Genomic DNA, 285,849 nt, shown 5'->3' on the forward strand with positions numbered 1-285,849 from the left:
TATATTAGCGGGCATAGGGGCTGAGCCGGCTAATCTCTGCAAAGTCTCAGCACAGCGCCCTGCACTCGGCACAGTGCCCGGCACACAGTGGGCACTCAACAAATGAAGGCTACAGAGGGCACGTCACAAAAGGAAAACCCAGGGTCCCGCGCAACCTCTTTCAGCTCCACGCCACGATGGTTAACAGGCTCCAGAAATTCAATGACTCACACTGGGCAGTGTGGGAGGAGGGGCTCAGCCTTGTGAACCTAAATTTATTTATTAGGGGGGTTGGACATTCTTGGCCTGTGAAGCATTTTCTCAAGCTCCCCCAGGGGACCTGTACAGATCACGTGGTATGTAAATGAGGCCCAAGACCTGCTCTGGCATTGCGCATTCTGCTGCCTGGGCTCCCCACCTGGCATTGATGGCATTTGAAAAAACTATATAAACAGAACAAAATAAACACAAACTTTTCTAACACACAAGTTAACTACAAAGTAACTTGTAGTTACTTTGTAACTACAAAGTAGTTACATTTACAGTTACATTTGTAGCGATTTCTACAAACGTACCAGTTCTTCACGTGTCCTGAGTGCCGTCCTGCCCATGAGTCACCCTGGGAAGCCAGGCCTAAGATTTGGAACGTTCTGACTGTGCATATGTCAGTTACAAAACAGAAGCGCGGGCCTGACCGGCCCAGTCTCAGTATGTGGCAGGCTGTGCGCCTCTCTTCTAACGGGCTTTGGGGACAAACACAACAGGTAAGATGACAAGAGTCCCTGTCCCTGTTAGTGCCTTCAGGTGCCCTCAAGGCTGTCCTGGGGCTGCTGTTGGTGGCAGCTGACACGCTTCCCAGAGGCAATGTGCAGGCAGACCCACCTGGTGGTGGGCTGACCACCACACGTGCCCCTGCTCATGGCGCCACCACTGGCTCCGTCCTTCGCGCCCCTGGCACGTGTGATAGCACGAAGTGCAAGGCTGAGCACATGGCTGCCCCGTCTGCAGGCCCAGAAGGGGTCCTTCCAGGATGCAGTCCCTGGAGGCGCCCCGGGCCCGCACATGCAGTCTCCTGCGCCCTCTACTGGTCTGTGGAGGCAGCGGCCTCACATCCGGCAGCTCTGAACTGAGGCCCAAGGCTCAGGCACGAACTGCTCCACTTCGCCCATGCTGGATCCCATGCTGTCCTGTGCTTCTTTAACTGAGGTAAAACTGTATCTCAGTGTCTGAGCAGTGGTCTAATTGTTTTTACCGTCCTCCCTCTGAGCAGGACGCTGTGCTCACTGAGGTGGCTTGGAGTAGACTCAGTTCTCCAGAATTCTAGATGATTCCCTTTACAATCGCATTTGTGTAAACTCACACGTGTGCTTACACACGCACAGACCATGCTGTAGTTGGGCGTACAGCAGACACACTGCAACTGTGTTTTCATGACAACCAAAATCTAGTCATTACTGATCAAGGGAGTTCTTTGAGCCTAGATATACAGACAGACAGACAGACAGACAGACAGACACACACAGACAGACAGACAGACAGACAGACAGACAGACACACACACACACACACACACACACACACACACAGAGTCATGGGCCTGCGAGAAGCTAGATTTTCTAGGACACTTCAGGGATACCTGGGCTGTGACTGGACTTCCCTCACCCCCAAGGAGGAGGATGTGGCTTTGCTGACCCTGAGTCTGGTTTACAAATCTGAAGGGCTGGTGCCTGTAAAGACTGCCTTAAATGGAAGTGCACAGTTCCCTGGCACATTCTTCTGGAAAGGCAATGTAAGTGTAAGGGGATCGCGGTGGAGCGAGAATTCAGCTCCCCTCTCAATTCTGGTGCCACTGAGGGAACCAAGAGGCCGGAGAAGAGGTGAAAAGATGCGCTAAGATGCGCTGAGCTCCTGCTCGTGAAGCCACCTGGAGGCTTCCATGCTTGGCTGAAGGCCCCGGGAACTCAGGAGGCGTAAGGGTGTGCGTGTGTGTCTTCCCACCAACCTGCAGCCCCCCAGCCCACATTGCCACTGAGCTTGGTGTCCCTGCCTGGTCTTCTCCCGTCTCACCCCAATTTCCTCCATTTGTGAAATGCAAAGGACCTCCCGAGGGACAGGCGGACGGGCACAGTGCTAGTTGTCACAGGAGACTGGTGACCTCCTCCTCGGCCAATTGCAGAACACAAAGGAAAAGGTCACTGTCACCCCGGCAGCCACATACTGGTGCTTTTTACGTGTCAGGGACAACCCGGACCATTTGTGTGTGCTGGCTCATCAACTCCTGCCTCAACGTGGGCTCATTTTACAGATGAGAAGACTGAGGCTCAAAGGCTGAGTGACTAAGCGATAGGGCTGGAATTTGAAACAAGATCTGTGTGACGTTGCTGTCGTGACATCAAACTACGTTATACCTCGGCCCAAGAGCAAGGGATTGGAGATAAAAACATTGAGTCCCAGCAGGGCAGGGAGGGATGTGTGGGGAAACATTAAAAGGATCTCATGCTTCAAAAGAGAAAGGCCAAATGCTTTTGGATACAGGAGGGTTCTTGGAAAAACTATTACTGAAAGAATCGAATCCAACTATATAACATCGTGGAGAAGGCAAAACTACGGAGATAGTAAGAAGATCAGTGGCTGCCAGGAGTTCAGGAGGAGAGGGGAGGAAAAGGTCAATCAGAGAGGATTTTAGGATGGTGAAACTCTTCTGTGTGAGACGGTAATGGTGGATACGTGTCATTATCCACTTGTCCAAACCCACTCGCTGACGGCACCTCCCCTAGAAGGCCGGCCCAGAGCTTCAGGGTTTTTGCTCCTCGATGTTGGGTCCTGGACTCCCGGCAGTGGCATCATCTGGAAGCTTGTTAGAAATGCAGAATCTTGGACCCTTCTCGGACCCACTGTATCATAATCTGCTTTTTAACAATATCCCAGGTCATACTCATGTTTGAAAGTGCTGATTTAGAAAACTTTCAAAATAAGGGAATATGGTAATGACGGAAGTACTGTGCATTCCAGCTATGCGTTATTTCACTAATACTGAAATACTATTCAATGAACTGTCTATGAGGATATGTGGACCATTAAAAATTCAAATAAAAAATTCAAACGAGGTACCCCAAATATTGACAGTAGTTTGTTTCTATGCTAAGATTATTGCTACTTGGTTGTTTTTTATAATGTTTTTAAAGGGCATTCTCTGTAAGATGAGAAATAAAAGGATGAAACTCCAAGTGTGAGGCGAGCAGCAGAAGCCCCAGAAGAAAGCATGTAGGTCTGCAGCCCGATCCGCTCTCTCCCCAGGGTCTGAACGACTGGGGGGCACCCAGCAGAGGACCTGAGGCGACGGGGAGCAGAAAGCTCTTCACTCCGCCAAGCCAAGCGGTGCAGAGGCGGGGGGGCACCCCAAGGCCCCGGGCCACTTTCCCTTCCCTCTCCTTTGGGAGATGGTGAAATTCTAGGGTGGACAGTTGACTGAAGCATAGAGTGTGGAGGGAGGGGAAGAGGGTGTGTGCTGGGCTTGGGGGTGGCAGGAGAGCTTGGGAAGAATTATATTCCCTGAATAACTGAAAGCAGTCTCTCCAAGTCCACCCACCATTCGGAAAAGGCCTTCAGGCTTCGGAGGAAGCTGTCCCAGGAGGCACTATGGACCTCTTAGCTGAAACTTCTTCCTCAGACTCTCTTCAAAACAACAGGTGTGAAGGAAGGAAGGAAGGAAGGAAGGGGTCGGGGAGGGGTCAGGAAGAATCCCCACTGGAGCTTCCTAAACCCTGCAATGACATCAGCCCAGGACCTGGCAAAACCAGGAGGCCGGGTCCAGGGGACGTGGGCCCAGCAGCCTTGAGGAATTTCTATATGACGCCGTACTATGCGGACAGTGGACGGAGGGAGAAGACCCTACAAGAGGACCTCTCCCCCACCACACACTTCCCAGGCTTAACCACAGGGCTTCAGGGCCCGGCTGTACATCACCTGGAATGCAGGCTCCCTGGAATGCAGGTGGGGTGGTCTTGGGGATTCTCGCCACCCGTGTGGCCACAGCTGGAGGAACTGGGTGATTCTTTTCTGTATCCTTACAGCTACTACAGTTGCTGAGACACGGTCGGGGCTCAGGATGTTGGCCTAAGTTCCACTGCCTGAAGCTGAAGCTCAGGAGGGAGGGAGCCTGGAGCCTGCCCATCACCCTGGGGTGCCCAGAAGCTCCAGCCCTAAGCTCACACCAGAAGACCACACCCTCACTCCCACAGCTGCCGTGGGTCTCTGGGGGAGGGAGGGGCAAGCAGTGAAAGCTAGGGGCCCCTAAATGGTCAGACAAGTACCCTCTTGACTGGGCAATCAGTGGGAGAGCTTTTGAAAACAAAAACAAAAAAAGTACAATTCATTGCTTCCCTGGAGCCCTTGTAAGCGGCCCCCGGTCACCCAGTGCCATGGATAGTCTTACTTTGGTAATATCCCCCCAACCATCTGCAGCCGTCATCTGTGGCTCTGCCTGCCCAGCATCTTTTTCCTTTGCCTCTGGTCAGTGAAGCTGGCTTTTCCTTTGAGTGACCACCCCAGCCCCAGCTCCACGGGCAGCCAGCCTATTCTCACCCCCACCCCCATCCCTTTCCTGCCACAGGGACTGGCTGGAGGGTGGGCATCTCTACTTTGCCTGGTCTAGAGAGAGTCGAACCTGGACTTCCAAACTCTGAGAAAGAGAGATGCCACCTCTTTCCGTCACTTATTACCAGGGAGGGATGTAGTTCACTCTGGCCAGATCTAGATGTTTCAAGAGAACCAGAAATCTGGATGTTCCTGTAAAATCTTCTGAGTTTTAAATAACAGCATCTGATTCAGCATTTAAAAAAAAAAAAACAAAAACACTTTGAGGGCCAGACCAATCAAGCTAGTGAGCCAGATGTGGCCCACAGGCCACCAGGGGCGACCCTGGCTCCGGAATAATGCCATCCAGGCCCCTTCCAATTGGGCGGCAGTCGGCCTTCCCAGCTGGCTGTCCTCTCACCGCTTGCTCGGCCCTTCACCGTGGCCATCCAGCCACAAGGGACCGCTCCCCTTTCTCCAACTACAAAGTGGCCTCCGAGGCCCAGAGGTCGCTCCGCATCCCACGCATCTCCTGCCCCTCTTCCTCTGGCAAGCCCTGCTCCAGGCACACAGGCCCTGATGTTCTGTGCGCACACGCGTGCGGCCCTGACCTCAGGGCCTTTGCAAAGGATGTCTGCTCCACTGGATCGCGCTTCCGAAGAGCGGCCTGGTTCGGTCCTTACTCCCTCCAGGTCTTCGCTCAGCTGTCAGCTTCTCAGCGAGGCCTTCCCGAGCCCACCCTTTAAAAAAGGAAACCCTCCCCAGCCCTGTGCCCGGCACTCCCACCCCCGCTCCTGATTTCTTTTTCTCCACGGCACTTATTATCTAAAGCAGGGATCAGCGAACGGGTGGCCCACGAGCCAAACCTGCTGCCCGCTGCCTGTTTTCGTAAATGAAGTTTTACCTGCACGCGGCCACGCCCATTTGTTTAGATACTTTCTATGGCTGCTCTCGTGCTACACGACAGGTGAGTATTGCAACAGAGACCAATGCCCTGCAAAGCCTCAAACGTGTACCACCTCGTCCTTTAGAGAACAAGTTTGTGGATGCCCAATCTAAAATACTAGCATGCAGGCTCCACAAAGGCAGGGATTCCGTCAGCTCTGTTCACTGCCACATCCTCACCACCAAGTAACAGCCCTGGCCTCAAAGGGACTCTGAACACGTGTCTGCTGAAGGAACGCACAAACCAGTCAGGCACAGAACAGCTCATGTCTGTGTTTGCTGTGCTCTCGGCCCTGCCTTCTTCTCCCATCCTTCACGGCTCTGCTCAGAGGGTCCCTCTACCGTGACACATTCCCCATCCCCTTTACTCCCCCACCCCAACCCCGGGGACAAGGAGCTCATCTTAGTTGCGCCAGAATCATGTACCCCTGGCACGCCGTAGGGCTCACAGATGGATGGATGAATCCATGAATGAGGGAGGGCATCAACTTCCCAAGATTCCGAGAAAAACCTGGTGTTTGGGGTCACACATCCCACTGCCTAAAGGTGGTGAAGAGAGACAGGAGGCTCAGAGGACCAAGGGAGTCACATCTGAAGTGCTCTGAACCCCTGAGATCTCTAGAAAGAATCAAGACACCCCCTTACTGGCTTCCTGGCGGCCCCCAAGACGTCTCCAGCTACCCTGTGGCCCCAAGCATCCCCACACCAGTTGCCCCGTGGCCATCCCCTGCCGAAACATACCTCATACTCTATGGCGAGGTCTGTGTGGTCGTCAATATCCACCTTGGCCATCACCACCTTTCCATGCTGCTTGGCCACCACCTTCTCTAACCTTGGCCCCAGGATCTTGCAGGGACCACACCACCTCGGAAGGGGAAGGAGAAGCATCCCGTCACAAAAGCGCTCGCCAGTCAGTCTACGGTTTCCCAGGACCTTCCCTTGACCCACATCTTTCCGAGGGACTGTCTGGCCTCATCACCTCTGCTTACAGTGTTTGGATATTAACCTGTAATGCTGACATGCCAGGTAACTCCAGGAGACTCTGCAATTGGGAAATTTTTACAGGTCCTGGATTTCTAAAACACGGGCCTCATCCTAAGACTCTTAGAAAGGTCATTTCACGTATTTCACTATATCTAAAAGAAATACACTGTCATATAGATGAAAGCGGGATTTGAAGTTAAAAGGTTTAGGTTCAAAGACAGGCTCCTGCCAACCAGCTGATTGTTCTGAAGCTTCAGTTTCCTCATTTGAAAGCGAGACTCTGGATCTAGAAGCTATGATGAGAAATCAATTAAGACAACGTGGATAAACATGCTTTGTAAGCTGCAGAGTTACTTCAAACACCTCACGGACTCGGAACTAAGGGAACTGAAACCAGTAGCTAGGGAGTATCTACGACTGCCAGCCACTGTGCCAGGACCTTCTCAGCTTTTACTACACAGAACCCTCAACCCTGCAAAGGAAAAGAAAACGTCTTCCTAAGAAACTGAGGCCCAAACAAGTTACGAGACTTGTGCAAGGTCTGGGACTGCATCCAAGGTTGTGTTCCAAGTGTCTTCTTTTAGCCCCAGGTTACCCTGTGATCCCCCAGGCCCTCTGTCAACTGCCGTCACTGCACTAACACAGGTGTTCCCCTCTAGATGGTAAGCCTAGACTGTCATCTCTAAGTACGTGCCACTAAGGGCAGTGCCTGGCACTGAATGAACAAACTCACCCCCTGCCTCCTTTATGGGGAAGAAGATAAGGCATCACCCCACTTTTCATCCATTTTAGAAGCCTTCTCCGGTATGCTCATCAGATCAGGAGGGCAGGACAGCTCTGCCTTTCATGAACCCCCGACTGGTGACTCCTATTTTATTCTCAGCCTTTAAACCCTTTGCATTCAGAGATTTTAATGAACTCACAACACCTAAAAACCCAGTCTGCAAGACCTTATCTCCTATCAAAGTGAAGAGAGGGAGGCAGAAGGACACCACATGGCCCGCCCAAGGCAACACAGTGAGTCAGAGAAAGAATGGGAAAGAAAGCAAAAGAATCTGTCAGTGGTTTGGTTTGCGCAAAAGGCCTTCCAACTTCTAACTCTGGCTTCTTTCAGGATGCCCCATTCTGAGGGGTTTGTCCAGTAGTTTTGGAGTCAGGCGTCTAGCCAGGCCTCAAAGGTCTGGATTTGAAGAAGGCCAGGCCAACAATCAGAAGGCCACAGACATTTAAATATCCCTAAAACAAACTCACACAGCACTGGAAAGAAACTCCTGCCCATCCCCTGCATGCTTGGGCACCACTGCGGTGGCACTGATAACTTTTTGCCAGCCCTTCCCAGGTTAGGTGGCAAGATGTTAAAATAAAATCAACTCTCTAATGGGCCAGGAACTGGGATACACCACAAGTCAGATGATGCTGGAGTCATATTTTTCCTGCTTTGGTCCAAGCTGAAGATGACCGGGGCCATTCGGGCAGTGAGATACACAACATAAGTGTTTCGCAGCACCGATCACAGTGAGTTCTGAAGATTGTTTACTAGTTTGTCTCCTGCCAAACTATACTTAATCTTTGAGAGAAGGGATTGGGTCTCATCAATCTTTGGAATGAGAAGAATCCAATGTAGCACTGAGACATAGCAGGCTCTCAATAAACAAATACCTGAACGAGTGATACCCCAGTCTTCTGCCAACTCCCAGGACTCACTGTGCATGGAAATCCACAACCACTGGTGTCTCACTGTTGACAACTCGGTCTTGAAAGTCTGGTCCATCCTGGATGTTAAAGGTCGTCGTACAGACTCTGGTGGTGTATATTGACCGGGCTTGGCTGGGTGTTACTGTCAGGTTACTGGGACTGCACTGTGCGGTCTGCAGGGCCCTGGACGCACGGGGTGCCCACCGACTCTGAGAGGGCTCCCTGCAGATGACGGAGGCCAGGAACCTCCTCAGGAGAAGCCGCTGAGCCATCTGTGAGGGGAAGAGGCAGGAAGAGTAGGGGCAGTCAATACACCATTAAAAGAGAGGTATACGGGAAACTCCGAGGCTCAGGTAAATCGTGACATGTCCAAAATAACCCAATTATTAAATGAGAATCAACGCTGGAACCCACGGCGGTCTGAGAAGTCCTTACTCTATCGATTACTTTTTTTCAAAGTGTTTTAATGGGAAATTTAGGACAAAGGGGGTGGCTGTCAAAGGATCAGGAAAGAGGAACCGCAACAATTCAAGGAGGAACGAAGAGGCACGGGGTAGGAGGGGGGAACTAAAAAAGGAGGAACGTGTGTGTGGAAGGAACGGGACGCCACCGGGGACCCCGGCTCCCCGGATAGCAAGTTCCCCCAGCCCAAGGTCTCTGTCCGCTCGGCCGCCGGCCCGCACAGGATCGCGCCAGCAGAGTGCCTCAGCCGCCTTGACACCACCTCGCGCCACCCCCACAGGCCTCCTACCTCCCTGCAGCGAGAGCGGAGGCATGCACAGCGCGGCCCTCCCCACCGGTCAAGGGCACTCCTGTTGTCACTTCCTCAGGGGAGGGCCTTAAGCGTCACTTCCGGGCACAGGCTACCTAGAGCAAGCCTTTCTGCAACGTGACGGGAGGCGGGGTCGAAGCCTCAGTTAGGAATCGGAAGAGAAGGGCTGTTGGAGGGAGAGACCGGAAGAGGGGCGGGCCCTTAGGGAAGGGACCGGCGAGAGGGGCGGGTCCTCAGGGGGAGGGACCGGAAGAGGCAGTCGGGCTCCAGAGGAGGGTCCGGAAGAGGAGGTGAAGGAGGAGGGAGCGACAGGGAGGTACTAGTTGGAGAAGAAGGGCGGGAGGGAGGGCTGCTTCTGGAGTTTGCAAACTCTTGTTGCGGTATATGTCAGCCAGCATCGCACCCCTTTGTCTCATTGTCTCAGTGCGGCTTCGGAGCAACAAGAGGACGCTTTGTGGCCATTGTCTGTCACTTGCGACTGTATCACCTCGTGGTTTCGGGCAAGTCACCATGCCCTTGGGGGCTTCTGTTTCCCAATACGTGACATAAATGGCTGGGCTTGTCCTCCACCCAGGCTCCTCAAGCTTGTCTCTTTGGAGTGCTGGGGAACTGGGCCCGGACAAGATGTCAGATGGTGGTAGTACTTGTAGGGCCTGCCTTTGAGGCCCCACAGAAAGTGTGGTGACCTGTGAACCTGCTTGGGCCTGGGCCTTGCTTTCACACCCATTGTCACTGCCATGGACAACAGGGGTCCAGGCACCTGTGTGTCCCAGGCTGGTGTCACAGTCACCCCTTGTCTCCCCTGCACCCTGTACCTTACCTTACAACCATTCCTGACCTGTTCTATGAATACATCAATGCCTTTTCCTTCCTCCTTGCCTTTGCTTAATTTGAAATGCTTTTTTCTCTGTCCACTTGGTAGAGCACTTACTCATCACCTCTTCTTTGAGCAGCGTTAATTGCCTCCTTCTCTCCGGTGCTTTGTTCATGGTTCTTAGTAACACAGTGCATAGTGTCTGTCTCTTCCACGAGACCATGTGCTTCCTGTGAGTAGGGATTTGTAGCTTTGACACATCTCCATATGCCCAGCACCAACCTGATACAGTGCCTGGCTCACAGAGGATGTTCCATAGATGCTAATTAAACCAAGTATCTTTTGATATCCCAGGGAGCAGTTTATAGTCTGAGAGGTTCCAGGACTTGTCCAGGGTCATGAGGCAGGTAAACTGGCAGAGCCCTATCTCACACCTCCACTCCAGCCAGTGGGAATCACAGAACCATAGTTCACCTAAATGTCTCTCCCATCCCTGTGCTTTGCACTTGCTACTCCCTACAACTGGAAGGCTTTTCCCTCTACTGTCCATCTGAGAAAATGCTACCAGGTACCAGATGAGGCATCGTCTCTGGAGACACAAACCTGATCCTCCTCGAGCAGGGGTAGAGTCCGTCCACTGAGCTTCCACAGCCCCTGTGTGTCTATCAATCACCAGACTCAGTACCCTGGATTGTTACAGTTTCTTTATTCCTCACTCACTATAAGCACCTGGGGGTCTGTGTCTCTCCATTGCTTACTTGGGAGGCAGCTATGCTTACCACTCTGTCACCAGTGCGTCAATGCTTACTTTGGGGCTTGGAGCATCGTAATAGGTGCTCAGTGATTATTTGTTCCGTGAACAAAGAGCAGGGACCCAAATCACATCTTTGACTCCAAATCCTACTTCCCCCACCACATTGCATGGGCCCATTGTGCCCTTCCAAAATCATTGCCATGTTTTTCTCCAGCTCATCTTGGCCACATCGTGCTGTTATTTGTCCTCTGTCCAACTGGCAGGTTCACTGCCTCACTCCCCAGGCAGGCAGGGCCACAGCCACAGCTGTGCAGGGACCTCCCTCTGGAATGGGGTGATGGACTCCTTGGAACAGGTTCACATCCCCTGCTCAGCCTTCCGCTAAATAGAGTTCCTCATCCATCACAGACAGGAGACCAGGGGAGGGCGTGGGCAGGCATGGTCTCCTCCACCTTGTCTGACCTCTTCCTTTTGCCAATGCCCCGGCCGAGGACTGGAGCCAACAGTGGTGATCCACAGTGGGACACCGGTGCCCCTGCCTCTCCTGAGGTCAGTGTTCTTTGGTGCAGCTGTTCCTGCTAATGCCAGATGCCATGTGGCAGGGGCACTCCCACCCTGCCTCTTTCCATTTCGGTTTTCCTGTGTCTCCAGTGCTTTCTCTTTCAGAGCCTCCGATTAACCCTGTTTAGCATTTTCACAGCATTTTCTGGAAGGCCGATTTCCCTGATTAATTCACATTCCAAATTCCAGAGGAGGACCAGTCCTGTTTATCCATAGTCCATAGTCACTTCACCTCCGCTGACCTCAGGCTTCTCAGCTGAGAAATGGGAAGAATGACGCCTTCCTCATAGAGGGCTGTGAGGTTGCAGGAAGGATGGAGCACAGGGCCTGCCATGTTGTTAGTGCCTGGTGAGAGTGAAGGCATATCCTTCCCACCTGCAGGGCGAGAACCTGCGAGAAGGCTGCACAGTAGGCCGCAGAGGGTCTCCTCAGCTCTATGGTGGCTCATCTGCCCAGCCAGAGCTGACCTGGCCTGGCTCCGGCTCAGTTACAAGGAAGGCTCAGGGCACAGGTGCAAGGGGAGGGAAGGAAGCCAGGACTGGCAGCCTGAGCTAGGGTAAAGCTTCTGCTACCTCTTACTTACTTATTTATTGCAGTGTTTTTCAGCCTGCGTGACGTGAGCCACCAGTGGGTTTGAGAAATCAATTTACTGAGTTATGATCAGCTTTTAAAAAAATAATCAGAATTGTCAGAGTATGTTGCATGTTATAAGTATTATTTTGTGAAATATTTGTTAGTGTTATGTATATATATATAGCTGTGTGTCCTAGGTTGTGATAAAGAATGTATTTCTTACTGTGGATCTTGGTCAAAGGGTTTGAAAGCTACTGATCTACTGAAGAGTTACCAGACATCTGACACTGTTCCAAACACCCGATGTATTAGCTCATTTAATCCTACAACGCTGTGAGGTTGTTACTGTTACAGCCCCCATCTTATGGATAGAGAAACTGAGACACATAGAGGATAAGTAGCTTGTCCAGGGTCACCCAGATAGTAGGAGGTGGAAGCTTAAAGTTGTACTTTAGATCCCCGAGCAAGGATCTGATTTGACCCTAGGCTGCTGCCGTTTTCCCACCAACCTCTAGGGCCAGCCAGCCGATCTAGGCCACCAGAGGGCAATGTGGGGCTCATACCCTTGCAGCTGGTGGCGGGGCAGGCAGCAGCGATTTTCAGCTGTGGCTGTAAGCGGAGGTGCCCACATGGTGGCAGTGTGGTCTCACAGCCTCCTCCAGGGCAAGCCAGGCCACTAGCTGGGCACAGTCCTGGGATCCCAGCTCCCTCAAGTCTGCAGGGGACAGGGCTGTGGGATGGGTACATTTCAGTGACCATGTGTCTGAGGATTTCACGGCTGGAGGAAGGCACCTTCAAAAAACCCAGAGGGGGGCTTCCCTGGTGGCACAGTGGTTAAGAATCCACCTGCCAATGCAGGGGACATGGCTTCGAGCCCTGGTCTGGGAAGAGCCCACATGCTGTGGAGCAACTAAGCCCGTGTGCCACAACTACTGAGCCTGCGCTGTAGAGCCCGTGAGCCACAACTACTGAGCCCACGTGCCACAACTACTGAGCCCGTGCACCTAGAGCCCGTGCTCTGCAACAAGAGAAGCCACTGCAGTGAGAAACCCGCACACCACAACGAGAGTAGCCCCCCAGCCCCCGCTCTCCACAACTAGAGAAAGCCCGTGTGCAGCAACGAAGACCCAACGCAGCCAAAAATAGGTAAATTCATTTAAAATTTTATTTTAAAAAATGTAATTGAGAGTAAATATAAACATGAAAAATTAAAAAACAACAACAACAACACAGAATTCCCTGGTGGTCCAGTGGTTAAGACTCTGTGCTTTCACTGCTGAGGGCCCGGGTTTGATCCCTGGTCAGTAAACTAAGATCCCACTAAGCCATGTGGGGCGGCCATTAAAAAACAAAAACAAGAGAGAGAGAGATGGTGGGCCACGTGTAAGCTGACAGTGAGTTTCTCTTCAAGAGGTAATGCTCCTAGAGCAGGGGGCCTGTTAGGGACGGGGCCGCACAGCAGGAGGTGAGCGGTGGGCAAGGAGCGAAGCTTCACCTGCCGCTCCCCATCTCCCCCTTCTCCCCACCCCCACCCCCACCCCCACCCCCGCCCGTGGAAAAACTGTCCTCCACGAAACCGGTCCCTGGTGCCAAAAAGGTTGGAGAGCGCTGTCCCGGAGTATCTTTGTTTTCAGTTCCCATCTTGATAGCAATTGCTGCTTTTTGTGGTTTGTTTTGAAACACTGTTGCAGGACAATTGGAACCATGATTTACGTTGTGCAATTCAAGAAGCTGTTTTCCTGTGTTTCATGTTCCGCCGTGTTTCCAGCAATTGCACAATGTGTTCGCCGTGTTTCCAGCAATTACACAATGTCCCCTCACCCCTTTCTGAACATAAAGACTTGGCACTGGAACAGTGACGTGACCCTCGACTCCTAGATTGGCAGCTGCTCCCTCCTGGGACGGTAGATCCGAGTGTCGTGGCTGTGATGTAGGGGGGCATATGCTGTCATCTCCCTGGCCCCCGCCAGTGCTCTCAGTAGACACATGCGGGCCGGGGCACCAGGGCACCGGGGCTCATTCCGGGTCCCGCCCCCTGTTGGGGTGAGGCTCCTCACGTGTTCCCACCTGGTTGGGTCCTGGTGGCTCAGATTCTGCTGGGCAAAGCCTCGCAGCTGCGAGAGGCTGGCGGAGGTACCCACAGAAGGACCTTTCCTCTTGGCCAAATGCCTTTGCCTCCCTCACCCTTCGGAGCTCTCCTGCTCCCATCCTTGAATAGGGGCAGATATGGGGTAGAAAAATGAGCCCTGGTCCAGAACTGGAACTATATACTTCCTCACTAGCTCTGCCCCTAACCCACTGAGTGCCCTTGAGCACATCTGTCCACCCTTCTTGCATTGTTCCTTAGCTGTATGAGGCTCCAACAGTGCTTACTCTGCAGAAGGATTAAGAACTTTCGTAATAATGAAATCACGGCCAGCACAGCTGTGGTCCTGAACACATGCCTCCCGAATGTTCTAGCACTTTTCACATTTCAACTCATCGTATCCTCACAGTAAGCAAAATACTGTCATTAGTCACATTTTACAGCAAAATCCTGTTACACTTGCATTTTACATTTTACCTGAGAGAAACTGAGGTCATGAAAGGATAAATAACTTACCCTAGATCATGAATCAAGCAGGTGGCAGGGCCGAGACTCACCCAGGCAGACTGGCCCCAGGAGGTGTATGTATGCTTAACAACTTAGCTCTACTATGTCTTTCATATTATCTTGAGATAAAAATTAATGTGTAAATACTCTTTGAAAAGGTTACCCTTTAATGTAAATATTTGGTCTTTTTTTTTTTTTGGCCACACCATGCAGCCTGCGGGATCTTAGTTCTCCGACCAGGGATCAAACCTGGACCCCAGGCAGTCCAGGCAGAGAATGCCGAGTCCTAACCACTGGACCGCCAGGGAATTCCCTGTAAATATTTGGTCTTATTATAGGCTTCACCTGGTGGTGCAAATCTCAGACTTGTGCTGGGAAGACATGTCTCAGGTGTGTTGGCATTAGATTGGTGGAGCCCAGATTGGTGAACACATGGGCTTTGGAGTCAGATGGACCTGGATCGGAATCTTGGCTCCGCCACTCACATGCAGTATGATGTAACCCATCGAAGGCTTGGTTTTCTCATCTGTAAAATGGGGCTTGCAGTATGTACCTCAGATGTCGTTTATAAATGTGCAAATCAAGTTTTAGAAAAGTGACTTACCAAGGGCACATGGCTAGTTAGAGGCAAGGGCAGGCCCATCTCAGATCATTTGACCACAGGTCCTAAGTTTTTCCCACTGACCTACAAGGATGTGGTGGGGCTAGGTCTGATGTTAAGTGTATTTGTCTTTAGTTTGTGAAAGTGTCACTGCCAAAAGTTACAGTGAAGTCCAGTGAATAAAAGTGACTTCGTTTCCTGAGCCTTTGCTTCTTTATGTATTATTGGACTTATAATAATACTTACCAATATCCTAGGGTTATTGTGAAGAATTAAATGGGGTAGTGCAAGTAAAGAGCTCATAGTAAGCGCTCTTAGATTTCAGTCTTGAAATGTATTGAGGCTTGCTTTATGGCCCACCCTGTGGTGTGTCTGTGAATGTACCATGGGCACTTGAAAAGAATATCTATTCTATAGTTGCTCTGTGGCATGTTCTCTAAATGTCAGTGAGGTCAAGGTGGTTGACAGATGTTGTTTAGATTCTCTGTGTCTTTATTGATTTTTCAGTCTAGCTATCCTATCAGTTGTTGAGAGAGGGCTGTTAAAATCAAGTATGATTGTGAATTTATTTCTCCCTTTAAGTCTGTCTGCTTTTAACTTTCCTTTTAAGTCTGTCCATTTTTGCTTCATCTATTTTGAAGCTTTGTTATTAGGCGCCTACACCTTCATGATAGTTTATCTTCCTAATGTATTGACCGTGTTTTCATCTTGAAATGTCTCTCTTTAACTCTGGCAATACTCTTTTGTCTTGAAGTTTACTTTATCTGCTATTTATAGAACCATTCCAACCTTCTTGTGATTGCTGTTTGTCTGCTATATCTTTTTCAATCTTTCTACTGTCAGCCTACCTGTGATTATATATATAAGTGCATCTCTTATAGACAGCATATAGTTGGGTCTGGCGTTTTTACACATCTTGACAATCTCCACCTTTTAAATGGAATGTTTAGTTTGCTTACAATTAACATAATGATTGATATGTTTTGATTTAGGTCAACTCTTAGTTTTCAAGTATTTGCGTTTTCTGTTTGTTCTGTGTGTCTTTTGTTCTTCTGGTCTTCCTTTGCACAGTTTGTTTGCGTTAATTGAATATGTATTTTTAGAATTACATTTTAATTTATCCATTTTTTTTTTAGCTATACCTCTTTGCATTATATTTAGCAGCTACTCTAGGGATTATAGTGTACATCCTTAATTTTCCATAGTTAATATTGTACACATAAAATAATGTAAGAACCTTGCAACTAGATTGGCCCATTTACCATCCTTTCCTGTCTTTTATGCTGTTTTCTCATATGTGCTACATCTACAGGCTAAGAACCCTATAATATAATATTGATGTTTCTGCTTTAAACTGTCATATATATATTTTAAAGAAATTATGATGAAAATACAATCTTTAATATTTACCCATATATTTGCCCTTTCCGGTGCTCTTCAGTTCTTGAAGAGACCCAGGTTTTCATCTGATATCATTTCCTTTCAGCCTGAATAACTTATTTTAGCCTTTGTTATAGTTTATATATGCTGGAAATCAGTTCTCTGCATTTTAGTTGATCTAAAAATGTCTTTATTTGCTTTAATTCTTGAAGAATAATTAATTAGATATGGCATTATGAGTGATAGGGTTTTTTTTTTCCATTTGTGTTAGCAATTTAAAGGCATCCTTTCACTGTCTTCTGGTTTCCATTGTTTCCAATGAGATGTATGCAGTTATCTGTTTTGTCGTTACATGTGTGCAAAGTGTTGTTTTTCTCTAAGTTACTTTCAAGATTTTTTTTTTCCCTATCTGTGGTTTTCAGATTTTATATGATGTGCTAGGGTGTGCTTCTCTTTGTATTGATCTTGCTTGGGGATCACTGAGACTCTGGACTCTAAATTTATGTCTTTGACCACATTTGGGAAAATTCAAAAATTTTTTTCCTGTTCCATTACTCTTATCTCTTCTTTTGAAACTCCAATTACACATATATTAGAGCTCTTCATATTGTCTCATAGATCACTTAGGCTCTTTGATTTTCCAATTCTTTTATTCTGTGTTCTTCAGACTGAATGCTTTCTACTGAGCTCTCTTGAAATTCATTGATACCTTCCTGTGTCATCTCCAATATGCTGTTAAACCCACCTAGTGAAATTTTTTTTCCCATTTAGTGAACTTTTAATTTCAGATATTGCACTTTTTCAGTTCTAGAATTTCCATTTGGTTCTTTTTAATAGTTTCTATTTCTCTATTGAGATTTTCTATTCATTTATTCATTATGTGCATATCCTCCTTTATGCCCTTTTGTATATTTATAATAGCTGCTTTAAAATTTGGTCCCTGGGTGGTAGTTTGCCTGCCTCTGCCTTAAAAGGTTGGAGAATACCATCCCTTTCCCTCTAGCTGGAATGTAGATGTGTTGGCTGGAACTGGAGTAACTATTTTGGATCACAGAGTTGAAAATGGCAGAGGAATAAGGTAGAAGTTTGAGTCCCCGACCCTGTGGAGCCGCATACCCGCCCCAGACCCCTCGTGCCCAGACTGGCCATGGGAGAGGACTAAACATATCTCGTATAAGTCACTAGTATTTTGGGCATTGTCACAGCAGCCATATTAATAGCTTAACTGTCTTATTTCACAGAACCTACAAGACCATCAAATACAAGTTGCACTGTTATTTTACGTGTCACTAAGAAATAAAAACACTGCTGTGCTAGTTATTGAGCTCTTGTTTCTCAGCCCCAGGTCCACTCTTCTATATTCCGCTTTACGATAACAGGGCTAGAAATCTGTGAACTGCACTTGGCCTCTGCCTGCTGGCTAGGTTCTGCCAATAAGGGTCATTCGAAGGAGACCAGTAGGCAGAAGGGAGGAGAAGGGCCTTGCTCCTTCCTATTTGCTTCCTATTTGTTCTTACGACTGTCCAGAAGCAAGGGCTCCTCACCCGGGCAGCAGCTGTTGATTCCACCCTCCAGAACCAGATTCATCGTACCCCTCAAGAGGTACCAGCACCAGCAAAGCAATGCCTCCTCTGCAAAGTCTGGGTCCCAGCCACTCTCAACATTCCGCACCATCCTAGGGGTGCTGCTGGATTTTGCATTTATTATCTCTGAGTTATCTCAGCATCCCCTGTGCCTTTTAAGTCCTCCAATACCTGTATAACAAATTCTTTACGTTAAATTTCCTCGTTTGAAATATGTTGTGTGGCTTCTGTTTTTCTGATGGAACTTAGGATAACAAAAACTGTCAATGATTACACAATTTTTTTATCACAATTTTTATTTTATGCTTATTGAAAGAGCTTTTTAAATTTATTTAGTAAAATTTAATAGCTATGCCTTGTGCATATATAAACAAGAAGATACAAGTGAATTCATCTATGTGTTCATCTTCCAGGTTGGTGAATGCGTGGAAATGCTGGGAGATTGGGGTGCTCAGAGGGAGCATGGAAGCTCCACACCCTCCCCACATACCTTGTCCTTTGTTTCTCTCCATCTGTCTGTTCATCTGTATCCTTTATCACATCCTTTAAAAACCGGTAAATGGGGCTTCCCTGGTGGCGCAGTGGTTGGGAGAGTCTGCCTGCTAATGCAGGGGACACAGGTTTGAGCCCTGGTCTGGGAGGATCCCACATGCCGCGGAGCAACTGGGACCGTGAGCCACAGCTACTGAGCCTGCGCGTCTGGAGCCTGTGCTCCACAACAAGAGAGGCCGCGATAGTGGGAGGCCCACGCACCGCGATGAAGAGTGGCCCCCGGTTGCCACAACTAGAGGGGGCCCTCGCGCAGAAACGAAGACCCAACACACAGCAAAAATAAATTAAAAAACAAACGAACAAAAAAAACCCTGGTAAGTGTAAGTCACAGTTTTCCTGAGATCTGTGAGCCACTCTAGCAAATTAATCAAATCTGAGGAGAAGTCCTGGGGACTCTGATCGACAGCCAATTGGTCAGAAGCACAGGTGATAGCCTGGCCTTGTGCTTGGCCTCTACAGTGGGGCGGGAGCAGTCTTGCGGGACTGAGCCCTCAACCCGTGGGATCTGACGCCGTCTCCAGGCAGACAGTGTCAGAATTGGGTTAAATTGTAGGACACCACCTGGGGTCGTGGAGGATTGCTTGGTGGGGTGAAGGGTTCGGTGTGAGTAGTAAAGAAGACACACAGGAGGAAAAGAAATTGGCTTTTTTTTTGTTGTTCTTAATACAGACACCTTTATCACTCTTCTCTCTTAGGAAATTCCCAGGGTTTTGGGTACTCTGTGCTAGAAACAGGGATGAAGACCAATATATATATTTTTTTATTATAAATCACAACCTCACAGGTGGGAATAGAGGGGAGTGGACCAGGATATGATCCCTCAACACTTCTCCTTTCTATGTCCTGAGGACTTATTGCTTGTCTAATGTCTATCTTCTCTGCTGGACTGGAAGCTCCAGGAGGAAAGAGATTCTGATTCTCTTATTCTCCATTTTGACCTCCAGATGCCCAGCACAGACGCTTTACTGTTACTGTTCTGTACACAGAAACTGGTGTGACATCACTTCCACCATGTTCTTTTGCTCAAAGCAGTCCCAGAGGCCACGCTAATTCAAGGGGAGGTGACACAGACCTCACTTTTTTCTTTTTCTTTTGGCCGCATCGCATGTCTTGTGGGGTCTTACTTCCCCGACCAGGGATTGAACTGGGGTGCAGCAGTGAAAGCGCCAAGTTCTAACCAATGGACCGCCAGTCCCCCAGACCTCATATCTTGATAGGAGTTTTGTAGAATTTTTGGTCGTCTTTATTCTACCACAGTGTCTCACAGCGGAGGCTCCTGGGCACCTCTTCTCCTGATAGACTGACTTATTTAAAACTTAAACATGGCTGGTGTTAAGGGGCTCATCTCATACATTTTTGTAGTTGCTTTATTTCTAAACTACAGTGGTGGATTATAACACACTGAATATTTTGATACTGCATTGCCATTTTTTTTTTTTTCTGTTGGTGGGACTCTTTGCATCCAATTAATTTACATGATTTGGAATGCCTTGAGAGACTGGTCTGAGATGGAATATCTCAAAAAGAATGAAAAAGCATGTGACAGACTTTTGAAAGATTTTGTAGTTGGCCTCTAAGCTTGAGGCTTTCTCCAGAAGGGCGGGCAAATCTGTCTTATTCATGCAGAATTGAGAGAGGAGTGAGACAGTCTGTTGGTCCTTTCTTCCCCGCTTAAATACATCTGTTGCATGCTATTTTTTATTTCAGGGTTGATGGATCAGTTTTATGATGTCCTTGGATTAAATACTTGGGCGAAAGCACCTCATATATTTGTCCATCAACTTCACTTTGTAGCAGATTTACATTCCGTCTGGGATGCCGGATTGACTTCTTTAAAGCCTACAGCCTAACAAAAATCTTTCCCCAGTCAGCATTTTTACCGTATTTAAAAATATAAGTGTTTGCAGTGAAATGATGCAGGCTTTGGTTGCTTTTCTAGGGAAGAATCTAACTTGACTTTTGGGGATGATGTAATTGGTCAGAGAACTGAGGATCCTGATTGAGGCTGAAGCCTCATCAGGGCTGGCACTCTAGACTCCAGAGCTTTCCTCTTCTCATCTTGAGTCATCCCACCCTACCTGTATCACAAGACATCTGGTTTGGTGGAGTGGATTAATACTCTTTTTGAGGGTACCTTTTGTGGAATCAGCATCTCAACGCTTCTCTGCCTTCCTGTGGGAACCACACACTTTCTTAGGTTTGGCAATTGCTTGGTCTCTTAATTTCTTGTAACCCAGTGTTCACATGAAGGAAATTCATAGGGATGGTGGTGAGGAGATGGTTGTTTTAATGGTGTAATATTTAGAGGATGGCTCAGAGGAGGTGGATTTTCAAAACACCACACCACTGACTTGCTGTGTCATCGTTTTCAGCCTCAGGTTCCTCATCTGTAAAATGGGGAGAGTAATATCTAGTACCTCTTAGGGTTGTGGTGATAATTAATGTAGGCAAGGTATTTCATGCATGTATTAGTTATCTATTGCTGTGTAACAAATAACCCCCCAAATTCAGCTGCTCAAAACAACAAATTTATCTCGAAGTTTCTGTGGATCATGAATCAGGGAGCTGCTTTGCTGGGTGGCTCTGGCTCAGGGTCTCTCATGAGGCTGTGTGTGAGGTGGTGACCAGAGCTGCAGTTATTCAAAGGCTGGACTGGAATACAATCTGCTTCCAGGCTCACTCCCGTGGCTGGTGGCAGGGCTTAGTTCCTTGCCATGTGGGCCTCTCCATACTGGATGTCCTTTCAAATTCAACATGACAGGTGGCCTCCCCCAGAGTGAGGGACTCCAGAGAGAGAGAGAGGGAAAGCACAGCCTCTTGATAGATGAATGCCACAGTCTTTTTTATACCCTAATCTTGAAAATGACATCCTGTCACTTCTGCCGTATTTTATTTGCTAGAAGTGAATCACTAAGTCCAACCCACACCTAACAGGAGGGGGATTAAGCTCCACCTCTTTGCGGGAGAAGTATCCAAGAATTTGTGGACATATCTTTAAAACCACCACAGCACAGTTCTGGGCACGTAGTAGATAATCAATGATTAGATGTTACGATGAGCTTAGCAGACAAATTCACATCTTGGTGAGTTGATTTCCAGGCAGACTTTAGGGACACCCCACTTTTATCAAGCAAGAGGAATTTGGGGCTCATATTAACCCTGAGATGACATTCATTTTCTTGTCACTTGGGAGGGAAAACTCTTCCGGAGATCTCTGTTGTACTGGGTGTGTCAGTCCAAAGAGTCTAGGAGAGGAACACACACTACTTAAAACATTTACTTCTCAGGATCAAGCACATTTTCTCCCCTGACACTCAATGCAGTGTCTCCCCAGCTGGGGCCAACGGACGATGCCACGGGGACCACCTGGACCAAGGGGGCAGAGCGTACCCTCTGGGAAGGGCTCCCAGGCCCTCCTGCCCCCAGTGACTTTACATTCCAAAAACAGATGATTTTTAAAAATAAAGGAATTTATTTCACCATAGAGCATAAACCCAAATTTAGGCAAAAGAGGAAAAAGGAAAAAAAAAAAGACCTCTACAAACCTAATACTACCACATTTTATGATATTCTCTTTTCAGTTTCCCTTGTATATGATTTTCCATTTTTATATAGTTATAGGCAGTTGCAACTACAATTTTATATCCTGACTGTTTTCACTTAACTGTCACTCATGTATTTGTATTATACAGCCCTTTACCACTTTTTAGAGTTCTTGAGGGCTGTATAATATTCACTGGCTGAATGTACCATAGTTTACTTAACTATTCTCCATTTTTCTCATTTATTTCAATCAGTTCTTAATATAATAGATATTTGCTTATTTATTATTTTTATGTGTGTTGTATTCTGCCAAAATTATTTTACCTTTTAATTTTTACCATTTTCTTTAAAATAGACACATTAGTCATTAATTTGGTACAGGCTAGATGGTGTACCTAGAAATATTAAAACTTTTCTCCTGGGGAATTACTCTGTTGCTTCTAAACTTGGAAAGCCCTTTCGTTTTTTTTTTTTATAACACCCCCTCTTCACCTCCAGTTTCTATATAGCTTTGAAAAATTCACCTGGAATTAATGTTGAAGTATAGTATGAAATAGGGTCTAAAATGAGATTTATTTTCTTTCCCACAATTACTAACCCATTGGTCCAACATCACTTATTGCACGGTCCTGTACAATCTTTCCCACTGGTTTGTGATTCCCTTTTTTAAACTTTAAAATTTTTTTACATCATTCTTTTTTTTAAAAATTAATTTATTTATGCATTTATTTTTGGCTGTGTTGGATCTTCGTTGCTGCGTGCGGGCTTTCTCTAGTTGCGGTGAGTGGGGGCTACTCTTTGTTGCAGTGCACGGGCTTCTCATTGCGGTGGCTTCTCTTGTTGCGGAGCACGAGCTCTAGGCACGCAGGCTTTGGTAGCTGTGGGACGTGGGCTCAGTAGTCGTGGCTCCCAGGCTGTAGAGCACAGGCTCAGTAGTTGTGGTGCACAGGCTTAGTTGCTCCACGGCACGTGGGATCTTCCTGGACCAGGGCTCAAACCCGCGTCTCCTGCACTGGCAGGCAATTCTTAACCACTGCGCCACCAGGGCAGTCCTGTGATTCCCTTTTAAAATCACCTCCATCTTACTTAGAATAGGTTCTACTTCTGGCCTATTGTTTCACTGATTTGTCTGTTTTGCATGAGTAGCTTTATAATATTGAAAAAAGAAGGAATGAATGAAGTCAAGCCTTGGCTAGAAGAACTTGTTCTGGCTGCAAACAGCTAGATCTGCTAGAAGGCTGTCCTGACTTGACAAGAAAAGGAACTGAGGCAATGAAGTAGGAAATGTGAGTTTATACAACACAGTGGGGAGACAGCAGACACCAAAGATGGCATGTGTAAGGCCACCGCAGGGGCCAGGATTTACGAAAGAGGCCGGGGGTGGGGCAGTTGCTAGAAGGGAAGCTCTAGACAGGACAGGACTCCAGCAAATGCAGCAACGGTCTTCACAGGAAAAAGTAGTTCTTTGTTTGAAGCCAACTATTCATTGGCAGGAAGAATACCAGGGAATGTGTATCTCTCATCAGCTGGGCAAGAGCTGAGTCATGTCTTATTAAGCACAATAAGACTGGTGATATGTTGATGGAAGTAACAATCTGGCACATGACGGGGAAAGCAGCAGATGTCACGTGGTTAGGCGTCAGTAAACTCGAAAGTTTATTGGAACCAGGGGGTCAGCCAGCCTTCAGTAACTGGGTAGGTGAGATGTGTGTAACAGGGTTTGATATTATGGGTATGGTTCTAATTAAGAGATTTATTTATTTATTTTTAAAATTTTATTTATTTTAATTTTGGCTGTGTTGGGTGCTCGTTGCTGCACGCGGGCTTTCTCTGAGCCGACGAGCCACAAGTACTGAAGCCCGTGCGCCTGGAGCCCGTGCTCCGCAACAAGAGAAGCCACTGCAATGAGAAGCCTGCACACCGCAACAAAAAGTAGCCCGAACTCGCCGCAACTAGAGAAATGCCCGCGCAGCAATGAAGACCCAACACACAGTCAAAAAAAAAAAGGACCAGTGAGAAAGCAACCACCTGTGATCCTGGGCTTTGAAAAACCACCATGATTATTTTATGTACAACTGCTTTCCCATGGCTTACTCATCAGTGGGACTAAAATGTCTGATGGGAGAGTAAGAAGGGACAGATTGCTGGTGAGGAAGGACAATAAAAGAGCCAGAACAACTCAGGGAACCAGAAACTAAATTCATCACTGTTATCTTACAACTGCATTTATAAATGGTTCCTTATACATGCTGAGCCGGGCTCCGTACGGAACAGTGGCGTGAATCACCTCCGAAAGAATCCCCCACTGAAAGACAGCACGGTGACAATTTTACAAAACTTGATCGGGCAGGGCAGAGGCGAGGCGCTGTGCAGGACGCCAGAGGAAAGGGGAGTAGGATGAAAGAGAAGAGAACACAGAGGTGGAAGGCAAGTGAGGGAGGGCAGTCCTGGGGAGACAGCAGCTTGCGAGAGACCTGATTAGATAAGACAGCCCTGCAGGGAGCTGTCCTATCTCGGCCTGACAACAGCCCGAGGGCCTAGGACAACCCGGCTGCCTCACTGGGATTCTGAAAGCAGAGATGGGGGCGGGGAGAGGCAGTGTGGTGAAGCCGGACAGGCTTTAGGGCTACCCGGATGGGGACTCCTGGCTGGGACCCTTGTAGCAGCAAAAATAGAAATGAGAGTTTTCTTTTCTGATAAACAGAGAAAACAAGGGAACAATGAACAGGCTAGGGAAGCAACTTAAACAGGCCTGAAAGAGTTAAGCAATCTTGGTTATTTTTTAGCTGTTAGACTAAGAAACACTTGTAGCTAGACTTGTCCTTCGCAAAGCTAATTACTCCGTATGAATTACACTCCACGCCCGGCATTCTTGTCCCTCTACTCTCCCTTGTAACATTCTTCATTTCAGAAAGGTCACGGGCAGATAACCTCAGGGACACCAGACCCGGTTGCTGAGCCGCCTGACGCCAGCTTTGGCTGTAAATTTGCAGAAAAAAAGAAAGAAATGCAAAACCTTAATTACTTTGAGCCTTATCACCTGCCTCAGACCACGAGTCCCAGCGCTACAGCCTTGCCCTATTCCCCAGAGAAGGGGGACACAGTTCTGGAGGCACTAGCCTGCTGTGTTTTCCCCTTTGCCTGGCAAAGAATTAAAGCGATCTTTCTTTTTCTTCCATAAACTCTGTCTCTGTGTTTCTGTTCGGCACTGGTGCAGAGAGCCAAGGTGGTTTTTTCTGGCAACAAAATTTGGGGGCTCATCCAGGATATGCCCGCGGGCAGGCAGCCCCGCAGGGCCCCTTGGCTTGATTAGATGCTCGGGGATCTCTGTCCATGCCAGCCTGCCAGCCTCCTTCAGGAGAGCAGACGGCTGGGGGTTTCTCTGAGGCCAGATCACCAGGGACTCCCTGCTGCAGGGCCATGTCCCACCTCACCCGATCCGCCGTCAAGGCTGCAGATCTCCAAAGCTGTGGCGGAGAACAGGGGGGACGTTGCCCTAGCAGCTGCAGAGGCTTTTTTTTTTTTTTTTTTTTTTTGCCTTAAGGACACCTTCTCTTCCCTTCCCCGCACCAGCCAGCCCGGACTTCTACTCCGAGAAGACTTTGATCCTCTCGGAGGATCAGGAAGATTCTCGCAATTACATTTGTTACGTCGCGACACACCCGCCAGCATTTTGGTAAGTGCCCCAGGGCGCACAACTGAGGCCTTTTGACTCTGTCCATTTGGGGAACTTTGGTTCCAATTTGGGGAATTCTCGCTGTGAAGGGAAATTCTGTTTGTAAGGCACCGTTTTGGACAAACGTCACGTGGAAGTCACGTTTGGGGCATTTTGCCGTTTGGCTTTTGATTTCTGGGCATCTCTTTGCCATCCTTTTGGGGTGCCCCTTTGCTCTTTGTTTTACTTTGTGACTTCCCGCTGGCGAGGTTTTGGTTTGGTTTGTTTACTTTGGTTTGAGCGCACAGACATCTGTTACTAACTTTTTGAGCTAAAATGGGAAGCGCTTCCTCTAAGGTTCCACACCCACCTGGGAACACCTGGAGAAAAGTTTAAATCACTGGTCGACCTATAGCTATGATCCAATGGGGAAAAAAAAATGGGTCTCTTATAATTAGATCTTTATTGCCACAGGATGGGGAAAATGGACCGAGGTTCCCTTATGTTCAGGACTTTTTCCCTTTATTATAATCCTGCTGTAGGTGGCTCAACAATCAAAAGCCTGAGGGATCAAAAAAAATCTCTCCTAACATTCTAAATGATCCCCTTCCAACTTCAACCAGCTCTCAGGAGGGAACGAAGCTTCCCCAGCTCCTGCAAGTTCCCTCACTCCTCCAGAATCTTCTCATCAAACTAAGACCCCACCTCCCCAGAGAGACAAGCCCTGCTAGGACATTTAATCAGCCAGTCTGCCCCTGTTATTAGGGTCAATTTGAGCACTATTTGGTCTATATTTTAGCTATGAAACTATGACTACAGAAAAAGAAAGATGATTTCTAACAGTTTGGCCACAATATTCTTTAGACTCCAGAGAAAATTGGTTAAAATAAACTTTTTTAGAAATTGCAAAACCAGTTCTTTTTGCATGTGCAATGAGAAGAAGCTAGCTTGTTGAAATATTTTTTTTTTTCAGAATCCTGACCCTGAGAGAACACAAATATGCCTAGGAGAAAGCTTGAAGTGAATTCTTATCATGTCCTTGAGATACAAACACAGCCCAGTTTGCCTGAGACTTCAGCTTTGGGTTAATTAGTAGAACTTCAAGCGAGGGGAAAGAAAGGGGCAGAGACATTTTAAGCCCCAAGTGGAAAACTATGAGATCTGTGTTTGTCTTGATACATGTGTATATCTCAGTATGTGTCTTTGTCTTTGGATAATACTGCTGACGTTAATTTGTAAATGAGCTCGATTTCATTGACTTAAAAGAAAAGTAAGTGCTTACAAATCAAACAATTCTAAATACAAGAGAAATTAAGCTAACCGAATTCTAGGTTCTCGTGAACTGGGAAATATTCAGTATTAAATTAATACCTGGTGTTAATGTTTCTTGATCCAATTAATATAGACATGTCTTTAGAGTCATCAAGTATAATAGTTTTATTGTGCCTAGGTTTAATATGAACTAAATAAGATCCTATTATATCTGTTGCAAATTTGTCAGCAATGAAAGTAACTTGATGTGAAGAAATTTTTAAGACAAGAAAATACAAATGAGATAAGAGCTCTGGGTAAACTTTTTAGATATAAGTATGTTTTAGGAATGTCAACTTAAGAATAATCCTTCCAGATGCTCGACAACTTGAAAATTTAGAGTTGTGCTAAATTAAGTTAAATGATGGAAGTTTATTGAATAACTAGGCCATTTCCAAATAAAATAAGATACTAAAACATCCCAAGGAGAGATATTAAACTAATTAGGTTCATTGGGTATGTTAAATTACACGGGAAGTATTGTCAAATGAGTAATAAATCTTCTTAGGTTATATTGTACGGTAAATGTTACTAATATAGATACTCTAGAAATTATATGGGATTCCTAAAGTTCTGATATGTCCTGGTAAAATGTTATCAGTCATAAATCCAGTTATTATCTTAAGGTGTTGTATGTCACAGCAGTAGCGAAGTTACTTTGTCAAATTACATTACATTGTAATCAGATTTTAAATGTGTCTTCTTAAGTCTTTTATCATTATAGACAGTTATGGTTTTATTCTGATGCCTTTGCAAAAACACTTCCTCTTCAAGAAGATTTATAGAAAGGACTTTTGATAAATACAAGTTTCTGACTTGTACTGAACTGGGTAAGAAATTGAAGAATTCTAGAAAAAACCTGATGGCTTCATAAAAAGTTAACAAAAGAACAAAATGAACTGGTGAATATGGTTATAATTTTATGGTTTCTATCTGAAAAATTACTGGTTTGAATCTATGTTTTCCAGGTGTGAGGAAAACCTTCCCATCAAGCAAATTATGGCTTACAGTAATTTGGTAAATTATACTTTTGTAAGCAGAATTGAAACATTTATCTTTTCTCTCTGCCTGCTCCCTCCAGAGATTGGAAACTCTTAGGTTCCCAACAGCTTTATCAGATAAATTAGGAAGGCTACATCACTAACAGGTACAGAAATCTCAAGTTATTTTGGGGACCTTGAAAAGGAAGGAATTCACCTACATCTGGTAAGCGAAATCTGTGACAAGCCCTTGGTGTGACTTTCCTGGTCCTGAGAGGTCTTTTAAAAGTTCAGTCTGAGACTCCTTATAAAAATTTCAGTGAGCAAAAAGACTGTATGATCGATTACAATTATATAAACCATCAGGCCATGTTAATTGAGAGTAGACTGAAATTTGATTCTCTCTCTCTGTTAAGAGAACAAAATTTTCTTGGAATGCTGCTTTTAATAACAGACTATGTAAATTTCTTTGCCTTTAAGTGATTTGTATTTGCTTTTAAAATCTTTTGTTACTTTGGTAAAGTAAATATTATTTCACAATGATCTATGAAGATTTTGGCACATGTAGATAAAGTTCATCCTGCTTCTACAAAAATTAACCCCCCATTGTCAGACTTTTGCTATCCTGATGTCTTTGTAACATGGCGATGGTCTACTCCTTAGTCAGAGAATTTAAAAGGAGTTAAAAATTGCTGTAATCAGAGTCAGGGCTATGGAAAATCCAAGACGGCTGCTTGGCTTTTTCCAGCTCCATGACAAACCTCATTTTTATGTGATGGGTTAAAGCCTTCCCTGGCTGCAGGGTTAATGCCCTCACAATGGAAACAAAAAAATTATGCTTCAATGAATATTAAATTCTAGTTTTGTTAATTAAGGTCTGTGTTTACCAAGACTCACTTTCTGATAGTTCCTTGCTGTTACGTTATACTGCTAAAAAGGGTAATAGAATTATTAAAGGACACTCTTAAGTTTGTTTCTAAAGCTTATCTCAGTAATCTATCTTTGGGTGAAAATCAGATGCCCCAGACCTATAACCAGGGGATTATGCATATTGGAAAAGACATAATTTTTTTTTTTTTTTTTTGCGGTATGTGGGCCTGTCACTGTTGTGGCCTCTCCCGTTGCGGAGCACAGGCTCCGGACGCGCAGGCCCAGTGGCCATGGCTCACGGGCTCAGACGCTCCGCGGCATGCGGGATCCTCCTGGACGGGGGCACAAACCCGTGTCCCCTGCATCGGCAGGCGGACTCTCAACCACTGCGCCACCAGGGAAGCCCTGGAAAAGACATAATTTAAAGGACTATCTCCAACCTGGATGGAAGGACCCTTATCAGGTAGTCTTAACTAGCTCATTCACAGTGTAACTAAAGGGAATTAACTCTTGGATTAATTTTCACTCACAAAGTACCCCTGTACTGGACTGACCTTTAGAGAGGATGCCTGATCTCAAAATCACCTTAAAACAATGCTCAAACGAGGAAACTGTACTCACACCAGGATGAAAAGATGACAATCAGAGTAGACAGACCAGGGCTTCCCTGGTGGCGCAGTGGTTGAGAGTCCGCCTGCCGATGCAGGGGACGTGGGTTCGTGCCCCGGTCCGGGAGGATCCCACATGCGCGCGGAGAGGCTGGGCCCGTGAGCCGTGGCCGCTGAGCCTGTGCGTCCAGAGCCTGTGCTCCACAACGGGAGAGGCCGCAACAGTGAAAGGCCCGCGTACCGCAAAAAACAAAACAAAACAGAAAAACGATGATATATAGTTCCATATGAGATCAATGATTGAAATAGTGTAACTCTAGATATGGGAAGAAGCTACAAGAGGGAATATTGTCCTGGACCATAAGAGACTATGAAGACAGGTGGTCCAGAGACTTTGGGATGCTAGTAAAGGCCTAGTCCCGTGATAGCACATCGAGTGGCCTATCAGAAAAATCTTTGCCAGACCTGGGAATGAGCATTCCTAGCACCGTGGGATGAAATGGTCATGAAATGCTGCCCCAAAACCATGGTCAAATTTATTACCATGAAGGGGCCCTGCTGACTAGAAACTAGCACTTGCCACCTACCTCTACAAAGATTAAATCATGGCCACTGCAGCTGGTGACCTTCAACACCCCCTGAAAGCAGTTCAGGGTGGAGATCAGGAATGAGGCCCTCTGTGCTCTGGGAAAAACTGGCAGAGCGGGCCTTCAGATAGATATTTTCAGAAAAATTTTCATGAGCCCAAATTCTTGCATCTTCTCATACCTAGAAAAACACTAAAATTGTTAACGGTGACAACTGCTTTGGTTTATGTGTTAATACCACATCAAAGGTTAAAACCTAGTTGGATAAACCTAGACAACTGGCTACCTGGCTTAAGTGATCTGTATTTTTTAATCTTTTTGTGACTTTGGTTAAATGAGTAAGTACTGATTCACAGTGACCTGTGATCCTGTTGTGTTTTAAAACAGTTTTGATATTTTTAACAAACTTCCCCAATATTAAAATCCAACCAAAGCTCTTTTAGCCTGCAGCTGACTCTGGGATGCTTTGAAGGAACATCCTGAGACATCTCAGAGATGAATGTTAAACTAAGTTTATCGGGTATGTTTAATTACTTCAGAGACATTGTCAAGTGATTGGAGATGAACCTTAGCTTACAGTGTATGGATAAATGTCATTAATATAGATATTCCAAAATTTATATGGAATCCCTAACATCTGATATGCCCTGATATAATGTTATCAGTCGTAATTCTAGTTATTATCCTAAAATGTTATGTCACAGAAATGTCCAAGTTTCCTGCCCATTGCATTGTACTCAGATCTTTAACCATGCTATTTTAAGTTTTGTCCTGATGCTTTTACAAAATGAAGATTTTTAAGAAGACTCATAAAAAACAAATACAAGTTTCTTTTTTTTTAAAAATTAATTTATTTTTGGCTGCATTGGGTCTTCGTTGCTGCACGTGGGTTTCTCTAGTTATGGCGAGCAGGGGCTACTCTTCGTTGCGGTGCGCAGGCTTCTCATTGCAGTGGCTTCTCTTGTTGCAGAGCATGGGCTCTAGGTGCACAGGCTTCAGTAGTTGGTGGCACGTAGGCTCAGTAGTTGTGGCTCGCGGGCTCTAGAGCACAGGCTCAGTAGTTGTGGTGCATGGGCTTAGCTGCTCTGCAGCATGTGGGACCTTCCTGGACCAGGGTTCGAACCCATGTCCCCGGCATTGGCAGGCATATTCTTAACCACTGTGCCACCAGGGAGGGAAGTCCCCAAATATAAGTTTCTGATTGCCTTTAGATAATACCACTGAACTCTGTAACAAATGACAAAACTCAAAACCTGATTACTTCATCCAGATCAACAGGAATCAATTACATGGGACTGAAGGAACTGATGAATATGATTTATAACTTTATGACTTTGGGAAATATACTAGCTTTAATCTTTGTTTTTCAAAAAACAACCTTTTCTCTTATGCTATGATGTACAACAAGTTGATAAGGTATACCTTTGTAAACAAAGATGAAACATTTATCTTTTTCTCTCTACCTGTTCCTGCCAAAATTTGGCCTCTCCAGCTGGCCCTCCTGTGGACTTGATGGTTTATTGCAACTGGATTACAACTAGTTATACTAATAATTGTTTTAATTTGTTCTTTGTTTCCAAATTGTTTGTACTTCGTGTCTCCCTGCTGCACTAAGACTTTGTCAATATTACTAGCTGCATTACTTATATCCTGTCTATTTTATAAGATTGTCGTCTCTTACAGTACCCAGTGCGTAACCAGGCCTCCAACAAAATTGATGATGGCTAAACATCTTGAGGAAACAGATCACATTTATGACTCTTACAGAATAACTGTAACAGTGTGATTCTAGGTACGGGAAGGAGCAAAAAGGGAAAACATTTCCTGGATCATAGTAGACTAGTAAGACAGACGATCCAGAGAATTTAGTTATCAACAGGGTCTAATCTGGAAACTAGCACCTGGAGTGACACATCAACAAAAATGTTCACCCGATCTGGGATGCGCCTCCCAGTGCCGTGGGACAAAATTTGGTCATGAAATTTCTCCCAAATATTGGTCAAATTTCCAACCAAGAGGAGGATCTGAGAAATGCAGTATTTCCCGCTACATCAGTAAACAAAGGATGCCACACTCATCAGTGATGGCAGCCACCACTGATGTGAGCTGGTGAGCCCTGAGGGAGCTCAGGAAGGAAAGAATACCTGCCTTTGAGCAGCCATCAGACTGCAGCCACTCCCCACGGTGAGCCCTGAGGAAACTCAGGATGTGAAAACATAGGATATTGGCCCCAGACAGCTGAGGTGCATAGCAAAGGAAAGATTTCAGTGAGCCCAGACTCTTGCATCTTCCCATACACAGAAAGGCACTAAGTTCCTAAACTTGGGATATCTGGTTTTCTTTAATTAACAATAATCTTTTGATGTTCAGACCACCTGCCCTTGGTTGCAAAACTTCTGGATAACCTGGCTCCCCGCTCACCTCGTCGGAGCAGTTCTTTCAGGGTTATTTGAGATGCTGCCTCCTGGGTTTGAAGTCTTAAGAATTCCCGCTGAATAAAACATAACTCTCAACTTTTAGGTTGTGAATATTTTTTAAGTCGACAACTGGAAGGAAAAGGAACCACTGGGCACTTGATGGGGACAGAAGTGAGGCCAGCCTGGTGCTCCGTGACAGCTCATTTGCAGACAAGTCTGGTGTGAAAGGCAGCTCCCTTCCATCTGGCAGAAGATGCTTTCTCTGGTCCCCACTTCCCAGGCACCTCTGAACCGAACAGGAGGGGAGACCACCGAGTGGCCGCCCTTCAGCCCTTCCGTGCCCTCCGTGTGGCTTTGGTGTGGTCACTGCGATGATCTGAGGTGTCTCTGGCAATCACGTCGGTGGGAGCACTGAACCGTGGGGAAAGGGCAGGGCCGACTGTGGGCCTGGGCGGGAGAAGCCTGGCCATCAGAGCTCCTCTTTGTTGCTGTCGAAGGGCGAGACCGGAGGCCCTGGAGCCAGAGGGTGCTGTCCTGGCCCGTGGTCGCCAGGTTGCTGGCCGCTGACCCCCCGGCCCACAGTGGCATAGTCCCACAGGAGCCCGCTCTCCACGCCGTGCTGGCGGAGGCTCTCAGTTCCCACGAGCCCCTGTGTTCTCAGGTACCCCTGCTGGCAAAAGGGTGGCAGCTTCTGGCGTGTTAGGGCGAATAGGAAACAGGACTCTGCACAAAAGCAAGAGGAGACCGGGCTGAGAGGTGTGGGGAGAGGTGCAAGGGGAGGGGGTGCCAGTGCCCCAGGGGCCTCACCCGGTTCCCTCCATCCCCTGAGCCTGGGAGCTGACTTTTCTGGGTATCTCACGTCTGACCTGGGTAGCCGTGGATCTCATCCCTCCCTGAGGTTCCAAGACTGGGAGGCTGCCTCAACATTTTGGAAAAACAAGGCTCCAAAGGAAAGGAAAGCAAACCAAAGAGACGGCTCAGCTCCCAGAGGTGGGAGGCCCGCATGCTGCTGTGCGTGGCGCTAGCAGGGTGGGAGCTCGGCCACCCAGGAGCAGCCCCTCAGCCTTCTCTTCCAGGAGCCACCCCGGGGGGCTGGGAAGTTGGTGGTCAGTTCCATTTTGAGCTCAGAGTTCCCTGCAAAGATTTATCCCCTCAACAATGTCTGAGCTGCAGATACTGTTTGTAAAGCACGATTCTAAGCACTATGGGGGACGTAAAGATAAAACTGCTAGACCCTCGTCTGCGCCACAGCAGAAAGTTGGTGTGTAGGTCAAATCTGATCAATGAAGAAAGAGCTGTGGATACGTGTTATTTAGAAATATTAAGAGACAACCAGAAGAGCTAGAAGTCATTCCTTCTGGGGAATGGGAACGGAAGTGGGTGAAAAAGCCTTTTAGCCAAGCACTTATATAACTTTGACCTAAAGAACAGAAAGGATGAAACAGAGGTGGGCTCAATCTTCTAAGGGATTTAGACAGGATGGGAAGATGATGGAGTGAGTGTCAGAAAACCAACTTGAGTCTCTCGCCTCAGTGAATAGGCACATTACCAAAGGACGCTGTAAGGCTCACACGAGTGATCAGGCTGTGAGGTGCTACAGGAAAACTATTTCCTACCTTACCTCTGACTTGTAGTACAGAGGGCCCCTGCCAGAATGGTCCATGACCATCCTCTCTGAGCAGGGACGGCGGCAGACGTGGGAGAGGATGGAGAGGGGCAGTGAGGTGGCCTTTCGGCAAGCACCTCCTCCTATGACATACGTCACCCCTTCTGCAGGGGCCGGGGGTGGAGAAGCCCAGCAGATCTGGGTCCAGAACTAGCGGCTGCACATCCACTAACCGGGTGGAGGGAAAGCCCACCCTCTGCCAGCTGGCCCTTTGTGGGGAGGATTCCTTCAAGTTCGAGGCAGTGACACTCGGTGGCCTGTACTGTTGAGTCTATCTAGGGAGTAGGAGCCAGGAGGCTGCAGGGCCTGTGACGACGGGTCGGCAGGAGCCGTAACTCAGGGTAGGAATACACTCCCTAACAGGCACTGGCATCTCCGTGTACTCCTGAAACCTCGAGAAACAGACAGAGGTTTTGCAGCTGAGGTCTCCAGATCTATAGTGGGTAATTTCATGTGTAAGTGTATGGTGAGAGTTTATGTCTGCAGAATGCTAGTACTTCAAAGCTGCTTAGCTCTGCTCTATGAACTACCCCTGTTTGAGCATCTACACGCATTTAGACTATTAACTTGAAGTATTGTTTTAAGCCATCCCCCTTAATATATACATTTTTATTTCAAGGTAGACTGAGGGATGAAAGAAGGACACTTGCTCTCTGACCCATAGGCCGAGAACTGACCGTCTCTAACCTGGTTTGATATGAATAGTGTGTGAAATACAATCACTGTTCAACAGAGGTTTGCTGGACAGAAAAAAGGAGTGGGTATCCTGGTAATTCAGGGGGTTAAAAAAAAAAGACAAAAACTTGGCTTGTTTTGGTCAGTTCTTCCTGGGGATCGTGAGACTTCTCTCTCCCCAAGTCCCTCTCTGCGTTTGACTGTCAGAGCTATCTTCCATCCAGTTCACCAATTTTCCCTTCATCTCTGTCTAATGTGCTACTAACCCTGACACTGAGTTTCCAATTACAAATTTATATTTTCATTTCCAGAAGTTCTATTGGACCTTTCTCAAATCTGCCCAGTCAATTCTGGTAGTCCTGCCCTTTCATTCTATTTTCAGTAATCTCTCTTTTATTTACTTACAGATTTTGGACATACTTTACATCCTCTCTCTGACCATTCCATTTCCCACAGTCTTTGTAGGTTTCATCCTACAGTGTGTTGCTTCTGCTGACACTCCCTCATGGTAGTTTGTATCCTTATGTGTGAAGTGATTTCTGCTTGGGAGTTCATGTTCCTGGGAACTTTATCTGGGGGAATTCTTTGAGGCCTAGTTTTAAGGTATGTGTCCTCACAGAAGACTCACATTGACTTCTGTGATTTCTGCACCACAACGATAGTGTGAACTTTGGCCCCAAACTCACACGAGTGAGGCCTAGTGGATGGAAATTCTCAGGGGAGATTTTGCCCCACTCTACCCAGAGCCAAAAAGCGCACATCTCCTCTCTCTCTCTCTCGGGAGTGCTTTCTGCCTTCTCCTTTACCTACTGAGATCCCAGCTCTATTTAAAGGTCTCTGTACAGACATCCTACCCTGCTCCAGCCTCGTCTTCCCAGCTCCAAGTGCTGGTCAGTTACCCGGGCTCTAGGCCACTGACAACCAGCAGGTATCTCTCATCCAGGGGTGGGTTTGTGCTTTTCTTGGTGTTTAGCCTCTGGGGAGTTCCCTTATTTTCCCGCCGGTTTTTTAAAAAAGACATTTTATTCAGTGTTTGCAGGTGTGCTGTACTGGGAGGGGGTTTCTGCGAACACCGAGTTCTCCCGTCGTAGGAGATGGAAGTCTTGGGTCTGGGTTTCTAGACGCACATCCTGAAGTTCCACAGGGCACGGATCTACCTGGTCGTCTTCACCCTCCAGCTCAGCCCCTTTGTCCTTCGGGAAACTTAAGTTACCTGCATAGAAGCTCCGGAGATCGGTGTCTAAGCAGTTCTCCAGGAAGCGCCTCAGGGGCAGAATGTGCCCCACCGGGGCCGTCCAGTCCGTCAGGAAATCTTCCACGATGTGGTGGATGGCCGTGGGCCGCGGCAGAGGCCAGCCTGCAGGGCGGAACCTCACCTCCTGCTCTGTGGGGAGGACGAAGGGCGCCATGTCAGAGCCGAGCGCGGGGCTTCCATTCCCAGGGCCACATCCCAGGTGCCTGCCCCCCAGCCCCTCGCGCTCGGCCTTCCTGAGGCACCTCTGCGTGGGCCATGGTCAGCCTGTTCAGCTGTCCTTCCAAATGTCTGGAGGGTGGGCGTGAGGGAGAGGGACTGGACTAGACTCATCCCCTGCACTGTCAGCGGGCAGAACTAGGACCAGTCACTTGAACTTGGTTTGCTTCTAAGACTTACGTGAGCTGAGGTCTATTGTGGCTGCTTTGAAACTGGCCTTTCTGTGAGGAGACTCGGCGTCCTGCATCCAAGGGGTCTTAGGGCCCCTCTAGTCCAGTTTCCTACCTGGTGGGTGCCCTTCTGTGTGTCCCTGCCACAGGGCACCAAGCCACGGCCATCCCTGCATCGGGAGACTCTGGGAGGTGGCCCATCCCCCCCCGGCAGCCTTCACGATGCGCTGCTCCTTTAGAGTGAACGTCAACCTGCGCTCCTGTCATTTGCACCTGTTGACGCTACCTCCGCCCTTTGGAACGACCTCTAGTTTTAGGTCATCCTCTTCCAGGGGACATCCCTTCAAGTTTGGAAGCAGGAGTCGTGTTCCCCAGGTTGGTCATCATTCGGTAGCTACTCCGTGCTGGGCGCCATGCTGGCGTTGTGCTGTATCATCTCATTAACCCTCATCCTACAAGGAGGGTACCATGGCCACCCCCATTTCACATCCGAGCAAGCGGAGGCTCCGCGGGGTTAAGTAATGGTCCAAGGTCCCACAGCGAGGAAAGGACAGCCCTGGGAACACTGCCCAGCTCTCCCACTCCCCTCCTGTGCTAACCAGTTCCCCTTCCCTTTCCTGTTCCTTCTAAGAGTCAGTCCCCAGATCCCCGCTCCCCACTCCACGGTCAGCCTCCTTTGGAGACGGCAACAACAGTGTCCCTCTGACGACGTGGTGCCTGGAGGTGATCAGGCCGCTCCACACGTGGCCTACCCAGGTCGATGTGTGGGCCAGGATCTGGGAATAGCATTTATCGTTCTTGGACCATCTGCCCCATTTAGGCTCTAGGCAGAGCCCCTAGAGGCCCCCCTTCTGTCAGCTGAGGGTGCTGCGTGACAGCTTAATGGCGCTGGGGTCCGAGGAGTGCCCTCGCTCGGGGGAGAGCGGAGACCCAGCTCACCGGTGGGGAGGTGCCTATAGTAGTAGATGACAGGATGGAGGAAGTTAGACAGCCAGGCGTCTTCCGTGTGCCCCACAGAGCGGTCATAAAAGAAGACGTCCTTGTCGGGCCCAGAGAAATTCCGGCCGTACTCCATATTGATGACGAAGAGCCCGTGCCTTGCCCTTCTTCCCGTGATTGCCTCCAGCTGGGCCAGCGCCTGCATGGGGAACTCCTCCAGGTACTCAAAAGCAGTGGCATTCCTGGGGACAGGGGCAACACGGCGTGGGTAAGACCCTCAGTGCTGCGGCAGAGGTGCCAGACGTGGGCGTGCGTGCGTGTGGTGTGTGCGTGCGCGTGCCTCCCCTGCCTAGAAGCGCCCGTCAAACAGCGCACAGACGCTGATCAGGCCTGCGCGTCTCCCTTGAATATTACTGTTACAGCGGGGCCCTGACTTACACTGGGGAGGAAGACAGAAGACGCTGAGTAACCTGAGTGGGTATCTAGGGAGAGGGTGAGCCAGGCTGAGAGACCAGTGATGGAGAAGCCCTAGGAGTGAGTGAACACCTTGGCATGTTCAAGGGACAGGAAGAAGGCTAGTGTGGCTGGAGTGGAGCAAGGGGGAGGGGAGGGGAAGTCGGCGGGGGCAGGTCGAGGAGGACCATGTGTGCCACGATGGGAATGTCGGGTGTCATCTGGGCTGGGAAGGGAAGCTGCGGGCCTTGGGAAGATAGTGAACAGAACTGAATTCTAGTGATTCAAGTTTTAAAAGAATCACTCTGGATCTTCCCTGGTGGCGCAGTGGTTAAGAATCCGCCTGCCAATGCAGGGGACACGGGTTCGAGCCCTGGTCCAGGGAGACTCCACATGCCACGGAGCAACTAAGCCCATGAGCCACAACTACCGAGCCTGTGCTCTAGAGCCCACGAGCCACAACTACTGAGCCTGCGTGCCGCAAGTACTGAAGCCTGCAAGCCGAGAGCCCGTGCTCTGCAACAAAGAGTAGCCCCAACTCGCCGCAACTAGAAAAAGCCCGCATGCACCAGCAGCCAAAAAAAAAAAAAACAATCACTCCGGCCACCATGTTGAGAGCAGACCATGAGGTCAAAGGTGAGAGGCTGCTGTATTAGCGCAGGTGAGAGATGCTCGTGGACCAGACCAAGGTGGCAGTGGGGGGCTAGTGAGAGGCAGATTCTAGACACAGTTTGAAGGTAGAGCTGATGGGACCTACGGATGCTGTGAATGGGTATGAAAGAGAGAGGAGTCAAGGGTGATGGGGGTTTTGCTCTGAGCACCGCTGAGTTTCCTGCAGGTCCCTGAACTCGATGCGCTGCTGCACTCACTGGCTTTGGAGCAGACTGTTCCCTCTGAGGCGTCTCACCTGCCCCGTGTCCTTTCAGAACCAGCCCCACTGCTCACCGCCCCCAGCTCTTCTCCCTTCCCTGCTCTGCGTGGTTTCTTCCTCAGGGAGCGTCCTCTGTGATCTGCTGCTCATCACTTGATTGACAAGGAGCCGACATGGTCTGGCCCAAGGAGCTCTTAAATCCACGCAGGTGGTGATCCGTCATCACTGCAGTTCACTGCTCATCTGTTTGGTACCAGATGCTTTTCTACCAGTTACCTTTACTCCTTCCTACAGTCCTGCGAGGTAGGTATCATTAGCTCTATATTGCAGATGAGAGAAAGGCTCAGAGAGGCTAAGTAACTTGCCCCAGATCACACTGGTGGAAAGTGGCAAAGCTGCAGTCACACTCGTCTTGTCTGTCTGTCAGCAGAGCTTGTGGTGTTGATGTCACTGGTTTCCCCAGAATAGACTGATCCCCAGCCTCCCTGCCCACCCCACCAGCCATCTTCATCTCAGGAAAGAACCACTGGGCTCTTCCACACATGCAACAGGCAGAGAAGAGCACGACGGCGTGGGAGGGGGAGGGGCAGTGGGAAGGCGAGGGCTGACTACTCACTCCTCCAACAGGACCACGTCGGCCAGCACGCTGAACATCTGGTAGAGCCCAGAAGCCTCGTTGACGCGCCGGATGATGGCACTGGCCAGCTGTGTGATGGGGTGCTTGGTGGAGGGCCACGTGACGCCGTGATGACGCTGCTCCAGCAGCCGGTGGACGGCACGCACTGAAATGGCCAGAGGGAGGAATGGCACGCTGCCCTTAAGGTGTTATCTTTCACCTCCGGGGCGGGGCCGGGGGTGGGGGGGGAGGGACGCAGAGCCCCAGCAGCTCTGCACTCAGGACACGCTTGTATTGCGCGGCTCCAAGAAGGTGCCTTTAGAGCAGGGTCCTCACGTGTGTTCTGAAAGGGGCTGCATGGGAAGTGTTTCTGGCTTTGCAGCCCAGACGGTCTCTCTCACTTGACTCAATTCTGCCTCTGGTGGCAGAGCAGTCATAGAGGACCGCGAAATGAACGGGCACGGCTGGATTTGGTCCCCAGGCCCGAGAATGCCCACTTCTGCTTTAGGCCATCTGCATATGGAAGTCCTGCCACTGTCACCTCACATGTGACGCGTCCAAACCAGACCCAGAGCCTTCCTCTGCAATCTCTCCCCACCCCACAGTCCCCATGTCTATGGGAGACTCCCAAATGGAAACCCTCTGACTGCTCTCTCTTGTTCACAGCCGAAACCCACATCTGTTACCGAGTTCTACTTTGAGATGCTCTGTATATTTCTGGAAGGATAGAAAAGCAACAGCTACCTCAAACAACAGGGGGACATCTTCTGTGTGCCTGGGGCTGCCCTTACACAGCGGTGACACTGGGGCACCACACGCAGGTGCCTGCTCCTCGAAATGAACCAACACAACACTCAAATCCAGTACCAGCGAGGACACAGACAGTTCACGTGATGGGAGGCTGGGTCGACCAACGGTCACAGGAAGAGACAGACAGACAGACATCTGGTTCTCTGGAGGAAACAAGGTTATGCTGCGTTTTGTGAAAGGATGAGGAATTACACAGCTCGGGAAGGGTGGGAAGGGGGCCTGACAAAAGAAGCATCGGTGCAAAGACATAAAACCTCGAGAAACTGGCACATTCTGTAAAGGAGGCGAGGGCAGGCGAGCTGGTGCCGGCTGCACGAAACTCTGGATACCATGCCGAGGACCTGGCTGGGGAGCCCCTGGAGGTTTTCCTGTTTAAAGAACAGTGTTCTGGTAGGTACCGGAGTGGCTGGATGGGAAGCCAGAGGGACCAATGGCAGGAAGACCAGTCAGGAGAGACCAAGAGGTCCCAAGTCAGGCAAGTGAGGCTGGGATGGACTGGAGAGAGACAGGAGGGGGAGGGGCAGGGTTCCCAGCAGGCCCTACCTTCTGAGGTTACCATCTTTCATCTTGCTTTCCTCTGCCTTGCTGTTTTCCACTTGTCTTGTCTACACAGGATGTACTGTGCACAGCCACACTGCCCCTCCCTCTAGTGGGGTCCCCAGCTAGTAGGAGTGATCACAGCCCTTGGTGGCCTGTCCATCCAGGATTGTTTCCCATTTGCCTGAAGCTTAGTGGTCAGCTGGGAGCCTCAAAGTCAGACAGGTGTGGATTCAAATGCCACCTCTGCCATCCACTGGCTGGGTGACTTTGGGTAAGTGACTTAACTTCTCTGTGCCCCAGTTTCCTTCTACGAAAAATGGAGTTGAAACAACAAGATGTCTCTTATGGGGCTGTTGGGAGAATTAAGAATGTGAGCTGGGGAAAGATGAGAGGACAGAGGGAAGCAAGAGGGATGGGGCAGTACCTGTCAGGACAGCAGGTGCAGGAAGGGTGACATGCACGGGAACGTGAGGAGGGTTTCTTGCTGGGGACACAGCTAGAGAGACAGACTCTTCCCATTCTGTGTACGTGTGTGTGTTCCATTTGCAAATATTTTGGTAAACAGACAGCTAACATTCTCGGTTTCCTTCCCTGACAACATGCAAATGGTATAAAATATATCGCCCGGAAATCAACAGCAAAGCATGACTATATTTCCCTGTCAAACTGGAAGGAGAGTGAGATGCAAAAAGTAGCATTAAGGCAAGTGAGGCATCACATTAAATATAGAAACATCAGGATGAAGGATCCTTATAGTGGTTTTTTTTTTTTTTTTGCGGTACGCGGGCCTCTCACTGCTGTGGCCTCTCCCGCGGCGGAGCACAGGCTCCGGACGCGCAGGCTCAGCGACCATGGCTCACGGGCCCAGCCGCTCCGCGGCATGTGGGATCTTCCCGGACCGGGGCACGAACCCGTGTCCCCTGCATCGGCAGGCGGACTCTCAACCACTGTGCCACCAGGGAAGCCCCCTTATGGTGTTTTTATGGTCAAATTAACTGGCCCATGTAACACTCGTCATGCAATAAAGCACCCATCCAGTGGGCTACCCAGAGCGCAGAAAATTGGTGCCCTTAGTACTGAGAGTTTTGAAAAAGAGCTGATATAATCTAGTTGCAACTTTTATTGAAATTTGTTGGTACCCAAAGAGTCTATGTGTACGTAATACTTCACAGCTCCACGGTCTCCAGATATTACCTTATTTAGTCCTTACAACAGCTCTATGGGTGAAGAATTCACCTCATTTACAACTCTGACATCTGGGAGGGCCAACAGAGGCTTAGGGAGGTTATGAAGCCGCACCCCTGAGACCACGCAGCTGCTTCCCCAGGTTAGCAGTCCTTGCCAATCATGGAGATGCGGGTAACACGCCACCCCCAGATGTACTTGCTTTTACACCTTAACTGGTACTTCTCTAGATGTGTCCTCAGACCACGAAAACCCACTGCTGCCTGCCCCGCAGGGAATTTATGACGATCAACTGCTGTTAAGGCTGCTTTAAGGGAATCAGGCGTCTCTTTACAGACCCTGGGGACAGCGGCCCTCTCTCCCCGGCTCACCTGTGTATCGGAATCCATGGATGAAGCCCCCAGCAGATTTCCGGTAATCCACGGAGTGGCTGGCAGTCCCCAGGACAAAGAGGCCCCGGCTCCCTTTGGACTCATAGCTGGCTTTCACCAGGGGGTACTTCTTGCTGAGCTCACCCCCTGCAGAGAGTCGGAGGGACCTGTGAATGGAAAGGGCTGTGAATAAAAATCGCTGCTATGTATGAAACACTTTTTACAGGCTTGGCACTGAGCTAAGTGCTTACATTCCTGCTCAAATTTAAACCACACCGTGACCCTAGGAGGCAGGTATGATGATGTCCATTTAACAGACAGAGTAGCTGAGGTTCACGTTAAAGATGTGGTGGGTCAGGGACAGAGCCAGGATTCAAGCCGCACTGGAGGCTGGGCTCTGGGTCCCTGTGTGACCTGATGGCACAGGAGGATCTGTTCAAGCCCTCTGGCGTCTCCTTGTCCACCTGGGCCTTGACCAGAGGGCTCTGCTGAGAGATCCAGCTCCTCCCCTCTGTTCGGACTCACTTGCTGAAAATGGAGAAGTCGAAGTTCCAGCCCAGGCAGCGGATGACCCGGTCGTAGCCCACACGCAAGGCGAAGTTGTCGTTATCGTCCTGGGGGAGGGGGACGGCGTCGGCACTCCGGTTGCCTTCCTCCAGGAGGAACTTCAGGGTGACGTGGAATTTGCCCTCGAGGTCCTTCACAACGGCCAAATCCGTCAGGTCAGACTCGAGCAGCCCGTCCAGGGACTTCAGCTGGTAGGTGTCCAGCAGGCCATTGTTGATGGCCCTGGGGCCCAAGGGGAATGTCAGGAGAGAGAAAGAAGTCGGTGCCGGGGAAGGAAGCCTCAGGGGCCAGGGTGGTTAGTGGGGCGGGGGGCAGGGGCTGGCAGCACAGCGCACACAGTGCCTGCCCAGCATACCTGAGGTCGCCGACGTAGTGGGTGGCCCAGGAGAGCCGGACCCGGGAGCGGCTCAGCATGTGGATGAAGTTGGTGACACCCAAGATGTTCTCCGCCGTCTCAAAGGCCGAGTTCCCCCGGCCCAGGATCAGCACATTCTGACCCACGAAGTCCTCGGGATCCACGGACACGGACTCATAGCCATCCAGGTATTCGGAGCCAGGGAAGTCCACCTGGTTGGGCACTGACAAGCCAGTGGCCACGAGAAGGACGCTGCAGGTGGGGGACAGAGGGAGGATGGCTTAGCCTCTTAGCTATGAGACCACGAAGTGAAAAATCCCTCTTTGCACCTGCCGCCTGGCTCGCCCGCCTCACCCAGACTGCTGGCTCCTAAAAGAAAGCAGGTTGTTCATTTATTCAGTGCATCTGAGACCTTACCCTGGCCTCTCACTGAGTGATCCAGTGGGTGCAGTTTCCTTTACACCTTCCTGGGATTATACCAAACGTGAGAATTAGTTCTACTTTCTGACTTTGGAGAGGGTGACACCATGAGAAATGGATTAATTCACTTAGTTTTGAACATGGCAGCCTCACCAAGTACCACCCTAGTCATGAAAAAGAAACTAGACATCTGCTTCCCCCTTTCTTACTTGCGTGGCAGATGCGGAATCTGCTGAGTGGTGATTCTGTGCGAGGCCCTGTACTAAGTGCTTTCTGCCTCATCTTACTGCTCAAAGCAGCTCTGCATTGGTGTTATTCCGCCTGCTCTACAGGTGAGGAGATGCAGGCTCCACGTGGGCCCACGACCTCCAGAGCTCCTTAGACGGCAGAGGCAGAATCTGACCACAGGTCAGCCTAATTCCAGAGTCCTGCTCTTTCCACTGGTGGGGATTACAATCCCGTGGTGGACAGGCTGGGAGCCGGACCCTGCCGGCCTGCAGAGGAATGGTTTGATCACAAGGTAGTTTAGAAAACAGGACCGGGTGGCCTGGAGAAGGGGCCTGGGCAGCCTCTGTGGCCCCTTGCTTTTTGGCCTGTCCATTTGCTCACATCTGAATCCCCTACACTGTAGCACTGCTGCCTAAGATGCGAGGGTCCAAATTGGCCCAACCCTTCTCTCCTTGGGCTGTAACAAGCAAGGAGCAAGGCTGAGCCTCTGGGAAAAGGCATGAGAAAATGAACCGTGATCGAGCACCTGCCTGGAGCCAGGTGCTAGGCTGACGGCCGGGAACGGAGAGGCAGTCGGGCACAGCGTTAAGAACACAGGCTTCGGAGTCAGGAAGATGTGAGCTCAAGTGGCAGCTGCACCCCTTATTAGCCGTGTGACACGGCACCGGTTACTTAACTTCTCTGAGCCTCAGTTCTTCATCCGTAAAATGGGCATCAGTGAACCTCCCTCAAAGGATCCTTGTGAGGATTAGACAAGCACGGTATATCATATAACTCTGAATTTGGGTTCTCTAGACTGTGCTGAGCTTTCTCCCAAGTCAAAGCGAGTTAAAACTGAATCCTGGCAGCACTGCCTATTGGCCCTCCCTCTCATTCAGTTCAGAAATCCTACTGAGCCTGTCTAACACTTGCTGGACACTTGCCAGTATTTCTCAGACTGTATTTTGGGGAACACAAGTTCTAGGAGATGCTCTACAAAAAGAGTTTTGTGGGTGCATAAGCTCAGACAATGCTCAACACCCAATGCTGGAGTCCTTCAGTGAATGTGAAGATACTGAAGTCTGAAAAATCCTGGAGGAAAGAAATGGTCAGAATTTTCAAGTATCTTTGAGTACATACATTTCTAGGAAACACTTGGGAAATGATGGCTGAACTGAACCTCTTAGCACTGGATTTCAGTGGGAGCAAGGATGGGCAGAAATGCCTCTTTTCTCCCACATCTACGGGCCAACCAAGGGGTTTCCTTCTTCCAGGGAAGGCACTGGCTTCAGCAGGTGAGCCCTGGAGCCCGGTTCCTTACCTACACTGGTATGCCTGGCCCTTCTGGTCGGTCAGGATGAAGTAATGGCCATTCCAGGCCCGTTGGTCCTTGTTCAGAGTGACGTGGGCAATGGTTGTGTTGTACAGCACGTGAAGCCCCAGCCGGTCTGCGAAGTCGCCCAGGTAGCGCACCATGTCGCCGGCATCGGGGAAGTAGGCGTTGGAGTAGTGTCTGAAGAGCAGCCGGGGGTCGTGGCTGAGCAGAGAGTTCCAGTCATGGCGGAGGTTGAACTCGGCGTTGGCCTTGCCTGTGTACCGCTTGTTGATGCTGATGAGCTTGCGGTGCCGCGGGTAGCGCGTGAAGAAGCTGCCCGGTCTCGGGGCGCGTTCGAACACGGCGTAGTCCCTGCCGGCCCGCTGCAGGAAGTAGGCCATCTGCAGCCCCGCGGGCCCGGCACCCAGGACACAGTAGTCCCGGTGCGCGGGCACGGAGGCCTGGGCGGGGCACGGGGAGAGAGCCGGGTGCAGGGCGATGGTCAGGAGAAGCCCTGGGAGGCCCCACAGCAGGGCCGCGGCGGAGAGACCCATCCTACGGCAGACCAGAGAGGTGAGGCCTCGGACCACGAAGGCCCCTTGACGCCCGCGGAGGTGAGCCAGGAACTGGGGGCCCAGAAAGGCAGGGGCTTGCCGGAGCGCTCACTGCGACTAGGGGTGCAGCCAGGACCAGAACCCAAGGACCTCTGAACTCATTTGCCCCGACTCCATCGTTTCAAGCTCGGATCTGGGCTCCTCCTAGGAGTCCCGAGCCCCTCCATCTCCCTCAGGACCTTAGTTCCCAAGGGCGCCAGACTCCTTATTGCCATGGTAATAAGAGGCTGGGTGTTTTCTCCACTTTCCCCTAATTCCAGGGATGCCCAACACCCCCCTAGGGCCTTCCAAGGCCAGACCCTCGCGGGTCACGTCTTTTTGGCCACGCCCCCGCGCTCCGGCCTCCAGCCTGAAGGAGGTGTGGTCTGCAGGCCCCCGTCCCACACCCGGGTCTCTTCGGCCACGTGACAGGGAAGCCCCAGCACACCTGCCCGCGGAGCAGCGCGAGGCCGCCCTCCTTCGGGCGCGCTGAATACGGGAGCCGCTCCCCACGCGTGCTTGGTGCCCACGGCCGCAGCTCCCGCCTCCCCGGCCCGCCAGTCCACCCCCCCGCACAGAGCTCGAACCTCCCAGCCGCTCCGTAGACAGCCCGCAGCCAAGTCAGCCCGCGCTCGGCCTGCCCGCGCCACCGCGGCGGCCCCGCCCATGGCAGGGGGCGGGGTCACGTGGCGGCGCGCGTCATGAGGGGCTGGGCTGTCGGGTTCTGGGCTCCGGGTCGCTCGCGAGAGCCGCGCACGTGCTGCTCCGCCGGCCGGCGCGTGCCGGCGCGTGGTGGCCCGACTGAAGGTCAAATCTGGCAAGTGGCTTGGGGCTCTTTAAAGCTGTGTCTTTCCACGTGTAAGGGAGGCACGGGAGCAGACGACTTTTGGAGATAATCGCAGCTGTTCCACTCCATTACTGTAGCCAAAGACTAGTTGGGTACTCAGTACTCTGGGACCGGAAACCAGGTTGATGAAGCCAGGACGGAAAAACAAATTAACTGGTGTGTTCGCTACAAATTCAGTCTGTTGTTTACTAAGAAACAGGACTGACTGGACCTTCCACCAGAAGAGGAAGGCCAGGGATTGTTTCCAATATAATGTAAATAGCTGACTGGCCAAATGGAATTTAGGGGTGATTTGCTTAAGGTCACACTTAAGAAGTGGAGTGTGACATTAAAACCCCCCATTATACTCCAAATTATGAGCTCTTCCAGAAAGCTCGAGGACTGTAACGAAGCTGTAGGGGAGGCCAGCATAGCTGTGATTTTGATGAAGGGGATGTGCAGTCAAGCACACATCTTGGTAGAAGGAATTAACAGCTTAGTTAATGGTTTTAGTTCTTCTCTAAGTATGGGAAAACGCAAGAAACTGGGTTCAGAAGACTTTCTCTTGAAAATACGTCTGAAGGCTGGTTCTGCCACTTTTAGAGCAAAAAGCACCTCCTCATCCTCAGTTCCTTCAGGGTATATTGTAGGTCAGCAACTGCAGTGGCTAATGACTTGATTCTTGTAGGACTGGGCGGTAGGTTACATTCTTTATTTGACAATTGCTTCCCTTTCAGTCTTAATTTCGACCAAGGTTTGGGAGGCATTCTGTGACTGATTTGTCACCTGGTGCTAGGAATGCTCATTCCCAGGCCAGGCAAAATTTACTGATAGGGCACTCCATGTGCTGCTGTGGACCAGGCCCTGTTAACAGTAGCCAAAAGCCTCCGGACCACCTGTCTTACTAGTCTGTTATGGTTCAGGAAATGGTTCCCGCCTGTTGTTTCTTCCCATATCTAGAGTTAGACTATTACAATCATTGATCTTATAGAATTGTACGTTTGTAATTGTTTCAAGTCGCCTAGTCATCATTATTTTTATTGGAGGCTCTGTCACACATTTGGTAGTGCAAGAAACAATACTCTTACAAAACAGGCAGAATATGTGTAATATAGCTAGCAACATGAACACGGTCATAAGTAAGTATTTAAGCTAAGAACTTTCACTAGGTGCAGGCAGTTATCTCCCCAGGTCACCTGACCAGTCTGTTCTGCCCCCATCACTGCCTTTAAGAGAAACAGCATATTGGCATTGTACATAAAGTTCACCAAAGATGTCTGCGAGCACAGGGCGAGTGGAGGGTCACTGTGACCCCTTACAGGATTGAGAAATGAATGTTTTCTTCCAAGGAGTTGCTGGCACCAGAAGAAAACTTGATCTTACGGTTGAGCAGGCATTTCTGCCGTAGGGGAGATGTGGTCAATGCATAATGTGGGTGCACAATCACACTAGAGGGGAGCAGGAGGTTGAAAGACAGAGAAAAGGTTTTATGTTGAAATTTTTCTTGTCTTGCCTTAAAATGTGAATTTTTATTTCATCATCGGTAATGTAAACAAAGTGGCCTACGACAGTTCAGTGTAAAGACACTGAAACACAAATCCACTGCCCATGCCCAGCAACGGTGGCCAAAGTGGAGGCAACATGGAGGATGACAGGATGACCCTGAACTGCCATTCAAGTGAACTGCATGACCAGGGCTGGCTTTCCAGAGGTGGGATGTGGATCCTGCATGAGATTTACGTGGGTAGAACACAGCGCAAGTACAGGAAACCTCAAGCGGGTGTTAAAGTAGTCCTGTGAGATGGGGCTGAGGGTTCTGGTGGGAAGGCAGCCGTGCCTAGTGTGGAAAAACCCTGTGATCTTCCAGCTTTGCATGGCTGGAGCTTCTTCTCATTCAAAGTCATCACTGGGACTTCTCTAGAAAAGTCTTCCTTGAGCTCTCAGACCTAAGTACCCCCTAAGGAATGCCATTTATCTATTTTTTTCCTAGCCTATATCAGCATCAGAGAAAAGCTCCATTAGAGCAGAAATGATCTTATTCACTATAGTGACCTCACAGCTTCCATCAGCATCTGACATACAGGAGGCCCTTAATAATCTGTTGAATAAACACTGAAACCAGACAGACCAAAAATGAAAGTTAGGGAGGTCTACTTAATAGTTGTGAAGATTATGAGAATGGGTGTGGGCAATTAATTAAGTACTTAAAACAGCTGCTGGTTGTATTTTGTATTGGGAAATTAGGACTGATAAAATACGGCAGGGCCTTCAGACTAGGCTGAGCCTGGATTGTAGGCCACAGGATGCGATTGAAAGTTTAGAGTCAGGACTATTTACAGCAGTCAACTTGGTGGCCCCAAGTAAGACCAGATGGAAGTAGGGGATAGATGAAAGACATGAGGCATGTGGAGGCTGATATAAGATGTTTTGAGAGAATGAGACTGAAATTAACTTCCACCTGCCCACTTGCTCCAGCCAATCCTGCTGGGTTGCATCATGGGTCTGCAGGAGGCAGCTCGGGGAGTACCAGCCCGAACTTGAAACCCCATGACACTTGTCACACTACTTTAAAGTGAATTTTGTAACGCTCCACCTACAATGAAAGGTCCCGAAGAAGCACATCTTATGCTCTATTTTCCTAGTAACTCGATAACACAGTCCAGCAAGGTTTTGCTTGCTTTCTGAGGCTCAATTATTTTGATTGAAATTGTTAACTTTAGGACTGTTACCCAAAAGCTGAGCCAGTTTTCTCTTTCTCATCTGTATAATGGTATGACTTCCACCAGCATTACAGTTCTGTGTCAGGGTCTGATGAGATATTTATAGAACATGCAGTATAACATGTGGCACGGTATATTACTTCATAGTGTTCTGTACATCGGACAGAACACTGTCCGCTTATAAAAAGTTTACAAGTACTAAACATCTGTAGCTCTGCTCTGATTTGTTCATGACACAGTTCTTTGAGGGTGCCAGCTTGAGATCCCGTCACCAGCACAAGGCAAGCTTGAAAACAATTTACGAACCGTTACGATCGCCACAGCCTCCCGCACCTGCAGCCATCCCACCTCAACCTTCAAAGGCTGCCCTGCTTCATGTTTCACCAGTGATGTGTCTCTCTGAAGGCAGCAGCTGGGCCTGGCACGCAGCCAGCAGACACTCGTGCTTGTGGAAATGGACTTCCTACGGGGACCTCACAATGGACAACACTCCCCAGGAAAGGATAATTTCAAGGGGTTTCAAGAACAAAAAAATTCAGGGCATTCACCTCCTAACAGGAATGTAAAACTACTAATGCTCAAGAACAAAGGATGGAACCCAGATTATGAACTCCGGAGAGACTCTGCTGTATCTCACCCTCCCTCTCCCAAGGGCTACTCGGAGAAGGGCTGTCAATCATAACATAGGCACGCGATGAAGGTAAGAGACTAGACAGACTTATACTTTACTCCAGCTGTCAAGCTGCAGAGAGCAACAATCAGACAAACATTCCACCAGGTATCCAAGGCGCTCCTAGGCTCGGCAGAATCACAGAGTCCAGCCCCACATCACTGTCTGGTTTAGGCTTCTTCCTCTGAAAGATACAAAAGCCACATCAAACTGGTGAATTGCTTATGATTTTCATCACCTTCACTCACAAGTGAACCCTTTCAGATGCTCACATTTCCTTCAGTCACCTCCTGGTGAAGCAGGTGAGAGAGCTTAAAGCCCATGTAGCCCACCTGGAGCATCTTTCCTCCCTCAGACCACTGGCTAACATCAGGGGCTTCCGGCGCCTTCCTCTAGATGCTTCTTCCTTGCCCTAGCCTCTAAAAGACCACTCTCCTCCCTGACCCTGTCTTGTGATCTAAAGGCTCTGGAAGCAGCTTCTGGAGCCAGACTGACTGCTACTCCAAGTGACATCTCAGGGAATTCCCAGAGGTTTCCATCGAGGTTGACTGTGCGTACAGAGCTTGGGCCCCAGCCGGCACATGCTCACGCCAGACTTCGGAGGGAGGCTTGCTACAAACCTTCTTCCTCCTCCTCTTCCTCCTCCTCCTCCTCGTCGTCCTCGTCCGAGCTGAAGGTGCCGTCGGGCAGGCTATAGACGCGGATGACCTGCTTGTTGGGGTCCTTGAGGATGAGGTACTTGCCCTCCTCCAGCTTCATGCAGATGTCGATGACGCAGCGCAGGATGCCCCAGGCGTTCTCCACGCTCAGGTTGATCTGGCTGGCAAACTCATTGGGCTTGAACTGCTGGGTGCCCAGGATGACGTGGCGTGAGGAGTCTTTCACGTGGTACCGGGACACGTAACTATTGAGGGGAAGAGGAGTATTATGGGGGCGGGCAGGCGGGCACAGAGACACAGCGACGCCTGGGGTCGAGTATCAGTTAAATGTTGACACCTGGCCTGATGCTTGTCCCAAGAAAAAGGAGAAAAGGCCAGCCCTCGTCTCCCAACCTGCAGAACCCCCCTCCCGAAGATGAGCTCCCGGACAGGAATCTCACCCAAGCTTGAGGTACTCGGATCCGGCCAGCAAAGCACAGCAGGTCCAGCGGGCCAACTTGTAGCTGTTGTTCTTCAGCTCGGTGGCAATGACGGCCCCTCGCTGAGAATCCAGCTTCTGACGCCAGTCAACGCCATTACAGTGCTGCAGGAGGGGAGCCCCGGTTACAGGGGCCAAGGCGGGCTCCCACTGCCCACGGCCTGCTGCCACTTCTGGCAGAGAAGCAACTCCTTAGTGGGCCTGACCGGGGAGGGGCGAGCCCACAGGTAAAGCAGAGGTCAGGCTTATCTTTTAAGAGACAGGGCCTCGGTCCCTCCCTTGTGCAGCAGGTGCTCCACAGAGCGCAACTCCTCCCTTCACAAGAGCTCATCCAGACCAGGACACGCACGCACACAAGTTAAAACAACAAGCGCCACACAAGTGGTGAGGGCACGTGTTTATCACATGCTGCGCGGAGAGAAAGGGTTTTGCATGGGAGCCTCGCAGCTCCCCCATGGAGGATATTGGCAGAAGCTGGAGGTGGAGTGATCTGAGAGGGATGCGGGGAGAGACAGGCCGGTTTAGCCCCGGTGGGCGTGGAGGCCCGCAGAGAGCGAGGTCAGGGTCTGGTGCTGTGCTCACACACAGAGACAGACAAAAAGCAGAGAGACCCCGGACACCACCTTCTCCAACCACCTCTTCTGCAGATGTGGGAACCTGGCCTCAGAGTGAAGTGACGGCTGAAGGGCACACGGCAGAGACTCCTAAACTTTCTTGGTTCCTGGCAACCCTAGGCCAGAAGAAATACCAAAGAGTTCCTTTTATTAAGTAGTTAGGTCCAAACCACTTAGGGGCAGTATTCTGACAGATGTCTCTGGGCTTTCTTCAAAAATTAAAACTATCCTGCAGCAGCCTTGTGAGTTTGCTGTGGCATTTTAAGGGCCTTTCCTCAAATCTGTGCTTCCTGAAGGAAGCAGTGTTTCGGACAATTAACTGGCAGAGATACTGAAGGGAGGGAGGAGTGAGTCAGGGAGGTCAGCTAACAATAGGCATCATGGAGAGGAGGGCCCTAAACTAGGGGGATGATGTCAGTGAGACCCAGAGCTGAGCAAGAAGACAGACTGCACCTGACAGCAGAATTCAGGAGTGCAAAGGAGGAGACGTTTGAGGCTCTGAGCCGAAGAGAGCAGGAGAGACAAAGCTGACGGACGGCCAAGCCAGAGGGAGCGACAAACAAGGACGTTGGAAGGACAAGGTATTTTAGAAAAAAGAAAAAAACCAACAATGGAATGGGAGTCAGAATAGATTTCGGGAATCATTTTTAGAGTTCAAGGATGAGGCTCGGGGTAGGCAGAATTCTAAGATGACCCCCGGTGACCCTGCTCTTGCAGAATCTGCTACCATGGAGTCTGGATAGAACGTGTGAGTATGATAAAATACCCGCGATCACGCTATCTCATGTCAAAAGGGATTCTGCAGATGGAGTTAAGGTCCCTTAAGACAGGAAGACCATCTGGGTGGGCCTCACCTAATCATGCGAGTCTCTTAAATCTGGGTGTAGAGGTCGGACACAGAGGAAGCCAGAGATTTCAAGCACGAAAAGAATCTTATGTTGCTGGTCTGAAGGTGGAGGGGACCACATGGAAAGAAATGTGGGTGGCCTCTAGGAGCTGAGCGGCCCCAGCTGACATCTGGCAAGAGAACGGGGGACCTCAATCTGACAACTGCAAGGAACTGAATTCTGCCAACTAAAATGAGCTTGGAAGTGGATTTTCTTCCAGAAACTCTAGCTGAGAACTCAGTTCTGCTGAAACCTTAACTTTAGTTCTTGGATATTCTGAGCAGAGAACCAAGCCACACGATGCTAGACTTCTGACCTACCAAACTATGAGCTAATGGATGTCATTTTAAGCCTCCAAGTTTCCGTTACTTTGTTATGGAGCCAAAGAAGATGAATACATGCTATATAAAGAAGTGATTATGGCAAAATGACTTGCAAAGGGGACTGACCCTAAGAGAAGGCTCCACTGGGGGTCAAAAAGGAGGGGAACCAGCAAAGGAAACACGTGAAGGAAGTTGAGAAACGTGTAAGACTAGATTAAGGTACTAACACAGAGGGAACAGCCATACAAATACAACAACACCATATGCTACAGGGAGGGCATGGTGGAAAGTCTATGAAAAGGCCACTGGCCCAGAGCTAAGTTCACAGCAAACCTTCCGGTGTGCTCTCAGCAGGTGATGGAGGCTGAGGAGCATCTGGGGGTGAGACTCAGCAGCCTGGAATGCTAATCCCTTGGCGCTAATGAAAGCAGAGCACAACGGCCCCCAAACTCCATCTCACTGGACCCTCGTTGAACACAGGCCCGGCCTTCCTGTCCTTGCACCAAGAATCCTTTATTCTACACAGCAGCACCGAGGAGCTCTGCCACCCATTTCAAGTTCAGGCACGTAGCCCAGGTACTTTCAGAAAGGATGACAACCCAATAATCATAGTGCACCAGCCTGAGAGAGAACAGAAAGAGGAGGAAAAGCGAAGGACACGTGATTCTTTCAAGATGCCCCCTGAAGAGCGAAATCTGGGCTTATCTGAGAATCTCTGACTTCAGGAAGTGAAGGAGTTGGAAAAAGGGCGTCCGAAGGTTGAAGACCAGGTAGGGGCTGCAGTAAGCGAAAGAACAGGTCAAAAAGAAGAGCTGCACGGCATACAGGAAACCTGCCAGCCCGGCTCATAAGGAAAGATCAAAATCACGCTTGCAAAGAGCAGAAATCAACAGGAAGTGGGACTGGAACAGAGGGACAGAAAGCACTGGAAGAAGGTAATTACCTCAAACACACGATCTCTTTCTCAGTAAGTAGGGGAAAAACTCAGAAGACAAAATCTCGGTAGCCCTCTAAGTGAGGCGAGGGGCAGACAGACATAGGATGGTACTCACCCTGGAGTCCCACTCGTTGAGGGTCTTGATGTTGATGAACGACACCTCCCCGTTGGCGCCAGTCATGACGCCGTCGTGCTCACAGCGGACGATGAGGTCAATGTCGTCTCCGAGCTTCCACCTGCGGTAACTGCAAGGAAGGAGGAGCTCCTTCGGTCAGCTGAGACCCTGGATTTCAGACGCACCACCCACACAGGGCACGGGCACCAGGGAGGTGACATACCGGTAGGCCACAGAGGCAATCTCATTCTTATCCATGTCATCCTCCACAAACGGGTTTGGGTTGGGGAAGTTGTATCTTTCCTTCCCCTGCAAGGATGACAGAGGTGTCACGAGACGGCAGCAACTTGTCACCAAGGCCATCAGCCAGACCCTGCACCTCTGCTCTGTCACAGCCCTGACTAGGTCCCTAGCTCCTGAGGGGGCTCTGGGATCACTAAGTGCTGTGCATCCCTTTATCCCTTCCGAGCGCAAGCAAGCAGCCCACGGACCACAACAGATGTAACAGCTCGCGTTCAGCCCGCGCTTATGTTTGTCGCCCACGCGCTTTAGGTGTCTCATTTAAATAGCAATCTCGTCCCTCCTGTTTTGTTTTTCTCCATGGCACACACAGCCACTTGTCACAACATATGTGTACCCAGGGTTTACTGTCTTTCCTCCTCTGTTGTAACAAAGCTTCTGAAGGGTTGCAGCTTTGGCTGGTTGCTGTACCCCCAGCTGGGAAACAGTGAGTGCACTTGTACACAGATATTTGAAGAAAAGGTCACAATGTAGCTAAGTGAAACAAGTATTATTGGTATTCTAATTTTACAGAGAAGAAACATGCCCAACACCACAAAGCTAGAAACAGGTGGATCTAGGGTTCAAAGTCAGGCTGTCTGATCTTAAAGCCCAAGCTCGGATCTCCTCTGTGACAGGCAGGGACCCCGTCTATCCTCACCAATCCCACAACCCCGGGGCTGATGACCCGGCAGATGCTCAGTCGACAGCAGCTGGAGTCGACAAGCTAGAAATGGGCGCCCAGGTGCTCCCAGGGCCTCACCATCCTCAAGCACTGCTGGGAGAAGTTGTGGTTGATGTAGGTCGCTTCCATGGCCAGGTTGCGGGGTGAGTTGAAGGAGTTGCCTTCATCTTGCGGGGGCTCGTTGGCTGTCTCACTCACCGTCAGGAGGTCTGCAAGAGCGTGACACAGCCAACCACTCACGAAACAGAGTCACCGAAGAGGTGCATGGCCCTCTGGGGAGCAGTGGCGATCCAGACACACACCCTTCCTCCAAAGAACCGCCACCTGCTAACGTGGGTCCCCTGAGTGTGGGACACACTGGGGAGGAGCAGGTGCGCTTCTGGATAACTTGAGACACTAACGTTAAATTCAGTCACGATCACATGGAAGAAAGCCATACCTTTTCCTTCTTTTTGGATTCCTCAAGAGAATGTTTGATTTTATTAGTTTTTCAACAAAGAGAAGCAACATAATCACGTCTGGCTTCACTCTATTTCTGAGTGGTTTTCATTCATCGTGTGTGTGCACACACACACACGTATGGTGTAAGATACATGCGTACGTATTTTTTCCTTTGTAAATATGCTGAAGTAAAAAAGGCATCAATCTAAAGAAAAACATTAAGTATGTACTAAAGGTGGTACAGAGAGATGACAGAAGTCAGGAAAGTGCTATTCCAATGAGTAAAAACTAGAAGCACGGTATTTGGGCACCATGAGGCCTCCGAAGGCTGACGCCCCAAGAGGGACTGCGGTGACAGTCCCTTCCCCTGTCGCTGAGGAGGCTGAGTGGGATTCTGACATGGCTGTTGACCTGTTGACGCCTGTGAGGAGACAGACCCTCTTCTACCCATTCTCTAGACCAGGGAATGGCTCTGAACCAACAAGGACACTCAGCACCTCTGTGTTGTTCCCAAACAGGCTTCTTACCAAAGTCAGAGTTGTCCCTCTTGTCAAAGAAGAGCTTGGACCCGACTCTCTGGACGACGATGTCCCAGGAATATACGGAGCGGGTGCAGCTCATCAGTGTGGCCAGAATGGCATCGGTGGCAAACACGTTCCCCTGAGTTTTTGCCAGCTGCAGAGGACAGAAGAGAGATGAGGCTACTTCAGGGTTGAACTGGCCATTCACAGCAGGGGAAGGACTCCTCTGTAAGGCGCGTTCACACCCACACCCTTGTCTGAGCAAGGCCGCAGCAAGCCAGCCAGCAAACTTGTGTCCTGGGGTCCAAGGAACTGCAGCTCCCTGAGCACCTGCTGTATCCCAGGAGAGCACTGCCCGATGCTGCCCTCCTCACCCCAGCGGCCCGTGGTAAGTACATTTACCCCGATTTACAGGTAAGAAAGCTAAGGCCTCAGAGAGGTGAAGCCAGGAAGCGCGGCAGAGCTGGGACCCGGGCCCAGCTTCACCTAACATCAACACTTATGGTCTGGCCAGCAAAGTGCTCTTATTTTCATCTAATCCTAAGTCGATTCAGAAGAGTCTTATCTACAGGGGCTTCCGAGGCCCAACCGATTCACACGCATCCCCTCATCTCTGTCCTGAGGCCTCAACGCTCCCCGTGGGCGGGCAGGTGCGGGGCAGGGGGCGCCCACCTTCCGGATGACGGGGTCGTCCGTGGTGGTGACAGTGTGGAAGATGCGCTTGATGCTCCGCAGCGGCTTCTCGCTCCTCGTGGTGATGCGGTCGAAGGCTTTGTCATAGTACTCCAGGGCCCCGCAGCACTCGCTGAGGGGAGAGCAGGCAACACGCGCTAAGTGAAGGGGAAGAAGACCACCTACTTCTTTTCTGTTAAGCCATGGATCCAAAGTCTAGAGTATGAGAGATGAAAACATTCTCTGACTCGGCTCAGTGCCTGCTCCGGGCCCTGCCCCCTCAGCTCCTGATGTGGCTCCACAGAACAGTGAGGACACAACTGATTCTGCTCTGCCTCCCCATTTTAAAGACAGGGAGGCTGAGGCCAAGACAGGGAGAGCGGCAGTTACAGAGCCCACGGCAGGCACACTGACTCCGTCTGGTGCCCCAGGTCCCCGCTAAGTTATTTCCATCTACTGGCCCTTTGAGATGAGGAGCTCTTTGAAATGTAAGCAAAAGCTTCATGACTCTTGAAGAACTGCTATCTTTCTCTTTCTGCCCTCAGAGCTATAGAACTTAATTTTTCCTTTTGCTCAGGATTTCAGGAAGTGGAAAGAAATCTGGAGTTTAACAGCAAATTTCTTTCTGCCAACAAGAGTTCTGTAACTTAATTCTTCTTTTTATAAATTTATTTATTTATGGCCGTGTTGGGTCTTCGTTTCTGTGCGAGGGCTTTCTCTAGTTGCGGTGAGCGGGGGCCACTCTTCATCGCGGTGCACGGGCCTCTCACTATCGCGGCCTCTCCTGCTGCGGAGCACAGGCTCCAGATGCGCAGGCTCAGTAGTTGTGGCTCACGGGCCCAGTTGCTCCGCGGCAAGTGGGACCTTCCCAGACCAGGGTTCGAACCCGTGCCCCCTGCATTGGCAGGCAGATTCTCAACCACTGCGCCACCAGGGAAGCCCACTTAATTCTTCTTTTGCTCACAATGCCAGGAAGTTCAAAGACAGCTGAAGTTTTTTCTTCTTTTTGGCCGTGCCGTACAGCCTGTGGGATTCTAGTCCCCCGACTAGGGATTGAACCCGTGCCCTTGGCAGTCAAAGTGCGGAGTCCTAACCACTGGGCCGCCAGGGAGTTCCCGAGGAGGTGAGGGTTTCGTGTCAGTCAGCTCCCTTCTGCTCCCCCCTGGCATTGCTTTTTAAAACCTGTCTGTCAATCTTACGCAACACCTTTGGACATACTAGGGCTTAGGCCGACAGTCGTCACCAGCTGGTGCACACATGAGTGTGGTGGACAGTAGTAAAAGACATCACCTACATGTCCTGGGGCTCTGACACTTCCAAGTAGCGCATCTTCATTAACTGAGGAAAGTCCATCTCCTCCTTCACCTCCCAGTCACTGCGGACTTCCACCGAGGAGTCTCGGGGCTTCTGTTGGGGGAAACCATTGGAGGGGAAAAATGACAGCCAGTGCAAAACGTACGCAAAAGGCAGGTTAACGGTACGAAGGCTTTTACTCAATAAATATATCCAGAACATTTACTACGTGCTGGCTGTTTTCCAGCAGCGTCCCTGACTCCTAGGAGCTTACAATCTAGAAGAGGACCGAAGGGACAAGAGCTCAGAAACAAATGGGAATTCTACTCCTCAGTAACGATGCCACCCTGGGAACATCAGCTCTTCTATATTCCTACATTTTATACAGGAGCTGTAACAGCTCCTTTATATTTCTCTCAGGGTATCAGCTATTTATTCTTGCTGTTACAGCAAGCACCATGTCCAGCAAAATGTAACTTCCACAGTTGTACCTTCACGCTTGCTTACATGTCTTCTACTCTCACCACGCCCACACAAACACTTGTACAGGAATGCCCACAGGGGCATCATTCCTAATATGCCCCAGAGTAAAACCACGCCAGTGCCCATCAGTGGTGAACGGATAAACAAAATGTGGTCTAGCCATCTGACGGAACGTGGCGATAAAAAGGAATGAAGTGCTGACATGCGCCACATCATGGATTAGCCTTGAAAACATGATGCTTGGTGAAAGGAGCCCGTCACAAAGGATCATTCCGCTGTGATTCGTTTATATGAAATGTCTGGGCAGGCAAACCTGGAGACAGAAAATAGATAAGGGGCAGCCTAGGGCTGGGGAGGAGAGGGGCTGACTGGCACAGGGTACCGGGCTTCTCTTCAGAGTGATGAAAACCTTCTGACATGGACTGTAATAACGGTGGCAGCACTCTGTCAATACACTACAAATCACCAAAATGTACACTTTAAATGGGTGACGTGCATAGTGTGTGCACTATACCTCACTAAAGCTGTTATAAAACCAACCAAACAAACAAACAAAATCAAATTCCTGGACAGAATTCTGATATGGATATACTACCTGTGATTTTTGGTCCCATTTCTGCCTCACTCCAAATTGTTTCTGGAATTTTTTCTGCAGTCGTATGCGTTCTCTGGAAAGACAGGAAAACTGTGCTTTCAGTGCCGATTTTTAAGGAAAACAGGGGCTTAAAAAAAAGAACAGACCAACAGGGCGCACACTAGACATGCTAGAGAGGCATACTGCCCCCGCTACTGACCAGTATTATGCATATATTTTATTCCATCTATCCACCTGTCCACTGGCAGCCCCAGCTTGGGCAGGGCTACTATCCTACACAGCTCCAGGGACTCACAGGCCCCAGCGTGAATGGGGCTCCCCGGAGTTGTGCCACAGCAGACCCAAGCCTAGGTAAGCTCCAAAGTTGCCTCCTAACTGCCTTTGCTTCCCTTCAGTAGTCACATCCTCTGCAAGTTTCCTGCCCATGCTCTCTGCTGTTAACAGCTCTTCGAGAATGACCCCAGGGCTGAGACAGTGGCTTCACTGGCCCTGGGAAGACTTTCTGGTTTTCCTGCAACGGTGGGGAAGACGACTATTCTGCTCTGGCCTCCTGCCGTCAGAGTGCAGTCGGTCCTGGAAGAATATCTTGTTCTGGCAGGATGGGCACCTCACCTCTCCTTCTGCTTGGCGCTCTTAGGCAAGGTCTGCAGGTTGAACTGCAACATGTTCCGTCGATCCTTGTCTCTGCGGAGGTTCCGCTGGGAAGCAGGAAAAAACATCCATGTTAAAATCTTGGAGATCTGGCTTACAACTGGCAGTGCCTAATGGGAGGCCATTAGAGTTAGTTTAGGATGCAAACCCAAATCGCACATTTTACTCTGCTTTTATAGAATCAACATCCGGGGGGTTACAAGTATGCACAGACATACCTCAGAGATATTCTGGGTTTGGTTCCAGACCTCCACAATAAAGTATCACAACAAAGCGGGTCACACAAATCTTTTGCTTTACCAGTGCACATAAAAGTTATTTTATACGTATAGTTTACACTACACTGCAGACTATTAGTGTGCGATACCACTATTTCTAAAAAAACCAATGTATACACCTTAATTAAAAAAACACTTTATTGCTAACAAACGTTAACCACCATCTGAGCCTTCAGTGAGTAGTAACATTAGCCATCACGGATCATAGATCACCATAACAAATGTAATAGTAACGAAAAAGTTTGAAATATCGTGAGAATTACTTAAATGTGACACAGAGACATGAAGTGAGCCAAATGCTGTTGGAAAAAAAGGCGCCAAAAGACTTGCTCGATTCAGGGTTGCCACAAACCTTCCATTTGTTGAAAAAAAAAAAAAAAAAATCTGCGAAGCCCAATAAAATGACGTATGTTTGTACTTGGAATTAGATTTATATCCACATGCAGTTTTTACTGAAGTAGGTTTACTGGCTCTTATTAGAGTTGTTGAGTTTGCCTCTTTATGTAAGAAGATGCAGCCCAACTGGACGATCTACTTAATAAATCCTGGACATAGTAATGAAGTGAGGCAACAGAAAGATCACCTTGTTAATCCAGCGCTAACATCCATCCTTAGCACAGATGTCCTTGCTACTGGTCAACAGAAAGCTAAACTATTTAAATGCATCCCTGGACTTAGTACCCATTTATTTTAGCACAACTGTCACTGAATAGCTACTTGGAATTCACTAGAAGACCCACAATAACATGCTCTCCTCTCAGCAGCACTGCACGGTAGCATTTTTAGCAGCAGGTGACAGCCCCAAGACGGTCAGATTGCTGGCTCTTGGCCTACCTGTGCAAATCGCATCCGATTCCGCTGGTAGGCGGTCTTCTGTGTGCGTGCGGTATCCACCAGCTGGAAACTAGTTTCATCCTCCTCATGGAAGTAAGCGTACTGACTCCCACCTCCAAACTGAGAGGAGTACTTATCTGGAGGCAAAGGTGACAGCGTGTAACAACACTGCCTACAGATTTTACAAATACATGGTGGTCTAAAGGCCTGCTACTTAAAGTGTGGTCCCAGGACCTGCCCCATCGGCTGGGATCATCTTAGATGTACAGACTCACAGCCTCACCCCAGACCCACGGAATCAGAATCAGCATTTTAATAAGATCCCCAGCTGATTCATACGCACATTCAAGTTTGAAAAGCTCTGGTCCAAAGAACTTTCTAAGTCAAGACAGAGTCTGAGGAACTTAAGTCAAGCGCATTTCACTCTCTGCCTTAGTCTGTAAGAATATGAGTTAAAATCTACTCTCAGGAGAGGCAAGTATGCGGTCTAAGTACCGTCACTGTCATCATCAGGTGCCCAAGGCAGACGTGGCTAATGGGCTATGACTGACTTTCTTGCTGACCTCAGACTCAGATAATCTTAACTCGGTATTCCAGGGAGCCACTTCCAGCTCTCTCAACTGGCACAGAGGGAAGAAACCAATTTACTGTACCAGGATCTTAAAACCTGGAGTTTTAAAACTGGGATCCATTGACTGGCCTGCCTCGTAGGTTCAATAAATTGCAGTGAAATGAAAAATGGGAACATGTTCACCAGATTTGTAAAAGGGGCCGTGGCCCCCCAAAAGTGTGGGGGGAACCCACTATAATAGGCCGAACCTCTTTAATGAACAGTCTAAGTTGAGGATATTTCCAAAAAGAATGTGGATTGTTTCCACAGTCCAGAATATCCCTGAAATACTATGAATTATTATCAGCCTTTCGTTCCCATCCTAGAAGCTTTCAGGTGGAGGTTACTAGAAAAACTAACAATCCCCCAAGGCCCTGATCCGGGCAGTCAGGCGGAGAACACTTACTTGTGTACCTCTTATCTTGGTACGTGGCCCCCGTCCAGTCTGCAACCTAGTGAGAGCAACAAGGGAAGACGACATGGAGCACAGGTCAGCCAGGTGGGTTTCTGTTCACTCAGAAACCCCCCAAAGTGAGGACACGGTGTGCAGAAGTGTCAGGACTGGCTCAGGATGGCTTTTTAAGAGCCCATCTCTCCTATGACCACTGGAAGTATCCAGATGGATACTATCTATACTATATAATGGATACTTACAACCCTGATGCTTTTGAGAGCATAAAATTGAAACGAACTTGGAGGAGCAGCCACAGGTTAAAAGATTCAGACCCCTGCTGACAGGAAAGTACCTTTCCTAGCCGATCTCCTTTGCTGAATGGCTGGTAGGGCATATCCCGAAACTGCTCGGGAACCGCACAGGGACCCCAGCCTGAGGGGTTGTCCTGGATCACGGGTGTCATGAACTTTGCCATCTTCTAAAACCTTAAAAATACAAATAATATAAGCAGCTCCATGAAGAAAAGCCTCAAACTAAAAAAAAAGCCTTCCATTTGAGGTAAGCTAAGACATGAATGACAAAATTAAAAATGCAAAACAGAACCCTCAACTGTTGAGCTACTCCCCATTCAATGTCTTCTTGTAAATAATGTTGTGAATACTTAAAACTCAGAAGACTGCTAACAAAATTGAGGTATCATATTTCATTGATTTTTTTTCTTCACTGTACCACCTCTGAAGTGAGTCTGCACCTTCTACTTGATGGGGTGTCATATCGTAATTGGCAGTTTTTCTTTCTTGGTGTTACATGAAATAATTGTGCTTCTTAAAATGAGTGGTACCGCACATATTTGACGAAACGTAGTAACTTTTTTTCAAGTGTAATAAGTATGTTGTAGTTCTCATTCTCACCTTCACCAGGCATACAATATTTAATCCCTAAGCCTCAGTCTCTTCATCTGTCAAATATATAAGATCCTTGTTTTATTTCTATCAGAGAATCATTGTGAAAGCCGTATGCATTAATTAACGTATTTGGAAATGATTCCATTGTAAAACGCTGCACAATTACTCCTGAGTCTTGCAAAAATACATTTACACACAGTGCTGAGAAGAAAACAAGGGTCCGTGAATATATCCTGAAATGTAACTTTCCTTTGTTGTTCTTCTGATTTTCTGTCAATGAAAATCCTTATGCAGAGCAAGTAGACACAGGGTCAGGTAAAAGGCCCGCCAGAAGGCTGAGGAAGCCACCAGAAACCTTAGTTCATAAAAGTGGCCATACAGCCAATGTTCATAAACATTATGAGTACCAGGCATGTTCTTAGTGCTTACCACACATAAATTCATTAACTCCTCCCAACAATCCCAAGGTAGGGCCAGCATTAGCCCCACTTTCCAGATAAAAAAACTGAGAAATCAAGAGATTTCTTGAGAAATCAAGAAATTGCCTGAAGTCACAACACTAATGGACGAAAAATCTGAACCCAGGCAAAATGGCTCCAGACAGATGTTCGCCCGACAGGTCCTATCAAAAACGTACGCATTTATCATCCACTGTAATCCCCTGCAAATGCTCAGAAGCTCAGTTCCCAGGGGAAAATTCATTACACAAACATTTCTGGAGTCTGGACAGCAATCAAAGAGTGCAGGGTACTAAATTTAGGAAACTCTCTTAATTGTTCAACGATAGGGAGATTAAGGCTTCCTACAGAGGGGACACTTGGGTGACAGCAACAGGGAATGACCTGGGAGCTCCATCCTGCAGCTTGAACTTAAGTTACACTACAGGAAGCGGACTGAGGGAAGCGGTGGTGGTCTCAAAACAATTCACATTAAATATTTATCAGGCTCCTACACGTGTCAGATGCGACACCACTAACCCTCCCACTCCGCCCCCATTTTAGAGATAAAAATGTGCAGTTCAGCCAGATCAAGCAGTTGACTTGCCCATCATTTCAAAACAGATTTGCTTTCCAGGGTCGTCTGCCCTAAGTCCAACACTCTTCCTATTATAAGCTGGGCAGCGGCCTGAAAAGATCTGGGGTTTCAGCCCCTACTGACAACACAGTAAGATATCTCCAAACACACTTAAAAAAATCGACTTGTTTTATCAGAGTTGGAGGCAAACGGGCTCAAGGCTTGACATGCATTTCTTTGGGGGGGGGGGGCGGGAGGAAGTCACCTGGTTTCAACGCAGGTGAAATAAGAGTGAGCACAATGGAACCAACAGGAGAAACTAAACCTTTCAGTTAAAACGGAGTGACAGCTGTACTAGCTACGGGGCAGGATGAGGAGGCACCAACAGGGCAGTCAGAAGGGGCCTTCCGGCTGGCAGGCCACGGTACTGGCTATGTTACGGCAGCCACTGCAGGTCGTTCCCCATCAATTCCTGGGGGGTAGAGTTTCAGATCAGAGATCAATCAACTCCATCCTGGCCTCCCATTTCACAGAAAAGGGAAGGAAACACTTGGACCGTGAACTCCTCAGAGAGGGCCGAACACCGCTCAGCTTGGAACCCCCAATACCTCTCTCATAGCAGTTCAGGGAGCCGTGGGCCCCTTTAAAAAGACCCTGAGACCCAGCTGGGTTAAGTGACATGATCACATTCGCCCAGCCCGTGGCCGCTAAACGGAGTCTAGGGCCAGAGACCTCAGCCACAAGGCTCTGCCCCGCACTGGGTCGGACCTGGGACCCCGAAGGCAGAGTCCTGCCCGCCCAGCGGAGGGACAGCGGCGGCAGGTGGGGGTGTACGGACGTGTCTTCCGGTAGGCCCCCAAAGGCCAGGAGCCGCCCAACTCGGCTCCGGAGGTCCGCGAAACGCTACGAAACACACTGCTCACCTGCAACGGCCTTAGACGGGCCGGATGGCGACAGATTGTCCAGGCCGGAGACCGCACCACCTCCTGTGGACCGAAGACCTGGGAAAACAGGAAAAACGCGCGCGCAGCGGCCGGCGCCGTAAACACAACCGGCGCTGTCGTAAACTGCTCCCCAGCTTCCTTCCGGTTCGGCGGCAGAACGCACGAGTCGTAAAGCAAAGGCAACCCGGAAGTTCGTCACTGTTCTTTTCGAGCTGTTCCGATTAGCCTGCAAGACGTCGGAGGATATTTACAGTTACGTCATGGGACACCCGGCGACGCTCCGAGAGGGTTTTCAAGTTTCTTGAAACGAGGCGGCTCTGCAGTCGAAGCTGGAGGCCGAGAGTGGCTAACAGCCCCCCTGTGTCCCACAATGCCTTGCGGGCCGCTTCGGCACCTCTGTATCCCACAGTGCCCCGCGGCTCCTGCCTTCTTTAAGCGATCGTGTTGTTCGATTCTCACTGCTAGGGGAAGGTTTGAGTGTTTCAGGCGTATATCGTCGCGACGCGCTGTTTTTCGGAAACTGAGGCCAGGAGGTGCAAAGTGACCTGCGTAGATCAGACTACTAGTGTAGTGGGTGGTTGCCAGGGTTCAAACCATACCTCCACAGTTCTCAAACTTTATTATTTGACAGATTTTTGGAGCGCTAATTTGAAAAATGCAGATTCCGGGTCTCCTTTCCATAGATTGTTATACCAGCATGTCTTAGCTGGAGCCCAGAATCTGCATTTTAATGAGCAGCTGTGATTCTGAAGTGGCGACCAGGAAGCACTTTCCTACGATGGCAACTGTGCTGTCCTTTTCGAAACCCAGCCTACGGAGTTTGTCCTGGAGTCTTACTGGGGAATTTCAAAACATCGAAAGAGAATCTGAGCGCGCGATTTTTGTTCAAACCTCAGATTCTTTTCTACCTGGCTTCTTAGGTTTCCTTATCAGCCTCCCAGCGTGTCTCCTTTATTGGGAAATATATTTGCTGTTAGATCAGATATCTATTCTTGGCTCTGCCACTTTCTGGCTGTGTAGCCTTCACCTCCCTGGACCTCAGTTTCCTTATCTGTAAATTGGAGAAGATAAAAAGGGGGTGCCGTGAGGGTAAAGATAAATGTATGTGAAAATACTCAGGAATCCCACTTACCAGTTGGGCAAACTTAGGTTATTCGATCTCTCTGAAACCTTATTCATTTGTAAAATGAAAATGTTAACAGCAGCATCTGTTTCCATAAGTACTCTCCTAATCCGCTCATCTTCCAGTTTTCCTACTTTTTGTTCATGCTATCCAGTGAATGGTGCTCATTGCAAAACCCTGTAGTCATTATTGGTAGCTCCTTTTCCACCACATTCAATCCTTCAGTAACTCCTCTTTATTCTTCTTTCAAAAGACGTCTTGAGGGCTTCCCTGGTGGCGCAGTGGTTGAGAGTCCGCTTGCCGATGCAGGGAACACGGGTTCGTGCCTCAGTCCGGGAAGATCCTACATGCCGCGGAGCGGCTAGGCCCGTGAGCTATGGCCACTGGGCCTGTGCGTCCGGAGCCTGTGCTCCGCAACGGGAGAGGCCACAACAGGGAGAGGCCCGCGTACCGCAAAAACAACAACAACAACAACAAGACGTCTTGAGGAAATTCCCTGGTTGTCCAGTGGTTAGGACTCTGTGCTTTCAGTTCACTACAGGGGGCAAGGGTTTGATCCCTGGTCGGGGAACTAAGATCCCACAAGCCTCAAGGCGTCCCCCCCCCCCAAAAAAAAACCCATCGTGAATGCCACCACTTTTCCCCCACCATCTTCAGCCTCATGCTTGGACTCCCAGTGTCCACTTTTGTCCTTCTAGGGTTCCTTCTCTGCATGATGATCAAAGTAATCTGTTCACAACCTTCTAGCAGCTTCCCATTACGTACTGGAGTAAAATACAAATGTCTTCCTGTGGACTGTGTGGTCTTGGCTACCTATCATCTTTATATCCTGCCATTTTATACTCACTCTCCGCTAGCTATCATGCTTATTTTTGGCCGCACTGCATGGCTTGCAGGATAGTTCTCTGAACAGGGATCAAGTTTGGGCCCCGGAAGTGAAAGTGCTGTGTCCTAACCGCTGGACCACCAGGGAGTTCCCAATCATGCTTTTCTTTTTATGCCACAGGGCTGTGGTGAGAATTAAATGAGTTAATGTAAGTTCTTGGAATGGTACCAGGCACATGGTGAGCAAGAGTGAATGAGGACAGGGCAAGGCTACTCAGAGGGGTGGTTGGTTGAGGACACAGGCTAATGAAGATCTAGGGGAGATGTATTCCCGGCACCAGCGAACAGCAGGTGACAAGGTCTCAAGGCAGGAAGGAGCCTGGGTATGACCCAGAAAGAGGAAGTGGACACGTAGAAATGTGCAGGCCACGGAGCAGAGTATGGGATTTTATCCTCAGGATGAAGGTAAGCTACTGAAGGATTTGAAGTGGGGAGGGAGGGAGGTCATGCCCTAATGTAAAGGAGGGTCATCCTGTGGAGACTGGATAGGCAGAAAGAGGCAGCAGAGGCGTCTATTGAGAAAGGAATGGAGGAAAGATCTTCCACCCAAGCCCAGGGGCCCGTAATTGAGAATGAGACATACACTCCAAATCCTTCTCCATCTGGGGTGGGCAGAGACGTCACAGCCAAAATGGAAAAGACGATGAAACTTTGACACAAGAGAGAGACTGCAGCAGATGGCCTGTGGGCCCACAGCAAAAAAAAAAACAAAAAACAAAAAACACACCAAAAAACAAAAGACATGATCCGAGCAATTCAGCAAAAGTACATCTCCCCCTATATTTTAGCACATATTACAACTTACTATTGATATTGAATACATTATCATTAATTGAGTCCCTATTTATGTGCCCAGGGTAATGTGCTATATTCATTTTCTCATTTAATTCTCACAAAACCCCATCCATTCATTCATCAATTCCCCAAATATGTGTCACCAGGCACTGTTCTAGGTGACACAGCAAAGCCTCTTCCTCACAGAGCTGACACTAGAAGCAGAGATGGAGCCTAAACAAGGAAACAAAAATATTTCAGAGCACGAGGAGAACGATGAAGAAATGAAGCAGAGTCGGAGGGCGAGGAGGGGTGGAGAGAGAAGCAGCTGTTTTAGGAGTGGTGGTCGAAGATCTCATTGAGGAGATAACTCTTGAGCAGACACAGGGATGATGGGACCAGGCCAGCCGTGAGTAAATCTGGGTTCATGTATGTTTCTTCTATCACATGGAGCACCTCGAGGGGGTGGGGGTAGGGCCTGTGTTCTCAGTTGCTAGAACAGTGTCTGACATAGAGCAGGTGACCAGTAAGCATTTGTTGACTAAATCAATGAATAAAGGGATCAAAATTGGTGTGAGATCATTTACTCAGCTTGCATTATAAGAGCCACCACTTTTGCAGCAGGACCCTGTATATATAATGATCAATAGTGAGAGTCTTGCCTTCAAAGAGCTGTTCTAGCCAAGGGAGTGACTGCAAAAGCATTTTCTAAACTAAAAAGGGGAGACCGATAGGTGCCCGCCAGGCCCTCCATATTCATACCCTTATGTTGTGTCTAGAAGCAAGAGGCACCATTATTGCTGTTTTCTGATCAGCCCTTTGTGCTGTTCTGTTCTGTCCTGTCCCTTCCAGATAAAACAAATGCATTTTCTAATAGGAACCTCCAATGTTTTAAAAAGGGAACTAGCATTTATTGAGTGCGTACTATATGCCAGGTGCTGTGCTAGTGCTTTACATAAATCGTCATCTCTTCAATTCTTTCTGAGAGTTCTCTGAGACATTCATGCAGGAGGGAGGAACAGGCTCAGCGTGGTTGGGTACTTGGCCCAGTGAGTAAGTGGCTGCACTAGGATATGAGAGCAGTTTTGTGCCCTTAAAAGCTCCCATCCCGGGCTTCCCTGGTGGCACCGTGGTTGAGAGTCCGCCTGCCGATGCAGGGGACGTGGGTTCGTGCCCCGGTCTGGGAAGATCCCACGTGCCGCGGAGCGGCTGGGCCTGTGAGCCATGGCCGCTGAGCCTGCGTGTCCGGAGCCTGTGCTCTGTAACGGGAGAGGCCACAACAGTGAGAGGCCCCTGTACCGCAGAAAAAAAAAAAAAAAAAAAAAAAAGCTCCCATCCACGGTGGTGGAGAAGGGCTTTCCTGAGGTTTGGGTTTTCTTTTTCTCGCCACTCTTCTGTCTCTTGCCTCTGCTCTCTGATTTACTCAAACCCTTCTTATCCTGGATATCAGTGGCAGCTCCAGAATTTCCCCATGGGAAGGGCATAGTGAGAGCAATCTGGTGGAAAGGGGGAGCCCCGGGCTTGTCCTGAAGCTGTGTTTGCATAGCAGATGTCCTGCTTTCACTGGGGTTGTATGTTTATTTGGGGAAGGCGCTCTGGAGATTGTGAGGGGGCTGAGCCTGCTCCTTAAGCCGTCTCCTGGCAGAACTGCTGAGCATCCAGACAGGACAGAACTGGGAGAAGGGGAAGGGATGAGAGAACAGCACCGATCTCTCGAAGGCTTTCTATGTGTGTGGCATCTCATGTATTTTGATATTCTAGACTGTGAGGCGGAAGGTTGTTGCCAGCATCTGTAGTGTGCTCTGAGAACTTGGCCAAATTCAGGGTGACCATATAATTTACCATCCAAATTGGGGCACTTTTTGGGAGAGAAGGGGTCAGTATCAATAATTATGCCAGACAAAATGTGTAAATGGGGACTGTTCCTCGCAAATTGGGAGGTATGGTCACCCTAGGCAGAAAGGAAATAAAATTGGCCTCTGTTCTGGTCATCTGTTGCTGTGTAACATCTCTCCAGAACTTGGTGGTTTACAACAATCTGTTTATTCCCTCTCTTGGTTTCTGTGGGTCAGGAATTTGGGAAGGGCTTGGCTGGGTGGTTCTGGCCTGGGGTCTCTCAGCCAATGGTAGTTAGATGTCGGGGGAGCTGGAGTAGCTGGGGCTGGCCAGACCATTCTCTCTTTCTCTCTCTCCATTTCGTCTCAGGGTCTCTCTATGTGGTGAGTCCACATGGAGAGTTTGGGCTTCCTCACCACGTGGTGGTCTCAGGACAGTCAGACTACTTATACGGGGGCTGAAGACTTCCAGAGGAAGTGTTCTGACTAGTGATCTGGGAGCTACGTGGCCTTCTACGATCTGGCCTCAGAGGTAACACAGCATCAATTCCGCCCCTTCCCTGGGTTACCAGCGAGTCACAAGCCTGCCCATAGTCAAGGCACAAGGTTCTAGAAGAGAACGTGGAGTGGGAGATGCTATCGTGGCCTTGGTAGGAGCAGAGAATCTGCCGCGGATGTAAACTGGCCTTTTGTAAGAGTCACCAGCTGGTTGTCTGCAAGCGTGTGGCTGCAGAGGTGGGGACACATCAAATGCCAGGGTTTCTGAGCGAGTCTGGCTGGAAGGAGTCCTGGAATGGTTTATCAAGGGAACCTGATCACAGGGAGGGAGGAGGGACTGGAGATGCAGAAGGGGGAGGGTCCTGGAGCCAGAGCGGGCCCTGTCGAGGGGGCTGGAGTGTCACCCCCATTTCCTGGGCAAGAAGGTCCCCTCCAGCTCCCTCTGCTGATGAATGCTTCTCCAGAATAACACTGCCACTTGTTCTGCTCCCTCCTATCACGACCGTGAATCCTCACAGAGCTTTTACTGAAGGGGGGTATGTGCTGGGCAGGCCAACAAAAGCGCCGGGTCCTGCTGGCGGCTGTATTTCTTATGCTCTCTATTAATAGATGGAGCATCTGTTTATGCGTCAGCCTTGCAAGCCCCTGCTTTGTGTGCAGACTTACCCCAAACTGCAATGGACTCACCAAGGCCTCCTCTGGGGACTTGTCAGTGTGGCCACCCCCTTCCAGTGCAGCAACCTTGTGCGCCTTCTAGGAACCAACACAGGGATTACCACTCCATTTCATAGATTTGAAAACAGAGGCGCAGTCAAGAGGAAGGTCTTGCTCAAGGTCAGCCAGCTGCTAAAGGTGCAATTGGAATGGAAACCCAGGTGTGTCTGAAAGCAAAGCTGGCACTCATATGCAATTCCAAGGTCCGAGAAAGCTCTGAAAACCGAAAGCTTTCTCATGAGGCTGGGGCAAGCATTTGATGACAAACCCGATGTGAATTGGACGTGAGGTTATTTATAGTCTTTCTTTTATCCCACTTAGCATGAATATGTATACATTTTGCTGTATAGGAATATTGAGGAGTTTACACTGTGTATGAAAGGGTTTATGGAGCACTGCCCCAGAGATTGCTGGGCACGTTGTGTAATATACAGTAGGCCCACCGTAAAACCTTCCTGAAATCCAAAGAATTCCGTTAGCAAACACACTGAGCCCCAAGTGTTTCAGATAAGGAATCGTGGACTTGTACCAAACTTGTCTGTCTCAGCGATGCAAAGGGCACTACCTCCATTTTACAGTCGAGAAAGACTGACTATGGGGGAAGTGGTGCCCAGGCCAACTCTGTGCAACCGCAGCATTTTATCATCCTGTAGGAGGGTGCGCCGGGAGGAAGGGAAGCCTTTGAATCACCAGCCCACTCCAGCCTCCTAAGAGCCTTGTTGCCCCAGCAAAATTTTAAAAATAGAAAACCTGGAAGGATTAAAGCATCCCAAAGGATGCTTTAAGTCCCCTGGAAGAAAGGGAGGCTTGCTGTAGGTTCCGATGTTTGGCATTCAAATTTATTTTTTATCTCAGCTGATGTACACTCACCCATCACAGGATCAGTTCTCAGAATAGGGAGGTACCTGTTGAATCATCCACCCCACTTCCTGTCTGGTGCGGGCATCTCTCCAAGTGCTGAGCCATCCACTTCTCTGCTGTGGCCTGAGATATATCAGGATTTGCAGCCCTGGTGACAGGAGACAAAATAGACTCCCATTTCCTTCGGAACCATTTAGCTAGTTTAGAGAGTGCTTGACTGTTTCAATGGGTTGAGCGAGAACCAGGCTTCTCCTGGCCCCTCCTCTCTGCCCTATACATTTTCCTTTGTTAGAAGCTGGGGTTTGTTGCTCTGGGGTAAACGGTAAACACTGACTTTGGCTTGATCTAGCTGTATAGTCTTGGACTAGTACATACCCCTCTCTGAACCTCAGGTCCACTTTCTGCAGTGCGTGCGTTGTTCTCTGTTTCTGCCACATGCCCTGGCTCCCACTGTCCTTAAGACTGGAAACCGTACCTGGCAGCTTCCCAGAGAGCTTTATCGGGGCTAAGTGACGGCAGGTGATATTTAAGGGGGGGGGCGTCTCATGGGGCAGTATGGTATCACAGCAATGCAAGCAGAAATTTGTGGAGACAGACTGCCTGAATTTGCGTCCTAGGTTATCACTAGCCACGTGACCTTGGGCAAGTTGTGCAACTGAGCCTCGGCATCCTCATCTGTAAAATGGACAGAATCATAGTAGGTAGGTAATGGGAATTAAGTCAGATAATATGTAAAGTGCTTAAACAGTGTTTGGTGTGCAGTAAACCCTTAATCCGTGCCAGCTAGATTGGCATGGTCACCAGAAACCTGTAGGGTTTTGACTGGGGCAAGATATTGCAGCATTTCAAAAGCAATCTCTTGTCGCTTGTAGGGAACCAGTTCGTGGGCTGCTCACTCAGAGTTCAGAGAGAGAGACCCAGTTGTGCTCTCAGGTAGCCCAAAGTCTAGTGGGAAAGTAGGTGTGACTAATCCAGGGGCTGCAATACCTATGAAGTACCTAATGAAATAGATTTTGAACTACCTTTAAAAAGCAGATGTCACATAAAAATCCAGAATTTTGGCTTCTCTTAAGATTGAACAACACTGGGTTGGCTTTTCTGCCTGAGGATAAGAAGCTGGCACTGCATACGGGCTGCCCACAGACCAGGGGCTCTCTACCACAGTCCCCACTATTCCTTATTGCATCGTATCTGACCCACTTCATGTTCATGAATGTGTGCTGCCTGGCCCCCTGGGAATTTGCAGATAAATTACAATGCAACGCTGTGAGTGCTGTGGGAACAGGATGAGGGATAATAATTCAGCCTTGGGCAGTCAGGAAGAGCTCCTCAAGGGAGGCGAAGTCACAGCTGCTTCTCTCTAAAACCTGCAGAAGCCGCTGAACACCCTCATCTTTATGGCTCAAGGACACTAATAGAGGACACAAAGGCTGAGCTGGCAGGGATCTCTGACATAACCAAAGCTAAGTGGCCTGGCTGAGGACGGCACGGCTAGGGCTAGAACCAGGACTGTCAACCAGAAATAGCTGGGGGCCTTGGGTGTCAGGAGAATTTGTACTCTGGAATCTTTTTTTTTTTTTTTTACATTTGTTTATAGTAGGCCCTGAACTGATACAGTAGTTAATAGAAAAATTTAAACAACTGTGTGTTTTCAGGTTGTTTCTGTTCTTTGGTTCTTATGAAAAATGCTACTATGAACATTCACGTACAGGCTTTTGTGTGGACATACGGTTTCTTAGTTATATGCCTAGGAATGGAATTGCTGGGTCGTATGGTAACTCTATGTTTAAGTTTTTGAGAAACTGCCGACGTTTTCCAAAGTGGCTGCATTATTTAAAAAATCTCCCTACCAGTGTAGAAGTTTCACCCTTCTCTCATGCCTTGCCAGCGTTTTGATATTGTCCATTATGTACTCTGGAGTCTTGAATTTGAGGCCTGTCTCTGCCACTTACTTGCAGCATGACCTTGGATAAGTTGTTTTACCTCCTGAAACCTCGTTTTCTTCATCTGTAAAAAGCTCTAAGGAGGGCTTCCCTGGTGGCCCAGCGGTTGGGAGTCTGCCTGCTGATGCAGGGGACATGGGTTCGTGCCCCGGTCTGGGAAGATCCCACATACCGCGGAGCGGCTGGGCCCGTGAGCCATGGCCGCTGAGCCTGCGCGTCCGGAGCCTGTGCTCCGCAATGGGAGAGGCCCCAACAGTGAGAGGCCCGCATACCGCAAAAAAAAAAAAAAAGCTCTAAGGATTCTGACCTCAAAGGAGCATCCTGAGGGCCAAATAATGAGAAAATGGATAGGGGGACACTCATAAACTCAAGAGGGCTCTCGACACGTGAGGGTCATTATAATTGTTGCAAATTAGCCACCTTCCCCTGACAGATTTGTCACCATCTCTTCGACAGAGACCTTGAAGGGGACCTGCCCCCAATCTGCCTTTGCCAGTGCCTTGTGGCAGCAGGCATGGCCTTTTTCCCGGTGTGGACCCAGGAAGGGGATGTTTTGGGATTCTCTTACCTTGGCTGTGAGCAGGACTCTGGGTGCAGAGCCCAAGGGCTCCCCTCCTTCAAGGTCAAAAGAGGTGCTGAGCTAGAGATGGGAAGGAAGCAGAATTTCCTGGGAAAAAGAGGAGAAATATAAATAATTCCTTAATTTTCTTCAAGACCCCACCCCTGCATCTCAGGGGCTACCTTGAAACCCCTTGTCAGTGGCTGAAACTATTGAGGTAGTATAGCGTTGTGGTTGACTATCTCGATTTGGGGGTCACCTTGTCCTGAGGTCAAATCTTGGCTTTCCTCCTTACTAGTTGAGTGTGTGTTTTGGCAAAATTGTAAACATGTCTAAACCTCAGTGTTCTCACCTGCAAAATGGGATTCTTTTTATTTATTTTTATTGAAGTATAGTTGATTTATAATGTGTTGATTTCTAGTGTACAGCAAAGTGATTCAGTTATACATATATATACATTCTTTTTAAAATATCCTTTTCCATTATGGTTTATCGTAGGATATTGAATATTGTTCCCTGTGCTATACAGTAGGACCTTGTTGTTTATCCATTCTCTGTATAAAAGCTTACATCTGCTAACCCCAGCCTCCCACTCCAGCCCTCCCCCAACCCCCTCCACCTTAGCAACCACCAGTCTGTTCTCTGTCTGTGAGTCTTTCTCTTTCGTAGATAGATTCATTTGTGTCATATTTTAGATTCCACATATAAGTGATATCATATGGTATTTGTCTTTCTCTTCCTGACTTACTTCACTTAGTATGATAATCTCTCGTTGCATCCCAAAATGGGATTTGTAAAAGTACCTATCTTACAGAGTTTTGTGGAATTAAATGAGATTATACCATAAAGGGTTAAGCACAGTGAGAAGTTCAATAAGTGCCAATATTATCGGAAATAATAATAACTATCATGTTTGTACATGATTTTACCATTTATGAACTAGTTGTGCTTTTCTTATCCCATTTGATCTTCACAAGAACTCTTTGAGGTGGCCAGTGTAGGGATTATGACCTCACTGCACAGATGAGAAAACTGGAGCCCAGAGAGGGCAGCAGTCTGCTCAAGGTCACACAGCTTATGAGTGACAGAGCCAAGTTCAAGTCTTCTCAGATGAAGGAATGACAGTGTTGTTCACAGCGCCAGGCCAGTCCACCTGCAAAGGTGGCCGGGCTGCTCCTTGGGCACACCAATTTTCCCAATGACCTCTTCACAGGGAAATAATCCAGTGTTGCTTCAGACCCTCGTTGCCCCTGTTTATACTCTGAGCCTGTACCACTTCTGAGGGTGAAGAAATTTCTCCTTGTTCTGTGTTGTCAGACTGATTTTTCCTTGCATTTGTCCTAAAACGACCTCCATGGGTTCCCAGCCATCCCTACCCAGCCTGATCCCTGTTGACCACCGGGAGGTCCATGTGTTCTGAGTTCTGGCCACACGATGGCGCTGCTCCCCAAGGCATGAAGAGTCCTAACCAGCGCATGGACTGCATTTCAATGCCTTGACTATCAATTAAACACCTACTATGTGCAAATCACTGTGGCTGCTGAGGAGAGGGCTTCAGTTATTTATTAATGTCATCATAAGCTATATAAATAACAACGACAGTAATAATAACATTGGTACAGATTTTCATTGTTCATTGAGCAATTCTCATACGTTCCTTTTGCCAAATAATCCTGATATTTTAGGTGAGATAGGTCTCCTCACCCCCACTTGGGGAGGAGACTGAGGCACAGAGAGGTGACAGGCCTTGCATAAAGGCACAGAGTGACACTGGCAGGCACTCGATGAATCATAGGTGGTGGATTGAATGGGGTGGACCCGGCAACCATCTTTTCCATGCCATTATTTGTCTGGGCGGGCAGGGACTGTCTTATCTGCCTTTCGGCCCCAATCCTAGGCCGGTGCCTGGTCGAGGGCTTCAGAAGAACTCTGCAGCAGGGAGAGGGGAAGCAGGGGGCTCCCTGCAGGTTGCTCAGTCTCCCTGAAGCCGCAGTGCTGAACAGTCAGCCAACTGCAGCTCCCAGGCCAGGCCTGGAAGGCTCTCTGGGTGCGCTCAGGCTGAGAGATGCAGCCTCTGGCTTGGAGCTGGTGGAAGACACTGCAAAGAGAGGTCACTGCTTTCACCACAAGGCATGGGCAGGGCATGAGTGACTCACCATAATTTGACCCCTGACGGCTGCCAGGTGGCCGAGGGGACAGGAATTGCTCATTCGTTCATTCACTCATTTATTCATTCAACAAACATTTCCTAAGACCCTGCTAAACACGAGGGATACAGAAAATGTATCCATACATTTGAAGTGCAAAACACAGCCCCTGTCCTCTTGGAGCTTTCAGAGCAGCAGGGGAGACAGAGGGTAAATAGTGAACAATACAGATTGATAGGTGTTGCTCAGAGGTCTGTTCTAAGTGCCATGGGGGTGACTGAGTCCACCAGGGGCAGGAGGACAGGCTACACAGAGGAGGGCACTTTTGCAAGGTCCTGAAGGATGAGATGAGTTTGCAGATTACCAGGCAAAGGGAGTGCAAAGGTGGAGGGAAGGAAAGAGTCAGGGGTGATGGCAAGTGCACGGAAACAAGCGCTGTCAAAGGCCATCGGGCATTTGAGGATGGGTAAGAGGTGCAGCCGAAAGACAGGGGGGCAGCCAGAGAGGGGCCATGAAAGCCATCCTCAGGACAGTGAACTGTGTCTCGTCAACGTCAGGGAATGTTTCAAGAGTTTTAATCATCATGCCAGGAGCTGTGCTAAACGCTGGGATCCAAAGTGGAACATTGTGGTTCTCACCGTCTCCCTGGTCGGGGAACTAAGATCCCACAAGCTGCGCTGTGCAGCCAGAAAAAAAAGGAGCTCAGCGTTTCATGGAGAAGGTGGACAAAGAGAAAACCATCACTCATGTTTCCCGAGCCCTGACTGTTTGCCATGCATGGCGCTAAGTGCCTCCTGAGCACTGGTTTATCACCTACCTTGCAAGATAGATACTGTGATCACCCCCATTTTACAGATGAGTAAACTGAGGCTTGGAGTACTTAAGTACAGTTGTCCAAGGTCAGAGAACTAGTCATGGTGGAGTCAAGGCTTGTCATTTTGGCCTTTGAATGGTCACCTTTACTAAAGTTAATTCATTCATGTTATATAGATTTTTTTTTTTTTTTTTTTTTTGCGTTATGCAGGCCTCTCACTGTTGTGGCCTCTCCCGCTGCGGAGCGCAGGCTCAGCGGCCATGGCTCACGGGCCCAGCCGCTCCGCAGCATGTGGGATCTTCCCGGACCGGGGCACGAACCCGTGTCCCCTGCATTGGCAGGCGGACTCTCAACCACTGCGCCACCAGGGAAGCCCTATATAGATTTTTTTATGTATATGGTTCCAAATTCAAAAGGTGCCCAGTGAAGTTGCTTTTGCTTACATCCCTGCTTCCGGCTGTCCCTCCGCAGAGGTGACCACTCTTACTAGTTTCTGGTGTTTCCTTCTAGAGATGTTCTATCCAGACTCAAGCACAAAAGGTAAGAAAAGACAAGTGCATGTGAGTCACAAGCGTGGGCTTTGGGAACAGCCTGCAGGGGGCTGAATCCTGACTTTCTTGTCTGAGCTTTAAGAGTGTTATCATTATTTGAGCAGGGGGACAGGAGGGCTTGGAGGGTGGACAGGGGGTGGCAGGGTGTGTGTGTGTGACGGTGCCGGGCTGGACTTGGGGGGACGGTGTGGTGATGGGATGGAGATGAGGGAGGGAGGACCGTGGGACCTGGAGAGAGACTGAATGGGGGCCCAGCAGGGAACAGAGGCTGCAGAGGGGTTGTCATGCCAGGCAGGTGTCTGGCAGGGCTGGAGGTACGCTAAGAGGGACAGAGATGGCGCCTGGGGCCGGGACAGTCCGTGTCTGAGGCCTCATGTGAACTCCTGGAACAGTTCCAGCTCATCAGGCCACGCACCAGAGCTGAGATGCTGGCAGTGGACTGACAGGGAGGCCGTGGGCTCTGGAGCCTGGAGGTCTGGCCCAAGTGGCCCACGGGGGAATCTGGGCAAATCCTTTCCCTCCCCAGGAGTCAGTGCCAGTGAGCGCTTCACAGAAGTTTATCTCCCCTACTGTTTTTCACTATGGAGGGAAAGGTGGGCTCGGGGATGGGGAGTAGAAGAGTTTGGGAGAGGCTCAGCCTGGGATAGGCTGTGGGCTCAGGATCCTGTTCTGGAAGTTTCCAGGCTGCATCTGAATGAGTGTCCACAGTGCCTAGAGCTCTCCTAGGCAGGGTAGGAAGCCTACCTACAGATAGAATATTACATGTTATGCTAATGTGATTTAATATGTTAATAACGTGTAATGCGCGTGGATTTTGTTTTGTTTGATCATCACCTCTCCTCTTCTGGAGCCCCATCTAGTTGGATACTGAGCCTTGTGACCCAGCCCTCAGGAGTCTCTGGTAACTCGCTGGCTTTCTGGAAGAACAAGATGTTCCCGACTCATCTTGTGCTTTCCCTTCCCCAGTCCTGGAATCAGCCTTTTCTCCAAGGAGCCCTGGTTCCCTCCCGTGAGGAGTACTCTTTGGGGGCAACGGCCCCGGGGGGAGAGACGGAGGGAAGTGGCAAGTTCTGGGGAGAAGAGCCTCTGATCTGGGCAGCCCCTTAGCTCTGAACAAGTCCCTCCCGCTCCCCCTGGGGTGGGGGATTAGAAGACCAGTTAAGTCCTTTCCCAGACTCGACTGAGGCCGAGAACAAGACGTGGGAAATATTCACACTGTGTGCCTTTGGGCGGCAGTGGCACTGTGGAAGCCCACGGACCTAGATTCAAGCCCTAGCTCTGCTGCCATGTGTCTGAGTGACTCTGCATGCATTACTTAACTTCTCTGAGCCTCGGGGTCCTCGTCTGTGACGTGGGGATAATAGCACCTACCTCGCAGGACGTCCAGGGGGATTACATGGGACGACACGTGTAGATGTCTGACTTATCTCGCCTAGAGCACGTGCTCAGTGGATGCAGATTCCCTTCCTCAATCACGTGACTTCAGCAGCCCAGGAAATGAGGACTGGATTACTGGACGGTCTGGGAGAGGGGAAGAGGGGAGGCTAGGGAAGAGGAGGAGATGGGAAATAGAAGTCCATGGACAAATAAAGAGGAGGGAAGGTTAGCTCAGAATAGGGAAGATGATTCATTGTCAAATCTGTCCAACAAAGAAGGCTCTCATTGCTTGGGGGAGGTGGAGAGCCTCCTGTCACCAGAGGTGTGCAAATAGAGGCTGAGCGACCGTGCGCCATAGAGATATTTCTGTGAGGACTCCTGCATTGGCCAGGAGGTTGATTCATCCACTCAGCAAACTTCTGGAGAGGGCTGTCCTTGTCCGGCCCTATAATGGGACAGGGGATGCCAAGGTGAATGGGACATCAGCCCTGGCCCAAGGAGTGCCCAGTCCAGGGAATGAGCTGGACTTGAGGGTCCCTCCTACTCTGCAGTTCAGTCCTTTAAAGCATCCATGCCTTGGAGGGAGCTGGCTGAGGATTTTCAATACGTGCCTTTTGGTATTGATCCACTGGGGCTGAAGCTGGCCGGGGAGCGGCAGGAGAACGCCGCAGTGTTATTAGTGCGGAGGACACGCTGTAATCTGTCAGTGTCACCCTGGTCGCAGCTGGCTGGGGAGCCATCCTGCTGTTAACTCCTCCTTTCCCAGCAGCCACCAAGCACGCAACCTGCACAGCACCCTCGTCAGTGCCTCCATCTGTCCCTGTAGGAGGCGGAATGTGGGTGTTTACTCTTTTTCTATTTTCTCTGGCATGAGCCCTCTGCCCCAGTCACAATGATTTATTCAGTGTTTTCCAAACATACCTGGGACATTCCTACCTCTGAACCTTCAGTTACCAGCTTTCCCTACCAGCTATGGTCACTGAGTTTACTTTCCATCCATCCATCCATCCATCATTTTAATATCTAAAAAAATCTATCCATTTTTCCACTTCTCAAACCAGCTCTCCATCATCCAACAATCCATTCAATCATCCATCTTTCCACCTATGCACGAATCCATCCATCCATCCAGCCAGCTATCCACCCACCACCCACCCTCCATCCATTCAACCTTGCAATTTAGTTCAGTCCAGTTCAGTTCAACTCAGCTCAGTTCAATTCGGCTCACCTTTATTCAGTTCATAGGATTCCTAGGTCTTGCCATGTGCCAAGCAAGTGAAAAGTGAGTCATGTCTCTGCTGTCAAGGAGCCCAGGGCAGAGGCCTCCTCATCCGTCATGGCCAGCTTTGTGTCTCACTTCTGTTAACACTTTGCCAGTCCCCTAAGCGGAAGCAATTGACTCTAAAGGGCTGTTCTGTGGAAGAAAGTTTAGTCTGGTTTTCACAAACTCCACGGGACAGAGCTAAGGCAAGGAGAGAGGCAAAGTGTGGGAAGGAGGTGAGAGTGAGGTGAGCCAGTGGGGCAGGGATTTTGGCTCCGTGGAGGGAGGAGCTTCCATTCAGTGGTGAACAATCTAGCAGACAGAGTGGTTGTGTACTGGGGGATGGAGGTAAAGAGAAGGGGGCGAGGAGATCACTATTGGAGAAGTAAGTTCATGTAGGGGTGAAGACATGAGCTCTGGAGTCGACGGACTGCTGGGCTTACTGTCTAGACTCTACCGTATTATTGCAGTGTGTCCTAGGGCACATATCTTAATCTCTCTGAGCTTCAATGTCCTCATTTATAAAATGGAGATAATAAAAGGATCTAGCTTATCATGTGGCTGTTATGGTTATCATGGAAAATGCTTAAATTAAGCCTGGCACAAAGGGAAAGCTCAACAGATTCTAGCTATGATTATTATCACTTTGTTGAGTACCAGCTACATCAGGGCACTGTGCTAGGAGCTTTCACATTCAGTGCCTCCTCCGAGCATCCCAGCCAGTAATCCTGCATAGAAATCATTGAACCCATTTTTCAGATGAGGAAATGAAGGTTCAGGGAGGCTGTTTATTTTTAATTTTTTTAATTTTATTTTTTTTATTTTTTGGTTGTGCTGCTCGGCATGGGGGATCTTAGTTCCCCGACCAGGGATCGAACGTGCATCCCCTGCGTTGGAAGCGCGGAGTCTTAACCACTGGACAGCCAGGGAAGTCCAAGGCTGTTTCTTGTTCACGTCACACAGCTGGTTAAGGATGGAGCTGGCCTTCAAATATAGGCTTTTCTAACTCTACTAACGCTCTCCTGCTGGCCCTTTTCTGCTGCCTTTCAAGGGGTGCGTGCTCTCAGATGCCAGGATTCAAAGACTTTCATCTCAGTTTCTGTTTGGGACACTCTTTTGGCCTTCTGTACTTTTAGCCTTGATTGTTAATTATTGTTTCATGTGTGTTTTCTCTCTTTTCCAGAGAGTGTGAGATCAAGAAAAAATTTTTCCTTTCTACAGCAACTGAAGTGTTGACTTTGACCATGAAAGCTGCGGAATTTATTATGTTTCTCTTTTTGCCTTGCTTGCCAGGAAGCTTGTACTGTTGTCACATTGCTTCCTTCTCCTTTCCATGGTTTGGCTTTCTACTTTTAACATCCTTTTTCTTTACGTGTCTTTTGCTGTAAGCTCTTTCACCCTTGGGAGGAGCTTTTCTTAAATAGACATTAATTGAATGGAAGAGGGCAGATTACAAATCACAAGTAAATAACTCAAACAAAACGATGAACTTCAGGAAAGGGATGTGTTTTACTTATATCTGTCCCTCCCACTGTGTCTAGCCACGGCTCTGGCTTGGTGAATTTTGCATGGAAACCTCAGTGGTGATTTTTCATGTCATTTCTGGGTCAGGGGCTGTCTTTGTACTTGGAATAAAATTCAAAGGCCTGCCCCATGAGGACCAACCCCTGCCCACTTCTTGCACCTCCTTCTGTGTCACTTGTCCCTTGCTCACCTAGGATAAAGATTGGATCATCTTTTAGATCTACTCACAGGCCAAGTTCTTTCCTGCCTTAAGAAACGAGTATTTGCACATGCTGTTCCCTCTGCCTGGAACCTCCCGCTCTCTTCCATCCCGTTTTCCTGGTCCTCCCTCTTTACCCTTCAAATTTCAGCTGAAAGCCAGTGTCTCAGAGAGATTTGTGATTATATAATTATTTGATTCTTAACTTGCTAATTTTTCCTCTTCCCTGCTTGAACATGAGTTGCAGGAGGCTGGGACCGTGCCTTTCTTTTTTTTTTTTGCGGTACGCGGGCCTCTCACCGCCGCGGCCTCTCCCATTGCGGAGCACAGGCTCCGGACGCGCAGGCTCAGCGGCCATGGCTCACGGGCCCAGCCGCTCCGCGGCATGTGGGATCCTCCCGGACCGGGCGGACTCCCAACCACTGTGCCACCAGGGAAGCCGTGTTCTAATGCTTTTTATTCATTAACTTCCTAACATAGCTTAACCTTAACATAATTTAACCTTATGTGTTAGGTGTTATTATTGTTTCCCTTTTGCAAATGAGGAAACTGAGGCATAGATACCTTGCCCAAGGTTGTGCTGCTAGTAAGTGGCTAGAGCCTGGTTTGAGCCTGGGCAATGTGACTCCAGCGCCCACCCTCTTAACCCCCAGAACTTTCCGCCTCTCCGAGCCTCAGTTTCCACATCTGTGAAGGGGGTGACAATACTTGCTTGCTAACCTATTATAGTATGTGGCTTGGTAGTGCCTATAGCACATTGTAGGCTCCCCCAAATTCCAGTTTGCTGTGGCAAGACGGATAACCAGGGGTCTGGCCAGGGAGGGCATTAAAGCCTTTACTGTGAGGGCACTGGGGAGCCACTGAAGGTTTTCGAGTGACGGAGTGACATAAAGAAGCAGTGGTTTAGCTCAAGTCCTACCCTTTCCCTCCCCTGGCTTCCTCCCTCCTCTCCCCCAGGAATCACCCTCTGACAGCTAACTACATCCTGCCTGGCGTTGCTGTCTGAATTTCACATCCTTATGTCTTATCACCCCCATGAGATCTTAAACTGTTTAAGGGCCATGACAGGTCATCCCAGACTTCCTGACTTGCATTGGATGGGAAGGGCTACTCCCCTCCCTCTCATGACAGACATTCTTGCTCCTGTTGGGCTCATCTCAGAGGGCTGCCTCAGAGAGCACATCTGTGGGCCTCTTTCCTTCTCCTCTTTGAGTAGTAGAGGCGGAGAGAGGTGCCTGGGGGTGATCTTACCATTTGCTTCTTATTCCCTTGGGATCCTTTGCATAACAGTGTGGGTGAGGTGAGACAGACGGGTAACTCAGTGGGAGAGGAAGGAGGGAGAGAAAGCAAGGGAGACTTGGGGAAGGAGAGCCAGAGCAAGAGAGAGAGGGAGGCTGAAAGAGAGAGGAGGAGGAAGGCTGGGCTTATTGCTTCAGGGCTGGGTACTCCTGGTGACAAAAATGAGCCATCTCACCTAGTGTGGCGTTCCTTTGTTCTGACCGATGTTTTGAGCACGTATAGACACACGAACATACACACATGCTACATGTGTCCATATAGATGCGAGTGCTTACCTGTGCCTGTGAATGCACAGACGGGTCTACAGGTGCACGTAGATTAAGTACGTAGAGAACTACGTGCGGCGCGCAGCACGTCATGCTGAAGCACCGCCTGCTCTCTGTGCCCGCCCATGGCAGTTCACCCTTCTCGCCACGCCTTTGTGCAGCTTGTCACATTTCTCAGCAAGCCTCTGTTTCCCTGTCCATGGTCCTGTCTCTACTGAGTGCTTCCTGCAGGAAAGTCTGTGTCCTTGTCACGTCTGTACACTTGGGACCAAGATCAAGACCTGGTGGAGGGGACGTGGTCAAGAAAATGTGACAGACTGAATGGATGTGTTTGTGTGAGTGGATCTAATTCCGTAAGTGCGTGTTCGTGCACACTGGCACACACAGGCATGCAGGCACGTAAGAATATGTACGTGCACACATGCCCACAGGCACACCCACTTTAGGGGCTGTGCATGTGCCTCAGAGGTGTGCATGAGTCAACATGTAAGCACACACCATAGCTACAGCCTTCTGCAGCGATATGTTGGTGTTTGACAATCAGCTCTCTATTAAAAAAGAATCGCCTGATTTGCAGCATTTGCCCATTTCTGTGGTGTAAACACTCCCATCACAGCCAATTTCAGGGTGCCAGTGTGTTGTCACTGAACTCAGAGTGGAGAAGAGATGCACGTGGTGGGTTCGTGTGAGCCTGTAAGAGGCAGCCCTTGCACACGCTGGATTTCTGTCTGTGACAGAGTGGCGGAGAGGGCAGGCAGGGCCAAGTTCCTCTGGCCTGGCCTGGGGGAAGCTGCAAGCTGGCCCACAGACAGTTCTTTCCAGAGCCTGTGCACCAGGGGAGCGGGGCAGTCGTTGGCTACCAGCCAGCTTTCTCAGCATCGGCTTGGAAGCCGGTCCAAACTGATGCTCCTTGTTAGGCAGGTCTAGACACTCAACAAAACAGCAGCCTTCTCTCACCCCCGGCAGACACGCTCAGAGCTTTTGGAGTTTGGTGAGGTCAGCACTCCTGCGAGGAGCTCGGAGCATGAACGGAGGAGGGGGAAGGAAAGCTTCAAACCTTCATCAGACGGGGTGGCTGGGGATGCTGGAGGTCAGGTTCTGGGACCAGCAGCCTGCTTGAAGCCAATTCATTTTGCAAGTCTGGTTTGCAAGTTGCTTGACTTTTCTGGGCTCTAAATAGTACCTTTTTCCCATGAAGGGATAGGTCTTCCGAGCTCTACATCCCCTTATCTGACCCTCCGGGAGGAGAAGCCCTTGGATTGTACCCTGAGATCTATATTCAAAAGCCAGAGAGAGGATAAGCTGCCCCCAGACGTGGACGAGAGGGGCCCTGGGCATTAGGGGACCTTGCTCTGGCCCTCCTCCCACCATGCCCCTCCCTGTGGGGGGAAGAGCCCACAGGCCAACGCGACGTGCTCACCCTGAGCCCACACCTCTCTTGTAGCCCTTTCTCTCTGGCGCCTGCTTTTCAGAATTTCTGCCCAAAGTCTCCTGAGCCAGCTTCCAGGGCTGGCCACCATCTGTCTTGAGGTTGGACTGGCCTGAACAGTGGCTGAGGAGTCGCTGTTTCAGGCGGCTGTAGCTGGAACTTGGATGTGCAGGCTGGGATGGGCATCCCCTTTGCAGGAGAGGCCCCGCATGTGCTGGGTGGAACTGGAGATGGGAAGGGAAGGGGGCTGGGCGGTGGGCTCCAAGCCAGGGTGGGCTTGCCCTGTGCCACTTTTGGGAACAGAATTCAGAGGGGGGTGAGAATTCTAAATTCAAACTTTGTATTTTAGGTCATAAGGAGATAGATTTGTCAGGATAGAACATATTTTAAAGTCAGTTAGTTTGATTTGTAGCTGTTAAATATTTAGATTGATGGTATGGGGGGCCCCATTTGACTCTTGCCCTTGGACCAGCAAATTAAAAAAAATATTTATTTATTTATTTATTTATTTATTTATGGCCTCTCCATGTGGCATGCGGGATCCTAGTTCCATGACCAGGGATCGAACCCACACCTCCTGCATTGGAAGCATAGAGTCTTAATCACTGGACTGCCAGGGAAGTCCTGGGACCAGCAAATGTTAGGGGTGAGCTTGGAGGAAGAGATGCTTGAGATTGATGGGAAGCTTGGCAGTGTGGCCCAAAGGCTGAATTGAGCAGGGAGTTGTGAATGTTGGCCAGTTCTAGAGGGGAGTCTTCTGGGGGCTCCGGGGTGTAGGGCTGGCCTTCTCTTAGGTCTGTGTCACTCAGGTCCGCTCTGTGTGCCATCTCTTCTACGGCCTTCCTTCAAATAACTGACCCTGGCAGTTTGCCCAGAACAGGGCCGGATATTGGTGGGTTCGTCCTTTAGCTGCCTTCAAATGGGGCCTTTCTCTCATGTCAAGGGTCAGATCCTCCTGAGAGGTTAGCCGCCTTTAAAGGCTGAATGTTTGGGTCCCCCCAAAATACATATATTGAAACCCTAACCCACAATGTGATGGTATTTGGAGGCAGGGCTCTGGGGAGGTACTTAAGTTTCAGATGAGGTCATGAGGGTGGGGCTTCCACGGTGGGATTAGTGTCTTTATAATAAAAGAAGAAAGACCAGAGCTCGCTCCCTGCCATGTGAGGAGAACACAGTGAGAAAGTGGCCGTCTGCAAGCAGGAAGATTGTTTTCACCAGGAATGGAATCTGCCGACACCTTGATCTTAGACTTTGCAGTCTAAGAAAGTCTAAGAAATAAATGAGAAGTAAGTGTCTGTTGTTTAAACCACCCAGTCTGTGGTACTTTGTTACAGCAGCTTGAGCAGACTAAGACACGTTTCATCTTGCCTTTCACATGAGGAGAGTCCCAAGGCCCCCTGCTAGACCCTCCCCATTCGTCTCCCAATCCACAGTCCCCTCCGAGGAGCACCTCTGTACGGGGGCCCTCTAAGTACAGCGGCAGGGTCATGTCCATTACAGGCTGCACACTTTCACGGGGAAAACTGAAACCCTGGAGTGTCACCGGAATGTTGATGGGGGCTGATTTATTCTAAAACTGAAAACTCAAGGATGTCATGCTCATGGCTTTCAAATATCGGAGGGACTGTTGTGCTAAAAAGGGAAGGGATTCGTTCATTGTTGCTGGAGTCAAAGGAAGAGGTGGATTGAAATTCATTGTGGGGAGGAGACTTTTACCAATGAGCACTACCCTGCACGGGCTGGGGCTGCCTAAGGAGGGAGTGAGCCCCCTGTCACTGGAGGTGTGCAAATATCAGTAAGGGATATTTAAGAGGAAACTCATGATCTGGGGACTAGGGTTATTCTACTGCCTGGCTTCTAAGCCTCCCATCCCTCAACTGAAATCTGAGAATGTGAGTTCTCAGATTTCGGCTTTAGGATGGTTCTAAATGAGATGTCAGAAGTTGGGAAAGCAATGAAAGAAATCCACCAAAGTGAGGACCAAGCTATAAAAAAAATCTTTATTTCATGTACCAGGATTTTTTTCTTTTTTTTTTTCTTTTTTTAGTTTTCAGCTTTTTAAAATTTTTTCTGTTAACAGTTTGAAAAAAAAAGGACCCACCAACAAAATAAAATGGAGGTTGGTTTCTTGGACTGGTTTGAGCTGGACATGAGCAATCGTCCACCCTGGAAAACGGCGCCTTTGCAGTCCTGAACACAGCTCCTTCCCTCCAGGCCCCCTAGCCCTTTCACCCCACACCTGGTTGGCCCTCTTCAAGGGTACCCAGGCCCCGGGTCTCATGGCCTGGGAAGAAGCGCTGATTGCCATCCCAGACACTCTGCCGGAACTCAGAGAACTGGGACCAATTTTCCTCTTTGGACCATGCCCGTGCGTTTGCTGTTTTCCTTCTTTCTCCCTTCTCTCTAGTCCTTGATCCTTTCAGGTTTGGGATCTGATGGGGGCAGTGGGCAAGGTTGAAGTGGGGAGGGAGAGATTGTGATTTCTGCCCAGACTGAGAAATACTGGGTAGCCACCACACCTGGCATTGGCCGCCATGGCTCTGTCCTGGGGCTCCCGGGGCCCCCGTGCACTTCTGGGCTGGCAGACAGATGTTTTGTCTTGTGGCTCAGGCTGGATTTAGGGTCCCAGCTGCTACTGACCTGAGAAAAGAGCTTTCCTTTCCCAGACAAGAGATGGAAAGGGCAGCTGAGAGTGGGCAAGCCCCCAAAACTTTTCCAGCCACTCCCCCCAACTCCCCAGACCTCAACCTAAGAAGCTTCAGGACAGGCCAGTGTTAAGAAAGAGACCAACCAAGCCGTGCTGTTGGGGACAGCAGGGGCCCCACCTTCGGCAGAGTGACCAGCAGGCTGGGCTGAAACCTGAGCTTGGGAAAGTGATTGGCTTTCTTTCATTCTGAAGTGGCCTTGCTGCTCTGGGAAGAAAGGGGAGCAACATGGGCTGCCCCCAAACTTGAGTCCGTGGTCTAAGTTTAACTTTGGGGGTTGGTCCTCATGCTGGGACCAAACTTTGTGAATCTCTGCTCTCCATCCCTCAGCCTTCACCCCTCCCAGCAAACCTTGGAGGATCCTCCTTTTCCCTGACCTCTAAAGACAGTGGGGGAAGCCTGATGGCTCATCTTCTCCCAAGGAAGTCCCCTCTGCTCCCTGTGACCGGGTTATGGCATTCAAGGAAGGGGACACAAAGTCAAGAGTGGCTTTGGGGACTTCTGGTACCTTTCCCTCTCTGAATGGCAGAAGACGTTTGCTCACATGTGTGTATTTTTGCTTTGACACTGGATGCGGGGGTAGAGGGTTGGGAGCACAGTGAGGAGGCATATGGTATGTGTATGTGTGAGTGTGTGTGGTGTGTGTGTGTGGTGTGTTTGTGGTGTGTGTGTGGTATGTGTGTGTGGTGTGCGTGGTGTGTGTGTGTGTGTTGTGTGTGGTGTGTTTGTAGTGTGTGTGGTGTGTGTGTGTGGTGTGTGTGGTATGTGTGTGTGGTGTGCGTGTTGTGTGTGTTGTGTGTGGTGTGTTTGTAGTGTGTGTGTTGTGTGTGTTTGTGTGGTGTGTTTGTAGTGTGTGTGTTGTGTGTGTGTGTTTGTAGTGTGCATGGTGTGTGTGTGGTGTGTGTGCGTGGTGTGTGTGTGTGGTGTGTGTGGTGTGTGGTGTGTGTGGTGTGTGTGTGTGGTGTGTGTGTGTTGTGTGTGGTGTGTTTGTAGTGTGTGTGGTGTGTGTGGTGTGTTTGTAGTGTGTGTGGTGTGTGTGTAGTGGTGTGTGTGTGTGGTGTGTGTGTGTGGTGTGTGTGTGTGTTGTGTGTTTGTAGTGTGTGTGTGCGTGGTGTGTGTGTGGTGTGTTTGTAGTGTGTGTGGTGTGTGTGGTATGTGTGTGTGGTGTGTGTGGTATGTGTGTGTGTTGTGCGTGGTGTGTGTGTGTGTTGTGCGTGGTGTGTGTGTGTGTTGTGTGTGTTGTGTGTGTGGTGTGTTTGTAGTGTGTGTTTGTGGTGTGTGTGTGTGTGTTGTGTGTTTGTAGTGTGTGTGGTGTGTGTGTGTGTGTGTGTGTGTGTGTGTCTGAGTGGCTGACTGATGTTTTGGGAATGTTCTCAATGTCTGGGGGCTGGATGGCAGCCATTTTGGTCATCCCTTGGCATCTTCCTCTGGGCAGGTGGCAGATCTTAAGAGTCATCGACACCAAGAAGAAGAATGGGCCTTTGGAGTTTCATCTGGGTCAATCCACATGCTTACACGGGGGGAAACTGAGGCCCAGGGAAGCCACACAGCCAGGGATTCCAGAATCCAGAGCTGGATTCTAGACTGGTGCCCTTTCCTTGCATGCGAGCGGTGTGTGTGTGTTTGTGCGCGCGCGCGTGCGCACGTGTGCATGTGTGACCGTGGTGTGGTGGGAGTGCGCACGTAAGCATAAAGGCCAATATAGAGCTTTGTTGTCAATGGCTTTGGTGGGCATGAGTCAGTCTTCTCTGAATCCTGCCTCTGGTTGGGGAAGGGGATGGAAGGATATGGACTGAGTGTGTGTCCCCATGAGTGATTCCAGCGCTGGGCTTCGAGGACTGTGCATGCGTGTGTGTGCGTGTGCGTGTGTGTGTGTGTGTGTGTGTGTGTGAGAGAGTGGGGTGTGCGATCTCACTTGTGTAGACCGATTCTCTCTCTTTCACTTTAGTAGCACTTTCCTGGAGTAAGGAGGAGATCTTTTCTATCAGCCCCATGCAGCTCCCTGGGGCCTTTCTCCCCTCCCTCCTGCTTGAAGCCCAGCTCTCATCTCTCACAGCAGCTTGTTTGTTTCTTAAAATGGATTTGTATATTTGTTTTCTGTTTTCTCTTTACAAGTTCCCTGCTAAATTTTAAGTCCCCCACCCCACCCCATTTTTTTTGTTTGTTTTCACAGTTTAAAGCTGGAAAAGAATGAAAAGAAAAATACTATCTGATTTTCTTGCAAGTAAATCCACTTATTATATATTTACATTTATTTATAGTCTGTGGTTTTTTTATTAAAAAAAATCACCACTTGTTTTTCCTTTTTCTTTTGTAAAAAGAAACCTTTTTGCAGTGTCATTGTTGGACCCGCTGGGCCCTGAGGGGGCTTCAGTGAGTCCAAGGACCCCCAAAGGGTCTGTGAACCCCCCTCCCAAGGGGCTGGGGGCTTATGAGTCTGGGGGTCCACCATCGCCCCAGGGTCATCGCATGGCCCTGAGGTGAGGGGTGAGGAGGGAGAGATGCTTTATATCCCCCGGGGGGTGGGCATCTCCTGCCCCCAAGACAGGAGCTTGGGGCAGTGACCCCAAGAGGCTCACCCTGAGGATTCCGGGGTTTTCCAGGCATCTCTGCAAGCCACCAGCAGCCATCTCCTCTCCTTCCCTTCCCTCAAGGCCTAGGAAGTCATCACAGTGGGTTAAGGACCATTAAGGACTGGGAACCCTGGGGCCGGAGAAGCCCCAGGTGCACCCCCCTCCAGGCACCTTTCGGACAGGAGGGACCAGGGACTCTTGGGTCACCTGGAGGCTTACAATTGCCCCATCAATGCTGGGTGGAGCCGGCTTGCAAGCCACCTAGCGTTCCTAGGGCACCCATGCAGAAGCTCCAGGGACCTGGCAGTGACCGGGAGGCTCACCTGGCCCCGGGGCCCCTGAGTCTCCACCCCCCCACTCACCCAGGGAGGCAGAGCCAGCTTGGGGTTAAAGGGAACAGAAAAGTAACTCTTCCGCATGAAAAAAAAAAAGTAACATAAACCCCTGATAAATGCAAAGAACATTTCCCTTCCTTTCTGTTCCTTCTCCTTTTTTTTGCTTTAATATTATCTTGGTTCCCTTGTATGTTTTCATTTAAATTGGTTTTTATTAAACGTTAAAATAATGGTACATGGGAAATCATGCATTTTCTTTTAGATTTATTTTCTATTTTTAATTTTTATCCTCTCTTGCTTTTTTAAAGTTTGTTTTTCCTTCCCTCGTTTATAGTTTTGCACATTTTCTATTGTTTTGCTTCTTTGTTCCTCTTATATGTTGTTCTTTTTTTTTTTAATTTACTTATGTTTTTCTCTTTTTTTGTTGTTTTTGCTTTTGGAAGGTTTGTCCCCCGTGGATGGTTTCGCTTCCTCCCCCTCACCCCCCCACCCCATGGCCCACCCCGCAGGCCGCGCCCCGCCTCCCGGCTCTGTCCGGGACCCTGGCGGCGGCGGCGGCGACGGCGACGGCGACGGCGGCGGCGGCGGCGGCGGCGGCGCAGGCGAGGCCCGCGGGAGCTTCATACGGGGGTGGTCCGGCGGTTGGCTGCGTTGGAGTGGAGAGAGTCTTTGTTCTCCTTCTGGATACAGTTGTGAACTTGGAGGAAGCTGTTATCCCTGTCGGAGTTGTAGGTGGCGGTGGGCGTGGTGGCGGCCTTCAGGGGGTCCCTGCTGAGGGTGTACATGGAGATCTCCGTGGACGGCAGGGTGTTGAAGCCCTTGATGCCCGCGGGGGAGGCGTCCCTGGAGTGAGAGGGCTCGCTGGAGCGGGAGCTGGAGCGGCTGCGGCGCTGGTAGCGGTAGCGGTAACTGGGGATGCGGGTGATGGCGGAGGCCTGGAGGTAGTCCGTGGCGCGGGCCGTGGCCCGCAGCTGTTTGTGCCGGTCGATAAACATGTGCACGGCCAGCACCCCGACCATCTCGGCGATGATGAAGGACAGGGCTCCGAAATAGAAGGACCAGCCGTACGAGTAGCTATTCTTTTTGGAGTCGCTCTTGGAAGGGTCTCCGGCATTGGCAGATATGTACACTATGATGCCAATGATGTTACTCAGACCTGCGGGCAGAGGGTGGGCGCGGGCGGAGAGGGAAGCAGAGGGAAGGATCGTTAGTTTCCAAGGAGGATGCCAGGCCCCGGGCAGGATGAGGGGACGGGGAATTGCTGGAGGGTCTTTTCCTGGTCCAGCGTTTTCATGGCGAACGGATGCGCCGGTCTAGAAGGGTGTTGCAAGCATCACCTTACTATCCTATTATTCCATTTGGAGAGAGCTGCAAAGGGAAGAGCTAATGGAAACAGAGCTATGGGAAGAAGGGAAAGAAGCAAGGGGCATCCTACAATGTATTGAGTAGTAATAATAATAGTAATAATAATAATATAGTTTATTGAGCATTTACTACCTGCCTTCACTGCTGAGTGCTTTTCAAGGGGTTTGCAGATGAGAAAACAGATTGCAGAGAGGTTAAGTAACTTGCTCAAGGCTGCACAGGGATTTGAAGCTGGTGTAGCAGGGGGTTAAGACTGGCTCCTAGAGCCAGACTGCCTGGATGCAAAGCCTCTGGCAAAGGAACCGGGGTCTGAGTTTCCATATCTGTACTGACGAACCTAGTTGCAGGGCAGGAATAAAGAGGTAGACATAGAGAATGGACTTGAGGACACGGGTTGGGAGGGCGAAGCTGGGGCGAGGTGAGAGTAGCATCGACATATATACACTACCGAATGTAGAATAGTTGGCTGGTGGGAAGCAGCAGCATAGCACAGAGAAATCGGCTCGGTGCTTTGCGATGACCTAGAGGGGTGGGAGAGGGAGGATGGCAGGGAGGCTCAAGAGGGAGGGGATATGGGGACATGTGTGTGCATATGACTGATTCGCTTTGTTGTGCAATAGAAATTAATGCAGTACTGTGAAGCAATTATACTCCAATAAAGATCTATTAAAAAAATAATAGGACTTACTCCTGTCGGGTCACGGGGAGGATTAATACATGTGAATACATGTGAGTTGATGCATGTGAGTTAATAGACATGAAAGCTGTTAAGTCTGCACGTGGTAGGTGCTGCTTAAACGTTAGTCGTTCTTATTAAATGACTCATACTACAGCCCATGTTCTTTTTCTGGCATCTGAAGCCAATGTGACTTGTCACATAACTGGGTTGAGAAATGTGGTTTTGGGTGCCTGCCTGCTCCCACCTGGGTAGGACAGTGAGGGGAGAGGGCAAGTGAGGATAGGCCTAGTGTCCTGAGAGGATCCTGGGATTGGGGCCTTTTTCCAGGAGGTGGGAGAAAGATGCATCGTTGGGCTAAAGGACAGAGTCTGCGGATGGTCCTGGAGGACTCAGTGGCGGGGCTCGGGCATTGCGTTGGGGCGGGAGCCCCAGCACAACCTGTCTTCCTTGCGACTCAGCCTGTTGCAAGGCCTGGAAATTCCTCTCTGCTCTCCCCTCCTCTCTCTGCCAGGTCCTCCCAGCCACTGGGCACCCAACCTCAACCTTCTCCCCACTGGTGGGCCTGGACTCTGGCCCACCTGGCTCAGCAGCTGTTACCTGCAGACACAAAGAAGATGCCGGCACTCAGGATGATGTTGTGTCGAGTCTTGTAGAACTCGCTGGCTGCGATGCAGAGTCCACCCATGAAGAGCAGAATCACACTCAGGATGGGGAAGATGCTCGAGGCCCTCACAGCCCCTGGAGAACACGGAGGGTGGGGGAGAGAGAACGGCAAGGCTATGACACAGGGGTTGGGGGGGAGGACACAGGAGGGAGGAGAGAGAGCAGTCTACAGGAGCCGGCTGGGGGGTGGGTTATGGACACAGGACCAGAGTGGAGGTTGTTTCGCAGTCCTAGAGAGGGAGGGAGAGGGAGCAATACACTGTCTAGCTCACAGCCCTTCAGGGATGCTCCACTTCCTCAAGGATCAAACCCCAGCGCTTCGTGAGCCCCACAGGGCCCCGTGGGACTTGGTCTCTGCCCATCCCCACATTCCCTCTCATCCAGCCATGGCAAACTTCCCATGACTCATTAATGCACGTTTCTTACTTTTGACATACTGAGCTTTCTTCCTAGAATGTCTTTCCTGCTCTTTTTCACTCAGCAAACTTCTATTCATCCATCAAAACCCAGCTCAAAAGTACCCCCCCACACACAAAGCATTTTCTGACTTCCTTAGGCAAAGTTATTAGCTCTCTCCTCTGCACGTTGGGGCACTTGGGGCACATGGAAAGGCAGTGTGTTTTAGTGGTTGGATGCTGGCTTTAGTGTTTATTAGCTGGATAAGTTTGGGTAAGTCATCTCACCTTTGTGCCTTAATTTCCTCACCTGTAAAATAGGGATGGTGATAGTGCCTGCCTCCTAAGATTGCTGTGAGGATTAAAGGAGTTAATTCTGATAAAGTACTTAGATAAGTCTCTGAAGGAACATAGTAAACATTTGATAAATGATAGTTATTATAGTAAATATTTGCTTATATATATATGTGTCCACCATAGGTCGTGGGTTCCCATGAGAGCCAGGATGTAGCTGTTTTTTCAGTTCTCTCTCTTCATTTGTTCTGTCCCCACCACCTAGTTCAAAGCCAAAGACACAGTAAGCCTCTGATACAAGCTCGCCTTGTGAATAAACACGGAGAGGTGGTCCAGGAAGAGGAAGAAGCTGACACATTGCAAAGAAAAAAGAAAAGCAAAAGCAAAAGCAAATTAAAAAACCCTTCAGGATAAGTTAAGAAGGAAGGGCTAACAGGCAGGAGAAGAAAATATTTTAATGAATATTTTACTCCTGCGTGTGGGAGGATGAGAGTGCAGAGGGGCACAGACGGCTGAGGGCAAAGGGAAGGCGGCAGGGGGTGTATAGTGGGGGGATAGTGTCTGAAAGGGGACCCAGAGGGGTGGAGTCCTCTACAAAGTGTGTTTGGAAAGTAAAATATTTTTTTCTATCCAGATTCAAATAGGCAGAGAGTGATCTCAGGGCTCCTGACTCCCTGTCCTAGGAGCTATGGACAGGCAGGAGACAGAGGTGTCTGGAGGCTAGTGTAAGGAAAGGGATGCTTTCTTGACATGTTTGGGTGGCTTGAATGGTAACCTAGGAAGTTGAGTCCTTTTAGACAGGGGCCCTTTGGCTCGGCCCAGAGGTTGGCTGAGGGTCTGTGTTTTGGAGGGGAAGTGCCCCTCCCAGTGCCCCACCCCTGTTCCTTTTGGTGGCAGTGTGGCCACGAAGGATATGTGAAGAAGAGAATTTTTCTATATAGCACTTGAAGAATTTTTCTAAGAGTTTCAGGCAGTTTGTGGTGACGTGTGATGTAAGACCCTTCTCTCCCCCCTGGATCTTCTTCAGTAAGGCTACCCTGCAAGTGATGCTCCTGGATGAGTGGATTGCTTTGGGGGGCCTTGCAGAAGGGTGGAGTTCTGTATCCGGCAGGGGGGACCTGAGCTGCCCATATAGAAGCAGTGGCGAGAGGGTGGAGGACAGCTGTGTTACTCGGCAATCTAGTACCCCTCTCCCACTGCAGGCGAGGACGGTGCTGCCTCCTTCCCAGACCCGAGTGGATGTTCTCTTCCTGCAAGTCATTTCTGAGATAACAAGCTGTATCCCCAACCTGATCCCCCAGCCCACACACCCCCGCACAGACACGCATGCTCAGATGTGCACACTCATAGCTACCTGGATGTCATAAGCACGCGGAGACGGTAAGAACGTATTGAAGACCCAGAGCACAAGAGATAGTATTGGTGAAGCACCCACACCATGTTGGGTCTGATGTGCACGTTATAATTTAATCCTTGTAACACCCCTGCAGGGTGTATTTTTTGCCACAATTTACAGATGAGAAAACCGAGTTTCAGAGAGGTGAAGTAACTTGCTCAAAGCCACCCAGCTAGTAAGTCAGGATTCAAGCCCAGATCAGCCCAACTCTTGGACTACCCTGGACTCTCCCTCTGGGGCTTTCAAAGAGCCTGGGAAGCATGCAGGGTCCAGAAACTGGGGTTCTGGTCTCAGCTCTGCCACTCACTTGCTGTGTGGCTGAGATAAGTACCTTGCCCTCTCTGGTTTCCCCATGTGTAAAATGGGTGTGGACTGTTAGCCGATTTCTAATGCTTTTGCCCTCTCCACGTGGATATGATTTCTGACTGAATTGGAAAGGGGGACGACAGCATAAAGAAAGAAAGAGAGACTGGTGTGACTTCCAAGGGGCAGTGGTGGCCGCTCAGATGAGCGAGGCAGATGAAATTCTCTGACCTTCTCCCTCCAAGAAAGCAGGTTCTTCCTGCCCACAGTATGCTGCATTTGGCAGACTGGGACTGCGTCCTCAGAGCTCATGCCTCACAGCAGCCCTGGGCCTGACGTTTCCAGTTCAGTCTGGTCTGCTGTGGGAGCCTGGATGTCCCAACTCAGCCTTCCTGCTGGCAGAGAAAGGGAGCGCCAGCTGTGGAGGGAGATGAGAAACTGTGTGTGTGTGTGTGTGTGTGTGTGTGTGTGTGTGTGTGTGTGTGTGTGTGTGTGTGTGTGTGTGTGTGTGTGTGTGTGTGTGTGTGATAAAGAGCGGGGAGACTGGAGGGAGAGGTCTGTTGTATTTCAGCCAGCAGAGAGCAATGTGGAGAAAACAGGACCACTAGCCTCCCTTGGAAGAGGCCTCTTTGCCCAGAAAAAAGGTGACAGGGGAAGCCGGTAAACAGCACCAAGCCTAGGAAGGCCGAAGTCCGCAGGACCCAGATTCAGGCTGGCAGGAAGCTGGTTTGGAGCAGGCAGGGACCCCTCCACTGAAACAATCTCTCAAAAGAGGTCTTTCTGCCTGGGCAATGTCACAGACAGAATGGGGATTTTGGAGTTAAGTCACACCTAACTTGAGATCCTGGCTTTGCCACTAACTAACTGTGTGACCTTGGTCAAGAAATTAACACAACGTTGTAAATCAACTATACTTCAATACAATTGAAAAAAGAAGAATCTGCATTTTAACAAGATCCTGGTAACAAGACTTGTATGTGTCTGAAAGTTTGAGATGCACTATTGTAAGGATTAAATTGGATAATTTCTGTATTGTTTCTGATGCTAGGCGGGCAGTAAAAGGTAGCAAGTTTTGTTATTTCTAATGTGCTTTCCCCTTCATACCAGACACAACTTCGCCACGAATTGTCCTGACTTCCCGCTAAGGCTGGGGTGGTCTTACCGCTAAAAATCTATCGTGAGGGGCAGAAAATAGCTCATTTATTCAATGCACAAATATTTATCGATCCCCTATGAGCAAGCGTATGGAACCACGTAACACCTACTGACATTTCTGGGGCTTCCTATGTGCCAGGCCCTGTGCTAAGTGCCTTCCGTGGATGAACCCACTTAAACCCCCTACCAGCCCCATGAGCCATGGGCCTTGGCTCAAAGGACATTACAAATACCTAAAGCAGGCACTGGTAAACTTTTTCCGTAAAGGGACACATCGTCGATGTTTCTGGCTTTGCCGGCCATATGGTCTCTGTTGCAATTCCTCAACTCTGCCCTTATAGCCTGAGAACAGCCGTGGGCAATATGTGAACAAATGAGCGTGGATGTGTTCCAATAAAGCTTTATTTATAGAAGCAGTTGGTAGGCCAGAGTTGGCCTAACCATTGCAATTTGGCCACCCCGGGCCGAAAGCATCATACACTGTCCTGGGGAAAAGCTGTGCGGTTCAGAGTGGGGAGAAGCTTTGCTCTTGACTGAGTGGCCGTCACCATGCCTTGCTCCAGGCTGGGCACAGGAGGCATAGGGGTGCAAAACCAGGCCTGGCCCATATGCCTTTATAGGGCTTACATTCTCATGAAGGAGTTACAGCACAGATGAACACGTAATTACCAGCCAGGATGAAGTGCTGAGGAAGAAAGGGACCCATTTGGCACTGTGCAGGCAAGTGACAGGCTAATGTCACCTGTCGATGGCCGATGTTGCCTGAGGCATCAGAGTGTGGCGGGACTGTGTACATATAGGAACCCATTGCTTTCATTTACAACTCCACGCAGTAAGTGCTGTAATTACCCCCATCACACACAGGCTAAAGCTAAGGCTCAGAGAGGTTAAGCCTTCGCTCAAGGCCACACAGCAAGGAAATGGAGGAGCTGGGTTTGTGAACCCAGGGATTCTGACTCTAGGCTCTGTGTGCCTAACCACTGCACCCCCGGCTGTCAGAGCATCCTCTGATCTCACATGGGCAACAGGGAGTGTTTCCCCGAGAGGGTGATGTTGGTGCTGAGATGGATGGATAAGAGAAGCTAACTGGGCAGAATAGAGGCAGGGTGTTCTAGGGAGGATGTGGCATGAGCAAGGGCTGGGGGAAGCATGGCTCGTCTGGGGACTTGAAAGGGCTGATCACAAAGAGTTAGTGCGGGGCCTTGGGGAGCCCTAAGGAAGATGAGGCAGGCTGGGGCCAGGCCACACAGGAACTCACGGGTTGTCTTTAAAGGATCCGCCTGCCAATGCAGGAGACATGGGTTTGAGCCCTGGTCCGGGAAGCAACTAAGCCTGTGCCCCACAACTACTGACCCTGCACTCTAGAGCCCGCGAGCCACAACTACTGAGCCCACGTGCCACAACTACTGAAGCCCGCATGCCTAGAGCCCGTGCTCCGCAACAAGAGAAGCCACCGCAGTGAGAAGCCCGCGCACTGCAACGAAGAGTAGCCCCCGCTCGCTGCAACTAGAGAAAAGCCCGCACACAGCAATGAAGACCCAGTGCAGCCATAAATGAATAAATAAATAAATACATACATACATTTATAAAGGCCTTAAAGCCGACAGGGCTGTCATGATCTGATGTGCATTTTAATAAGCAAATGAATATGTCAATCCCAATCTCTCAGTTTATCCGCCTTCCTTACCCCCTGGAAACCATAAGTTTGTTCTCTACATCTGTAACTCTATTTCTGTTTTGTAGATAAGTTCATCTGTACCCTTTTTTTAGATTCCACATATAAGCGATATCATATGAGGTTTGTCTTTCTCTGACTTACTTCACTCAGTATTAGAATAGATAACTAATAAGGACCTACTGTATAGAACAGGGAACTCTACTCAATACTCTGTAATGGCCTATCTGGGAAAAGGATCTGAAAAAGAGTGGATACATGTATATATATAACAGATTCACTTTGCTGTACATCTGACACTAACGCAACATTGTAAATCAACTCTACTCCAATAAAAATTTAAAAAAACAAACAAAGCAAATGAATTAAGAAGTGGTCCAGGCTAGCCACAGGGCACCAGGAGGTGCCCTGCTGACCAGGCGATGGTGGTACTTGGACCAGGTGGGTACAAAGGGTGTGGGCAGAGGTGGCTGGATTTGAGGGATGTTTAGGAGGTGAAGTAAAACGTGGTGATGAGTGGATATGGGTGAAGAGGGTGGCGTTGAGGATAACTTCTGGGTCTCAGGTCTGCTGGCTGGCTGGATACAGCCACTTATGCAACTGGGAGAGGATCAAGCCTAAGGGGTGAGGGGAGGGAAATCAAGGTGTGGTTTGGGGCACGCGGAGTCTGAGGTGTTTGGGGGACAGTCGAATGTGTGAGATTGGGAAGTGGAGGTGCACTCTGGGCTGAAGTTGTAATCAGGGGCGTCACCGACACAGACGTGAGCTTGAGCTGGGAAGGGTACAAGGGTTCACCGTGAGGCTTGGGGAGCCCCAGTGTTTAGTGGTGACACAAGTCATCCCACCCTCTGCTCACACACTACAGCCAAATTCTGTAGACAAATCATTTCGTGATCCAGTGCCCTGCGGGCCTGGCACCTATGGTGTCCTGCTGTGGTGGGCACAGCTGGAGGACAGGCAGACAGCTGCACACGGGGGCCACGCTTCCTCACTCAGTCTGGCGGGGGTGGAGAGAGGTGGGCAGACCTCTTCCTGGGGCCCACTCTTTGCCTGGCCCGTCCTGGGGCCTGAGTGTGGGCTTTCCCTTCTTTGGATCTCAGGTCTGGCCCAGATGAGGTTGGACCAGATGACGCCTAAGGTTGCATCCATCCCTCGTGGTCCTGTGCCCCCCAGACCTCTGCTTAGGAACAACTCAGCCAGGCTGGCCAGGTGCTGGTCATGCCTTTGATCAAAATAGTTGCCATGATCAGGTATACAGAAGGCAGGCTCCTTATTTTCTGGGCACATTTAACTTTATGCCTGTTATTCCGTTTGGAATTTGATCCATTCTAATGGGATAGAATCGCAGATGTGCTGGGGTTGGGAGGAGCTTCTGGGCTCTGGGGCATCTCTCACCCTCTCCTCCTGAATGCTGTGAAAAGGGATAGACTGCTGTAAATGCATGCGAGAGTGAGTGTGAGAAAGTGTGAGTGTGAGGGAGAGTGATGGGAGAGAGAGGAGGAGAGGAGGGGAAAGGCAGGGGGAGGGAGAGAGGGAGGGAGGCAGAGCCGTCCAGAGTGGTGGTTAGGAGCGTGGACTCCTGATGTGGACCGCTTACGGTCCCATGCTGGTCCCCCCACTGGCTGTGTGGCCTCTGTGCCTCTCCTTTCTCATCTGTATAATGGGGACACCAACAATACCCACCTCCTAGGGCTGTTGTGAGATGAATGAAGGTGACGTATCAAGTGTCAGGCCAGGCACACACATAGTCAAGTGTCTCATGAACGTTTGTGATATCTATTGACACAGGAAAGGGATTTTGGAGTCCAGCAAGCTTCCTCTGGGAGCACCACCTGTGCAGGTGCTGGATGCTTTCCCACTTCCTGTGGTCTCTGGGGTGGGTGATCTGCTGCATGAGCTCAGGAGAGACGGCCTGAGCGCATCTCACTTGCTGCATTGCCCGCCACGCCCCTGAGCCTCAGTGCTCTCCTCTGCTGCAGGGCAGCTCCCAGGGCAGCAATGAGGGGTATTGAGTCAATGCATTTGAGGCTATCAGAACAGTGCCTGGTACCCACTAGCAACAGGAGAAGTTAGTTCTCACACAGCAGAGCGTATTATTGCTGCTTCTCATGGGCCTGGGGTTACCTCCACTGAGGTTTACTAAAGCGCAGGTGGCGGAGTCAGCGTGGTGGTAGCTGCATCCAGCACTTAAATAAATGGACCAGGACAGAAGAGAAACTGTCTCTGCGGGCGGAGGGCGCGAAGGGGAAGCGCCGTTCGAGACGCGTTCGCTCTGGTTGCATGGATGTGAGTCAGTACGATTTATAGCTTAGATGTTCCCTGACTGCAGGATGTGGTCACACCCACTGTGGTGATCTCTGGAAGGAATGTCCCTCACGACTGTTTTGCTGGAAGGGGCTTCAGGTCCGGGGCAGAGGACAGGAGCACGCAGCCTGGAAAACCATCACAGAGGCAGATGTCATCCCAGAAAGTGTACTGGGCTGGGGTAAGTCACTTTCCCTCTCTGGATCTCGGTTTTTTCCTCATCTGTAAAATGGGAGGATGGGGCTGGGTGACCCTCGGGGCGTGTCTATCTCCAGTATTTCCGGAGCTGCAAAGATGTCTCCCTGAACTTCTAAACTCTAGTGGGAAGGAGGGGGTGGTGGACTTCCCTCAGTGCTCCCCTGGGGCAGCTGGGGGGCCCTAACAAAGCACCTCCCTAACCCTTGTCTCAGTGTGTCCTCAGAGCCCCCTGGGGGACTGGTATTCATCGAGGCTCAGAGAAGTTGAGTAACTGATCCAAGACCACAGAGCAGAGCTCACCTCGGATTCAGGACCTTTCACTCCAAGTCCCAAGCTCAGACCTTGACTCCTGGTATCCCTCTCACCTCCCACCTAGGAACCCTCTGTGTGCCTGGTGGTACTGGCAGAGGGGAGTGGAGAAGGGGGAACAGGGAGGAGGGGGTTCTCTGAGGCTGGGAAGGGTGGCTTTGGCTCAGCTTGAGACCCTCCCTCCGCCTCAGTCCTCATTCTGGGGAGAGGGTGAACGTTCCAGGTGGCTCTAGCGAGGGTGGTCCCTCACTCATTCACTCAGCAAACATCTTCCGGGCCGACTAGGGGCAGGCCTTGTGCTGGCTGGGGTGGGAGCAGACTCCCTATCTGCAGCTACTCCCTGCAGTGTCCTCAAGCTGTTCACCACCCAGTGGGAAAGAAGAGTCTGTAACAGAAGTCGTAACACGCAGGCTGGAAAGCAGAGCGGTCACCTCCCTGCGACCCAGCCTTCTCGACATTCCCAGCCTCAGAGAAGGGTAGCACTGCCCACTGTCTCCCAGGCAGGATGCCTAGATGTCATCTTTTTTTTTTTTTTTTTTTTTTTGGTACACGGGCCTCTCACTGTTATGGCCTCTCCCGTTGCGGAGCACAGGCTCCGGACACGCAGGCTCAGCGGCCATGGCTCACGGGCCCAGCCGCTCCGCGGCACGTGGGATCCTCCCAGACTGGGGCACGAATCCGTGTCCCCTGCATCGGTAGGCGGACTCTCAACCACTGCGCCACCAGGGAAGCTCCCCTAGATGTCATCTTGCGTCCTCTTTCTCTCACCTCCCCCCACGCAGGCTGTCAGTAACACCTGCCGGCCTCACAACCCGCCCCCTTCTCATCTACCTCCCCGACTTCCACCCTGGTCTGAGCACCTGTGTTTCGAGCCTGGATTCTGGCCGTCACCTCCTACTGGTCTCTCTGTTTCTGCTGGGACCGCATAGTCAGTTCTACAGCAGAAGCAGCGCGGTGCTGTTAGCATGGATGTCAGTCCACGCCTCTCTGCTCAGAACCTTTTCGTGCTCCAGTCTCAGAGTAAAGCCGACACCCACAAGTCCTGGCCTGGCTTCCCACCCACTGCTCACACCCTCTGCCTCGCTGCATGCCAGCCTCTGACACTTTGTACTGGCTGTTCCCTCTGCCTGGAACCCTCTTCTCAGGGCATCTGCAGGACCAGACACGCTCCCTCACTGCCTTCAGGTCTCTGTTCAAACGTTACCTCCCCAGTGGACCTCTCTGACCACTGTACTGAAAACTCTCGCACTCCCTCTCTCCTTAATCTTTATCCTTCCTACTTTTCACTGTGTAACATACCGACAATAATGGCTAACGCCTCCTGAATGCTTACTGTGCTCTGGGCTGGAGGGAAGAGCTGTCTTACACTGACTCACTCAAGCCTCATTACAACCCTGCGGATGAACATACGTATGATGAACGTATGATGTTCATCATACGGATGAACATCCCATCGGGAGGAGTCTGGGTACCGGGGGAGTTAATTGAGAAGTGGCAGAGCTGGATTTGAACCCAGGCAGTGTGTGCTAAAGCCCGCCGTCACATTCTCCTGTCTCCTCCTGGTGGTAAAGTTCTGTAAATTTACCCCCAAATAATCCTCAAGGTCCTACCTGCCTGGGCCGCTTTCCACCTCCCTTACAGATGGCCCCTCTGTCTCCCTTACAGGTGTCCGCTCCTGACCCACGGCTGCCCCCAGGGAACTCTCCTCCTGCCTGTTCTTGATCTCAGGGGGTCAGTGACTCTGGGAAGATGTCAGCTCCCAGTTCAAGCGTAATCAGGTGAGATGTCTCCTGAGGGGGAGGAATAGGCCCTGTCCAGAGCCCTCCCTCCCTTCCCCCTTCTGTCCACTTCTGGCTCTGGAAAAAGAGTAGTTGGCATGGCAAGGCCCTGATACTGCAGCTCTGGTGTGTGTGTGTGTGTGTGTGTGTGTGTGTGTGTGTGTGTGTACATGAATGTGCGACCTATGGGGGCCAGCCCCTCCCCTCCCCCTGGGCAGAGTGTGTCAGGGACGGTAGCCGTTGCTGGGAGAGCTTCACCCCACCCTGAAGTTAGGGGCCACACTACAGTGGATTTTGAGGTCTTGCACACAGTAGGTGCTTAAGACATGATTGTGGAAGGAAACTGAATTCTTCTGAATCTTCTTCCCCACTCCAGATCACATTGGGACAGCTGGGAAATACCACACACACACACACACACACACACACACACACACCACGAAGAGACCCATGCGCACACAAGTAGACACAGGCAACCACACAGGCGCTTACATTTAGATTATTGATAGCCACTCACACGCATCAAAACACACGGAACACAGTACAGACTCATGCCCTTGTGCACAAGACACAGACACACCGACACACCCTGAGCGTCATAGGAAGTCACACCCTGGTCACCACTGCCTCTGCGCTTCACCAGCTTGAGGTAAGGAGCTTTGGTAAGGAGGGAGGGGGCTAGGGAGGAACCACACACCGCAGACCCAGCCGCTGGCCCCGCAGAGCTGCCTGGGAAAAACAGGCTGGTCACCTTTCCCTTGTGGGTAAGGTAGCAATAGGTGGGCAAGGCTTGTATCGGCCACATCTTCTTGGGGCCAGAGGTCCAGTGGCCCAGAGTGATGATTGGAACCGGCTACAGCTGTTCCTCCCTGGACACTGCAGCTCAGGAGAAGCTGTGGACCTCCTCAGATACTCATGGAGACTGGGGAGTAAGAGCACGCATGCGTTTATTCAGTCATTCATTTGTCCCATCAGATGTTAATTCGGCGCCTTCCTTCTGCCCCATCCTCCAAGAGGCACTGGACTTGCCTGAAGCTTGGCCTGCTGGCTTGAGAGCAAGTGAGCCCCACTTTCTCTGCCAGCCCAGGAGATAAGCTCTGCGCTCCTGGCCAGCCACGCCCTCCTAGCATTCTCCCTCCTCCCTCTCTGCTCCAGATCCCACATCCAGCTGGTGGATCGTGGATGGCAGGGGTTAACCAGGCCCCCTCGCTGGCCACCCCTCCTCATCTTCCTCCCTGGGGTCTCCTCCTCTGCCTCTAAGCCTCGGAGTCTGAGGCTCAGTTCCTGCACCTCTTCTCTCTCTGCACCACTCCCTTGGGGCGTTCATCGAGTCTCACGGCTCTAAATATCATCCCCATGCTGACAGCTCTTAGACTCCTGTCTCGGGCCAGGACACCTCCCCGTGGGCCTCTGTAACTTAATGTGGCCAATCCTGAGCTTCCATCCTTCCCCATCCCAACCTGCCCCCTCCACGGACACACACCTTGGAGTCATCCTTGATTCCTTCCTGTCCCTGGAAATCCACAGGCCGCCTTTCAGAAAATCCTGTATGCATACCCTTGGGAATACTTTCAGGCTCTGACCCCTTCCCACCTCCTTCACTGCCACCACCTTGGTTCAACTTGCTGTCGTCTCTTGTCTGGATGATTGTAACAGGTTCCTTGCTTTTTGCTTCTTTCCTTCACCAGAATGTAACCCTCACAAAGGCTCTGACTTTCTTTGTTTTGTTCACCTTTGGGTCCCCATACCATCAACAGTGTCCTGTACATGGTGAGTGGTAGTGAATGTCTCCTGAGTGAACGAATGAAAGAAGGAATGCTTCTAGAATCCAAGTCTCTGCATTGGTGCCACCTTCCTTAGGGAACCCTTCTGGAATGATCGCCTCCAGTCTGGGTTGGGGCCAGGCTCCCTCAGCACCCCACACTGCCTTCTATCCCTGCCTGAGGCGTCTCTGTTAGGTTCATGGGTCTGTCCAGCCTTCGTGGCAGGTGTGCTGTAGGTTTAACAGACCGGAACCGGAAGCTGACTCAGGCCCTGCCCACCCGGATGCAGCTCCACCCACCTCCCTGGACCAAAGGCACGCCCATCTCCAGGAGAAGCTCCGCCCACCTCATTGGGCCAGGGATCCTCCTAGAAGAACGACCTCTGTCTTCTAGCTTCTCTAGCCAATCAGGTTAGAGCTTAATGGAGGATGATGGGAACTCACATCTTCCGGCTTTAAAAAGTCACTTTTGTTGTCTAGCCCCAGACTGGCATATTACAGATCAAGGGTCAGCAAACTCTGCCAGGTGAGGCCTGCTGCCTGTTTTTGTAAATGAAGTTAAGTTTCAATGGAGCAAGCACAGCCGCGCTCGTGTGCTCCTGTATTTGCTTTTGTGCTGCAAGGTCAGCTATGAGTAGTTGGGACAGAGACTGTATGGCCCACAAAGCCTGGAATATTTACTATCTGTCCCTTTACAGAAAAAGTGTGCCAATCTCTGTTACAGATGCTCAAAAAATATGGTTGGATTAAGTCAATTCAAGTCAGACCCTTGAAAACCTGCGCTGCTAATGTACGTTCAAGTCTTCTGTCCAGAGACACCAAAATGAACCAAACACTCTAAGCAATTCTCTCTTTAAAATTAGGGAAGTGGAGGTATAGGATAGGTAGGAATAGCCACTGAAGAATCCTATATCTTTCTTTTGTTTAACAAATAGCATTTATTGAGAACCTACTATATTCCAAGAGCTGTTCTAGACAGAGCAAAGAATGAGACAAGGGTCCTGTCCCAACAAGCGCTTGGCATCTGGATGGTAAAGCATCACACCCTCACTGTGTCCAGCCAGTGCAGCTTTGGGTGCGGGCTCTGCTGTGTCCCTCCTTCCACCTCTGCCCTCGGGTGTGTCTCTGCCAGCCCCCGCATCCCAAGTCCAGCTGTTCTCAGAGGGTCCTCCCGCCAGGCTGTGCTCTACCTGCAGCCACGGACTGTGTCTTACTCATTCCTCTGGACCGCCACAGCGCTGAGTACGGCCTCTGACATACAGAAGGTGCTCAGTCTGCCTTACTGCCACCACCAGGCTCCTTTGAGAGCCCCAGACCTGGTAATGGGGATGACGACCAAATGACCCTTTAGGAATTCCATCTAAGAGCAGCATCTATGCAGGAATTCATAAGGGGAAAGGATGAGCTTTGTAAGATATTTCCCCCCTTTAAAGAGAAAGCTATAAATGACGTGATGTTTCTTTCCCTTCTCTTCCCAGCCGCCTGGCTGGCTTCGTGTTCCATGGGCTTGCAGTGAAACCCAGATTTCAGGCTGATCTGAGAGTTGGGTTTTGTGTGAGGGGTAATTATTGAAAGCGACAGGGGTGATCCATATAATAAAATTCCCTCTACATTTTTCATAAAAGTGATCCACGGGTAATACTAACCGATGCTGTGGGGGGATGGGAGGGAGGCTTTGGCCCGGGAAGGGCACCTGGGAGCAGAAGGGGACGGGCAATGCTCCTGGGAGGAGAGTAAACTCCCTCAGGAAGTGCTGCCTGAGAGCCTGGAGCAGAGCTTTCAACCACTTCTGCTCGGGGCGGCTTTGCTGTACCAGGTATCAAGGACCCTTAGCCCATCTCCTGGAAATCCTTTTCTCCCAGAACATTTTGCCTTGTTAGTTTTTGCTGATTCTTGAGAGATTTCCTTTGGGTCTCAAAATACTTTCTCTTGATAATATGTCTCAGGTGGATTTAAGATCACAGCTATTACATCAGGATTTAACTTTGACTTGACTTGTGGGGAAAGAAAAAAATCTCATTGTTTCAGTAGAAGTTCCAGTCTGGCACCGCCTGATAAGTTTCTTCATTGGGTTATTTAAGAAATAGCTACTGAGTGCTTTTTACATGCTGGGCCCTGGGCTGGGAATACAATCATGAACGAGATAGGTAGAGTCTATCAGAGTCCTAGTGGAGTTGGCAGCACTGCGAGGGAGCTGGTTGCTCAAATAGACAAGGACCCCACAGCGTGGTAAAGGTGCTAGGCTCTGGGAACCCCTTTGAGGGCATGGAGGACTTCTTGGAGGAGGTGATGTTTCAGCTGAAACCTGGAAGATGAGTAGGAACTTTCCGACAAAGAGGGGAGAGAAGGGCGTTGCAGGCAGAGGGAAACGGCATGCATGAAGATTTGGCCACTGGGCAGGAGGGGAGGAGGGAGGCTTAGCTTTTTCCTGCCCTCTGTGGTGACAGGGACCTCTAGATAGTCCTGGCCTTTGACTCTCGACGGATGGAAGGGCAGGACCCACCACGAGGAAGGAGATAAAAAAAAATTGCATGCACTCACGGAGGAAATATTCTGCTGTGTCAGCTTCGTAATCTGCATCCTCTGGGAAGTGATCAATTTGCTTGCAGAGACCTTTGAAGTTCCCTGGAAAACAAGGGAAGAAAGAGCTCGTAAGACATCCTAGGCTCCGGGGATTCAGAGCCCACCGGCCTCTTCCAGACTTCTCGCTCTTCTGAAACTGGCTCAGCCCTCTCCCTCATCCCCGGAGGAAGGTATCGCTTTGTCTGTTTGGACATCTGTCTGGTGAATCAAAACACACACACCCGCGGTGCTGTGGAGAGGATCTAAGGCTTAAGACTTCAAAACCCAGCCTTCCATCTCTGCATCGAGGCTTCTGAGGATTAGCTGAGGCGTGGCGGGCAGTGGAGGTTTGAATCTGTGCTGGGGACTGCCACGGAGGAAGCTGGTGAATGTCAATACACCTGCCTCTGCGCCCCAGCCCGGCTGGGAGTCACCTCGCGTCTTACACGCGAGAAAGCAGATCGCTTTCCAAAGAAGGCCGACCCCAGACGGGGCTGGAGAACATTCCCACAGACCTTTAGATGAGATTGCAAAGCATTTTCTCACTGGCAGTTACATAGAATTCACTATATGGAGCCCCTGAAAGTTCTGAAATACCCCTAGGATTGAGCCCCCCAAGGGGGCTGGGCCCTCTACCAGGCTCTTGGACTAGGACCCAACCTGTGAGAGGGGTATTAGCATCCCCATTTCACAGATGAAGAAACTGAAGCTCAGGGAGCCTAAACGACTGAATAAGTACTCATGGCCAGGAAATGATGGAATAAGGGCTCAAACAAAGACCTTTCGGTTCTAAACATCTCCTTGGTGATTGCTGAGAAAGTGAGAGCTGGCTCAGATGAAAACCCCTAGCCCAGTGTCCAGCGGGCCCCCAGCAGTGATCACTAATTGAATGAGTGAACTATTGAATACGATCTTCATAAAAACTCATGTGGAGACTAGAATTACAAGCACGGCTGCTTCATGACACCAGAGACTTTGTCTGTTTTATTTGCGTTGTATCCCCAACACCGGCATAGACACTTAAATTTCTCTGAATGACTGAACCCTCGAAGCTGTGCAGGGAGATACGGCAACCGCGGGAGAGAGGCAGGCTTTGCGGCTGGACTGCCCCGGCCTTGGGTCTGACTCAGCTTCACGGAGACGCCACACCTCAGTTTTCTCAGAGGAAGGTGGAGATCAGAGCAATTCTTCCTTCACAATTGCCATGGGGATTACACGAGTTGACATGTCTAAAGTGCTCAGGGCAGTACCTGGCACGTTAGTAAATGTGCTGGGGGTATTGACGTGAGAGAGGTATGAATCTTGACTACATTTAGCCCCTGACATTCAGGATTTTCCTGTGATGGTAGCTAATGCAACCTAATTAATACAGTCCCCAATACGTGTTAGCAATTTCTTTTCTTATTACAGGATATTGAATATAGTTCCATGTGCTATACAGACCTTGTTGTTTATCCATTCTATATATAATTGCATCTGCTAATTCCATCCCTCCCCCATACACCCTCCCCCTTGGCAACCACAAATCTGTTCTCTATGTCTGTGAGTCTGTTTCTACTTTGTGGATAAGTTCATTTATGTGATATTTTAGATTCCTCATATAAGTGATATCATATGGTATTTGGCTTTCTTTTTGACTTCCTTCACTTAGTATGATAATCTCTCGGTCCATCCATGTTGCTGCAAATGGCATTATTTCATTCTTTTTTATGGCTGAGTAGTATTCCATTGTATAAAGAAGTTTTATTATTATTATTTTCAATTTTATTTATTTATTTATTTTTGGCTGCGTTGGGTCTTCGTTGCTGCGTGCAGGCTTTCTCTAGTTGCGGCGAGTGGGGGCTACTCTTCGTTGCAGTGCGCGGGCTTCTCATTGTGGTGGCTTCTCTTGTTGCGGAGCATGGGCTCTAGGTGCGCGGGCTTCAGTAGCTGTGGCTCACGGGCTCAGTAGTTGTGGCTCACGGGCTTAGTTGCTCCGCGGCATGTGGGATCTTCCTGGACCAGGTCTCGAACCCATGTTCCCTACATTGGCAGGCGGATTCTTAACCACTGCGCCTCCAGGGAAGTTCCTCTCCGGAGTGCCCGAAAGCCACAGACCTCTCATTTTCAGGAACAACTTCCAGCCCGCTGGCACGGATCTTAACGCTCCCGCCCTCACCCGAAGGAGCAGTTTCTTTTCTTATAGGATCCTGAGCCTTGTAGCCCATGGAGTAGGTTTTATCATGTACTATAGAAATTATTTAGGAATTTTAAGGCATTAGTACACAGACCTGTGCATACCACATATAGCTGTATACATAGGATACAGGTGTGCTTATATAACTAAGTACTTTAGGTATTTCTTGCTGTTATCATGTTACGTAGGTAATTCTATACTACATATTACAGAGAAGATGGTTGATCCTTACTCTCCAACCCCCCCGTTAACTGTCTCTGTACCAAATTCGCTTCCTTTCCCAACTTTTGCAAGAAAAACAGTTCCCCAGAGCATAACGGAACTTCGGGTAGCTTCACTGCAGCTTTGTGGGATCCGAAGAGCACAGCGTTTCACTCCAGATGCTCCCACCAGGGCAGGCGTCTTCTAAGTGTGGTGGGCAGTCTCTTCTCTTGCTCAGCACCCTCCCCACCCCATACCTTGCTGTCTCCCCCTCCTCTGTTGTCCTGACCACGTCCCACGCTGCTCTCGGCATCTTGCTGCATTAACCGGAGGCCTCCCGCGCCCCCTACTAGCTCATCCTCCATCCAGCCACACACTCTTCTCTCCTGAGAAGAGTCTTTGTACCCGCTGCTAAGAGGATAACATAGCCTCCCCATTGTTAAAAGTACAAATCAGTGTATTTACAAAGCGCTTTGCAGAGCACTTTCATTTTCTCTCAATTCAGTCTGGCAAATATTTCGTCAGTGCCAACTTGGTGCCAGGCGTCTTTACGAGGAATCCGTACGGGAGGGGAGGTGCGGAGAACGGCACTGACGTGCCCCGAGGCTCCTAAAAAATTGGGGGCAGTGTTCAACCCCCAACCAAGGGATCACAGGTGGAGCCCCCACGTCTGTCTTCTAAGGGCCCCACCCTTCAGGCTGGGGGACCGCACCTGCACCTTCTCCCCACGCAGCCTGGCTGTCCCGCCGCCCCAGCCCGTGCCTCCGTCAGCCTTGGACCGTTGGGTCCCAGCATGATGCCTAGCGCAGGAGACGCACTCCAGAGATGCTTGTTGAGAGGCTGTGTCAAATAATCAGCAGCCAGACCTCTCCGGACCTGGGAATCCAGCTGCTTGTTTGATGTCTCCTGGTGGACGTTTTAAAAGCACCGTACACTCAGCAGGTCCAGACTGGAACTCATGATCTGTCCCTCAAGCCTGGTCTTCTGGAGGCACCAGCTAGGTCAGCCAATGCCTCTTCATCGCTCCCTTGTGAAAACTGAGCCTAGCCATCATCGCCGACATCTCCTCCTATTCCCTGCAGGCTCCATTCATCACGACGTCCTGTCTGTATTTGCTCTCAGTATCTCTCAAACCCATCGATTTCTTTCCAACAATAGACACCCACTGCCAGGTGGGTGCTTGCTTCCCTGGATGACTGCGGTAGCCTCCCCACTGGTCATTTTGTACCCACTGTTATCCGTCTCTACAGAGTAATCATAGTGAACCTTTGAAAATGCAAATCTGTTCAAGCCACATCCAGTTTGAAACACTCAACAGCTTCTCGATGCTCTTAGGGAAAAGCTCAACATCTTTAACAGGGTCTGACCCGGACTTCTGTCTGGTCTCACCTCCCTCTTGGTGCATGTGTCATCTCTGCTGTTCTTCCTGCCATGCTTGCTCCTACCACAGGGCCTTTGCACACGCTGGTCTACCTTCCTGTGCCCCCATCATATCCTTTGCTGTCCCTCTCTCAACCTTCTTTGGCCCTCCTGCACTGTGCTAGTGGGGTGTCTGCCACTATGCTGGCTGCTCTGTGTTGGGGGGAGGTGTTAAGGCATGAATGATGCTGGTGGGAATGTTCTGGTAGAGAGGGAAGAATTGATAACCGAGGGAGGGGATGGGACAACGCAGGAGCAATGTGAGAGGGGATGAGGTCTGGGACACAAGTACAAGGTTGGCCTTATATGGACGATGGTGTGTCCACCGCACCGGGAGGGAAGGGGCATCTGTGGGTACAGATGCAGGGGATGAGTAGGCATGGTGGGAGCTTGTGACACTTCTCTTCTGGTTGCTTTTCTTGATGAAATGGGAAGCATGCTCATCAACTGAGGATGAGGAAGGGGAGGAAGGGTTGGAGATTTGAGGGAAGTGGAAAGTGAAATTTTTCTCCATGAGAGTGGGAGAGGGAATGGGCCAGGCTTGAGACATGAAGTGTGGGCGTTGGTGGCTTGAAGGCCCCTCTTGAGATTCTGTGGTTTTCTCTGAACACATTTAGTATGTGGCTGCAGTCTAGCTGGAGAGTTGCCTTTAACCAGGATGAGAGTCAGTGAGATGAACGCAAGAAGGTGAGGGGAGAAAAGCAGTGATTCTGAAGATGGATCAGACCCTAAGCTGGTAAAGGGGACAGTGAAAAGGTGGTGGTTTCAATGTACTGGAAACGTAAGGTGAGGGTCAAGGGATGGTGGCGGGAGTGAGCTGGAAGGGTGGGGCATGGGAGTCAGAGAGCAGGTGCAAAAGACTGAGATTGTGGAAGGGGCGTGGTTATTGGTAACGTCAGGATCAATGATAAGACCATGAACCGGGTAGCTCAAGTCGGGTGGAGGTAGGGATGCCATTCAAAGTATTTAGCAAAGCTCATACAAATTAATACAGAAGACAAAACAAAATAACTTTTGTACATAAAACAAAACTAAATGTTTGCTTTTATTTCCTACATACATCAATTACATATTATAAAACTGCTTACCAAGTTAAATGTTGACATGCAAATGATTCATCAAATTATTCTAATAAACCCCAGATCAGTGGTTGGTTTTTAGAAATTATTGCTGTGATCTTTTGATGATGAGGCTCTTACAAGCTAAATGATGGCCTTGTCTGGACCGAGATTTGACACAGGGAACCATACCAGATGCTTCTGGCCCTTCTCTGTTAGAGGAAGAGTCATCCTGTCTCTGTGATATAGAATTTTCTCCTAACCTGCCTGATGCAGTTCGTTGGGGACTTCTCTGAGAAAATAGCCCTCTGTCCTAGAAAGTGGCAGAGCTGGGAGTGGTAGAGCGGGCGTGGTGGTGGAGGTGAGAAGGACGGAAACCTCAAGAGGCAGTGCTCTTGTGGGCAGTGGGGTGAGCACAGCCCGGTCCTGCCACTCAGGATCCTTCGAAGGTTCTGTTCTTCTTGGGTCCTTGCATACCCGCTGCAGAGCCAGATATACCGGGGCCTGTAGAGGCACAGAGCTCACCCTCCATCCATCCTTGGGGAGTGGGGAGAGGCCATGGGCCTCAGTCCCAGCCCTTTCCTTCTCTGCCTGTCACAACCCTGCTCAGCCCTCTTCCCCATACTTGGTGGGGCTGATTGATGCTGTGGGGTTTCAGTATTAAACAAGCAATGATGCAGGACTTGTAAGGGCTGGCTGAGCGAGGGGGAGAGGCCAGGTACTGCGAGGACTCTCTGCCTGCTTGTGAAATCTCCCAGAGGACCACAGAAGTAGCACTAGGGAATGAGGTAGTCTCAAAGAATGGGTGGGGGGAATGCCCGGGAGGCAAAGAATAGAGGCGAGGGGGAGTCAGGGTAGAGAAGGCTGGGATGAATTTCAGGGAGAAAGGATTTTAGGAGAGAGGCCGGGAGATGGAAACAGCAGGGAGGGTCCCACCACCCTCAGGCCCAGGGCTGTGGGTGATAAAACACCCCCGTGTGAGGGATGGCAGGGGGTGGTGTTCTCAGGGGAGGACAGGTTTCCATCAGAGCAAGAAGAGAAGAGATTGAGAACATGGGGGATTTTGCCGACATCAGGACAAAATTCCAGAAATCCCAGAGCAAGGATTTGTGGGGCTGGGGGAGTTGGAGATTGGGTTAGAACTCTGAGGGATGAATGGTTGGTAGTGAGGAAAGACCCAGATAACCTGGAACTCAGGCTATGGCAGGATTGGTCTCAATGGTCTCTAGGTTGACGGTGATGATGAGGCTGTGAGTGCCAGCTGGAAGCATAAGGCGTCTCCAGGAGCACTTGGGGCTCTGTGGCCCAGGACTCAGTCTGACTAAGGTGGTGCTACCAGTAGCACCCCATCACTTTTGGTGGAATTTAAGTTTGGTAGAACATCTGTGTCGGCAGACATTACTACCGACAGCAAAGAGCGGTGTCATCTTGTTTTCCTGATGCCAGCCTAGAGTTCTGCTGTATTTCTTTCTGGTTGGTGGTCATCAAGCCCAGGAGTTGACACATCTTCAGGCATAGATGGATCCAGGTGCTCAAAAATCTGGTCTCTCTCACCATCTCTGATCATCCTTCCTCTCTCCCCAGGGTAGAGACTAAGGGCTGACTAAGTGCTTGGGCCTGGTGTGGTGGAGGGAAATCTGACCTGATTCTTGCTCTTCAGGGACACGCAGTCTTGGGGGAAAGACAGAAAGCACAGAATTTATTAGAATGTAATGTCTCACGTCATTAGAGGGATGTATAAGGCCTTATGGGAGCATAGTTTTTCAGCTGACTTTTGTGTAGCACCAACTTTATGCCATGCTTGTGCGATCTGCTGAGGACACAAAGGAAAAAATATACTTTCTCCCACAGAGCATGCCATCTATGGGAGACAGAGAACAGAGGCTGTGGGGTAGCAGGATGTGTGTTGTGACAAAGCAGGACGTGTCTGGGAGCACACAGAGGGCTGCAGATCCAGGTGTGTGAGTGTGCAGGTGTTGACACAGGCCTCCTGACTTGGAAGGTGGAGGAGTTAGCCAGGTGAAGCAGGTAGGTAGGGGTGTGTGTGTGTGTGTGTGTGTGTGTGTTGGGGCATGTGAGGAAGTGGTGGAGGATGAGAAGGGATTCTAGGAAGAAGGGCCGGCAAGAGCAAAGTCAGGGACCTGCTGGGCACACAGGAGGGAGCAGAGTGTCTCAGGGGTCAGGCAGGTCCTCCAGGGCAGAGCTGTGGGTAACAGGGAAGCCTGGAAGCAGTGGTGTGCTGGGGCCGGCTTACATCAGGGGAGCTGATTGTTAGTGTCTCTTCCTAACTCACATGAGTAGCTTGAAATCAGCCATGGTGGTAGTGTTTGCACCACGGGAATCGGCAAGCACTACAAATCAAGGTCCCCTTTCCCTGCCCAGAGAGCCAGCTGTTAAACATTTACCAGGACACGCTTGCATGAAGGGCAATCCCGTATGAGGGCTTGGCTGGTGCAAAGACGTGACATCTTCGTGGGATTGGAGATTTACAGAAAGATTGGTCCCATTGGGAGGGCTGGATGGGTCAGTGTGAGGGCAGGAGATAGCTGGGGAGGGGCAGGGGCCAGGTCCCGCAGGGGCTTGTGGTCCAGGCTGAACTGAAGAGGGGGCATCTCAGCGTCCACTCCCCCTACAAGCATTGCCTTCGAGCTTTTGGAGGATGAAGAGGTGGGGGGACTCTCCCACCATGAACTATATAAAGGATTATTCTAATCACCGCGAAATCTCTACTGAACCTCCACCCCAGAAGGGCCAGCGATGCCACGTCAACCCCAGAGCCCAGGGACTTCAGGCCAAGCTGAGGTGGGAAGGCCACGGGCTGTGCCTGAGGCAGCTACAACTCTGCCTCCAGGAATTTCCCACTTCAGATTGAAAATTTCAGCTTGCAGGTATTAAGTAGTTTAAAAGGAGGTTTCATAAGCTTTGTAAAAAGCACATTAATATCTGACGGCACCCACTGCTGTCTCATTTATTTGAGATGCAATAAGCTCTCATAAACCTGGTCATTAAGGGTTGAACAGACACTGTTTTATTTTCCACGTATTCACGAGAGTCTGAAAGAGCAGCTCGGAGCCGGGAGGGTGCGCGGAGGGGGCCGGCTGATGCACGGGGAGGAGATCGGCTAAGCGATATTTTAAGTGAAGCAAAGGAAGGGCTTGGTGGGAGCTGCTTGTGCTGCGTTTTAGACCTTTTCTGCTCCTGGCTGTTTGCTTTGCTGGCAAGGGCCCTCCCTGACCGCAGGGATTAAGGACACCTTGGGGCAGGTGGGCGAGGCCTGGCTCGTCCCTCTCGGGAACCCCAGGCCCCGGGCTGCTGCTGGAAGGTGTGAAACGACAGCCTTTGTGGCTGTGATAAGTCCACTCGTCCCCGTTCATTCATTCACTTAACTGTTTTGAATGCCTGCTATGTGCTAGGTCCTGTGCAGGCACCGGGCCGGGTTACGTGGGGTAAGAAGGATGTCCTGCCTGCCTGCCTTCCTCGATGCTGCCCTATCTCTGTCCTGAGCTCTCACCTTCCAGAAGCCCTGGGCACAGCACTGAGCACTTGCCCACACAACTTCTGGGAGTATATCCTGTCCTGATTCTTGTCAGCTCCTTCTTTAGTCCTTTCAGTGTGATGTGGGGGAGAGATTGGACCCCAGACTCAGAGAGTTCCAGCTTCTAAGCCTGGCTCTGCTCGCTATGAGCTGTGTGGCCCTGAGCAAGCCATGTGACCTCCCTGTGCCTGTTTCCTTAGCTGTCAAAGGGGGATGTTAATCTCTGCCCCGTGGGGAGATTCTGAGGACTCAAGGAGATAACAGAAGTGAAGGCCCCTTGTGCAGTTCCTAACCCAGAGCAGGCACTCAACAAATGTAATCCTTCTTTCTCTTTCTTCTTCAAATGATGCCTCTTTCAGGAAGCCTTTCTTGATTGCCCTTAGTCGGAAAAACTCTCTCCCTCCTCTATGCCTCTGTGAAGTGCTTCTAGATTTTAATGGGCATAGGAGTCACTGGGGGATCATGTTAAACCAGATTCTGACTCGATGGGTCTGGCCTGGGGACTGAGACTTTGCATTTCTCACAAGTTCCCAGGTGAGACTGATGCTGCACGGTCCCTGGTGGACCACACTTCCGGTTGGTTTTCGAGTACTTTGTATCTGCTTTGATCATATTTTGTGTTCTGGTATCATTGTTTAGGAACAAATGGCTGCAAATCTGTAAGTTTCTCAAGGACAGAATTTCTTCTAGAGAGTTTCCTGAACATACCATATTTCCCTTGATTCCAAGATGCTCACATGCACATTTCAGTGAAATTGGGTTATGTCTTATAATTGATGGGTTCATTTACTGCTGTGTGTCTCTTTTCTCCTGAAAAAGCATTATTACTTTGATGGTGTGTCTCATAATTAATGATAATGGCGACACAACAAGTGTTTATTGAACAAATGAACAAATAAACAAACGAATCTGTGTGTATTTGTGTGTGTGTGTGTCTGTGCGGGCAGAGAGTGTTCTATACGTTTCCATTCTCCTGAACAGATGAACATTATGACACTATTAGAATTCCTGGGGCACCAGGATCTTTTGTACGTCTCTTATTAAAAACTTATTTGACAATATCAAAATATGTGTATAACCCAAACCCCAGCAATTTCTCTTAGAAATTTGCCTTGGGAAACCCTTGCATGTATGCATGAGAAGATGTGTACGAGAATGTTCCTAACAGCATTACTTGAAACAACAAAACACTGGGAACAACTCACATTTCTATTGTCAGAGGAATGATAATATCTTGGAGTACATTAATATAATGGGATATTACACAGCAATGAAAGAGAGTAGATTACAGCTACACATGTCAACACGGTTGAGTTCTACACACATGATACTGAACAGAACAGAACAGAAATAGACTCACAGGCGTAAAACATGAACTTATGGTTACCAAAGGGAAAGGGGGGAGGGATAAGTTAGGAATTTGGGATTAAAATATACATGTTACTATACATAAAATAGATTACCAGGGACTTCCCTGGTGGCACAGTGGTTAAGAATCCGCCTGCCAATGCACGGGACGTGGGTTTGAGCCGTGGTCCGGGAAGATCCCACTTGCCGTGGAGCAACTAAGCCCGTGCGCCACAACAACTGAGCCCACGTGCCACAACTACTGAAGCCCGTGAACCTAGAGCCTGTGCTCCGCAACAAGAGAATCCACTGCAATGAGAAGCCCGTGCACCACAACGAAGAGTAGCCCCCGCTCGCTGCAACTAGAGAAAGCCCGCGCGCAGCAACGAAGACCCAACACAGCCAAAAATAAATAAATCTATAAAAAAAATTTTTTTAAATGGATTACCAACAAGGATCTACTGTATAGCACTGGGAATTATATGCAATGTCTTGTAATAACCTATAATAGAAAAGAATGTAAAAAAAGAACATATATATATATATATATATGTATATATAAAACGGAATCACTTTGCTGTACACCTGAAATGAACACAACATTGTAAGTCAACTGTATTTCAGTAAAAATAAAAACAAACTACTGAACGTAAAAATCAAGCCACGGAAAAATACATATGCTATGATTCCATTTTCACATAGTTAAACGTGTACAACTGGACGATAGATTGTTTAGAAATACATGTTTGTGGTGAAACTGTAAAGTCAAGCAAGCAGTGTTAAACACGGAATTCAAGAGGGCATTGCTCCGAGATGGGGGAGAGTGGTTGTGGTGGCAGAGAGGGGACAGGTCAGCCTCAGCGTACCGGGAGGCGCCATTTCTTACCTGGTGGTCAGTGCACAGGCCCTCATTTTATTGTTATTCTCTATGCTTCGCTATGGCAGAGGCTGCTGGCTGTTTCCTAATGTCTCGTTCTTGCCGTCTTCCCACATTTTGCCGGGACAGATGGCTTCCCAGAATATGGACTTTAGTTCCCAGCCTCTCTTGCAGCTGGCGGTGGCCATGTGACCAAGCTCTGATCAATGGGGTGGAAGTGGAAGTGGAGGGAGAAACTTCTGAGAAATGTCCTTCGGGGGATGGCATGTGCCCTTCTCGATGACCCTTGCCTCTAGGCACGTGGAGTAGGGAGCTCCAGTTGCCATCTTGGACCATGACACAACCTTGAGGATGGAGAGCTGCATGATGGAAGAATCAAATACAGACATCTGGGCCATGCCGCCATGGAGTGTCTTATCTCCTGAACATTGTATCTCCAGAGTCAGGTGATGGGAGAGAAATAAACTATCTTTTTAATTTTAGTTAAAAGAAACAACCCTTGTTGCCAAGTCTAATCATAATCAATGTAATCATACAGATTAAAATAGTCTTCTGTACGTATTTAATATTAGATACATTTTAAAGAACCCTCAGTGCCTGCATAGAGCAGGTGCTCACTACGTATCTACAGGACAATTGAGCAAAAGAATGAATTAAAAGTTATCTCAATGTTCCTCACAACCCCTTTGTTCAGGATAAACTTTGCCCTGGTTCAGTGCTGGCTGTGCCTGTAAATAAGGGAAGAGGTGGGCAGGGGCGTTGCTGAGAATGAGTGTGCAGGGGAGAAAGTCAACTTAGACAAGGGAGCCAGGAAGGAGGTGCAAGACAGTGGGTTTGACCTCAGACAGGAAGAGGGAGTGGATCCCGGTGAAGATAAGTGAACGAGGATCGTCGGTGCTTAGAGGTTGTGGACGAGGCCCCAGAGACGTTGGTCAGGGCCTTACACTGGGGGCTCTGGGTGTCACAGGCAGGGGTGCCCTCATTGGCTGGTGGATCAATATAAGCCTGACGAAGACTGAGAACTTGGAAGGATCTGGGTTCTGAACTTCAAGGCCCCTTCATCACAGCCTTGCAGCTCTGTCCCCCCTACCCCATAGTGCTGACACTGGAGCAGGCTCCCGGGGACAGGAAAACCTCAGACCCACAATCACCACAATGGGATTGAAAGCCTGTTCCCGATGAGGTTAAGGACACTCCACAGAGGTAACAAGTCAACCTAAAATGTACTCTATAAAATAGGCCTGTAGGTTTGGGTGTTGTCATAAGCCGTGAGGAAACCTCTCCCAGATACAATTCTATTAGTTCACCTCCTGCTGCTAGAGAGATAGCGAAGGTCAGTGGTTAACCTCAGAGTCTGGAGGCGGGCAACCTGGGTTCATATCCCAGTTATGCCACTGAACCTCTCTGAACCTCAGTCTTTTCATCTGTAAAATGGGGAGACAGTAGACCTATCTCATAGGGCTGTGAGCATTGCATGACACACTGCATTGAGAGGGCTTAGCGCAGTGCCTGGCACCCAGGAGGTGCTCAGTATAGTAGCACCAGTCAGGTGCTACTCCCTGGGCCCCGTGCTGGGGGTACAGAGGGGTTACACACAGTCTCTGCTCTCGAGAAGCTCACAGACTAGTGATTACATTCTGATGTCAAGATTGCTCCCAGGTGGAGGCAGGCCCAGGGAGTACGGGAGCCCGACAGGCATAGATCCTCTGGAACAGGACTGGTCAAAGGACTCTGTCAACCCCAGAGCCCCAGGAGTAGGCGGATAATGAACAAATACTGCCATGTGCCAACTGCTCTCAATTCATCTTGAGAGGCTGGTGGCCTAGTGGAAAGGTGGCTGGGCCACCTAGTGAGAGAGCTGGTGCTTGAGCCGTCTTTCTGCCACGTCTTAGCCGTGTGATCTTGGGCAAGTCATTCACTTTGGGATTTATTCAGTATTTCAGCTGGTCCTCAAACTTCTCCTGAGTGCCCACTAGCTATGGTGGTTGAGCTGGGCGCCGTGGTAGAGAGGGGATCGGTACAGCAGGAGTGGCCATCCCCAAGAACGGTGTCTAGGAGACACTGAGACAAAAAATCAACTTATCTGACCCAGAGTGAAAACAACAGCAAGGGTGGGGATGGTCACGGTTTTGGTCCCTTGGAGAAGCTGCCACGAGCTAGGTGCTGGGTTAAGCACTTTACACTTAATCCTAAAAAACCCTTTTATTATTGTCTCCACTTTAAAGGTGTGGAAATAGAGGCACAGAGAGGTGAAGACACGCACTGAAGGATTCACAGTGTGAGCGAAGGAGCTGGGATTTGACCCCAGGCAGTGGGGTTCTAGTGACCACTAGGTGATATTGTTACAGCAGAGCATGGGAAGGTGGAGGGTGGGCGGGAGGGTGCCTGGCTCCGTCTGGGTGGTGGTGGGCTGTCAGGAAGGCTTCCTGGAAGAAGCTCCATCTCAGATGAGCCACGAAGGATAAGCAGAAATTGGCAGAGGAGCGGGAGGGTGGGGAGGTGTTGGGAGGAAGAGCAAGCGTTAACCAAAAAGGGAAGATGGGATCCTGCAGCCGAGAGCTTTGTTCTGTCTGAAGGACAGATGGTTGGGCTGGATATAAGCCTGTGTGTGTGTGTGTGTGTGTGTGTGTGTGTAACCAGTCCAGAGAGATAGTAGCTGTGGTCAGATTATTTGGGACCTAATAAGCCACGCAGAGTATGGACTTAGCAGCAGTGGGGAGCCGCCTGCTTTTAAGCAGGTGGTTAATGTGACCAGACTTGTGCTTTAGGATGATGGGCCTGGTGGCCGCATGGGGAGTGGACTGGAGGGACAAGCCTGAAAACCATGAGCCCAGTCCAAGCCACCAGCATCTCTTGCCTGGACCAGTGCGATGGAAGTGGTCCAGGTGAGAGATGGAGGTGGCTCAGGCAGGGTCAGGACAGTGGCGATAGAGAGATGTGGGTGGATATGAAGTCAGTTGAGATTTATTTATCTGTAAAATGGGGAAATGGGCCAGTCCTACTTTCCTGAGGGTGTAATTGAAGAGATGAAATGAGGTGAAATTGAGAGCTAATAAACCCACTTGGTAACTTGCAAAACTCTCTGCAGAGGTGCAGGCTGATTACCACAGTTATCCTTCAGCGAATGTGATGGGGCCAGACAAACAACTCTCCCTCCATATATATACCTCCTAGTCCCCGGACAAACTGCTGCTCTAAAACTCACTAGTTGTGCCACCTTGGGTAAGTCACGTCTCCTCCTCTCAACTTCTATCTTCTCCTTTGTAAAAGTGTTTATGTTGTAAAAATGAATAAGATAAGGTGCAGAGTACTTGACACTATGCCTGCCACATAGAAAGCGTTAGGAAATAAAAATCTTTCCAGAGCTAGCGTCTCTTCCACTACTCTGTGTACGAAGATCACAGGGCCTGGCTGCCAGGCCTGGCTGGCGTCCCACAGGCACTGTCATCTGAGGGACCCTCCTTCCTGCCAGCATCTTGTGAAGGTCTTCAACATGTTGCCCAGATGTCTCCATGGAATGAGAAAATGCCAATGGCCTTTCCTGCTTTGCATACTCTCCCTTGATTTTTTGACCACCAATTCCCCCAACCCTCTTTGATTCATTTTCATCTGAGGTGTCTTCAATTTCATGGCAGAGATCCAGGCCAAAGTGGTCAAATGCCATGGAAACCACTGGCCCACGTGGATGGAAATGTTTCATGAGATGAGGATCCACAGGCCTGGGGATGCCCATCTAACCACACTCTTGTTTCCAAACCAAACATGCTCAGAAATCTTCAAGTCTCCCATTACCTGAAGCACAAAGGGCAGACATCACGGCACAGCCAGATTCTCAGCCGTGTCCAGTTGGACCCAAAGCTTGCCACCTTATCTGCTCTGACTCTTGTCTCCCAGCTATGCTGGACTCAGGAGAGCGTTTGCCTTTCCCCTTTCCTCACCATTGCATACACTTTCCTTCCCTGCTGAATCAAGCTCTCTCCTCTTCTCCATCTGAAACAATGCCCGTTTCACTCCAGAGGGTAGGAATGTACATGCAGGACCGGGACTAGGGTCAGGTGCCTGGGGTCCAATTTAAGGAGGCACTCATCCTCAGGGTCGTGCAGGTGCAGTGAGCACCTCCTTCAATTCTGCAGCTTGTCCTAGCCTGGCCCAATGAAGGGGAGAAGTCAGATCAGCACCTGGGTGGGTGTTGTGGTTTTCAGAACTCCCACGGTAGTGAGCTCCCTGTCACTGGAGGGGTTCAAGCAGAAGGTGGTCAGCTGCCTCTTAGGGATGCTGAAGAGGTCATTTCTATACTAGCTGGGAGGTGGAGTAGGTGCTTCTGAGGTCTTCCATCCTCTGGAAGCTAGGATTTACGGAGCCCTCCCTAATCCCACAGCTCAGAGCTGCCTCTCCTTTCTTTCAACTGTGCCTTTACCTCCAGGATCACTCATCTGGCAATTAACCACAGGCTGCCTCATGACGGCTCTTGTATTGCCGTCTTGTCATTTCAAATTTCACAAGTGTACGTGTCATTTTCCTAATAGCGTTCCACATGCATTGAGGAAAAGGATTGAACTGTACACTTTCTGTTCTTTCTCTCAGTGGGTGAGGGAGCCTCTCTAATGTTTATTAAAAATCTTCTCTGTGCCGATACTTTACACCTCACTTGATTCAATTATCACATCAACCCCTTGGGTAGGTTCTGTTAATGCCCATTCTACAGATGAGAAACTGGAGGCTCATAGAGCTTGATTAATATCAGCTACTCTTTTTAATAGAAACTCGGGACTGATGCTATCCGGCTGCCTGGGTATGCAGCCTCCAGCAAATTGCTTAAGTGATTTTGGCCTCGGTTTCCTCACTATAAAATGGGATAATACAGACTTCCCTGGTGGTTTGGTGGTTAAGACTCTGTGCTTCCAATGCAGGGGGCACGGGTTCGGAGAACTAAGTTATCCCTGGTCGGAGAACAGAGATCCCACATGCCGCAGGAGTAAAAAAAAAAAAAAAAAAAAACCGATAATAACATCACCAATTTCACAGGTTCTTGTGAGGGTTGAATAAGTTAACATGCATGTCAAACTCTTAGAACAGTGCATGTCATGAGCCTTCAGTACCTATTACCTGTTATTAGTTTCTATTGTCATTGTTATCAAAAGAGTCGTGAGCCTTGTCATATCTAGAAAAAACAATGATCAGAATGCGAGTCTTGGTATTTCCCGGAGTTTAAATAAATCTGGACCAGTCATCCAGGTGGGAAGACAGGGCCATTCACTGTCAGAGCTTGTGATTTTCTCAGAATTGTCCCTCTCTCCGGGAGAGAGAATCCTGCCCAGAAGCCATTTGTAGAAATGGAAACGTGAGTATCTCATGAGTCTAATTGGCAGGAATCCATCCCCCGGAACTTGATTACCGCTGGGGAAATTGCCAAAAGAGTTTTCAAGCCTACGAAGCTGGGACTTCCCTGGTGGTCCGGTGGCTAAGACTCCGAGCTCCCAATGCGGGGCGGTGGGGGGGCCTGGGTTCAATCCCTGGTCAAGGGAGCTAAACCCCACATGCCGCAACTAAAGATCCCATGTGCCGCAACTAAGACCTGGCACAGCCAAATAAATAAATACTTAAAAAAAAACCCTGAACAACTATTTCTAGAATTAAAAAACTAAAACAAAAACTACAAAGCTGCGGGCAAGACTCGGTCTTCAGTTATTGATTCATTGATTGATCAAAAACATGTTGGCAGACTTCCCTGTGCTAAGCACTCTGCTAGCGGAGCACATAGGGATGAAAAACTCAGAATCTTCTCTGTGAAGCCTTCGTAGTCTGGGGGAGGGGTGGACCCAGTGAGCCTCAGCCCCACAAAGCCAGCCTGTACTCAGAGAGGTGCAAACAGGACAGCCAGGCTGCCCGCCTTCTGCCTTTTCACCACAGTCTGCAAGAGGAAAGGGGTTCTTGAGGGATGAGGAAAATTACTGAGAGAAGTTGCAGCTGACCCAGACAGCTCAGCTGGGACGAGGATCAGGCGGCAGGCGGGGCTGGGTGAACCAGTTGCCAGGTGTGTGTGGAAGGGATGGAGGGAGGCTCTTGAAGGGGGTGGACCGCCAGAGCCTCTGCCACCCCGCTGAAGAAGGGTGGGCTCTGGGAAGATCTGCCCCGCCAGTGCCTCCGACTGCAGTCGGCTGCTAAGAGCAGCACTTTGGTTGCTATTGGAAAGGGAAATGCCATTTGCATTTCTGTCACTTAAAACCATGTGGTGTTGTGACACTCTGGAATTTGAAGATAAATGTTTAATAAAAGGATTCAGTTTGATAGAATGTCAGAACTTAATTAGATCAACAAAGCACGGAGGGTTTTTCAGGCCCTTCAATTAGGACCTATTTCGGGGTCTGGTCTGATGAATCTCCAGCGCCACTGAGGTACTGCACGGGCTGGCGTGGCGCTTCCGAGTCTGAGGTCTGCCATTCGCAGATTCTAGTTCAAGGGCACTGCTTTCTGCAGCTGTAGTAGAGGGAATGCAGGGTTCCAGCCCACTCTGTGTGGAAACCTACATTTGCTAGGGTTGGGGCTGCAGCAGTCACCGTAGAATGACGCAAATGAACCCTAACCTATGTGAGGTTCAGGACCATGACCCCAGGTCAGGTGAGGACTCCTTGGACTGAGGAACTGTCTTCAAGCCCACTTGGCCCTGACCCCAGGGGCAGAGAAGGTCCAGGCTGCTGGACACTGGTAAACAATCCTGTTTTCGATCCTAGCCAGGGCTGACGTTTTGCAGATATGTACTGATACAACTATACTGGTTGTCATATGTGGCTTAGTGACGAGAATGCTGTCCAAACACCCCCAAATCCCCCTTCTCTCCACTTGCCTGGCCACACTGGCCCCCCTTTAGGATCTCCTGGACTGTTCCCCCAACCAGCTACTAAAGCGTTGGAGCCCAATGCAGGTGCTTCTCCAGCACCGTGGCCAGCCTCCGTTCTGCCTGGTCAGGGTCTAGATCTCAGCAGTCATGCAAAATGCTATCGCCCCAGTTCCAGCCTTAAAAGTGACAGCAGTCTGGGTGGCAAGAGGTTATAGACCTAGTAGTGGGAGCTTCGGGGTCAGACCCCACTGAATTCAAGAGCTACAGCACCGCTGCCTATGAGCTGTGTTAGTTCTCTGAGCCTTCTCTGTGAAGGGGGTTAATAACACCTACGTCCAAACATTGCTGTAAAAATCAAAGAACATAAATAATGTAGGTGGTTCCTGCGTGTAATGGTTAGCACTTCAGATTCATACTCCAGAAATCCAAGTTCAAGTATCAGTGGGATGTTTTTAAAGGGTGTAGAATGTATAGTTTAAGAGTATAACGTCTGGAGCAGACTGTCTAGGTTCAAATCTCAGCTCCGCCATTTACTAGCCACAGTCTTGGGCAAGAAATGTCACCTCTCAGTGAGTTTCCTTATCTGGCAAATGAGATCGTAAATATCTATTGTTGGAAGGGTAAATGAGCTAATGGGCTTAGGAGAGCATTTGGTGCAGAGTAGGAATTCAGTACATGTTACTATATTTATATTATGTAAATGTCTGGCATAGAATAAATGCTTAATACATGGTAACAACTACAACCACTTTTGAGGATGGTCCTTACCAGTATTCTTCACCGCCTGCATCAATGTTTTGCACTGCTTTTGGTCCCCCAAACCTCATAACTTCTTAGGAGAGAGAAGACCATCTCATGGTGACGCTTCTTCCCTCATCCCTCCCAACTGGCCAGCATCTGCCAGGTTATGTGGCTCGTCACATAATGAACACAAGCATACAGGTCCAAAGAATGCCCTCCCCCGGGTCTCCTCAATCCTGTTCCCCTGAAAGTAGCATGTCCATCACCCTCCAGGCTACGATGCTACTTAGCAGGCAACCAATACATTTAAAATCAATGAATAACGAGGGAATTCGGATCAAGGAAGTCTTTCATCCTAAACTTGGGAGAGGATGTTTTTAACCAGTGGTTTACCAGCTGCAGACATTTCATCAGTGAGACATGCCCTTTCCCATGAATATTGTGATTTCCAAAGTGTGTTTTGCTGTTGCCAGCCCAAGAGATGCTAGTAAGAGATACATCATGATGGGGTTCCTTTAAGTTGGGGCAATGCTGGGTTAAATGAGGTTAAATACATTTCCTTACTGTAGGGCTTTTCTGAGGCTTTACTCTGCTAATTGCATTCTCAAAATCACCTTTGGGAACATAGTGCACAACCTTTCCAAAAATTCATTTCAGTAGAGGGGTGTGTGTGTGTGTGTGTGTGTGTGTGTGTGTGTGTGTGTGTGTGTGTGTGTGTGTGTGTGTTTCATATCATGGGGCAGATTCTTTAGATTGTCCTTTGGGAGACATTGCATTAAATGAATCTTGGATTTTACACCTGTGCCTTCATGCAGAGCAGAGGGTAATGAAAAAGTATAGAGTACAGAGCTTTCCAACACCTTTTTTTCCTTGAGTGCTAGCACGGGAGGTGTTTTTACACATGTCCCTACATCTGCCCGCTTCCGCTCTGCCCTGTTGGCACCATTTGACCCAGCCAAGCACTCCTCCCTCCTGAGGCACCCTCTTCCCGTCATGCCTGGGACCACACGGTTGCCTAGTTTTCTCCCTGTTCATTTTAGACTCCTGTGCAGCTCCTCTTCCTCTGATTATCTTGTTCATTTGGTGTCCTTGGGGCTCTCCCCTTGACCTTCTTCTCTTTTCATTTTATGTAAGTTCCTCCCAGAATCTCATCTCATGGCTTCAATTTTCATCTACATACTGATCACCCGCGAGTCTCTATGTCCAACCCAAACCTGTCTTTTTGCCTTTGACTTTATGGTGCGCTGGCTTCCCCGCACACACATCTCACAGATATCTGCACCTCAGCCTGAACTTACTGCCCACCGTCTACATAGACCCTCTTCCCAGAGGCTCTTTCTGAATAAACCATACCTTCATCCAGCTGGTTTCCCAAGCTGCAAATCTCGGAGTCATCCTTGATTTCTACCTCTCCATCCTCACTCTTGTCTAATTGCCAATTCTTTAACACGTCTTGAATCATTCATGCCTCAGTGCAGACTACTATCCACTTTCTGTGCATTATTACAATACCCTCCACCACCCACTGGCTTCCTTGCTCTCCTCTTACCCACTTCCAATCTACCCTCCACCCTGCAGCCACTGTGATTTGCAAAAGGTGAAATCTGGGCTGCCTCTTCTCTGCTTAAAGACCTTCAGTGGCTCCCCATTCCTACAGGACAGGGCTCTTTGGCAAGGCCTCCAGGACTCAGCACAATTCGACTGCCTCTCCAAGCTCTAGCCTCATCCTTCTCCAGAAGCCACGCCCCAGCCACCCTGAGCTGCCTCGACTCCCATGAGCCACTCCACGTGCCTGCTCCTACCTCGAACATTCCCACATCCTTTCTGCATGTATTTCCTTTCCCTCTTCCCTACAACTCCCTCCTCTCTGCCCCCCCTGCCCCCATGCCTCCTACTGGTGCTTCAGTTCTCAGTTTACTCATCAGTTCCTCTAGGAAGGCTACCTTGAAGTCTGCTCCTGCCTCCACATCACCCCAAAGAATGGGCGGACCCCTCTTCTTCTTCCCACAGCCCTCCATGCTCTCCCATTTGGTAACACTTCCCACACCACCTTGAGATGGCCTGTTTCCTTGCCACTTAGAGAGCTGCTGGGTGTACCATCATGTCTTTAGGCAAAAGGCAGCCTGCCCACCTCCTCGTGTCTCCAGATGTGCCCACGCAACATCTCAGCCCTTGCCAGGAAGCAGCAGGTAGTGGGGACTAGCTAGTGGGGATGCCGCAATCACTTTTCCTGTGTTAGTGTAGCTAGCGAAAGGCTTGTGGAGGGAAGAGATTGCAACTTTTGACTTAAATGAGGTTTGGGGATTTTCTGCAGTTTGCAACAATCCATCTGCCCGTTACCAGCTGTGATGTGGAACTGACAGCACTGCGACTTGCTGCACAGGGGGGAGGGGCTCTGGAGCCTGGAGGCAGAACTGACTTCTCCTCTCCCAGCTTCTCTTGTGCCTTCCCTCACCCCCTGAGCAATGCCAGACTGGCAGCAAGGGTCTTTGTCACCAGGCACCATGACTTGGTTTACTTCCTGGTTCCCTCACAAGGGGATGCCCACCGTTAGAGCAGGGACTGTAGAGGTGTTATTCACAATGTATTCCCAATGCCCAGCGAGGGCCTTGGCTTATAGCAGGTGCTCTGCAGAATGAATGAATTTAAGGAATGTGTTCGCAGCCATGTGACCGCTACAGCATATAAGCCTCCATCGGATTGCGTAGGAGGAAAAGTGCGCGCACAAGGTTTGTAGTGATTGGCTGGAGTCTCGTACACAGAAGACCAGTGAGCAAACTGCGTGAGCTGCTGCCCAGTGGACACATTTTGTATATCTCATAGGTACCAGGCTTGGTTTAGTCTGTGATGACTGCTACACTTAGCTGCCACCCTCCCCCACTCACTCTGCTCTAGCCACATAAGATTCCTAGTTTGTCTTGAAACACACCAGGCAGGCTTCCCCCTCGAGACCTTTGCGCTTGGGACTCCCACCCACCCTCTTGTCCAGCATCTACGTGGCTGCCTCTCTCACTTCATTCAGGTCTCTGAACAAAAATCGTCCGACGACCATCCTATGTCCCCTTAGCAGGATTTCTTTTTGCTTCTTATTTAACCACTAGCTGATGTCTCATCCCATTTTAATTTGTCTCTCTTGTTAGAATAGAAGATTCACAAGGGCAAGGCTTTGATTTGCAACCCCAGTGTTTAAATCAGTGCCTGCCACATAGACGGTGCTTGACAAATACTGACGGGTTACTTGAATCAATCTCTGGCCTGCTTTGATTTAGCCTTCTTCTTTCTAAAGAAATAATGTCACAGTGGGTATCAGGTAAAAAAAAAAAACAAGACCTTAACTGGCAAACTGCACTGAAAGGTAAGAAAGTGTGTTTATGTTCATCCCCCCACTTATTCCTCACAACTACTTAGGAGGTAGGGGGAATTTTCAGTTCCTATTTTTCTAACCCAGGGCTCAGAAAAATAAAGTCATTTGCCCTGAAGATTCCAAACCTGATATCCCTTGAATGACAATGTCCTCGAATTACTTAACCTCTCGTTGTCTTGGTTTCCTTATCTGTGATACAGGGATAAGGAAAGTAAATGCCTCATTGAGTTGCTGTGAAGGAGTTAATTTGGTTCAGTGCTTGGGGAAGTGTCTGGCACATTCCAAGAACTCTTTAAGTGTTAGTTATTATTATTGAGCCATTTTCACACTGAATTTTAATTGAAATTCCCCCTTATTAAAATTCTATCCTTGAGTTTCGGATGTATTTTTCACGCAGTTGTATTGTAGGTAAGATTTCTATTCAACACTTGTCTTTTACATTTGAGCTCTGTCCTCGTGAGGCTGCACCCTATTGAGCAGGGCTTTAAGGTGCATTGGATTTTATTGTTTCCCGTTGTTCTTGTTGCTCTGTCTTCCCAATGAGAATGTAAGTCCCTGAAGAATATAGAGTATGGCTAATAGAGACCTGGATGAAGTTTACAGTTTTCCCTTTCTCATTTACATATGCAATTTGCTAGGAATTGATTTTTTTTTCTATGTGGCGCGAGGTAGGGGTTGAGATACGTTTGGTCCCCCATTTGAGTACCCAATTGGCACAGTCCTGCTTATTTGGCTCATAAGGTACTCCCTGCCTGGACTGGCATCTCCTTTCTCATGATCTAGTTGAGTCCTCCACGTTCTTCAAGGCACAACTAAAATCCCTCCTCCTTCATGAAGTCTTTCCTGATGAATCCATTATTCACTTATTCGATCATGGTTTATTTTCTACTCTGTGTTGGGCATTGTGCGAGGCATTGGGGATGCAAGGCACTGGGGCAGAGAGAATGAATCAGGGGCCATCCCTGTGCTCACGACATACACAGGGGAGGGGCACAGAGATATCCACTGAGTGATGGTACGTGTTGGGGGTATAGGGAAAGAGAAGTTCTGAGAATCCTAGAGATGTGTAACCAGGACATGACCCAGTCTGGGTGTTCAATGAAGTCCTCCTTGAGGAATCTGTGTTGACGTGGAGACCTGAAGGATGACCAGGAACTAGCTGGGCAGAGAGCAGGGAAAGGGGACACTGATATTTCCCCATCATCAAGTGTGTTAGAGCACTGGTGTATTTATCACTCTTCAGGCTTCATGTCTTATCTACCTACCAGGATGGATGTTCCTTGGGGACTAGGAGCAGAAACTATTTTTTAAAAAATTATTATGGGGCTTCCCTGATGGCGCAGTGGCTGAGAGCCCGCCTGCCGATGCAGGGGATGCGGGTTCGTGCCCCAGTCTGAGAGGATCCCACGTGCCGCGGAGCGGCTGGACCCGTAAGCCATGACCGCTGAGCCTGCGCGTCCGGAGCCTGTGCTCCACAACGGGAGAGGCCACAACAGTGAGAGACCCGCATACCACAAAAAAAAAAAAAAAAAAAATTATGAAGCCTAGCATAGCGCTGAAAGCAAATTAGGTGCTTAATGTAAGTTAGCTGGTGATGGGTAGGATTATTATATCAATCTAGTCATGTTGAAAAGGTTGTAATCTGGAAGTTGCTCAGAGATTGGACCCGAGGGAGGGGAAGTTCACGGGCTTTTGGAAGTGGACACACCTGGTGTGAACCTTGGGTTTGTCACTTACTTAACCCATTTGAGTCTCAATTTCCTCATCTCCGCCCCCCCTCCCAGCAAAAAAAAAGATGTATAATCATATCTACCTCATAGGCTTATTATGAAGATAAAAGGAGGAAATCTATGTGAAATCCCCATCCCTGGCACCTAGAAGGTATTCAATAAAAACTCAGTCTCTTGTCCCTCTTCAGTTCAAAAGGCAACATGGTGTGGTGGGATGGAGATGGGCTTGGGAATCAGACAGGATTGAACTCTGTGTTCATCGCCTCTCTGAGCCTGTTTGTTCACCTATAGAATGGATTAATAGCTTCTGCTTTTGAGGATTTCTGAGAAGATTCATCAGGATAATCTATGTTGAACACCTATCCCATTCTAGGGTCTGGTAACTCTGTTAGTCATCAATCTAAAACTTAGAAGCCTGACATGTTTTAGCTGTTTGCCAAGAGTATAGACATGAAGACCTTGTAGTGTCTGTCTGGCCATAGTAGCTGATGAATTAACGTGTGTTGAACGACTGTCTCTGACTTTACGTGGCTACACTCCGTCCTAGGCAGAGGCAGAGGGCAGAAGTGGGGGGGTGGGTGGTGAATTCTGAGTTGTGTGCTGGTGACACCTGGTGATTTCTGGATGGGTCCCAGGACTCGGGTCTGGGACTCTGCCAATCTCTCCTCTGTGACTTTGCTCCCTTGGGTCTTGGAAGCACTGACCTCCTCTTTCTTCCTCCTCTTTCTTCCCGAAGAGGAGCCCGCTGCCATATGGCCATGACTTCATTTGGGCTGGAACCTGGGTGGAACCCAGAGGAAAGCAGCCAAGTGTGCCTGCAGGGGCCCCTCTGAGGCAGCTGCTCCTCTGTCACATCCCAGGCTGCAGAGGCTGCCCCGATTTGCTGCCAGGTCTGCTCTCTGGCCTCACACGAGTGACTGGCTTTCCCCTTCCTGGGGAGGCAGGTGGCAGCTATGTGCTCTTGGTCCCCCTCCACCTCTCTGTCATCCTGATGGCCACGGAGGCTTGCCTGCTCCTTCCTGCTCCTGGCAAACCAGAAGGAATGAAATGGGCGTGATGAAGCAAGAGGTGTCGCTGTCAGTGTACGCGGCTGCTCTCCTAGGACTCTCCTCCAGTCTTGAAAGGAGTCAAACAACAGAATGGCATGCAGATGGAGATAAAACTTAGAGAAAAGAGCAGGAAATTCACTTTTAGTGAGTGCCTACGACATGCCTGGTACTTTCCATAAAAGATCTTTTAAAATTCTCACAGCCAACCACTCAGATGAGGAAACTGAGAACCAGAAAGGTTGATGAGGGATTGCCCGAGCTCACACAGCAGCCGTGGGCCAGAGCCAGGATTTAAACTCAGTTCTGTCCACCTCCCAATTCTACGCTCATCCCACTGCATCAGGATTTCTCAAACTTGAGTATCGTAGGGGTGTATTAAGTGAATATCATTCTTATGGCTCTGTAAGATGACAGATTAAAACAAATTCTGATGTTTATAATGTAAAAACCAATTTCTTATGCTCACAGCATACAAGCTTAGAGCTCTTATACAATTTTAAACCATAAACAAAATTACCAAGGAAATACAGAGGTGCTGTACTAATTGAATTCAAATGAACAACACTGATTTAATGTGATGAATGATGTCATTTGGCTGGAGTCTCTTTTGAGTTCATTATGCCTCGGCCAGTACGCGCCAAGTGATTACTCTGTTTATCTACCAGTGTTTTCACTGTGAATTAACTCAAGACCCTAACATGTAAATATCACCACCAACTAAAAAAGAATATATATATATATATATCTGAATCACTTTGGTGTACATCTGAAACTAAGACAACATTGTAAATCAACTATACTTTTAAAAAAGAAAGACCACCATCATGTCACCTCAGTCCATAGGAGCCTGTCATCCACGTTGCTTCTGTTCTTTTCTCCTTAGTCTGTGACAATTAAGGCAGTAAATTTCCTGCCCAGTGATACTATTTTTGTGATGTAAAATTAAATTTATCAAATAATTTAAGAGGTGAAAGCGATGCTCTACGAGTCTGACTTGCCGTCGCCACAGACCACAGCAAGAGAGAAGTTCAGTCTTTGTAACGTAAAAGATTTCAACCTGACAGCCGATTGTTGTCGCTTGAAAGTTGGACATACCTGCCACTCTAGTGGCAGCTGGACATGTTTATCAACCTGTTAAAAGTTAAATGCTGTCACTTGGGGTGGTTGCTTTGTGTGAACACAAAGGCAAGCTCCAGCGCTGAAATGGTGTTCAAAGGGGTCTCTTAAGAACCGTATAAGCCAGTTATGCATAAGTGGATTTTAAAAGATTATCATCAGCTAGAAAATGCATACGAGTGTGGGCGTACATACACACAGAGCCTGGACCGTGAGTCTAGGAAGGACTCCACTCTGGGAAATCCTCCCCTGCCCCCTGTGACTGCGCTCAGATTAGACTAGCAAAGACAAGTGATGGGACATTCACCTTTCAGCAGAAATCTTCCCAGTCTGTTTGCAGAGAGCAAGTGGCTCAGAGAAGCATTCCCTTACTGGCAGGAGAACTTAAGGCAGGTGGTCCTCTTGGAGGCAACTGAATTCTTCTCAGCCAAGTGATAGCACAATTCTCACTGCAGAGTGAGGCTTATAGTATGGAAAGGCATGTGTTCACAAGGATGCACTTGGAGGAAAAGGATTCTAAAATTTTTTCTCTTTTCCTTCAACTAAACAATTGCTACCTACAAAATCTCCTCAGGTTCCTTCTGCCAGTTCATTTGTTCTATGATGTCGTGGAGTGTTTGAGAGTATAGACTTATGAGTGAGGTGTCCCGGATTTGAATGCCAACAATGCTGTTTACTGGCTGTGTTACCTTGGGCAAGTTACTTAACCTCTCTGTGCCTATTTTTTGCTCATCTGTAAAATGCTGCTGATAGTAATGTGTGGCCACCTACCAGGTTTGTTATGGAGCTCACATGAGGCATGCATATTAAATACTCAGTGTGTGGTTTTGTATCATTGAGTCCACGAGCCAGTGCAAGATCACATCTGCATTATTCACCACCTTGTATCTGGCCAGGGACCAGTAAGAGCTCCAAAAAGTAGGAATACAGTATTTACTATTCAAGTCCTTATCCTTCAAGATGGCTAAGTTGTGTTGCACCTCCTCTGGGAAGCCTTCCCCACTTCCGGAAGCTCGGAGCGAGAGCTGTCTTCACCAAGCCCACTCCTGGCTGCTGGCTTTGCCACCCAGTCCAAGTTTGTTTATTCTGGTCACATATTTTATCTTTAACAATCTTTCACCTTATGAGATGGGAGCATTTTGAGGGCAGGGATGATTTTGTTTTTGGCTTCAGCCTAATGACTAATAATGATATGGCATAGGTATTGAAATCATTCTTGAAATTGAAAAAGAAGTCATAAGAACAGAATGAATTCCATCCCTAGTGCCCATATGTGCTTTTTACTAAAAAAATCAAAGGTTGAGTAGAGTTTGTGCACGTGCGTGCATGTGTGCGCACCACCCCGCCCCCCCAGGAGCTTTCCCTTTTTGCTCCACACACCCACAGGTGCTGGGACACATGCCTGTCCCCCTCCTTTCCCCACAGTACAGCTGCATTTGTCTCCTGGGACAGTGTCTTATTCATCCTGGCATCACAGAATCGAAAAGGTACTGGCAAATAATAGATGCTCAGTAAATATTTCTTTTTTTAAAAATAATTAAATTAATTTATTTATTTAATTAATTTTTTGGGCTACGTTGGCTCTTCGTTGCTGTGCGCGGGCTTTTCTCTAGTTTCGGCGAGCAGGGGCTACGCTTCGTTGCGGCGTGCAGGCTTCTCATTGCGGTGGCTTCTCTTGTTGTGGAGCATGGGCTCTAGGCGCAGGCTCAGTAGCTGTGGCACACGGGCTCTAGAGCGCAGGCTCAGTATTTGTGGCGCACGGGCTTAGTTGCTCCGCGGCATGTGGGATCTTCCCGGACCAGGGATCGAACCCGTGTCCCCTGCATTGGCAGGTGGATTCTTAACCACTGTGCCATCAGGGGAGTCCCAGTAAATATTTCTTGAATGGAGCTGAATTAAAAGGACAACTGGTGCTCCAGCCATTTAGACAAACTTGCAGGTTTGCAAGACAAGCCACAGTGTTTTCCATCTTGTCAAATATGCATGTTGGTTCATGTATTTGCCAACGACAACAGCACTTAAACAGCGGGTGACATTTACTGAGGACTTGATATCTGCTGCTCTCTCTACTCAATGCTTTATACCTATGATCTCATTTAACCCTCCAAACATGATTATAAAGCAGGCGCCACTATCACCCGCTGTTTAGAGACCGGGAAACAGACATAGGTGAAGTGACTTGCCCAAGGTTGCCTGGCTAGTCAGTGGAGGTGAGGGATTCAGACCTGGCCAGTTGGCTCAGACTCTGTTTCCCAAGTCCCCACTATGCACTGGGCACAGTCTAGGTGTGGTACAAATCACTTCATCAGTAGCTCTCAATTGTCAGTGTGCCCCAGAATGTCCTGGAGGGCTTGTCAAAATACAGGCTGCTGGACCCCAGTCCAAGAGTTTCTGATTGAGTGAGTTTGGGGTGAAGCCAGAAAATCTGCCTTTCTAACAAGCTCCCAGGTGCTGGCAGTCTGGGGATGCACTCTGAGAGCCATTGGTCTAAATCTTTCTCCCTCACTCTTAGAATAGGAAAAGCGATACTAGCAATGTATATAGACACAAGCTATCGATGGGCTGGACCGGGGCCAAAAATTGTCCAGTGAGAACAGAAATTCAGCTCTGGAACTCAAGTGGGAAGAATGAACAATTTTTAGCCCCTTCTTATATGCCAGCCCTGCTCTGACACTAAACTACTTCAAAGGCAAGACATCTTCCTTATTCAGTCTTCAGAATTCGGAGAAGTAACAGAGGCATAACTTCGGAGAAGATTTTGAAGTGTTAACAGTATAGAACATTTGACATTCATATGCTGGGGCCAGACCAGCTCAGTAAAAGTCACAGCTGTGCCCCTTCCTGGTCATGACATCTTGGGCACCGGATGTAATTGCCTTGTGCCCAGTTTCCTTGTCTGAGAAATGGGGTGACAGGAGGACCTACCTTATAAATGTTCACTGTGAGGGTCAAGTGAGTTAGAACAGCAGTGCCTAGCCCGAAGTTTGTCAATGACTTTGTTAATGGTTAGTTAGCACAGAAAGACTGAAAGAGTGAAGTTCAAACCACAGAAAGGGAACTGGACTGAGAGTCTGGGGAACTACTTAAAAACCCATGGTAATAATACTGATGATAATGATGATAATAATAATAATAATAGATACTTGTATTGCTCATTGAGACATTTGTGGGCCAGTCATGTGCAAAATGCTTTACTGCAAAATCTCACTGTGTCCTCTCAGTAATCCCAGTTATTACCTCTGCTCTCAGGAGGGAGAGTCTGAGTCCCTACCTGGCCTCATTAATACTCTGTGTGACCTTGGGTGAGTCGCCTGACCTCTCTGGGCCTCCAAGGTGTGGTTGGCCTCAATGTTCTCTAAGGGCTGTGCTGCTCCTACCTGGTGGCTCCTCATATCCCGTATCATTAAGACACATCCGTTCTTAAAGCCTTGGGATCCCCAGAGCCGAGAGCTCCTCTCCCTCGAGCTTCAGGTGTCAAAGGACCAAGCGCCCTGGAACTCGTGATTTGGAATTCTAGACACCTCACGAATCATTCCCAAACCATGCACGACTTTTTTTTTTTTTTTTTCTGTACGTGGGCCTCTCACTGCTGTGGGCTCTCCCATTGCGGAGCACAGGCTCCGGACGTGCAGGCTCAGCGGCCATGGCTCACGGGCCCAGCCGCTCCGCGTCATGTGGGATCTTCCCGGACCGGGACACGAACCCGCGTCCCCTGCATCGGCAGGCGGACTCTCAACCACTGCGCCACCAGGGAAGCCCCTATGCAGGACTTTTGACTTCTGGGCCTCTGTGTGGGAGGTGGCAGGATGGCCTGAGGTGAAGCTGTGAACCAGACAGCGGTTTCAGGCACCTTCTCTTGCCCACCCGGTGGTGGAAGTCATGGCCCTTCTTTATGTGCCGCTGACTGCCTGCCAGATGCCACATGAAATCCCCCTGGGCTCCCTGAACCTGTGTAGTGAGCCTATGATGGAGGGACATAGAAAGTGTCCCTTTTACAGATGAGAAAACAGGTCTGGAGAGGTCAGGCTGCTCACCCAAAGCCACCTGGCTCGACGGTCAGAGCCAGGATTTGAACCCCGGCTTGTCTGTGTCCCAAGCCCATATTAGTGACCACCACCCTAAACTGTCTCTCCGTGTTTATTTCTTCCACTTTCCCCTGATTCCTAGTTGTCCCTTCACTCGGCTGGCCTCTCTCCAAACCTGCTCTTAGTGTCCCAGGGAAGATCTGATAAGCACCTTCAAGGCACTAAGAAGCAGTGAAGACATCCAACCGCCAGACTCTGGTTTGGTAGCTCTGGGGTGATGTGTCCTCTTGATTATGAGCCACAAGGTCAGATGATCCTTGGGGTCCCTTCTGGATCTAACATTCTTTGAGGCTAGGGTCCTAAAATGTGTTAACAGGGGAATCTCGGCAGCTCCCTTAGGCTTTGCCCAATCCCAGGTGTGGGACTGTAGCCCATTTCAAAAATTAAACTCAACTCTATTCTTTATACAGAGGAAGAGCACCGGATATGGAGTCTGAAAACTCCCTCTTGCTCCCCCAGTAACTCTCTGTGTATGACCTTGGGCAAGTCCCTTCCCCTCTCTGAGACTCATTTTAAACAAGGGTTGGATGAGATGATCCTTCTTGGTTCTACAATTTGGAGATCACATTCTGCCTTCCAAATGCTTGTGTACCTGCCCACCCCCTTGCTGGAAGGCAGGGTCCTTCCAGAAGGGCACCAGTACCCCTCCTTTGCCTTGGTCAGTGTTTCCAGGGTCCAGACAGCACTTCTCATAAATTCTGTGTTCAGTCAGTACCGTAGAATGAATGAATGATACCTCAAATGTATCTAGTAGGCTGTACCATTCTGCACATGGTAACATATTACATCCAGATAATCACCCACGATAGCAGCTAACCTGGGTTCTTAAAAAGGAACTGTATTCTGTTTTGTCTGACTTGATAAAACAGCTCAGCTTTGGAGACATTGTGTTTATCTTTAACTACAGTTTAAAAAAATAATTTCTAGTAAAACCTTCTGAAAGTAATTTGACAATCTGGGGTTTTCTACCTCTGGTCATTTTTCTTGGAGGAAAACAAACAATGAAAACAAGTGCTACGCAGTTACAGGCAATGCTGCTTGGGAATTTAAAGGTACAGAGAGGAAAAATTGAGCAGAGTGAGCGGGCCGTCTTAAAACCTGGTTATACATTTTCATGGACAACTTTAAAATTAGTGTCACTTGCAGACCAACTAAGAGCTCCAAATTCTAATGCTATTTCTCATCCTGACTTGTTTTAGCCTCTGAACGAGTCATTTAAATGCTCAGACCCAGTTTGCTCTTCTGGCAAAAGCTGACGGCACCGACCTACTTTCTTCTTATGCGCTGTTTCTTTCTCTCCCCATCCCCACTTTTTTGTCTTTTAAAGGTTCATCGAATCCATATCACTCTTCCCCATTTCCCCCTCTTCTTCCTTCCTCTTTCTCCTCCTTTACCCTGCCTCTTCTTATTTTTCGATTGGATGAAATGTGCGATTAGAAAAGAGAAACTGTCAGGGTTTTGTCGGTCTGTTCCCTTTCTTTATCAATGAAGGCAGTATTTAAGGAAGAGCTTTGTGGATTTCCCTGCAAAGGCAAGCTGAGAACCTCAGGCAACCGGGAGAGAGCATTCTTCAGAGTCGAGTGATAGTTTGGTTCTCATCTACTCAATGTTTGGCTTTTAAAACCAGATTCCCAGCCCTTTGTGAGAGTTCCAGCTCCAATGTTAAAATGTATCCCTTTATCCAAGCAGAAAAGTCCTGGCTGATTAAGGAGATCTTGGGCTTGGCCTTGGCCTGAGGAAGGATGGACAAGTTCAGAGTAAAACTAAGGCCCCAGAGATGGTCAGCGAGCCTATGAGGAAAGCATTTATTTGGTGCAAGCTTTTTCAGAGACTTTTGAAATTAAAGTATAGTTGATTTACTGTGTTGTGTTAATTTCTGCCGTACAGCAGAGTGATTCAGTTATACATATTCATACATTCTTTTTTATATTCTTTTCCATTATGGTTTTCCCCAGGATATCGAATAGAGTTCCCTGTGTTATACAGTAGGACCTTATTTATCCATCCTATATATACTAGTTTGCCTCTGCTAACCCCAAACTCCCACTCCATCCCTCCCTACAACTCCTCCCTCTTGACAACTGCAAGTCTGTTCTCTATGTCTGTGAGTCTGTTTCTGTTTCCTAGGTAAGCTCATTTGTGTCATATTTTAGATTTCACATATAAGTGACAACATATGCCATTTGTCTTTCTCTGTCTGACTTACTTCACTTAGTATGATAAAGAGATTATATTGTTTAATTGTGGTATAATCCTGCAAACTAGATATCATCCTCACTTTACAGATGAGGAAACTGATGTTCAGAGAGGTTAAGTGACTTGGTCAGGGTCATACAGACAGGAAGTGGCACAGCCCTTCTGACATGAAAAGCTTATTTCCATCAAAGTTTGTCTCCTTTCTGCTGAGCAATGCTGGCACCTGGCATCACGCTCCAGATGAGTGGATTGGAGCCAGACAGGACAAGACTGAGGGATCAGGTGAAAGCCCCCTACTCCCATTCCTGCCCGCCCAGGATCCTGGAGGGGCAGGGGAGAGGGAGGAGGGAAGAGGGATAAGTAGGGCTTGAGGTTGTACACCTGGAAAATGGGAGATGGGAATGGGGCTCCTGGCTGTGCTTGTGTGTGTGTGTGTGTGTGTGTGTGTGTGTGTGTGTGTGTAGAGAGAGAGAGAATGAGGATGAGAGAACCAGGGTAAATATATAATTAGGTGTTGTCTATTTCCAAAATGAAAATAGCATTATGGTTTATTTCTGATTTTAAAAGCAAGGCATGCTTGTGGTAGCAAATTTAGTCTGTACAGAAAGGAATAAAAAACAAAGTGAAAACAGCCTATTATCCCCAAATCTGGAGGTAACTGTGACCCACGGCTGGACTTGGAGTTCTACATTCCCAGGTTTAGCTACCTTAAACTCACCTTGGTCTTGCCTATTGGTGAGTTGCCAGGGAGGCCTCCAGAAAACAGTTACCATGAATAACTCTGATTTTCAACTTTTAAACTCACTTGTCACTTTGGGATAGCCAGGTTGTTGTCACCTGATCACTTCTTTGGGTTTATTTTATCTAAGAAGAATTGTAAAGCTAACAAAAGAAAATTAGCCCATTAAAAGTCATGTTTTCAAAGATTAAGGAGATGGGAAAAGTTTTGATATGATATTAAAAAAAGAGAGAACATAGGATTATGTATCCGTTGTGATCTGAGTCTTGCTTAAGATACGTATCTACAGTAGAGAACAAACTAGTGGTTACCAGTGGGGAGAGGGAAGTGGGGAGGGGCAGGATAGGGGTAGGAATTAAGAGGTACAAACTATTATGTATAAAATAAATAAGCTACAAGGATGTATTGTACAACGCAGGGAATACAGCCAACGTGTGATAATAACTATAATGGAATATAACCTTCAAAAATTGTGAAGTACTATGTTGTACACCTGAAACTTATATAATATTGTACATCCATTATACCTTAATAAAAGGAGATATCTCATTCACAGAAAAAAAGACATAGAAATTCAGTATTTTTCCTGAAATGTTATCAATGTTTATTTCTGGGTGAATTATTTTAATTGTCTTCTTTATATTTTTCTGTATTTACTAAAGTTTTGTAATGAACATGTTTTGCTTCGACAAAGAATAATACATGTTATTTTAAAAAAGATAGACGTTTGGGACCGAGATATTTTCGAAATACACAGTGACTTGTATGTGCGGAGACAAAATGAAGCTGAGTATTAAGCAATTTCCCATTGACCTTAATCAACGTTCTAGTCTGGATGGATATTGGGGGCTGGGGTGGAGGAACTGGCAGAGAGAATATCTGAGTTTGCGAAATATTTCTTTCCGGCAAATGCCTCAACTCTGCACCACCTCTTATGAGTGGAAACACCAGTTAAAATGAGCAAGAAAAAGTTTCTCTCGTGATTTCCCTGGCGGTCCAGTGATTAAAACTCTGCACTTCCACTGCAGGGGGCGCAGGTTTGATCCCTGGTCCGGGAACTTAGATCCCGCATGCCAGGCAGAGCAGCCAAAAAATTTTAAAAGTAAAGAAAAAAAATTTTTTTAAAGTTTCTTTCTGTAGACACTGCAGTTTCCCATTGGAAACGGATGGTTTTGCCCATGGACATCTGCCGGAAATCAAACAGAAGAGACAGGTAGGAGAAAATGGCCTGTAATTTTGGCTCTGTGGATGTGTGTCATATAGTACATTCCCTCAGCTTGGTATATGTTTCTGGTAAGAAACTGTCAAGAACTCCCTTGAAAGCTCCCTCTGTTTGGGTCCGCTGGCAGGGAGATTGGGAGCCCCAGTCCCTCCCGGGTGGAGCTAATATTCCTCTCCATCCTCCCACTGCTCTGTCCTTTCCAAATGAGTGGTAAAGACGACAATAAAAACCAAGGATCCTTAAGTCTCGGGAGAGAGTGGAGAGGTGAAAGAAGGTCTGTTTTATGGTACATGTTCAATAAAAAACGATCTACAGTTAAGTCATTTTCTCTTCTTTCTAGGTGTTAAATTGAGAGGATCCAGTAAACTAAACCCCAGAGAGAGCTTGGTCTAAATAAAAAATTCCGACAGCTGTCAAAACAAATAGCAGCCAATCAGAAATACAATGTCGAGGGAGGCTTCAGTTCCCAAATAGTTCAGAGAAGTGTTAGCCTGTTACGGCAAGAGTATAGACTTAAAGGGACATCGGGAGGAAATTTAGGATGCCTCCCAATTCTCAAACTTGGAGGCTGATTGAGAGAAATGAGTAATACGGGTCTAATTTTATCTCTTAAGGAATAATCAAAGCCCTAACTACCAGTGAAGAATACATTCTTTCACTCATTTACTAGATAGTCACTGAGTGCCGTCCCTGTGACGGCTGTGAACTGGGTGATGGAGATGCAGAGTGGAAGGACCCATCCCCAAGGAGCCTGGAGTGCTGGGGGAGGAGCCGTAGCTATAATTCAGGGTGTTATATACAGTGATAGGGGCAAATGCTGCCTATTATTGTGGGAGATGGAAGAGAGGCAACTCTGTGTATGTATGTGTGTGTGTGCACACGCGCGTGTGTGTGCGCACGTGCCTGCACGCAAGCTGATGATTGGCAGCGCTGAGTCTGAAGGATGTGAAGGAGTTAGGCAGGTAAAGGGGGCCAGGTGATAAGCATATAAGCCAGACAGGTAGAATAACCGTGTGTTCATTCATTCATTCAACACGTATATTGAGCTCTTACTGTGTTCCAGGCACTGTCCCAAGAACTAAGTGAACAAGAGAGATGATGTCTCTGCCTTCAGAGAGCTTATATTCTAGGGGAACAGGCAATGAACAAGTAAGTGAACAAATCAACCAAGAAGAGGCTTTCAAATAGTGATGGGTTGTGACGAATATAAGAAAGTATAAGGTGACCTTAGGGCACAGTGGGCATGTAGGGGGCCAGAAAAGTCATCTCAGAGAGATGACCTTCCATGCCATGGAAGGTCACCTTCCAAGGATCCTGTTGGCCCCGTGAGAGGGTCAGATGCAACACTGAGTCAGCAATGCAAAGACCTGGGGAAGAACACTCCAGGTGGAGAACACAGCAAGCGTAAGGGCTTTTGGGTAGGAATAAGCTTGGTGTCGTCAAGGATCACAAGATAGGGATGTGAGTGAGGGGGACGGTGGAAGGAAGTGATGTGGTCAAAGAGGTGAGCAGGGGTCAGATCATGGAATGCCTGTGGGCCCTGATGAGGAATTTAAGAATTGTTTGTAAGGGGTGGGAGTGAGTAGGTAGAACAGTTGCTCAGCTACTGTGATAGAACCAGTGAGAAGTCATGGCGGCCTGGGCCAGGGTGGTAGCTGTGGACATGGACGGAAGATGACAGTTTGGGATTCTGTTCAGGAGGTAGAATCAACATTATCCATGGAAGGATCAGATGGGATGGGAGAGGGAAACAGGGGAATCGAGGATAACGCCTAGGGTTTTTGCCTGAGCAGCAAGCAGATGGTGGCCATTTATAGGGGTGGGCAAGAGAAACTTTGTTTTGTCCTGTTTGGATTTTGATGGGGGTGGATAACAAACATTTTAGGATCTACAGATGGTTCAGTATGGCATAAGTTTATAGAAAGGGGCACATGATAGCTGGAGGGGCAGGGCATGGTCGAGAAGGATCCTGTTGGCCCCGTGAGAGGCTCAGATGCAACACTGAAGCCTCAGGTGTCAATGAAGGCCCTTACAAAGTAGGGCAACATTGTCTTTTGAAAGATGAGCTTCCAGTGTAGATGTTTGTTTGGAAGGATGTGGCAGAAGCAGAGAGACCAGTTAAGATGCTGTTGTAACAGCCCAGGCAGAGTTGATAGCCTGAAGTAAGATGGACTGGATAGAAATGGGCAGATTCTTGAGCTATGTAGTGGGTGGAAGATGCAGGACATAGTGACTCATTACATGTGTGAGATGAGGGAGAGGGTGAAGTCTTATTTTCTAGGTTTCTAAGTTCACAGATGGTGTCTCCATTCACTGCAATGCAGAGTAGAGCATGGGGAAGGTTGAGGAGGAGAAGAGTGCAGTTATGGACTCCAGTGTAATCGAAACAGTGATCTGCTCCCCTAGTATCGGCCCTTCCTCCTTCCTCACCGAATGCTGACTTTGTTCACAACTGCCTCCCTCCCCTTCCTCCGTACAGTCATATCCTTCAGGAGAAGCTGACCACACTCTCAGCTCCAGGGATTGTTCTTGTGTTTAGGCAGGTAACCCACCACTGGCCAATGATTAACATGAGAGCAGTCATGTGACTGACTTGGACCACTGAGATAGGAGGAGAGGTTTTCTGGGTGCTTCTGGGAAAGCAACTTCCTTGCTTTTACCCTGAAAGTACCTGAAAGTGACTCTCTTTGTTCCTCTGGGTGTTGTCCTTTGAGGATGTGTAGCCCTAAATCACTGTAGCTGTCTCACTATCACCCTGAGGATATTGAGAGAAACAGGCAAATGGGTTGGAGCAACCCAGTTATGTGAGCAGCCCATTTCCGTATTGTGAAACCAGTTTGAGTTGTGTTTTCTCTTACTTGCGGCTCAGAGCATCTAAACTGATACAAGGGGCAGTGGGACATCCAAGTGGAGATTTCCAGCAGGCACATGGGCTTTCTGTCTAGACCTGGAGATCAGGCTGTGGTCTGAGATAGACAAAGAACTCTAACGCTCACACTGTTCTGAGAGTTGGTATTAATAGGACGGTTTTCCTACCCAAATAAGACTATTTTATTTTATTTTTTTAAAACAAGGAAGGAGGTGGAGTAATGAAAGGAAGAATGTACTTGAAGAACACATTCCATGGTGTGGTAGTGTAGAGAGGTGGATTATGGAACCTCTTTTATTAAAAATCCAAAAGAGATGCTAATCATTAAAATGATTCAGACACTGTTCAGAGAGAAGCTGAATGACCTATTTTCTGAGATTTTTAAAAAGTGGGCATTCATGTTGCGGTGGTTGTCCCAGACGACCTCTAAGGGATTTGGCTAAGCCCAGAGGACAAAGACGGGAGCTGTGGGGTCTGGCACACATGAAGGTCAAGTCCAGCTTTCACACTTCGGAGCCGCATTGTCTCCCCGAGTCTCATTAGTAAAATGGAGAAAAAAAAAGTGGTCCTGTGAATGAAATTGGGAAACTCATAAAAATCCTGTACTGTGCCCAGAAAATGGTACGGGTAAGAAAGGAAGGGAAGAAGGGAGGGAAAGAGAGAGAGAGAGAGAGAGAGCTTCTTTCTTCTCCTATTCCCTCTTCATCTCTCCCCCATCAGGCCTTCATCTCCAGCAACCTCTGCTTGTCGGATCTGATGGTTATTCTCTGTCCTACCTTACTTGACGAATCAGTGGCGTTTGATCTGGTTGACCACTCTCTCCTTGAATTTCTTCACTGCCTTCGGGCACTCCCTTGCTTGGCTGTCTTCCTACCTCACTGGCTACTCCTTCTCGGGATCTTTGCTGCTTCTTCCCCTCTTCCCTGAACCATGGAGTGCCTCAGGTCTCCTTATCCCAGTTCAAGTAGAAAGCCCAACATCGTTATCATGGGCTATAAGCCTTTACCCAATCTTTCCCCTTCCCCAATCTTATCTGGCACCTCTCCTACCACTCTCCCAGGTCACCTGGTCTCCTTACTGTTCCTGGAAAATGCCAAGTACACTCTCCCTTCAAGCCTCTTCACTTACTATCCCCTCTACCTAGAGTCTCACAACCCTACTTCTTTCAGGTCTTTGTTCAAATGTCATTGTTTCAGAGAAACGGTCCCTAGCCACCCCGTATAACCCCAGAACACCCACACCTTATCAGTTTTCATCCTCTCTCCTTAATCTATCTCCACAGCACTCAGCACCATTCAGTGCATCATATATTTATTTGTGCATTTACACCAGTAGAACAGGGATCTTGTTTTATCCACAGGTCTATCTCCAGTGTCTACAACTGTGTTTAGCACAAAGTGAGCTCTCAATAGATATTTATTGAATGAATGCATTCATTGAGGGTTACAGCTACTGTTATTACTAATGTCATTATTTTTCCCAACTTTAAGATTCTATGGTTTAAAGCAAGAGGGAGAGCCGGTGACTTCCCAAGATCCCTTTCGGTTTCCCTAGCCCAGGATCTGTAGCCCCGTGGATGCTCTGTAATTTGCTTACATGGGAAAAGATCCACACAGAATTACTGAGGCTAAGGAGCCTCAGATCACCACACTCCTGGATGTCCTAGACTTCCCGAAAAGCCATCCTGAGCGATGTGGTTAGACAGCCATTTAGGCACATCTGTTTTGGAGACATTTTGACCTATGGTGAATGTCAAATGAAACAAAAACATTCTGACACTTTAAGAGCTTTAATTTACTCACGATAAGAGCCGTAGCATCTGAATATGTCAAGTTTATAAGGCAAAGGCTTCGGAACGGGAATATATTCCTATCTAATGTGAGGGCATGTCAGCGAGTTGACTGACTGCTGAAGGAGGACACCAGTAACACATTTGGAAGTAACAGAAGTTGAATCTGCAAAATACCCCTGAAGATTGGGTTTAGGGTGAATCTGTCACTCTCACTGCCATTTGAAGTTGGGTTTTATGTGAAATCAAACAATTGCCAAGGTGAGTCAAATAGACGCATCTTAGAGGCCCTGGAAGGACAGCACCCCAATTGTTGCTGTCGATCAGTAGGACATGGTAGAGAAAGCATGAACTTTGGAGTTATACAGACTGGGGTTTGAAACCTAGCTGTCTTGTGTATAGACTGAGTATCATCAGGTAAGTTACTTTAGCATCTCTGGACTTTGGTTTCTATCCTCACATGGCAGAGACTGCTATGATCACCCAAATCTGTTTTGCCTGTAGTCTAGCACTCAGCCTGACTGCGATTCTCAGCCCTCCTTGCAGTTAGGCACGATCCCATGGCTGAGCTCTGGCCAGTAGGATGTGACAAATGTGATGCGTGTCACTTCCAAGCCTAGACCATAAGAACCTCTCCTGGCCCATCTGCCATGCTCCCTCCCCTTCTGGTTTGAGGCAGAGGAGCCTGGTGCCTTCAGAAGCCGTGTGCTGAAAATGGTGGAACCACAGGTGGAAAGGCATATGTCTCTGAATCAGTGCTTGGAGGAGAGCTGTCTGTTTTGGACTTTCAGAGTGAAAAACAAATGCAAGTGAGAAATAGACTTCCATGTATTAAGCCACTGGGATTTGAGTGTTTAGTTGTTATATCAGATACCATTACCCTAATACCTTTGTAAAATGGGGATAAAGATTTTTTTGGGGGGGTTGATATATATTTTGTTTAAAGCTCCCAGAATGTCTTGGTATGTAGCAGGGGTTTAATAGCTATTGGTTCTTACCATCCTCTTGCCTAGTTAATCTACGATAGTCATCACACATCGACCCCGTGAGGGTTTTGCTAGACCCCAAGGAGATATAAGGAGTGTAAATTATAGTCCCAGATCTCTAGTTCCAGATACTACGATGGGGAAGATAATTACCCTTCATGTGTATCTGTATCCTAAAATATGGAGCCTCTGAAGGACAAGAATGGAGGGAGTGTCTCTAGTATTAATCATTAGAATTCAGAGAAAGAAGGTCCCTTTGGTTGGGCTAGTTAGGGAAGACAATAAATCATCAATATCAGAAGAGAGCAGTGACATAGGTTGCCACAAATAGTGAGCAATCAGAAAAGAATTTCTGTTTCATTTTGAACACATGATATATTCATTCTTTTAGCAGTTATCCATTGTTAACCATGTTAGCAAGGAAGGCTATTTAGAAAATTGACCTAGAATATGGAGAAAGCTATAAATTAGGACAAGGATGCTCATTACTAAGACACTTATAATGTCAAATGATCAGAAACAACCCAAATGTTCAATACGGGGAGAATGCTTAAGTAAACCAGGGCACACTCTTTAGATGTAACCTGTCCCTAGGACATCTCATCAGAGTCCACAGTTTAAACTACCACCTGCACAGAATGACTGCTGCATTATGACTTTGGCCCTGATTTCTCCAAACTCCAGTCCGATGTCTCTAGCAGCCCACAGGCTGTATTTATTTGGATGTCTCAAAGACATCTCATACTCAGTGTTCCCAGACCTGAGCTTATGATTCACACCCCTTCCCCACCCCTCTTCCAGCATCTCCTGCCTCACCATCTCTGGTAGTGAGAGTCAGGATTCTGGGAATCATCCTTGATCTTTCTCTCTCTCGTCTCCTATCTAATCTATTAGGTCCTAAATATCCTTTAAATCCATATTCTTCTCTTCATCTCTGCTGTTACCTCCTTGGTCAAAGCTGCCATCTCCTTTCACCTGGACTGTGGCTTAGCTTCCCATCGGCAAACTAGGTTCCTTTTCAGTCTGTTCAAGGTCACATCTGATCATGTCACTTCTGCTGCTCCTCACCCCCACCTCCCCAAACTCCACAATGACTTCCCACTGCTTTTAGAATAAAGACCAATGTTCTTCATACGGCCCACTGATAACCTCATTGTCTGAGCCTTGCCTGTCTCTCCACCCTTTCTACTCTTCTCTACCTCCTTCTCCACAGTCTAGCCACAGGATATGGGACAGCTGTTCTCTCTGCTCAGAATTCACTTTCCAAACCCACTCCTCTGCCTCCAAATGCACCCTTGCAGGGTTCATATCTACATATCTTCCAGATCTCATAGACTCAATGACTTCAAAAATGCTGTCCATGGTCCTGCATCTAGGTCAGGTTCCTTTGGGACCTGCTTCGTAGCTTATATGGGCAAAAGAAAAGGTGGCTCAGGGAGTTCTGGGTGGTAAGGAGCCAGAAATTTAAAAAAAAACACTCATCATTGATAATACAGAGTGGATATTCCACCTTTATACAACTCAGTGTCAAGCCTAGAGCATAATTCTGATATTGAACTTGAATCAGGGCTGGTCATTTATGCCAAAAATATTTATGACGTGCCAGACCCTCTGCTATTTCCCCTACTCTGTGGAACTTACCACTTACTTAACACATTTCAAACACCCGGTATTGGGAAAGCAAATTTGTATTCAGGGAACTCCTGCGAATGTGTTTTATTTCCTTGAGTAAGATATTTAATTTTCTGGGTCTCCGTTGCAATAACGATCCTTGCTGACTGCCCTGTGGTGGCTGGGGCTGGCATTCACGCTGCTGAAATCCTTGGGCATTGACTCAGGCCTTGAATATGATGCAGAGGAGAAATGGGGCTTTGAATCTGAGCAGTTGAAAGCATAGCTTTCCCAAGACCCTTCCTTGATCCCCACAAAGGATTTGTGTTATTAAACCAGAGAGCTGAGCAGGTCCTGGCTGGCAAGGACCCAGGGATTAATGTCCAGGGCGCTAACATCATAATTGGGTCACCACTGAAGGTGTCAACATCTGCTGTGTGAGGCTCTGATGCCAGAGCCCCTGTTGCACACCCCCTGGCTGGCCAGGACCTCCATCTTGCGAGGCAGCCTGGGTGGCCTTAAGGCTGCACTTAGCACATGCTCAATAGCTACTGTCAGGTGTTGAAAAGCTCTCATTAGGGCCAAGAAATTGACTTGTGTCCTGGGCTTCTCAGGAAAACAATGAGGACCCACGGGAGAGGCTTTGTGCCTGAAGGTGCCCAGGAACTGGTAATTTAGTTACCGCGAAGGCAATGAGAGGCTGTGGTCAGGGACAAGGATTAGTGGCATGAGGTTGGCAGGCTGATGCAAGGCCACCCTGCATTTTCTCTTTGGCATGGAGCATACAGGAATTAATTCTTTCTTTAAAAAGATTTACTGGGGCAGTAGAGCCCAATAATCAAGGAGGGCAGTTGGGAAATCAGACTACCAGTATCTGGAGGTGGCAAAGGGATGCTTGTTTGTTGGGGGAGGGTCACCACATTCTGCACTGTCGCATGTCTCATTTAATGACAGCATTCTCCGGATGCTCGTTCTCTTATCCTCATTTTCTTTCTTCCTATTTTTAATTGAAGTGTAGTTGATTTACAATGTTGTGTTAGTGTCTGGTGTACAACAAAGTGATTCAGTTTTATATATATATATATATATATATATAAATCTAGGGACTTCCTTGGTGGTCTAGTGGTAAAGAATCCGCCTTACAATGCAGGGGACATGGGTTTGATCCCTGGTCAGGGACCTAAGATCCCACATGCTGCGGGGCAACTAAGCCTGCGCGCCACAAATACTGAGCTCGCGCTCCTCAAATAGAGAGCCCACGTGCCACAAACTACATGAGCCCACGCGCCCTGGAGCCTGTGCGCCAAAACTAGAGAAGAGAAAACCCGCACGCCACAACTAGAGAGAAGCCCGTGCGCCTCAACAAAAGATCCCACATGCCTCAACAAAGATCCCATGTGCCACAACTAAGACCCAAGGCAGCCAAAAATAAAAAAATAGTAAATAAATCGTTAAAAAATCAAAAAGAGTTAAGAAATCTATTCTTTTTCATTATTTGTTATTACAAGATACTGAGTGTAGTTCTCTGTGCTATGCAGTAGGTCTTGTTGGTTCTCTATTTTATATATAGTAGTGTGTATATGTTAATCCCAAACTCCTAATTTATCCCTTCCCCCTTCCCCTTTGGTAACCATAAGCTTATTTTCTATGCCTGTGAATCTGTTTCTGTTTTGCAAATAAATTCATTTGTATCTTTTTTTTTACATTCCACATATAAGTGATATCATATGATACGTGTCTTTCTCTGTCTGACTTACTTCACTTAGTATGATAATCTCTAGGTCCATCCATGTTGCTGCAAATGGCATTATTTCATTCCTCTTTATGGCTGAGTAGTATTCCAGTATATATATACCACATCTTCTTTATCCATTCATCTGTCGATGGACATTTAGGTTGTTTCCATTCTTGGCTATTGTCACTAGTGCTTCTATGAACATTGGGGTGCATGTATCTTTTTGAATTAGAGTTTTCTCCGGAATATCCTCATTTTCCAGTTGGGGAAACTGAGGGTCCAAGAGGTTCAATGCCCTGCCTACAACCACATAACCATAAAAGATAGATGGTGGATTAGAATCTCGTCTGTTTCCTAAGTCCACACTGCCTTTAGTACACCATGGGTCCTTTACTACGTCGTGGAAGTGACCAAGTTGTGTAAATATTGTCTTGTGTGCTCAATATCCTGCTTCCAAAGGAGATCTCCAATCCATCCATTTCTCTTCACTACGCCTGGCCCCAGTGGTTCCTATCTGCATGCCTAAAATAGCCTTTTTTTTTTTTCTCTGCGGTACGCGGGCCTCTCACCGCTGCGACCTCTCCCGTCGCGGAGCACAGGCTCCGGACGCGCAGGCTCAGCGGCCATGGCTCACGGGCCCAGCCGCTCCGCAGCATGTGGGATCTTCCCAGACCGGGGCACGAACCCGTGTCCCCCGCATCGGCAGGCGGACTTTCAACCACTGCGCCACCAGGGAAGCCCCTAAAATAGACTTTTAACCAGTCTCTGTTCTTTCTTCTCTGGTTTCCACGCCCACATAGCAGGATCAGATTTGAAAATGTCACGTCTTTGCTTCACACCCCTGAAAGGGTTCCCATCGCTTTTGCTGGAATCCAAGATATTTAATGAGGCCGACAAGGCCCTGCCTGTGTCTCTTTCTGTCTCCTTCCATCTCCTCTACTCTTGGCTCTATCCACACTGGTCTTCCTGTACTTTCTGGAAGGCTTTAATCTCTTAGTCCTGCCTTAGGACCTTCAAATATGTCCTGGATGACTTTTACTCAACCTTAAGTATTTCTTACTCAGAGAATGTCCCTGTCTAACCATAGCCCTGTCCTTAGTATCCTGTACTCTCCCTTTATCAATTTGCAAGTATTTTTTCCTTTGTGACATCATTGGCTGTTAGCTTGTCTTTGGTCTTTCTCCCACTTTACTTTATGAGAAGCTCAACATTAGGGACCTGGCTGGTTCTGTTCCCCACAATCTCATCAGCCCAGTATGCAGTAGATTTCCAATAAGCACTTTTCAAATTTGTTGAATGAATAAATGGTTCTCAAAAACTGTTGTCATTGTCTCTGACAATGTAAGTACATATGAGCATATTTTAGAAGCCAGTTCACTGTAACTCCATTTTCATCCATTTATTCATCTGTGCGTCATCTCCATCAGTATTTACTTAGTACCAACTGGGCGCTGAGGATACAAAAGGGAATGAGAAAAAGTGTCATCCCTCCAGTAACTCAGTTGGGGGTGGACTAGGGTAGATGTGGAAACATGGGAGGGCAAAGGCCTGAGTCAAGTTGCTCCAGGTTTGCATCACTGGTACTTCAGCTCGTTGACTGTGTGACCTTGGGCAAGTGACGGCACATCTCTGAGCTCTGAGTGTCTCGTTGTACAATGGAGATAACCACATGCATCTCGCAGGGCTGTTTTGACGCTAAATTGAATGAGACAAAGCATGTAAAAGCAAAGCTCAATAAAGAGAAAGTGGTGTTGTTATTATTGTTTGTTTTTATCACTTGGATGTGGCATAAAGAGGAGTTTGGTCAGTTCTACCTAAGGAGGGTGATTAAGGAGGCTCTGATGAATGAGTAAGTGCTCTTGAGGGAAGGTAGATAAAGAAGGAAATGTTTTTGGAGTGAGAGCAAAAGAGGTAATTCTTGGGGAGTCTGGGATTGTGGTATTTTGAGAATCAGCATTCCCCCGTTTCTCCCTCTCCCTCTCTCCTTCCCAGAATAGTTCAGTTTGTCTTTTGGGAATCCCACCCCCCCATCCATTCCTCCTCCCTGACTCTCAACCCTGTTCCCATCTTTGTCCTCCCTGTATTAGCCTGTACCTCTAGTTACCCCTTTCCTCTTAAAACTGAGAAGAAAGAAGGGTTGGAAACATGTCTGTCATCCATCAAATAAAATTGGGAGTTGGCAGCTGTGGTTTTATTAACGACTACTCAATTCTTCTCTCCCAACATCTGGAAGATTTGTGCCCCGGGATGGACAAGCCAGTGACCCACGAGGAGAGATTTGTCAACAACTTGGAGATGGACGGGGGCCTCGAGGCCGCCTCATCCAGCTTTCACCCTGGACGGGAAGCCCCTGGCAGCACTCTTGAGGAGGGGCATCAACCCCTGCCTGGACACTTTCCAATGACCCCCGAGCTCATGTCAATGGACGTCAGCTCAAATGTGTATCAGTAGCGTGAATTTTAGTCTCTGAGTCCCAAATTCAGTACAAAAGTACTGAAAAGTAAACACCTCTTCAAGGAAGAAATAGTATGATGTTCAAGAGCGGGGGCCCCGGGAACCAGACTGCCAGGGTCCACATCCGCACTCTATCACCTCGGATCAGTTAACATAGCTGTGTCTCCATTTCCTCATCTGTAAAATGGGAATGAAGAGAGTTCCTCTATGGCAGCTGCTGTGAGAAATAGGTGCAGTAACAAGCGAGAAGCACATAGAGCACTGCTGAGTCCATAGTAATAGCCTGGTAAGTGTTGAGTATTATTATTGACTCTTGGAGGAGCCCTTTTAAAGCAAGTGCTAGAGTGAGATTACAAGGGCCCAGAAAAATCCTCAGCTTCCCCAAATCCTGCTACTTCCTGCTCTATATTGAATAAAGTTTATTCACCAAAGGAGAATTGCCTTTCATCGCCTGGTAACAGAGAAGCTTGTGGCAGACTAAAGGGAGTCAGGCCTCTGCAGCTGGGCAGCCTGTAGGACTTGGTCTGGCTAGTAACCAACTGGCCATGAGTAATTGCCTACTTTTTCTGTACCTCAGTCTCCTTACCTGCAGGATGGGGACCATCCTCCCCACATCAGAGGGTAAGGTCTGACTGATAAGCATCACCTCCCTGCTTCACTCCTGTCCAGGCTGCCTTCATTTCTTGCTTTAGTTACTGCAACTTTATCTGAATTGGCCTCTGTTTCCACACTTGTTCCCACACAAGCTATGTTTCACCCAGCAACCAGAGTGAGCTTCTGAAAACCCAAGACAAGGAATGTCGCTCCTTTCCTTAGACCCTCCAGTGGCCTCCAATGTCCTTCAGTGTGAAATCCTCATCCTAGCCTACAAGCACCTCCATGTCCGGCCTCCACTTCTTTTCTGTCCCACTTCCCTCCATTTTTCCCTTATTTACTCTGCTCTCTTCCATTTGCCTCCATTTGGAAATGCTGAGCATCTCAGGGTCTTTGGACTTGCCATTCCCTCAACCTGGAAGGTGCTTGGCCCCGATATCAACATGGCTCATTCACTCATCTCCTTTGAGGGCTCTGCTCAAGTGTCACCTCCTCTGAGAGGCCTTCCAGAGCCACCCTGTCTCGTAGAGCATTCCCTTTCTGTCAAAATCCTCTACGCTTCTTTATTTTTCTGCATAACACTTATCATCCCCTGACAAATGTTTATGTATTTGTTATTTTATTACTTCTTTCTTCCCATTAGGGTGTAGAGCCCATGAGGGGAGGGTCTGACTTTTCTACCTCTGCTGGATCTCCAGTACCCAACCGCATGTCTGGCTCGGTGTAAATAGTAAGTATTTTCTGAATGAACAATTGCATAATATGCAACCAGAGTTAACATTGTTTGTGAAAATGTGCCTGGTCCATGGTAGGTGTTTGATAAACGAGAGTTTTTCATCCCCTCGTTATCAAACTAGAAAGAACATTAAAAAAACAAATACCACTAGCTAACTACCTTACTTTTGGTAGTGTATATATGTCCATGCCTCTTTATCGCTTTGTCACCGTTTACCCTTCCCCCTCCCCATAGCCTCAAGTCCATTCTCTAGTAAGTCTGTGTCTTTATTCCTGTTTCACCCCTAGGTTTTTCATGACATTTTTTTTTTGAATTCTATATATATGTGTTAGCATACGGTATTTGTCTCTCTCTTTCTGACTTACTTCACTCTGTATGACAGACTCTAGGTCTATCCACCTCATTACAAAGAAGCAGCCGCATAGCACAGGGAGATCAGCTCGGTGCTTTGTGACCGCCTGGAGGGGTGGGATAGGGAGGGCGGGAGGGAGGGAGACGCAAGCGGGAAGAGATATGGGAACATATGTATATATATAACTGATTCATTTTGTTGTGAAGCTGAAACTAACATACCATTGTAAAGCAATTATACTCCAATAAAGATGTTAAAAAAAAAAAAAAAAAAACAAATACCCGTGGGAGGAGCAGCACATTGATTTAAATTCACCTGGGATTCCTGTAAAAGGGAGGCCTGAGTTGGGAGGGCAAAGGAAGGCAAGCCAGGGGCTCCACGAACTTCACTCGCTAAGCAGTTTTGCCTCTGGCCAGCTCTGTTTATGTCTGTGTGTACAATGATTCTCCAGGCAATTGAATTGCATTACCCTTTTCATTCTAATAATATGAACAGAATTCAGATGTGGTATTTGATGATGTCTTTTCTATTGAACGACTTCAGGACTGCCTAGCACATTGCAGCAAATTACTGTCAACTTGAGGGCCGCCGTGCCTCTACCAAAGTGCCAATATTTCTGTGAAAAATCCTGGTCATTTACAGTTTATGTTTCAAAAATGAATTTTTATTTCATTGGCTTAATCTTTAGCGTTATCAGAAATGTGTGTTTATTCCCAGGGCGACTTCAAATGCAAGATTCTTGTAATAAGACCAGAACTGGAAGATTTCCTGAAGGGGGAGAAAGAAAAGCATTCCCTGCCTGGTTGGAATTGCTGTGTGTATAATACCTGCTGAGAGAGAGAAGAGGGTAGACTGGATTCCTTCCAAAACTCAGAAGGGAAGCTGATTCCAACTTGGAAGTGTGTTAATATCTTAAGACCAAGGCTGACAGACAAAGGGGAGGAAGTGGAGGAGAGAGGGGAATGTGTGAGCATCTTTTCCAGTTCTTACCGTTCAAACCAAATGCCTGGAAATTTGCGGCATCCAGCAGTTCCCTGGCCTGGCACATAGTAAGCGCTCAGGAAACATCAATTGAATTGGAATTGAATTTAGCTTGTGAGGGTTTGGAGGCTGTGTTAGCTGCTGTGATGTGGATGGGAATTTGACCATGTCTCTCCCCTCTCAGGCCCCCTGTGCATTCATGTTGCCTAATAATCTGTCCCAAATAGCAACAGTGTTGAAGACTTTGGCTGTGTCACAAGGAAGGATCCAGCGCTTCCCGGAGGAATCTCCCCATCACAGATAAGGCACATCTCGGCCCACACACTGGGTCTCTTGAGCCAGAAGGGCAAGTTTTTGCTGTGACTGATTTTACTACTGTTGTTTCTATTGCACTGGTTAAATCCTGTTAGCTTTTTAGGGAAGGCGCCTGCATCAGCTGAGACCTCAGTATAAGTTACCTTGATAAAGAGGAATTTCCATAACAAGCCTCCTACTCTGCTTCCTCATTTTATGTCCTTAAACAACAGGGGAAAGACAGACCGTACTGTGGATAGCATCTTCACCGAAATGTCCCCTGCAGCTTGTGTGCTAGGCAAGGGCTCTTGGAGTCATGGATAATTAGTGAAATTGTATCAGCCAGTTAACCCAGCACCACTGCAAAGCTATTGGGTTAGTGATTGTAGAAATCCAAGTAAAAAGATTACTCTAAGCATCAGTTATAGGCAGATGTGATTGCCTTGTACTGTCCTAGTCTTTTTTTTTTTTGCGGTATGTGGGCCTCTCACTGTTGTGGCCTCTCCTGTTGCAGAGCACAGGCTCCAGACGCGCAGGCTCAGCGGCCATGGCTTATGGGCCCAGCCGCTCCGCGGCATGTGGGATCTTCCCGGACCGGGGCACGAACCCATGTCCCCTGCATCGGCAGGCGGACTCTCAACCACTGCGCCACCAGGGAAGCCCTGTCCTAGTCTTTTGCAAGTATAGCAACAAACAAAGCAGGCAAAACTCGTTGCTCACTTGGGGCTTATAGTCTAATGATCTACATCTATCTATCCATCTTATGCAGTGACCTGAAATGACACCGACAATAAAATCACAACAAGAATCAGGATCAAAGAAGAGGTCAGTCAGAAGGGAAGGTCAGCAAAAGAGGAGAAGAAAAGAAATGCCAGTGGGCAGTCCATAGGGTCCTAAAACGTTGCCAGTGTCAAGTGGGGACTTTGGCCCAAAGCTCCCTGATAGCCAGGGCACAGTGGGAAAGTATGTCAGTGACATGAATCTCATTGTTCAGAAAGAGACATCACTACTTTCCCTATTTCTTCACATAATAAAATCTGTTATCTAATCATGTTACTTTATGTAAGCCTTAGAACAAGCTTGTGGCTCAGTGACCATTATTAGCCCCATTTTACAGATGTAAAAACTGGGACTTGAAAAAGTTAAGGATGTTGCCCAAAGTCACAACGGGAAAGCCGCAGGGCTGAAGTAAATTTCTGGGCAGTTTAAATTCAGAGCCTGTGCTCTTAACCATATACTTCACTGCCTTTCCTGCAGGGTAATCTGAAAAAGTACATCAATGGTCCTTGAGCAAAAGCCTATTTGCCAGGGGAGATAGTCTCCTGCCAGGGATCTGGGAGGAAAAAAGGAAAAAAAAAAGAGAGAGAGAGAGAGAAGCAAATCCATATGCAGTGGGAAAATTGGATGTTACGTATGAAATTCATCAGCTTTTAGGCCCAAGACACCCCAATAGTCCATGAATGGGAAAACCAGAGCTGTCAGGTCCCAGGCTCGAAATGACCGGGGCTAAACTGGCCTGACAATCCTGTACCTATTTTCTGTTGTCTTAAAGGGATGATCTTAGTAAGAAAAAGGAGTAAAAAAAATCCCCGTTAGCTTGGCACCTGCCTATACTCAGGCTCACCCTGTTATCATGGAACCTCATTAGGCCTCCAAGAGCTGCTGTATTGGAGGGGAAACACTCGGAAGGCGCTCTCCAGGGTGCTGAAGCAAGCTGAGCTTATTTTCTCAGATTGGGTTCTTGCCTCTGAATCACTACTACTGGTAACCATATGACTGGGGGAAAAAACCAACCAACCAAACAAAAAAACTCCTTGAAAAAAGATACAACCTGCATGACCAGGTTGAGAAAATGTGCCAGTTTTCAAGAGTTCAAGTTTATTTCAAGTGATGTCAACCCTGAGAGGTAGCGTAAAGGATTCTGGAACCAGACTATGTTGGCTCTGTTATTCACTGACTGAGTGACTTTGGGTCATATGCCTCAGTTTCCTCATCTGTAAAATGGCAACAACAATAACTATCTCCCAAAGAGCTGCTGTGAGGATCAAATGAGTTATAAGTTACTAAGCACTTAGAAGAGTGCCTGGCCAAAAAAAAAAAAAAAAAAAAAAAAAAGTTCTGTAAATGTGTTTGTTAAGAAAGTCTGTTACATTCCTTAAGGCAAAATTGCTTGGTAATGGGGTCATCTCTGCGATGATAAACCTGGCAGAGCTACTTCATGCCAAGAGGTAAATCTAGCCTTAGGGGATGCAGTGACGGCAGATGACATAGAAAACAATATCTTGCTCTCATGCCTCTTATCACATTTACACAAGACAAAAATCATGCTCCAATTTAATGTTGCATCTTGGAATTCTGACTCCAATAATTTTCTAAAATGTTGAATTCTGTTTGCTATACAGTTTTTAAACAACAGCTGTTCACCCACCCCAGAGATGACAGCGAGTCCGTGTTGGGCGTTGTTTAACGCGTACCCACATCTCTTGGCTCCCTCATGGGGATGTTAGGGGGTCTAATTAATTTCTGTTTGCAAAACACTGAGAAATCCTCTAGTGAAAGTTGCTATAGAAATGCAAGTTGCTGTGTTATCATTACAGGTACTTGTAATTGTTTTCAACATTTACTTATTGGGTAGGGAGAGAGGGAGAATGTATTTTTTCCTTGATAGCAGCGGATAATGTTCTGTCGACTGGCATTTATGGATGTTAACTCACTTTATGGAAACATTGTGTCTCTAGAGTTACAGGAATCTCAAATGGGAAATGTACGTAAAGCATTTCTTCTTTGCCTTTTGCACCCTCCCCCTCATTCAACTCCTATTTCCACAGTAAAACAAATGTGAAAAGAAACATTATAAGAAGCAACCACGTGTAACCAAACCTAAGAAGCCCAAATACATGTTTGGACATAAAATTTCCTGTATAGAGTCAGTGTTTTCTGAATAGAACACCCTTCCCATTAATTTATGCTAAAGTTGGAGCAACGTTAAGTTGAAATAGAAATATAAAGCAGAAACAAAGGAATTAAGGATAGACATAAACACCGATTAAAATTATGTGTTGGGCTTCTTATCCTAAAAATAATAAAAAATCTTGGCTTGGGCTTGATTTTATTAAAAAAAAGTGTGAAATGACTAATAGCAAGCTCACATCTCAGAAAGATCTTTCTATGGTGATACGTGCATTTCTTTTTTCTTTATTATCTATTTCCCTCTGTCTTATAGGGAAATACTTATTTTATGAGTATGGTTGGCCACTGTTAGATGAAACGTATCCATTTACTTTAAGGTATCTGTTTCCTAACTCAAGTTTGAGATAATGACAGCAATCCTGGCGTACTGCAAAAAGAAAATTCACTGCAAGTAAAATTTAGCACTACACAGGGGAAGAACATAAGACTTTGTCTGGGAGCTGTTCAAGTGGTGATGAAATCCGAATCAGATAGGAATGCTATCATTGCTGCTATTAGCAGCTCCTCGGCCAAGTTTATCCACAGCCTCACAAAAATTGATTTGCAATCAGCTATATTTGCTTTGTAAACTCCCATAAAATCTAAGAAGCCTATTTTAGTCCATAAAATGGAGCAAATAATTACCTCTTTTCTATGAATAAAATGTAAAACCCATATCTAGAGTAATGGCCGTTTTCTTATTCCTCAACAGTTTGAGCTCCAGTCACACCCCACACCTCCTAGATTTCCCAGTGTTATGACTTTTTATTCCGCTTGGGATTCTCATCAGCTTTCCCTACTTTTTCCTTTCCCCTGCCGCACCCTTCCCAGCTCCAGACCTTGGTGTTCTTTCCTCTGGGCTTCCATAATCTTTTATATCTTGTGAGATTTCTCACAATCATAGTAAACAAAAGAAAAAATGAATAGATGAGCTGGGTGTTACTTCATGAGGTAGGGGGAGTCTTCATTTTATATTTTCTTATAGCCTTTGGTATGGTGGTCTGATTGCGGGGGGCAGGCAATGATGCTGTTTATTCAAACCATCCAGTCACTATCGGCTCACAATAGCTCCAGAAAGCTTTTGTTCCTAGTGGATTAGCCTTATTGCAAATGATCAATAAGTCAAATGATTCTGGCATATCTTTTTTTTTTTTTTTTTTTTTTTTTTTTGCGGTATGCGGGCCTCTCACTGCTGTGGCCTCTCCCGTTGCGGAGCACAGGCTCCGGACGCGCAGGCTCAGCGGCCGTGGCTCACGGGCCCAGCCGCTCCGCGGCACGTGGGATCTTCCCGGATCGGGACACGAACCCGCGTCCCCTGCATCGGCAGGCGGACTTTCAACCACTGCGCCACCAGGGAAGCCCCGATTCTGGCATATCTTCATTTTAAATTCCCATGGATGCTGTCACTTACCTAACTGCATTCAGTCTTATTGATTTACCTCTCAAATCGTTCCACTTTTCTCCCTCTCTACTCAACATCGTAGTCCAGGCCACCATCATCCCTCACCCGCACAGCTGCAGTGGCCTCGTCACAGGTCTGCCCTCATTCATTCTTGCTCCTTCTTATCTCTTCATCTGCACTGTACCCAGAGGGATCATTTAAAATGCAAAGCTTATCACATCAATCCTCAGTTTCTTAAGACCTTTCAGTGGTTCCCATTGCTCTAAGGATAAAAATAAACATCTGCCTTGGTTTTGCCTTCTACAAGTCTTGCTTTACTTTTTGCTTTAGCCCCTCTGCCTTCCTTCTTGGTCTTTGTCTCAGTTTGCTCTCCTGCCTCAGGACCTTTGCAGATGCTGTTACTTCTGCCTAAAACTTTCTTTTCTTCCTCACCTTTCATCTAATTACCATGTCATCCCTTAAAGCTAGCTAAATCTCTGGTTACACACTCTCCTAACTCCCAGTACCTTTCCTTCATAACACTTAGCACAGTTTGTAGGATGTGTGTGTGTGTGTGTGTGTGTGTGTGTGTGTGTGTATGTCTAAGCTTCATGAGATTAAGAACCGGCTCAGTTGTTCGTTCCTCACTCTATCCCCAGAGCTCAGGCTCCCCTGGAACAAAGTTGGGTTTTACAAAATTTTGTTGAATGAATGAATGAATAACTCTGGGTTAAATTCAAGATCTTTATCTAATAAAGCAAAATCCAGAGGAGAAATCTATATGCTCTAAAAGTCTATTTTCCAATTGCCGGGAAGGTGTACATCACCCAGGTAACACCATCACCCAGCTCTACTATCAGCAAGTCCTTGGTATCAACCTGAGAAATGATGCAATTCTTTTCCCAGCCCTTTATAAAACGATTCCAAGTCGTGGCAAGTGTCCAAGAGGCCCATAATGAAATGAAAATAAAAAATTTGAAAAGACCGTATGATTTCCAAATCAAGCAACAGAAAAATATAGTACCATATATTAGAACAATGATGATTTTTTTTTTATTGGTGAAATAGATAACAAAGGATCCATTGATATAGAGTGTCCTCGTGACCCATAGCTCTGGGTAACATGAAATAAACGACTCTCCTTCACTAGGCTCCTGCTGGCATTTCTAGCTTGTCTTGCCATCCACTGTTCATATCTTATATTGTAGCACAGCCTTGTTCAGAGTGCCCCAAACAAGTCCACACTGGAAACACGTGGTTCCCTCGGCCTCAAACCGTCTGGCCTTTTCCCTCCTCCCTCTTCACGCTTCCATCTCCAGGATCCCCTGGGTGAACATCCTTTTATCATTTCCTTGCCCAAGTAACACCTTATCCAACATTTCCGCATCCAACTGAAGTTTTAATTTCCCCTTTTCCATCTCAGTAAATGGCCCCATCTACCCCGACATTTGCTCAAGACGGACCTCTGAGATTCACCTTTACTTCTTTCTCCTCTCTCCAAGAGCAATCATATCCCATTCATCAGTGAACCTTGTCCCAAATCTGTTCCTTTTCTCCAAGTCTATTGTCCTAATAGTAATCACCATCCTCTCTGCAGAGATTTCCCAATGAGCCTTCTTGCCTCCACCTCACCTCAGTGGTCAGCATAATCTTCTGAAAGTAAATTAGATGGTATTTAAAACTCTTCTATGGTTTCTGATTTCACCAAGAAAAATATTCAGGCTCCCCTCTGTGACCTCCCAAGCCCTATGTGAGTTGGTTCTTGTCTTATTTTACTGCTGTCCCCACCTCAGGGCCTTCCCAACTCAACATCCTCACTTCAGGGTTCTCAAACTTGACATGTCTTCAACTGAGCTTCTGATTCCCTCCAGCCCCACATCTGTTCCTCCCCCAGCTTTCTGCCTCTCAGGAAACGGCAGCTCCATCCCTCCGGTTGCTCAGGCCAGAAAACTTGGAGTCACCTCTACTCCTCTCTCTAATTCACACCCTGTTTCCAATGAACCAGTAAGTCTTGTCAACTTCACTTTCAGAATGTGCCCCAAATCTGGCCACTTCTCACAGCTTCTCCTGGGACCACCCTGGTGCCAGCCACCTCCAACTCTTGCCTGGATGATGGGGATAGCCTCCCAGCTTGTCTTTCTGTTTCTCTACTTGTCCTCTGTCCCACTGGCATCATCTCCCTTCCTTAAATTCTCAACTCAGAGTCTGGAGTCATGATGTTAAAACACAGGTCAGCTTAGGCCATGCTTCCACTCCAAACCCTCCAATGGCTCTTGGGTGAGTGACGTGTGGCAGGATGCCCTGCTGAGCAATTAATTTAGGTTGAATCTTCATTGCGTAGTTGGTTTTCACACTCCATCCCAAGGAGGCAGAAACACCTCAGGGGTAGGGCAATGGCATTAGGCTGTAGGGCCAAGATGCAATGTTGCCCCCATGCTGGAGGGCCTGGGCTGAGATGCAGAGATGCCTTGTTTGGCAAGCACAGAGTTGGCCCACATGGTCTTTCCTTCCTTCCAAAAAATTTGGACGGGTTGCTAGCGTTGAGAAGCTGAGAGGTTTAGCATAAAAATTTGAATATTTGGCTTCTTCTGAAAAATCCAGCAACTTTGGGCCTGCAGTACGTCAGCTGACTGGAGCTGACTTGGGGCTGCTTTGGCTGGGGCCTGTGTGTCGCAGCTGCCCGCAGTCCCCACCTGGAATGCTTCCTCCATTAGGCTCCCCACCTGGCCTTTCTGAGTCCTGGAGGTGGTAGCATCCAGCCTTGGCTTATGGAGACCACAGAGCTGCATTATCTAAAATGAGAAGGGCTCCAAGGGCTGTGAGAGGTCATGGAGACACAACCTGGAGAGGCCAGAGGTATTCGTAGACTCTAAAGGCTCTGGGCTTTGTGGGGGACCCTGGCACTGAACTTCCAGCTTGGGCCAGTCCCCTGTATCCAAGCTTGTGGAAGCAATGGAGCTGCCCACCTTCAGGACCAGGAGGACTCAGACAAGGAGATGACCTGAAGACTACAGGCCATTTCTTAGAGGTTCTTGATGGTATAAGACCTCAAGGATTCTTACCTGATGACAGGGAAAGAAAAGAGGCCTCTCAAAAATGTGACAGATGTCAGAATTTTTTTTTTTTTTGGTTGCTCCAAGAAAAGTGTGTTTGCATGTGTTGAGAGTTGCATTTAATTGTTTTAGAACAAATATAGTAATGCAGCTTTTTTGCATGCAAAAGCTGTGGGCCAAACTCATACCTGCCTCATATGAGTGATGGTTCCTGTATTCTCAGAAGAGAGTTAACCTTTCTCTTTCAGGACCGTTTTTCATTTCTTCTTCCATCTATTCGTACTAAGAAGTGAATTTGCATTTGCATTACTCTACATGTTCCCATTTCTTCTTGTGATTTTTAAAAAATATTATTTTATTTTTTTAATTTTCTTTTTGGCTGCGTTGGGTCTTCATTGCTGTGTGGGGGCTTTCTTTAGTTGTGGCGAGCGGGAGCTACTCTTTGCTGCGGTGCGTAGGCTTCTCACCGCAGTGGCTTCTCTTGTTGCGGACCACGGGCTCTAGGCGCGAGGGCTTCAGTAGTTGTGGCACTTGGGCTCAGTAGTTGCGGCTCACGGGCTCTAGAGAGCAGCACGGGCTTAGTTGCTCCGCGGCATGTGGGATCTTCCCAGACCAGGGCTTGAACCCGTGTGCCCTGCATTGGCAGGCAGATTCTTAACCACTGAGCCACTGGGGAAGTCCCTCTTCTTGTGATTTTAAAACCCATACTTAGAAGAAGTCTGCGTTAGGACACTGCTCATTGTTACGTGTATTTGGAGAGACTGGAAAAAGCCAAGCCCTTCAAAATCAAAAGTCAAAAACCAGATGTAACAGTCCATTAAGAAGTGCTATCTTAACTTTAGCATTATAAAAATGTTCTAGGGGCTTCCCTGGTGGTGCAGTGGTTGAGCGTCCACCTGCCGATGCAGGGGACATGGGTTCGTGCCCTGGTCCGGGAAGATCCCACATGCCGTGGAGCGGCTGGGCCCGTGAGCCATGGCCGCTGAGCCTGCGCGTCCGGAGCTTGTGCTCCGCAACGGGAGACGCCACAACAGTGAGAGGCCCAAGTACATCCAAAAAAAAAAAAAAATGTTCTAGTTTAATTCAGACCTGTTATAGTGTCAGAGTGATCTTCATTTAGAAGAATTTCAGAAGGACCTCTTAGAACTTCAGATGCTTGAGTTTCTTCTCCAGTCTGGTTGGGCAGTCTGGTTATCAAGGGAGGATCTCAACCTCCTTACACAAATGTGATGGGACATATTCCTCCTCTTCCCCATCCCAACTTAGTTTTTGCTAAACTGGGGTCTGAGTCTTTGTGATGCAGAATGAGAAAAAGTGTTGAGAGAATCAGAGAGGCAGACAGAAAGGGGACAGGATTAGCGAGGAAGCCCAAGGTCATCCCAACTAAAGGTGATTGGGAGAGCAGAGAATAGAAGGCTTGGTCTGGGGCTGGAAGATTTTGGCATTTGGTGTAGGAGGCTCTAGAAGTGAGAAATGCTTCTGTGGGTCATGAACTGGATCCTCTTTTTTAAAAAATATTTATTTTGGCTGCGCTGGATCTTAGCTGCAGCATGTGGGTTTCTTAGTTGCAGCATGCGAACTCTTTAGTTGCAGCATGCATGCGGGATTTAGTTCCCTGACCAGGGATCGAACCCGGGCCCCCTGCATTGGGAGCACAGAGTCTTAGCCACTGCTCCACCAGGGAAGTCCCTGAACTGGATCCTCTTTAATGTTCTTTAGGGATTATGAGTAGAGGTTGGATTGACATTCTTTTTCAATTACTCTTTGGCTGGTTTCTTGATAGCAACTCTTTGCAGAGCTGAGCCACTTGGAGCTTTATTATTTGTTAGGGTTACACAAGTTTAGGTTAGTGGGTTTATGGCAATATAGTGTCTGTAAGGAGAATATCAACTCTTCTACCTGAGGTCTTAGTTAAGTGACAAAAGTCTGGATCAGGTGAAGCGTTCCTCTCTTCCTCTGCAGTTAGCTAGTTTCTTGACACCCCCACACCAGTTTGTTTTTGGTTCTATTCTAGTGTTCAATTCCTCTTCCCCTGTATGGCAACTTATCAATTTACATGTTTGTTTCCCTTCCTTGGCCATAAGCCTCTGGGAAACAGACACTAACTATGTTTTATTGCTCTTTATGGATTCAACCCATAGCTAAGACCACAGTTGTTGACACATACTAGGCACTCAGTAAATGTTTGTTGAACAAATGAATGGGGCTCCCAATGGATGTGATTGACTTAAGCCTCTCAAATCTTAACCCTCTCAAATCTCTTTAACTAGGTTCATATCAAGGGCTACTGAAAACATTCAGGCAGCAAAGGATGGAGTGGTCTGATGAATAGACCCTAACTGATTACTTCTGGGAGCTGATTTAAATTAGGAAATGTGTTCCCAGGAAACAGTGTAGGGCCCTTTAATTTTGTTTCTTATAAATGATTCAGGGGAGGGAGAGACCTTCAAGAGGGCAGAGGAGTAATATGTGGAGATCATCTTCCTCCCCACAAATACATCTACATGTGGAACAACTCCTACACAACACCTACTGAACGCTGGCAGAAGACCTCAGACTTCCCAAAAGGCAAGAAAGTCCCCACGTACCTGGCCGTGGGCTGACAGGGGCTGGGTGCTCTGGCCGGGTGTCAGGCTTGTGCCTCTGAGGTGGGAGAGCCGAGCTCAGGACACTGGTGCACCAGAGACCTCCAGGCTCCACGTAATATCAAATGGCAAAAGATGTCCCAGAGATCTCCACCTCAATGCTAAGACCCAGCTCCACTCAACAACCAGCAAGCTCCAGTGCTGGACACCCTATGCCAAACAACTAGCAAGACAGGGACACAACGCCACCTATTAGCAGGGAGGCTGCCTAAAATCATAAAAAGTTCACAGACACCCCAAAACACACCACTGGATGTGGTCCTGCCCACCAGAAAGACAAGATCCGGCCTCATCCACAAGAACACAGGCACCAGGCCCCTCCACCAGGAAGCCCACACAACCCACTGAACCAACCTTAGCCACTGGGGACAGACACTGAAAACAATGGGAACTACGAACCTGCAGCCTGCAAAAAGTAGACCCCAAACACAGTAAGATAAGCAAAATGAGAAGACAGAAAAACACACAGCAGATGAAGGAGCAAGATAAAAACCCACCAGACCTAACAAATGAAGAGGAAATAGGCAGTCTACCTGAAAAAGAATTCAGAATAATGATAGTAAAGATGATCCAAAATCTTGGAAATAAAAATGTGAGAGTTAACAAATTGTTGAACCTGCAGCCTGAGAAAAGGAGAACCCAAATGCAGTAAGTTAAGCAAAATGAGAAGACAAAAAAACACACAGAAGATGAAGGAGCAAGGTAAAAACCCACCAGATGAAACAAATGAAGAGGAAATAGGCAGTCTACCTGAAAAAGAATTCAGAGTAATGATAGTACAGGTGATCCAAAATCTTGGAAAGAGAATGGAGAAAATACAACAAATGTTTAACAAGGACCTAGAAGAACTAAAGAGCAAACAAACCATGATGAACAACACAATAAATGAAATTAAAATTCTCTAGAAGGAATCAATAGCAGAATAACTGAGGCAGAAGAACAGATAAGTGACCTGGAAGATAAAATAATGGAAATAACTACCACAGGGCAGAATAAAGAAAGAAGAATGAAAAGAATTGAGGACAATCTTAGGGCAACATTAAATGCACCAACATTCGAATTATAGGGGTCCCAGAAGAAGAAGAGAAAAAGAAAGGGACTGAGAAAATATTTGAAGAGATTACAGTTGAAAACTTCCCTAATATGGGAAAGGAAACAGTCAATCAAGTCCAGGAAGTGCAGAGAGTCCCATACAGGATAAATCCAAGGAGAAACATGCCAAGGCACATATTAATCAAACTATCAAAAATTAAATACAAAGAAAAACTATTAAAAGCAGCAAGGGAAAAGCAACAAATAACATACAAGGAAATCCCCATAAGGTTAACAGCTGATCTTTCAGCAGAAACTCTGCAAGCCAGAAGGGAGTGGCAGGACATATTTAAAGTGAGGAAATGGAAGAACCTACAACCAAGATTACTCTACCCAGCAAGGATCTCATTCAGATTCGATGGAGAAATTACAACCTTTACAGACAAGCAAAAGCTAAGAGAATTCAGCACCACAAAACCAGCTTTACAACAAATGCTAAATGAAGTTCTCTAGGCAGGAAACACAAGAGAAGGAAAAGACCTACAATAACAAACCCAAAACAATTAATAAAATGGTAATAGGAACATACATATCAATAATTACCTTAAATGTAAATGGATTAAATGTTCCAACCAAAAGATATAGACTGGCTGAATGGATACAAAAACAGGACTCATATATATGCTGTCTACAAAAGACCCACTTCAGACCTAGGGACACATACAGACTGAAAGTGAGGGGATAGAAAAAGATATTCCATGCAAATGGAAATCAAAAGAAAGCTGGAGTAACAATTCTCATATCAGACAAAATAGACTTTAAATTAAAGACTATTACAAGAGACAAAGAGGACACTACATAATGATCAAGGGATCAATCCAAGAAGAAGATATAACAATTGTAAATATTTATGCACCCAACCTAGGAGCACTTCGATACATAAGGCAAATGCTAACAGACATAAAGGGGAAATCAACAATAACAAAATCATACCAGGGGACTTTAACACCCCATTTCCACCAATGGACAGATCATCCAAAATGAAAATAAATAAGGAAACACAAGCTTTAAATGACACATTAAACAAGATGGACTGAATTGATATTACAGGACATTCCATCCAAAAACAACAGAATACACTTTCTTCTCAAGTGCTCATGGAGCATTCTCCAGGATAGATCATATCTTGGGTCACAAATCAAGCCTTGGTAAATTTAAGAAAACTGAAATCATATCAAGTATCTTTTCCAACAACAAAGCTATGAGACTAGATATCAATTACAGGAAAAAATCTATAAAAAATACAAACACATGGAGGCTAAACAATACACTACTTAATAACCAAGAGATCACTGAAGAAATCAAATAGGAAATAAAAAAATACCTAGAAACAAATGACAATGAAAAAACGATGACCCAAAACCTATGGGATGCAGTAAAAGCAGTTCTAAGAGGAAAGTTTATAGCAATACAATCCTACCTCAAGAAACATCTCAAATAAACAGCCTAACCTTACACCCAAAGCAATTAGAGAAAGAAGAACAAAACCCCCTCAAAGTTAGCAGAAGGAAAGAAATCATAAAGATCAGATCAGAAATAAATGAAAAAGAAATGAAGGAAACGATAGCAAAGATCAATAAAACTAAAAGCTGGTTCTTTGAGAAGATAAACAAAATTGATAAACCATTAGCCAGACTCATCCATAAAAAAAGGGAGAAAACTCAAATCAATAGAATTAGAAAGGAAAAAGGAGAAGTAACAAATGACACTGCAGAAATACAAAGGATCATGAGAGATTACTACAAGCAACTATATGCCAATAAAATGGACAACCTGGAAGATATGGACAAATTCTTAGAAAAGCACAACGTTCTGAGACTGAACTAGGAAGAAATAGAAAATATAAACAGACCAATCACAAACACTGAAGTTGAAACTGTGATTAAAAATCTTCCAACAAACAAAAGCCCAGGACCAGATGGCCTCACAGGCAAATTCTATCAAACACTTAGAGAAGAGCTAATAGCTATCTTTGTCCAACGCTTCCAAAATACAGCAGAGGGAGGAACACTCCCAAACTCATTCTATGAGACCACCATCACCCTGATACCAAAACCAGACAAAGATGTCACAAAGAAAGAAAACTACAGGCCAATATCACTGATGAACATAGATGCAAAACTCCTCAACAAAATACTAGCAAGCAGAATCCAACAACACATTAAAAGGATCATACACCATGATCAAGTGGGGTTTAACTCAGGATGGAAAGATTCTTCAATATATGCAAATCAATCAGTGTGATCCACCATATTAACAAATTGAAGGAGCAAAACCATATGATCATCTCCATAGACGCAGAAAAGTCTTTCAACAAAATTCAACACACATTTATGATAAAAACCCTCAACAAAGTAGGCAAAGAGGGAACTGACCTCAACATAATAAAGGCCATATATGACAAACCCACAGCCAACATCGTTCTCAATGGTGAAAAACTGAAAGCATTTTCACTAAGATCAGGAACAAGAGAAGGTTGTCCACTCTCACCACTATTATCCAACATAGTTTTGGAAGTTTTAGCCACAGCAATCAGAGAAGAAAAAGAAATAAATGGAATCCAAATTGGAAAAGAAGAAGTAAAGCTGTCACTGTTTGCTGATGACATGATACTATACATAGAGAATCCTAAAGATGCTACCAGAAAACTACTAGAGCTAATCAATGAATTTGTAAAGTAGCAGGATACAAAATTAATGCGCAGAAATCTCTTGCATTCCTATACACTAATGATGAAAAATCTGAAAGAGAAACACTCCCATTTACCATTGTAACAAAAAGAATAAAATACCTAGGAATAAACCTACCAAAGGAGACAAAATACCTGTATGCAGAAAGCTATAAGACACTGATGAAAGAAATTAAAGAAGATACAAACAGGTGGAGAGATATACCATGTTCTTGGATTGGAAGAATCAACATTGTGAAAATGACTATACTACCCAAAACAATCTACAGATTCAATGCAATCCCTATCAAACTACCAATGGCATTTTTCACAGAACTAGAACAAAAAATTTCACAATTTGTATGGAAACACAAAAGACCCTGAATAGCCAAAGCAATCTTGAGAAAGAAAAACAGAGCAGGAGGAATCAGGCTCCCTGACTTCAGACTATAATACAAAGCTACAGTAATCAAAACAGTATGGTACTGGCACAAAAACAGAAATATTGATCAATGGAACAGGATAGAAAGCCCAGAGATAAGCCCACGCACATATGGTCACCTTATTTTGATAAAGGAGGCAAGAATATACAGTGGAGAAAAGACAGCCTCTTCAGTAAGTGGTGCTGGGAAAACTGGACAGCTACATGTAAAAGAATGAAATTAGAACACTCCCTAAGATGATACACAAAAATAAACTCAAAATGGATTAAAGACCTAAATGTAAGGCCAGACACTGTAAAACTTTTAGAGGAAAACATAGGCAGAACACTCTATGACATAAATCACAGCAAGACCCTTTTTGACCCACCTCCTAGAGAAATGGAAATAAAACCAAAAATAAACAAATGGGACCTAATGAAACTTAAAAGCTTTTGCACAGCAAAGGAAACCATAAACAAGACCAAAAGACAACCCTCAGAATGGGAGAAAATGTTTGCAAATGGAGTAACTGACAAAGGATTAATCTCCAAAATTTACAAGCAGCTCATGCGGCTCAATATCAAAAAAACAAATAACCCAATCCAAAAATGGGCAGAAGACCTAAATAGACATTTCTTCAAAGAAGATATACAGATCGCCAACAAACACATGAAAGGATGCTCAACATCACTAATCATTAGAGAAATGCAAATCAAAACTACAATGAGGTATCACCTCACACCAGTGAGAATAGCCATCATCAAAATCTACCAACAATAAATGCTGGAGAGGGTGTGGAGAAAAGGGAACCCTCTCGTACTGTTGGTGGGAATGTAAATTGATACAGCCACTATGGAGAACAGTATGCAGGTTCCTTAAAGAACTAAAAATAGAACTACCATATGACCCAGCAATCCCACTACTGGGCATATACCCTGAGAAAACCATAATTCAAAAAGAGTCATGTACCAGAATGTTCATTGCAGCTCTGTTTACAATAGCCAGGACATGGAAGCAACCTAAGTGTCCATCGACAGATGAATGGGTAAAGAAGATGTGGCACATATATACAATGGAATATTACTCTGTCATAAAAAGAAACAAAATTGAGTTATTTGTAGTGAGGTGGATGGACCTAGAGTTTGTCATACAGAGTGAAGTAAGTCAGAAAGAGAAAAACAAATACCATATGCTAACACATATATATGGAATCTAAAAAAAAGGTTCAGAAGAACTTAGGGGCAGGACAGGAATAAAGACGCAGACATAGAGAATGGACTTGAGGGCACGGGCAGGGGGAAGGGTAAGCTGGGACGAAGTGAGAGAGTGGCATGGACATATATACACTACCAAATGTAAAATAGATAGCTAGTGGGAAGCAGCCACATAGCATAGGGAGATCAGCTCGGTGCTTTGTGACCACCTGGAGGGATGGGATAGGGAGGGTGGGGGGAAGACGCAAGAGGGAGGAGATATGGGAACATATGTATATGTATACGTATAGCTGATTCACTTTGTTCTAAAGCAGAAACTAACACACCATTGTAAAGCAATTATATTCCAATAAAGAAGTTTAAAAAAAAATGATTCAGGGAAAGTAGAGACTATGCATTCGTGAGTTTGCCAGTGATACTAAGTTGGTCCCAAACCTAGACTCATCCTTGACTCCTGTCTTCCTCTCCTAACCCACATTCGGTCCCTAACAAATCCTGTGGGCCTTACCTGCAACACGTAGCCAGAATCCAACCACTTCTCATCACCTCCTCCCAACCCTCCTAACCGAGGCCACATCCTTGCTCAGCCAGACTATTGTAAAGGTCTCCTAAGTGGCCTCCCGATCTGCACTCTGGCCCCTGGGGTCTGTTCCCCACCCACCAACCAGATCATGACCCTCCTCCACTCAAAGCCCTCCAATGGCTTCCAACATGCTCAGAAAAAAAGCCAAAGAAAGTCTTTTCAGTCTCGCCCCTGCTGCCTCCCCGACCTCCCCAGCTCCAGGGACACTGGCCTCCTTGCACTTTTCAGATACGCTGAGCGCATTCTTTATTCTCCTGCTACTCGAGGCCCAGACATCACTGTGGCTCCTTCCCTCCCTTCCTTCCCTGGCCTACAAAGTGCAGGTCGTTCGCCCACCCTCCCTGGCCCCCTTCCCTGTAGAATTCTTCCCCATAGCACTTACTTCCATCTGACCTACATTTGGCTTTTTGATTTGTTTATTGACTGTCTATCTTCAGTAGAACGAGGGCCCTTCATGAGGGTAAGGACTTTCGTTTGCTCTGTCCACTCTTGCGTCCCAGCACCTGGCATGGCGCCTGGCACATAAGAGTGCCCGACTGTGTCTGTGAAAGAAACGCCAAGAGCTCTCACCGGCAACGGGTGGTCGCTTCCGTGTGGCATGTGCCTTGGCTTCTGAGGTTTGCCACGATCATGCAGAGATGATTGTGTATATGTGTGAAATGCCTGTGGCTTAATTATTGTGGATGAATGTTTAATTCTTGCCTTTGTGCTTTCTTCAGGAGAGATCAAGTGGCTCTGGCATGCAAGGAGAGCTGAGCAAAAGGGAACTCAGGTGTCCACATCTTTAGTTCAATAGGAGATGGAAACCAGTGAAGGTTATGCATTGTGGTTAGACTTGGGGGTATACAGAACCCAGCCTCAGAGGAAAAGAGCCACCATCCCTGGAAGACACATGTGGCTCACATGTCAAGGACAGAGAAGCCTGGCCTGGGCTCAGGAAGCCTCTGCCTGGGAGGAGAAGGGGTGTGAAAGCTGCTCTAGAAGTCAGGCTGTGGGACCCTTCGGCTGGAATTGCCTTTACTTGGACGAATGTTCCCTGGATTGAGTAGTTTATCTTTAGAAGATTCTGTTTCCTAAATCAGATGGGGCTGGACCCTGGATTTACACTCTGCCTATAATTTTTTTTACCTGTACAAAGTTTTCATTTTTATAAATCTTAAAACATTTATTTTGCTGGACATAGTCAGATTGGCCTGTGAATGGGCAGTGCTATCATGAGGAAGGATGTCCTGAGGTTTGTGCGTTTCCTCTGCCATGACCCGGGGACTGGAAGCTTCTGATTGCAGAATGCCAAGCAGCACAGAGGGCTCTGGGGCCCTAGTGAACCAAGCAGGCGGTAACATCCTGGTGTGGTTCTGGCGCCTGGGGGCTCAAAGCAGTTCTCGAATCCTTGTTCACTTCCAACTGCTGTGAGTGCAGAGGCCCGAGAGAGCTTTACTGAGACAGTGGGCCAGCAGGGACTTTGTGTTTCGGGAGATGAGCCTATAGACTTGGTGTTTCTAGAGGGCTGTCCAGCACATTCCTCTGGATTGTCAGATATAAGCGTATTACCCTGGAGAATTACAGCATGTACTGGTTTGCAGTAGGGCTGCCAGCGTGGTCCATGGGAATCCTTAAGTTGTTTGAAAAAATACAGGGGTAATATTTATGGACAAAGATCTCACATTGCCACAGGAGTAAGGAAAAACTGGCCAGTGAACCCAAGTGCAGGCAGGGATAAAGGGAGAACAGTCTAACCTTGATTGGGAGAAAGATGGGCTGTGAATTTCAAACCAGGACAAGAATCAAGATCAGGGCAGATGCTTCCCTTGACGTTAAGGGAACGTGGTGCTGCCTCACCAAAAAGGGCAAGGGAGTGACAGGTACCAGTGGACAGACTGATGGAGGCTGTTAAGGGATCTGGGGGAGGGAAGACGAGCAGATAGTAGCACTCACTACAGACTAAGCATTTCCCAAATGAGAGCACCTTAAAAATCCTGAAATGCTTATTATTATTCCCATTTCACAGATGAGGACAATGAAGTTCAGAAAGTAGTTTACTGACGGTCTCATGGCTTCTAAATGTTAGTCTGGGATTCGCACCTAAGCCTGTCTTTCTCTTCCATCTCTTCTTTAATTCCTTCCTTCCTCTGATACATTCATATCCAATGCCCTCTGGGTGCCAGGTCCTGCTCAGATACTGGGTAGCTAGCGGTGGCCCAGGCAGGAATGTTTCTACCCTCATGGAGCTTCCAATCCATGGAGGAGATGTCGACAGTGAACAAAGTAACAACCCGGTGAGACAATCACAGATTGTGACAGTGCTGTGAAGGGATAACAGGGTGCAGTGATGGGAGGGAAGGGCGTTTTATGTCATAGGAGCCAAGAGAACACCTGGGAGGCGGCAGAGGAGCAAGCAGAGGGAGGAGAGGGTCTGAAGGTGTTTCTCCATAACGCGTGCACTCATGCTAGCAGGTGGCTTCACAAGAGGGAGTCCAGTCAGAAGAGGAAATACCACTTTATACAGTGGGTAGGAAACCTGTGGCCTCTGGAAATGTAAGGGACGGTGCGGGGGGAAAACACCGGCTGTTTTCCTGGAAGTGTAGACACAGCGCCGCTGAGAGCTTCCTAGCGCATTATTAAGGCCACAGAAACAGGGGCTCCACCCTTTGGAGGGAGAGGTCCTGGATGGTAACCTGTCTTCCCACAGCACAAGCTCTGACCCCAAATCGGAGACGAGGCTGGGGTGGAACCACGAGGGGGTGGGTAGAGGCTGGGGGGCCACGTGTGGCTGGGAGCCCACCTACCATGGAGATCCCGATGGCATTTCTCAGGGACAAGAAAAGGAGAGGGGGAGGGAGGTTACGCCGGCCAAAGCTTCTCTGCCCTGAACATTGTGTTACTTGTTTCACGTGCCTCACTTCCTAGAGGGTTCTCTGTCTCTCTCTTACACATGGGGAATCTGAGGCTCAGAGAGGTTAAAGTAACTTGCCCGAGCTCACTCAGCTACTAAGGGTGTGCATGTCTTCCTGACTCCAAACCCATGTTCTTCCCTGTGAACCAGGCTGGGGGGCAGCGGATCAGTTGGGCTGGGGAGGGACAGGACCAGAGGAGAAGGACCTGGGGGTCATTCTGGGGGGGGGGCAGGGGGTGGTGGTGAGGGGACAACTCTGGTGTGCTGGGTGGGCTTTGTTTTTGGAATCAGAGAGACCTGTGTTCAAATTGCCCCTATGGCATTTGCTAGAATCTAGCAGCTAAAGGGAGCACCTTGAAGATCCCAACTCCCCCGCTGCCCCTCCCCCAGCCTGCCCCCCGCCCCCCCCACCCCCCCCAGGAGGCCCTTACAGCTTCTCTTGCCTCTGGCGGCCTGAGTAAGCAGTCCCCCAGCTGACTCATTCACCTTGGCTCCCTGCCACTGGAGTTGCAGGGAGGACAGTGGCCCGGTGGCCCCGTGCCTCCCCAGCCTGGTCTTACTGCCCAGCCTCCTCTGGGGGACAGACCAGGACAATCCCATCACGACTCTGATCCTGGTACCTGCAGAAGCCTCAGCCTCCCAGGTCGCCTCTCATCGCCAGCACACACCTGTACCGCTTTATTCTATGTGGTTGTGTGTGAACGTGTCACCCTCATTAGGCTGTGAGCTCTTGCAGGGCAGAGATGCGCCTGAGTCATCTCCTGTCCCCAGTGCCCACAACAGGACCTGGCACAATGTAGGGGCTGCTCAGCAAATATTTGTTGAATTCCCTTCTGAATCGAACAGGAAATCGCCCCCACCCTTGCCTGGGGATGATCCCGGTGGAGACAGAGTCCCGTGATCGCGGAGTCTGTGAGCTGCGCTCACTACAATGGATGCAGCAGCCCTGCATGCAAAGCGCGCATAGGCATCTGCTACATTTCAGCATTGTTTTCCTTCTGATGCTTTCGATTGCTGGTTTTATTCCAGCCCATTCTCACTTTCTGTCTTGGAAAATCACAAGGAAACTCCACACTGCTCCTGGAATTCTTGCCAATGTGATTCAGGCAGAATCGAGCACATGACCCCTAGTTCCTGCACAAACAAAGACTTTGCCACTTCCAGCTCGGTGGCCTCTTTCCCTCTGCCAGCCTGGGCCTCCGGCCTTGCCCAGAAGAGAGGGGGCAGCGTGTGTGCCTGGATGGCCCAGTTCTCACCCACATGGTGCCCCATGGTGGGTGCACCCAGGGTCGGGAGCTGTGGGCTGTGAAACAAACATGGATGTGAGTCGCCCAGTGGGAATAATCCTGTCAGTCACCACATCCCAATCCCTACTCATGCCCCCTCGCCCGTGGTTTTCTAAATCAGGCCTCCTTCTAGTTTCTGATTTGCTGTGTGACTTGGGGTAAATAACCTACTCTCTCTGTGCCTCTGTTTCTCCATCTGGAAAATGGAGGTGTCATAACACGGGATGGTTATGAGGATTAAATGAGATACGGTTAACGTGATGGTAGGATGGTGCCAAAAAGTTACTTTACTTGACCAAAAGGAAAGAATGGAAATGGATTTTAATGTCCATTTATAATGTAATGTGATTGCAAATGACTGTAAATATAAAATAAAATGTCAATTCAAAAAATGTATAACATTAGTTTTTTTCTGAATATACCATTAATGTATGTTTATTGAGAAAATTGGGAAATACAGGAAGTATAAAGAAATAAAATATGTCAACCTTTAACCCAGGGATAACCACTCTTAATACTTGTTTTATATCTGATAGTCTTAAAATGTATGCATATATATAGCTTATGTACTTTGCAACAATACTATAGATGCTGTATTGTAAACTTTTTTCCCACTTATATAGATCCCGTTTTCCATATCTTTAAATGTTAACAACATGATTTTGAAAGAATATTATTCCATTTTTTTCATTTTTAAATAAAGCCATAATGAATGTCCTCATACTCCCCCCGCACCCCCCCGCAAAAAAAAGAGATCAAGTGACATCTCTGCACAGGGCTTGGTAGACAGTGCATGTTCAGGAGCTGTTGGCTGTGATGCTGAGGTCCTGTACCAGCCTTAACAAGTGCTCTCTGAGCTCAGTGCTTCGCAGGGCACTATGTTCCTCGGCCATAAGCCCCATGGCCGTGAAATCAATCATCCTCGTGCTCAGACCCGCCCAGGTACACAGTTTGAGAGCAAATTGGATGAAGTCTTCAGTGTCGAGGAATGCCATGAGGGGCTGGGCTGACATGTGGACTGGCCTAGGTGTGGTTCTCTCCTGTCCTTCCATGTAGGTAGCGAGGAAACTTTAAATGCTGGGTTCCTGAGAACATATTTCATTTGGAAACATATTGCCTACCCAACTGGATATTATACGATGAAGAGGAAAAATGTTGCCTTGGCACTGCACCTCTGCCACCTCTGAGCTGAGTTAGTTGGGACAGGGGACTCAACGTCTCTTGTGCCTACGTCCTTGTCTGTGAATCAAGTCGATAATTGCACCTACACTCAGGGAGTCGGGAGGGTTTGGTTGTGGTCTTGTGTGTCAGAGGCTTAGCATGGAGCCTGGGGTGTGGAATTTAAAACCGAGTTCTGTTCCTAAGAGCAGCCCCTTAACCAGTGATGCTGTCATCCCGAAGCCCCGGAGTTCTCCCGCGTGAAGGGCTGTGGCATCCCCGGTGGAAGGCAGAGCTGTTTTGGAACTAGCTCCACTTTATGCCACCAAATGAAAGGGACACCAAAATTGATGGTCCCCTAGATTGGGAGCACCTGGTCCAGAACTTTTTGGAGGATGAAACTTCTGGGACTGGATTCAAAGTGGCCTGATGGGCTTGGGACTTGGACTGACTGAATTTGAACAGTGTTTCTGCCCTCACTCCCTGTGGGGCCTCAGACAAGACCCTTAACTTTTCCGAGCCTCAGTTTCTTTGTCTGGAAAATGGGCATAACAATATCCCTCTTGCAGATGTCTTTGTGAGATGCCACGTAGAGACGTAGGGATTCAAACAATAGTTACCGAATGAATGCTGAACACTCACGATGTGTTTCTGGAATAATCATAGTTATTTTAAAAAGCAGAGCTCAATTAAGTAGCCCCTGTTCCTAGCCTCCTCGCTGCTTTAAGACAAGTTATTAGGAAGGTAAGCCCTGGAAGGGCAGGTGCTTGGGAGGAAGTGCTCGGGAAATACGGAGTTGAGAATTAGGTGCATTTCTCCCTCATGGGTGAAATCTTAGACGGTTCTGCTGTCTGTGGATCCAGTCTACTGTGAGGCCCCCGAGTCCAACAATCTTTGGCTTATGCCAAGGGATACGTAGAGGAAAGAGCGATCCCTACTCTCCCCAAAGTCAGAGAAATCAGAGTTATGATGACTGCTGCATTTCATAAGCAAGAAATGAAATGACAAAGCGGTATGAAAGTTACAGGGCTCAGAATACCCATCTTCTCCAGACATCCTGAGTTTTTCCTTTTTAGAGCAAAACCCTGCAATATTAATAAATGACAGAGAGAAGCCTAGAAAAATGACTCTTTCGCTTTGACATGGTGAAGATCACAGGGACAAGAGGGACCTTTAATCTTTATTAATGTATCGCGAGGGGGCCTCTCCCGCAAGCCGTGGGAAGCAGACATCCAAAGAGTTTGCATCGCTTGCAGTCCTCCGCATCCCCGGGTGCCTTAGATGACTGTCTGATACTGTTCAGAGTCTAGCAGGGCCACGTCACGGGGACCCGCTGTGTCCTGGCCAAGAACAAGGCAGCTCTAACCCAGCTCCCATCTGTGGGGGGGCTGGAAGACAAGAGAAATTCAGGACACGGGCTTCAGTCACATGGGCCCGCTTCTAACCAAGGGCACAGATGTCCCGAAGAGGCTTAGAAGGAACCAGGCTGTTCATTGCAGGGACAAGCAGAAATCATGCCTAGGAGGGGTCACACCTGAGTTCAGTAAGGAGCGCACCCAGTCACCAGCACCGTCATCTCCACCCACAGCTCTGCTCTGCACTGCCTGGCTAAATGCTTCTGCCCACGCCTCCTTCCCTGTGGCTGGCCATGGCAGGAGGGTGGCCAAAAAAATCTGTAACTGGATATCATGCAGACCTCATTCCACTGACTTAGTGAGTCAGGAATTGCAAGATAGTTTCAAGAAAGCACGACAGAACTGAAAAGTTTTACAGTAATGACTCAGGAGCCAAGAATGTTGCAGGGTCAGGTTCGAGCGCACGCGCGCACACACACACACACTGAGAAATGGAGAGGCATATTTTGACATTCATTTGTTCAAAAATACTTATTGATCATCCACTCGGTGATAAGCACTGTTTTGGACACTGGGGATCCAGCAGTGCACAGGACCGCTAAGGTTCTTGTTGCCCTAGAACTTAAACTCATTTCAGTGTTCTCGTGGGAGAGTTTCTCCAGGAGCCAGGATGTCACAGAGTTAATCTCACTAAAGCCACATTATCACGCAATGGGTGTGGACACCACCTGAATCCCCACTTTCTGGACAAGGGATCTAAGCTCAGGGAGGTCAGCTTGTCCGAGTTTGTGGACCTGGAATCTGATTCTAGATTCTGGACCCCTTCTCTTTCTACTCATTGCTCAAAGCCGACTAAGAAAACTGAGCTGAGAGGGACTGTGCCATCTGGGAGGAAGAATGCGGCTGAAGTGTGCTCAAATAAGGCATCTCCTAATTCGATTATGTTTGCTAGACTGCAATGTAATAAAACGGAGTTCTCTCATAAGCTTCATCTCCTAATGTGTACAGAACAAGAAAGCAAAATTAAGATTGGAATTTCCAGGGAGAAAGCATGTGTTTTAGGCCGAAATGTAAAGAGAATAGACCCAGAAGAAATCGATGCCTGATTATACAACTCAGCACAGATGAGGGGGTGCCAGGTGCCCTGAGAGGCTGGCAGGCCACGGAAGACCAGGCTGGTGCCTGGGGGGAGATGCCAAGGATGGGAGGTCCCACTGGAAGGATATCAGGATGGAGCAGAGAGGCTGATGGGAAGAGAATTGTTAAAAGGCAGGAGAGTTTGTGGAGGCACGCGATAGTGAAGATCTGGGTGACCCGTTGGATTTATTTCAAACACCTGCTCGACCCTCTCTAAGTCTCCTGCTGTTCTCCCAGTGTCCACCTTCACAGGCAGCAGAGTGATTTTTCTGTCAACAGTAGATCCTGGTGCTGAGCATGTGAACCCTGGAGCCAGGCTGCTTAGTTCTGAAGCCCACTGTGTCCCTTCTGATGCTGTGTGACCCTGGGCAGATTACTTGCCCATTCTGGGCACCCATTTCCTCATCTCTAAGTGAGGGTTGAAGTAGTGCTAGACTCATGGTTGTCATGAAAATGGAATGAAACAAGGTGCACGAAGCACTTAGAATAGTGTCCGGCATGTAGTAGGTGCTCAATTAAAGTGAGGTGCGGTCTTTGTTTTAAATCTACATATAGTACAACCTTTCTAAAAACCATGGGTTGCCCTCAGAGGAAACCCTGGCATTTGAGGCTTTTTGAGATCTGGCCTCTGCTGGCCCATCTAGTTTTCTGTATCACAGCTCCCTCTGTCCATCCCTGCCTTCCCACAGGACTCAGTGACCAGCAGCTCCTGCCAGCACCTTGCTCTTTCCCCCTCTGGGCCTTGCTGGTACTTCTTCCTCTGCAGGGACCACACCCCCGCTCCGCCCCCCGCCCCCCCCCCCAACTTCCCATATGCAACACGAGTCAGCTTTAAGACTCAGCTCCCACCTTGGAGAGAACTTTCTGACCCTTTCGTCCACCCTGGAGTTCACTGCTCCCTCCCTTGTGCCTGTACTGAGCCCTTCCAAGGTTCTGGCCCGGTCCCCTCATGATTTCATTGTTCTGAGCTGTTCACATGACTGCCTCCACCACTCCACAGTTAGGGCCCAGGCTCGGCCGAATCTGAACTCCCTGTTCTGCTCAGTTCTTAGCACTGTGCCTTAGTCAGCAGCTGCAGAATATGAATTTGGCTGTTAAAAAAGGAGAAAGTGCAGGCCAGAAGGGCCTCCGTGACCTGTTATTATTATAAAGTAAGTACACGCCTAGTGATGGGGAAATGTTAAGTCCACGCAGAACCTTGAAAGCTGCTCAGATTATTTCCCTGGTTAAAACCCCTTGAGACGAAGAGCCGGGGGAGGGAGGGCTGCCTTTGTGGGCACATCGCCTCCGGAACTGGGAGGAATAAAGCGAAGGTTGGTGTTTCTCCTTCGAGAAATTAGGTCACTGGGTGTTGTTAAGTGTGCCTTACAGAGCTATGCTAATCAGTTCTCTCCTGGCCTAAATATCTGGTAATTATCTTGGTTTTTTGCTTTGCCGGACTTGGCTTCCTAAAACAGTTCATCCACACCGTTACTTCTCAAGACCTTCAAGGATGATGGTAACCACGCCACCAGACAGCAAGCGCACCAGCTCCAGCCTGGTGCTGGGCGCCGTTCTAAGTGGCCCACGGACTCCTCAGATCCCTGCACAGTCTAGAAGGCAGGTGATACTATTATCACCAGGTTACAGGCAGGGGACGGAGGCTCACTGGTCCGGGACCTTTGCACCTCTGCGTGTCTCTCAGAGCCCCTCTCCCTCCCCATTCTTGTTTCCCAGGCCCTCCCCTCACTCCTCATGCTGGTCATGCGGGGCATGTGGCTTCCCAGGTACGAGCCCAAGCTCCAGGGTGATGGTGATCTGGGGTCCCTGCCTCCCTATGCTCTCGCCCGCCTGCCCCAGGAAGCCCGACTGTCTCCAGTCTGTACCCCGCCACGCATCCTCCAAGGCATGGCTTTTGTCTAGACTCCGCCAGAAAGTACTTTCTGTACTCCTGTTGCACTTGGGTTCCAAACCACCCGCTTTAACGTTTGGTGGTCCAGGGGTGGTGTGCATGCTTGTGCGTGCCTGAGCGGGCATGTATGTGCAAGTGTGTGCATGCCTGTGGGATCGCTTTCTCTCCATGTTGAGATTATAAACTATATGGATGTAGGGATCGAGTCTCTCTCTGCCTCTCAGCTTCAATTGAACACTGATCTCACTGTAAGATTCTCCTTATAGATTTCATTCATTAAAACAATCAACAGCAAACATTTATTAAACACCTGCTGTATACTAGACACCACAACCTGCACTGGGGTGCTGGACTAGACTGTGATTGACTGTTGATGAGTGATGTGAAAAGGGAATTAAGGAAAATCCAATAGATTAGTGCCTGTGCAATTTTTGAAACCCAAAGGTCCACAATCTCAAATTTGACCTAACACACCAAATGATGCTGTCAGTTACAAATAAAATTAAATATGAAATAGACATATAGATTATATAGCTTAGCATCTTCTGACTAGCTGGCTTGTCTGGAGGGATCTGTTTTTAAGTATGTATCTTTATAACAGGACAATCTTGCTGGGCTGTGATGAAAGAATAATTATCATAATAGCTATATAATTGAGCTTTTAAAATAGGCTTTACTTACACTGTGTTTAATGTCCAGAACACCCTCCCAGGGCAGGCCTCCTCATACCCATTACTCTGAAGGGAAAACAGAGGCTCAGCAAGTTTACATCATTTGCCCAAGGGGCAGGGTAGCCGGATTTGCAGGCTAGGTCCAAAATCTATATTCTCTCTACTTCTGAGTTCTAAAATTATAGACATAGAGAGATAGTTTGACCTTTTTGCAGTAATACATTTTCTGTAAGGCCAGAAATAAATAAGTGAAAATTAATCTGACAATCTCCAAGCAGGCTGCAAAATACCACTCTGTTCCCCTTGGATTCGACCCCCATAATTGTTCCACTCATTGACGGCTGATTGGTTTAAGTAATTCGTAGCCTTTCGTGAGACCTGTTGTTTGGAGTTGGCATTTGCTTGATGAGGGCTCTGGCTGATGGGAGGTTACAGGCTGACATGTTCCAGAAAGAGGCGCAAACTGTCACCACCCCCAGCATCTTAAGGCAAATCTCTGTTAGGATCTCACCCTTCTGTGAAGCAATTTTTGGATATTCTGAACATATGTGTATCCTCAGCCTTCCTGTGACCCAAGGGAGAGGGTTGACCATGCTTCCTGGGACCCCTGGAGACATCTGTGCTCTAAGTTACAGATCTGGCTGGAGCTGCTTGTTCCAAGGGTCTACATGGAACCCCTGTCTTCTCATCCTTTAGTTCAGAACTTCTGTCACCTTTCGAGGCTCACTACGACTCAGACCTTCTGCAGTTAAGGAGGGGGACTCCAGTTTCTCCCAGCCACTTGTCAGGGATAGAAATTTCCCCTATGGGCAAAGTGGCCAGGCTTTTTGAAGAGAAGAGAAAAGAGGTACTTTCCTGGAGGTAAGAGGTTAGGGATGGGGGGAGGGGCTAGGAGGGGTAAGACAGTGGTAACTTCAACTTCTAGAAAAGAATGAGGAGGGGCACTAAGCAATGTTGGGAAGAAAGAAACAGACCCAGTTCTCAGAAAGGGAAAAGACATTTCCTCGGACCTAAGGTAAGAGAGAGAAGGTGAACACAGGCCTCGAAGCTACACCTGTTGGGAAAGCGTGGAAGGGAGGCCAGCAAGGGGCACGAGGTGGGGGCTATCTTCTGAATAGGGTGGGAGGAGGCTGAGAAACCGCAAGTAATGAGGGTTCTTCCGCAGGCTGGCTTCAGCCAGGCTTGGTGGGGATAGCAGCCACTCGAATTAGCTGGGTCTTAAGACGTCCGATTCCCCAGCTTGTTCGGGTGACCTTGAACCTGGGAGCAATTTCAGTTCCCTTTCAGTTCTCAGTTCACACGATCAGTCCTCCTTCCCCAGCCTCCCAGCAAACCCTCTGCTTCCCGCATCATCACTGCCAACGTACACCATTGGGTTCCCTACAGCAGGGCCCCACCCCAGACCCGCTGAACCTGAATCTGCGTTTGAACTGGACCCCAGGTGATTCACGCACATTGAAGTCTGAGAGGCAAACCTGAGGACCCTAAGCTTGGTGCGTGGGCTCAAGCAGCGTCTACCTTGCTGACTGTTCTGATTCTGAAGCGCAAGGCTGGACACTTAATGGGACCTTAATAGATACACACTGAAGGAGTGACCTCATGAATCTCTGTAGAAGCAAAGGCGATGGGGGCGGGGAAGGTGGTCCAGGGGAAGGAAAGAAGGCGATCAATCAATTTGAGTACGCTGCAGGGATTAGGAGAAGAGAGAGAAGGCTGGTGGCCGGATTCTCTGAACTCTAATAATGTCAGAACCAGTGGTCAAACTTTTATGTGGATGGTAGCCTGCCTATGAGAAAGACATCTTGCAGGACGCACATACTGATCTCCTTTACAAATTCCTAAATGCTGTGAAAACGCATCTCCGTGGAGAGGTCATTCCAGTGGAAAGAACAGTCCAGAGCAGGATAGGCAGATGGAGAGGCAGGAGCGGGGAGAGAAGTTTGGGCCCCAAGTCCAGGAAGAGGGAAGATTAGAGCTGGTCACCTTTCTGCTGCACTGTTGCTGAAAGACTGGAGAAAGGTGAGTGCAGGTAGGGGAAGAAGTGCATGGACTCCAGCCAGGGCTGCCAGCCTCCGTACCGAGACCAAGCATGAGCAGTGCACCTTACAATTTATGGAGCTGTCACTTATATCCTCTCTGCTTTTCATTTCCAGGAGGTGAAAACAGGCAAGTGGGACAAGTGGCAGCATCTGGAGACACATCCAGAGGGGGGACACGCTTGTGAGTAAGGGGGACAGGGTGATCGGTAATGGGGTCCCATGTGAATCTTTGCAGATTGCATTTGATGGCTGGTGGGTCATGGGGCTTGGGGCAGCTGGTGGCTGTCCCTCCTTCATGATCAAGTAGGAAACAGGCCTGGTGGTACCCGTGGCTTTGCTGAGTCTGCCCTGGTGATAGAAGAGATAGAAGAGATTGGTCCCCACACTGTGGCTGATGGCTGCGGGCTAATGCTGGTCCTGGCTGACGGTGCCACGTGGTAGGCTCAGGCCAGGCTGTGTTCCTGGCTCTGCCACCTCTGAGCAGGGGGAAGGGTGACTGTGGGAAAGCTACTTCACCTCCTCCAGCACCTGCTTCCTCAGGATAAATCTGCAATACACTCACTCATTCTCATTTAATTCTTAAATCACGCCTGTGATGGGGACACTAGCGCAGGCCACCTAAAGAGCTGGATTGAACGCAGGAGGTTTGAGTCCTTAGACCATGCTCTGACCCGCTGTGCCGTGCTGCAGGGGAGGGGGGTCACAGAGGCTCCGAGTGGGCGCTCTGGATCCAGACTTGAATCCCAGCTCTCTGCTAATTGGCTGTGTGGCCTTGAGCAAGTTACTTCATCTTCCTGAGCCTCAGTTTCCTTATCTGTAGAACAAGTTTAATTATAATAACTGTCTTAAAAAGTCATTCTGAGAAATAAAGTGAGGTCCCACAAATAAGTCCTTTAGAACTGTATCTGGAATATAGTATGTGCTCAATAAATTCTCACTCTTATTATTCATAGGCTTGGAGGGAGGATGGAATAAATTTATGAGGTGGGTGATCAAAAATTAATAGCCCTTTCCCCTGTCCTTCTTCTCTGAACCAACAGGTAAGCTCTGATCCGATGCTAAATCCAGGCAGGAGTGAATTTCATCCTATGACACACACTCCACTTTTTTATGTTGACTTTTTTCAAAGAGCTGGGAGTACTTCCAAGATGGTGAGTCTCATTGTGTGGATAATGGTTGTAGGAATTACGTCTCATCAAACAACCATGGGACTTTTGGGCTACCTTAAAGTTCTGACGTCACCCTGCCAGTGGAAGGCATGGCTGTCACAGCAGTGCCAGGGTTCTGAGGTGCCCAGCTTATGGCTCCTGTACTGCTGTGCCTCTCTCTTGCTTTCCACCTATTTCCTTGTTATTATAGCAGCCTCTTCCTCCTTTTCTCTCTCCGTAGGGAGATATTTGAGAAAGACAGAGAAGGAAGAAAAGAAAAGCTGGTTGTAACAGTCTGTTCCTAGCACTAACAACAGGGACTGTCAACAATTATAACAGGGCGATCGGAGCAGCCACTATTTTTACGGAAGTGGCCACTGGCAAGATCAAGCTGAATCTTTGCAACCACCCTAGGAGGTTGGCGTGGCCACACCCCTAATTTTAGAAGGCACAGAGAGGTGAAGTGGATTTGTGTCCACAGGGCTGGGCAGTGGTGGATGCTTGCGAGTCATACCTGGCCTGTGGGACATCAAGGCCACTGGGTGGTTCCAACCTTCTATCCCACGTTACCTCTTGGGAAGGCTAGACAGAATATGTGCTGCCCCATGTGCATTTTCACAGACACAGCTGTTCTTGCCTTCCCTGGACCTGCACTTTGACCTTTAATTATGACTGTCTCGGAAGTCCCTCCAAACCCAAATCTTGTTTGGCAGCAGCAGATCCTTCTCTGGTTGGGACCATGACCCTCTCTGCAGAAGGGTATTTGCCATCTGTAACTAATGCACACGGCTGCCATTTATGTGTCCCTACTGTGTGCCACAGGGTCTCATGAAACTGCAACGGCGCTCATTTTGCAAACGAGGAATGTGAGGCTCAGAGGGGCTAAACCACTGGCCTAAGGTCATCATCTGGCTCCTATTTTAAGTCATTCGATTCTCAGACCCACCCAGGTCTTAGAGTATTGTGTCGACACCCGCTTCCTCGTGGGGCTCCGGTGGGGCTTGACGTGAGGGGCTCCCTGGAAAGGGGCTTTGGAAGCCGTGACTTACTCCTGAAACGTTAGGTGTTATCCACTCCCTCTGTTATGCAGAGGAGGAAATGGGTGATTGGAGAGGTGAAGAGACTTAATCAAGGTCATTGTGCTCAGAAGTGGAAGACGTACCCGCCTCTAGCCCAGATTCTCTGCCTTCACATCCAGTGCCACTTCTTCTACCCCATTGCTGGGAACATCTGCTGGGCCAGCCTTGGTGAGTACCCTGGAAAAATGGCAGGAACCTCATTTCCCTCAGCTGCCTGTTGCAAGACTTGTTTCTCTTTCTGCTTCTTTTAATATGAAGTGTGTGCGTGTGTGCACAAACGCATGCAGATGTGTATTTAAAAAATCTTTTGTCAGCACCAAATTCATTTGAAATTGCGGCAGGAATAATACTTCAGTGTCCTCTTTACCCTCTCTGGTAAATCTAACAATATCAGACAGCCTCCGCTTCAGAGCAAAAATAATAATGAATGACTTAAAATAACTCTGCTGAAGAAACTGAAGGTCTGATTTGAATTGCAGAGGGAATGACTCCCTTTTAGTTCTTCTTTCTCTTCGTTTCCTGGCAAAGGCTTTCAGAATCTGCAAGATCCTTCTACATCCAAAGATTCCAAGAGTCAAGAAAAACCAGAGTCAAATCATTTGATCTAAAAATGTATTTGTTAGGTATCTATACTGGTAATTCCCAAACACCACCAATGTCGCCTTAAGAAGAGGAAGCACTGATGTTGTAGTCTCTCCTTGAAGCTTTCTCTGGTCCATGGGGAACGATATGGTCTCCTCACCACTGTACTGCCTACACGTGCATCTCCCTCTGGGATGGGTCAGTGTGGTCCAGAAGCCTATTACAAGCTTATCCCATTAATCACCGTGATCCGTATCAATAGAAGGGAATTCTCAGAAGAAGCCGAGATGCAGATTTAACCAAGGTGGCCCTGAGCAGATGCATTATAACTCCTTACGTACGTCTCCAGAGGACATGGCAAGTCATGGGTGTACTGTGTGCTTCAGCAGAACCTCTTCTTAACCCACATGGGCATAAATGAAGCTGAAATTACCAGAGAAATATACACTGGTGTACGCTGGCCCTGTGGCTCTGTTCAATCGTCATAAACTTCTGTGAATTTAATCAATTTTCTCTGTAGAGTGTCACAGCAGACGGAGCTGTGAATTGCACATTCTGTTTTGGCTTTGAGAATGGTTCTGTTCAACCAAGTAGCCAATGGGAGCACAGTTAATTAATAAAAGTACATTCCTTTTAAGTACAATTTTGAGTATTGCTGTGGTTTGATGGCCTCATAATACCAGAGATTTGAACAAAGCCAGTGTGAAGGCGGCTCAAATGAACGTATTACTCAGCTTTTATTTACAAAATATATTTTGAGGCTCCACGTCATGTGGTGATCATGAAATGATGCCAGTGGTTGGGAAAAAGAGAGAATTGGTGTTGACTTTGTTGATGAGCAGAAACCCAAAGGGAGGGCAGTTGCTCACCGGGCTTACGTCCCGGGTAAAACGAGGCCACATCAAGTTATGGAACTGTTACTTCCCCAAATGCCAATCTGGGCTGGCTAGCAAAGTGCTGAAGAATGAGTTATACCCTGTCTTGGAGGAGACTTAGGACACCCAATTTGGGATAGGAGTAGGAAAGCCTTACTTTATCTAACGTTACATGAAGGAAGACTGCAAGTCAATGGAATTGAGAGGCAATGACCATAAGGCAGAGAAGTTCAAGTTTTAACCCCTATGTGGGTCCAAGCTGCTTCCTCATTTCCCTCCCCCTCCGATCTCAGAGAATCAGCCCACTCTCTATATCACCTTCTACTACCTCCTCTCCACACACATTCACACTTGACCCAGTTCCCCCTTCTATCCAAAGACTCGACCCAATTCTCGAGCCTTCTCCCCCACAGTTCTGACCCAATTCTCTCATCATTTCCACAAAGACGTGACCCAATTTGCCTCTATCCTTCCCCATGCACATGCGATAACATTCCCCCTACACCTCCCCACACTACAGATCTGACCTAATTTCCACCTCCATGCTAGTCATTCACACCTGTTCCCCACCCTCCACCCCAAACGGACCGGAGCCAGAACCGTTACATTCTCCTCCTGCACACGGGCCACCAGCTCCTTCTCTAAAAATACTGAAGACACAGCTTCAACTTCTGCACAGCAACATTTTCTCCCCTCGGGTATACGTGCAGGGATGTGATGTGACCTGATTCTCCCACTCCTCACACCCTACGCAGGTCACCCATCTCCTCGCACCCCCTCTTCCCAAGGACACTGTGTCTGTGTCATTGCCAGAATGTTCAGCCCTCTGACAGAGTCAACATTCCCCATGAAAGTCTGCGGCACAGCCCAGAGCAGGCAATCACTGTGGCACCTGGCATGGCCAGAGGAAACTGCACAGCTGCCTGTGCCTTTACCTGATATTCGTTATTAGGTTATTTTTAAAGAAATTATTTTGTCGACAGCATATCTGTCAGCATTTTCAATTTTCTTTTTTAAAAAACTATGATGTGTGACCAGTTCCGGTGAAGTGGAGTGGACCGACAGTCAAGGGCTAAAGGCCTTTGTAGGAAAATGTGGAAAAGAACAAATAAATGCATCAACTACCAAGCACCCCTCTCGCTATGTGATTAGGGCTCCTTAAGAGGTTATAGGAGTTGGCTCTCCACGGACTCCTCATTCTCTGCTGCTACCTAATTAAAAAGTAAATATGTTTCAATTATCACAAATGATTTTTATTTATCCACTGGAACCAGACCACAATCATTTATGCATTTTATAAAAGCTACAAAACAGCTCTCAGGTGACAAGGGCATTACGTACTATTAATTTTGGGCACTAATTTGGATGAATAACCTTGGGGCAGGAGCAATTGGTTGAGGGAAGACTGGAGAGGGCTTTTGTGGCATTGCCCTAGTTTCCATAACTGTCCGTTCATCCTTGTCTAACTGTCCACTTATGTTTGACGGGGAAAGAGCCCACTGCACTCCTTTTTCTCTGAACTCGGTTGAGTTGGGATGACACTCGGGGTGGAACTAGGATTAGAAATAGTCGTTGTTTTGAAAAATCTATCATCTTGTTGTGAACAGAGTTTTTCTTCTAAAATGAAGTAATGCAAGTGGAAAGACTTCGGATACTTGAAGAATGTTCCAAATTAGTCATTGTTATGATGTCAATCCCCATCCCCATCACAGTTATCACCACCTTCATTACCGCCATCTTTATCATTACCTCTTCATCACTGTCACCATCATCACCACCAACTTCATCACCACCAGCTTCCTCACAATTATAATCACCTTTGTCATCACCACAAATACCACCACCACCGCCACCATCACCACCACCATCTTCATCACAACCTTCATTGTCACCACCATGATCACCACCACTGTAACTAAACAACTCCGATCCTGGTCTTTACCTCTTAAATTCTTTTCTCCTGTCAGACTTGTTATTTATAAGTTTATCCTTTATAAAGAATAAGAATGAAAAATCATTTCCTATTTTCTATTATTTTATTTTAAGAATTTTTATCTGTTTTATTCATGAGTAAGTTAGAAGCTCAAGACCTGCCTCTATCTCTCTATGTATCTATCTGTCTATCATCTATCTAATCATTTTCTTTCTATATTTGGTTGTATTTCTGTGATTATTCCTTTTTTCTGTTTCTTCATTCCTCCACCATCACTTGCAGTTGGTTTAGATCTCAGAGCCTAAAGTAATTGACACAGCATCTGAAAATATAGAAAATGCTTCCCAGTGCCCTAGTAGAGATACCAGACTGTTCATGTTTAGAAACAGCATGGTGAAGAGCAACTAAATTACGTTACCTTTTTGTGGGAAAAAGAGTACAACTCTTTATTCAGAGAAGAGGTTTCTAAAATGGAAGAAGGCAGTAAATCCAAATCTTTGATCAGCCCCTGGTACTTTAGCACCACGATATGCACATTGGTGACATCCCGTGAATGCTTGTTGAATTGAATTTGAGTGTCAGCTTTTGGACAGGAAGGGAATTAAATCCATGGTCCCTTGGGCCACTTTATTCTCAGTCATAATCCTTTATTTTCAGGTCATATCCCTAATCTCTCCCACTTCTTCCTTTTGTCTTTTACCAAAATTCATGACCCAGATGCTAAAGTAAAATTAACCATTAATGTTTGGAATCCATTGGGTGGACTAGGGTTTAAATTCCAAGTCCACAAATGATTAGCCTGAAAAAAATCATTTAACTTCAAAAGAAGGTCTTAGTTTTCTCGTCTGTGCAATGGTAGTCACTGCCATACAGGAAATGTTGTGGAAGTGGAATGCAATAAGGTCTATACGGTAGCTCCCAGTGTGTTCAGTGCATGGTAGGTGTGTGCTCGGTACCTGTACATCTCATGTGGAATATTGCTTCCTCTTCTCTCTGTGGTGTCCATTTCTGGTACAGCCAAAGGATGACTGGGTTGCATGCTCTTGGGGATCAGCTCTCCCTCTACCATCAGCTTATCTTTACAATGCTCAGCCATTAGGCAAATCTGATAATTGGATGAGGGAAGTGTGACATAGGCAGACCAGGAGGCAGAATTCCCATGTGAATTTGGTGTCCCTTTACTCACTGCAGGAGCCATAGGAGGCGGCCCATCTCCACAGGTTTGCACAGCCTGCTGATACTTACAGATGGAAGCCCCATGCCGGAGTGGAGGGCAAAGAGGGAGTTGTGAACCTGACTCGTACCTCTGCACCTGTTAGCTTTGTGACTTTGGGCAAGGTATTAATCTCTCAGCTCCTTAGTTTCCTCAGCAGCTACATGGGGATCCTAAAGCAGATTCTGCATGTTGCTCTGAGGATAAAATAAAAACATTTGGCGCCCACGATGGTGCTCAATAGATGCTGTTTTTTCTCCTTTTCCTTCCCTCTCTATCCCCTTTCTTTTTGAAGATTTCCTTTTCTATGTATTTCCCTTTCCTCCCGGGTTTCATGATACAGATTTTGAGAAATGCTGGGTGCTCGTGAGTGGCTTGCATGGAACCTGCAGTCGTTAGGAGAATGGCCACTAAAAAAATCCATTAAGCGATACACGTTTGATTGCGTAAATAAGCACGACACAATTATTGGGGTTCATTATTAAACTGTGATAGCAAATGAAACCAAAGTAATAATAATTGCATTGAAAGTCGGTGGACAGATACACCCTCTAATTTGTTTGAAAATACTACCCAACTTATTATTGACGCTCATTCAATTATTAAAAAGAAAACCTCCAAACTGACGATGCTACTAATGGCGATACATCTTCCCAACACGAAGGGCTCTCACTTTGTTTTAATTGAAGGGAAGCAATGGAAGTGTTTTCCCTCATTTGAAAAAAAATCTTCCTTTTTTCTCAGACCATCTGTCTGGCTGTTAAAATCCCATCAGCATCATTGCGAGAACGCATACTTCCCCCATGCCTGCCATCCCAAAGGGGGTTCCGGAGCCAACGAGTTCATGATACCTCAGGGTCCTCCAAAGGAAGGTGTGCTGCTCCTGACTCTTCCTTTGAGGCATCCTGCCTTTCTTTCCTGGCCTCTCCATTCACAGCTGCACAGACCCTGTGATTCATTTCCAACCCCTCACGTTAATACACAGAAATTAGTTTATATCTCAATAATGTGTTGATTCATTCAACTGTTTAAGGAATAACTGTCTCTTCTCAGCGGTTTAGGCTCTAACGAGACGGTGCTGGGTCTTCACGATGAACAGCCTTGAGGTGAAGATCAACACTGCAAGTTCAGAGCATGCTTTATAGCTGAGGGGACCGAAGCCCACGAAACGAGGTGACTGAGTCAGGAACAAAGGTAGGGAAAGTAATACCTGTGTTCCTCTGCTCGGACCCAACGCCGGGATTCCTAACCCTTGAGACTCTTGGGCTTGTGTGTCACCTTATTTCAAACTGTTCTTATATTTCCCCCAATCCTTTCTGCCATTACTGTCCTGGGAGATAGTCATTACTATTATTAAAAGGCTGACTTTTCACGTCCCCTCTGCCCCCCCCCCCCCACGCCCGCCAGGGCACATTCATTGCTGAGAAATCTCATAGTACCTCTTCACGCTACAGGCAAATCCTATGTCTGAAAGACTCTAGCACAGAGAAAGAAATCCCTTCCCCTTTTGTAGATGCAGTGGAAAGAGCTAATTGCTCTCACTATGGTGGTCTTGGGAAGGAGCATCTCCTGAAGACCCTGCAGGAAGACAAAGGGAAAACCCTCCAACTCAAGCCAGCATGTCAACAAGGGAGTCGCTTTCACTCCCTCTTTCCTTGGGCTGTAGTCCACACCATTGTCCTTTCTAGATGGAAGAATCTGTCAAATTATAACCAAGAGCTGAGAGTTCCTGATGCCGCAGAACGGCTCTTGGAGTCCGCGCAATTTCTCTGGATTGGGCTCTGACCTTCTCTTCACTTTCCATCCCACTGCCCCTTTATCATCTAAAGAAAAAAGCTGATGAGTGATGGGGATGGAGGGACACCAGTCTCTGCATCTCTTTCAAACCCAGTGGTTGGTTTATTAGTCACGATGGTGCTTTTGCAAAGTAAATGATGGGTTTTTGTAGTATCTGAGGTGAATTTAGTTGGTAGAGGGATGAATGTTTAAACAAATTTAAGCTGAGTATTATTAATGAGTGTCAAAAATTTAACCAGTGCATTAAACCAGTGATTCCTTAGATATTATTGCTTAGCATGAGGCTAAAATGGGATCAATTTAAAGATATGTGTTTGATTAATAACAATGTAGGTGGTCCCTGGATATGGCAAAAATAATGCAGGTGGTACCCCAAATACTGGAGGATGGGAAACCTTGATTAAAACAACACCCGCCAGCTTCTGAGTCCCTATTCTGTGTTCAAATACTTTTTACAGATTTTTTTTGGCGGTACGTGGGCCTCTCACTGTTGTGGCCTCTCCCGTTGCGGAGCACAGGCTCCGGACGCGCAGGCTCAGCGGCCATGGCTCACGGGCCCAGCCGCTCCGCGGCATGTGGGATCTTCCCGGACCGGGACACGAATCCGTGTCCGCTGCATCGGCAGGCGGACTCTCAACCACTGCGCCACCAGGGAAGCCCCTATACAGATTACTTTAATTTTTATAACACATTGCTTGATAAGCAATATTATTCCTGTTGCAGGCAAGAAACGGCGGTTCAGTGAGATTAACCACCCTGCCTGAGGTTGTAGAGCTAGTCGGTCTTCAAACCCAAGCCCGTCTGATGTCCAAAAGGGGCTCCTTCTCCTGGATCCTGCTGCCCAATCAATCCAGAAGAAACTAGGGCAGGCAGTGGTTGGGTTCTAGGGAAAATCTATGGTCCTAGGCTGCCCCGGTGTGTGGTCCTGTCATCTGGCCTGTAATTTTAGCCTGAGTCCTGGCCACAGGCTCTGCGGTTTCCTCGCTCAGGCCACAAGCATTTACTCCCCTGCCGGGTAGTTCTCTTTGATCTCCAGGTCCTCATTGAGTTCTCCTTCAGCAGTGTTTCTGGGGCTGGAAGGCGTGTCTGTTCCTGCCTGGGGGGCGGGGCAGGAGGCAGGCCCCTCCCTGATTTCTGCTGCCGGTCCTCTTCCCTCCCACCAACTGTCATGGACCCTCTGGCCCTCGAGTTCCATCTGCTCCGAGAGGGGGCAGCCCCCGTGCTCAGGCAGCCTCTGCCCATCCCTTCTATGCTTTCGCGCACCGCGCTAACCTCATTATGCTGAGCATCTGCCTCCCGTCTTCTTTCCCATCCCTGTCTCCTTCTCTCTTCGATGTGGGATGGGGGTGAGTTCCTTTCCCTCTGCACCCCGCTTTCCCTCACACCAGCCACCCCACCAATTCTGCCTCTGGCCACATCCCTGTAACCCTGGCGCCAGGTACCGTGGCCACGGAGGCCCATTGGGAAGCCTGAAAGGCACAGTGCTCTCAAGCTGGAGGGGAAGCCCTTTGAAACAGAACTTCCGGGCCAGGGTCTCCGGTTCGCCTGTGAACTCGGCGGGGAGGGATTCGCTCGCTATTCCAGAACTGAGGCCGGGAGAGCCGGGGAGCTGCAGCTTCCACGGCCAGCCAAGACTCAAACCAATTTCTTTCTCCCTCCCTTCCTCCATCTGTCCTTCTTTCCTTTTTTCTTTTCCTTCTTTCCCTGAAAAATTTTGCTGAGAGCCCACCACATGCCAGACACTGCCTTGGCTGCTTCATTTTGACGCATCGACCAATCCCCCCTTTCTTAACCAAGTGCCTGCCACGTGCCGGACACCATGCCGGGCAAGGGGCACAGAGGCAAACCCGACACCTCCTGTCTCAAGACCCTTACTGTCCCGTTGGAAGGACAAAGACTTGAGAACAAAGTACAAGAGAGTGCCCAGATCTTGTACGTCTGAACTGGCCGGAGTGAAAAATGCCCGACAGTGGAGCTCCTTTGGCGTTTGCAGCCCGTGGGAAAAAGTTGAGAGTTGCCACGTGGCTTCTGGCTTTGATCAGTCCCCATATCCCTCCTGTCGCTGTGTCAAAACGAAAACTGTGAAACGCCAAGACAGTAGAAATGGTTTCTTGTCACAATCCACCCCAGATGTAAAGCCCCGTCTCTAAGCAGGCGTCTCCCTGTCATAGTGAAAATCCCAAAGAGGAGAAAACCGTCCATTTCTCAGTGCTACCTGAGGCCTCTCGTTTGCCAAATCCTACTGCCCTTACATGTGACTTTGTGGGACAGATAGAGAAGCCCAGAGCTTATCCGAGGGTACGAGCAGGGATGTAAGCTGGGAGGAAGGAGGATAAAGAGACCCAGGCTTGCAGTCGGCCGGGCCTCCTAAAGGTGGGATCTCATCTGCCCTAAAGCATGAGCAGCCGAGTGTGTGGTCCAGAGGGGACCGTCTGGTGCAGTGGAATGGCAAACTCTCTTCAGTTCCACCAGCATCCTACTATGTGCCAGGCACTGTGCTAGGTGCTTGAGGCTAAATGTTGGACTGGGACCGGGGTGCGTGGGTCCTAGTCCCAGCATTGTTGCTAGCTGGCTCCATGCCACCAGGTCCCTTCCTTCTCTGGACCTCAAGCTCTTGGGTCATAAGGTGAGGGTCTGGACTAGGTGAGCTCCCTGGATACACTGCTACTTGCCTTCCTTCTTTCCTTTCCTTGTAGCAACAGAAGCCCTAATTTTTCACCATGCCTGTGGCCACTTGGGAATAAGATTATATTTTCCAGACTTCTTTATAGTTAATGTGTGGTCACATGACAAACTTCTGGCCAATGAGACCAAAGCAAAAATGCTGTGTGGTGTCTTCCAGGAAACCTCCCTAAGAGCCATGTAACAGGTGCCTTTTGCCTTTGTTTCTTTGTGCCATCCTCCACCTTGATGCCTGGAATGTGAAGGCAGTGGCGGGAGCTCTGGCAGTCACACTGGAGATGTGAGGTTAAAGGCCATACTCTACGGATGGTGGGGCAGGGAGCTGGTAGGAGCCTGCGTTTGCTAACCAGTTTGTGGAGTCTCAAGACCAGCCTTGTATTTCATGTCTCCAGATTGGTTTCCTTGAGAAAGGATAAACTTTTTGGCTTATTAAGCCACTGTTAATTTTCTTTTTCTGTTGCTTGTTGTCAAATCTAATCCTTCCTGATACAAGCTCTAAAATCCCTTCCAGGGGAACGATTCTGAGCTTGTGATATTAGGGGAATTCTTTAAGCACTCACTCCCTGTGCTAGGCAGAATAATAACCTGCCAAAGACGTCTACAGCCCCATTCCTGTAACCTGCGAATATGTTTCACATGTTATGGTAAAGGCCAATTAAAGTTGCAGATGGAATTAAGGTTGCTAATCAGCTGACCTTAAGATAGAGAGATTATCCTTGATTATCCAGGCATGGGCAATGTCGTCACAAACATCGTTAGAAATGGAGGAGGGAGGCAGAAGAATTAGCATTACGGAGTTGCGCCATGAGAAGGACTCTGTCTGATGCTGCTGGCTTTGAAGATGCAGGAAGGGGCCACTGGCCAAGGAATGTGGACAGTCTCTAGAAGCTGGAAAAGGCATGGAAACAGATTTTCCCTTAGAGTCTCCAGAAGGAACACAGTCCTGCTGACACCTTGATTTTAGCCCACTGAGACCAACTTCAGACTTCAGACCTACAAAATGGTAAGACAATAAGGCTGTGTCGTTTTAAGCCATTAAATTGATGGTCATTTGTTACGGCAGCAATGGGAAATGAACACATTGCCTCTGGTTTCTTACTGGCAAGGTGAGAATCATATAACACCTATGTTACAGAGTGCTGTGTGGTTTAAGGAAGGTGACATCTGAGTGGTCCATAGGACAGGGCCCAACACACAGGAGACCCTCAAACAACGTTAGCTCTCAGGGAAAGTCATCCCTTTCTCTCACACCTCTATACAATCGCCTTTAGCCGTTAATGACAATAGTAGCTGAAACATATTGATATGAAGTGCTCTGGACTGAACCGATGGCTTTACCAAATTCAGGCACTCTGAATTTATTCAGTGCCTGGGAGGAAAGTTGTCATCACCATTTTAGGGGTGAGAAAGCAGGCCCAGTCTGCCAGTGGCAGAGGTAGGATTTAGACCCATGTTCACCAGAGCCCACTGGCCATGCTGCAAAAGCTTGCTTCTCAAAGTGTGGTATCAGCCTCACCTGGGAGCTAGAAACACAGGCTCAGCCCCCACCCGGACCCCACATCAGCATCTGCAGTTCAACAAGATCCCCAGGTTGTTAGGGTACACATCCAAGTTTGAGAAGTTCTGCTCTAGACCCAGTAGTGCTCTGTCCTCTCCTTGACCTTATTCTTTGGGAGGCAGCCTCCAGTGGTATCATTTCCTTCATCTGTGTTTTGCCTTTCCCCTCTGTTCTACTTGGCAAACTCCTCTTCATCCTCCAAAACCCACTGCAGAGGGCACTTCCATAGGACCCCGTCCGGACCTCCCCACGTAGAGTTGTTCTTTTGTCTGGCCCTTACACAGGCCTTCACAGTGCCCGAGCTCACTGGTAATAGTCTCGGTACATGCCTATCTCTTCTTCTAGGCCTTGATCTCCTTTGGAGCAATGGTATGTCTTCTGTCATCCAAATAACATTGAAACTGACTAAGCACCCTACTAGGGGCCAGGTCTGATCTCAGTCCTGGGGCTATCGTAGTAAATAGAACAGAAAAGATCCTGGTTTCTCAGAGCTTATATTCTGGTTGGGAAAGAAATAATAAACACTGTAGACAAATTAGGAGAACACGAAATGAAGAAAAGAGAGACTGGGAAGAGGATGGTTGCTGTCAGCTGGGGGGATCAGAGCAGACCACCCCCCGTAGGAGCTGACTTGTTTCTGTGCCCCCACAAATTAGTATAGAGCCTGACATATCAAACATTCAAAAACTGTCAGATTGGATCAGATCTGACCATTCTCCCAGATCAAACGGCATGTCTTTAAGTTCATGTCCTTTCCGAGCAATTGCTAGGCAATTTTTTTCCTACCAAGAAACTCCTGAAATTCCCCTCTTCTCTGTGAAGTCCTCCGAGGTAAAAATCTAAAGCAGAGAATCCCCCATTCCCCAGCGCATCCCCTGCCTCTCTCTCTCTTCATCCAGCACCGACGACGCGGACCATCTCCCTGGCGTCTGCCATTTAGTTATTGAATAAAGCACACCACGTGGTCAGCACGACAGGGTGCATTCCCCCGAACTGGGGTCAAGGTCAGAAAATGTCAGCTTCTAAAAGAGAAGCTCTGAAGGTAGCATAAAATGGGTGAGAGTCTCTCTTTTTAAAAGCAACAACTTACCCTAGAGCTGCCGAGTAAAAAGGAGTTGATTAGCTTGCCTTCCACCTGAGTCTTATCAGCGAGCACTGCTCGGGAATGTTGGATGTTTATGCATTTATTTCCAGATGCATGGCTTTATTCACTCACTCTGTTAGCTGCTACACTCTGCCTGGGCTGGTGGTGTTTTGCTTACGTTTTCAGCCCTTGGAAGACAAAGACTCCACCTGTAATTTGTCATTGGCAGAGAGAAGCGTTTGCAAACTCGGATGCCTACGGAGGCCAGAGGAAGGCCAAAGCAGCCCGGCAGCCTCGGGAGCGGTGGGGACTTTGGGGAACTGCAGAGAACCTGCCATACCTGCCATACAGGATGTCCCTGTCCCATACCTGAAGGGACATCGGCTGCCCTGCTCCGATGTTGCCAAGCAGGAGGGGGGCTCAGGGTTACAAAAATCTGATGTTTTCCCCCAAAGGAAGCCAAACACAGGGCTTTTTTAAATAAGAAAGTTCTCGATTTGTAGAATATTTTGAGTTGCCAAACAGTGACAGCTCACAGGTCACTGTTTGCAACTGTTGGTATAATCAATAATAAACACGCCAGTGATAAGAGCATCTGGCATTTAGAGAGTGTTTACTATGTACCAGCATCTTGTTAAGCACTTTGCGTGGAGCATCTTACTAAACTTTCCCAATCAACCCATGCGTGAGATGTAATTTTCCCCACTTAGACACGAGAAAACCAGCTTAGAGAGGTGACATTCCTTGTCCAAGGTCACAAAACAGGTAAGTGATAAGGTTGGGATTTGAACCCAGGCTGTCAGATGCCAGAGCTGACACGAACTACAGGCCTGGCTAGAGCATAATGCATTCTTTCGTTATGATGGTGCTGGGGAGAATCTGAGATTCGATACGCATCATAATCTCAAATGTAAAGCTTTTTTTCTTTATTCATTCATTCAACACTGACTGAGCAGCTACTACTTGCCAGGCCCTGGAAACACAGGTGTGGAATCACTCTACCCGAGGTTAAAGGTACCGTCTTCTTCCTGCAAATTTCTCCTGTTTCCCCTGTCTCAGTGAAGGTCACTCACTGTCACGCCTTGCTCAGCACAAGTGACAGTCCTGGATCCTGTCGATCCTCTGATTCTGTTCCCTTGCTCGACGGCCCCCAGTTGCTGGGCTGGGCAACCGTCTCCTCCCTGGACTCCCTTCTCTGTCCTCCCCTTCTTCCCATTTCTACTTCACATGGCTTCCTGAGCCATCCTCCTAAAATGCGAATCTGATCATATCATTTCCTTCTCAAAATTCTCCTCTTTAGACTCTTTACACGTGAACCATCCCTTCATGATGTGGTCTTTGTCTAACCTCATCCCTCAGGACTAACACCTTCCCCAGCCTCCCTTCCTGCACCTGATCCTCCAGCAATACTAGAAACTTGTGTGGTCCCCCAAACATCCCATGCCCTCTCACACGTCTTCCTGGAAGAATCTCTCCACCTCTAGGTGTGCTTGCATGGGTCCTCCAATCCCCCACTGGGGCATAAGTTCCTTGAGGGCAGGGGGCTGTGTCTTTTCGCCTTTGTAAACCCAGAGCCTAGGATGGTAACTGGCACATGGCAGTGACTGAGTACATTTTGTTGAAGAAATGGACAGGGGGACTCATGGTCTGGAGGTGGAGACAGAAACGGAAGCAGGCAACAAAAAAGATGGAAGATGCTGCGTCGGAGACACGCAGAGATGCTGTGGAAGGAAAGAGGGAGGGAACGTGAGCCAGGTGGGAGCAGGGTAGGAGGGGGCAGAGCTGTTGGGGGAAGTGACAATTCAACTGAGTCCTGAAGACAAGTGGAATGTGGTTGGAAATGGCCCTCTAGGCAGAGGGCTGGGGAGAGGGAATATATGTATGTATTCACCTCCTCCCCCTCCACAAACTACAGAGAGGGATGTCTATGTATTTTGAGGCATCCTTTTGTATTCAGAGCTGTGGGAAAACCTGGTAGCCCCTCCACTTTTCCCTACTCTTCTCTGGGTAAGGAGCATATCCTAACTGAAGCTTCAAAGTTTTAAAAACTTCATCAAACGTGGAGCACAAACAGCAATTTCTGCTTAGCTTTGCCTTCAAATTCTCAAAGAAATTTATGTATAGATTTTGGGGCCAGGGGAAAATTGTAAATATAATTCATGTAATAGAAGGCTGTGCACAGGTTTTTGGGTTGGACAGGCTTGGGTTAGAACTCCAGCTCTGTTACTTGCTGTGTGACCTTGGGCAAGTCACTTAACTTCTCTGAGCCTCTTATGATGGAGATAGTGGATATCATAGCATATACCTTTAGAATTGTAAAGATTAAATAAGAGTTAACCCCTGGAAAGCATCTAAACAGTGCTCAGCACAAAGGAAGCACTCAATGAACGATTAGTTATTATTATCGTATTATTAGTGTTAAAATGATGGCAGAATAGTCATTTTTAGGGTTGCTTTCTTTGCAAAATACGTTGGAGGAGAATTGGGGAGGAGAGTTCTCAACCATAGGGAAAATTCAAGAAGGATAAAGAATAAGACTTGTGCAGACAGAGATCCAGGTTGAGGGGAAAAGGTGGCAGAAATGAATGAATGATCCTTTATGCAGAGAAAGTGAGAAAAGACAGCCTGGGGCAAAACTGGGATAAAGAAAGGTCTAGGGATGGATACAAGTATATGTATGGTTGAGTTGCTTTGCTGTACACCTGAAACTATCACAAACTATCACATATTGGCTATACTCCAATATAAAATAAAAAGTTAAAAAAAAAGCAAAGCAAGGTCTAGGGATCAGCAAGCACTGGTCACCAGTGAATTTTGTCCGATGACAAGGCCAGAGAGAGGCTGGCACTGGGGCATGTAAATTGCATGGTGGATGGTGTAGCAAAGCAAGGTACCAATTCCCCACTCAGTGAAGCTACGGCAACCGTGCACCTAGGATCCCATACCTAATCTGTGGCCTGCTTGTTAGCAGCTGGAAGACTACCCAAGGTTGAGGAAGTTCAGGGAAAAATGAATAAATATAGTGTCAACAAGGAGAAAGGGGAGGCGGCTCCTCAGAGGCTGACTCATGGCTGCCAAGTCAGTACCTCTGAGCCGGGCGATCACGTATGAGGGTTTGGATTGAGAGAAAAGGTACCAGCTGCCCAGGAGGGAACAGGCTCGCGGGGGCTAATCAGCATCCCAGGTTGCGGGGTGCAAGGGAAACCCTTGCCTGTTCTCAAGGATCTTTCAGATGCGGTTCCAGCCAAATCTTGGAGGGATGACTGGGCAAGAGGAGGGAGTTTTTAAGAGCCCACCTCCCTCCCCTGATGGGAGCTCCTTGAGGCCAGGCAGCGTTGCCTTACTCATTCGCTCCACATTTAGCTCCTGAGCACGCTGTTTGTGCCAAGGCTGACAGGCCCCTGCCCTCACACGGCTCACAGTCTCCTAGGGGCACACAGACCATAAGCAAATAAATGCTCAAAAGAAAAAAAAGTCAATGTTAAGATGTTAAAAAAGGAAATAAAATCTAGTGACTTGACAGGGAGCTCCTTTAGATGGGGCAGTCAGGAAGGCTCCTCGAGACGGTGGTACTGAGCAGAGACTTGTCTTCATCCTCGTCACCCCAGCGCCCAGCCCACTGTGTGTGGCCAATAAAGGCTTGTTCTGCTGGGGAGGGAGCGCCTTGAAGCACCTCTACTGTATATCGCTTACAGTCTTCTTCCTTCCCCCTCTTACTCTCTGTTCACTACAACTGACTTAGGGCGAGTCACCTGGTCACTGCCACAGTCTCCTGTGCTCACCTCTTCCCAGTTAAATCACACCAGCTCCGGCGACCCCAGCTCCCATCCGTCAGAGTCCGAACAGCCAGTGATCTCACTAACGGACAAAGCCAGGTGCGCCCCTCCCTTGCTTCCCACCTCTCTGGACCCCCCTTTTCTCCCACGCCGAAACACTAACTGCTCTGTGAGAGCCATTTCTGTCCCTTTGGGATCCCATCTCCACTGCCTCCCAAACTCCCCCTCCCTGCCTTCTACCTTCCAGCCTCACTGGACCATCGGCATGACTGCTTGGGCATCTGTGTTTCCGCACATGCCGTTCCTTCTGTCTGAGGTGGGCTTCATCTCCCCAGCTTGCTCACCCCTACGCATCCTCAGAACCCCGTCTTGCCTGGCATCCCCTCCTCCCCAGTCTCTCTGCTCCCAGAATTCCCCGGGCTTATGCTTCCCACTGTGTCATCAGCATCATCTGTTCACTGGTTTGTCTTCTACTAGATTAGAAGTTCCTTGAGGGCAGATGGAGACTTTGCCTCTGTCCTAGACTCTCACACGGCACCTGGCAAGGACTCGGAAAGCTGTGGAACAAAGATCAACTATCACCCTTTTCTTTGTCAAGAAAGGTTCTCGTAAGACCACACACTTCCCCCACATTGTTTCCTGAGTCACGGGACAGGCACTAAGGGCAAGTGGGAGAAATCCCTCGGGCTCTCTCAACACCCTGCCTGCATTTCCCTCTGCCAGCAAGATAGTTTTCCATCTCCCTTTGATTCCAAGACACAAATTTTAAGTTTTAAGGTTTCTGAAATTAGAGTATGTTTTACAACTGATATGTACATGAAATTTGTTTGCCCCTGTCCCGAAAGCTGTTTAAGTAGCTAGTTCATTTTTATTTTTTATTTATTTATTTATTTTTTTTGATAGTTCATTTTTATAATCAATGGCATCAGAACTGAGGGAAGATGGAACTGGGAGATTACAGCCCTTTATGTACCCAGGAGAAAGGACCGGGATGTGAGGCCATAGAGTTCAGCGACGATCCCACAACGCTGACATGCATTTCTTGGCATTGGGGAGCACAGTTCACATCCCTCTACTCTCATTCCTATTTTCAAAAAGTCTGGCGGATTTAACTGAGCCTCATTGCCATTCCAGCTCAAATCCTCAAAGATCGTAACTGATCGTAAGAGATGCCAGGAATCTCTCTGAGTTTGGGGGAGGGTGATAAGGCGAGGTGGCAGCAGGCTATGTCAAATGTCTTGCATGAGACAGAGTCATTCTGTGAGATGCCTGTTCTTTGGGATTCCCTGCTTGGACTCACCTGGAGGGTCCTGAGGGAGGATGGGTCTTGTTCACTTCTGCCTCCCAATGTCTACTGCAGGATTGGAACCTACCATCAACACCTCCACTAAGCATAGTTTGAATTTTGTTGATTGGAGTTGAATCAATCTATTTTTTCCCTTCTCTGTGCTGTCATGAGTTTTGAGGCCAAAGAGACCACCGCACTCAGATGTGGGTGGAATCAGGAAGAGCATGACAAAGAGAAGGGAAGGGTGCTCTAAACCCCACAACAACCTTAGGGGCAGGCATCGTCAGCTCCATTAGATAGATGGTGTGAAGGAGGCACAGAGATAGAATTAACTAGCTCAAGGTCACACAGCTTATAAGCAAGAAGCTAGAAGTCAAAGAGCAAAATTCTTTAACAAGACTAGCAAGGCCCCGCACCCTTGGGTGCTAACTATTTCTGCATCCCCCTCCCCACACCATCCAGCATCCTCCCCTCCCCATCCCCCCTCCCTCTGGGTCCTCCAGCCACCCTGGCCTCCTCCCAGGACTTGCTCCTTCTCTCCCTCACTGATCTTTGCACTTGCTGCCCTCCAACCTGGAAAGTTTCTTCTTCACCCAGTTAACTTCTATGCATCCTTCATATAGCCATTCACATCTCACCTCCTCAGGGAAGGCTCCTCTGATTAGAACGATCTTAATATCATAAACTCACAGTCTCGTGTGACTCTCCTTGAGAGGACTTAGCATAGTTGTAACTTACTTCACAACTATGTTAAGTGAGAGTCTTTAAAGTAAGGTCTGTCTCTTCCAGAAAGCTCTGAGAGCAGTGACCCTGAAGGGAGTTGCTGCCCACCATGACCCCAACACTTGGCCCAGCACCTGGCACGTTGCAGGGGCTCATCAAAGATTTAACAAATAAAATAAACGAGTGAAGGAATTGTTTGATCTGTGGCTGTAAACTAACCTGGAAACTTAAAGTGCATATTTCATCTGAATATGGTTTTTTGGCCAAAATACTTATAGTCAAGGCTAAAAGGAACCATTGCATTTTTGAACCATTTAAAAATCTCCTGCATTATCCGTCTGGGTACATATCTCCTCCTCCCCCACTGACCTGAAAGCAAACACTCATGGGAAACTCTCCCCGAGGATCTTTGTGACAGACGCTGTGGATGATGTAGAGAGAGGAAAGCATGGCCAGTATCTATTTAGAGGATGTTCACCCCCCAGCACTTTCTTCTCAGGCATTTATTTTCTCTCCAAACACTTTCTTTCTTATTATCTTTGTTATTGTCCCTTGTGTGTTGAAACGCTCTCTCTCCTTCCCTTCTCTCTTCTCTCTGTGTTGAGTCCATTATTTATTTTTTGGAATGTCAGAAAAAAAAAAAAAAAGAAAGAAAGATGCTTCTGCCACCATTGCTCACGGTTTGTAATTTAAGGAACAATCCTTTGACGATATGAAGGGATCATTATTTCTCAATGTCCACCCTGTAGTGGGCAGTGGTGGTTTTGTTCATTTGCCAACAAAGGTGGGCTGACTCTTGCACCATCATAATTGCTGCGGCTACAGCAATGGGCAGAAAAAAGATCCCTGCCTTCCTGGGGCTGACAGTCTAGTGGTGCAGACACACAACAAATGGCATGAGTAAATTTCATAGCGTGCTGGAAGGTGGGATGTACTCTGTAAAAAAATATAAATAAATAAAACAGAGCCAGGAGGATTTATGAGGGGTACAGAGTAGGGGTTGTTGACTGTAATTTCAAACCAGGTGATCAGGAAAGAAGGTGGCACTCATTGGTTTAATCCCAACGAATCACCCTGTGAGAAGGCTGTTAGACCTCCTTTTGGGGAAAGGGAAACGGAGGCTTGGAGAAGTTAGATGACTTGCCCCAAATCGCACAGCTCGTAAAGCTGCAGTGCTTGAAGGGAACCCAGGTCTGTGTGGCTGCAAAACTCTTTCAATGGCACCACATACAACAAAGCTGCATCTGAAAACTTCTGCGACTTCAGGGGACATAAATTTGTTATTCTTTGAAAACTGCTTGCCAGCGTAAAACTCACGGAGAGCTTACATCGAGGACACTTCCAAAATGAAAGGGCAAACACGAAGTGGCGTGTGGTGGGTCCAGCCTGAAGTTCAGTATTTGTCCCCTTGGGCTCGTGGGAGTGAGACGATTCTGGTAGAGTCACCCGGCAAGGTGCAGGCAGCTGGAGGGAGTGGCATGTGGGGGAGTCTGGTGGGTCAGAACTCAGGTGTCCTGACATGCTTGGGTTGGGCGCTCAGAGCGGACACTCGGTGGGATGCAGACAGAATAGAATCCAGTGCTGGCAGTGAATCTGAACACAAGACCACAGAACGCCAAGGTTCACGCATAGAGCCCTCTGGAGGTTTGCAGGGTGGAAACAAGAGGCCTGGATTCAAGTTCTCCCTCTGCCACCCTCTGCCCATGTGGCCTTGGTGTGAGGTGTCATACCTGGCACCTGTAAAGGGAGGGGCAGGAGGGCAATGTGAATGGGCTGCGATTTGCAGGGCTGGTTCCTCAGTAAAGGAATCAGGTTTGTCTTACAAGGTGAGAAGGGCTAGGAAAGTGGGGCCTGGCTCCATGGAAAACTGCTGATCAGAACCTACGACCTTAGGCAAAGTTCTCGAGGTCCTGGGAACTGGGTGGGGAAGTCTGGTAAAGAATTCTGGGGCAGGTTTTGGGGAAGCTACGTAGGGATGGTCCATGATGCCTGCTCTCTGCCCAAAGTGTCTGTTCTAGTGAGTATTAGGATCAAACTAGATTTTGGCATCCTTTAAAAGCTGAAGAGGGAAGGAAAGCAGTGGGTTAATGTTTTTCTTCCCCATAGAGACTGAGTGTACTGATAATTTTTCTTTAGCTAATTAGGAGCTGTGCAACCCAATGACTGACTCTTTTTGAATTTTCTCATTTTACAACAATGAAGTCATGACTCATTCTTTTAAAAAAGAAATTCCATAACCTATATGGGAAAAGAATCTGAAAAAGAATGGATCTATGTGTATGTATAACTGAATCAATTCGCTGTACACCTGAAACTAACACAATATTGTAAATCAACTACACTCCAATATAAAATAAAAAATTAAATTAAAAAAATAAAAAAGAAATTCTGGGAAGAACAAACCAATCATCCTGATTTCCTCACCCCCTTCCCTCCCCCTTTCTCTCTCTCCTCTCTCTCTCTCCTCTCTCTCTCTCTCTCTCTCTCTCTCTCCCACCCCCCCATCTCTCAATTACTTGCTTGCTGCATGACCTTATGATCTTTGAATTAATTTCAATAATTTAAGAATTTCTGAATCAATCCACTGATAGATATTTTTTCTGGACCTACTGTGTGCAAAGAACCTAAAGAGAATCAAATTATCTTGGGAATTATGGAGCGATAGGTACACAGTATGAAGGCCCATTAGTAACTTCTAAACTCAGCTCTTCCACACGTAAAGACAAGAGTGTCCGGGAAAGGCAGTTCGCATTTCTAAAATAAAAGATATATACTTTCCTTCTGCAGAACAAGAGAGCCATGTCTGAACCCAGCGTGGGGCACTGCGCACCTTGCAGGCCAAGCAAAAGCTATGCAATTATCAACTTGGAAAACATAGTTCAGGAAAACCCAGACACCTCTTACTCAAAGAGAACAGGGATGGAGAATGGATGGCAGAGCCCCTGTGAGTAAGCAAGTTGTGGAGGAGAAGAGAGGAAAAGCCAGGAGGAAGAAGAGCTCAGAAATTCAGCAGAGGGATTTGAACAATCTGGACAGAGAGAAAGATTTTTGCTCTCCCTCACAGCAAGGAAAAGGGCGAGAGAGGGAGAGAGAAGGGAGGGTGCATTTCTGCCTTGGACCACGTTGTACTGCTGCTGGCTCCTCCTCTGCAGGGCTGGGAATCCTCTGGGGGAGACATGGAGCTCAGACAGAGGGGAGGAAGGTGCAGGAGAGAATAAACACAAAGAGTGAATTTCTTGCTGCCCCTGGAGACGATGATTCCTTTTGGTGACAACAGAGGTTAATACACGGAACAGCAGGTCACCGCGTGGCCCAGAGACAGCACGCTTGGAACAAGCTGTTTTAATGTCCTGTTGTAGATTTTACTGAATTCTTCTCTGAAAGGGCCAATTCGTCTCTCCATTCGGAGGCTCTTAAAGCAGCTTTCCTGAAAAGTTCAAGAACTTTTCCTATCACTTTCCTTCTACATGGATCCACGGGCAGACCGTCCCCCATGCCCTCAAATCCCACGAAGGACACTAGTCTGCTGGGGGTTTCAAGTTCACACCCAGAGACACCACTACTCTTCACTCTGCAGAGGGAGAAAATAAAGGCTGTGGTTTCTTCTTGATTCCTCTCCCCTTCCCACTGTGTCTACCCCTAACAAGTGGTCCTGTTCTCTTCTCATTCCTCAACAGAGGAATGCATTTCACAAACAGCCGTAGAGGCAAAGAAAGGTTTTCTGATTCTTATTTTCATCAAGAAGTGAACAGCCACAAAAAAGTCATCTCAGGAGATAAAAAGCCCTAACGCAAACCGGAGAGCCAAAGAGATCGGAAGCAGACAGGGTTGTTTTTCATGTGGAGTCATTAGCAGCATGTTGGAGAGAAGATTGGAAATCTGTTCGCAACTTTTTGGATACGGGCAGGAAACACAATAAACGGGTGATGGGAAATCTTTTCTGAAAGTCCAGTTTCTCACAAAAAACACAGGTTGGGGGAAACTGGCAACTTGATTTCCATAAAGGCCGACCCTATTTTGAATGCTCAATAAAGCAAGTACACGAACGTCCCACAAGAACCATCTGTGTCAACCTGCAGAAATAAGTGCATTTATAATCTTTGGAAATCAGTGCAGTCTTTGAAAATATGTGGCTTTAAAACCTTCAAACCACTTCCTAAGTGGCCAAGGCCCAACTTCCTAAGGGGGAGTCTGAGGCCTTCAAAAGTCCATATGGACAGAGGCTTTGGAAATTAAAGGCCGGGTTGAACTGGGGCCCTGAGTACCCACCCTTCCTGCCTGGACCTTGGCTACAAGTGGAAAAGGCACAAGAATCCTAAAGCAGCCTGGCCCAGGCTTCACCCCCCACCCGCGACTGCCGGGGAGGCCCCAGTCCTGGGGAGAAGAGCCAAACCCACAATCCTTGGGAAGTGTTGCAATACTAACACTTTTAGGGATGATTCAGGGAGGGAGGTGTGGGTACGGCTTGAAGAGAAAGCTGAAGGGGGCGGGCAGCACATTTGGGGATGTGGACACCGAACAGATGGAATTTTAATGAAAATACTTAAGCCTTTTAATGCATAAGTGATCCAAAGCCACTGTCTAGTCCTCTTCCCTTCAGGGAATTAGAAAATGTTTAAAAGATCATGGTATTAAGAATTTGCACATAAAACCCTGATAAAGTATATTTATACCAACTCACCAATTGCTGGGAATATTTCTCCTAAAACCATGTCCTGTCTTTCGTCTCATCTCTTGTCTGCACATCTTCATCCATCTAACTAAAGTCCAAGGAAGGTAAATTGCTACTATGACCATTTCCCTAAAGCAACCCTCATTCACTTTGCTTTCCTTCTCTTTTGGAATAAAAGCATGCCATAAATGTTTAATTAACTGGAAGTCTTTCCACTGTTAGTGACTAGCTGCATGAAAGCCTCTTCATTTTTTTAAAGGAGGGGTGTGTTTAAAACAGTGCCTATTAATTTCCCGATATCGATTCTTCGGCTGGGGAAGAGCATATAGCATTCAGCATAGAGCTCCGCTGCAGACCATGTTCAAGGCAGTGGTTTGGATTGAGAAAGGGCACCAAATGCAGTATGCGTCAAATAGACCATCGCTCAATGAAGTCACTTAGCTATTCAAAACATGTTCAGCCGTCACTCAACCACTTGCACCAAGCTTGTTGGGGGGGTGGGTGGGTGGGCATGGAATTGGTGCTCTTTCCCAGACGTAAATATTTCCGAAAGAGCAGCTTTTGCTCAGTTTGGGTTAGACTCTGGGGCCACATCATTTCTCCCTCTCCCTGTCTGTTTCCTTCTCTTCTCCACCATCTCCTGGCTTCAACTCCCTGCATCACCATCCCATGTTGAGCTTAACAAACAATCCTGCAGTCCCCGCTTCCCGACGCTGCCTCAAACGGCCTCCGTATTGGTTCATATCAGAAGCAAAGCACATAAGCTTTTCTTTCCACCCAGAAACATGTATCTCTCTGTGCATGTCTTCCTATGGCTGGCTGTAGCTTGTACACACAGACATAGGTAGCCGCTCAAATGCAGCCCCTCATATTAAAGTCTGTTGCTAAATGCAGGTTGTATGACCTGCAGGAGTTTTTCCCCCCTGTGTTTATTAATGTGTCTCAAAGCACATGCTTTCACCCGTACCCTGATCTTCCAGCCTTTCCACCGTGGGGACCGCTTTGCCCACAGCACATGCACAGGCACACGTGTCCCAATGACCCTGCAAGATCAAGACAAACAGCTGACACTCCTGACCCACTGCTCCCTACTGTTCCCCCTCAACCTCCCCATGCCCTCCTCTCCCTCCCAGCCTCCCTGCACAATGTCTGATTCCCAAGCTGGCTGCAATGCTGATTCTACACGCTTCTGGATAATAGACATGTCACTCTGTGTGGAAGTGAATTGGTTCTCAGCCTAATCTGCAAGTGAATTGCTGTTTATTAGAACTTGGGTCTGTTTCCTGTGAGAGACGTTACGTGTTTTTAGACTTTGTAAACGTTAAAACACACATACACACACAGCCAGTCGCCTCGAACGATATGTGTGGCTCATAGACATTACGAAATGCTCTTGAACTCAGCTTGCGATCCTGGAATAATTAGGATTTACCAAATAAGGGTTCTTAGAAAAAACAGATTTTTTTTAAAAAAAAGGAGATTTGCAGATGATGAGGTGTCTGGGACTTTTGGGGAGTAAGGGGAGGAGGACGGGAAAGGAAAAGCATTTTGGAATTCTTCATTACGAAAAGAGGAGCGGGGTTGAGAGAGGCAGTTATTCTCTACCCCCTCATAGAGGGCCATACTACATCAAAAGGCAAATCCTAATGATTCCAAAGCAGGTGGAGCACATTTGACTTTTAAAGACAATCTCTTGTTGTTTTCATCATATCATAGATTATTTCAATGAAGAGGTTTGAAGGAAGGGGGGTGGTGGAGGCTTGAGGGTTGAGTATGGCTTTTGCTTATTGATTTTCTTTCCTCTGAAACTAACCCAACCAACCTTGATCTGTGGTGGAAGGAGTGAAGTAAGAAAATGGTGGAATGTAAAGGGAACTTATTTGGAGGCGGGTGGGGAGGGGGAGTGAGAAGAGGAGGGGGGGTGGAGAGGGGGAGGAGATGGGAAATCAAATACCTTCTAGGCAGCAGGTTCTCCATAATCCAGAATGGGTCATAACTTCCTCGTTCTTTTTGCTGGTTTCATTCTCACTGACACTTTTGGTCTTGCAAACCCCTCTGGAGTAGAGCCAATAGTCGGTTCCCACAGCTATGGTCATCAGACTGAAGGCAGCGAAAGCACCAACGGTGGTTAAAAGCATTTGAACACCTCGATCAAACAGCCCCATAATTCTTCATTATATAAACACCCAACCGACTTCTGGTTCTCGGGAGAGTGTGTGTGAGGGTGCGAGTACTAAAGCAAAAAAATAAAAATAATTCCACTACGAATATAATGGATATATGTGTTAATAGAGGATATGGAGAGATATAAAAAAAGGGAGGTAAGAAAGCTCACGGAAAAGAGTGTAAATTATAAAGATCACACGGGAAGAGAGGCTTGCCTTTTGAGATCAGAAACTGTTCCAGTTGCAGTGATTAAAAAAAAAAAAAAGGAAAAAATAAAAAGACACCCCCCACCCCCCCAAGTGAGATGCCTTAATCTCTTTTCCTAAAATTCTGGTCTCCAGTTTCCATATGTGATAGCTAATTTGGAGAGGGCTTCCACAGTGAACCAGGGATCAGCCGCATTCTCAACACAATCTCTCATGGTCGGGACCTAGACAGTTAGAGATTGTAAAAGCCGAGATGCAACCTTCCGTCTTCGCTCTCGGCTCTGCGGCCTGCGCCATGAAAATCCTTTGCTTCGCCAGTTCTCTTCCTTGGGGGGGTCTCGGGCGTTTTCGTTTCAGACCAGACTTCCCAGTATTCTGTAAGCCCTTGATTTCAGCTGAACAGGTGCGGGGGTCTCGCCTTCCATGGTTGTGCCCCGGCAGCGGCAGCTGCAGCAGTAGGGCGGGCAGGCGCGGCGGCGGCGGCGGCGGCAGGACGAGCAGCGGCGGCGGTTATTGTTGTTGGTGGCGGTGGTAGTGTTGGCGAAGTGGGGGAGGGAGGGGGTTTCTCCCAGAGAATCGAGGCGGGTTTCCCTCCCCCTATCTGCAAAGCTCCTGGAAACAAGGGAGCCGGCGTCTTGCTGCAGGATGGGCCGTCCGCCTGCCCCCTCCCACCCCACTCCCTGCCGGCTCGGGCCCCGGCGGAGGCGCTCCCACCTACTGCATTACCGGGTGGTGCTGAACTGGACAGCTCCCTGCGCCGCCCGCTTCGCGCGCTCCCCGGCTCCCCCGGCGGCCCGCCAGGAGGGGGGCGCGGGCCAGAGTCCTCCCTTCCCTCGGGGGCAGCAAGGCCAGGGCAGAGCGGGGGCTGCCTTTCCTCTTTTTACCCCTCTCCCAGATCCTGAAATGAGCGCTCTTCTGGGCTCCCGGAGCTTAGAGGAAGGCGTAGCTAGAGATAGCTCCGCTCCCTCTCCCTTTCCCTCTCCCTCTCTCTCTCTCTCTCACACTCTCTCCCCTTCCCTTCCCCCTCGCTGTTTCTTCCAGCTCAGCCTCCTTCTCATTCCATCTCTACGTGCCCAGAGCTTCAAATACAACCCTCCCATCACAATCAGACGGGCACAAAACTTGGACCAGCCGTTTCTTTGCCTGGAAGCCCTGAAAATATAACCTGGATGGGTAATTACAAACACGGTCTCTATGTGTTTTTTAAATCATCTTTTGCACTTTGCTGTTTGGGGGACCTGTTTTATTTTGTTGGCACGTTAGCTGTTCTCCTTTTGGTCGTTTCTGTCTCGTCTCTGTCTCTTTCTAGCTGACAGGGTGTGTATGTGTGTCTCTGTAGTTTTCCGTGAAATCCCAAATCTTGCTCCTACAAGCAGACATTTTGGAAAGACTATTCATGGAAAAGGGTGCAAAAGGGTGACTGGCGGCTGGGGCTTGGGCGATGAGTTTCATCTCAAGGATAAACTTGTTTGAGGGGAAGTGAGTGAAATGTGAGTCCTTCTAAGTTTCCCATGTCATTTGTGAACTGGATGGGAAGAGAGAAAAATCTCCCTGCTGTGAATAAGGAAACACATCATAACTCTCCGCTTTTCCTCAGCAGAATGGTTGTCTTGTGTTAATTACAGTGTCACCTCTTGTTTCTATATGTGCAACTTTTCCTTAAAGTGACCCCTGGAGAAAGAACCCCATCAGATTCCTGCTGCTACTGATTATATTTCTCTCTGATCAGTTTCCTAGTTAGGTGAGGGAGAGCACATGAGGCATGATGTAGGTGCACTGTTTTTGATTTTGGGTGGGGGGAGGAGCCTAGAGAGAGGTGTAAGTCTGATGGGTCAGTTGGGGGTTAGAGATGTTTCAATTTCATAGCTCAGCTATTCTATACTTTCTTCTTCCATTTTTGTCTGGAGATAATTTGCTTGACAATTTCTTAGTGATCTGGTGATTATCAAAGAGTATATAAAAGGTGACTGAATTCAAAACAGACTTTCTTTGGTATTGCCTAACGTCTTTCCCTTAGCTCAGAGTTGGTCTGAAGGTATGGCCAATACATTTTTTTTTTTTTTTGGTGTAGAAAAACTACCTGTTTCTCCATCCTCCTTGAAACTTCCTTCTCTTGCTCCCTTTTCCCTTCTCACAAAGGAAGGACTCTTGAGAGGGGTAATCGCTGTGCTCCTGGCACCTTGGAGAGGGTCCTGGTGTCCGGAGAATGCGACCAAGATTACAGCAACCTCTGCTAAGGTACCTTTAGGGTATATATAGCAAGAGCTGCTTTTGCGGACTGAGGATTTCTCCTGTTTGGTTTCTTGTCCTTTGAGGATGGGGATGGAAATTGGGATGGGAGAGGAACTGACATGCCGATCTCACTCAGCAGGGAGCCTAGCAAGTTCAGCCAGGGGTTCAGATGAGTGATTTTCTTGGCTCTCTTCCTTGAGAAAAAAGTGAGGGGCAAGCAGGAAGCCTTCTTAAACGGGACTTTTGGGGAGAGTCGAGAGAGGTTTGGGCGCAGCCACATGAGCCTGAGAAGCTTGCTCTCACTTACTCCTGTCACCTTGCTTGCCTTTGACCTGTCCAAGAAGTCCCTTCAGACTGGAGATAGAACCCTCCTTCTTAGCCCCCCATCCCTTTCAGACCAAGCCCTGAATCTTTTGCTCTAACAGAATCAGTAACAGAGGCTCAAAAGCTTCTGTTTGACTGCAGAAGCAGCTAACATCTCAGCCACTGACAGTGGCGGCAGCTTCAGCAGCATTTGATTAATCTTCTAGCCAGATAATCATTGAGTAAAGGAAAGTGGGTGCGGGGGCACGTAAGAGCTTTAGGTCGACGGTGTGGAGAGAACAGACACTTCTGGAGACAGAACAGGCCTGGGGACACAGCTTGCCTCTGTGCTGCTTGGTAACTGCAGGATTCAAACAAGTCGGCTTCCTAGAGCCTCAGTTTCACCACATGTAAAATGAGCGCATAGTACTGCCTCCCCCTTTCTGAAGTTGTTCCCAGTTGCTCCCTGCTTTTCACAGCTGCCACCCTGCTCAGATTCTACCATCCCTTTCGTAGCACTTTATTTTGTGCCTGTGTCAGCTCTCTCTGACCTGTGAGCCTTTTGAGGTCAATAGCTGTATCTTGTTCACCATTGTACCTTTGGGAGCTAGTGCAGGGCTTGATACATAACAGATACTTGATAAATAAAGGCTGAGTGATTCTAGTGAGTTTTAGATGGTGTACCTGGCACGTAGTAGGCACTCAGTAGATGTGCTTGCCTCTCGTTTCTCCTCCCCGCCATTTACATCCAGATTGGTTTCCAGCCTCTTCTTCCATCTAACTCGTGTACCACTCCCCTTTCCCCTCCCCAACCTAGCTCTACTCCTGCGGTCCCTTCTGCAGACCAGGCAAGGCTACCTGGGAAGACCTGGCTCGGTGCAAACCACATTAGATGCTTTGGAGCCACCAGGCACACACACTTAGCAGCTGCTGAATGGGTGCTCTTAGGGGAGCAGCTTTGGGAGTCTGCAGTTGGCGACTTGGTAAAGGCTTAGAGGAAATTAGCTGAAATGCCACAGGCCTATTTTGAGCTCCTTCTTTGATGGAGTGGAAATAACATGGGATTTGGGCACAGCAGACCTGGCCTTGGAGCACAAGGCTGCCATTTCCTCACTGTATGACCTTGGGCAGTCACTTAACCTCTCTGGAAATCTCTCTTCTTCTGTCAGGAGGGCCACTGGCAGAAGCCTTACAGTGTGGTTGTCAGTGTTATGTGTAAATAACCATGACAATAGCTAACATGCCAGGCACTGATCTAGGCTGAGTCCCACAACAATCCTATGAGGGAGGAACCGTTTTACAGATCAGGAACCTGAGTCACATAATGGTTTAAATATCTAGCCTAAGGTTGTGAGTGACAGTGAGTGAGTGGCAGAGCTCTAGCCCAGAAGCCCAACAAACAGCCCTAGGTCTTAACCTCTGTGCCTTGACCCAAGATAGAAGCTTTCTGAATAAGGATATCACACCAATGCTATTTGCTTCTCATCCACAGATTTGGCAAGGATTTAAGGGAGTAACTTCTAGGTTCCACATATTTTCACACAGATTGTTTTTTTAACATCTTTACTGGAGTATAATTGCTTTACAATGGTGTGTTAGTTTCTGCTGTATAACAAAGTGAATCAGTTATACATATACATATGTCCCCATATCTCTTCCCTTTTGCGTCTCCCTCCCTCCCACCCTCCCTATCCCCCCCCTCTAGGTGGTCACAAAGCACCGAGCTGATCTCCCTGTGCTATGCGGCTGCTTCCCACTAGCTGTCTATTTTACGTTTGTATATATGTCCATGCCATTCTCTCACTTTGTCCCAGCTTACCCTTCCCCCTCCCCATATCCTCAAGTCCATTCTCTAGTAGGTCTGTGTCTTTATTCCCGTCTTGCCCCTAGGTTCTTCATGACAATTTTATTTTTAGATTCCATATATATGTGTTAGCATATGATATTTGTTTTTCTCTTTCTGACTTACTTCACTTTGTATGACAGACTCTATGTCCATCCACTTCACTACAAATAATTCAATTTTGTTTATTTTTATGGCTGAGTAATATTCCATTATATATATGTGCCACATCTTTTTATCCATGCATCTGTTGATGGAGACTTAGGTTGCTTCCCTGTCCTGGCTATTGTAAATAGAGCTGCAATGAACATTCTGGTACATGACTCTTTTTGAAATATGGTTTTCTCAGGGTATGTGCCCAGTAGTCGGATTGCTGGGTCGTATGGTAGTTCTGTTTTTAGTTTTTTAAGGAACCTGCATACTGTTCTCCATAGTGGCTGTATCAATTTACGTTCCCACCAACAGTACGAGAGGGTTCCCTTTTCTCCACACCCTCTCCAGCATTTACTGTTGGTAGATTTTTTGATGATGGCCATTTTGACCAGTGTGAGATGATACCTCATTGTAGTTTTGATTTGCATTTCTCTAATGATTAGTGATGTTGAGCATCCTTTCATGTGTTTGTTGGCGATCTGTATATCTTCTTTGGAGAAATGTCTATTTAGGTCTTCTGCCCATTTTTGGATTGGGTTGTTTGTTTTTTTGATATTGAGCTGCATGAGCTGCTTGTAAATTTTGAAGATTAATCTTTTGTCAGTTGCTTCATTTGCAAATATTTTCTCCCATTCTGAGGGTTGTCTTTTGGTCTTGTTTATGGTTTCCTTTGCTGTGCAAAAGATTTAAGTTTCATTAGGTCCCATTTGTTTATTTTTGTTTTTATTCCATTTCTCTAGGAGGTGGGTCAAAAAGCATCTTGCTGTGATTTATGTCATAGAGTGTTCTGCCTATGTTTTCCTCTAAGAGTTTTACAGTGTCTGGCCTTACATTTAGGTCTTTAATCCATTTTGAGTTTATTTTTGTGTATGGTGTTAGGGAGTGTTCTAATTTCATTCTTTTACATGTAGCTGTCCAGTTTTCCCAGCACCACTTATTGAAGAGGCTGTCTTTTCTCCACTGTATATTCTTTCCTCCTTTATCAAAGATAAGGTGACCATATGTGCGTGGGTTTGTCTCTGGGCTTTCTATCCTGTTCCATTGATCTATATTTCTGTTTTTGTGCCAGTACCATACTGTCTTGATTACTGTAGCTTTGTAGTATAGTCTGAAGTCTGGGAACCTGATTCCTCCAGCTCCGTTTTTCTTTCTCAAGATTGCTTTGGCTATTCGGGGTCTTTTGTGTTTCCATACAAATTGTCACACAGGTTCTTACACTTACCATTCCAACAACACTGCAAATGCATATTACTATCTTATCCTATAGGTGAGGAAACAGAGGGTCAGAGAGGTCATAAATCAAGTCCCAAGGTCATATATCAAGTTAGGTGGAACAGCAGAGAATTGAACATTTTGCATTGAGTAATCAAGTTCTACTAGATCCAAGTTTCATAGTTTATTCATTTGTTCATCTAGTCATTCAACAAATCAAGCACCTGCTATGTGTCAGGTACACATAGTAGATTTCCTGGGGATGTTGAGTAGGAAAAACACGGTCCCTTCCTCCAAGGATCTGAAGACAATTAGAAGGAGGAGACAGGTGAGGAAGAGCCACATTAAAGTAAGGAGAATGTTAGGTGAGGGATGCTGTGGGGCCATGGACCAGGGAGACTAAACTCAAGCTAGGGTGTGAGGGACATCCTCCCGGAGGACAGGACATTTAAACTGAGATTAACTCAGATTCAGCTAGGCTAAGATGGGGGTGGGAGGGTGGAGGGGAGCTGAGAAGAGGAAGGGCATTCCAGACTGAGGGAACAGCCTGTGCAAAGGTGCAGAAGTGTGCACTGGAGGGAAAAGAGGATTGGCCAGTTTTAGGGAAAAGATGCTAAGCAATTTAAAGATAATGAGGGGGGGACTTCCCTGGTGATTCAGTGGTAAAGAATCCATCTTCCAGTGCAGGGGACACGGGTTCGATCCGTAGTCAGGGAACTAAGATCCCACATGCCGCAGGGCAACTAAGCCCGCGTGCCACAACTACTGAGCTCGCGCACCTCAATGAGAGAGCCAACGTGTCACAAACTACAGAGCCCATGCGCCACAACTAGAGAGAGAGAGAGAAAAACCAAAAACCAAAAACCAAAAACCAAAAAAACGTGTCACAACTAGAAAGAAGTCCGAGGACCGCAATGAAGAGACTGCTCGCCACAACCAAATATCCCGCGTGCCACAACTAAGACCTGACGCAGCCAAAAAAATAAGGAAAGTAAATAAATAAATAATAAATATTAAAAAATAAAAATAATGATGGGGAGTGTTTTAGGCTAAGAGCCTGGAGGCCATGGAAGGGAGGCTGAAGCATAAGAAGCCCCCCGGAGGAGGCTGGTGGGATAGGAAGTGTGAGAAGCAAACCCGGAGGCTGGAGACAGTAAGGCAGCTATGGCCGAGAGGCGAGCGAGAGACAATGGCGGGCTAGGCCAGTATGTGGCGATGGGGACGGAAAGAAATTGAGGGATTTGGGATATTGGGGAGAAAACGGATGAATATCGGTGTCCATGGCTGAGATACGTCGCTCTGAGGAAGAAGCAGGTTGCAGCATGAGTGGGCTGCGGGGAGCGGGGGAGACTGACAATTCTGCTTTGGCCACGTGCACTGTTTTGTTCCATGCTACTGCCTCTTCACTCCCTGCTCCCGGTCTATGTCTTCTCAGCATGTGAATGAATGAATCGGGAATGGCAATCATTCATTCAATTACATTCTATGCTCGCTAGAATAAAGCCTCAGGAAGGCAGGGATTTTGGTCTGCTGTGTTCTCGTGTTTCCAACACCTAGTGCCTAGCACGGAGCGGGCACCCTGTACAAACAAACTACTTTGTGGATATAAAAATCCAAAGGCAGGCCTGCTCTGTGCCAGGCGATGTGCTAAGGTGCTCGGGAGGCAGATGAGATGAAAATACCCAAATCAGGGCGATCGTCAAGCAGACAGCTAATTCCAGGGCACCGCGACCCAGGCCCAGGAAGACCTGGGGTGTCCGACGTTCCCTTCTGTGCGCTCCTGCAGCTCCCCTTCTCCTCTCGTCGTACTTCTCTCTGGGTTTGGAATTTCTGTTTAATGGCTGCCACACAGTGGGCCCAGAGTACACAACTGAGGAATAAATGAACAAAATGAAGACATGTGCCGTGAAAGCCCAGGGCAGGGAGCATTTATTTCTGTCTTGGAGTGTCCCAGAAGGCTTTGGTGACAAGCTCACCCTCAAAGGCCAGGAGAAAAGCTCACAACTGGTCAAGGAAGAGAGGAGGGCGTTGCAAAAACAGGGGAACAGCACGTGCAAATGCAGTGACCTGAAGTAGGATGAGGAATCTCAAGGAGGCTGGAATGACTGATGGGGATGGACAGGGAGGCTGGGGCTGAATCCAGAGAAACTGCTATGCGTGGGGTAACGAGCCATCCATTGGCATCACCGTCCTTGCCTGGCAGGAGCAATGAAGTGGGAAGAGAACAGGCCGTGGAGTCAGATGGACCTGGGTTTGAATCCCAGCTCTGCTGCTTACTCTCTGTGTGACCTTATCCCCTCTGAGCTTCCTCATCTGTAAATGGGGTGATAGGTGTCTCGATTGTTCCCACCTGAAGTTAAATCCTTTGCATTTGTTGCTCCCTCTGTTGGATGCTGTCCGCCCTGAAGGCTGGACCCCTAGCACATCATTCAAGTCTTAGCTGAAATATCACCCCCAGAGAGACATTGCTGGTCACACAATTTAAAATGTCACTCTATATGACATTGACCTGTTTTGTTTTCATCACCGTGCTTGTTGCAACTTGACATTCTCTTATTTATTATCTGAAGCCTGTCCCCAGCCGCCCACTTCCCCCCGGGTTGTTGGAGCACATGTGTGATACTCGAATGATACTCGTTCATTGCAGTATCCCCGATGCCTAGAAAGTGCTTGGAATATTGTAGGTGCTCAGTGAATGGTTTTTTTTTTTTTTTTTTTTTCTGTACGCGGGCCTCTCACTGCTGTGGCCTCTCCCGTTGCGGAGCACAGGCTCCGGACGCGCAGGCTCAGCGGCCATGGCTCACGGGCCCAGCCGCCCCGCGGTATGTGGGATCCTCCTGGACCAGGGCACGAACCCGTGTCCCCTGCATCGGCAGGCGGACTCTCAACCACTGCGCCACCAGGGAAGCCCAGTGAATGGTTTTTGAATGAACGAATAAGGTTAGGGTTGTGGGGATTAAACAAGATGTAAGCATTTGGAAAGTAGTAGGAGCAGGTGTCTAAAAGCCCCTGGAGCTTGGCAGGTGGGGGCGTGGCTGGGAAAGGTGAAGGTGCCCCAAGATGTTATCGAAGGACCGGGGGCAGACAAGAGATAAGGCAGTACCAGAGTCGGACCTGGGAGGCCAGCACTGGCCTGGTTTCCCCACGCTGCCCCTCCTGGGCCTGCTCTGCTCTCTTGTCCGCACATCCAGCCGCTGTGGATCGCCAGAAGCTTCCAGCCCGCCTTGCTGTTCAGCCCCACGCTGGGACATCTGCTGCAGAGATGCCCTGATGGGGGTGTCAGGCTCTGGAATGGGGAGGAAAGGAGATGCTAGGAGATAGCAGGCAGGTTTTACTCCTTGCAGAGCTGAGAGCAGCCGAGGAAGCCTCAGGGAGCCCCCGGTGTCGGCTGCTGGAGGGGCTGGGAGAGTGGAGCACGGCTGCCTGGTTAGTTCCGAGCCTGGTGAGAACCGGAAGCTGCAAATGCATGCATAGAGGTGCCCGTGACAAGGATCCCCACAGAGGGGTAGCTTCCCACTGGGACTTCTACCCCCAGTCTGAGCTCTGAATCTGTCTGATGCTTCTTCCCCCCCACCTCCCACCTCTGGGGTTGGTGTGGGATTTCACCAGGAACTGAGGTACAGCAAAGAAAATGATGATAGAAAATGGATAATAAAGTAATAGAGTAAAATACAGCGGTCACATAAAGATGCAGAGGAGAAGCAAGAAACAGAATGTTAAAGGGCAGGGGGAAAAGGTGATTTCCAGTGACTTTTAGGGGAGAAGGAATCCAACGGGGGATGGAGAAAGTGAGAGGAAGGTAGTGCACTTGGGTGAGTAAGTTTGGGAGGGGACAGAGAATGGGTCTTGAATGTCCTACTCGACCAGGCTCACCCACCTCTTAGCCTCTCCTCTTCCATGCTCTCCCTTCTTACCTCCATCTCCTGCAGTCAGACTCCTATTCTGGATCCCATGGCCCCCACGCCTACCCCAGTGTGCGGCGAGCCGTTTCTGACCGGCAGAATAACGAGCCGCCACACGCAAGATTCTTCTCGTATCACACTTTATTGGAGCACAGCTTGGTTGAAGAAAGATGGAAGGAAGACACCGCAATCCTATAGCAGTCTGCTTATATAGGGATTAAGAACATGTGTCGCTCTGTGATTGGCTTTTGCCGATGGTGCGACTTGTGAGCCAGCATCGGATAGGTCGCTACTTTACGCAAGCGCAGTGGCCACAGGAAGGATGACTCAGCTTATTTCAGCTTCCTGCCGCGTAGCAGTTAGCTGACCGCGCCCTACATCTCCCCCTTTTTTATTTATTAGAACACCAAGCAGAACATAGCCCGTACGAGGGCAGTTTTCTGTTGGCATGTCTGAGGCACCCTCCTGCGTGCAATGCCAACAAGGGCCGCAGGGTGCAAGGGCTGCCTCAGAATAATGGCTGATTCCCTATAGAGGTGCGATGGCGACAAGGCCTCTCTGTGCAAGGGCAATCAGGACAATGGATGACTCCCTATAGAGGTGCAATGGCAACAAGGCCTCTCTGTGCAAGGGCAATCATTTCAGGGCGGAGAGCCAGGCTGCGGGAGAATCTCCTTCATTAATAGCCAGAAGTGCCTGAGTGAGCAGGACCCTATCTCGATGTGCCCTAATGCGCACACGACAGACCAACCAGAGACACAGCATAATCCCAAATACACAGCAGACTCCAAAGATTCCTACCCCCACCCACTCCCCAAAGAAGGAAAAGGCAGAAGAGAGCCAAGAGGCAAAATCTCCAAAGGCAACGGGCTCCAGCCCGGCAGCACTCAGTTGCACAATCTGAATAATCCTTTGTGGAATTCCAACTAATACAAAGACTTCGATTAAGAATCATCAGGAACATCCAGCTCAGCATCTTCTCTGAAGTTTTCTTCAACAATTCTCGTCAGTCTTGATGGCACCCAGATCGGATCTTGATCCTGTGGGGAGACACAAAGAGATCCCCTGGATCGAGTAATAACACGATCCGGGCCCTTCCATTGATTGGACAACACATCTTTCCACATCACTTTGCCATAATTTTTATGGTTTGTTGCCACATGGCGTTCAGCAGAGGTTTCTTTATCATTATTTAAATGTTCGTTCACAATAGGCTTTCATTAGTTTACTAAGTGGTGTATGCCTCTTAATCTTAAACTACACCACAGAACCATCCTGCCCCGCCACCTTCAAATTAATATGATCGTTGTTCTCAGTCTTGACTCCTTCCTTGGGCTTTTCGTCGGCCATGGCCTTGTGGATTATAGGGCAAGCCTGTAATATGAATCACCTGCATTTTTTTGACAAAAAAGAGCAAAGCTTTTGGAATGCCTCTGGGGTCAATTGGCGTGGGGAATTAAGATCAGGATTTCCCTCTAATCAATTTTTTGAGGTACTATCTTATTCCTATGTACAGTAGCTCCTAAAAAATTTACAACATCTCCCTTCTGTATTCCCTCGGGAGCAAGAAACAATCCCCCATTCCCTAAATATTTAATCAAAACGCCTAAGGCCTGTTCAAGCAACTCCATACAAGGGGCTTTATCTCGACTATTCAAAGGAATAGAAAAGAAACAATCTTTACGCCATTTCCCTAATTTTTTCTTAATTATTCCAGGGTGACTAGGAGGGTTCTAAATGCCCTACTTGTAGCTGCTCATCCACTAGTTTGGATGCCGCCTCCAGCTTTTCCTTTGACAAAGGCCACTGAGGTACCCACACAGGTGTTGTGGTCCTCCATGTAATAGGAATCATAAATTCAGTGACCCTTGAGAAAAACCCAAGTCTCGGCGGTTTAAATTTCCGCGGGCTTCTATAGGGGCGGTCATGCCTTGTAACTTACGTCTTATCCCTCTATTAGATATCAGGGGCGGAAGCTCTAGCCTCCGCAGGATTAAAATATGGTGGGCTAGCGAGTGGCGGCATGTACCAATGCCCATACCGCTCTTGTTCATATGCCGCGGCCGCTCCTTCTAAATCTTCCTCCTCTCTAGGATTTAATTCATCTTGAAACAAATATAATTCCTTAAACTCATCTAGGATTGGATATAATCCTGGCACCGTTTCTTGCTTTTCCTTTTGTTTTCTTTTTTCTCTTTTCATAATTTCAGGCCTGTCTACCGTAGTCCCTGTTTGTTCATTCTCTGATGCGCTATCTTGACACATGCTAAGAGCCTTGCGTCCTCGTTGAATAATTTCTTCACATTTTCCTTCCTTTAGGCAAGAAAGTATCATGCTCCACAAGGGGAGAGCGCCTCGAGAAAGTTCTCCCCTTGTGTTACACTCCTCTAGGTCTTTTCCGAGTTTTTCCCATGACGGAACAGTCAAGCTGCCTGATACCCCAAACCACGGCGCGGCATTTTCGATATCTTGTAGCAGCCTACTTATGGTTTTATGAGAGAGCTTTAGCCCTCGGTCCCTTAAAAGGGCTTGAATAGGCTCATGAAAATCAGTTGTAGGCTCCGTGGACGAACTATTCCCAAAAATGCTTGACTTATCTATCGGCCAGGGAAGACACACTCGATCGGGCTGGTGGCACCGTAGCCACAAGCAAACGAAAAATATGAGAAACACTAAAAGGACAAAAGCGAAAGTAAAAACTTCAGGCTCCAAACCCCCGAAAAACATACCTGACTGGACTACTCACCGACGGTTACCACTCCGTGTGTCGAGTTCTGAATCGGTCCTCCATGCAGGGCGCGAAGTTCCCGGGTTTCGGCACCACTTGCGGCGAGCCGTTTCTGACCGGCAGAATAACGAGCCGCCACACGCAAGATTCTTCTCGTATCACACTTTATTGGAGCACAGCTTGGTTGAAGAAAGATGGAAGGAAGACACCGCAATCCTATAGCAGTCTGCTTATATAGGGATTAAGAACATGTGTCGCTCTGTGATTGGCTTTCGCCGGTGGTGCGACTTGTGAGCCAGCATCGGATAGGTCGCTACTTTACGCAAGCGCAGTGGCCACAGGAAGGATGACTCAGCTTATTTCAGCTTCCTGCCGCGTAGCAGTTAGCTGACCGCGCCCTACACCAGTGCCTTTGCATAACACTTCCTCTGCCTGGGGTGCTCATCTTCTGGCAGCTGGTTCAATCCTTTATTTCCGCAGCGGTCTGCTCAACTGACCACCTGATATAAAAGCCCACCTGCCCCTCTTCCATCATCCTCATTCCTTACCTGTATAATTTCTCTCCTTAACCCTTTGCAGCACCTCTCACCTCACATACGTATTTGTTTTCTTATTTATAGTGTAAAGGTAGGGGCTTAGTTGTGTTGCATTATATTCCCTGCCTCTCACGTGGGGTCTGGCACATAGTAGGTGCTCACCAAATATGTGTGGACTGCACAGTAAAAATCCCTGGGTCAGTAGGGAGCAACTGGAAGCTCAAGCAGGCTAGAGGAGTAAGGAAATGGGGACCATCTGATTGGGACATCCCGGGAGAGCTGGCCTGGAACTCTGCACGGGGTTGTCGACAGTATCTTCAGAAGAAGATGCTGGAGGTTTCTGAGAAGAATAGGGGGCGTTTCAGAGGTTTCTGGACGATGTGGAACCTGGGGAGGTGACCCACAGGAAAGAAAAGGGAGGGCAGTCCTCTCCATGTGGATTTCAGGCAGATGGAGGCATTGCTGAGGCGGCAGGGTTGGGCCACAGGGGATCAGGTGCCAGTTCTGCTGCCTCCTAGCAGTGTGGCTTCGGGCAAGTGACCAAACATTCCCAGTTCTCAGCCGGCCTGTCTGGAAAATGGGGAAGCATGCTTGCCTCGAGATGCTGTTCTGATAATGAAATGAAATAAAAGGCGTTTGCAGTGCCTCCTCCATAGTCAGCCCTAAATAAATGTTAGCGACATGTTGAGCTCCTGTGAGTGTCATGCGCTTTGAATAAACTGCAAAATGAAAAGGATGTTGCTCAGAAGCAATCAGCAGAGTGGAGAGAGGCCTGCAAGTGGAGGGAGGGCAGGGAATGCCCTCCGGGTACTCAGCAAGGGCTTCCAGGAGGTGGTGAGAGCTGAGCTGGGTCTTAAAGGAGAAGCAGAAGACAAGGAGCAGAGAAGACCAGGAAGGGTTTTCTAGGCAGAGGGAACAGTAGATGCAAAGATAGGGGATGTGAACATTCACTCAGCAAAAGTTTGTTGAGTACCTATTATGTGTCAAGGCACATCAGTGAACAAAACCAGTGCCACCAGGATCACACATGCACGGGAGGCAGACATCAAGTCATTGATTACACAATTGATTGTTAATTGCAATCACAGTGCACTTCTGGGAGCTACAGGTGATTCTGTTTTGCCAACGTGCCTGGAGGAACTGGCAGAGATCAGGCTGGAAAGGGAGGTGGGGCAGGTCAGGGAGGACCTTGCACCAGGCACAGTAGCTACTGTGTGCCAAGCCCTGTGCGATGGATACAAAGATGAACAAAACCAAGTCTGCTATTGGCAGGAACCAAAGACTGAATGTGGAGTGATAGAGGGAGGGCCGTGGTATGACAGGAGCACAGCATGGACAGGGAAGGCAGGGAAGACTTCCCGGAGGAAGTGACCTTTGCCTCTTCAATTGAATAGCAGTCCCAAAGCTCACGATCCTGGCTTTCAGGATTCAGCCTTCCCTACCTTGCAGGCTTAAAGGGGCATTAGTCGTACCCGAGGGTGGCTCAATAGCAAAGTGTTCTGAGCCTGGCAGAGTTCCTTCTCTAGGCCTGGGATGCAAGTGAAGGAGCTGTTGGCATCATATGGAGGTATAGACCCAAAGACCAGAATGTGGGAAGAACCGACAGGCTGACCATGGGGCCAGGGGCTCTAGCAATCCTGGCTCCACACCTCCCTCCTAAGCTATGTGAGCTCAGGACAGGTTACTGACCTCTCCGTGCCTCCATTTACTCATCTGTAAAATGGACGTCATGGTGGCTTCGTGGGGCTGTCGAAGTCACGAGGACTGAGTTGGGTGGAGGAGTCTCTCCTCTCCTAAGTTTTCATTACAAGTGATTTGTTAATATGTTCTGCTAAGTACACCACCAATTCCATAAATGTGGCTGGCCCGGCTCCTTATGGAAGTGGTCAAAACAGCTGAAGGGGCTCCGTGGTGGGTGGGGAGGGTAGCCAGGTTCTGAGCATCTGCAGGATGGGGCCCAGCACCGTGCCCTGCTTTGGCCAGGCCTGATGAGGGTGGACGATGACCCTGTCTACTGACCCCTGATGGGTTCTGCAGGATACCAAGTTCCTCTTCTCCTAACATAGATTCCTCTTCAACAACCCGTGGGTGCCTGAATACCCCCTCAGGGGCAGTTGGAGTCTCTTGCACTTTTGTGGGCTATCTATGATCTAAGCCTAGTAACTCACTAGGCACCAACCGGTCAGCCCACCCCGAGGGCCTTCTTGGAATTCAGTGTCTCCCAGGTGGATGTGGGGCTTCCTAAGGCCTGAATGGAGCCCTGCCCCCAGACCCAGCCAGGCTTGGTGCACTAACTGGGCTCCCTCAACCTCCTTCCTTGGGCCTCGCCCTCCTGTGACTCAAATGTTGTTTCATGTCTTTCCTGATAAGCCCTGAGTTCTGAGAGGCTGGGTCCTTGTCTCTCGTGTTCCTCGTCGTGTCCTTTGCATCTTAGCACAGAACAGGCCCTCGATACACATTCATGGATAAATGGACTGGGGTGAGCGGAACGAGAGGGAAGAGGAGAAAAAGTCATAATATTTGTTTTAATGACGGGACTCCTGCTGGCCACCCACTCCCCGTGACATTTGCAGGTAACTTTCACATCGTCTGAACTCAGGTAAATCCTCCCAGCCAGCCCTCGAGGGAAGTTCTGTCACGGCTCTCATTTCACAGATGGAGAACCCAAGGCACAGAGAGGTTAAGCACTCTGCCCTAGGCTGCACAGCTCATAGGGGCCAAAGTCAGTTCCAGCCCTGAGGCTCTCATGCCCTAGAGTCCCATATTGGCCGATTGCCTATCATGTGCCAGGGCCCTTTCTCCTTTAATGCTGCAGAAACCTTGGGGAAACTGGGGCTCAGGGAGGTTAAACATGCCAAGTCAAACAGCCAGCAAACAGCAGGTTCACAGTTTGCACACAGCTCTGCCTGCCTGCACAGCCTCGGCCAGTAGGTAATCAGGACCCCAGAGTGGGGAGAGTCTCTGTGGGTCAGCTGCCTTCTCCCTTCTGCTTGAGACTCAGTGACAAATAGATATCTACTGAGCTCTTGTCTTCTTTCTGTTCCCACAGGGGGCTTCGGGGCTCACACCTAGGCCCGCCCCCTCCACCAAGGGGATTATATTTAGCTGTGGAAGCCAAACTGAATGGTTAGTGGAAAGAATGTGGAGTCTGGAGTGAGAAGACTGGGTTAGAGTCCCAGAGACCCCGGGGAAGGTGCTTCGCCCCCGGAGCCTCAATTTCTTCATCTGGGAAATGGGAAAATTAATATTGATGCCCTCAGTAGAGTATGGGTTACTTTATATCGAGCACCCAGGACTGTGGGGTACATAGATACTCAGAAAAGGTGTGAGGTCGTAGCATCTCCCTGCTTAGAACCTGTACCGGAATCTACACGCGGTTTGTGAGACCTGGTCCTGGGTCCTCCAATCTCACCCATTGTTTCACCCTCTCCCACTCCTCTGTCCTGCTCTCCCCATCTCCACATACACACTGTTCCAGCCACACTCCTTTTCTTTCTCTGGACAAGCCATGCTCTCTTGTGCTATCCATTCTCCCCTGTTTTCCTCTGTGAGGCACCCTTTCTTCATTCTGCTTTATCCTTCAAATAACAACACTCATGGGATTCTCTCTGAGTCAGCTGCAATAGCTCTAATTCATTCTTTTAATGGCAGCATAATATTTCATAGTGAATAATTACTGTTATTTCTTCATCCAGCCCTCTACTGACAGGCATTCACTTTATTTCTTGGTCCTACCCCTGCTTCCACTATAACAGTGCTGCAGTAAACATCCTTGTACATACATCCTTTCCAATGGCATTTTTATTTCTATGGATTGGGTCCCCAGGAGTGGGATTGCTCAGTTGAAGGGTATATGTATTTTAAAATTTCAGTCAGTGTTGCCAGTTGGCTTTCCAAAAATGCTGCAACGAGTCACATTTTCTCCAACAATTCATGAGTCTACTATTTCCCCACATCTACTCCAGCAATAGGTGTTAGTATTATTTCTAGTTTTTGCCAGTTTGATGGGGATAAAATTAAATCTCATAGTTACTTTAATTTCAAGTTCCTCTACAACTAGTGAGCTTGTGCACTTTCCTCGTATCCTTGGGCCATTTGGATTTGCACCGTGTCCTGCCTAGTCTTATCCTTTGCTTGACTCCAATCCTCTTCATTCAATTGTTATTCATTTGTAAGAGCTCTTTGCATATGATAGATATTAACCTTTTCTTTGACATCCGTGTTGCAAATAATTTCATAATCAAATTTTTTGTTTTTATGTTGACTTTGTGAATGATGTCTGTTGCCATGAAAGTAATTTTGTGGAGTAAAATGTCTTTCTTTTTAAATATGATTTTCTTGTTTTTTTAATGCTCGAGACTGCTCTTGTCATCTTTGCATTTTCTCTCAAGGTATTTTTTCTTATTATTATTTGGCTGTCAACTCTTTAATCCACCTGGGGTTTATTTATGTATATAACGTAAAATCAGGTTTCAACTTTCTTATAAAAGCTAGCTGTTTTGTAAGTTTCATTAATTAAACCATTACTCCTTTTTCAACTGCACTGAAATGCCATCTCTGCCACATATTGGATTCTCACGGCTATGTTGATCTAGTTCTGATCTCGCTGTTCTGTTCCACTGATCTGTGTATCACTTCCTTGCCAGCAGCATTTGGATTTGATTATAGAGGCCTTAATATGTTCTGATCTCTAATAAGCCAAGTTCTTCCCCAATATTCTTCTCTTCCATATGATCTGGTTATTGCTGTGCCTTCATTCTTCTACACAAACTTAGAAATTATTTTATTCAGTGGTGTCTTAGTCACCACTGGATCTCAGCAACTTACATGGAGTCAAACATTCAATTGGAGAAAGGAGGTATTTGTTGAATGTTGTTGCTGTTCTTTTCCTTTCCTAATGTGTCCTATCTCTCTTCCGCCAGGACTAGAAGAGGTATCGAATAGTAGTATTCAGACCAAGAGTAGTTAACATGAAAATGTGTACGGAGTGGACAAGTATAACTAAATAGAGAAAGCTTCAGAGATATTGAGACACTGGAAGGTTGTCATATTTGAGACCCTTGAAGCAAAGAGGTAAGTCATTCCTGTATTCAACACCGATTTCTTGAACACCTATTGTATACTAGACCTTATTTTAGGTTTGGGGATATAGTGGTGGCCAAAGCCAAGACAAACTTGATTTTTAAGGTGTGACAATGGTATTTTGTTCATTATTTTTTAGTGTGATCATGATATTGTGGTTATGCTTAAAGAGTCCTGGTCTTTTAGAGATAATATTGAAACATTTACAGTTAAAATTATATAAAGTCTAGAGTTTGTTTCTAAATAAGCTAGGGGTGGGAGAAAAGGATGGAAATATAGATGAAACAAGATTGGCTGTGAATTAATAATTATAGAAGCTCAGTGATGGTTTAATAAGGATTTATTATACTATTCTCTCTACTTTTATTTATATTTGAAATATTCCATAATAAAAAGTTTTAAAAATGCATTCAGAACTTACTGTTTTAGGCATTGTCCTCATTGCCTTATGTCTATTAATTCATCACATCCTCAAAATAGCCCTGTCTTAGATCAGCTTGAGCTGCTATAGCAAAATACCATGAACTGGGTGGCTTAAACAACAGACGTTTATTTCTCACAAATTCAGGAGGCTGCGAAGTTCAAGATCAAGGTGCCGGCATATTTGGTTCCTGGTGAGAGCCCTGTCTTGGAGACGGCCACCTTTTCACTGTGGTCTCACAATGCAGAGAGAGAGAGACAGGGTGGGAAGTGGGCTCTGATCTGGGACAATAAAGATACACACACACACACACACACACACACACACACACACACACATACACACATATCATTATTTCATACATCAGGAAGGGCTATGGAAGATATAAAATAGGATTGTAGGGGAGAGAAAGACCGTTAGTGGGTGAAGGTGGGACTGAGGATACAGGGGGTGGGGACCTCCTTCAGTGAGGGTGAAGATGGGGAGGCTGCGTGGAGATCTGGGCCAGGTGTTCAAGCAGAGGGACTGGCAAATGCAAAGACTCTGAGATCAAAATAGGTTGGTGGGGCCGGAGCCCACCCAATGAGGACAAGTGCCGTATAAGCAAAGTGGCGGACCAGGTCTTACTGCAGACGGTAGTATAACAACGTTTACAGGTTCAAACAAAAGAACTAAGATATCTCAGGAAGATCAAAATGATTTATTGGATTTATTAGCTCAATGATCATTTAAATACATTTTCCCACATTTTGCCGTGCTAAGTTCATCTATAACAGGGGAATAATTTAATTCCAAAGGCAAATTAACCGCTCTTTGCCTTGTCCCAAAGTCACCCATTTTTGATATTTTTTTGCATAACTTGATTCAATTTATTCTGCTCTTGCCACATTTTCTCCAGCTCCTACACACTTTTTTGGATGGTTATAACATTATTATCTTATTATTAGTTGCTAACTGGGGAAAATTCACTTTTCCAATTGATCTATGCTGCTTATAAAATGCCAAATCAACCGGGAGCAGAGGAAGCAAGTGGTTAGTGACTTCTGACAGCCAGTGTAGACAGAAAACTGTGTGTTTTCTGGGGACCAGGGTGGACCAGGCATCGATGACCTCTGATAAGTTGAATTTACCCATGGTCCAAAGGTCCAAGTGTCAGAGGAACATCCACAATGCAGATTCTCAAAGGCGCAGGTGGTGCATCAAACTGCTTGCGTCAGACTCGCGTTGTGTGTGCTTAATATTTTGCATGGTCCCTCCTCGTTTGTATTTGTAGTATCTGACAATGTCAGGGTCAATGGATTCTGTAGATAAAATGCACCCAAGCACAGTGTTTCCCTTGAACAAAGGCTGGTGATACAAGCACATTGGTAGTGTAGCCTTCACCGACCACAAGAAAGGCGGAGAGGGAAATGGACAAGAGCTGTCTGCTGGGAGCTCTGAGGGAATGTTTCCTGGCGTTGGAAGAAAGCACGCTGGAGGAACTTCAGGAGGGATGAGGGAGGCAGAAGGGAATGGAAAGGTGGATTTTATGAACTATCCCTGCAGGTGATGTGTCCCTTTATAGTGTTTGAGAAACATAATCAAGGCGCTTAAGTCCTCATGAGCTTTTGGTTGTTGGATTGATTCTTTGACTCTAACACCTCTTTGTGGCCTGGACCACATGGGTCACGGCTTTAACAAGGCTACAGGGCTCAAAGGAGAGTATGCTAGCGGAAGCTGCTCTGAAAAGATGGTAGATTGGCCAAAGATTTGGTGAAAGGTCGTGACAAACTATAAATTTGTCTTTTGGTTTTGGGTGTTAGGCAAAAAAGCCAGAAGGAATAAACAGCTCCTGATGGAGAGTCAAGAGACCTATATATTTGTCTTTGCTTCACTAGATGGTTCCTTCCTTCATTTAATAGATAATTGAGCGAGTGGTGCTGTCTGCCAGGTCTGAGCTAGGTGCTAGACATATAAAGATAAATTGTTCATCTTTGTGGGTAATTTCAAGCTGCGGTGTTTTTGGTTTTTTTTTTTTTTTTTTTTTTTTTGGCTGTGCCAATGCAGCATGTGGAGATCTTAGTTCCCCAACCAGGGATCAAACTGGTGTCCCCTGCCGTGGAAGCACAGAGTCTTAACCCCTAGACTGCCAGGGCGGATAGGAGCTTAACAGACAGGGATGAAAGGAAGCGGGTGTTAGGCAGAGACATAGAGGCTGAAAATGGCAAGGAGCCTTCCAAAACCAGAAAGCAGATTGATGACCTCAAATCTAAGATATGTCTGGTTGGGAAAAACATGTGATCAATTTCCCTATTGTTGCCATTAAGGATGTCTCCATTTTAAATGATTATAAATAACACTGAGGTGAACATCTTAGTGCATAAATGGTTTCTGGGTTTTGTCTTAGGGTAGATTCCTAGAAGTGAAAATCACAGTGAATTTCAGTGGGAGAGAAACCTGGTAGGCTCTGCCCTGCGACTCTGGCCAAATCACTGGTCCTTCTGGGTTTCTGTTTCCCCATCTCTCAGAACATAGAGCCCAGGAGCAAAAACGGCTTTCTAGCTCTCTCATTCAGACTTCTAATGGCATCCCCATGCATGTCATGGTGAAAACGGTCTGGAGGGAAGGAGGGAGGGGGAGGCAGAAAGCCTCTCATCAGGCCCTGGACCTTAGCAGCAGGTGGCCACTGACTTCATCTGTGCTCATTCGTCCATCCACAAACATTTAAAAAAAAATTTTGTTTTGGCCATGTTGCGAGGCATGTGGGAACTCCTGACCAGGGATCGAAACTACGTCCCCTGCAGTGGAAGCACGGAGTCCTAACCACTGGACCACCAGGGAAGCCCTGCAACAAACATTCACATAAGCACTTACCACGTGCCGGGCATGCGCTCTGGAGCCATGTACTGACTCTGCTCGGTCTGTTCCCATATTTCGCTTCCTCATAGTGAATTCTATGGAACCGGATGTTAACCAGGGTGTCAAAATGAACATGACAGCAGGAGGGTTCTGTGGCAGATCAAGTTCAAGAACCTGCATTAAAGGGCACTGGACAGGCTCCAAGGGCTGCAGGACTCTTTCCCCTGAAGCTCTCCAAGAGAAGGATGTGGAATGTGGGTGTCAGTGTCATGTGACCACAGGACTCTTTGTTGAAACATCTGGGGCTTCCGTAACGTCTCCCGAATACACATTTTCCTCTCCATCCTGCTGCCACCATCTGTCGTGGGCATCTCCCTGCCTTGCTGGTTGCCATAGCCCCGTTCCTGGTCTGAAGCCCACCTCCAGGGGAAGCAGAGTCAGGATTCCGAAACTCATGTCCTTCGCTTGAGCCATACACTGTCCCTCCGTGCAGGAAACGTAGAGAAGCCACATTCTCTGGGCTGTTCCCCCCACACCAGCCGGAGCTTAAGGGGGCTTCCTTGGAGTAAGCAGGCCGGTCTGAGTCTGGGATCACCGTGCCCTAAGTGGTGTGACCTTGGCAAAGTTGCATCACTCACCAGGTCTCAGTTTGCCCATCTGTCAAATGGAGGGGACTGTGCCTTTTCCTTCAGAGTGGTGCTGTTGCAGGGATAGAATGAGAGAAAGCATAGATAGCACTTAGCAGGGCAAATGGTAATCATAATCATCATTATCACCTCATTTAATAACAACGCTTACAACTGGGGATACAAGGGACCCCAAAGACACTCCCTGGTGTCTTTGATCTCAAACTTGGAATAGTTATGTCATCCCTCTCTCTCGCCCTCACAGGCCAGGTCCACACTTGGGGGCATTTTCTTGACATCATGAAAGGTACAGTGCGGTAGCTCCCTGGGGTTTGCAGAGCACTAATGGCTGGCACAGGTGTAGCATTTCACAGCGTACAAAGTCCTTTATTCTACAAGGTACATATCTCTCCCTCACACCCCTCTCGTTCTTTACAGTGTATACATCATGAAGTGTCTGCTGGGGTTTAGGGATGCTGACCCTCGACACAGATGAGTTCACGGAGGCTGAGCCAGTCACACGTGGACCCTGCCTCCGGGGTGGCCCCGGGGGGAGTGGTCTGATTCTGACTCCACTCCAGTCCCCTGGGCTCTGCCTCCTTGCTCTCCCTCTGTGTCCTGCAGAAGATGGTGTCTTCCTGAATGAGGTTCGGGAATGCTGCTACCGTTCAATGAGCTAATGGTGAAATCGGAAACTCAAGGCTGGTAGCAGAGGGGAAAAAAAAAAAAAGACGAGCTTTGATTCATGGTCAGGAGGATCCGTGAATGGGGAAGGCTCATCCTGCAGTAATCAGAGGAAATGTGAGCGGCACATCCTTCCAGCAGAGTCCCTTCCAGAGAGATGAAGGTCATGCTAATGGAGACCTCAGCCAGCCTGTTAGCATCCGGAGCTGGACCAGGGAGGTGAGGAGTGCTCCTGGACTCAGGGCAGACAGATCTGAGCTCAGATCCCAGTGATGCTGTTAGAGCAATACTGCTGACTTTCTTCATGAAGTGGGAGTATTTGTTATCACAGGGGTCTCCAGAGCAGGGTGTCTAAACAGCTGGTAGGAGCCAGGCACAAAATAGGGGACCGCGAAATAAAAACATCTATAAGTTTCTCTTTCTTCCTTCCTTTCTTTCTTTTTCTTTCTTTCTTTCTTTCTTTCCTTCCTTCCTTCCTTCCTTCCTTCTTCCTTCCTTCCTTCCTTCCTTCCTTCCTTCCTTCCTTCCTTCCTTCCTTCCTTCCTTCCTTCCTTCCTTTATTTCTTTCTTTCTTTCTTTCTTTCTTTCTTTCTTTCTTTCTTTCTCTCTTTCTCCCTTTCTCCCGTTCTCTCTTTCTTTTCTTTCTTTCTCTCTCTCCCTCTTTCTTTCTTTCATTGCACCGGGTCTTAGTTGCGGCTCCAGGGCTCCGTAGTTGTGGCTCACGGGCTCCATAGTTGCAGCTTGTGAACTCTTAGTTGCAGCATGCATGTGGGTTCTAGTTCCCTGACCAGGGATCGAACCTGTGCCCCCTGCATTGAAACTTGTTTATAAAATTTCTTTAGACCTTCAGACGGGTGAACTTTGCTGTAAACATACTTTGTGATATGAAAGCAACTAGGCTGCAGTGAGAAGCCTCCCAGTCACCGATTTTCTGGTTTACACATCAGTTTCCCAAATTAAGGGAGGCTTCTTCTGTGTACTGGGAGGATGGCAAGAAAGTTTCCCAGCCTGAATGGGGCGACGATAGTAATTAATAAAGCCGCTTTGTGTGAGGAGACTCAGTTTGTCAGGTCAACTGAAAAAGTTGCATTTTTTTTCAAATAACTGCTCCCACTCTGCTCTACTGAGCTTCATCTTTCTTGCTGGTTTCCATCAGGACACCTCAGGCCGATTCCATAACTTTCCAATCTCTTTTTTATTAAAAAGAACAATTTCCTTTTGGTCAGTAAGACTCAATCCTGTTCGTTTTAAATTGTCAATCTCATATGAAACTCGGTGCTCCCCCCGGGGCTGCATGTGTGTGCACGTGTGTGTGTGCATGACTGTGCACGTGTGTGTTCACATGCGTGTGCGCATGTGCACGTGTGCATCGTCTGGAGTCAGGTCCAGGAGAAAGTTGCCTTGTCCTGTGATTGCATCTGGTGTGTGGGCTGTGCCCACCGGGGTGGCTCAGACCTACCGCTCCCTCTGCAGACAGCCCTGTGTCAGAGATGGTGAGTTTCTACACACCCCCAACCATAGTTTTGCCTGTATTTCTGTCCTATACACAGTAGCTGTGCGGCTGGTACCCAAGGGCAGGCTCTCTAGAGAGCAGGTGCTGGTCGGATGTATCTCAGACTCAGACTCTCCTTCTTTTTCTCGGTTCTCCCTGGCAAGTAGGAGTCCGTCTCAGAGCTCTGACTCCCAGGGCCCTTGATCTTGGGAATGGGCTAGCACATTGACTTAAATCCTTGCCACCTACCTGATGTCCCTTCCAGCCACTGGATGCCCACGAGTCTTTGCCACAGCAAGCAGTGTGCACCCTCTGCTCTGCCCTGCCATCTCCTCTGTCCCTTTCTCCATACACTCGGGGGTCGTCAAACCTGGAGGCATGGGATGCGTTGCAGTTTCAATGGCTCAGAACAGTCAGAGGAGGAGACTTACTTACCTGGGGAGGGGGGCAGATGAGGCCGTTTCAGGCACTCCTGGCACTCTTCACTCCATCCCCAGACTTCTCCCCTGCAGTTCTCGCTGGGAAACGCTGCCTTGTCAGCTTGGTGTCTCCTGCCGCTGGGGCTACGGGAAGTCTGAGGACTCCAAGAATCAGACTGTCTTTGAGATGGTCCTGTAGAATTCAGTCACAATGTCCGTTTGGAGCCCCTTGGAGGGAGGCCACGTGGGCTGGGGAGCCCTAGACTCGTGGCATCTGTTACATGCAGTCCTGTTTACTGAGCACCCAGACCGCGCCAGGTACTGTCAGGTACTTGATAAACATTATCTGTTGATGCTTCTCACGTCCCTCACAGTGGGTTTATTATCCCCATTTTACAGGTGAGGAGACCAAGGCTCAGACATGAAATGGCTTGCCCAAACTGGCATGGGCAGCGTGTGGCAGAAGCAATGTTTGCACCCAGGTCCGCCTGTCTTCAACGCCCAGAAGTGGTAGGTGTGTGTTATTTGGGGCCACACAGAATGGATTCCCCATTCTCTGGTCACAGCACCCTGGTTTCTTTGGGGTCACTTAGCTCTTCCCCATTGGGTACAGTCTTGGGGGCACCGTCAATTCAGCTGCCCCTGACCCCCCCTTAGATACACGACCCAAACTCAACTCTATGGGACCCTCTGTCCAGGCCTTGAGTCTAGAACAGAGAGATGCAGAGACAAACATCCCCCAACCCCCCCCCCCCCAAAAAAAAGCAACAGACAAATGATAAAGAGGAGCTGGCGCCCGTTCACCCCGATCTGATGGGCTGTTAAGTAGCTCGGGCCTCCCGGGTCATGGAACCTTTGCAGTTCCTGCCCTTTTCCAGACCCCAGTTCACCTAACAGTTCAGCGAACTAGCCGACGTCTTTCCACTAAACCCCCTCCACTCGCATTTTTAAAAAACTTTTTATTTTATTTTATTTTTTTAACATCTTTATTGGATTATAATTGCTTTACAATGGTGCGTTAGTTTCTGCTTTATAACAAAGTGAATCAGTTATACATATACATATGTTCCCATATCTCTTCCCTCTTGCATCTCCCTCCCTCCCACCCTCCCTATCCCACCCCTCTAGGTGGTCACAAAGCACCGAGCTGATCTCCCTGTGCTATGCGGCTGCTTCCCACTAGCTATCTACCTTACGTCTGTTAGTGTATATATGTCCATGCCTCTCTCTCACTTTGTCACAGCTCACCCTTCCCCCTCCCCACATCCTCAAGTCCATGCTCTAGTAGGTCTGTGTCTTTATTCCTGTCTTACCCCTAGGTTCTTCATGACATTTTTTTTCTTAGATTCCATATATATGTGTTAGCATACGGTATTTGTCTTTCTCCTTCTGACTTACTAAAACCTTTTTATTTTATATTGGAGTGTAGTTGATGAACAATGTTGCGTTAGTTTCAGACGTACAGCAAAGTGATTCAGTTATACATATACATGTATCTATTCTTTTTCAGATTCTTTTTCCATTTAGGTTGTTACAGAATACTGAGCAGAGTTCCTTGTGCTGTACAGTAGGTCCTTGTTGGTTACCCATTTTAAATACAGCAGGACTCCTCATTTTATCTGCTGCTGTCAGCCACAGTTGGCTTCCATAATCCTGTCTGGTACCCTAAGCGTGGTGGTGTTGGGGGGTTTTGCTCTTTGCCTGATGGGACCCCTCTATTTTCTGTGTCTCAGTGCATTCTGACTTATAAAGCACTCAGGACACGGGGCCTGGTGCAGGCTGGCACTCAGCGAATGACCGTTGCCATTATTATTACTGTTCTCCTCTTGGGCTCTGGTTCACATCCTGGATCCAAGCAGGGTGTGTGGCCACACCTGGCCCTCCCAGGCCTCGGGGCTGTTGGGGAGCCTCCCGAGGCCTGAACTGACAGATCTTGGTTCAGTTCCTACCAGGCAGATGCTCGTGTCACATCAGACGGCCACTCACCGCAGCTGGCACTAATGGACCATGTTATGGCGTGCCAGTGGGCTCAGGTGCTTGGCGGGTGGTAGTGTTGGTGGGAAGCCATCCCTGCTGCTGTGTTCCAGGGGCCTTAGGGTGGGGGCCGACCGTCTTGTCTCCCAGTTCTGCGGGCTCTCACAAATAGGCAGGCGGGGCCTCAGTCGAGAAGGGCCAGACTCACCATTCTCCTCGTCACCAACGTCATCATCAGCGTGGTTATTAAGAGCGACACTCGTGATTCTTCTGTGCACCTACTACGTGCCTTTAGGAGTGTAAGGACAGCCCTAGTCATAAAAGTAACAGCAACATATGTTGTCCCAGAACTCCTAAGAGGAGACGTACACCCATACTTTGGATGAGTAAGTTGAGGCTGAGGGATGTTTCTGGGGAGACGTGGAAGGTGCTTTGTTTCCACCCAGGGTCTCTCCTTCAACAGTGACTGTACCTGGCTTCTTCTGATTTCCTTCAAGGCAAACACAGAAGTATTTGATCCTTCCAGAGATGACAGTTTGATCTACATGAGAAATATACACACTCCTCCTATTAATACAGTTTTGATTCTGCTCCTTGGAAAAAGTTATCCTGACTCTGAGATACTAATGGGGACCTCACCTCCTCCCTGGACTACGTCTGGATCCTTTGGGGACAAACGGCGTTACCCTCACCAATGCCCTCTATCCATGGGTGATGCTACCTCCAGTTGGAGCCCCCTCCTGTACTCTGGACTCTTCCCTCCCACAGGCTTCTCCTCGCCACTGGGATATCTGGCAGACACCTCAAACTCCACACATCCTAACCCCGGGTCTCCTCCATCCCCAGCCCTGCCTCTCCTGCAGCTCCCTCCACCTGATTCCTGGTGTCTCCAGCCTTCTTGTGCTCCATCCATAAGCCCTGGAGTCGTCGCTGGCTCCAATCTCTCTTAGACCCCGTATCGAGTCCATTAGGAAATCCTATATTCAGAATCGATCACTTCTCTCTGCTTTCACCCTGGGTGAACCACCATCCTCTCCTGCTTGGATCATCCTTTTAGCTTCCTAACTGATCTTTCCATCCTGGCTCTACCTCCATCTGTCCCCAACACAGTAGCTGGAATGATCCTTTGAAGACGTAAGTCAGACTGTGTCATCTCTCTGCCTGAGCCTGGGTGGTGACTCCCCATTTCACTCTGGATAAAATCAAAGGTTTGAAGTGGCCTCCAGGGCCACTGACCTGGCCTCCTATCTCATAGTCCCCCCGCTGTCCTCTCTGCTCAGCCAGACGGGTCCCTTTGCTGTCCCCCAGCATACTAGGCACATTCCTGCCTTAAGGCCTTCACACTGGCTGGTTTTACTTGCCCCAGATACACACATAGCTCACCCCTCACCTCTTTTGCATCTCTGCTGGACAACCCCTTCCTCCCTGGCCACACTAAGATCGCATCACCCACATCCCACACCCTCAAATCTCAATCCCACTCACCCTGTCCTACTTTTTCTTGGTTTCATTGCAAGTCTCACCTTCTGGCATCTTACACAATTTACTTAAGGTGAGTTAAGATTGCTATTTATTGTCTGACTCCTGAGACCAGCATGTCAGCTCCTCAGGGGTGAAGTTCTTTGCCTGTTTTACTCACCCACAAGCTTCTGGAACACAGCTTGGCTCAGAGTAGACCCTCTATGATGAATCCCTATAGTTTTCCTCTGATCCTCAACTTTCTCCCTAAAACCGGGGACTGGAGAGCATAAGTTCATTCCACTGGACAAGATATTGTTAAAATCTCCAGGAAACAAAGTGATTCTGCAGGGACGGTTGATGACCTGGCCCCCGCCCCCACTTCCAGGCTCATCTCATCTACTCTGGTTTTCACTTTTAGGCTCCTCCAAGGTCAAAGTCCTTGTAGGCTCCTGCTCTGTCATACCTCAGGGCCTTTGCACATGCAGTGCCTCTTTCTGCCCCGTGAACTCCTGGGTGTCATTCAAAGTCCTGGTTAGGTGTTACCTCTTCCCTGAGGTCCGTTATTACCCTCCCACCCCCCTAAGTCCTGAGAGACTCCTTCCTCCCTCCAAATGACTTCTGTACCTCGAGTGCATTTCTCAGTGCGGGAGTCGCGGTGTCTCCTGAGGTCGTGTCTGTTGCACCATCAGACCGTGTGCTCCTTGAGGGTGGAGGCTGGGCTCTGGTCCTGTGTCTCTGGCCCAGGGCCTGGCATGTGGCGGTGGCGTGGTCAGTGTTTGTTTACTGCGAACGATGGAGCAAACCTGGCACAAGCCAGGAGAGGACAGAACAGTTCTGAAGACCCTTTCAAGGTCACCAGCTGGCAGGGGACGAACAATGTCTTATTATTTGATCATTTATTTATACTCTACTTTCAAGTAGGATTTGAGGCAGCCTGAGATGAAAGGCACAGATATGGCAAAAACAAAGCCTGCACCTCAAATGACACATCCCTTTCCTACAACTGCCTCTTCCTCGCTGGCGTGTAAACGTGCTCCAGTCTTAACGAGAGCATCCCCAAGCCCTCAGCAAGAGCACCCCCAAGCCCCCTGCCACTCTATCTCCCTCTGCGGCTACCGCTTTCAAGCCAGGCTTTCAACACTTGTTTCCGTCCAGACTCACTTCCTCATCCTTCCTCTAAGCTGCCCTCAGCCAGGACAGCAGCTACCCCTATGTCACCAACTCCGCTGGACGGCTTTCAGACCTCCATCACTGGCGCTCTGGGTAGCACTGGGCCTTCCGATGTCTCTTCTATTCTAGAAGCCCTTGCTTCTCTCAGCTTACGTGCTACCACCCTCTCGAGGTTTCCTTCTACCTCTCGCTTTCTCCATCCCAGCCTCCCTTGCAGACGGCTCATCCTCTGCGCATCCCGTAAACATCTGCGCTCCCCAGTACCCGCTCCCTGACCCCCTCTCTGCTCACCTCCCCACTTTCCCTGAGCAGCTGTCTATTCCTTTGACTGCAGTTGCTAGTGGGATTCGCTGGGGGTAATTCTAGAAAGAGATAAACTCCCAAACCTCAGTGGCTTAGCGCAGAGAGCGTGTTTTACTTGCTTTACTTGCATAGAGTCCATTCAGCAGCGAGGGGGGGCGGGCTCTGCTGCCTCTGGTCATCCAGGGACACAGGCTCTTTTCACTTGGCTGTCACTGACCCTGGCTCTGTGTTCAGGCGGGGAGGGGAGGATGTGCCTCTGGGCAGGGGCGGGGGTGGGGAGAGAGGGAGGGTGTCACGGGCGAGGGGTGTGAGGTAGAGCGCAGGGCGCGTCAGGAGGCTCTGAGCCCCTGACCCAGCCTGTCCCCGTAGACTCTGTGGCGAGGCTCTGCAGAAGCGTGGACTCTTCGCGTCCTGACGAGGAAGTCCGCTGCGGGCAAGGACAGGCTTCCCGTTCTCATATGCTGCTCACATTTCTTGGGCCTGGGAAAGACCTGGCAGTTGGCTGAACCCAGGAGTTGGGCGTGTGGTTAGGAGGAGATGTGATCTGGAACCAGCCATGGGTGGCTTGCTGCTGGGGACTGCGCAGGGACATCCTGGCCGGAGGGCAGCTGTAGGACTGGCTCCTCCTCTATAAATTCATGGCCAGAGCGTGGGGACTCACCCAGAGGACTGACTCAGCCTTCCTGCCGGTGCTCAGAGCCTGTGCTGGGCATGCGGCATGGCTGACTGTCAAATCCATCACCCAGGGTCAGTGGCATGACAGCGGGCATGTGTCACCGGCTCTTGAAGCCAGGCAGGCTGGACCCTCCGTCCTCTTCAAAGGAAAGGAGATCTGACAATCTGACATTGATTGAGCACCTACTGTGTGCCAGACCTTCTCCTAAGTGCTTTACATCCATTATCATTGAATTCTCAAAAGAGCCCTGGAAGGAAGGGCAGGTCATCATCCCTATCTCACAGGTTAAACCAAGATTTAGGAAGACTTAGGAAGCTTAACGTATGAAAAGAACAAGGAGGGTGCCCAAAGATTGCACATTGCAAAGGCCCAACAGCTGATTTTTGAACTCTCACTTGGCACACGTTTAACTCTTCGATAGAAAGGAAAGGGGTGTAGATGGCATGGGAATACCTGGGCCTACAATCCAGAGTCCAGCACTCACTAGATGAGTCATGTTGTACGAACCATTTTAACCTCTTGAAGACTCCGTTTTCTCATCCATCAAATGGGCACAATAATGCTGCTCTCCCAAGGGCAAGTGAAAGAGATTTACAAACTGTAAAAGTCTGAGTATTTTCTTTATTTAAGCTGCTGTCATCTCCTGCTTGCATGTTTCTTAGGGGTCTTCTCTTTTTTGCTCTCACTCCTTCTTCTGCAGCGTCTTCTCTGCACAGCAGCCAGAGGAATTTTTTTTTTTTTGTGAAACAGAAATCAGTTCATGTCAAGTCCTTGCTTAAAACCTTTAGCTAGGCTCACATACCTCCCCAGTACCCTGTGTGACGTGGCCCTTCCTGTCCCCCCAGGGCCCACCTCTTGTCACTGCCCCTGCCTTTAGCTCTCTCTCTCTTCAGCTCCCTGGCCATGTTTCGATTCTTTCACCATACTATATGCTCTTTCCTGCCCCTGGGCCTTTGCCCATGCTCACCCCTCAACCTGGAACATACTTTTCTTATGCTCGTCACCTGGGCAACACCAGCTCCTCCTTCTGACTGCAACAGAAACTCTCTCAGGGATGATTCTTTCTGCCTTCTCTCTAAATTAGGTCCCCTGACTTTTCTCTCTCGTGGCACTCTGTGTGTTTCCTTCACTCTGTATAATCTGTCATAGTGTTTTTACTTGTATATGTGGTTTGCTTTTTCTGGAAGTCTCTCCACAGACTGCGTGAGGACAGGCATCTTGTCTGCTCTGCCCACCATCATATCCCTGTCCCCCTGCTCGGTGCCGGGCACACAATGGGCACTCGACAGTATCAGTTAAACAAATGAAGATGTTTCCTGCCGTTTCCCGAAGATGCCCGAAACTGCCCGTTCCAGTCCTGTGCTGGAAAGAGCTGAGGAGATGGAATCACGCAGTTGTCAACCAGGAGTAGCTCTAGAGCTCTTTTCAGATCTCTAATCTCATTTAGCCCAGCCCTCAGGACATTTAAACCTTGATTTCATCATCTATATAATGAGAGTCTCTTGGGCTGCCTCTTTGGCTGGGAGGTTAGATGTGGCAAGGTGTGGAAGTACCCGGTACAGTGAAGTTATAAATAAAATGTTGCTTCTTCCCCATTTTACAAACGTCCCTGATGGCTCTGGGGGTGATAGTTCTATTTTGCAGACGAGAATGCTGAGGACTAAAAGAGTTAAGCAGTTAGCCCAAGAACACAGCAGCAGAGCTGGGCACAAGGGCTCTCTGTGTTTCCTGTGAGATCAGGCTGGCTCCCTCGCCTGCCAGCCATCGGAGGAGGCCCTCCTTGCATCTTCCTGGAGACGGCGCTGCGGCCACCTCTGCAGAGCCGGCCCCAGATGACGAGGTTCTCCTCTCCCCGGGACCACTGGGACACTGCTCAGCAAGTGACCTATATTAATCTCAAGTGCTATTCGCCGTCTTGGTCCCCTCCCACCCAGCAGGCGACCCCACCCTGCAGAAACACCTCGATCTATCCAAGGACGTTGTAAAAATAAAATGATCACAACCTGGCCCTCCGGGAACCTCGGCTTTACAGCGTGTCCTGCTCCGAGGCAGATGGCATTCACAACCCAGTTTGAGGAAGAGAAGAAAGAGGAGAAAATGCAGGGAGGAGCTGGGACAGGGAGAGAGTGAGACAGATGCTCACACATTTGAAAGGGCGAGGGCGGATGAGATGAGAGGGATGGGCGAGAAAGGGGCCAAAACAGGGGGGAGAAGACAAATTAGCAAAAGAGATTCAAGGGTGACAACAGGGTTAGAGGGACTAAAATGTTGAAAAGAACAAAAGGAAAGTCCTAGAAAGAACAGTAAGAGGATGGAATAGAGGAGAGACAGAGTCCTGGAAGAAAGTTGTTGGAAGAGGAAGAATAGGATGAAGGGGACAAAGAAATGAAAAGTGGATGAAATAGACCACAAGATAGGATCGGCTGTTTGTTGGAAATAGAGAACATGAAACAGAACAAGAGTATACAAAACCTCAAGGCTAGAGAGTTGGGGAGGAAGGGCTGGTCAACAAGACAGGAAGCAAGTTCGAGCAGGTCCGGGGCAGTTGGGGTCTTTAGGCAGAGTGAGTAGACCAGCCTCTAAGATCTGGGCCATGCTGTGGACCAGCCTCTGAGAGGTGGGCAGGTCTGGCTCCTCCACGGGGTCTTTCCCAGACTCCATGCCTGCCCCATCCTGCCCGAAGTCATCAGTCCAGGGGGTCCTACTGCTGGTTGCCCAAGTGCAATCTGCCCTCTGAGCCCCAGGTCACATTGGGTCTTGTGCAGCCAAGGGCTCTGTCTGGGAATTTATAGTCTCTCCTGGGTCCATGCTGGAGTTTGTCTCCAAATGTGCATAAAAAAATGCAGCTCACTCAGAGTTATGGTCCTTCTCTCTCCCTTTCCTTCATTTATTATTATTTAAAAATTTATTTGTTTAATTTATTTATTTGGCTATGCCAGGTCTTAGTTGCAGCACGCGGGATCTTCGCTGCTGCATGCGGGATCTTTAGTTGCGGCATGCGGGATCTTTTAGTTGCGGCATATGGGATCTAGTTCCCTGACCAGGGATTGAACCTGGGTCCCCTGCATTGGGAGTTCGGAATCTTAACCACTGGAGTACCAGGGAAGTTTCTCCTTCATTTATTTAGTTGATGAGTATTAACTGAGCACCTAGTTTGTGCCAGGCCTCTTCCGTGAATGAGGTCCACAAAAGCCCTGCCCTGTGGCACTTCTAGTTCCTTCTTTCTCCCTCTTCCTTCCTCCCATCTTTGCCTCTTCCCTTCTGTTTTGCCCTGATTCTTTTTTTTTTAAAAATAAATTTATTTATTTATTTTTGGCTGCATTGGGTCTCCACTGCTGCGTGTGGGCTCTCTCCAGTTGCAGTGAGCGGGGGCTACTCTTCATTGCGGTGTGCGGGCTTCTCATTGCAGTGGCTTCTCTTGTTGCGGAGTGTGGGCTCTAGGCGTGTGGGCTTCAGTAGTTGTAGCACAGGGCTCAGTAGTTGTGGTTCGCGGGCTCTAGAGCGCAGGCTCAGCAGTTGTGGCACACGGGCTCAGCTGCTCCGTGGCATGTGGGATCTTCCCGGACGAGGGCTCGAATCCGTGTCCCCTGCATTGGCAGGCGGACTCTCAACCACTGTGCCACCAGGGAAGCCCTGCCCTGATTCTTATATTCACCCCAGTTGCATCAGTTATTTTTGCTGCATTGAAAACCACCCCAAATCTAGTGGGGGGATGTGTGTCAAACAAAACCAATCATTAATTATTCTTATTATCTGTCTTGGTTCTGGGGGTGACTGGGCTTGGCTTTGTAGTTCCCGCCTGGGGTCTCATGGGGTCACAGCCAAATGGTGGCTGGGTTGAGGCTGGAGTCCTCCCATAGGCCTCCTCTCTCGTATGGCTGGGGGCTGGGACCTCACCTGGAGCTGGCAGCCAGCATGCCTGTACTTGGCCTCTCCACGTGGCTTGGGCCTCCTCACAGCGTGGTGACTGGGTTCTAAGAAGTTGTTTTGCCTTTAAAAACCTAGCTTCAGAAGTCACATAGTGTCACTCACGTTGTACTCTATTGGCAATAGTGTTATAGTCTAAGGCAGTCACACAAGTCCGTCCAGGTTTGGGGGAGGGGACACAGACCCCCACCTCTCGGTAGGGGAACTGGCTGATCACCTGTAGGAAGATCATGTGGGAGGATCTTTGGAAAATACAATGTGCCGTCATGTACCCTCTGGCCAGAATGATTCATAACAACTCACGTCCCTCGGTGTTATGTTGAGCTGTGTCACCCCACCTGGAAAATTCATATGTTGAAATCCTAACACCCAGTACATCAGACTGTAACTATTTGGAGATGGGGTCTCTAAAGATATGATTATGTTGAAATGAGGTCATTAGGGTGGGCCTTAATCCAATGGGACTTGACCGGTGTCCTTATAAGAACAGGAAATTTGGACACAGACCCATACAGAAGGAAGACAATGTGAAGACGTACAGTGACAAGACTGTTATCCATAAGCCAAGGAGAGAGGCCAGGAACAGATCCTTCCCTCGTGGCCCTCGGAAGATCTTGATCTTGGACTTCTAGCCTCCAGAACTGTGAGGAAGTAAATTTCTGTTGTTTAAGCCCCTCAGTCTGTGACTTTGTTATGGCGGCCCTATAGCAAACTGATACGTACCTCCACAGGCAAAAGATACTTATTCTCCTCTCCCAAGACCTTGTCATCTAAATCAGGTGCAGGTAGGGACATGTCTCCTTAGGCGGAATTCCTTGGGTACAAATCCTTGAGCACCACTCCTCTCAATAGGAAGATCTGTGAGCTAAAGAAACAAGTTCTCTGCCCTCTCGCCCACAGCCAGCAAACAAAGGTGACACAGGTGATAGGACAACCATCATAGACGCTCCCACTAAAAGAAGGGTTGCAGGAGGCACACAGCAGTCACTGGACCATAGCAATTCTGAAATCCATCTGGGAACATGTTGCCAATGATTCTTGTGGTTCTTGACGCTGCCCTCTAGGTTCTTGCTTCTTTTCTCTGAGACATTCTTGTTATTTCCTTAAGAAATGACCAGGGTCTGCAGCTGAGTGATTTTCTTAGCCTGCCTCCTACCCATAGAGATTTGAGGGTCTAAAGAGCTCTCTTTTCATTTGGTGCTCTCTCTGTCCCACTCATTCATAGCCCAAACAATTCCTTTCAAAGTTTTGTGGGTTTCCTATGAAACAATTTGTAATTCATTCCATTTAACAAAAGGCACACCCACCAATTTCTTTTTTACTTTGGGCTCCTGGCAAGGCTGCCCTTGAGATTCTTCAAATTTTGATTATTTAACAGAAAGGGTCTACAGCATATGCTGTTAAGATCCTCAGAAGGACTTTGTGGCTTTGAGAGGGTCTATGAGGCACTCGAAATTTTTCTCAGGTCTTAAAAAAAGACTTCATAGTCACACCTTGGATTCATGTTTACACCGTTTTCCTGATAGTGGCTTTGATCTTTGCCTGGGTGTCATTTCTTCTCTTGAGAATCATTTGTCATGTGGATAGATTGGGAATGAGAAAAGTTTTGAAACCCAGAAAGTCCTGGCTCCTCTATATTGAACAGTCTGTTCTTTGGCTTCTCTTATTGACAGAAGCAGGATTTGCACCCAGGACTCTCTGTTCTAAAAGCCTGCACTCTTGTTGAGAAACTCTGTTGCCGCTTTGAACACTGGGGCACCCAGGGACTTCATTAAGTCCTAAAGGAAGGGTGGGGTCAAAGCAGGTGGGAGAAGGAAGGGCATGTGAGGCGGGGGTACCACATGAACAAAGGCACAGAAATGGGGGAAACACACAGTGTGGAGGGAACAGCAAGTCTCCAAGAGTGTGGTTGCTTTCTATCCCTCTCCCCTTAGCTTTATCTCCAAACATCCAGTTCCTCCTTCTTAGTCCTTTGGGACCACTTTTCTTTCTTTCTTTCTTTTTTTTTTTTTTTAAAGAGAAGTTCTTCTTATTTTATTTTATTTTATTTTGGCTGTGCTGCGTGGCTTGTGGGATCTTAGTTCCCTGACCAGGGATTTAACCCGGGCCTCAGCAGTGAAAGTGCGGAGTTCTAACTACTGGACCGCCAGGGAATTCCCTTGGGACCACTTTTTTATGTCCCTTTTGCAGCACAAGCCCTATGATATCCTCCACACTCCACTCTTCAATGAGTTGGCTCACAGGGGTCCCTTCTTCCCTAAGAATTCCCTTCCTCATCTTGCCAGCCTGGAGAGTGCCTTACTCCCGTGTCAAAGACAAAGATGAGTGCCACCTCCTCTGTGAAGCCTTCCATGTTCGTTAGTATTTGCTGTGTGTTACAAATACACCCCAACACCACAGTGGTTAACACACAAGAGTTTATTTTTCACTCAGAGCACAGCTGAGTCAAAGTTGGCTGGGGTGAGTTAGGTGAGCTCTGTTCCACGCAGCTATGGGGGGGGGTTCAGTTCCTCTGTCCAGTGGCTCTACCATCCTCTAAGACAGGCTGGCAGACGAGGACCTGTTTTTGTAAATAAAGTTTTATTGGGACACAGCCACGTCCACTAGCTACATAGCTACCATAGAGACTGGATGGCCCACAAAACTTAAAATGTTTGCCCTCTGGCCTTCACAGAAACATTTGCTGACCCTTGCTCTAGGGCTCTGTAGGCCTATGAAGGGAGTGTGGAAGATCTGGGGGGAGGTTTCTACGGGCCAGGCCTGGAAGTGCTGCACCTCACTTCCTCCCACATTCCACTGGTGACAGCTAGTCACATGACCCCACCGAGCTGCAAGGAAACTGGGAAATGTAGTCTTTCTGGTGCTCAGGAGGAAGATGAAGCAGGGTTGGCTTGGCACACAGCCTTGTCCCTCCACACCTTTCCTACACCGCTTTGCTCCCTGCACGGATGCCCCCTACCCCCATGGGATGGGAAGATCCCGGAGGGCCGGGACAGTGCCTGTTTTCTTTAGCACTGCCTGCCCTGTGCTCAGCACAGAATAGGTGTTCTAGAGACAGTTATTGAAGAAGGAATGAATCTGTCTTTCGTGCACGCTCCCAGAGCTCTTCGTAAATACCTCTGCTCTGGCACTGACATCATTGTGTTTTACTCATTCTGTGCCTGTTTCCCCACTCAGATTCCTCTCTCTACTCCGCCAGTTTGTTTTGGGGCATCTCCTGTGCAGGAACCCTGTGCTAGGCCCTGGGGTGGTCTCTGTGAACAAAACAGACCCAGCCTGTGTCCTCAGGGAGCTTGCAGTCCAATGGAAGAGACCAGCAATGAGCAGAGAATCAGAGAATCGCAAACAGTTGTGCAAATAAATTTAAAGTGACAACAATAATTAAATCCCCTGAAAGAAAGGGGCAGAGTAGGTGCTCTGAGCACATCTAAGGGAGAACCCGATCTAATCCAGTGGTCAGGGAGGGCTTCCCTGAGGAGGTGACATTTGGGCTGAGACCTGAAGCAAGGCAGATGTTAACCAAGTGGAGAGAGGATGAGCAGAGAAGAGTGTGCTAGGCACGGGGAACAGCCTGGACAAAGGCCCTGAGGTCAGAGAGAGTTTTATGTCAGTCGTGACAACAACAATAATGACATTAATATTATTATAGCTCAGACTGAGTACCTACTATGTGCCAGACACTGTATTAAGCACTTTATAAGTATTATGTCAGTTAATCTGCACCATGCTATGAGAGAGATATTCCCAGTTGCAGAAGCCACGAATGCCCTGCCTGTATTCCTTCTGTCCACCCCAGGGGTCATCTAAGGACAGTTCTCACATTTGCTGGTAGCTTCTGTTGGCTGGAGGTACCAGAGAGTCTACACTCCCCAGGACTGCCCTCGCCAATAACTGATGGGAATGGGAGGATAAATATCCCGGCTTCCTCCCCATTAGTGGGCGATTCTGAGGCAGCTTGACACTGCCTCTCAGAAGCCCCAGGTGATTGGATGCCCCATGCCGCAGGGGTACCGCCATCAGTGTGCACCTCCTCAGATTTTCTCCCACCCTGTCTCACTCCCCCTCCCCACACTGTGCTTCTGAGGTCACCTCGAAAATAACTATTTGCTCCTGAACACTTGTCTCCAGGGCTGTTTTTGGAGTAACCAAAACTAAGACACTATTAAGTACCCCATTTAATAGGTGAAGAAACTGAGGCACAGAAGAGTTGCAAACATAGAATTGAAAAAAGGTCTTTGAAACTAAAACACCAACAGTGGTGTGTGTGTGTGTGTGTGTGTGTCTGAGATGGGACAAGATGGGACAAGGTGAGATGGGTGTGCAGGCCAGGACAAGGATCTGGGTCATTAATTTAGGGACATAGGAGGCCTTTGAAGGGCTTTATGCAGATGGGGTGACGTGTTCTGATGGATGCCGGGACAGTGTCACCATGGTGACCAAGGCAAACCAGGATTAGAGGGGCTCGAGCAGATGAAAGGGGAGGGGTGGGGGCTCTGGCAGCCATTCGGGCGGCGCTCATCGGTCTCTGGAGCTCTGGGGTTACCCTGAAGGCCAGGGAGTATCTGGGCATCAGAGGGGCTCTGTGCTCTGCACCCAGCCTGCAGCGTTCGTCTCTCACAGGGAGACACACACCTGGTGCCTCAGCTCCACCCCTCCCCAGGCCCCTGTCCCACACTCTTAGGTCACAGAGTCCCTCCTTGCCCCCCACCCCGGCGCCTCTGTCAGGGAGGGTCTGGGCTGGAGCCTGGCGCCCCTACAGGCTGGCCAGTGCTGGCAGCTGCAGAGGAAAGGCCAACCGGGCCTCCTGACTGGGCAGGCCCCGGAGGCCAGCACATGGCCAGCCTGGTGCCAGCTCTTTCTGCCCCAGTGCCCTGCGTGGCCTGCGCCTGGCTGAGCAGATGGTCTTGGAAATGAGCGTTGTCTGAACGGGGTCAGGAGGGTCTGCCGGTCCCATCTTGTCTTTCTCTGCCTCCGCTGGGCTCCGCTGCCCTTGCTGCTGTCCTGGAGAAGCCGACAAGCTTGGCTGCCCAGGGGTACCGCGCAGCACGGTGAGGTGTGAGGAGACATGGCCCAGACGCCCAGCAGTCCCGGGTGTTCGAGACGTGGGTCCCAGGGGCTCTGGGGCAGCCGACGCAGGACTGGAGGGTGGGAGGGGGGCAGGAGAGTGCGGGGGGGAGGGGCGGGGTGCAGGCCACCCTACAGATGCCTCAGGGAGTGCATGACCCTCAGTGGGTGGCTTGTGGTGGCAGCAGGACCTCCCTTGGGGCAGTCGGGGAGCTCAGGTTTGCCGAGGCCTTACTGTGCGCCCGGTCCTCAGTGAGTGTGACCTTGGTCCCTTACCCGCCCCTCTCCAACACTTCATACCCTCTACCTCTGCCCTTCCTGGGGGGCCTTTCCCCAGCTCCCAGAGCTCCCAGTGTTTATTATGTGGGTTTTCCTCGCGAGTTCTCCAGGACAGCTGCTTCCCTGCCGGCCTGTCCTCAAACATCCCTAGCCACGGTGTCCTTCCTGGGTACCTGCTCGCCTACTGGGGCTGCTTCTTGGTGACAAAAAGAGCACAGGTTCTACGTGGGTTCCACTTTCTGGCTGAACTTGAGTCACTGACTTTATCTCTCTGAACCTCAGTTTCCTCACCTGTAAAATGAGCCAAACCGCGCCCACCTGGAAAGGTGGTTGTGAGGATTAAGAGAGGTGAAGGATGTGAGATGCTGGGCACAGAGGAGGGGCTGTCTGGGGGCTCCTCTGCCTTCCCCCTGGCTGGCTGTGGGCCTGGGACAAGTCACTTCACCTCCCGGGGGGCCTTGATTTCCTTGGCCCTCAAATGCGCATGCGCTGCCCTCTCACAGGGAGGGTGGGAGGGAAGGGAGGGCAACGTGGTGTGTGAGCTGCCTGGGCTGTGCGCTGGAGCAGCTGGAGCCTGTCTTATCTTCCCATCTATGCAACGGGAGCTTTGGGTCGATGAAGGTGCCTCCGCACCCCGCCCACTTAGAGTCTGGGGGTCTCGGAGCCTCCCCTGCTCCACGTGGTTCTCTCTGTCTCTCACCTCTGAGGCTCAGCAGAGTCCTCCCTCAGGCCTGATTTTGCAGCCTGTGCACGGGCCTGGTGGTGAGTCAGTCCTGTGTGGAGCCCCAGGGCTGCCCATGCCATAAAGGAAAGAGTGGGTACAGCCACCTTAGCTCAAGGCCCATATCTGAGCATCTGTTCCATATCTGGTGTCTTCGATTCTCTTGGGGGTGAGAGTCCCCCCATGTGGAAACCCTGGGAGAGTGAGGGCCGAGAAGTAAGCTCTGTGAGATGTGCTAGGGGATTGGGGCTGCTGCTCCTCTCTGCCTCAGGACCTTTGAACATGCTGCTCCCGCTGGCTGACACACAATTTCCCTGTTTCACGCCCAGCTCGTACCCCTTCATATTTCAGTGGAGAGGCTTTCGCTGGACAACCTTCTCCCCAACCTAAAGTAGGCCTCCTTTGTGGTCTTGTTCAGAGGGCTCTGGTCTTTTCCTTTAAGCGGCTTTTACAACTTGGTTATACACGTGTTTATAAACGTGCTATTGCCTCTCTCCCCCGCTAGACTGTATGGCGCAAGGAGAGGGGCCTAACATCTCCTGTTCAGCCTTGAAGACCCTGCGCCGAGAGCAAGGCCTGGCACATGGTTGGCATTCAGAAGGCCAGGGCTGACTGAGATGCATCAGCTCTGTGCCCAGAGCAGTTGTTAAGCCCTTCTCGCCTGCCTGCTGGGCATGGAGAACCAACGAAGTTAGAACAGCGAATACTCTTAGGGATCATCAGTCCAACCTTGTCATCACATACACCCCAGGGGCAAAGTCCAGTGCAGGGAAGAGGTGGACTTGAACCCAGGTCTCCTGGCGCCCCCCCACCCTGGTCCAGTCTCTCTCCAGTCTTCTCCGGGCCATGGCCGGCCATTTCCCAGGGTTCACGCATAGGGGACCCAGGCCCCCCAGTCCCAGAGCTCCTTTGGATGAAGGGTCGGGGGACAGCAGGCTCAACTTCTTCATCCTGGGATTACCCAGGGTGGGGACCACACAGCAATAATGATCGTAAAGCCTGAACAGGTACTGTTCCAACACGGGCTGAGCGTTTTGTAAGTACCGCCCTATTGTTAATCTTTAGCAACCATCCAAGGGAGGTGATGTTCCAGGGCCTGGAGCAGTGAAGTGACTTGCCCAGGGTCACTCTGTGACAAAGTGCCTGAGTGGACACCTGAACCCAGAGCTGTTTGACTCCAGAGCCCAGAACGCCGTGTGCAGGCGCACGGCTGCACGCTCTGCTTCTTGGAGTTGTCACCACCTCTGCTTGTTAGAAGAGGGAGCTGTTAGAACAGCTGAAGGAAGCCTGATGGGAGAGACCCAAGCTTCCCCAAGATGTATCCTGAGATTCACAGTGAATTGCTGATATGTTGTTCGGGAAGCTGTTTCTTGATCTTTGCTTGAAAACATCCTCCGCTATCAGCAAGAATCCACCGTGACCTGGATCCTGCGTGCTCTTAATTTAAATACCGTCTTACAAAGGATACAGCACCCGAGGAAGTTCTGGACCATGAACTCACTGCAGTCCTTATGTTAGGATGCTCAGTGCTTACAGTTGGAATGGCTTTGTCACTGAAGCTTGGCTAATGGTGACCCTTGGACGAGTCCTTCTTTGAGCGCTTGTACGCGACATGGGAAGAGCATAGTGCAAACGGGAGGGGGAGAGTCAAAGGCAAGCAAAGCATCATGACCTCCACCTACCGAACAAAACTCCAACGTAAACCCAGGCTGCAAGAACCAGAACCAGCCTGGTCTCCATATTTGCATGTAGAGCCAGGCCTCAAATGTATCTTAATTTTAGTTCCTCTTCTCAAATCTGAAATAGATTGTAGGTTTTAAGCTACAGCAAAAATGAAGGAGAAACAAGGTAAGTGCCTACTACTTCCTTGCCCTCCTCCCCGTGCCCTTAGCAAGGGCGAGAACAGAAAGTCCCCCCTGCCCAGCACACCCTTTGGGGATGGAGACCCTTGGCCCAAGCTGAATTCTATAACCTTCAGAACAGGGTCCCTGGATTGTGTGCACAATGGACGGAGCTCTTTCTTGGGATTTTCAGAAAACAGACAAGCTCCAAGCACAGCTGGGCTGCAGCTTTCCTTTTTTTTCCTTTTTTTTTCCACCTTCAGCCGTGGCAGCCTGTTCCTGATTTCTCTGGAAAGGCAGCTCCTAATTAGAATGGATCGAAGAGTCTTTGCTCGAGCTTTGTTCTCCGTCTCGATTGAATCGTTGCTTTAGGACTTAATCTGGTGCAGTCACCAGTGGGCTGGGACACTTGCCTCTCCGAGCTGCTCTCAGGCGCGGGAGGGCTGGTCCCTGGGGGCCACCGAGAGCTCCGAGGAGCTCTCTGCATCCTCTCCCTCCAGGCCTCTCTTCCTTTCCCCTTTTCCTCCCCACCTGCTTTCTCTCCTCTTAATTTCCTTTCATTAACAACCCAAAGCCGTCCAGGGTGCCAGTCCCTGCTGGTGGGAGTGTAAATTGGTACAATTTCTCTGGAGGGCAATTTGTCAAATGCTGTTAAAAGCCTTAAAAAAAATGCATAGGCTTTGACCTGGAAAGTCCCCTTCTAGGAATTTGTCCTGTAGAAATAATTGGACAGGGGTCCGCGAATATGTGCAGAAAGATGTTGCCCTCCGTGCTTTTCATGAGTGGCAACTTGCAAAGCCGGTATCCATCCACAGGGGGTCATTAAAAAGGATCATGTGATAAACCAGCTGTAAGAGAACCTTTTGAAGCTAACTGGAGAAATTTGAATCCTGACTGGGCATTCAGTGCTCTTAAGGAATTACTGTTAATTTTGTCAGGTGTAATAATAACCTTGAGATAGGTTTAGAGGCACACTGCAAGAGGGTTAGTATTAGGTTTAAACGGTTATAACGATAATAATAACGGAAGGGGGAAGAAGGTGAAGCAAGGGAGGCAAAAGCTTACAAGTTCTGAATCTGGCTGATGCGCAAAGGAGCATCTGTTACACTGTTCTCTTTATTTTTGTGTATGTTTAAAATTTTCATGATTTAAAAAGAAATAAAATGATCACATAAAACTGTATTTTTTGGTCTGAAATGATGTCCGCAAGATATTTTTAAGCGAAAGGAGAAACATTTCAAGCAGCATATGTGGCAATATTGCATTTCTGGTTAAAAAAAATATGTATGTATTTTTATATGCAGAGGAAAAAGGACGGAAGTACACACACCAGAATGTTAATGGTGGCTATTTCTGGATGGAAGGAGTTGAGTAATTTCCATTTTCTTCTTTATATTTTGTAATAGTTTCTGACTTTATTTTGGCAATAACCATACATTACTTTTATGCTCATAAAAAAGCCAGTAAAGAAATTTTGGAAATCACCTGGATTTTTTAATACACCATGCTTTGTAGAAGGAGGTTTTACACATCTCAATCTACACACGATAATGTGTAAGGTTGATGCCGTCATCCCCATTTGATAACAGGGAAGCCGGTGCTGGCCATCAGAGAGGGTGAGTGCCTTGCCTAGAGACACACAGCAGCAACTCTAATTCCATTCTTCTGACGTGAAACCATTGCTTTTTCCACTAAACCCCAGATGCTTCTAGAGGACCAATAAGGAGTATCCGATGTGGTTCTTGCCTGCTAGGAACCGACACTGTCTTTGCTCTCCTGGTCGCTTGCCACCATGCTCCATTCTGGAGTCACCCCCTCTGTCCCTAGGACAGTTACGTAAAGGCTTCCGCAAAAATGCACTTTCTCCCCCGTCACATCACAGGTAAAACTCAGACACTGGCTGTTCGATACTTTCTCCTGATGAATCTTCCCAGTCCTCTTGCCTTGTTAGGATGGAAACGAGCTCTTCGTGGCTGTCCTCTTCATATTGATCAGCTCTGTTTACTGGCAGAGCAAGAGTGAGCGGGCATCGTATACATAAATATCATAAAATCCACCGAGGGCTGGCAAGCCCAAGGTCTTCATCCCGGCTCCATCACTAACAATTTGCAACCCAAAGAAGTCCCTCTCTCTGTGTTTTCTCTGTCTCTAAAGTAAATAAAGGATAACGTGTTTAAAAAAAAGAAATCGGTTGGTGTTCTGAGGAAAAGGGTGGGGTGGGGGAGAAGACAATTCTAAATTGGGCTGAAAATACAAAGTTTTTGTTAATGCTGGAGATGGGTGAAGCCTTGTCTCCACATCTTCCCCATCAGCTCTCAGCCGGAATACTGGGACGTCTCTGAACTGGTCTCCTTAATCTCCAAGCACCTCCTCCCCCACTGCCTCCACCGATTTCCCCCCAGGCTGATCTTTCTAAAGCGGAAATCCAGGTGAGTCGCCTCTGTTAAAACCCTTAAAGCTTCCCATTTCTTTCTGGAAAAAGTCCAACTTCTCTGGTCTATGTACCCAAACCTCCATGCTCTTGTTTTGCCTTCTCTCCAACCTCTCACCAGCTGGGTACCCCTCACTCCTCACCCAGTGCTCAACGCACAGTTCCTCAAGGGGGACCCTGCTTCATGCCTCAGGGCCTTTGCACGTGTGGTTCCCTTTGTCTGGAATGCTTTTCCCTGGTTGACACTGGGTGTTTCCCTGCGAGGTCCCTGGAAACCCTTCTTACCTGTGAGACTTGAGCTCCTTGACGGCACAGCCTCAGCCATCCTCATATGCAGCAGGGCCCCTGCACCGAGATGGACCCAGGGATGGGATTGGCAGGTGCAAAACCAAAAGCTTCTCTCAGAATCAAAAACTCCTCCAAGAGATCTGGGTTAGCATGATTCTCAGCTCCCATCCTGGGCTCCGCTGAATCTGCTCTGACTGCCATCCCAGTTCGGGACAGGAAACTTTTAATTTGCAGTATACCATTTTAAAATACACATTTTAGCACCAGAATGCATGTGTTTTAGCTACAGCAGGTAGCTTCCTGCTCTCTGAGTCTCCTCGCAGAAGACCATCTAACCAAGGCAACTTTCCCAGTCATGGAAAACTAAGGGCTGGTGCTCATGGCAAAAACGGTGTCAGGGTGAACCACTGGGCCCAGGACAACCCCCTGGGGCTGCCTCACATGCCATCCACACCTGAATGGGGAACTCTTCTGGGGTGGGACCCCAACAAAGAACTCAGCCTGTAAAGTGCCTGAGGGCCCATGTTGGAACTGGGGTCTATATTTCTAAGCGACCACTCCAAAACGCGATGGGCCCCGCTGTGTTCCCACACTCCCACTCACCCAGGCTTCTCTGCCCTCTTGGTGGGTGAACCCAAGTGATGTCAGCAGGCAGCAAAATGTACCGCAGAAGGGTCGGCTTCACAGAGCCAGGGAGTGAACAGAAAGAGGCCAGGCCCCTGCCTCAGATCATTCCTCGCAGAAGGAAGGAAACCGTGGAGGACAGGGAATGTCCCAAAGACAGCAGGAGAAGTGCTCAGCTCCTGTGCTCGTCCACAGCAGTGGGGGGACCCTGGCGCCTATGCTTTTGGGGTTCCACTGGGGTTTATTTTTTTTGCGGTACGCGGGCCTCTCACTGTTGTGGCCTCTCCCGTTGCGGAGCACAGGCTCCGGACGCGCAGGCTCAGCGGCCATGGCTCACGGGCCCAGCCGCTCCGCGGCATGTGGGATCTTCCCGGACCGGGGCACGAACCCCTGTCCCCTGCATCGGCAGGCGGACTCTCAACCACTGCGCCACCAGGGAAGCCCTCCACTGGGGTTTAGAAGTGAAGTGTTGGCTCATCTTTCTCTTCTGTGGCTTGTAGGTGATTCTAGGGCAGGGACTGAGTCCCAACCATCTCCAGATCCCCCAGAAGTCCATGCACGCAGCTCAGACCCAGTGCCCGCTGCCAGGTAGAGAAAGTGGAAGGCGGCCTTTCCACTTCTGAGGGGCCTATGAAATCAACCACACCGAGAGGGGCCAGACATCCTGCCCTCTCAGATCTTGCTGAAATGTCCCCTTCTCAGGGGTATCCTTTCTAACCTCCCTATTTCATACTGCTACCCCCTCCCTGGCACACCCTCTGCACGCCCTGCTCTGTTACCATCCATCAGACCCCTGGATTTCCCTAAGTGAACCTCTTTCCCACCCCATTAGAATGTAAGCACCCTGAGGGTAAGGATTTTTGTTTTACTCTCCAAGTCCCCATTTCCCAGAACAGGGACCGACACTTTGCCCTCAGCGTCTCACCCTCTGTGTGGGTCCCCACGTTAGCCCCCTGGGGGCCATGAACAGCAGAGGTGGGAGCACCTGCTCCCCCTGCTGGTGGCGCAGGTTTCTGCCCCCCCCCCCCCCCCCCCGCCTGGAGGGAGCCAGGCACAAGGCTAGGGGATGCGTGCCAAGCTCCCCCAAGGACGCCCTCAACACCCTGTCCCTGCAGTTGGCACCAGGCTCCTGCAGCTCTGCGAGCATGCAGCTGGGGAGCAAGGTGCCAGCCTCCTCTTCTCGGCAGTCTCGTCTTAGGAGGATTCTCCTGGGGTCTCCAGTGCCTGGTTCTGGGGGTGGGGCCGGAGAGGGAGTGGTACCCATCCACCAACACTGTCCACCCTCACTCCCCCCTCCTCTTGACCACTCGATCTTCTTATATAAACAGCAAAGAGGGAGGAGTGGAGAGGCGGGGCACCTCCAGGATGCCCCGGGGAAGGTGTCTGGCCCCAGCCTTTTGTGATCTCTTTAGGAAGTGGGTTTCTTAGCATCTCTTTGGCCACAGCCTTGGGTCCCAGTAACCAATTCTGGGGCAACTGGAAATGTCCCCTCCGTGTCTCCTTGGTTGTTTATTGTAGATCTTCCCTTCCGGAACACGGGCCCAGAGACCCACAGCTTGACGTGACCTGTGCCTAGGAAAATGCCCGGCAAATTGCAGGCCCCTATCTTCCGAAAGAAATGACTCACTGGGAAGATGGCTGTGGCTACAGTGAGTTTGTGTTGAGAAGTAACAGGAGGGGGGATGGGAGGGGCCTGAGGTGGTCGATACGTGGCCGACGCCCTTCACGTGTTATCTCACTTCTCACAGTGACCTCGAGGGGCGACCGAGCCACCACCTCCACTTCCTCCCGGCCAAGCTCAGGCGGACGCAGGGAGGCGGCGGCTGTGGGCCGGGCTCTGGCGTCCATGATCCTGACTCTGGTTCCTCAGTTGTAAAAGTGGGACGGCGAGACTCCACGTTGTAAGGATTAAATTAGCTGATACGTGTAACGTGCTCAGCTCATGTAGAGACATTGCAGGTCATAAACAGGAACCAGAGTTAATTTCCATTATGACTGCTATCACTGGGACAGACCCAGAATCTGCCTACCGCCAAAGCCAGCACCCTGCACGGCACCCCCACTCCCACCCCACCAAGAGGGCGACTGAAAGAGGGTGATGACCCTCTGGGGCCCTGGAGCTGAAAGAAGCCGAGACCCCCGGGTGAGGGTGACAGTCAATGCCAGACCTCGGCCTGCAGCCCTGATGTAAGGGGCGACGAGGAACTTCTACGGGTCTTCAATCAGGGGAGTGAAATGATGAAAGTGGCGTTTTAGGAAGATTAATCTGGCAGCAGAGACAGGATGGAAAACAGTCAAGCTCAGTGCAAAGAATTATGACCGCTTCCCGGCTTGCTGAGAGGAGGGTCATTAAAGGAAAGTGGCCTTGTTCTTGGCTCCCTGGGTGCCAAGCTCAGGGTTCCCGGCAGCTGGGAGGGGCTGGGTCTTTATCAAGAAGAGGCACCCAGGGCAGCCGGCAGGGGGCACTGTTTTTGCCAGGGACAGTAGCCATCACCAGGGAGCTCTGGCTGAGGAGCAAGGTGGACAGCGGAACAGGCAGCAAAGTCGAATCTGCTAGAATAAGGAGAGGGCCATCAGCCCCCTGGCCACGTGGCAGATTCCAAGCTGAGCACCTCAACTACGGCATGGGGTGGGCTCTTGCGGGGAGGTCCTTCGGGCAGGGCAGGACACCCACTGTCACAAGCACCAGCTCCCACCACTGGAGGCTGCTCTGGAAGCAGCAGCCAAAGTGTAAAGGGGCACCAGGACTGCCCCGACCAAGAGCGGAATGAGCTGCTGCTTCTCCATTTTTCTCATTTTATTTAGAGCTGTCACGATAGATTGGAAGGGCTCAGGCCACTCTATCTTCTCCCATCTCCCGAGGAGACGGAGCCCGCAGCTAGGTTCCAGCGCGGGGAATGGTCCAGCCAGCCCCTCACACCAGCGCCTGGAAAACCTCCAGCTTCTCCCGGTACAGGTGGTGAAACTGCTTGGCCAGGTAGTGGAAGGGGGCTTTGTAGTTTTCCATCTCCTTCTGGAGAGACAAATTGAAGAAGTCGGTTGGTTTTAGGACTGTCACAGAGAGCTGGCATCGCCCGCTCTTCCCTCCTGCCAGGTGCTCCGCCCTCTGCCCCAACTTCTCCTTCCCACCACCCCCACCACTCAGGGCAGCTACTACCATTCCTCCCGTTTTACAAGAAGGAAACTGAGACGTGGAGAGGTTGAGGTCACGTGCCGAAAGCCACACACTTGCCCGTGATGGAGCTGGGTCTGAACCTAGACCTGTTCCTGCAGAGCCTGTACTTTTAGCCACTCTCACTCTGTGTGTGACAGGATGTTAAAATGAGACTCTTTCTTGCTTAGTTTTGACTGAGGCCCCAAAGGTCAAAGCAAAACAACCGATGGCAAGGATCTCCACACTCTGGAGGGAGGAGCAGACAGGATGGAGGTCGGGGAGCGCTGTGGCATTTCCCCCAGGATGCGGGCGCTTCTCCCTCATCCTGAGGTCAGTGGGAGGGTCCCAAGAGGAAGCCTGCAGCCCGGGGACTCAGGCCAGTGCTGGACCCGGGCCTGGGAAGCATCAGGGTGAGGCTGGGGTTGGCTGTCTGGATGGCCAAGCAGGAGAGTGCAGACTGGGGATGGCCTGCAATGCCTCCTCTGTCAAACTGGGGCTGCAGCAACGCTTCCCTGGACCAGCGGCGGGCCCAGCGGAAGCCCAGCCTGGAGCTCTCTTAAAGGGACTCCGCGGGGACAGCCTCCAGGAGGGTGATGGCTCCCAACAAGAATGGACGGCCTGGAATTGAGGTCACAGGAAAGGTGAGGAGGTGTCCTAGCCTGAGGAGGTGTCACCTGTGAGGTAGAAGCCGCAGGTGAGAAAGCGCCCCTGATGGGCGCAGGGAGGGCATCTCTGACACCTGGCAAGTCCAGAGGGGCCACAGCAGGTCCCAGCAGAAGTGAGCTGGTGGGGAAGCACAGGTCCAGAAACACAGATGCAGCAGCCTGGCCCTGCTTCCCACAGCAGGCTCAGGAGGCGAAGCTGACTTTACGAATTCTGACAGTCACTCAGCACTGGGCATTTTAATAAGTGAAATAATGAATAATTTTGTGACTAAAGGTGACTAAAGGATGTTTTTATTATCTGAGAGAGATCAGAAAAATTCTGGAACTTGCCCTAGGTTTTCTTCATCTGGTAGGAAGAACCAGCCCTATAGGGTGAGCCTGACAGGCTCTGGGAGAAAGAAAATGGTACCCTCTCCACTTAGCTATCGTTTCTCACTCTCTATGTGCGCATCCACGGGTATTTTCAATTTTTTTAAAGAAATAAGTTGGCAGAAGAAAGCACCCACTACTTTCAAGACAGTAGCTCAAACTATGAATGCACAAGAACCTGTGTGTATGGATTTTCAAACAATCCGTAGCTGGTGGCAAAAGTGCAGCCTTGATAAGAGGTAATGAAATATCCCCAACAAAACGGAAGGATTTCCAAACCAAAGGATGGAACGAAGTCGTCAAGCTCAGTGCCTTTGTTTTATAGACAGCAGTCTGGGGCCCAGGGGTGCAGTGGCCCAGCTGTTTTACGCAGAGCCCAGTCTAGAATTCAGATGCCCCAAATTTGAGAAGAGCAGCCTTTTCACTCTGCCAGCTGGGGTGACAGAAGCGTGCAAAAGGAAACCAGTTCCTGCAGAAAGTTACCGGACTTCCTGTCCCAAGGGTGGAGGAGAGAAGTCACCAAGAGCAGAACCAGAGGCGGCAGTGCTGAGAGGGTGCTGAGAAATGAGAGGACAGCTGGTGGCCCAGACGAGTGTCTATACTCAACTCATGACTGCCAAGGACCGGAAGGCTGTCACTCTTCAGCAGGACGTAAGAAGAATAACTCAGTTATATTTGCAAGACACTTTTGACTGTACAGAGCATAACGTCCTAGGCTACGCCAAAGTCAAATAGCAAAACGTTACGTCAGTTGCAAGTATAGTTAAGCATTGAATGGGAAGAGAATGAGGACTGCAAGGCACATGCACAAGGATTTCTAACTGAGTCTGAAAGCTCTTGAAAGCCAGATCTTCGGAGAACGCAACATAAAAAGTAGGGGATTCAATGGAGGCAAGTCTCTTTATACACATGGAGTGCTCCTGAAATAGCAGATGTAAACAGAACCGTTTTCCAAATGCATTAGGAGGGCTTGCTAATGATAGGAATGCTTTTGTTAAATGATGAATCATAATCTTGCTGACATCGTTTGACAGCTGTAGAGTAGGTCTGCTCTGCGTGAAGAATCTTCAGAGCAGGCTCAGACTAGTGCTTAATCTGGCCTAGAATTCTGCCCCTGAGACTCCCAAAGTAGGCTCTGTGGGAGGCCAGAGCCCCTTCTAGAAGGTTATCGAGCTGGACAGGCTGGCCTGTGTTCTAGTTCTGGTGCCACTGCTCATTAGCTGGGCAACCAGGGAAAGCAACACAGTCTTTCTGAGTCTGTTTGTCATCAGTGAGATACGGATAGCAGCAGGACTGCTGGAAGCCTAAATAGATAATGCGTGCAAGACACTTAGCACACAGTAGGTGCTCAACAAACCTCAGTTCCCTTCCCCTCACCTTCCTGCAAGGGAAGCCATCCCTATGGATCTTCCCTGAACTCGCTTTTATTTAATACTGTCCAACTTCTTGCAGTAATAAACAGTGCATTTTAACTGCTGTTTAAAGAAATGCTCTTAAATTTTTTGGTGTGAAAATGCCAAATATTGAGGGGTGTTAGAAAGTCAAAGAGAAACCACAGAGACCTCGAATAGCCAAAGTAATCCTGAAAGAGAACAAAGTTGGAGGCATCACATTTTTGGATTTCAAACCCTATTACAAAGCTATAATAATCAAAACAATACGGTCCTGGCATAAAAACAGACACGAAGACCAATGGAACAGAATTGAGAGCCCAGAAATAATTGCCCCACATATATGGTCATCTAATATTTGACAGTGGAGTCAGGAATACTCAATGGAGAAAAGATAATCTCTTCAATAAATGGTGCTGGGAAAACTGGATATTCACATGCAAAAGGATGACACTGGATTCCTATTTTACACCTCCCAGAAATTAACTCAAAATGGATCAAACTGTTGAACTTAAGACCTGAAACCAAAAAAACTCCTAGAAGAAAACATTGGGAAGAAGATCCTTGTCAGTAGTTTTGGCAATAATTTTATGAATATGACAACAAAAGCACAAGCAACAAAAGTATAAATCAATAAGTGGGACTACACCAACCAGAAAGCTTCTGCACAGCAAAGGAAACCATCAACAAAATGAAAAGGCAACCTGCAGAATGAGAGAAAATATTTGCAAACCACACATCTGATAAGGGGTTGATATCCAAAACATACAAGGAATTTGTGCAACTCAACAGCAAAAACACAAATACTCTGATTAAAAAATGGGCAAAGACGAATAACAGATATTTTTACAAAGAAGATACTTGAACGGCCAACAAGTACCTGAAAAGGTACTCATAATTATTAACCGTCAGGGAAATGCAAATCAACCACAATGAGATGTCACCTCACACCTGTGAGCATGGCTATCATCAAAAAGACAAGAGGTAAGTGTTGGTAAGGATGTGGAGAAAAGGGAACCCTTGTGCACTGTTGGTGGGTATGAAAATTGGTGCAGCCACTATGGAAAACAGTATGGAGGTTCCTCAAAAATTAAAAATAGAGCTGCCATATGACCCGGCAATCCCACTTCTGAGTGTGTAACCAAAGGAAACGAAATCACTTCCTTGGAGAGAGAGCTGCATCCCCATCTTCACTGCCAAGAGAATAGTCATGACAGTAGTCAAGACATGGAAACAACCTGAGTGTACACTGATGAATGAATGGATAAAGACAATGTGGTACACACACACACACACACACACATGAATACTATTCAGCCATAAAAAAGATGGAAATCCTGCCACTTGTGACGACGTGGATGAACCCTGAGGATATTATGTTAAGTGAAATAAGCCAGCCGAGAAAGATAAATATTGTTATGTTCTCACTTATGTGTGGAATCTAAGAAAAAACAAACTCAGAAACAGAGAGTAGACTGGTGGTTGCCAGGGGCGGTGGGGACGGGGGTGGGAGAAACGGGTGAAAGTGGTCAAAGGGTGCAAAACCTCCAGTTTAAAAATGAGTATGTTCTGGGGACGGAATTATAAAGAAAAAAGAAAGTCAAATGGCCATGTAGGTACCTCCTTTAGGTCTGCAGGACAATTATGGCTGCATTTAGAAAGAGAGGAGGAGATGGGCTTGGTGTCAGGACTTGGCTGCATTTCAAATGGCATTTGGTTATATCTCCTTTTTAATTACAGCTTTCTTAACCGAGCTGCCGGGTGGTGCTTAGTCGCCCCCATCAACTCAGGGGGCGACTAGTTAACCCGCACAGTTAATACCAAGTGCTTAACTGCAGCCTCGTCAGACATCATTTATACCCTCCCGTTTCAATCGTGTAGTGGCAAACACCTAACCAGAGTTTAAACATGCAGCCCAGTGGCCTTTGGTGATGGAAGTGTTGGGAGTGGGTGTTAATTTCTGAGTTCAGTCAAGAGTTCCAGGGAACGTGGGATATTGGGGTAAGGAGGCAACTTCATAAATGTGAATGGAGGAGGACGGAATAGGAAGATAATGTTTGCTGTGGGTGGTACAGCTCACTGCTTTGCTCAAAGGTGTCCTGCATAAGAGATGGGCAACCCTCTATATAGTAAAAGCCTGCTAATTGGAACTTCACTAATTTAGCATTTGTGATCGTTGGACCAGAGGCAAAACTGACATTTATCTCTGCACAATCTAGGAATACAAGGATTTAGTGAGTAATAATAGCATAAATGAGATTACTAGAGGGAATATTTATATTTAAAAACGCTAACATTGACTGAGCATTTACGATGCCTCAGACCTCGTGCTAAGTGCTTTTATATTCACCATCTGACTTAGTTCCCATATCTATTACTCAATGAGGGATATATTTTACTATCCCCACTTTATAGGTGAGGAAACTGAGGCACCAACAGGTTAAGTAACACCCCGAGCGGCCCACAGCTAGTCCCGCTATTCACCATCGGAGGTCAGAGCACCTGCCTGCACTCGCTACTTTCCTTAAGGAAACATGCCGCTTTGAGGGGGTTTAAGAAATTCATGTCCATACGGCAACTGAATAGCAGCATTTGTCAAATTTCACAGATGCGACAACAAGGGTGCCTGTAGCTTAAGGAAAGTTTGAGTAGAAAACGACCTCAGGGCTATTTGTTAAGTAGCCCACTGACTCTCCGGGAGGACCAAGGAATCAGTCGGGGCCGGAGGCCACAAGGCCAGGAATGAAGTCCACGTTACCACCATGGACGTTTCAGGCTGCGCCAGACATGGCAAGTCTCCCCAGCGACCCCAGGAAGGGGCACTGCAGCTGGCACCTTGGTCCCTGCTGGCTCTGAAGTGGGCGTTTCTGGGCGGCTCCCACGGGGGGGGGGGTCTTCTCTTGACCCCCTTCCATAGTAGCACACGAGTGTCTCTGATTGGTGTAGCCTGGGTCACGCCCCTTCCATAGTAGCACACGAGTGTTTCTGATTGGTGTAGCCTGGGTCACGTGCCTGCACCCTGGCTGCAGGGAGGCTGGGACCTCAGAACTCCCCACATAGGAGGGAGCTTCCCACAGTACTGTGAACATGCCCAAATCATGATTATCGGGTACTGAAGGGGCCGGGAACAAATCCCTCTGACCGTCCCCCTTCCCAAGGGCTCTTGCTGAATATACCAGAGACACTCTATGGCCTGGTGTCACCCTGGGGCTGCGGCACGGTGGGGGCAGGGAGCACGGGAACCAGAAGTCAGGGATCCTCGTCCTGGCTCAACCCTTCGTGAGTCAACGTGACTCACGGGCCAGTCACTTCACCCCAACACAAAGTGGGGAACGGGGGCCAGCTCCTGGATCATGGGGCTGCTTTTGAGAGTCTATGAAATAATGTGCCAACAACACTGTAACCCAAGGCGTCTCATGCCCACATCAAGTGTCCCTGTAACTGAACACAGTACACTTGTGTTTCTTCCTGATTGAGATGCAGCTTTTCCCAGGGCCGGCTGGCTGGCTGATCTGCTTGTTTGTAACCCACGAGTGACTCCTGCTATACTGAGAAGAGATCTTGGGCTAAGGGTGTAAACATCAGCTCCGAATTAGGCTCTGCATATGGTGGACTAACAACTCGATGCATGGGAGGTCATGTGAGAAACCGCTTCCAGCCGAGGTCTGCTCCAGACTTGGCTACGGTGCAGGCGGAAATACTTACCACGGATGTTTCAAAACATTCCAGGCCTTGGCCCAGTGCCCATGCCCGGGTCTGGGCCGACTCCACCACTCGCCTGCTGGCCAGGTCTGTCTTGTTCCCCACCAGTACACCTGCTCGAGAGAAACAATCGGAGCGTCGCATTTAACCGTGGCCGTCTGGGAGGGCAGCTGGAGAGATAAAAGAGCAAGCAGCCTAGTTCTGAGGTGTGTAAAACCTCATCTGAGAGAGGCTCCCTGATCCGAGGTGATGAGCACGACCGGAGACCCCGCACCGGCCCCCGAGGGCCGCAGCGGAGCGGGAGGCCGGCCCTTTGCACCTGCAGCTTTCGCTCAGCCCCTCCGCTAGACCTCCTGGGTACCTGTCCGCCTCCTCTCCCTAAGGCTGCAAACCGTGAAGGCGAGGACCAAACTGATGTGAGCATTTGCGATCACTTCTCGCACATGGAGCAAACTTTCAAAACGGTCATTAACGCTAATCTGAGGGCTGGGCTCAGAGTCAGGCATTCAGAGGTAATTTGGTTCTGTTGCCAGCTGCATCCGCTGCGGCTAATTTTTGAGCCTGTCTCTGGAGATCACTTTCCCTGGTCTCTAATGAGGAGAATTTGTTGATCTCACATAGCGATGAAAAATAAACTGATTGAGAGCATTCAGAAGTGAAAACGGGCCTTGCATGTTTACTGGTGCCCCACATACAGGAGAAAATGAGGACTGCTTCCCTGGGGTTAGCTTTCCGGAAATAACAACTCATATTCCTATCACAGCACCTTCCCCCTCATTATCTTGAGTCACCCCATAACCCTGCTGGGGGGCGTCAGCAGGCCCATTTTACAGACTCACAGAGGTGGGGCAACTCACTGAGGTTTCCGTGGCTGCCGAGGCAGAGTCAGGGTACGGTCTAGACCATCACACTCAAAGACCAGGGCACCCTTTTCCTGCACCCACAGCCATTTCTGCAGTGACCTTGTGCTCTTGAACTTGAAGGTCAGAGGTGCTGCTGGCAACCCCGGATGCCTGCAGCTCGTACCTGGGAGGGTGGCGCCTGGCATCTGTGACCGAGCCTTCTCCAGCCACTTGCTGCAGTTGGTGAAGGACTGCTCGTTGGTCACGTCGTAGACGAGACACAAGACGTTGGGACTCTCCCACTGTGCAAGGGGGACAGGATGGCGACACATCACTGACAGTGAAAGTGACTTCTAGACTGGGAGGAAATGTGGCCTTCTAAGGGAAGGGACACGTGGGCAGAGGGAAGTGAAAAATTCTAAAGGGGATGTGAATCAGAAAACAGAGCCACATCCACAGAAGAAAATGATTCACCCACAGGAATGAACGGGAGGGCTGGGCGAAGTGGCGGGGAATGCCTAGGTCTGGGATGGTGACGGTGAGGGTGAGCGCTCGCATCCGTGCTGGGCGTTCTGGGCATCATCGTGAAACCTCCCAGCTTTGCAGGGCTGGTCTGAAGATCCCTACTGTGTAGCTGAAGAAACTGAGTTCAGAGAGGGCAACTGACTTGCCCAAGTCACACGGGCTTTAAACACCAGGGTGGGGCTGAGGCTTTTCTCTACCCAGAAACGCTTTGCCTGCCCCGGTTCCATTAACTCATTCTTCTACTCATTCTCATGGAGGGCCCACTATTACGCAAGGTGATATGTTTTCTGCTTTGCAGGCCTGAAAGAGCATCCTTTTTTCATTAGCCACTCACTGGAAGCTGGTTTGCGTACATTTTCCTAATAAGGGCCGGCTTTTCAAAAGGCAAAGGGCACTTTCTGCTTCTCCTGCAGTGTATCAGCCCTAATCCAAACCAGACCAGCAACTGCACAGGGTTCGCTGTCCCAATGAAGAACCAGTGCTATGCTCTCAGGGGCTGGCGCCTTCAGGGGCTGCTCAGACCCCTGGGCCATCCTGCTGCCTGGCACGGGGCCGCGGGGCAGCCCTGATAGGCTGTGAGGCTAGTCCTGGTGCGTGTGACTCTTGGCGATGCCCCGGTCTCTGGGGACCCCCATCCTGCACAATTAGAGGCTGGTTCATCTCTGGGGTGTTGTCACCTCCCAGGGTGTGAGGGAGAATCCTTTTCCCTCCAGCTGTCCTTGGAAGGCCAGCCCAGAACTGGCTCTGGAGGCCTCACCCTCCTGCCCCTGAGGCAACACTGCCTCCCCTCCTGGAGGTGCCCGGGATGGGAGGAGCTTGGATTAAATTGATGATCCCTTCACACCTTCACTCCACAGACCACAGAGCTCTAGCTAGAGTCACACTGACCACCCCTGTGCACAAGCAGGAGAGACCTCCTTCCTCCAGGCCCCAGTGAGGGGACCCAGCCTGGGCAGCGTGTGACCCTGACTTGTCCAGACACATCATCTCCTCCGCGGGGCAGCGCCGGACAGCGTACAAGGGAGCCGCGTGGGAAAACACCAAGAACTGACGTGTGAGGCCAGCCCTGTGTGAAATTACCATCATTAGATCTATTTCTCTTAGGAGAAAAAAAAGGGTGGCAGCAAACAGTTTCTATTAAAATGTAGCTGTTCTTGGAAAGGCAGGGGAGGGCTCTGGAGACCTCAAACCTTCTAAGTAGCTCACTGGCCCACATTAGCGGAACCGTTACCTTGGAAGGTACAGCAAGCTGGGTCCTAAGAGGAAGGCTGTGCGGGCTGGAGGAGCCTGGGGGCAGCAGGGGCAGGTCCCAGAGCAATCCTAGGTGGGACCAGGGGGTGGGCTGGGAAGGTAAGCCTCACTGTGGGGCCTCTAGGGCACCCCCTAGCGGGGAAGGAAATCTTTGCTCCAGACCCAGGAGGCAGAGGAGGGCTGAAAGAACACCCCCAGGAGGGGGTTGCTCCAGAGAAGGGAGGCCCCGGAGTCGGGGGCTGCGAGGACCGAGGTGCACAGCTCTGGTGCATTGGGAGTCAGCCATTCCAGGGCCGGCGGGGGGGGAAGCAATCACGAATCACATGCAAGAGCTGCTCCTACCTGCCAAGGGGCCCCCAACCCCAAGGCTGGGAGGAATGCCCCTTACAGGATGTTGCCATGGTAGCTTCTCCTGGTGGCTGCAGTGAAGTGAAATTCCTGTGAGGGCATTGTTAAGGGGCAAACCTTTGGCGGGAGGTGGTGGTGATAGGAAAAAGACTGAATCCTACTTGCCAGTTTATCCAGCATTTCAGAAAACAGCTCCTTGCCGGCCGAGTCAAGAATGAAGAGTTCCTGGAATCAGAAAGACAGGTCCCAGGAAAGCCTGCACGTGGGGAAACCCGTCTGCAAATCCCCGCTAGGACTCCCGGCGCACCTTCGGGGTGACACACGCATGCGCACGTGCACACACATTTGTCTTGTGTCCGAGGCACGAGGAAGACGGTGGGAGGAGGAGCAACGGTCTCCCACCCCAACTGGCTCTTTCTGGGCGGCATCTCACCCCTCCTAACCCCGAGTGCAAAAATACCAGGAACAAGCCGACTTCCCACCTGGCAGAACAGAATGCTAGACAGGCTGACAAGTGCTCTGTTTTCCAAAAGGGCATTCTGCACTTTGTTAACGAAATTGATTTTCAAATCTTAAAACGATCCTTTTTAAAGGAGGTCACCGAGGAGGCCTGGGGAAGGCATTTAAAGCAGGACAGTCTGTCATGGTTCTGGGTGGCTGAGGTGTGATTCTAGCAGAGGGCGAAGGATGACCCTCCCTGCCCGTGTCCGAACCTTCACCGGCCCAGGTGAGAGCCCCTCCCCAATGCTGCCATTCCAGGAAGTCTGCCCTAAGTTCCCCGTTAATTTCCTGCTGGCTCGGGCCTCTGGCTCATGCCATCTGAAGGTCAGCGACCTCCTCTGCTTTGCACATTGGCTGTCGGTGCATTCATCTTACCCCTTCTCACTGTATCCAGGGTACTTAAAATTGCTTTTTGCTCATGGACCTCTTTAAGAATCTAGCAATTCTCAAGGCTTCTCTCCAGAAAAGCACATGCAAACCTAGCATCTTGCAATTCAATTTCAAGGGTCGAGGCTTCCCACAGAGGGACCCAGGTTAGGAACCTCAATACTCGGTCAGTTCTGAGGGTAAGACCCAGAGCCCAGTCTTCCTCACGTCTTCTTCCTCATCCCTTCCATACAATGCTTCCCGTGTTCCCCCCAGCCTGTTCCTGAATGCTCAGACAAGTCTAGGCCAAGTCCTGGCACTTTCAGGTAGCTAGTCAGACATGAGTGGGTCTTGCCCCATCCTGGACAGGGTCATCTTTCCCTCCCCAACCTGGACACTAGTGATCAGAACCCACCTAGAGATCCTCCCTCTTCTAGTCAAGGACCACCAGCCTTATCAGGACCAAGCAAGATAAACCTACCAGCACAGGTCGGTGCAGGTGCACCAAGACCTAAAAGGTGCCTCAAGGTAACCTGGGGTTCATTATGCTGTATTTGTAATACATTAGCATTGCGGTTTGGGTGGTCGTGCGCAAGCGCCTGTGCACTAGGAGAAAAGTTACGGAACCTAAAGCTGTCAATCAACTTGTCAGTCAAATGACGCAGGACACAGGGAGGGACCACCACTCTCAAAAGCCCAACCCTACCCCACCGCGGGCTGCTTCTGGTTTCCAGACAGCCCACTCTCATTCGTTCTTGGGAGTGTACTCTTGCTCTGCTTCAGAAAACTCTTAGTACTTAAAACCATTCTATGTCTTTCGACTGAAATCTCTCCCTTGAGAAGGCAAGAACTGAGGAAATCACTGCCCTGGTGACAGCACTGCCTCGCTCCGTGACCACGGAGCCCTCGGGCGCAGCTGGGGCAGCACTGAGCCCCCTTGGGGCGAGGGCACCACTCACCACACTGTCCCCTGTGTCAGGGACTGGCACCGTCTTCACCACCAGATCCACCCCTGTTGTCTGTGGAGGAAAAGGGAGAACACGCACATCAAGGGGTCCCAAGGGGATGCATGTCTCCGGCTCCAGTGTCTGTGCTCGGACTCACTTCTGGTGTGGAAGTCAGAGACGCCCTAGTCTCGTCCAACCCCCTGCCCACGAGCGAGCTGTACACGGTGACCAGCCAACCACCGGCCAGTCTGCTCCACACACTGCCCCGTGCCCCATGGCTTATGGCCGTACGGTCAAGCCTCTTAGGGCTTCTTAAGGACATTTGGAAAGTCGCTGCCCCAGGGTTATCTGATCACTTGTCTTTAAGCCCCCGCCAGGCCTATGATGCCCACATCTCACCAGGGTGTAGTTCTTCTGGAAATGGGCTCCGTCGCTGCGGAAGATCTGGGCCAGGGCGGTCTTGCCCACGGTTGGGTCTCCTGTGAGATCAGAGTAGAAGAAAAACACCGCTTTCATCCTAAGCTGACTGGAGGCTCTCCCATTCCAGAACACTGGTCTAGAAACCGAAAACCTCAATGAGTTCTCAGGGAAAAGGTGATTGATTCTCAAGGGAACTTGCTCCGGGGTCGCTGGCAGGGCAGCGGGTCTGTGAGACCGATCTTCCAAACCCATGATGGCCAGTCTCTTTTCTTCCGGGCTAATCCTTTCATCTACAGAAGCCCACCCAGAAGGTAACAGAGCTGAAGGAGGGCTTCTGAGCATTGGAAATAGAACTGACACTCTTCCACTGAAACACACCCGACGGGGAAAACCTGTCCCTTTCAAACTTGAAATTACTTTGAAGTCTTGAAGGTAAGGAAGTGTGTGACCAGGTACAGACTTACAGGTTCAGTTCTCTAATGGAACCACTTTGAGTTTACAGCGTCCATCCTGAGAATCCTGCATACTTTTCTGGGGTGGGGGGGAGAGGGGGAGAGTTGGGTGGGTTTCTACATTTAGGAGAAACAAAACGTCGGGGGCTACATTTGCCATCCTGAAGCCCATTTCCAAGTGACATTTTCCACCTCCACCTCCTGGTAACCCATCTGCGACCACTGCAGGCCCATCTTCCCAGGGCCTCTCCTCTAAGTCTATCGGCAACAGCCACTGGTTCCTCTAAGCCCGTCTCATACCTACCGGCTCCATCTTCTCGGCTTTCCTTTGTTGTTGGAGAGCCCCATAAACTGGTACCTGGAAACTAAAGATCTATGTCACAGTTTCAAGTCTGAGACCTGGACCTTTCACAAGGTGGTCAGGGGCAATTTATTCTGGAGTTCTCTCCGGGCCCCCAAGGGTGCTGGAGGCTCTCCGTGCCCATCCTTAATTCTCCTGCACTCTCCCCACGTCCCCACCGGTGGCTCTGCATGGCTTCCTTTGATACCACACTGTGTTCATCTGCAAGACCTTTTCCACCTTGAGAGTCTCACACTGATTCTCCCTCCATCACCCAGCGCCCTGGCAGAACACCTGTCTGCTGCTTTCTCACCCCCTTGATCCTCAGCAAAATCACCACGCTCGCATCCTTCTGCCTTGCGTCCCTCGATGCAATCGTCTCACCTTCACCCCGTTTTACAGGAGGCTTCAACTCGCCTCTTTACTTGACTCCTCGATAGCCTGCCGCCCTGTTCACTTTTCAGTTTTGACTTTTCTCACCTATAATTTTCTCTTGGGAGACAATTATTTGCCTACTTGTGGCATTTCATTTCACGTTAACTCCTCCAGGTCTGAGTGAGCTAGTCAGGTCTTGCTTTTCTCTTTGCCTCTGTCATGGACCCATTCATACAATCTCATTCGCTCCTTCCCAGCCCCCAGGTCCCAGCCTTCACCCCCTGCCCCCCCGGGGACTATCATTAACCTCATTTGACAGATGAAGATATTGAGGCTTAGAGAAGTTGGGTAACCTGCCTAGGATTCCAACACGGCCCTCTCTCCGCCAGATCCCACTCCTCTCCTAGAGCTCAGGGACCCTTCTGACCCATTTCTAACACTGCCCCTGCAGGTCTTCATCCCCGCAGCCTTCCGGGACACCGGGGGGGACCGTGGGCTGGACTTTCACCGGGTACCCATCCATCTCAGGGCAAACAGAGCACATCTTGTGCAATGACTGCATCCACCCTCCCGACTTCAATTTTGCCTCTGAATCCGGTTGGAAACTGGCTCTTCCCGCTTGTGAAATTCCCTACAGATTTGTTCCGGTTAATTTCATAACTCTTGCTTCCCACTGTCAGTCAGAGTCACCCACACTTCTGGAAAACCTCCTGTGTCGGCTGAGGAGGGAGCCGAGCGAGCCCAGGAAGGCGAGACCACTGAGAAAACACATGTGCAGGGCAACAAGATGACAAGTGCAAATTCAAGGAGCACAAGCTGAGAATCGAGGCGTCTGAGGGTGCGGGGAGGAGAGAAGCTGATGAGGGCTTTCGTCAGCGGGGAGTACTTCCCTGGAGGAGGCTGAGCCCAGGGGTGACGGCGGGGGCGGGGTGCTCTGCTTGCTGGAGAGGGTACCATCTGCAAGGGCACGATGCGAGGTCACCTGCGACCTCATAGTCGCCAAGCCCAGGGGTTTTTCCTCAGCTCTCACGCTCCCCGATGCCTCTGAAGCAGCATCCCGCCCCCGGCAGCCCTCTGGCCCCGGGGACCCTGCACCGGCCTGGTCCTCCGGCTGCTCTGCCTGCCTCCCAGATGTGGACACTCCTGTGGGCCTGTCCTTGGTCCTCTGTTCCCATCTACTCGGTCCCACTTACTCTCATTACCTCGACTGTCACTTCTCGTGCCAGGATCCCTCTCCCAAGCTTCGTGTTTCCCACACCCTATGGGTGTTTCCACTGGAATGTCAGGCTCTCCACCGGATCTCAGTGCCCACAGCCAGGCTGGGTCCCGAGCAGTCTCGCCCATTTATCTTACTTGTTCTCTTCACCACCCTCGATGTCCCCAGACTTCACCCACGGTCGCCTCTGAAGGCTCCTTTTCCTTCCTCCCAAGTCCAGTCAGCCTCTTCTTTCCTTATATCATTCTCTGTGTCTCCAGCCCGCATCTCCTTTGTTGTCATGACCAACACTGCCCTAGTTACCTCAAACTTCAACCTGGGCTCCTGTCTCAGCCCCGAACCCACCCATCCATGCTCTGCCTTGTGACGCTGGAGCTGGGACTCTGCACACGTTTCTCTTTTGCCAGGGATTTCCCGTCAGGCTCTGCCGATGGGAGTTCAAGAGTAAGGCTGGAAGGCTGGGGGCGGGGGGGCGGGGGGGACTTGCTCCTTCCCCTCGGCTTTGCTGTTTCTCTTAGTGTTATCCTACTGATGGCCTTGACCCAGCAGCAAAGGTTAGTCGCTGCCTCCAACTGGGTTTTGTGTTTTTGCACTTCTGGACCAACCTCAGAGACACCAGCGTCAGTGGGCAGCGTCCCCTTCTCAGAGACCTGCGGCTCAGCTCCCAGCACCCTCCTGCGCTCTGAGGTTCTGACAACCTGCCCTCTTCCCTCTCGTCCCCCAGCCCTGGGATGAGGCTCCTTCCTGCAGTTACTCTCCGTGCTGCCTTACTGTCCCCTTTTGTCTTTCCAGTCCTCCAGTACCTGTTTAATGAACACCCCACACTAAATCCTCACTGTCGAGATACCTGTGTAGTTGCAGCTTTTTGCCTGGACCCTGCCTCGTGTAGCACTTGGTACCAGGAGTGGCCTCAAGACACAGACCCTCAGGATGGTCTGGAATTGGTTTGGCGGTTTCTCACCCTAAACATGGGGCTGTGCTCCTGGCCAGTGGGCAATGGGTCCTAGTGATGGGTGGCACGTGCTGGCATCACACACTGGGTACCACCCCAGCCAGGCAGTGCCCCCTCCTCAGAGGTCTGGATCCCAGCCCAGGGTTGGGGGAGGTTCTTCTTCAAGCTTCTGACAACCCTGACCGCCACCCACCAATTCTGTGTCATCACAACGTTGTCTTCCGGCTTTTTCAGTTCTCTGACACACGCTGAACCAATTCCATATATTAAACTCTCTCTGTTGAAATGCCTAATGTATTTTCTGTTTTCTTGACTAGGTCTGGACTGAAAACACCTCCCAACTGGCCCTCTCTCCTTTTTGTTTTTCTCCCTGCTCTAACCCATCCTGAGCTTGGCATCAACAGACAGATCTTCATAAAACAGTGCTTTCCTCCGGTGACGCTCTCACACAGAGCCTGTCAAAGGATTCTTTCCGCTGTACGCCCCTCCCCACCTTCCGACTCTGTCTCTGACTATCCCTTACACAAAATCTGGGCTCTACAGTCCTGTTCTCTTGATCCCTGAAAATTCCTCGAAGATAACCTCCTTTCAGGTCACCCTAATCCAAATCCTAATCCTGCCCAGGCTCTGCCAGGCAAAGCTCCAACATGGCCTTCCTGCCCAGCCTCTGAAGGTCGTTTCTCACTCCTTTGTCTTTACCTGCATGGCTAGTGCGCTCACTGCTGGTGGCATGAGACTTGACATCACAGCAGCCCTCCAGGGAGTCAGGTTTATCATCCCCATGTATGTCAAGAGGCAGTAAGTACAGCATGGCACTCAGGGCACAGACTACAGCTCCATCGCTTACGAGCTGTATGACCTTGGGTCAGTAATCTCTCTGGGCCTCAGCTGCCACATCTACAAGATGGGGATAACAGCTTCTATCTCATAGAATTGTTATGAGGATTTAATGAGTTAACATGTACAGTGCCTGATATATATTAAGTAATATTTACGTGATTTGGAAGCACATAAAATATAGATAAATGTTAAGTGTTGTTTTCTCTCCATCTGAATCAGAACAACTAGCAGCTGTGCCTTGAGGTATTTCTCTGGGATCAAAGGGCATTCGATTCCTGTTTCTTGCGTTATAAGCTATTATGCACAGCTCAGCACTTCCTTGAGTGCGGGGGCTGGCCGGGTTCACCCTTGTGCTCCCAGTGCACCTTGCGTGGCAACTCACACGTACTAGGTGCTCAGTAAATATGTGGACTGAATAAGCACTTGAATTATCAGGTCCCTCGGTGACTAGCTATGTGAGAGAAAAAAGGCAGATTGACTCCATTTTAAACAGTCGGGGGACTTCCCTGGTGGCGCAGCGGTTAAGAGTTGCGCTCCCAATGCAGGGGGCCCGGGGTTCAATCCCTGGTCAGGGAACTAGATGCCACGTGTATGCCGCAACCAAGAATTCACATGCCACAACTAAGGAGCCGGTGATCCACGACTAAGGAGCACACGTGCCGCAACTAAGGAGCCCAAAAGCCGCAACTAAGGAGCACACCTGCTGCCACTAAGACCTGGCACAACCAAATAAATAAATTAAATAAATATTTTTTAAAATGTGGTGTTTGTTTTAAAAAATAAGATAAAATAAAGAGTTGGCCAGTGAGGGGGCCTGTGTGGTGAGGGTGGGGTGAAGAACGAGGTTTTGATGGGTGGTGGAGGTAGGGCTGTGTGCAGTGACTCATTCTGCTGGGGTCTTTTGGCCCCTGAAAACTTCCAAGAGGAGATAGATACCCTTGGGGCCTCAAAAGGAGGCTTCAGATTGAGGGCTAGGTTGGAGTTCAGGAATGACTTCCTAGGCAGTGGATGAAATCAGGTAAAACTAGTACCTGAGGGTATGGGTATAAGGAAGGGCAAGGAGTCTCGAGTTGAGGCCTGAGGATGGTAGAGTGTGGGGCTAAGAACAAAGCCCTGGAAATCATATCACCTGAATCTAGATCCCAGCTCAGCCAAATCCAGCTGTGTGACCCAGGGCAAGTGTCCTAACCTCTCTGGGTCTCAGCTGCCCCATCTGTAGAGGAGAATGACAATAATCCTGACCAATAGGGTTGTTGAGATGACCCGTGGTGAGGGTCTAGCGCAGTGCTGACACATAGATGGTGCTTAGTAAGTCAGCCTCGTGATGGGAGTTGATTTAAAAAAGAAATAGGAGAAAGAATAGTCAGAGAGAGAGGCCCATTTAGAAAAAAAAAAAATCTAACTTCAGAGAAAAATGATCCCACCTTATCCATGAGGAAACCGAGGCTCAGAGAAGTGCTTTGTCCAAGAGGACACAGCCAATCTGAGGAACAGCAGAATTAATTTTGTTACACAATACTGCCCCCACTGGTGCTCTGGAAACTAGACACTGCTCTTGAGAACCACTAATTTCTTTTGCTCAGTATGATACGATTGACTATGGTCAGTCAACTTTCTGTGTGACCCTTTTATTTCCAAATTGGAAAAGTCATTAAAAATACCATCCTTTTTGGTCTGGAAGAGAGGAATCAAAAAAAGCGATCTCTTTTTCCTCTGCATAATTTCTCACTGCTTCTTTCCTGAACTGGTCAGATAAACCCAGAAAGGTCACAAGTTTCCACAGTAACACAAGTTAAGAATTTTGGAGGTAGGAAGTTAGGAATTTTAGGCCGATCTCGGGGTTGAAATCCTGCCTATGACCTTCCTTCGCTAGGGGGTGACCTTGGGCAAGAGACTTCACCTCAGTGCCTCGGTAAAGTCAGAACAATCCGGCACTTACCCCAGGGTGCTACCTACTGTGACAAGATTAAACGAGATGCACGAGCCTGACAAGCAGTAAGGACTCAGGAAAGTACATCTGTGCTCTGTGGTCCCAGGTCCATAATGCAGGCAAATGTTTTTCTAAATGAGCAGTGTGCATACCACACAGGCATTCATTCGACAAATATTTATTGAGCACTTACTATGTTCTGCATATATGTCCTGGGTGCTTGGGATGTATCAGTCAGCAAAACAAACATTCCCACTTTTGGGGGATTCAACACTTATGTCCTCCTGACCATGAGGCAGCACTGTAACTTTGGATCTTAAAGTCAACACACATAGGTTTTTGTAAACTCTGGTCAACTGTACATTACTGTCTCCTATCCCTGTCTGCATAAGACTGGGGTCAGGAAAAAAAATCCCATAAGTAAAGACCACCAAAGTCACTGATGCCTAACTTTGGGGTACAGCACCTGGTTTAGCTGAAGCGCTTATGGTGTGCTTAGCCTCATTTTCTTAACAAGTCTACTCGTCCTGAGTACAGCTCTAATTGGTGACGGTGGTCTCGGAGTATGATAGGGAGCGAAGGAAGCCACCTGGAGCTACCAATGTGCTCTGGAAGATAATTCTTCCACGCCTAATGAAATTTACTCTATCAGTAATTGCATTAACTCGCCTTTGCGAGACAGAAAGGGAAAGAGGGTAGACGATTTACGTGAACAAAAGCTCTCGACAATTTATGAAGTCTCTGGACTCCGGAGACTGTATTCACCCGCAAGTTTTCAGACTCACCTGCCAGGATGCATTTGGCTGCCAGCTTCACCATGGTAACCAACCACCTCCACGGACCAGACAGAAGAGCGGCTGCTGGAGGCGTTGGTGGCCCTGCCTGGGAAGGGGAGTGGGGAGGGCTAGCGCTCAAGGGGCCTGTGACCGCGGTGGGGACAAGGACAATGGGGCCTGGACCCTCCGGACAGCCCGCGGGGAGGATATCGGGCGCTAGGGTCGCAGCGGGGCTCACAGGAGCGCCAGATGGGGCCAGGTTCAAGGCCTCAGAAGGCAGCCTGGAAGGTGCCAGCGAGGCGATGCGGCTCTCGTACTCGGCCCAGCCCCTGGCAGTGCGGTCCGGGAATAGTGACCCAGCAACCCTCCAGCCGCAAGCACGGAGACAGATGCGCTCTCCAGGAAACCATAACCCGCCTGCCCCGCCTCCTCATCGTCGTCCTCCTCCTCGTTGACCGTCGATTGGCTGCCATCAAAAGCTCCCACCCCGAAGGCTCACGGAGACCAGTGGGAGGAGGGGGCGTGGCTAACAACATTTCCTCGCAGGATAATTCGTAGTAGTATCTGCTCTTCAAGCTTATCTCGCTTGACTAATAGTTGTAGGAGATGTCAATCATCTTCGCCTCCCGCCCCCGCACAGCCTGAAAGTTCAGGGAAAAGCAGTTCCAACGTCGTGTATCCAGAGGCGGTGTTAAAAGAAGCTTTCTGATTGGCCAGAGACTGGCTTGGACCATCTTCGGGAGGAATGGGGACTCGTCGTATCCTCCTGCCCTTCTAGAGGTGGGTTCGCCCACGAAGTGGGCCGGTCGGGAGCGCGGGAGGCTGGAGCGTCGCTTGCCCCGTGGACAAGGTGCTGTTGCCCAGGCGGAGCTTTGAGCTGGTTTGACTTTGCCGAGGTTCTTGTCGCTCCCCCAAGTCCCAGATTCCGGGGAGGGCGGCCGTACGGTGCATCAATCTCGCAGGGGAATCTGATTTTTAAAGCCCAGGGATATTATGCGCTTTAAAATGTAAAATATGAAAGTGTTAAAAGTGACGTCTGTGGAACAAAGACAAGTGAGGGATGTAGAGGAGTCGTTGGACTCAGGAACTGGAGGCTGTACTTTCCTCTGAGTCCAGCCCCTCTTGTAAAATGGACAGTGTGTCACATACCACATACGGAATGAAAGCGAGCCTCCAGGACACTTCCCATCCCACAGGGAGGCTCCGGATATATCTGTGGACTTTCCGGGGAGGCCCCTCTTGCTGGCGGTCAGGAATCCCAGTCTGCAGTCACTGCTGTCTTCCTGACCTGGGCAAGTCACCTCACTCCTGAGCCTGGTTCCTCATTTTTAAAAGGGGCTAGTGGAACCCACCTTCTGAGGTTGTCCTGAGGCTTAGAAGAGAGAACATCTGTAGGTGCCTGGGACATAGCTCAACGGTGACGAATGGATGAATGAGAAGAGATTTATCTGGACAGATTGGGTTTACCATCACTGTCATATGTTGGCCAGGTGCATGCACCCCTCTTCTCACTCTCGCTGGTTCCCCTGGGATGGCTGGTGCTGGAAGGGAAGAACAGCCCCTCAGGGAAGACGCCTGCCCCCAGGATTCGCCATCACATGCCTTTCATTTGGCTACCAGCCTTGTGCAGGGCAATGAACACACACACGCTCTATAAATCGCTGTGAATGCTTCAGCCTTGAATGGGGAGTGAAACAGTGCGAGTTGTCTGGAATTTTCTTTCCTTGGCAGTCATTCCTGGTGGTGTGGTTAAGACCTGTCTCCTGCCTTTCCCTTACCTACTTGCCTTCTTTGGAGACATCGGGCAAGTCTGTCTCAGACACCTCAGGCCTCGGTGAGTCACGAAGTCTCTGCCTGGTCTTCATTCATTCTCTGCCTGCCTTCGCCTCCATTCTGTCCTGTCAATCCCTTAAAGGACCTCTTGAGTGAGTCACCCTCCTGAGGCAGCTCATGGGGCTCAGATGCTGAGATCTGGGAGCCTCAGTTTCCTCATCTGCGAGGGGCGGGGGTGGTAATAATCGCACCTCCCTCCTAGGGCTGTCCTCCTCGGCACCACATCTGCTCTGGCCCTTTCCTTGCTGCTCCTGTGTGCGATTTTGGTCAGCACCATTGTAAGCATTTTGGATCTTCCCAGAGAGGTGGTAAACCCCACACGATGAATTCTACTACCTCACTCCACCATCCCAAGGGCCTTCTATACACCACTGATGACGAAACGAAAGCAGCATGACTGTCACTGGGTTCTAGGTGATCAGAGAGTTTGGGAGCCCTGAGGGCCCTTGAGAAATTCTAGTCTCACCCCTCCCTGAGCAGCTATAACACAGCTGGCGTTTGCTGAGCACACACCGAGTGCTGGCCTCATTCTGATTGCTTTAAAGAATTCATTAATTTAATATTCATCTGCTTATTTGATAGTCACAGTAACCCCCGTGAGGCTTGCATCATCCCTGTTTGATAAACAGGGAGACTGAGGCCCAAATGAGGTGAAATCCAATGCCCAAGGTCACAAGGCTAGTGAAGGGCAGAACTGGGAATTGAACGCAGGTAGACTATCAAGCTCCTGCCCCTGACAGGAACCTCTCCTGCTTCTAATTCCCTCGCACTTCTTCCCATCCTAGAGAGTAAATATTTATTGAGTTCACTGCACTAAGAGCTCCTGCTGATTGAGCATTAGATATGCCAGGCACGTACTAAACCCTTCACATCCTCTCTCTTGTTGGATGCAATGACTCTAGGAAGTAGAAACTGTCATTCCTTTCATTTCACAGGTAGGGAAACTGAGGCCCACAGAGAGCCCAGGCTCGTGCAACAAGCCAGCTAGAAGCAGAACCAAGCACAGGTCTCCTGATCTTGGAACCGGTGTTTTTTTTTTCCATTGCTTGATGTAGTCTTTCCTGTTTCGTTAATAAGCTTTCCTTGAGTGCCTACCCTAGGCCAGGTCCTGAGCTAGTCGCTGGAGCCACGAAGTGAAGGTGACAGAGCCCCAGGCAGCTCTGGCAGACCATGGACACATGGGGGTACCGGCCCAGAGCCGCAGGACCCTGCGTTTTCTAGAGGAACCAGGAATCTGGATTTTTTTGTGTGAATTCCCCTCTCAAATTTTGGCAACAAACTTCAATTTAAAACACCGCAGCTGCGTAGAATACGTCTGTTGTCCTGTTCACTCTGGGGGCTGCCCGTTTGTGACATTTAGTCAAGAAAGACAAATGTGTGAACAAATCCTTTGACAAGGATCGATACAAGACCCCAAGGAGCACCCGTAACCCTGGTTAGGTGGAGGGAGTTGGGAAAGATATTCTGGAAGGAGAGCCTTGAAAAGTGGGTAGGAATTTATGAGGCAGAGACAGGGGAAGGGACTTCCTGGGCACATGGAACAGCACGTGCAAAGGCATGGAGTTGTCAGGGTGAGTTGAGCATTTGGAGGATGGCAGGTGACTCTCTTGTCTTAGGTGTGAATGGGAGACTGTAAGAGATGGGTCTGACCCAGGCCTTTGCTCGAAGCCAAATATACAGCGGAATGGCTAAAGAAAGTGAGGCAAGGCCTAAAACCTTCTTTGAGGGATTCATTCAACAAGGATTTTCTTGAGTACCACTTACTAAGTACCAGGGACTGAACCATCATAGTGGCTGTTCTCAGGGAGTATCCAACCCAGTGGGGAGGCAGGTAATCAAGCAGTGATGATCTATGACTGCTTGTGGTCAGGGTTGAGTAGGAAATGACTAGTTGCATTAAGAAAAAACATTCTATTCTGTGGTGCCTGGACCACACAGTGAGTTGTTAGAAATGCACATTCCCAGGTCCCACCCAGACCAACTGAGCTCTGGGGGTGGAACTCATGATCTGTGTTTTTATAAGATTTTCTGGTGATTCAGATGCATGCCCATGTTTGGGAACCACTGCTCTTAGGTCATGCCAGGACCCACTTTTTTAACAAAAAAATATTTATTTATTTTCCTTTTTTTTTTTTTTTGGTTGGGTCGAGCCTTAGTTGCTGTACATGGGGTCTTTGTTGAGGCATGCAGGATGCTTCCATTCCGGAACGTGGTCTCTTCGTTGCGGCGCTCGGGTTTCTCTCTAGTTGTGTCGTGTGGGTTTTCTCTTCTCTAGTCGTGGCACGCAGGCTCCAGAGCGCATGGGCTCTGTACTTTGCGGCACGCAGGCTCTCTAGTTGAGGCTCACCAGCTCAATAGTTGTGGCACGCGGGCTGCCCCGTGGCATGTGGAATCTTAGTTCCCCGACAAGGAGGGATTGAACCCGTGTACCCTGCATGGAAGCTGATTCTTTACCACTGGACCACCAGGGAAGTCCCTGCCAGGACTCACTTTTATCCACTTTCTCTGGTTGCTTTACTATTTCTTAAACTCCCCAAGACCCTTCCTGCCTCAGGGCCTTTGCACTTACTGTTCTCACCATGACTGCACAACTTTCTCACGACCTTCAGCTCTTTGTTCAAATGTCATCTCCTTGGAGAGGCCCTCCGAAGCATCCAGTTGAAAGAATCGCCCCCAATCTGTCACACTCAACTCTTCGTCTTACTTTACTCTCTTCATAGTATCCACCACTACCTGGTATTACTTTCCGTATTAATTTGTTTATTTATCTAGTATCTGTCTCCCTCCACTAGAAGATAAGCTTCATGGGAACAGCGACTTGGTCTCTTTTGTCCTCCCAGCATCTGGGACAGTGCCCAGCATGGCGAGATGCTCAGGAAATATTTTTGAATGAATGAATGAATCTCATAGAGTTTACTCTTCTGGTCATTCATTCATTCATCCAACAAGCACCGATTCTAGAACCAACTCTTGTGCAGGTAATAGGCTTACTGTTGGAAGGGGTGCTGTGGCCATTTGGACGGGGGCAGCCTGATGCCTGGGTCTTCCACACCCCCACCTCCCCCGCACTGCACAGCCAGCTCCCAACCCGTAGAACCTCCAGACCTTCCAGACCTTCCAGACCTGAGGGCTCCGTGGAGGAGGAGGGGTTAACAGCGCTGCTTCCCAAAGCCAGGGACTAGGCTGTTTGGGCTGATTGGGAAGCGAGGGCTTTGGGTGAGAAGGAGGCGGAGAGGCAGCTCCTGACAAGTCATTTCCAGGGAATGTTCAATCATCCTGGGGTTGAATGCTTCCTGACAGCCGTGACAAGCAGCGTGCATCTGAGCTGCGGCTCGGTGCCAGGGACACCTGCAGTAGTCCCCGCACGGCACCCTGGCCGATCGTGCCCACCTCAGGGTGCGAGTCCCTCTGCCATGGTTCCAGAGGTTTCTGCACTGCCTGGGCTGCTCCTCAGAACCCCATGCTTGTAGAGTGTATTAGCAGGACTGTTGGATGCAAAACAATCCCACTGGGGACATAGAGGCTTTAGGAGAAATTAGTGGGGAAAGGCCTCTTGAGAGTTATCCGGCATGAATCCTCAGGAAGACTTGCTCTAATGCCCTCATGTGAGAGGGCAGTGCAAAAGAGAGGGCTAGTAGATTTGTAGGAATTTTATATATTTGGATCAGGGTTTCTTCATCTTGGTACTATTGACATTTTGGATTGGCTAATTCTCGGGTGTAGGGGCCGTCCTGTGCATTATAGGGTGTTTGGCGGCATCTCTGGCCTCTACCCATTAGATGCCAGAATCAGGTCCCTCATTGTGACACCCCAAAATGCCTCCAGATATTGCCAAATGTCCCCTGGGGGGGAAAAATTAACCATGGATGAGGACCACTGATGTATGAACTCAATGGGTAGGGAATATTGATTTTAAAATTGAAATCTGAAAGGATTGGGATTCAGTCTTTCTGCATTGGAATCCTGCTTTGCCTCTCGAGCTCAGTTTCCTCATTGCTGCACGTCTGGGTGCCACGAGGATCAGCTGAGTTAACATATGACAAGTAAGGGTTCTAGACCGGCACCTGACAAGTCATGAGATTCAGTAAACACCTGCTCTTATTAACAGCCATTGGGATGCTGATGAATCCCCCTAGGGGGACCTATAGTGCAGCGGTGGCGTCTGTTGGGCAATTCCCTATAACGCACTGTGTCGCAGCTGCCTTCTGGTACACTGCTTTCTCATGGTAATGACCTTTGCTGTTCAGTTTTCCACTGTTCACGTGGGCCTGGTGGTTTATGTCTCCGCTGATGCAGTACCCGGCGGTGGCCATCTCGGCAAAGGGCAGAGGAAATGTGACTGACTCACCTTCTGTGTGCCCAGAATGCAAAGTGGAGCCCTGAGCTGTGGCCTCGCAATTGCACAGAGGCTGCGATATCCCAATTCTGTCAGCAGGGGGCAGCAGCAGCTGGGAAAATGCCCGCTGCTGCAGGAGGGCGCCCAGGGGCTGCCTCGCTGTTTTGATTTACTTCACTGCTGCAGGTATTTCAAGTTGAGCAATTCATCCCTCCAGGGCCACCCGAGGTTTCCTTTACCAGCCCATGGTAGTTTATCTGCGGGAGCCAAGAGTTGCTTTTGGAGAACATTCTACATTTAGCGTGTCTGTCCATTTCCAGATGGCTCAGTCTGAACCTAGGCCAAATTGTGCTAGGGACAAAGTTAAACTGGTTCCTGTTGTTCTATGTTCCTTTCCCCCTCTGCTCACCGCACCCCATCCTGCCCCTTATCTGAGTGACACAATGCCCTTCCCAGAAAGCACCCCAAGCAGCTGCACCCTATACTCAGGCGCCATCCTGCCCCCACCATAGAAACTCAGCAGTCCAGAGTCTCATTCTCTCATCATTTCCCTGAGTCCACTCTTCACCTGTTCCATTGCATTTTCTACCCAGCAGCCAGGGTCATATTTAAAATTTTTAAATTTTGAACAGTCTCTTCCCTAACTTTAAAATTTAAAAGGTGGAAAAAAGTACACAGAAAACATTTCCTCCCACCCTTGACCATAGGCCTGCAGTCACCATCCCCAGGGGCTACCACTCTTAACAGTTCCTCGTACATCCTTTCAGAGAGATGTTATGTACAGTGCAGCAAATACGCATGAACGTTCTTTCTTAGCCTTTCTCTTCTCCTTTGCCCCACAAATAGAAGTGCCACACACTCTTCTGCACTTTGCCTTTTTCCATCTAACCATATACTTTGGAGAGGTTCCGTGCCAGTACCCACAGGGCCCCTTGTTTAATTTTTTAATCGCGGTGTCCTCTTCAATTGCAGAAAGTGGTTTTCTAAATCTTGTCGTATCGCCACTGCAACCTCCTCAAAGGCTTCCTACTGTCCTGGGTGGGTAAAGTCTGCTTCCCCCATAGAGCTGCCAAGCCTGGGGAGCAGGCCACTGCCTATCTCCAGCTTCACCTCACTTTCTGTGCCCTGGGAAGGCTGGCTTTCTCCACCCTCAAACCTGACCTGCTTCTCCTGCCCCAGGACCTTTGCCCCTGCTGTCCCCTCCTAACCTAGTTTACTCCTACTGTGTTTTTCTCAGCTCAAACATCACTTGCTCCATGTGTCCTGTACATTTCATTACAGTGGTGACCATTGTCTGTAGTTATTGGCATGTAGCATGGTGATGAAGCCATGGGCTCTAAGGCCATACTCCAGAGGTTCAAATCCCAGCTCAGCCACTCTGTGCCTGGGTGACCTTGGGCAGCTCACCGCACCTTTCTGACAAGCGGAATGAGAGCAGTAGATCCTTCGTCCTGGCTTTTGTGGTGAGGATTCCATGACTAGATGAGCAGGCACGGAGCAAGACTCCGTGGCTGTGAGGATTGTAGCACATCTCTTTTGTAACTGAAAGTGGGGTCCAGCTGCTCACAGCTCAAAAGCCAATAAAGAGGCAAGGTTTGTGGAAAGGAAAGTTTGCTTTATTTCAGATGCCATCAACCAGGGGCTGGGGGGAAGGGGGAGGGCGGACTCCTGTCCAAAGGCCGACGCCCCCCATCCCCCCCACTGACAACCAGGGGGCAAGAACTTTTATAGGTGGAGGGAGGGGGCTACGTGCAGAAACAGCGCAGTCAGCTCTGACACTCATCTTGATTGTTTTAGGTACAGTTAATCTTCAATTCCAGGGTCAGTTTATTCCCATTTCTTTGAGGCCAGTTCTCGGAATTGTGGCAGCTTGTGTCATGGCTACAGTCTGGTCATCATGTAGTTAACGTCTTCCATCTGGTGGGAGTTTCAGTATCTATAAGACAGCTCACAGGATATGGCTCAGAATATTATCTATAGCCCTTGAGAAGAAACTGAAGGTCCTTGACTTTGCTTAATGATTAAACTAGTATTATTTGGTCTCCTTTGACGGTTTTCCTTTGTTTCTGCATTTTCTCACTTCTCTGATTAAACTTATTTTTTAGCTAAAGTTTTTCCACAGACAAAAGGCAGGTGGAGGACATGGGGGGCAATGACCATAGGGTCCTGCTCTGTTTCACTTTCACCTGCTGCATGCAAACCCTGACAGTGAGGGCTGTGTCTCTTTTTCAGGTGTCAGACCCCAGTGCCTGGTGCAGAGCAAGAATTGTAGAAATCTGGGCCAAACCTACTGGGCGTATTTACATATTAGAAGGAATCTCTGGAGGAATTGTTGTCTTAACCCACTAGTTTTTGAACCATGCCTCTTGTGATACTAGTTAATAATAACAGCCAACGGTTGTTGACCCTGGTGCCAGGCTCATCCCTAGATTATTTCGTCTCTTCTTTACAACAATCCTGACAGGTAGGTAGCATCATTAGCCCTATTTTCCAGGTGAGGAAACTGAGGCACAGAGAGGTTTAGCAACTTGCCAGAGGTCACACAGGAGCAGAGCTAGGAGTCAAACCCAGGAAGCCTTCTAGGAAACAATAAACGTTTATAAAGAACGTTGCCTTCACTCAGAGATGGCCGTCGCTGTGACTGAGTGTGGGCTGTGCTCAGGGGTACCCTTCCCATCCATCACTGCCTGTTTCAATTCTAGGCAGGTTTCGAGACCCAACTCCAGTACCCCCTCCTTCCTCCAACCTGGCAGCCCTTGTCCTGATCTACCTCTGGACTCCTAGAGAGAGAAGGTGGCCAGTCCCTCCACCTGGGTTCAGGCCCCCTGCTGTCCCCTCTGGTAATTATACCCTCTTTCTCCTGGGCCCTCTATTTCCT

General features: G+C 48.7%; 5 protein-coding genes across 8 annotated transcripts in view; all 5 read right to left on the bottom strand.

Annotated features, from left to right (window-relative positions):
* Nucleotides 1-9,023, bottom strand: part of TXN2 (thioredoxin 2) — a 10,298-nt gene extending 1,275 nt beyond the window's left edge. The window contains exons 1-3 of the mRNA XM_060023919.1: nt 8,930-9,023; nt 8,188-8,450; nt 6,241-6,364 (exon numbers count right to left, since the gene is read on the bottom strand). Coding sequence (XP_059879902.1) covers nt 6,241-6,364; nt 8,188-8,450 — 387 coding nt within the window. The 5' untranslated portion in view covers nt 8,930-9,023. The remainder of the gene's footprint in view (nt 1-6,240; nt 6,365-8,187; nt 8,451-8,929) is intronic.
* A 21,720-nt stretch (nt 9,024-30,743) lies between these two features.
* On the bottom strand, nt 30,744-46,205 carry FOXRED2 (FAD dependent oxidoreductase domain containing 2). Of its 3 annotated transcripts, none has more exons than XM_060025588.1 (9): nt 46,144-46,205; nt 44,970-45,518; nt 43,022-43,273; nt 42,625-42,888; nt 42,100-42,266; nt 39,194-39,359; nt 37,254-37,495; nt 35,887-36,057; nt 30,744-33,055 (listed from the first exon to the last, which is right to left on the bottom strand). In XM_060025588.1, the coding sequence occupies exons 2-9, from the start codon at nt 45,515-45,517 to the stop codon at nt 32,802-32,804; spliced, it is 2,064 nt and encodes a 687-aa protein (XP_059881571.1). In that variant the 5' UTR covers nt 45,518; nt 46,144-46,205; the 3' UTR covers nt 30,744-32,801. The 3 variants fall into 3 exon arrangements, with proteins under 3 accessions (XP_059881571.1, XP_059881572.1, XP_059881573.1); XM_060025589.1 differs by lacking the exon at nt 46,144-46,205 and adding an exon at nt 46,005-46,081; XM_060025590.1 differs by lacking the exon at nt 37,254-37,495 and having other exon boundaries at nt 32,829-33,055.
* Nucleotides 46,206-49,803: 3,598 nt separating this feature from the next.
* Nucleotides 49,804-64,550, bottom strand: EIF3D (eukaryotic translation initiation factor 3 subunit D). Its single transcript, XM_060025592.1, has 15 exons — nt 64,364-64,550; nt 61,874-62,006; nt 61,534-61,579; nt 60,518-60,654; nt 59,367-59,452; nt 58,755-58,827; nt 57,678-57,790; nt 56,384-56,516; nt 55,718-55,865; nt 54,828-54,958; nt 54,009-54,094; nt 53,786-53,915; nt 50,872-51,014; nt 50,393-50,676; nt 49,804-49,956 (listed from the first exon to the last, which is right to left on the bottom strand). The coding sequence occupies exons 2-15, from the start codon at nt 61,994-61,996 to the stop codon at nt 49,943-49,945; spliced, it is 1,647 nt and encodes a 548-aa protein (XP_059881575.1). The 5' UTR covers nt 61,997-62,006; nt 64,364-64,550; the 3' UTR covers nt 49,804-49,942.
* A 26,018-nt stretch (nt 64,551-90,568) lies between these two features.
* Nucleotides 90,569-210,582, bottom strand: CACNG2 (calcium voltage-gated channel auxiliary subunit gamma 2). The gene is made up of 4 exons (XM_060023921.1): nt 209,793-210,582; nt 106,877-106,960; nt 92,701-92,841; nt 90,569-91,215 (listed from the first exon to the last, which is right to left on the bottom strand). Exons 1-4 carry the CDS (start codon nt 210,001-210,003, stop codon nt 90,680-90,682), a joined length of 972 nt encoding a protein of 323 aa, XP_059879904.1. The 5' UTR covers nt 210,004-210,582; the 3' UTR covers nt 90,569-90,679.
* A 47,644-nt stretch (nt 210,583-258,226) lies between these two features.
* Nucleotides 258,227-276,985, bottom strand: IFT27 (intraflagellar transport 27). 2 transcript variants are annotated; one of them, XM_060023923.2, is made up of 7 exons: nt 276,812-276,985; nt 269,901-269,980; nt 269,514-269,573; nt 267,853-267,912; nt 265,748-265,865; nt 264,725-264,834; nt 258,227-258,453 (listed from the first exon to the last, which is right to left on the bottom strand). In XM_060023923.2, exons 1-7 carry the CDS (start codon nt 276,843-276,845, stop codon nt 258,355-258,357), a joined length of 561 nt encoding a protein of 186 aa, XP_059879906.1. In that variant the 5' UTR covers nt 276,846-276,985; the 3' UTR covers nt 258,227-258,354. The 2 variants fall into 2 exon arrangements, with proteins under 2 accessions (XP_059879906.1, XP_059879905.1); XM_060023922.1 differs by having other exon boundaries at nt 258,295-258,453; nt 267,849-267,912.
* Nucleotides 276,986-285,849: the final 8,864 nt, after the last annotated feature.

This window comes from Delphinus delphis, chromosome 11 (genome assembly GCF_949987515.2).
Source record: "Delphinus delphis chromosome 11, mDelDel1.2, whole genome shotgun sequence".
Taxonomy (NCBI): domain Eukaryota; kingdom Metazoa; phylum Chordata; class Mammalia; order Artiodactyla; family Delphinidae; genus Delphinus; species Delphinus delphis.

Bases quoted from the DNA above. Each gene is read 5' to 3' on its own strand.
- EIF3D (XM_060025592.1), bottom strand. From the start codon at position 61,996: ATGGCAAAGTTCATGACACCCGTGATCCAGGACAACCCCTCAGGCTGG. The intron at 61,580-61,873 runs GTACTTTCCTGT...TGCTCTCACTAG, and splicing joins AAGGAGATCGGCTAGGAAAG to GTTGCAGACTGGACGGGGGC. The intron at 58,828-59,366 runs GTGAGGTGCCCA...CTGTCTTTCCAG, and splicing joins AGCGCCAAGCAGAAGGAGAG to AGAACGCATACGACTGCAGA.
- FOXRED2 (XM_060025588.1), bottom strand. From the start codon at position 45,517: ATGGGTCTCTCCGCCGCGGCCCTGCTGTGGGGCCTCCCAGGGCTTCTC. The intron at 42,889-43,021 runs GTATGCTGGGCA...CTTGGGCCCCAG, and splicing joins CACTACGTCGGCGACCTCAG to GGCCATCAACAATGGCCTGC. The intron at 33,056-35,886 runs GTAACTTAAGTT...GCTTTTGTGCAG, and splicing joins TCTCCGGAGCTTCTATGCAG to AGTCCTGTTTCCTATTCGCC.
- CACNG2 (XM_060023921.1), bottom strand. From the start codon at position 210,003: ATGGGGCTGTTTGATCGAGGTGTTCAAATGCTTTTAACCACCGTTGGT. The intron at 92,842-106,876 runs GTGAGTGCATGC...CGTGTTCTCCAG, and splicing joins CACAGCAGAATATTTCCTCC to GGGCTGTGAGGGCCTCGAGC. The intron at 91,216-92,700 runs GTAACAGCTGCT...CTCTGCCCGCAG, and splicing joins CATCTTCTTTGTGTCTGCAG to GTCTGAGTAACATCATTGGC.
- IFT27 (XM_060023923.2), bottom strand. From the start codon at position 276,845: ATGGTGAAGCTGGCAGCCAAATGCATCCTGGCAG. The intron at 267,913-269,513 runs GTGAGTGGTGCC...TTCTGATTCCAG, and splicing joins CTGACACAGGGGACAGTGTG to GAACTCTTCATTCTTGACTC. The intron at 258,454-264,724 runs GTAAGTATTTCC...TTGTCTCTCCAG, and splicing joins AATGTTTTGAAACATCCGTG to AAGGAGATGGAAAACTACAA.